We start from the raw sequence: 288,358 nt of genomic DNA on the forward strand, positions 1-288,358 counted from the left end.
GCCGCAGTGTGTTCAACGCTTTTCCCATTCCTGTCTTCTTTCCTCAAGGTTCCCCCTGCTTTTCCTTGTTGCCCTCTCCCTGTTGCAAGCCCCCCTGCCTGGAGTGCCTACCCCCCATCGCAATGCTATCACGATGCTTGCCTTGCTCTGCTTGAGCAAGTGAATGTGTTTTCTCCCTTTCAGTAGATGTATAATGTGCTAAAACCCCAACACTGAACAGACAGGTTTTGGTCACGGTTCACTTCGGGCCCAGGAGCCAGGGCTGAGACTGTCTCACATGTGACCAAAGAGACAAATAAGGGAAAAGAAAAGAACCACAAAGGCAACAGACTGGCACTTGAGTTGGCTGAAGGCCACCACTGTTCACCCCAAGTCAGAATTTTCAACCCAGGATTCAAAACCCAAGCGAAGCAGCCTCCTGGGGGTTAGCTGGGCTTGGAGGGGGAGGTTGAGGGAGAGCCTTGGGGGGCTCTTGATCGACTAAAACTCTTTCTGGATGGATCCTGCTGACTCAGAACAAAGGTCTCACCAGCCAGGACAAACAATGTCTGTTATTCCTCCTGGCTTTCGCTGACCTGGGACTTGTTCATAAGGAAGTCACCGGGTGCCACTACATTTACAGAAGGTGACAAGCCATGTGAGAACCTGTGAGTGCAGAAACACCCACTCATGGACATGAAGTCCAGGAAGGGAAATGTACCATTTAATTCTACCATTTATTCTCTATAAACAGCTGGACTTTTCAGGTAGTATGCACAGTGTTACATTAAAAAAAAAAAAAAACAAGCATGCCATTGCTAAGTGCTGGGGCTCCTGAAACCAAGCTGCCAGCGTGGGAATTGTCTGCTGCATGACTTCACATTTCCTGGCAGTTCTAGCCACTTACCTGGCATCACAGAACATCAGTGAATTTCAACTCCAGATCACCAGTGATTTATTTCTAGAGTGAGCATGTCACAAATACTGTATTAAACACAAACAATATATGAGACATATTTATACCGAAACATTGTGCTATTTATCTGAAATTCAAACAAACTAGGAATCCTGCAGTTTTGTCTGCTAAATCTCCCAATGTTAACTGCATATCTTTCCTGTTTTCTTCCTTGTGCTTGTGAACGGCTAGGACCTCTTAACAGCACTTCACAGAGGCGTGGATGCACAAGCTGGCAACTTTACTTCGGAACACTGTTGGACACTGTTTTTGTTCTTTATTTTTTGGAAACAAGGTCTCTCTGTGTAGCCCTGGCTGCCCTGGACTCCCTCTGTAGACCAGGCTGGCCTTGAACTCACACCAATCTGCCTGCCTCTGCCTCCCTGAGTGCTGGGATTGCAGGTGTGCGCCACTGCGCCCAGCCCTCTTGGACACTCTAACACTGCCGTATCACCTTTCCTGCAGCTAATCTGAGCATCAGGCTGTCCAACTTGATTTTTTTCCCTAGCAAATGAGTTAGACATCGTATGTCTCAACCTAGTTGTTTATTTTCTTGCTGAGAAGAAAGCTAAGCATTAAAAAAAAAATCTGTTTGAGGGCTTATGGTAGGTTGAGTAAGGTGTCCCCCACAGACTCCAGCACGTGAACACTTGCGCCGTAGTTACTGTCTTGTTTAGAGAGTTTTAGGAGGCATGGCCTTGATGGAGGAAGTATGTCATTGGATATGGGCTCACGAGTTTAAAGGCATGCACTATCGGCATGATGTTATTGTGTAACTGAAATACTCATTTCTGTACACCATATCTGGTTGCGGTCCTTGATCTGAGAATCTCCTGTCTCAATGCTGTATAAACGCTGCTTCCCAATTGTCCCCTGTATGCCAACAAAGCACCTTCCAGCCAATAGCTGAGCAGAAGAGAGAATGGGGTTGGACTTCCTGCCAGCCAGGGGAGGAGGGGCTAGAGGAGGAAGTGGGGGATTCAGCCACAGGCGGAGATCCAAAAGACATCAGGAGAGGAGCTTCGGTGGTACTTTTTATTGAGGAATGTGGAAGACCTTGGGTCTTTAGAGTAGAAAAACAGGGAGACAGTGCCTAGAACAATCCAGACTGTGGAGACTCAGCTCAAGAGGCTTCTGAGAGGAACAATGTTAACACCTTGGTTAGAGACCATTCCTGTAATAGTGTTTCCTTATATTGTATGCGCGTTGGTGTTTGTCTGTGTAAAGCTGTCAGTTTCAGACAGTTGTGAACTGCCCTGTAGGTGCTGGGAATTGGACCCTGGTCCTCTGGAGGAGCAGTCAGTGCTCTTAACTGCTAAGTCATCTCTCCAGACACCTCTTGTGATATTTTTGATAAAAGATTGTGGCTGCTTTCATTTCATGCCCTATGATGTTGCATGAGGCTAAATTTAGACATCCTGTGCTGGGGACCGTGGAGGTGGCTCAGCACTCAGGAGCACTTGTCGCCGCGGAGATTCTAAACTGGATTCACCTACATGGTGGTTCACAGTCATCTGTAATTCCAGTTCTAGGGAGCTCGACACCCTCCTCTAACCTCCACTGGCATCAGGCGCACACGTAGTGCACATGTATACATGCAGGCAAAATACCCATACCCATAGAGTAAAATTAAAAGCAGCCGGGTGGTGGTAGCGCACGCCTTTAATCCCAGCATTTGGGAGGCAGAGGCAGGTGAATCACTGTTAGTTTGAGGCCAGCTAGGTCTACAAGGTGAGTCCAGGACAGTCAAGGCTACACAGAGAAACCCTGTCTCGAAAAAAAAAAAAAAACCAAAAACCCAAAACAAAACAAAATGAAACAAAATTAAAAGTAATGGGCTAATTTCTTTTTGACAGAAGAGATTTCAAGATGGCATAATGCTGACTCTGCCACATGTATATTCGTAATCACTCTTCTGCAGGCCAACAACGCAAAAGAACAAATAAATAGGGCAGGAAGAAATTTTTAAAAAAGTACAGTTCAGAGAGAAAAGAATGTTGGCGAGCTTAGTGTTGTAGGGAAACCAGCCCTGGATGAGGGAATGCAACTGTAAGACTGTTATCACCAAGACCAAAACCAAGTGGCTGATCTGCTCAAGAATAAAAGGAAGCCGCCCCCAGGGGAAGATTCCACCCCTATACCCCCTCCCCAACAGCCAGGCACTCCTGCTCCTGAGAGACAGCTGTGACCAAAAGCTGATGCTGGTGGGGTTCATAGGGGCCAGGGGCCACCCCAAGCTGGAAGCTGAACTCACAGTGTCAGCTAGGGGCGTCCTTGTGTGGAGACCGAGAGAGCTAGAGGCCATGAGAGGCCACCGCGTGGAGTGAAAGCTGTGTTGTGGGCTGTCCGTGGAGAAGAGCTTCAGCCTAAGGGAGCAAAGTGTGTTGTAACCAGCAGAGCTGGGATGGCAGAGCCATCTAAGCCTTTGGCATCAGACACAGGGCTAAAGGATCCAGTACTGGCTTGCTGGGTGTCAGTCTTGCTTTGGTCCAGTATCTCCTCACTACGATCCTTTTCTTCCCTTTTGCAATGATATTGTATATTCTGAGCATTCTTATGTTGGAAGTATGTAATTTGCCTTTTGACTTCATAGGAGGTGACAATGAAGAGGCTGAGTTGAGTTTCAGAAGTGAGTTTGGATTTGAAACCAGTGTGGTGGCTGTAAAAGACTAGCGGCTTTGAAATTGGACTATGTTTTCTGCACTTGTGACACGGCCACACGCTTATGGGGCCAGGGAACGAGATGTCCCTTCTAGTGTTGGGCATTTGAACACTAGGTTCCCAGTGGGTAGAGCTGTCTTAGGAATTGTGTGCGTGCATGCGTGGGTGCGTGCGTGTATGTTGTTGTTGTTGCTGGGGGAAGTACATCCCTGGAGGTGGGAAAGACTCACACACCATTTCCAGCTCACTCTCTCTGTTCTGTGCTTGTGGCTCAAGATGTGAGCCCTCAGCCTCCTGGTCCTGTTGCCATGCCTACGCACGGCCATCATGAATTCTCACCTCTGGAACCATGTGCACAAATAAACCCTTCTTTCTATAAGTTACCTTGGTCATGGAGCTTTATCACAACTTAAAAAAAAACTTACTGTATTTTTTATTTTGTCATGTTTGTGATGAATATGGCAAAATATAACAAGATAAAAACCAACATGCTGAGGCTGAATGACACAACCCAAAAGAAAAGAAGGCACAAGAATCAAAGAACCTCTTGTTCACACTCTCAGGATCCCATAAAATCCCAAGCGGAGAGCTACCATGTCTACACTGAGGACCTGGTGCAGGCCCCTGCAGGCCCCGGGCTTGCTGGTTCAGTCTCTGTGAGTTCATAGGAGCCTTATTCTCCTGGTGTCCTTCATGCCTTCTGGCTCTTATACTTTCTCTACCACAGCATAGTCCTATTTTCATTAACAATTAACAATTAACAAATACATCCCATCATACTACTTTATTTTGGTTTCCACTCTTGGTGTATTTTTCCTTTATTATATAACTGGGTTTTGTTAATTTTATGCACTTAATATAGTCAAGGTCATTATTTTTGTCTTATTGGCTTTTATAAAATAACAACACACACTGCTTTTCACTTTTTTTTTAAAATTCTTTTTCATTGTGTGCTTGGATTCACTGTCAGTATCACTGTGAATATGACAGAAAGGAACATGCAAGCTGTGGACATTGTCTCTCAAAATCTTGGCTATTGTTTACCTCTTTTCTATTTAATTCTTTAAATTTAACCCTTTAATTTTTATATGTTGATTTTGATACAGCATACCCTATGAATCCCTAGCTGGCTTAAAAGTTGATATGAATATCAACATGTTAAAAAAAATGATAGTGCTCCATCTGCCTCTGCTGCTGGAGTGCTGAAACCAAAGGTGCCCACCACCGAGGCCAAACGTTTAAACATTTTTAATTTCTAGTTCCGTGATCTGAGCTCCTTATCTTTGACTTTTGTGCTCGGTCAGTATTCTCTGATTCTGTGTTAATCTTTTGGTTTGTCTTTATTTTTGTATGATTTTTTTTCTTTTTTGGTTTTCTAAGACAAGGCTTCTCTGTGTAGCCTTGGCTGTCCTGGACTTGCTTTGTAGACACCAGGTTGGCCCCTAACTCACAGAGATCCACCTGCCTCTGCCTCTTGAGTGCTGGGATTAAAGGCGTGCACCACTGAGCCTGGCTTGATTTTTTTTTTTTTTGTTATGTTTGGGTTTGTCTTGCTGTTTCAGGCTTGAGGCACTTTCTCATATTTTCTCTTTCTTCATAGAGGTATTTTCCTTATGTTTTAGTTATTTTTCCATTGATGTGATGCATGACCAAGGTAATGTGTAGAAGACGCTCACTTGGGTCTCCCAGCATGGCCGCAGGCAGGAAGGCGTGGCACTGAAGTAGCAGCTAAGAGCTCGTGTCTTGGGGTACATGCATGAAGTAGCAGCTAAGAGCTCGTGTCTTGGGGTACATGCATGAAGCTCAGAGAGCTCACTGGGTGTGGCGTGAGGATTTTGAAAGCTCAGCGACACACCTTCTCCATCAAAACCACACTGCGTTCCCAAACAGTTCCACCACCTGGGAGCAAAGATTTAAAAATTTGACATACGGGGGGAGGGGGATGAGGGGCGGGGATTCTCCTTCAAACCACCATACATTACATATCTTAAATAAAGAGAGCTTATACATCAGTAAGAAAAGTGAATATCCTGTTAATCAAAAACTGCAAGCAGATATTTCAATAAGAAGTCAAAGTCTAGCAAGATGGCTTCAGTAGGTAAGGGTTCTGGTCACCAGGACTGGCATGCCGAGTTTCCTCCCTGGAGCTCGCATGGGTAGAAGGAAAGAGCCAAATCTTGCAAGTTGACTTCTGACCTCCATACATGTCATTTGACATATATACATGTCCTCTGACCTCATACATGTTCTATGACCTCCATACATGTCCTCTGACCTCCATACAAGCTCCTTAATAAATAAAGTTTTTAAAGAAATCAGAGTAAAGAAAAACACTTATTATTTTAAATTCTATCATCAGTTTAAAACACTGACTTATGGTTTCTATTGCTCCGAAGAGACACCATGACCAAGGCAACTCTTACAAAGGGAAACATTTAATTGTGGCTGGCTTTACAGTTCAGAAGTTTAGTCCGTTGTCATCATGGTGGGAAGCATGGCAGCACGCAAGCAGATGTGGTGATGGAGAGGTAACTGATAGGTCTACCTCTGCATCCACAGGCAGCAGGAAGAGAGAAAGCCACTAGGTCTGGCTTGGGCCCTTGAAACCTTAGAGCCCACCCACAGTGACACACTTCCTCCAACAAGGCCACACCTCCTAATAGTCCCTACGAGCCTGTGGCGACCGATTTTACGCAAATCACCACACACACTTAAGTTGGTTCTGTGCAGAAGCAGGTGGGGGCTTGCACACACTCTTCTGCTTCCTGAGCTGGTGGCGTCACCACACCAGGGCCAGGGAAGCTGAGTAAGCTGAGGGGTGGAGGTAAGGGGGGAAGCCCTGAGCATCGCCCGGTCTTGAGAACTGAAGATCCTCTCACGCACTGCATGCCTGGGCGTAGCTAGGAAACAATCCCTTCTGAGACTCAACTGCATGTAGTCTGAGGCCTGGAAAAACCAAGCCTGTGGTTTCATGTGTTCGGATGACTAGACACTTCGGTTCGTCTTAAAGTAGCTGGCTCTTCTGTCTCGTAAGTGTGCTTCAGATAAAGTGACCCCACTCCACAGTGAAGGGTTGGAGATGGGAGTCATGCGCTTGTCCTGTCAGTTTCTGTCTCCTGATTTGTGCCTAAACAGACTGCACGTCGTACCGGGCACTCATATGCCAGGAACCAGAGCTCATTTTATTTTATTCTGCGTTCCTCAGTTGGTTTCCGAGTCCCTGCATGTATGTGGGTGGATGTGATTTGAATGTGGTCATGAATGCTCTTGATTGAGTACTTTTATTTAGCAAAACTTAATGATTGGATTAAGAAGAAAACCTTTTCTGAGATGTGCGTGACTAAGGTTTAATCATTACTGTTTTTCAGATCTCTTTCCCCATTTTTCCACAACTAAAACTTATTATAGAGACTTCCACTTAAACATAAAAGGTACAGACACACAATTAACAGTTTCCATTCCCTCAACAAACCCTGAGGAAATGACAAGTGATGGAAAGCAATTTTGACAAAAGGTGTAAACAGTGAACACTGAAACAAAAAGGTTAGGGGGAAGTGACAGTATCAGGCAAACTCAGGGCAATCTTAGAGGCTGGAACGGGAGCTAGTTTGGGTCAGAAAGGTAGAGGGAGGACTCTAAAACATTTCTAAGCGGAGAATCAACAAGTAAGACATCCCTTGGAGCCTCCTGGATGGGAGAAGGCAGCAGGCAGCCATGGTCAGAAAGAGGAGTGGGTCAAAGTCTGTGTGCAGCATGGCCCACCCCGATTTTCTTTTCTTTTCTTTCTTTCTTTCTATCTATCTTTCTTTCTTTCTTTCTTTCTCTCTTTCTAGAATTATTTATTTATTACATATACAGTGCTTTGCTTGCATGTACCCCTGCACACCAGAAGAGATCACCAGATCTCATTATAGATGGTTGTGAGCCACCATGTGGTTGCTAGGAATTGAACTCAGGACCCTTGGAAGAGCAGCCAGTGCTCTTAACCTCTGAGCCATGTCTCCAGGCCCCCACCCCGATTTTCATCTCTCCACATCAGTGACCAGGTGGCCCAGCCCTACTGATGTCCGTCGTGGGCAGTACTTTGCTCCGAATCAAGAATCCAGACTCTGGGATGCCAGGGGCCAGTGGATGGAGAGAGGGCTAAACGTTCCAGGATGGAAACATGAATATAGTTAAGTTACAACCAAGTGCAGTTTGCACATCTGTTATCGGTGCCCATGGAGCTACCTGTCGCCCCTGCGCGTGTCTTGCATGTGGCCTGTGACACACGTTGGTGCTTGGACGCATGGGTGAAAGCACGCAGCATACTTCTCCCCACCCCCCTTTTACGTCATCTCTCTTACTCTCGCGAGACTTGGGTTAAGCCCAAGCTGTGAAGAGAAGTGGTGGACAAACATGGCGGGTGGAAGCCGAGGCAAGCAAGGCCGACCTTTCCGGCCTTTGTAGTTCCTCTGTGTGCCTCAGGAGGATCTCTAGGCTCCCGGAAGCTTTCGTAGGCGTTGAGGTGGCAAGAGAAAGGTGAAGTAAGTGGCTTGGGGCGGAAAGCCCCGAGCAGAGGCAGCCGGAAGTAGACCCGAGAAGAGGTCAGGAGGAGATGGGAGAGAAGAGGACTTCCTGCAGTGCTTTAGGGAGTTCCTGAGCACGCAGACCTGTGGGCCCCCTGGGGATGCCCTGCACCAGAACTGGGTGCTGATGCTGCACGACTTTGGGAGGGTGGTGGACAGAAAGTTGCAGTGCCCATACTGCAGCTATTCTGCCCAGGGGACAGCGCGGCTGGCGGAGCCCACGCGAATCCACACGGGCGAGAAGCCGCACAGGTGCCACTTCTGCCCTTTTGCCTCCCTTACGAGCGATACCTTGAAGCCCATATGCGGTCCCACACCGGAGAAAAGCCGTACAAATGTGAGCTGTGTGCCTATCACTGCAATTCCGGAAGCAACCTGTCCCTCCATCGAAGGCACAAGCATACTTTGTTGCCGCCGACCCACCCCGGGGCCTCCTTAAGGAGCATGACCATGTTGGCAAGTGAAAGATGCTCATCTCCTTAGGCCCACCTTCCATGGTCATTCAGAAGCCAGACTGCCTGAGTGATTTTACACACAAGATCCCAAATGTTGAGCATGACTTCTATGACAGTGTGGGTAGGACTTCGGTTTGTGGACTGCAGAGGGACCCGCAAGAACCGTTGTACGTGGGTAATCCTTTGAATCAGCTGTCTGCTCAAGTAGGACACTTGTCCAACTTGCCGTCTGAAAACCACAGCCCCACCTCTGCTGCTGAAGACTCCAACTTAGAAGAAAAGCCTTTCAGGATTCCACAGCCCTTTGCCCGAGGCAGGTTCCCTTGGAGCTCCCCCGAAGGCCTTAAGCCTCCTCCTCCACCATTAGTTTGTCAGAGGGACTGCAGTCCACTGGCAGGGCCCAGCGGCCAGCCAGCTGACTACACCAGCACCCCAATCCTTGGGAGCAGCCAGCCCAGCACTCCAGCCCTAACCTTGCCATTGCAGGACCTTCTGCTCCTTTACTGCTGCCAGCACTGTGACACATACTTCGTAGACAATGTCCTTGACACTGTTCATACGGGATGCCATGGGTATGACAATCCTTTTCAGTGTAACATATGTAGATACAGTTGTGAAAACAAGTATATTACGCCTGCCATTTTCCAAGAGGCCAACATAGCTAGAGCTGAGACCAACAAATCTTATCTTCACCCCGTTTAGCCCTTTGGGGTGTTTGTAGTTTGGTTTTGGGTTTGACTACCCCCTGGTAAGGCTTTTTCATTATAGTTGGTAGAAACGCCCTCCATGCCCCTTCCCCTCCCTCTTTTTATAGAATTTGATCTGGTCAGGGCCAGACACTAGATACTTACCTTTTTTTTCCCTTTCAGTAAGTCATGTGAGGATTGAAGTCCACCCACAACTTTACCAGGTGTTCAGTTAAATTTCCCCAGTTTATGGCCCTTTAGGCTGTAAGGATTGTCCACCATTGTTCTTGGTAATTCTAATATTCACTGGGTTTACATATTATTTCTGTTGTATCTCAAAATAGTAATTTCCCCCTATAAATTGGTTACACCCCATTTCTATGCTGGTGTCAACTGTGAAGTCGCCTGTAGTTGAAGTATTGTCTAATTCCTGTACTTAAATTGGACTAGTAGTTTCATTTCAAGTGGAGATAGTAAGGCTGTCTCAGTGTAGTGAGTGTTTGTTTTTCTACAAAGGGAACATGAAACAGTTTTTGAGGCTGTAAGAATGGGTGAAAGTTCCGAGAAGACTGGAATGGGGCCAAGACTCCCTTAACCTTCGTCGTGTGTTCACTGTGTAAAATGCCTGTGGAGTCGGTGTCTAACTCAGATGTGTTAGCAGCCCACCGAGCTGTGGATGTTTGAAGTTTATTTCCTAAATCCAGAGGAATAGGCGGTGGATACCTTCTGCTATTTCAGCTGCCCCATTAAATTCTCCATTGCGACATGACCATGTTAGTTGCGATTGGAACTGTAATAGGACTCTGGTCTTGCTATGAAAAACTAGAGCTCCAGGGAAAGTCGTCCATTTTGAATTGCAGCCATGCCCTAGCCCTTCTACACAGTGAGTCCACCAGTGCCTGGGCTCGGAATTAGGTTCGTGGGGCTGTGTGGCATGCGTCCTCACTGCTGTCACATAGGGCTGTGTGGCATGCTTCATCACTGCTGCCACGTTTGTGTGACTTTGAGACAGCAGCCACAGAAGCTTCATGCAGGCTTATAGGAAAATGCGATTTTCTGCTTTCTGTGAGAACTAAGCACCTTCCTGGCTGTCTTCTGAACTGTTCTAAGGCTGAGCTGACTCCCTTCCTCAGCGCTCCTCTTCTGGCCTCTAGGAGCGCTCCTGGCAAACTGAAGTTCAGGCAGAGCGCCATGCCTGCACAAGCTCTCCTTCATTACACCGGTGGGTGACAAGGGCCATGTTGCTCCTGTCCCGCACTCCCCACCCTGACAGTGGAGGCTGCCTAGCGTGCCACATCCTGTACGCTCTCCTGTCTTGTAGTAGCAGTGGGGCTTATTCTGGGGAGGTGCCCATAGAGGCTATGAGGTGGAAGGCCTGCCTCATACTCCGCACACCACCTTTATATAGGGAGCCATCAACTGGAAGTACCTCACAGTAGGTGCCTGCTGCCTTATTTCTTTCACCTCCTGTCAGACCTAGACTAGGGGTGGGTTCTTTGTGCTCTCTCGTCTGCCTCTTGTGGGCGTCTGTGAGTGCTATCTGTGCCTGTTCTATTCATGCCCTTTCTGACAGAGGCTTGACCCATTCAAGCACCTTTGACTCCAGGGCGCACATCAAGCTCTCCAGTGGGCACTGTGGAGGTAATAGTACTGGTTTCTTTAGAATTTTTCTTGAATTTATAGCAGATACTATGGGACTGAATGGTGTCTCCCCCAAATTCATATGTTGAAATGCCCTGAGCTTGTGGACCTGACTGTATTAGGACATAAAGTCTTTAAAGGAGTAAGTAGAAAAAGGCTCAGGGGTGAATGACATCCCTGTGAGAGGAGAGTCAGACACAGGTCTACACGGAGGGATGGCCAGGGAGGCAGAGGAGAGGCTGTGTAGATGACCGAGCCACGGACACAGGTCTCCACGGAGGGATGGCCAAGGAGGCAGAGGAGAGGCTGTGTAGGTGACCGAGCCACGTACAGGAAAGAGAAATCATTGTCAAAGTAGAAATCTATATGGGCTTGATATTTTGAATATATGTGAAATTTAAATAGTACTGCAGCAAGAAAATAATATAATTTAAAAGATAGGATGTCTTCCGAAATCAACACATAGGGCTAGGAGTGTAGCTCAGTGGTAGAGGGTGGAGTTTCCATTTGTGAGTCTCTGGGTTCAATCAATGAAGAAGGAAGAGAGAGGGGAGACACAGGAAGGGGTACAGTGTGAATGGTTAATATGTATACAATTTGTAACATCTTTAATCATTATGAAAATTAGAATGAAACCCACATATTAAAGGTAATTGTTGGTAACGATGTAATAACGAAGGACCTGCAGTACAGTTGTTGGCTGGGTACAAATTGGCATAGTAGTTCTGAAGAGTGGTGTGGTCTTTCGAGAGGTTAAAAATGAAGCTGAAAAGCTGGGTGCAGTGGCGCACATCTGTAATCCCAGCACTTGGGGGGGCAGAGGTGGGAGGATCTCTGTGACTCTGAGGCCAGCCTGGTCCACAGAGCAAGTCCAGGACAGCCAAGGTTAACAAAGAGAAACCCTGTCTTGAAAAACAAAACAAAAAAAGATTCAGCCATTGCATTCCTGAGTGTGTACCCTAAAGAAATGAAATTTGTGTGTTGAGGAGCTATCTGTATTCTAATAATAGCCAAGATACAGAAACTAACCTTTGTCTATGGATGGAGCAGTGGGTGAAGGAAATGGATGCAGTGTAATTCCTATACTCCTGGGAGACACAGTTCTGAATGTGACAGTCAAGGCACAGAAGGACACATGCTGCAGGATGTGTTGTGTTAGCCTGCTTTACTTTGCTACTGTGGTTGACACAGTGACTGAAGGCAGCTGAGGGGAGGACAGGGCTTCTCTCACCTCACGCTTCTGGGCCACAGTCCATTGCTGAAGGAGGTCAAGCCATGAACATCAGCAGGGCAGGAACTTGAACTTGAGGTAGAACCAATGAAGGAATGCTGTTGGCTGGCCCCATCACTGCCTTACCCCAGCTAGCATTTTGATACAGCCCAGGCCCTCCTGCCTCAGGATGGCACTGTCCACAGTGGGCCAGGCTCTCCACTCGTCCACCAAGACAGTCTCTCACAGACATGGCCACAGCCAGTCTGATCAGGCTGAGTCTCCAATTGAGAGCCCTTCTTCCCTGGTGACTTTAGGTTGTGTGAAGTTGAAAATGAAAGTGGTACTTTATAGATGAAGTGTAATGGTGGTTTCTGAGGCTAGGTGTTGGAGGAAAAGAGTTAAATTTTCAATTAAGTAGGATCAGAAGGTTACCCTAGATACCTAATGTCTGATGACTTGACTGACACTGCATTGAATGCATGAAGTTGTTTTTAAGTAGATACAATGTTCTTGCCAATCACACACACACATATATAACTGTAAGCTGATGGATGTGTAATCATCTTATTGCCATAACAATCTCACAGTCTATACATCTATTAAAGCAACACAATGTACACTGTAAGTGTATGTAATTTTATTCATAAGCTCTAATTCAAAAAGCTGGAAAAATATGTCTTTATCTGGTTCTTTTTATGGAATCTGTTTTCTGTTACTGGTGTTCTTGGGGATGCTGTGGTGTATCTAGGCATACATTTCTTACTTATCCTTGTCATAAGGGAGAGGTCAGTGTCCACGGGTCAGATGCTGCACTGGTCTCTGCATCTTAGGGATGATGAGGAGCCTGTGAGAAAGAAACACGCAGCTGTGTATTATGGCCACTGTCTCGTAGGCTGTGATGACAGGTGGGAGCACGGAGTCCTCTTGGATCTGGCAGACTAACTGGTCTCCTCTGGAGGAGCGGTATCGGGAGCGCAGGCTTGGTGTCTATACTCCCAACCTGGTCACACACAGAAGAAGTTGTGTCAACACTAGAAACCAGGAACCCATGCTTAAGTCTCAGCTCCATCCCTGCTACCACAGCTACTCTGGCCATGCCCAGTTGTACTGGAACTGGAGCAGCCAGGCACAGGGAGTAGCTGATGTTGACTGGCTGAGCCAGTTGCTGTCATACTGATGGTCCTGTAGTGGGTATCTACATGTAATATGGAATCTGGACACTTGGCGCCCACCCCTACATGCAGTCCACAGATTTTCAAACATCTGTGAGTGATCTTTCAATCTTTCTCTTCCTAGATCCCTGGGCTTCCCCGACCTGTTCACCAGCGGCCATGACTCTATGCACATACTTGCCGTGTTTTACCCTCCCATCCAAGAGCCAAAATGGATGAAAAGGTAAGCTGTTGAAAGCTCTGTCTGCTGAGATAATTGCTCTTTAGTGTCTTTTGGGGTCATGCTGCAGTAGATCTTCAGCCAGTAGCAGTTCATTTTATCTTTCACTCTATAGTGAGCAACCACAGTTATGAAGTAAGCTTGGGTCGTCTCCTCTGTCAGATTGTTGTAAGGCTCGCCACTGCATGAAAGGGCTTCAAGGATGGACAGCATAGGTCTGGGCCACCTGACTTGGTAGCTTGCTGTGACCTTCAGCCCTGTTAATAATGACTGTAAGTTAACCACTCCTGTCCTCCTTTGGGTTTTGGTTGGGACAAGGCAGTTCTGGATATATCGTAGTTGAGGTACTGTAGCCCAGTGTATGCACACATGTGTGCACATAGGTCTCCCGCAGTGGCTCTCCACCATATACACTGACCCCAGTTGCTTGCTGACCAGGCTAATCCAGCTAGCCCTCTTGATCCCGGGATCCCCTGTTTCTGCTCCCTTCTTGCACGTGGGCCGCAGCACCGTCCTCACATCTCCATTGTGCTGGGCTTATAAATCCAGGCCTCAGGTCTGCACTGCAAGCACTTTCCCTGGGAGTTGTCTCCAAGCCCCACGCGTTCTTCTTAGTAGGGGTATAGAAAATGGTAATTTGCCCTTTACTTTGGAAAACGAATGACCTATCTTCTTTGGGTCACTGATTCTCAAGTCTTTGCTTAAAAAGGAAAAGATCAGACTACAAAAAGTATTTCCTAAGGTGCAGAGTTCAATTAGTTTTCCAAGATATAGATTCCTTTGAATAATTTTTGTGTGAGTAGGACACACAGGTGTATGAACATATAGAAATCCTTTATTTTGTGCGATGAATATGATAAGTAATGAACATCACAGAACACACAGTTCTCCTTGCTCTGGCGTGTCTCTGGGTCTTCTTGTTTCTTGCAAATGCTCTGACGTGCACATAACTTCGTCTGTCCTCCAGTGCCCTAGCCTCTCCTTGTCCCTGCCTGACTAACATGACTTCATTGATACGCTGGACCGATGCAATTTATTGTCCATTTTTATTGTACCGTGACCCCTGGAATTATGAGTTCTCATCCTCACAGGCAGGAAACAGTTTGTTGTGATGCATTTTTGGCTTGCAGTGCACTCTGATAAAGATGCATCATCTTCAACTGGTCTTACTCTGTGGCTGAGTGTGGCATAGGCCAGTGTGATCCATTGTATCTGCCTAATTTATGTCAAGTCCAAAGTGGTATGTTCACTGAGAAATGGTGGGGACCATTAGCCCCGCATCCTTCAGGTGTTTAAAGATGGCACCGGTCTCCACCCCTCCCGAGCTGTGTAGCATTCCCCACACACGTACTCTAGACAGCTTTCCACAAATGTGTCTGGAGGATCATCTCCTGAGTGCTGGATTGGCAGTTAGACCAACCAGCACACCATCTGTTCCAGCTGCACATTCTGCACAGTGAGGCCTGGCTGAGACTGTGGGCTCAGGTGACATCTGTTACCTAACTGAGGGCCAGGGAGCCCCTGGTTACCTACTACATATGCGCCACTCCAGTAAGGGGATTCTATGGATGCACACCCAGCCTGAGCTCTCTGGACACACACCCAGCATTTCTAAGTGTTTGCAGATTCTGCATCTTCAGTGTGTTGTTGCTGAGATAAATGACCACAAGGAGTTCCAGCATCATTACTGTACTGCTTTGCTGAGGACCTGACCTCTCTTTCAATTAGTGAGTTTCTGTGTCAGAACACCATCCCAGGCAATGAGATTTATCTTACCTCCGTCTTCTATCATCTAACACAACACTCCTGGCATTTCACCTTTGTGTGGCTGTAATTCTCTTCAAAGTTCTAAGAGTCACTCTACCTCCATGGTCAAGGCACCCCTCAAGCCCCTGCAGGATGGCAGGTCATTGCTCACATCAAACATGCTCCAGTTTTGTATTTTGTCCTCCGTGACCTGTTGCCCGGCTCCCGTGGTGCAGGCACTCCTGGTCTGGCTGGTACATATTGTCCTGGTCCCTGTCTTATCTCTATCTACCAAGCAGCCCTGGCATGTGTTACTTGTATGTGGGTGTCATTCTCTGGCAGGAGTGGGAGGTAGTGTTGGTCAATCCATGGGTGACTCGTGTTGTCCCTCAGTGCGGACACTCAACAAACACAGGCTTCAAAGTCGTGAGAGCATTAATTCTGATGTTCTGTTCCCCTTTAAGTTGCAGAGCTGTACTCATTCCACCGAAGTTCCTGGCACTGTTGTGGGAAGAGCTCTGTTCCCGACCCTTACCTGTAGCATCTCCATTGTCCTGATGCTGCAGATGAGGAGGCTCTTGGGTGCCATGGGAAGAGACTGTCCGCCTCCCACGCTTAGCTCTCGGGCCTCACATGGCCCTTCCTCTAACACATCAGTAACCAGCGGAGAGCCACCAGATACCACTGTGCTCATAGTTGGTGCCTTCTCTGAGTTTCAGAAAGCCTCGGGTGTCACACCCACCAGGGCTTCTCTCCCCATCACATCTTCTCCTGCACTCTGGGCAGTCGTGCTCGGCCTGCCGTGGAAAGGCACTCGATTTCAGCCCTACTGATCCATACCACAGTCTGTTTCCTCCCTCCGTCCTGGTGTCATCTCTACGAGGACAAGAGTTGGAGGTATGGACTCTGTGGGTTTTCTGTGGAGTGACCGAGCACCTCAGCTGACAGCGGACCACACTGAAGTCAGAGTCTGGGAGATGGGAGAGAGTCTGGCGTGCTGGGAGATGCTCTCTGGCTCCTTGCCTTGGGAAATGGAGGTGGGCCGCCTTCTCCGTTATTTTCCTCTCTCTCCCTTCCTGTCTCCTGGTGGGGCATATCCTCTTGGTTGGAACAATTGTGCCCCGAAGTCAAAGTGACAAAACCTAGCTGCCTTGGCGGGCTCACTCTTGCTGGTGTCTGAGTCTGTCACCAGTGACTTTTGCACTGTTTGTAAGAAGCAGGGTCAGGCACACCACTTCTTGGTGAAGAGCTCTGCTGCTGGTGGAGGCGAGCAGGGATGTCCAGTACTGCTGCCCTCTCCCCAGGTCTGCCACTGAGATTTATGGATACACACACGTGCACGTGCACACGCGCGCGCACGCGCACACACACACACACACACACACACACACACACACACACACACACCTTCCCCTCAGTGCGTTCTTCACCCCTAAGAGGCCAGCGAGGAGCAGATGGTTCCTCTTGCTCATCTCAGGAAGCTTTGCATCCCATACGTCAGGCTCCACCAGGCTGTGATTTCTTTACCAAATAACTGTGTCGTCAGCTTGAACCCTTTAAAGAGCCCTGTGTCCAGCTGTCTTCATTCCTGTGTGCTGTGTCTCCTCAGTCAGCTACCCTTCCTGCTCCCTTAGCTTGCCTACTCGGCACGGGTGTTAGCCTCAGCTCCCCCTAGTGGTGAACGAGGCAAAACATGCACTGGCACAAGGGTCACAAAAGCTGCAGCTCAGATACAGCTGAACAGATACAACTTCAGGGAGAGATGGAGAAGACTCGTCAGTCAGAGGTGTTAAACTGTTGTTTTAACCACTACAGAGCATCCATCCAGAAACTGAGAGACATTTTCCTGTTATTATGCACAGAAATATAATTGATGAAAAACAACTGAACAATTCTCATTGTTTTTGAATTGTGACATAAATGAAGTTGGATACTATAAAATACACTGGTCACAGCAACTGCCCATCGAGAGAAATTAGCCTCTGTAACCGGGAGGTCTCTGAGGCTTAGTCACGTCTTACAAAGAGTGGGGTGAACTGTTAGGGCGCAAAAGAGGCTCTTCCTACAACTAGCGTTTCATGTGGCCCGGGGCTGATGTCACATGTTCACTCTATAATTATAAATTCTTTATCTATAAGCTTAAGTCCAAGCCATTAGGGAGAGGGTGCAAACAGTGGGGCCAGGACAGTGGGGCAGAGTCACAGCTATTTGAAGTTATATTTTCTGAGTTCATAGGGAGACTTCTGTTCCAGGAGTGGCTGTAGTGCAGGTTGGGGGCCAAAACACACCTTCCTTCTATATTTCCTGCAGCAGATGGGGACATCTCAGCATATCCCAGCAGCATCCCCGGCAGGAGCTTGCTTCACAGGAATTCCAAGACAGAGCACATGAGAGGCTTACCTAGCTGTTCTGTGCCCATCCGACCAGCACGTGTGGGCTCTGGCACATGAGTGTGCACCCAGGTGCTCTCCTCATCCAGAGTGCACCCCAAGGTGAAACCACGAGCTTCTGGGACAGAGGGCTAGATGGCTTCATACTTTGGATCCACTGTGATCATACATGAAACCCTGATGGGCTGTCACTGCTACATGGTCCCTAAGTGCACACTCCTGTCCTGAATCGTAGTTTGGTTGCATAGTTTCATCTTGTCTTTCAGAACTTGAAGCCCAATTGTGTGCCAATGAACTGGCATCCGATGGCCTCGGTTTCCATGGTAAAGATGAGACTGTCATCTACTGCCTTAACGGTGCCCACTTCACCAGCTTCTGCACAACTCAGGCCAGAGATAGGCAGGTTTCTGTGAGAATCTCCTCTCACGTGGCTTAAGTATCTTAAAACTATCAACTTTATACAGGGGCAGCAGCAAATAGATGCAGGCTTCATGGCCTTGACTCTTTCTGTCAGTATACCATGCATTGTTCTCATGGTGGCCAGAGATAATAAAAAAGAAAAAGAAGAATTTGCACCAGGACTGAAAACTACTGTCAGTTTTATGAATACTCTGAGGGGCTGGAGCGTGGACTGAGAATGTTAACCGGCAGCTTGAACTGTTACCGAGGGACAGAAAACTACTCCATCCTAGAGCAGCCTATTGATGCCAGGCTGCCCTCTGCAGCAGCCCCGACACCCAGGCTGCCTCTGCTACATGAGTTTCTTAGAGTGGCTTTGGAAAAGAACTAGTTGTCTCAGAGCAAAACCCAAATGTTGGGTTGGTTTCCAAGGGCAGGATATTCTAAGTGATGCCAGCGCCTAAACCACTTAAAAATCAACTTAAGTGCACACAGTAAAACTGCGAACGGTTCACCTCTTGTTCCCAGTCCGGCTCCAGTTTCACCCATCTGGAGTGGAAGAGGAGACTGCGGCATCCCTGGAAGACTGTAAGTGCAGGGGATGGGTCAGCTGCGCCCTGTTACCCAGAGCCCTCTGCTGATGGAGCCCGATGGCAGCAGACTCTCTGCACTTCACATTGGGAACTGCTGTGGGAAAGCTTGTGCTGGGTCCTCTGCCTGGAATAAATGTTCTGGAAAAGACATCTGCGGAAGGAAGGAAGAAGTAGGTTTGGAGCGCAGCTGTCGCTGAGCTTAAGGATGGTTTGAAGAAATGTGAGAGTTGACAAATATAAAATCATAGCACAGGCACGGCTGTGTTGGACAGTTGCACCTTTAAGGGTGTGGTAAAGATCTGGTCATCCTGAGAAGCTGCTATAGCAGACACCACCACACACAGACCGTGCCAGAGCGCATGTGCTCAGCCCTCGGGTTGTAGATCTTTACACGGCAGCTTCCCCGGCTTACAGCAAGGGGCAGCTAAGATTTGCCTTGGGAAGAGCAAACTAAGGGCTGGAGGGCTGTTCTTGTGAGCCACAGAGAGCAGCACTGTGCCTCTGGGCTGCCCAGTCTGCAATTGGCCCTTCACCTCAGTGTTCGTGTTCAGAATTTCACACAGACAACTTTTCTAGCCAGAAGTACTTCCCAACTCAGGTAAAACCTGCTTGCGTGTGAATACTTGATCATTTAAAAGAGGTCCCTGTGCTGACCTACACCAGGAGATGGTAAATCAGTGCTCCATTATGTTTGGTTATATTAATGTTCCATGATATTTCATTTTTCCTCATATTTTTGGTTGCTTATGAAGCAACACTTCTTAGATTTCATTGCAAGTGGGAAGTTGGCATGGAAACTCTCTATCCAATGATTCCTGTATACATTTGAGGACAATTCTTTTTATTTTATTTTTTATTTTTGAAAAATGTTACAGGAGGTGATAAAAATAGGAAATTTCAGGTTTCAAATGTTTTATTGCATTCTAGTGGCATAATAACAGTTTCATTAAAAATAAGTCCACAGTACAATGTGGACATTGTGAGGCACTTAGAGTGCTTGCCCCAGCTTTCTCTGCAGGGCCCTGCTCAGGGCCCTGTGCTGCTTTGTAGTCCATATTTCATGTCTGTTGGCGTTGTAAGGGATTCGGTTACCACTCTCTAGCATGGGATCAGACGGGCAAAGGAGCTGCCAGTTGGACGTCCGTGGAGGAAGGAGGCCCGGGAAACTCCCTAGCTGAGATGCCAGGGAGTTGTACCAAGGTGCTGGAGTCAGCTTCCCCAGTGGGAAGGGTAGACACTCGCTCTGGGGACAGCTCGTCTCGGTAGTGTCCTGTTTGGAAGGGAAAGTGGTGAGGGTAAAGGTGACCCTTTCTCCTCTGAGTGTGAAAAATGGCTTTCCCAGGTGATGAGCGTGAGAGCATGGGAAGAGGCCTCTGGGCCAGAAGGGTTTGGTCAGCCGCTCTCCTTTCCAGCCCCCTCACCGATGCTCCTATGCAGGGCTGAGCTCTGTGTCAGCTCGGTTTCCAGCCCGTGACTCACTAGAGCACTGTTCCTACCGCACAACAATTGGCCTCACAGAAGGAAGGCAGTCGGCCGAGTGGGAGGATGGATGGAGCCGAGGAGACAGAACTAGTCCTGTTCTCTCAGGCCCTTGGTCTCCTCTGCTGTGAAGTGGAGGCTATGGTCCTGATCATACGGGTTCTGAGGAGTTGGGAGTGTGTGATCAAGATGTCAGAGCCTCTCCTGACAAAGAACAAAAGCTGATTTTGCCAGTCCTTGTATCAGTCTTGCCCAACCCATCTGTTACCTGGGTGCTATGATGTCTACTTCCCAGGAAGGAAAGAGAACTTGAGAGAATGTAAGAAACGCACATAAGTAAGAGTGCTGACCCCTGCTGTCTACCCACGTCCAGTCCAGTCTCCTTCTCAGAGGTGGATGGTCTCAGCCTCCTTTGACCCGCCAGTGCCTTATGCGAGTATCCTTTGTCTTAATTAGGGTTTTTATTGCTGTGAAGAGGCTCCATGAGCACAGCAACTCTTAAAAGCATAAACTGGGGCCTGCCTATGGGTTTAGTCTGCTGCCACCATGGTGGGAAACATGGCGGTGTGCAGGCAGACATGGTGCTGCAGAAGGAGCTGAGAGTTGCACATCTGTGTCTGCAGCTAACAGGACGAATGAGTGACACTGGACCTGGCTTGAACACCTCAATGCCCACCCCCAGTGACACACTTCCCCCAACAAGGCCACACCTCCTAATATGCTATTCTCTGGTAACCAAGTGCTCAAACCTATGAGCCTATGGGGGTGTTCCTACTCAGGCACCACATTCCACTCCCCAGCCCTCACACACTTACAGAAACAGCAGAATGCAGAAATGCATCCAACTTCAAAAGTCCCCGTAGTCTACACAGTCTCAACACTGTTCCAAAGTCCAAAGTCTCTCCTGGGTCTCACGGCAGTCTCTTAACTGTCTCCACCTGTATAATGAGGATGAACAAGCAGATCTCACTCTAACATCCAGTGGCACAGGATATGCATCGCCAGAAGGGGACATGGTGAGGAAATACTGGACCAAAGCAAGACCAAAGCCCAGCAGGGCAAACTCTAAACATGTCCCTGCTTGAGGTCAAAGCCTCTTCATATTTCTGGCTCCCTTCAGCTCTGCTGCCGGCAGCTTCTCTCTCTCTCTCTCTCTCTCTCTCTCTCTCTCTCTCTCTCTCTCTCTCTCTCTCGGGCTGTTCCGCTCTGTTGGCAGCTGTCCTGGGCACGTATCTCAGGACTCCGGCATCTCCAGCATCGAGAGGTCTGCAAGGCAATGCAGGCTTCTTCTTCACAGCTTCAGACAAAGGCTTCTCTGGGCCTCCACAGAGGGTGGCTTTCCGATGTCCCATAACCCCTTTGTGGTGTCCTTGACTTTGAAGTAATAATCACATGGGTGAAGCTGCTTGCTCGGGCTAGAATATGGCCCCCTCAAATAAATACATTTCCACCAGCTTTCTGTTTTTGTTTTTTTAAGACATGGTTTCTCTGTGTAGCCCTGGCCGTCCTGGACTCGCTTTGTAGACCAGACTGGCCTTGAATTTACAGAGACCCACCAGCCTCTGTGTCCCTAGAACTGGGATGAAAGACATGCACCACCAAGCTTTTCTTTAATTCCTTTTCACATGTGGGAGCTTAGCTGGGTGGGGTCTTGCCCAGGGATTACCACTCTGTTTATTCTGTTCCAGATCAGGCTGTTCTTTACACTTCCCCCCAGTGCTCCGTTCCTCCTCACACTGTACATTTTGGACTTTTCCTTGCCCAGTTTGATCTTTTTCATTCTAGAGCTCTGTAAGTGTCCACTAATAATCCAGTACCAGCTAACACTAGAGTAACTCCGGAACTCTTCCATTAGCCCCAGGCAGATTTTTTTTTTTTTGGACAAGGGCAGAAAGCAGCCACATTCTTGCCCAAAATATCACAAGAACAGTCTCTAGGCCACATACTGACATTCCTCTCTTCTGAGACCTCTTGAGTCAGGCCCCCATAGTTCAAGTCACCCTCAGCACCACTGTCTATCATGTTCCTACTAGGACGGCCCCATAAGCCCCACTTAAAGCATTCCACGCTTCCTAATCCAAAGTCCCAAAGTCCACATTCCTCCAAACAAAAGCCTGGCCAGGCCCATCACAGTCATACCCCAGACTCTGCCACCAACTTCTGTCTTAGTTGGGATTTCATTGCTACGAAGAGACACCATGACCAAGGAAACTCTTTATCAAAGAAAACATTTACTTGGGGTTGGCTTACAGTTTCACAGGTTTAGTCCTTTATCGTCGTGGTGGGAAGTGTGGCCAAGGGTTTTACATCCACATCCACAGGCAACAGGAAGAGAGAGACATTGGACCTGGGTCGAGATTTGAAACCCCAAAGTTCATCCCCAGTGACACACTTCCTCCACTCTGTGCTGATCAAGCATTCAAGCCTATGAGCTTTGGTGGCCATTCCTACTCAGGCACCATGCCTTAAGGCCTTCTTCCTTCCCAGGGATGGTCGAGCAGAATGTGGCAGGGATGCTGGGAGAGTCTGATAACCCTGTAAGGGACCGAAGTCCTCTTAGTTCATCTTACTTTACTTTATTCTTTGTAGTAATGAGAGTGACCCCAGCACACACGTCTTAGGCAAGTGCCCCAAGTGCTGAGCTCTGTCCCTAGGCCTCTTCCTCCTTTTGATTTTTGGGACAGTCTTTTTAAGTTGCCTTTGCTTGCCTTGAACTCTTCTGCACACCTGAAAGGACCTGAACCTATGATTTCCCTGCCTCTTAAGTAGCCGAGGGGACATCCTGCACAGGTCAGGTGCTGTCCCTGAAAACTGGGCAGAGAACAACCATGTTAGTTACAGCCCCAGTTGGGAGTCTCCAGAAAAACGCAGCCAACAGGAGGCCAGCCTGTGTTTTTATACCCGTGAAGGAAGATTGAATGGGGCACTGGCTCATGCTATAGGGAAGGAGATGTCCCCTGCCCACCATGTGCAACCCGAGCAACAGTGAGAGCTGTGTGACCTGTGCCACTTCTGGAAGCTTGACGACAAGAGAGCCATCAGAAGGTGTGAATCCAGGTCCAAGTCCGGAGGAAGATGAGATGCCTCACCCCAAAGTTAGAGGGGAACAAGATGGGCTGTTTGCCATTCCCCTGCCTCTGCTGTCTCCAGATTCCCCAACAATCAAATGGTGCCCACACACATGGACTAGTGCCACTTGCATCACTGAGCCCTCATGTGCAAGCATGAGCGTACTCCGGAAAGACCTCAGCCACACCCAGGAAGTGCAGTCCCGTAACCTGTCATGATAACACTGTGCAGAATCGATGGCCACAGCTATTTTTTGTGATTTTGTAATCTGAGTGTGAGCCCCATTCACGCAGAGCAGAAGTCAGGAGTGTAAGGGCTTGTGAGAGGAGAGGAACTGGTGCTCCCAGGCCAGCTTGATCTGCCCTCCCCTGGAGATGTGAAGCAGGACCCGCCAGTGCTGCCTCTCTGCTCCTTTCTTGATGTGCCCACGCTCAGTGTTGCTCACTGTGCGTCAAGAGCCGTGCTAACCTCCGAAATGCAGAGGCCACTGAAAGCCGGCCACAGCTGTCCTACATAGCTTGTCCCTTGAGTCTTCTCCTGCACTGCCCCATTTCTGCTGTGCATAGATCTCACTGCTCACACCCAGCCATCTTGAACACTCTGCAAGATAGCACGTGTATTCCCGACACTCAGAGGGGCAGTTCACAAGACAAACAGAATGGCCATTCCTTTGTTAAAACTACTGTACTATCAGTATCTCTGGAGTCTTTTAACTTTTCTCCAAATGGAGTTTTTTTTTCTCTCAAATCATTTGAGAAACATTAAAATTTAAAACTACAGTAGAAGCCCAGTCCACGCTCAAAAATTTAATAATATACAAGGCAAGCAGTTATGAAAGGAAAGGTGTGCCTGTGGCCCCAGCTTCATATAAAAAGACTGCGAAGCAATAAGCTCTGAACACTAGTGACGATGGAGGCTGTCCAGCTCCTAATAAAATCTCCCTCCCCTCACGTTGTTTCTTTCCTAGGGCACACAAAAACAAGCACAGTACTATGTTTTGCCCATAGATGCCAAAACTTGTGTTGTTCCTTTCAGCACATCACTCTCCTTTGTTGTGTTTGGGAACAAATGTCCAGATTGGGGGGCGGGGAGGTGTTGGGGTTAGGGGGTAGAGAAAGCAACTGGATGTGAAAAAATGGCTTCACAGGTCTTGCAGTAATTTCATGAAACTATCAGATGATCCCTCGAGTGCATGAACATGGCCTGTGTTTTATCTTTTCCTGTCAGGACCTCTTTTCCTGCACAGTTCTACTCTCAATTAGCATGTGGGCAGTAAAGGGCCTGCCCCTCCCATGAGAATGCCAAAGGGATTTCAGAGATGGGAGCTCACTTGGGGGAAACTCCAAGGAATAGTGCCAGAGCCCAGCCATAGTAAGTCGGTGTTATGGAGTCTAGAGAGATGGCTCAGTGGTTAAGAGCACTGTCTGCTCTTCCAAAGGACCTGAGTTCAATTCCCAGCCACCAAGTGGCAGCTCACAACTGTCTGTAATTCCAGTCTCAATGGCTCTGACACCCTCATGCTGAAATAAAATAAGTCGGTGTTATACGTAGAGCGTCAGAAACCTCCAGAAGCCGGAGCCCAGCAAGCTTAAGGTAGATTGTGTACCCTTCTCCCATCTTTGCCAGGACTCCTCACTGGCCCAGCTTCAGAGTAATCAGAGAGCGAAGGACTCTCCACAAGTGCAGCTTACTTTAGCAGAAACTGGGTGAAGGTTAGGGGTGAGCAAGGAAGGGCAGATGGCCTGCCTGGAACCACAGGATGAGCTGCAAAGGGCAAGGCAAGGTGCAGCTGTTGAGTGATTTGAATTGTGAGGTGTATTGGGATTATACTTTTATGGAAGCTCATGGTCATGAGTTTCCCTCCTTGAATCGTGATTTAAAATGCTCTAGAGCTGGAAACTATTGTCTATTCATTAGTGTGCATGCATGTGTGTGCGAGTGTGCGCATGCATGTCTGTGTGTGTGCATGCATGCATGCATGAGAGAGAGAGAGAGAGAGAGAGAGAGAGAGAGAGAGAGAGAGAGAGAGAGAGAGAGTGTTGAGGCAAAGGGTGTGGAAAGGAGAGGGGGAGACATGGAAAGCCATCAAGCGCTCCAGTCTGAGCCTCTACATAATATACTGGGAATTTGGCTGTGGCCCGGGTGAGGAACTGGGCTGGTGGGTCCTCCACATGGTGCCATTTACCATAGGCATTGCTGTGGGGATGGTTGTCTTGTTTGGCCCAGGCCTTTGGAGAGACACTCTAGAGAGCAGACTGAAGGAAATGGCTGTGGTTCCTCACAGTGAGGTAGTGAAGTCTGGAGTCTGAGGCTTGCAACTAACAAGATTTTGATTGCTGGAGATAGGTGTGGTCTTCACTGATTGTGTCCTGGGGGGAGGTCTCATCTTGTAGCATAGTTGTCTGCATGAAATATGAGATAAATTTCTACCCAGAAACCTTAGGAAAGTGTCTGATACATAAGCATTTATGTAACACAAATTCATGCAGCATCATTCAAGGAATATTTTCATCTGTCTGTCTGTCTGTCTGTCTGTCTGTCTGTCTATCTATCTATCTATCTATCTATCTATCTATCTATCTATCTACTGTTTTTTTGAGACAGGGTCTCTGCCTACATAGCCCTGGTTGTCCTGAAACTCTGTATGTAGATGGGCCTGGCCTGGAAAACTGAATAATGGGATTAATGGCGTGTGTGGACCAGCACACCCAGTTAAGGGATAACTGAGTTATGCTGAGTCATGCTCCAAGGGCTGGATGGCGGCTCAGTGGGTGAAGTGTTTGTGTGCTGATGTGAGGATCTGAATGTGGATCCTCAGAACCCACTGAAGTCAGACACGTTAACACACACCTGCAGTACCAGAGCCTTGTGGTGAGATGGGGGCAGACAGAGGCTCCACAGAACCCTGGCCAGCTAGACTGGGGAATGTGGTGATGACAGTTTTCTTCTCAAACAAGGTGAAAGTGAAGACTTAGGCCTCAGCTTCTCACACACACACACACACACATACACACACACACACACACACACACACACACACACACACACACGCCTGTGCAGAACTTCTTAGGCCAGAGACTCACTAAGATCTTTGTAGGTTACAGCTTTTATTCACACTGAAAACTTCCGGTATGTACGGCGTGTACCTTGGCAGTTGTAAGCTGTCTATGCATGTGGAAGCTTCTCCCTGGGCTCCTGGGACTGCGGACAGAAGGGCGTGTCCATGAAGGGCCTCACACTCTGAGCTGCTCCTGCTGGAACAGGACTGAACACAACTGATACCCTGTTAAAGGAACCGTTTTGACTCTAGAACTCAACCCGTAGGCCCCAACGCCTGTCAAGATGGGGGCAAAGACCTAACCCATCCGAGATTTAGTCTGTAGTTCCAGGATACAGGAAACTTCCTAAATGTACACTAACCTTTGTTGGGGGTTGGTCTGATGCTAACTATTGGCTCCCAAGATCCAGTTGCTGCACATGGTCACCTGTCTTAGCTGTGTAAACCTTTAAAAAAGGCCTCCACCTGGGCAGGCAGAAGGAAGGGATGGAGTGAAAGTTCTCTGGGCTTCCGGGACAGAGAGGATCTTGGGTAGGAGACAAGGACCGGAGGAGGAAGAAGGAGCAGGTTGTCATGGCACAGGAAACAGCCACATGGGACAGGATGAACTCTGAAGTTCAACATGGAAAGAAGTGGCCCAGATGAATAACATTATGGATGGTAAATAGCCCAGATAGACATGATTAAAACAGATGGTGTAGGATGGAGGCTGGGAGATATTGGGAGCTAGTTTAGGGGGTTAATATCTGCCCAGCCACAGGGAAAATAAGTCCTGTTCTAAAATACAACAGGTGTCTGTGTCTTTTATTGACTGATAGAGGGTTAAATAATATTGTGGAAATAATTATAGGCTAATTTTGTAATGAGCATTATTAGATATTACTTACCTACTTCAACAAAACTTGCTTTTTGGCTTCTGTGGTTTGCGACTCACTAACTGCTCTTGTTAACTGAAGTTTATCAACCAGAATGTGGTTTTGTGCATAAAAGACAACGAAAGCAGAGTCTCAGGACCTCGTGACTTGGGCAAGTTAGCCGTGCAGACACCAGCCAGCAATACAGACTTTACTTGGCTTTAAGGGAGTGTGGTGGAATTACCACGCAACAGTCCTTCCAGGAGCATACGTGGCCCGACACTCCTGCACTGGGGACAGAAACAGGCCTGGCCTGTTTAACCTATATGGAAGCTATGCCTGGCTCCTGGTGGCTGGGCTTGGGGGGTAAGTGAGGGTAGTCTTCAGCAGGATGCAGTGAAAGTTGAGAGTTGGCCCAAATATAGAAGCTTTACGGAGGCTTAAAAGTCATTTTTATATTTTTGAGGGGGCAGAGGTCACTCTGACAAGGGCTAGTCTTCTGACTTCATTTAAACATACAGAAAGTCTCCATGGTGCCCTGACAGACAACTATGGTTCTCCCCAACACTTGCTTTTTAAAAAAATGTTTATTTACCTTATGTCTATGAGTGTTTTGCTCACACAGTGTGCATGCCTGGTGCCCTTGGACACCAGAGGAGAGCGCTGGACCCCATGGTTGTGAGCTGCTGTGAGGGTGCTGGAAACCAAGCCTCAGTTCTCTGCAACAGCTGTAAGTGCTCTTAACTACTGAGCATGGGTCTAGCCTACCACGCCTGGGTTTGGCATGGCATTCATCCAGGGTCAAACGTTACAAACATTGTACTTAGTAGGTCTGGACCTCAAGGTTCAGATCTCATATCCTTGGGTTGTATTAACTGATTGCAGGAGAGAAAACTGGGAAAGACAAACGAAGGAAAGAAAACCAGCAAGATTTTCTCATCCTCTTGTCCCAGAACTCAGGAGGGGAGGCGCCAGCTTTTCCTTCCTGGGTTTGTCACGCCAGGTTCTCTCACTTGGCCACTTGCTGAGAGTCCTGTTCTTACCAGGTCTCAGTAAGACAAGAGGAGTACAGGGAAGGACAGATGTTAGTGAAACCGAGTGGGTGCCCACGGGGCTGTTTGCAGGATCAGGCCCAGGGCCCAGCGAGTAAGCAGCAGGAGGAATCTCCATCAGCAGAGTCTGGCCAGGAGTTTGGCTAGAGAAAGAGAGAGGACAAGAGCAGAGAGCTCCAGGAAGGCTGAGTGAGCAGAACCCTCATGGCCAAAACCTACACTGTTCCAACATCAAAACAGGTATCTCGGGAGCATGGGAAGTGATTCCGACGACAAGAGCACAGCACCATAAGCCTTGTCTTAATACATCTATGGAATCCTAACCCTGTACAGCAGAAGACTGTTTACTTAGCCAGTGCCACCCTGGCACTGGTGCTCATCAAGCTTTGCATCGCAAGCCTATGATGCATCCTGTGTGTTTTTACTTCATATTATAGTGGTTTTCTGATAAGCAACACCATTTGTATATTTTTAATAAAATAGTAAAGAAAAATGAAATTTAAAATGTCAGTTTAAAAAAACCCTGAAAAATGTTGCTTGTTGCAGTTTCAAGTCCGCTGTCTAATTTAACAGAAGTCTATGGAGAATAAAGTTATTAATAAGACAATAACAGACAAAGTACAGATTTTCCTTTGTGGTGCTCAGATGACCTACTTTATTCCCAGGGAGAAGAGCCTGTATGCATCAAATAAGCCATGTTGCATTTCTGTTTCATTGGTAAATACTATTTTAAGAAGGTAATTAGTAGATAAATGCAGAATTGGAGTATTTTTTTTAAATGTGGCATTTCCCCAGAATATTTATGAACTCTGCGTACTTAAAATAGGTGCTACAATGAAATGATAAATTATCATGTTATTCTAATGTAATAACATACAGTACTATAATTGCCAAACAAATGAGTCACTAAGATGGCTGTATATCAGGGCTACTTCCTAATGCACAGTCACTGAGATGGCTGTATAACCAGGCTACTTCCTAATGCACAGTCACTGAGATGGCTGTATAACCGGGCTGCTTCCTAATGCACAGTCACTGAGATGGCTGTGTAACCGGGCTACTTCCTAATGCACAGTCACTGAGATGGCTGTATAACCAGGCTACTTCCTAATGCACAGTCACTGAGATGGCTGTATAAGTGGGCTGCTTCCTAATGCACAGTCACTGAGATGGCTGTATAAGTGGGCTACTTCCTAATGCACAGTCATTGAGATGGCTGTATAAGTGGGCTACTTCCTAATGCACAGTCACTGAGATGGCTGTATAACCGGGCTACTTCCTAATGCACAGTCATTGAGATGGCTGTATAAGTGGGCTGCTTCCTAATGCACAGTCACTAAGATGGCTGTATAACCGGGCTGCTTCCTAATGCACAGTCACTGAGATGGCTGTGTAACAGGGCTACTTCCTAATGCACAGTCACTGAGATGGCTGTATAACCGGGCTGCTTCCTAATTCACAGTCACTGAGATGGCTGTATAACCAGGCTACTTCCTAATGCACAGTCACTGAGATGGCTGTATAACCGGGCTGCTTCCTAATGCACAGTCACTGAGATGGCTGTATAACCGGGTTGCTTCCTAATGCACAGTCACTGAGATGGCTATATAACCGGGCTACTTCCTAATGCACAGTCACTGAGATGGCTGTATAAGTGGGCTGCTTCCTAATGCACAGTCACTGAGATGGCTGTATAACCGGGCTACTTCCTAATGCACAGTCACTGAGATGGCTGTATAACCGGGCTACTTCCTAATGCACAGTCACTGAGATGGCTGTATAACCGGGCTATTTCCTAATGCACAGTCACTGAGATGGCTGTATAACTGGGCTGCTTCCTAATGCAGAGTCTGCTCCAGCCCATGTATTTGTATGAGAGCCAGTCATCAGAAGAGATTCCGAGCTTGCATTTTTTTTTTCTCACTTCCCAGGGCTTCATCCTTAACACCTACGAGTTCTTGTGAACACACATGATTTACCCAGCTGTACAAGCCACACACCGAGGAGTACCTGTCTTTGCATTGCTAGGTCTCCTTAGACCTGAATGTGGGCTGGGTCTTGTTTCTCCACTGTGCTCCTCCCTAGCATGTGCACACACCCACCCCTTCTCCCTGTGAGCTATGACTACACGCTGTACTCCTCCCTAGCATGTGCACACACCCGCCCCTTCTCCCTGTGAGCTATGACTACACGCTGTACTCCTCCCTAGCATGTGCACACACCCGCCCCTTCTCCCTGTGAGCTCTGACTACACGCTGTACTCCTCCCTAGCATGTGCACACACCCGCCCCTTCTCCCTGTGAGCTCTGACTACAGGCAAAGGACTGTCTCTGAATCTGTGTTCAAGTTGTTGTTTTCTGGCACTGATATTAATCGTTTTTACATGATGTCAGTTAGTATTTGTTGAAGCAATTGGCCCAAGCTCACTGGCTTCCTCTGATAGTCATGCACCTTGGCACCTGCCCTGTCACTTGTGTTTGCACTGACCCCAATCTTAACCTTGTACTCTTTTAAAACAGAACATAGTAACTGTTGTTCTGTCCAGCTCATGGGGGACAAACAAAGCATCCAGAGGGTCTCACATGTTTGTATCTCTTTGAGAAAAGACACCAGCTCAAGTCAATCTGAGATTTTGCTGCATATCTAGGCCCTGTAGTTGGGCAACTTGAGGCCTTACAGCCCTGATCCTAACCTTGTATCCCTGTTGTACCAAGGTTGGCTCCTGAGAAAAGTCTCAAGTCCCAGTGATGGTGAAGTGGAGGGTAGCATTATTCAGGAATGCTGTGGGAAGCTGAGGGAAGGGTACCTGGAGAGAGAGAGAGAGAGAGAGAGAGAGAGAGAGAGAGAGAGAGAGAGAGAGAGAGAGAGAAGAAGAAGAAGAAGAAGAAGAAGAAGAAGAAGAAGAAGAAGAAGAAGAAGAAGAAGAAGGGAGGGAGGAGAGAGAGACATGGAGGGAGGAAGGAGGGAAGGAGGGAGAGAGTAGGGGAGGGAGACAGACAGACAGAAAGCTATACAGAGAGACAGAGAGATATACAGAGACACAGAGAGACAGAGACATAGACAGAATAACAGAGAGACAGACAGAAAGACAGACAGAGAGAGAACTGATGTGCAGTGGCAGAGTGGCACTCTGGTTGCCTCAGACTCTATTGTTTTCTTTGCTGCCATATGCGGTAGGAACTCTACATGTGCTCGTCAGAAAAGGAAAGGGGTGGCATCAGAGGCTGAGATGTCTGTGACAGTCACACAGATGAGGAACGCCAGAGCCGGGAATGGATTTATGTGCTAACACCTCTACCAAATCTACCAAGCTGATCCTAACCTGCTGGCCCCGAGCTGTTCGTCATCTACATGGAGAGCGGAGAACAGCAGTGGAGATGCGCCCCAGGTGTTAGGACGTCTGATGAACATCCGTTCACCCTCTCGTTCATTCATTTGTTCATTCACTCACTCACTTTAGGTGCCTGCGTGTTAGTATCCTAACCTCCATGACCTCACAATGGGGTCTTTACAGAGGTGACCAGTGCAAAATGAAGTAATCAGCATACGCTCTCCTCCAGTACTACTAGCATCCTCACAGAAATAAGGACGGATTAAAACTACTCCTTGAGAAGATGGCTACATACAAGCTAAGAGTGTGGCTGTGCCCAACCCTTTCCCTCACAGCCCCGAGGAAGCATTAACCAAGGAAGCCGAAGCCCTCAAGTGTGTGCTACTGTTTGCGCAGCCCTAGAAAAGAGACACAGCATGGCAGGTGTGCACTCTAGAATGACAGGGCCCTCTTTGCCACCGTGAGCATATCCTTCAGTGTCTCTGGGTGTGAGTTTCCCCATCTGTAAGGTTGTGTGTGCCCTCTACACCGGTTATACTGAGATGGTTCACAGTAGGTGGCACATGAAGACAGTGCTAGGCACAGAACCCCCACCTGCACACCAGCAGATCCTGCACACAGTAGGTGGCACCTGAAGACAGTGCTAGGCACAGAACCCCCACCTGCACACCAGCAGATCCTGCACACAGTATGTGGCACATGAAGACAGTGCTAGGCACAGAACCCCCACCTGCACACCAGCAGATCCTGCACACAAGCTCAAGGACTCACTGCTAGGGTTTGAGTGTGGGCCCATCACAGTCAGAAGCTTCAGTGTGGCGCTTTGGGACATGCTGTGGGATCTCTGGGACGTGGAGTCAGTGTTACTGGGGTGCTTACCATGAGGACTCCTTGGCATTTAGGGGAGATGACCATTACCTGCGCCTGAGGTGGGCCCCATTCTCCCTTCTCTTCCCTAGAGTCTGTGCCTTCTCTCACCCTTTGTAAGGATGCTTCTCGTTGACTTGGGACTTAGCCAGGTATTCCAATTCCAGAATCTTCTTATCTCAAGGGGTGTGATTACTTCTGCTAAGACCGTTCTTCTACCTAATGGCTTGGTTCATAGGTTCAAGAGAGCAGGCAACTCGCTGGGAGGGTCAGCACTCAGCCAGTTCCACCAGCTGTGTCCTACGAAGTACTCAACTTGGTCTCCATGCAGTCTCCAGTGAGCTGCGTTCTGATGGTCACCCCAGGGTGCTGGCAGAGCTTGGGTGACATTATTAATATATGGCCTTCAAGCCCCAGCCTGCCCTTCACCCTTGCATCATTTCAAACCTTCTACAGAGAAAGGTTTCACTTCAGGCTGTAAGCACTGCAACACAAGGTTTACATATGAGCATGGAGAAAAGTGCTAAGCTCCTGACTTCTTTCACAAAATACCAGCTGCAGGAGAAACAGGCTCTGCTTTGAAATGACGGCTTTATATGCTTGCATTATGCCTGTCTTCACAACGAGGATGCTCACTTCTAATATTTAACTTACAGCTGGTAAGGGAGAATAGCTTTGAACTATTATCAAGGATTGTGCCAAATACTTAAAAATTCAAAGGCAGAGAAAATTGTCGTTTTCCTTAGCAGATTTTTTCTTCTTGCATTATTGTCTAGTTTCATCACACTTGAACAAAAATTTTTGAAAAGACTAAGTTGTGTGTGTGTGTGTGTGTGTGTCTGGGGTCACGTATGTTTGTGTTTCTGTTTGTGGGGTGTCTGTGTGTTGTGTTTTTGTGTGTATGTTATCTGTTGTGTCTGTATGTGTCCTTGTGTATTTGTGTGTGGGTGGTTGTGTGCTGTATGTGTGTGCTTATATGTTGTATGTGTGTAGGTGGTTGTGTGTTGTATATTGTGGGGTTATGTATGATGTGCATATGTTTATGTGTAGGTTGTGTGTTGTTTGTGTGTGTGTTTACTTGTTTTCTGGAAAGCTGTCCTTTCCCACTGTTTATATAAAAAACCCAAAGCAGAACCATTGTGTGATCTTCAGTTTGACCCTCTTCACTGTCCATCTTGCGTGCAGATATGAACTAAGCAGAATGTCAAGTCTTAACACTCCTTACCTCAGGGAATTCTGAAAAGCAAAAAGACAAAAGAAAATCTCTAGAGCATTGAACATACTTCTACCATATGTCAGCCCTGTGGCTTGGACAAGTAGGTTCAGCTCCTCACGGCTCTGTCTGTAGTCATGGTCATAGTCATCTCATGGGCTCCTCGTGAGAGCTCTGTATGACGCGGGGTCATCTCATGGGCTCCTTGTGAGAGCTCTGTATGACGCAGGGTCATCTCATGGGCTCCTCGTGAGAGTCTGTCTGTAGTCATAGTCATCTGATGGCCTCCTTGTGAGAGCTCTGCAGTCATGACGCGTGGTTAGCTTCCATGATGCTGGGATGCCCAGAGCCACCCTTCTCCTCCTCTGTCCTCTCCCTTTCTCTAAAGGCTCCTCTGTTTTGTCCTTAAATTGAGATTTTCTTTTTGTTCTTGGCAAACAAACTCTCCAAAGCTGTTTCAAATTCTAGGACAATCCTTGTTGTTTGGCTTTTGGCTTTTGTGATATTTTTTAACAGTCAGCCCCTTTTCTTTGGATTCTGCCTTCTCAGTTTTCTGCACTGCCATCTTTTTGGTTTACTAACTCTAAAATATGTTTTTGAGGATAAGTCTGTATGTAAACAACAGGCAGTTGGAGTCACTAGGAATCTATCTCACAGGAGGTGGGAGAAGCCGCAGGGAGGATTCCAAGGACCAGTGGTGGCTTTTTAACTTTGAGCCCCACCCTTCTCTATCAGATTATGTGGGCTCAGGATCAGCCTGATCTTACTCTGTAGCACTGAGTTTAGCTCACCTTCACTCCACTGGGGGGTGGGGGAGTGGGAAGCTGGGGGCGGAGCTCTGAGGACCGTGCTCCTCCTGGGTCACAGTCGGGTGGGCGCTCCAGGCTGGCGGGAGGCACTAAGGTGAGAAAGCTGGCGGGCCTCCAGCAGGCTGAGGTGAATTCCAGGCTTGCTCACTGACCCGAAGATGGGGAAGGCTGCTCACATGCACCTGCTATCTGTGCGCTCGTCCTTGAGGTAAGGATGACATAGCAGAAGTACTCCCCAGAAATATTCGGGTGCCACACTGCTCCCAGGGACACTGTGACAGAGCACCGCATGCCAGGTGGCTTACAAGATGCATTTATTCTCTCTCAGTTCTGAGGCAAGATAACCCAGATCACAATGCTAGCAGGCCAAGTCCCAGCTTCTGGATCGAGTGTCTTTGGAAGGCCTTAGCTTCCAACCGTGTTACTCCAGTCTGGCAGGCTCCATCTCTCTGGCAGTGTGGTGTCGTCTTCAAATGGAGGGCTTCTCTGTGCGACTGTGTCTTAGCCTGGTGTCTTCCATGTGTCTGCGGCATCACGTGGCGTCTTGCCTGTGTGTGCTGGCATTTTCATATCATTTTTTCCCTTTGTTTCTGCATCTTCACACGGTGCTTTCCAAACTGTCTGTCTACCCGTGGAGAACCCCACACTGTGTCTCTCTTCACACGATGTCTTCCCTCTGAGTGTTCCTGCCTCTCCTCGTCTCTTGATGACAGTGGTCCCGTGGGGTGAGGCCCACCCTGTTCCAGTGCACCTTCATCTCAGCTTACCGCTTAATTAGATCTGCTCTCTTTCTCAGGTACTAGGGCAAAGTCTTCAACATGTCTTCTGGGGGGACACAATTCAACTAGTAACACACACACACACACACACACACACACACACACACACACACAGAGGCAACTGAGTATTCTTGCTTGCAGGGTGACAGCCTGGAAGGCCCATGGGAGTGAGACTAGAGGTTGTTGCAGCCTTGGACATGAGCTGCAGCTCTGAGAAGGGCAAGGACTCCGCTCTCAGCTCTGTGGTGTTTGTGTTCATCTTCCTGGTCTGTAAGGGAGGGGCCGGGTCTCTTCCACTTACATAAGGCATTGTGAGGGCCAGTCCACATCACCTTGTGTCACATCCAGGGTCCGAGCTACCTGGGCCACTTGTCTCTCGTGAGGCTGACATCTTGAGCCCTTGGTCTCTGCAGATCGTTTAGCTATTGATGTTCTTGGTCTCATGTGACACCCCAAGATGCTTTCTGACACGTCCCCTGTGATTCCCTGTCTCTCCCCCCCCCCCCGTGAAGCACTCCACAGTACACTGAAAGATGCACAATTCACTCAGCCTTCTGCCTGAGTCTCCTGTCATGTATTTTGCAGAACCCTTGTTGTAGGAAGTGGTGTCTCTTTTCTTTTCACTCTCTCTTAGTTGCTTAGTAAAGTCCCAATGGATTTAAGTCAGACCCAGTGAAACGACACGTGTATAAGTGGACCCGCCATGGCAAGGCAGAAGAACCGCTGTCGTTGACATCACACGACAGTGTAATCTGAGGACTACTGAAGGAACCACCTGTTGAGTATTATGGCCTTCGTGCCACCGGGTCTCTTGTGCGTCTTCATTTTTAGTCTCTTGGCTGGAAGAGGATCTTAGAAAAATAGGTAAAGAAGGTTTGGGAAGGAACAACTCAGAAAGTATCCTAAACGAAGGTGCTGTCACCATGCAGGCATCTTGTCAAATGGGAGTGTCCTGTCAATGCCACATCACATGTGTGCTCCAATGCTCTATGCACCCGACTCTTTGGGGGATCCCCACGTGCTGCTCCATCACTGTGATAACTTCTGCTCCTTGAAGGTGAAGTTTCTAGTCAAGAGCTCAGATCCACACGGATCACTGAACTTCTACAGGGAAGGCCCAGCGGCACAGGGTGATCTCAGATGATGTCTGCAGTTCTTCCAGCCTTCCTCCCCCACCGTCTTCTCTCGAAAGCTCTGAGATAGCTAGAGATCGAGATGCTCAGAGCAGGTTTCACGTCTCCCAAGCAGAATGAGACAGTGCCTTTCTTTTACTCTTCTTTGAGTAACTGGAGGATTCACCAACAACTGGAGCACAGAACAGAATTTGTTTCTCTATATAAATAAAATTCTCTTCCTATAAGCCCCCTCTGCTCTAGAGATGCTGCCGGGGCACTCTGCCATTGCTTTCTTTCTTAATCCTGATAATTTATTACTCATGCCTGTTTGCTACAACAAACTGAATCCACAATACTATCCAATTTCCTCCATCTCTTTTTGCTAACTTCCTTCATAAAAAAGCTGGCTACTTTAGCTTCTTAGTATGTGCAGCAAATCAAGGTGGTTTGCAAATTAAAATTTTGTATGAAAGCATTTGTAGTAATTTTCCTTTTAAACTGCTGCATTTTTAGGTAGTTCAAAACACTCTATTTCTTCAACAAATATGCAAACTAAAATTGGATTTACTTTTATTCTAATGCTTTGCTTGCTTCTAAATCAGTGGTTTAAAAATGCTGTTCTTATAGACATAGGCATAAACTCTCTCTTCTGTTTTATTCCCACATGGTCACAACCTTTGCTGTACTGTGGCAGGGTTAATTAAGTCCTCAGCTCTCAGCCTAAGCCATGTTGCTCGGACCACGTGTTACAGAGGCCACCTTTAAGCTGCTCTTTTCCTTCATGGCAATTTACTCTGTACGAAAAAAGTGAGCCACTACATTTAATATCTCCAAAGTAACTCTCAGGTTTTACTTATTTTTTCCATGTGGTGTCAGCATGCAGAACAGTGGGTTTCCTTACAACATTTTCAAACTTCATTGTCTCTCACTGGTGTTTGCTCCCCTCCCAGACTTCCCTCCCCATCTCTTACTTCCCTTTCCTCCCCCCAAACAGTCCCTATCTACCCTTGCACCTGCACCAGGCTTCCAAACTGATTTCTATCGAAAGCCGATATATAAAATTTTATATCTTAATCTCTCTCAGACGTGAGCATTGTGGTTGTCAACAAGGTAAAGGGGACATGGGTCTTGAGCGCACTTAAACTAAACATGGTATGCCCATGGGCCCTGGTCCTCGAGCAGCGGTGTGGGATGGTGGCGGTGCTTCTTGCCTCTGTTCTCCTACTGGGAGAGTAGATGCTCTTCGGAGGTGGGTCTCATTTCTAATTCTGAGGTCCACAGCCACCAGCTGGCTGAGATGGAGCTGTGTACTTGTTATCAGTGTTTTCTTCGGAGGCTTTACCTGCCCACAGCACCCCAGCAGGAAGCTAAGGTTGTCCCCTTAACCCCAGGCTACAAGGACCCCCTCACCGGCTCTCTGAGCCTCAGTGGAGGTTCCCTTGTGTGATACATTGAAGGTTTTAGATCGCCTGCTGGTAGAGGCCACCCTGGATCATCTGCTCCAGCCTTAGAATTAGAGCCTTCCTTAGCTGCGCTGGAGGGGTGAGACAGGAAGAGGCGGGAAGAACTCAGGTGTGAGACAGGAAGAGGTGGGGAGAATTCGGGTGTGAGACAGGAAGAGGCGGGAGAACTCAGGGGTGAGAGGGGACCTGCTTGTTAGCGCTGTCTTTGGAGATAGGAATGTCCACAAGCAGAAAAACACAAACAGCTTTCAGAAACGGCAGAGGGGAGAAGGAGGCCGACTTCATTTAGGGCCTCCATTGAGAAGCACAGCGTCGCAGGCACTGGAGAGAGACTGGGCTGGATGTGAGCCCCAGGACTACCGGGCATAAGAGTAGGCTGTCACTGCTGAGCTGTTCAGTAGCCAGGAAGTAGCTCCACACCTGTGCATGTGCAGGCAACCCCAGGCCATTAGAAAAAGCCGTGAAAGTCAGAGGGGGAAGGACGACTCTGCTCAAAATAGATTATACACATGCATGAAATTGCCAGAGAACTAGCACACATTTATTAATAAAACGAGAGCAAATGAACCCAATGTGGGCAGAGTCTCAGCGAGGGATGGTGCCCTGCATGGCCATTTCCGGCCACCAGCTCCCAGTCACTCCCCTGTGTTGTCTGAGACGGTGTTTCTGTGAGGACTGCTAGTGCGGGGCACACACTTTCTGTGTAGGCCCTGTCATTTTTGAGGCCCAGTGCCAAACAAAACTGTGGGGCCTCTGTTCAAAACAGAGAGGAAAGTTTGAGGTAGAAACATGGTTTTTTCTTTCTGTCATCCTTTTCAACTTGCGCACACACACACACACACACACACACACACACACACACACACACAATTTCTTCTTTGATATATTTTTAGCAGAGTCTCTCTATGCAGTCTTGGCTTGCTTTGTAGACCAGATTGGCCTCTAATTCTGAGATCCTCCTGTCTCTGTCTCTCAAGTGCTGGGATTAAAGGTGTGTGAGGAGGGAGGGAGGGAGGGAGGGAGGAGAGAGAGAGAGAGAGAGAGAGAGAGAGAGAGAGAGAGAGAGAGAGAGACAGAGAGAGAGAGACAGAGAGAGAAAGAAGGAGGAGGAGGAGGAAGGAGAAGAGGGGAGAGAACGGGGGGGAGGAGGGGAGAGAGGAGAGAGGTTTCTTTTTGTTTTATGTGTGTGGATATTTTGACAGCATATATGTTTGTGCACTATCTGTGTGCGTTACCCATGGATGTCAGAGAAGGGTGCTGGGTCTTCTGGAACTGGTTAGTGCTATTTGGGTGCTGGCAGTGGAACCTGGATCCTCTGGAAGAATGCAGTGGTTTCGATAGGAATCTCTTACATTCAACTATGTGCTCTTTAGGGAGTGGTGCTACTTGAGAGAAGTTAGGAGGCGTGGCCTTGTTGAGGTGGGCGTGTCATTGGGAGTATGTGGTGGGGTTTCAAAGGCTCAAGCCAGGCCCAGTGTCTCTCGCGTGCTGCTGCCTGTGGATCTGGATGCAGAGCTCTCAAGCTCCTTCTCCAGCACCATGTGTGCCGTGTCTGCCCGTGAGCTGCCGGGCTTCCCGCCGTCATGATAATGGACTGAGCCTCTGGACCTGTGAGCCAGCCCAGTTAAATGCTTCCTTTTATAAGAGTCGTAGAGTCTCCTCACAGCGACAGAACATTAAGGCAAAGAGCAACCAGTGCTTTCGACTACTGAGCCATCTCTCCAGCTCTGTTGTGATATTTTAAATTTGCAGTTTAATTACCTTTAAAGTAATGACAGATTTCAGTGAAACCATAAGATCACTTTACATGTACATAGAGTCGTCAAAATTACTCAATATGTGTTTCCTAGCTTGTCTGTGTGTGTGCATGCCGTGTGTGCATGTGTATAGTGTATGTATGTGATTTGTTTTTACCGTAACTGTGCAAAACATGCTGTCTTCACTTCACTGCCAGCTATGTGCACTTGCTCTGACACTCTTTGCTCTCAGTGGTGAGTGAAGCAGTCAAGGATGTGGTCCCCCACTGCCTCTCTACTTCTGTGTCAGCATTTCTCAGTCTGCACAGTGGCTGCTTTATACATGGAAGTCATGTGTGTGAATTAAGCATCGTACAGAATTCGCTCACTGATAACTTTGTTCCACCTGGAAGCAAGTTCTACTTGCTAGTGTGGCCTGAGTGATTCACACGGATGTGACAGCTAGTGCCTCTTGGCTTTGAGTCTCCCTGAGCAGCCCGGCTCGTGGTCCCATCCCTGTCCCTCAAAGGCTGTGCTTCTAACACCCGGCTCGTGGTCCCATCCGGTCCCTCAGAGGCTGTGCTTCTAACACCCGGCTCATGGTCCCATCCCTGTCCCTCAAAGGCTGTGCTTCTAACACCCGGCTCGTGGTCCCATCCGGTCCCTCAAAGGCTGTGCTTCTAACACCCGGCTCGTGGTCCCATCCCGTCCCTCAGAGGCTGTGCTTCTAACCCTGCCACTGAACGAGGAACCCAGCACGGAAACGGCGTCCTCTCAGCACACAGCACTCTACTTGGGCTTCACGTACAAGACCCAGGTGTGAAGAGAAAAGCGTGTATATTTGTAGCTGGATGTTTGGCTACTTTATTGGGTTCTTTCATCTACCTCCTCATACCACTGCTCTTCCTTCCCGCACCCCAGCGCTAGGCAGGTGAGGAGGAAGGCTGGCTGGGAAGGGCGGCATCAATATCCTTAGACTGCTTCCTCCTCACTAAGGGCATCAAGTTCTCTGGGGAAAATTTTATCTTCATTGTCAGGATGTCCCCAACCAGCAATCCAGCAAACAGCAACAGCAGCAGGAGCAGCATGGGGCGGCCACGGCCACCCTCTCAGGGCTCTGGCGTTACATACCCTCTGAAGAGGCTCCAGATTCCAAATTCAAACTGCCTTCAGCTGGCCATAGAAACGTCTTTCTTCACCTGATGGCAGTTTACACAGAGAAGCCAAGACCAGTCAAGGTACAGAGAATACGACACTGTGGAGTTCCGTATCAGACCCTTGCTCCCGAGGCCCAGCAAGGAGGTAGAAAGGTTTTGTGGAAGCAGAGGGTGGTGACAGACTGCAGGGACAGCAGGGGAGCTGCACATCAAGTTTGCAGTGGCTGTGGCAGCATCACAAGACCTGTGCAAGCGCAATGGAGACAAAGTCCTGGCAAGGGGGTGGGGAGGGCAGGAAGCCCCGGCCCTAGATCAGGAGCTCTCGGTGGTTGCTAGGAGATGAGGAATCAGGCCTCTTCAAGTGTGTGACTTCTCAGGTCCACCGTTGTCCAGTGGGCCAGTGGGTGACCACACACCTCAGAGTATGGACGTTATAGACTGGGCTGAATGAGGACAAAGGTCAGGGAGGTAGAGCAGGGAGGATGGGTCTTGGAGAGTTTTTGGAGAAGGGAATATGATCAAAATACATTGTATAAAATTCTCAAAGAATTAATAAAAACCTGCAATAAGCATTTCAATTGAATGATACACAGGGTTTTAAAACAAAACTTTGGCAAAAAGACATAAAAATCTAATATGCAAGTGAACAGAAAGCATTATCTTCAAAGAGGAAACGTAAGAACACATAAACAGGCCCGATATTGAGGTATGTCAAATTAAAAAAAAAAAAACCAAGTTCTGCCAGTTGTACAACTTAGTCATATTTCTTGGCCATCTATTTTTGCCAAGTACAAGTGTACAGAGCCAGCCGTGCACACCTGTGTTCAGTTAAGAGGGGCTGTATTTTTCACAATATTTACCCAATAGGATTCTTTACCATATGCAATTTTAATTGTTAACAGTTTGACTTTTTGCTGACTTTTTTTTTTTAACCTATAGTTTTCATTACAGACCAGATACTTTCACTTCTTCAGAGACTGAAAAGCATAAGGACGGGCGTAGTGGTGGGTGGAAGCTTGCAGCACGCGTGAAGACCACGCCCGCTAGCATTGGAGAGATGTAATTACATGCACCTGGTGAGCATGGTGGCACCGAGGATAACCGGAAGCTCTCCCCTCCCCTGCTCACATTCCTTTCTGAAGCAGCAACATTTGCTGCTTCTATGTTTCCCCAAAATGTTTCAGCTGAAATTATTTACTTGTTTATTTAACTTGGGATTTTGGAGACTTGTACACACTTGTCCGAGACAATGACAGAAGCAGATGAAGAGATTATGTAGACAGAGGAAAATGTACACAGAACCCTGGAGCATCACTAAGTGGATCCTTACGCTACACAATGGGCTGAAATGGCCTCAGCTAGAAATGAAATTTTCCTTCAAAACTAGGAAATGTCGTATTTTGTCAAACCTTGGATGCCATTGAGACTTTACAGTATGTGTGGGAAAACTATTGCACCACAAGGTCATTTGCCCTGAACTATGCTACCGTGCTGTCTTCAGGCAATATATAGAAAGGCGGGTGTGCATTTATGCATTAAAAATCTAGGGTAAGTGCTGTGGGGCTGGTTCAGTGGGTAGCAGCCCTCGCATGCAAGCCCCAGGGCCTGAGTTCAGGTCTCAGAACTCACATAAAAGAGCTTGGCCTGACTGTGAGAATCAGGCATTGGTGCCATGGCAGATGGAGACAGGGCCCTAGCTTGGCTTTTCTGCTGAGTCAACTATCCTAGATCCAGGTCCAGGGAGAGATTTTGTCTTAAGGGAACCGTGTCAAACAGTAGCGCCAGACACTGATGTTCTTCTGGCCTCTGTGTGCACTATGTGCCTTGCACAGCTTAGTCCTGGGAACAGGTGGTGACAGGGTGAAGAAAGGAGAGACACAGAAACATGGAGAGTCTCACTGTGCACAGTCTGATGGGGAGGCACCAGCTACACGACAGCCTGGGACTTCATCCTGTTTGCTATGTTCACGTGGGGGAGGGCCTAGGAGTGGTAGGAGGTCTTGGTAGGGACAGTCTCCGGCTGTAAACGTCAGAGGGGGGAGGATTTTTGTACCACTGCCTACATGTTCATGAACACTAATGCTCATGCACATTGTCAACATCTGAACTTGGGCCAGAGGAAGGCTTTACCGTCCTCCCGAGCCTCACCTTGAGGGGCGAAGGCTTTGCCATTGCCATGAACTTGAAGCACTTGTTCTTGACAAGGCTGTTCCCATGTCAGCACTGCAAATGCATTCACTTAAGGCTTCCTGTGTCCCCACAGTGGACACATAGGCATGTGTGCTCACACATACGCTCATTCATATCACCCATGTACACCATACACATACATATATCACAAACAAAAAATTAGCTTAGGGTAGTGCTGATTTTTTTGGAGCATTCCATTTATACGTACACACAAGGTATTTTGATTATATTCATTTCCACCCTTCCCTGAAACTCATTTCAGATCCAACGCCTCGTCCTTCTCCCCTCCTAACTTCCTCTTCTCTCTTTCTTTCTTTCTTTCTTTCTTTCTTTCTTTCTTTCCTTCCTTCCTTCCTTCCTTCCTTCTTTTTTTCTAATGACCATTTCTGACACCCATGTATTCATGGGCATGAGGCCATTTACTTGACCATGGTTGACCTACCAGTGGCCGCACCCTTAAGGGACATTGCCTATCCTGTCCCCAGAAGCCAACATCTGTTCTAGCTTCTCAGCTAGGGTGGGGCTGTGTGGGCTGGGAGGATTTTCTGTGGGTCCTGTCTTGTGCATCCATCTTGTCCCCTTCAGAAGATGCTGTTTTGTCCCACTCCTCTACAACCCCTGGCTCTTACAGTCTTTCTGTCCCTCTTCTGGGGTGGTCCCTGAGCCTTGAGGATGGGCTACGACGTCCTGTCTTACTCTCTACAGTTTGTCCACGTGAGTTTCTGTGTTAAGCACTGTCTACTGTACAAGGGAACTTCTCTGATGAGGTCTGTAAGCTGCATGATCCATGGACAATCCATTTCTTTTTTGTTTGTTTTTTGAGACAGGGTTTCTCTGTGTAGCCTTGGCTGTCTTGGAGTTGATTACTAGAGCAGGCTGGCCTTGAATTCACATAATCCACCTGCTTCTGCTTACCTAGTGCTAGGATCAAGTCAGTGAGCATGGAGGGGAAAATGCTCATGACCCCTCCCCCCAGCTGCCCCTCCCCCCAGCTGAGCAGCTATGGTTAACTGATGATGTGTAGGATGGAGAGTATAAATTGGAGTTGATGGATTAAGTTTAAAAAGCTTTGGGGGTAGAGGTAGAAGTAGGAGGAGCCGAGGGAAGGAGTTGGCATGACTGACCAAACCACTGAAATTCTCAACTGAGAAAAATATTACAATGGGAATTGCAAGTTCAGGGCTAGCCTGGACTGCCTGGCTATACCATATCTACAACTACAACAGCAACAACAAGATAACCAGAACAAGGAAATATTATATAATAATTAAAAATGTCTGCAAAAAGTGTTTGGTGACCTATCTTATTGTAGCCTTTTGAAACACAGCAAAAGTTGTTATGAAATTATATGTGAAGAATGGTCTTAGCATGGAAGAAAGGCAGGAGGAAAGACTTACAGTTTTTGAGATGTAAGATATGGTTTCCAAATTTCCTGGATACAAAATGGGATAATAATGTTAAATATAGGTTTGGACTGAGTGCCAAGCCCCAACAGATCTAACCAAAATGGAGCCACTTATACAAAAGCCACACGTTACCAAACAAAACAAAAACAAACAAACAAACAAACAAAACAACAAACAAACAAAAAACCCCAAATCAAGGCATCTCTATGACCATCTTAGAAACCAGAGTTCATGGTCCATCCCCAGTCAGGTCAGAAGGTTCCTCTAAGAAGAAAATGACTTTAAAGATGAGAAAGATGGCTCTGTGGTCACGAGCACTTCTGTTCTCGCAGGGAACTGGCTTTCCCAGCTCCCACGGTGGGTAGCTCACAACCCTTGTAACTCTAGCTCCAGAGGGTCTGACACCATCTTCTGCTCTCCTGGGGCACCTTCCTACATGTGAATACATACACACAGACATGCACAGGTATTAAGAAAAACCTATAAAAAGAAAGTGACTTAAAAATGGTACCCCTACTTTTTACTCTATTTCTGAGTTCCACAGCTGTTTTGTGTGTTTCAATGGGCACTGCCTGTGCTACCCAAGCTGCAGAGCCAAGTTCTCTTAAGCTCTCCTGGTTCTCAGGGTGGCTTTATTCCAGATTGCTAAACCCTGTAAAGGGTGAAGCTTAGGCTGAGTGGACAATATGACCCTGGCTCCCCTAAGATGCTTCATTCTGCCTCCAGCACCACAGAAGAAGCAAAGACAACAGTGAAAGAACCCAAACCTATGCTAAGTTTACTGTGTCAAAGTTTTCTTTTGTCAGCACTTAACATTAAGATTTTGTTAAACTCATGTTTAACTTGAAGATTTCTTTCACAGCATTTCTCTAGAGAGCCCGTGGGCCCTCAGTAACCATGGCAGCAACTCTGCAGACCCACCCCCATCCCCCAGGGCCGAAGAAGGCACCCCTGAACCCGGTGTTGGTCCCTAGCTAGTCATGAGGAGAGAAATGGAGTTGCCAAGCATAAAATAGTTAAATGACAGCATAAAAATTCAGGTCAGCTGCTAATATATCAAGCTGTTTTTCTGAAATACTGAATCTTTAATTCAGATCTTAAGCGCTAACAGAAGTGGGCATGAATTGCCTGCCTCACCCACATCTCTTCAGAATTCAATCACTATCAGCCATCCCTGGGGATGAAGAATGAAATAAAAAAGCACATTTCCTTGAGTTTAAGAGATTCAATAGACACGGAAGAGAACATCACTTACTTGTGTATGCATAGACTATGAATAAGCAGGAGGTCTGAGGATCGAAGGCTTCAGGCTGTGATGAGGAGAAAAGCCTCCTGCTTAGCCAGGGGTGAAAAAGCTGCACCCTGCCAGAGGACTTTCAAAGGGGGGCTTTAAAAGTACAGGGCAAGCACAAATCAAAACTTGGTCGCATATACCGAAACATATATCCTCAACATAGCTTTGCCCTTCCCAACCGACCCTTTCTCTGTCATCTGTCATGAAAGCTACCATTTTGGATCCCTTCATGCTCCTAGGAAAGGTGAGTGAAGCCCCTGGCTCTCTGTGGTTCCCTCTGTGTGTGTGAGCCCACAGGTGAGCAGGAGGCAGAAGGACAGTTGAGAGCTAAGGAATATGTGCCAAACAGATTTGTTTAGTCCCCCCTCCCCCCTCTGTCTGTGTGTCTGTGTGTGTGTGTGTCTGTCTGTCTGTCTGTCTGTCTGTCTGTCTCTCTCTCTCTCTCTCTCTCTCTCTCTCTCTCTCTCCCATCTCTATCTCTCTTTCTCTTTCTCTCCCTCTCTCTATCTCTATCTCTCTATAAGTTAAGTTCTGGGTTCTGGGAAGGATTTGTGTTTATATTATGGTCTATTTTCAGACATTTGTAAATGGGATAGTTGTACTGGAAAGTGATCTATAGGACTCTGTCAAGTACAAGGTAAAAGAGAGGCAGGATTGAAAGAGAGTTAATAATAATAAAGCCAAACCCAGCCAAGCAAGCAGAAAACCCAAGCAACGAACAAACATAAAGGCAGGACAGGACAGGCACCTCAGAGTCAGGAGCACTGGCTGCTCCTCTGGAGGACTCAGGCTCAGCTCTCAGCCCCCACATTGTGGCTCACAGCTATCTGTGATGCAGGTTTCAGAGGATCTAATGTCTCTTTTGGACTTCAAGGGCACCAGGAATGTGAGTGGTACACTGACATTCACACAGGCAAAACTCATACAAGTAAAAGAATGAACAAACAAACAACAACCAAAACAAAGCCAAAACAAAAATGCTTTCTGTTGTTTTAGAACAGCAGATTCAACATCTTTAGTTTCTATTACTCTGAATACAGTTTGTTTTTAAAGTGACAATTTGTTAGTGCTTTAGAATGACCTTAATTAAAATGGCATTCAAATAAATCACTTTGAAAATGATTTCCAAGTACATGGGCACATTCATGTATGTATATGTAGTGTGTGTGTGTGTGTGTGTGTGTGTGTGTGTGTGTGTGTGTGTGTGTGTACCCTTGCACATGCACATGACATGGCTCGAGTACAGACGTCATAGAATAACTTGTGAGAGTCGTCTTTTACCTTGTACCATGTGGATCCTGGCCATTGAACTTCCACCAGGCTCGGTGGTGGGGCTTTTAGCTACAGAGCCATCTTTCTGACCTTCCCTCATTGTTGTTTGTAATAATGTATAATGACTCTGCATGCACCTCTTCCTTTCACATGCTATTTGCTTGGCTTTTGTTTTTCTTGTTTTCATACCCTTGCATAGCTTTTACCTCCAGCTATATTTTATAAATGGGAGGAACTGACAATCAGGAAGGTCAAACAGCTCACCCCAAGTCATTTGCTTAGATGGTGCAACTCTCATAAAATTAGCTTGCTTTCACTGTGCCCAGTAAGCTAGATCAAAATCAGGGAGCTGGGAGTGGGAGCCCCAGGGTGAAGAGCAGCGGTGGCTGGCTGGCTCTCCACGGCCATGTTTGCTCCGACTCCATCCACTAGAAGTAGGACAGTGCAAACACTATGGCTCAGGACGAGGTGCCCAATCGGTGGCCACTGAAGCTCGTGGGACAGTCAGAGCAGTTCCCACTGGCCACCTGTTGAGGGGCAGGCCGGAGCCCCACACATCCCTTCTCTGTCCCTTCTAATACCTCCTGTCCTTGCCGCTTGGCTGACAGGCTGACATCGGCATGCTCATTGCATTGTGGGACATTGCCGCCCGCCACTCCCTCCATCTCTCCCTCCTCCCCTCCTCCCTCCTCCCCTCCTCCCTCTACACTTGTTTTTGGTTGTCTTACCACTCAAGATCAGACTTCATTACTTCATTCCTGACCACTCTAATTCCACCTAACTATTTCTCATTTCTAGGCATTTTTTCTACTTGAATTCAGCCTGAACCCATAACACCATCTAATTAATTCTCTCGAGACACTTTGATCATGTAAGCACTCCGACCTCAGAATGTTAGTAACCCATCTGCCGGTTCGGCAAAGCAAAGACTTTAGCACTGCATGCAAGGTGGTAACAGCTCTGCAGAGAAATGTTTCAACATTTTTCATTCCCAAATTGTTGTTCACACTCTTTAAGGCAACAAGAGAAACATCTCCCTTCTTCTCTGCTGAGCTAATCACCCAAAATCTCATACGTCCAGTGAACCTTTGCCACCAAGATGTCTTGTCCACTTCCGCACTTGGTGGTCCAGCTGAGCCAGGGGCAGAGCATCAGGAGGAACTAAAGACAGAGAATCAGGTGATGTACAGCACTGGTGGGAAAGGTAGGACCAGCATGGCTGCCATGGGAGTGACCGTCAGGACTAGGGCTTCTGTGGCTTTAGTGGAGGAGGAGGCAGGTGACATTTCAGAACGAGAGAGAGAGAGAGAGAGAGAGAGAGAGAGAGAGAGAGAGAGAGAGAGAGAGAGAGAGGTCAGAAGAAGAGACAGGAACAACAGAGTTTGCCTCTGTGAACTGTTTTGGCTAACACTGAAACAGCCGCAGGTGGTTCTTCAAGACAGTTTTTGGAAGATTAATATCTTTGGGGGTGTAATGTGATTCCTCATCCCCCACCCCTGCTGCAGTCCTAGGGAAAGAACTAATTTGGAGTCAGAAACAGTCCAGAATTCTTCTCACACATGGGAGGCTTGAAGCAGGGAGCATGCCACCAGCACATAATAGGTTCATAACATTTCTGCTTGGGCCATTTCCCACCCAGTTTGAGAGACCTGCCCACTTGGTCCACGGCACTGTTCACAGAACTTTTTGTGGGGCCTCTTTTTTTTATTTTATGAAATCCCAGAGTTCCCCCTTATCACCAGAAACATTTTACAATATGCACACGTCGCATGCTGTGCCAGCCTCACTCTGTCTCCAGCACCGTAGGTCCTGGGGTCCTGCCTTCTAATTTTGAAGTTTCTGAACCGTATATAATATCAAGAACATGCTGTTTGTAACTAAACAACTCTCGGGAAGAAACTCGTGGTAACGGCATTTGGCTGCAGTTAAAAGCTCAGCTTCTAATGTTTCTGAAGATCTGAAAGAAACTCTGGCTTTGTTTTCTGCAAGGGCCCTTCACAGTTAACTGCATAATGCCCAATTAGGCATCTTAGACGAATTAAGGGTTGAAAAAAAAACCCACCCTCTATTGGAATCTTTGATTCTACAGACCACACTTTCCCCAAACCAGTTTTTACACAAGCAAACTCCCTGTGGGATAGAGCGGATTGTCATAGCGTTTGAGTTTGCCTTGCAAAACCACAGGCCCATTACAGAAACTGCTGCAGTTTTAGATGTTTAAAGTCTAGCACTGTAGCTCATTCTCTTCTTTACTTGATCAGGATAGAAAAAAACCCCCACAAATTTTTTCTTCATGTCTTAAATGAACTGAGGTTTTAATATTTATTTTTTAAAGTTTGTATCATGCTTGGCATGGTGTTTTTTCTTTTTCAAAGGTGGAGAATCAGACATCACGAAAACATTTTGATCTAGAAGATGGGAGAAAAGTACAACTGTCATTTGCTGCTGTGCATAGGGACTACAAGGCAAGCGTTGTTTAGTCTCACCATCCTGTGGTCGGGGCACTGACAGGCTACCCTGCCAGCCACTGAGATAGATTGGCCAGGGCTGCAGGTGCCACGCTCATGCAGGGAAGGTGTAAGTCATTTGTCATGCATCTGGTGTTGCAGAAACACTGGGCTGTAGGAATTTATAAACACAGTTCCCCGTAATTTGTAGAAGACATTATACAGATAGCGCGTCTCTCAGCCTGAGGCACACATCAGGCTCATTTCTGTCTTGGGAGTGGGGACCGCAGTCCCAGTCTAGTGAGAACAGTTATGGAAGTTACTGGCTGAATCACAGATTTAGTTACTTAGTTCCCTTGCTCTGTGCCAGCGTCCTCCAGCTCACAGTGCAGAGCTCTCGACGGCGCGGCGCTGTTTGGTGTGCCCTCTGCGTTTTCCATGAGAAGCCAGCGCCACGTCCCTCTTTGCCTTCTTTGCCTGTTGTCGTATTGGAAAATACCCCCAGACATTTTTAAGAGTTACCTATGGCAGGGTGGTGTAGCGGTGGAGTGAGGAGAGAAACCATTTTGTACTGGTTGAATTTTTGTTAGTTTGACATAAACTAGAGTCATGCTGGAAGAGGGACCCTCAGCTGAGAAGTGGCCTCTGTCCTGTTGGCCCCAGGCACGTCTGTGGGGAGTTTCCTTGCTTGCTAACTGATGTAGGGGGCCAGCCCTAGGCAGGTGGGACTGGGCTATAACAAGAATGGTGGCCACGCCTTTAATCCCAGCAGAGGCAGAGGCAGAGGATCTCTGAGTTCGAGGATAGCCAGGACTGCAGAGACAAGAGTGGAGGTGAGCAGGCTGGAGGGAACACAGCAGTGCCCTGTTCCCTGGTTCTTACCTTGACCTTCTGCCATGACTTCTCTCAATGACCGTGATATAGAAGCATAAGCCAAATAAACGCTCCCCTCTGTGAAAGTAACTGTTACTCTCCTGGCTCAGCTGTTGTCTGGGAGGCTTCCTGCCTCCTTCTGCTGGCCTAGGCCCAGACCTGGAAGCTTCTAGCCTCTGTACAGTCTAACCTAGGCCTAGAGTGTTTTCAGCCTCTGAGACTCACTGCTTAATGCACTCACCCTTACTTGTTCTTTCTGAGCTCTGGGCTGGCTGGTTCAGCTCAGCTGTTCTAGTTCAAACTCTTCTCCCAGCTGACTTATTTAATCTGGCTTCTGTCTTGGCCCTGAATTGCTCTGCTCAGCCTCAAACTAACTCAGCAATCTGCTCTAACCTTCTGGCTCCTTCTCATTTTCTGGCTCGTTCCATCTTCACCTGAGTTCTCTCTCTGCAACCCATCTCTCTATTCCTATCCTGGTAAAAACTGCCTCCTCTCTCTGTAAAACTGCCTCTTAAGTAGCTTCCCTTTCCTCTCTCTTCTCATGAGAGTTGGGTGTATCCTATTCTGTCAAATCTTCTCTGATTCATCACCTTTCTTGCCACTCAATTAGACATCACTTTCCAGCATGGGTGCTTCCTTCTACAAGCTAACTTTACCTTCCTTTGAGATTAAGGCATGTACCACCACACCTGGATCTAAGCGTTTCCTTACCTGATGCTTGCTCTATACCAGGCTGGCCTTGAACTCAGATCTGTCTGCCTCTGTCTCCTGTGTTAAAGCTGTGGTTGTACTCCAGCCAGATCACACAGACCTAGGTCTGTACATGTGATCTCCTTCCAGAACAGCCTTGTCCTGGTTTAACATTCCTCTGCGCCCCAGGTTGCTTTTGGTTAGTGTTTTTATTACAGCCACAGAGACACAACCGGAACACTCCCAGCTGAAGGTGACTGTTGTAGATTGGCCTTATATTTGGGGCTCTCCACCTCATGTACATCTTACAATGTTAAAGGAGAGCAGCTTTTCTCAGGGACGAGGATCCGCCCTTGTTCCAGCGAGAGCAGATGCTGTGACTTGCTTAAGAGGAATCACGGAGACGTTGAAGTCACCCTGGCAACCATGATTCCATCTGGGGCCAAGCCAAGGAATGCAGCTTTTATAAGATGTTGGAGGGCTCAGAACAGATGCTGGTCCTACAAGTCTCTGCTTACTGTCATGGCAGCGCCCACCCTGGTCTAGTTGTAAATGCCTCTGTGAGCTCTTTTTTTCACTGCTGAGGTAATAGCCTGACAGAAATGACCTAAGCACAAAGGTTATGGTTTAGGATGATACAGTACACCATGTAGGGAAAGGCATACTGCTGGCATATGCATCCATGACACAGAAGCCATGGGTGCAGCTTGTTATGCCTTAGGAGTACTGGGGAAAAGAGGAATCTTGGGTTGAAATGTGGGCTGCCTATAACCCATAATGTCTGTACCCAAGAATTCTATCTCCTTGAGTAAGGATTTACCCCTCAAAGTTTCCAAAATACCCCCAAACACTACTGCCAGCAGGAGACAAAGTGCCTGTTAAACACAAGCCTACCAACGATATTTCACATCTAAACCATAATAGTAACTATAAAAAATACACAGTCTCCATGCTGGAGAACTCAGTGTGCCTGTGGACTCCTTTCTCCATGGCAGGCATCATTAATCAATCATCCTGCTCCTTGTCGTGGAGCTAAAGGTCAAGTCTCAGAATCTTTTCTGGCACTGGGCTCTGGCCATGGCCTCAGCAGTATGTCAGAATTAGGGCCTCAGTAGAAACCTCTTGTACCCCCCCCCTTTTTTTTTAAAAGCACTGCCACTTTATTAAAGGACAAGCTATTTAAAGGACAATGGTATCTAGGGATAAAATGTTATTTGAAATATAGCCTGGAGGTGGAAAAAGCACCAAAGTCTAGAGTGGCGTATATATCACCATAAACCAAAGAATGTGACTGGCAAAACCTCAGGCTTTTATAAATTATTTACCTTATTGATTTTTTAAGACCTTAGGGCATCCAGGATGGTGGCCGGTGCCAACAGCTTTATTATTTTCATGGGGTACATACCTCACCTTTAGAGGTGAGTACCTGCATGGTTGGCTTCTCCCAATATTGTGGTGATGTACCTGGCAAAAGTGACTGACTTAACGGATGAAGGCTGTGCCTATGGCAACAGCGTCAAGGTCTCTGGGTCAGATGGACAGTTAGCTTACATGAGAGGTTTTGTGCGTGATGAGTGGTAACTGGTGACTGAGGACCTGAGCTTCAGGCAGGAGGAGCAGGCAGTGTGTGCAGCCATGACAATGGAAAGAAAGTGGAGAAAACCCTGGAAACAGTGTGGGCTTTGCTGCCCCTGCCAGCGGTGAGAAGAGAGACGTTAGGTGTAGGAGGGCCTGAGCCCCTGAGTCACGAGAGAAGGCAGAGAACCCACTCGGGGCATCATCTGCTGAGAGAGCATCTCCATCTGGGGTGAATGGCCACTAATATTTTGGAGGTCAAGATCTTCTTTTTCAAGTCCAAGCAGCCAAAAACATGGCACATATTATCAGAAGATGGAATTCTAACAAGATCAGTTTCTTTTAGGGGTCTAGAAACTACATGTTCCATTCTGGGGGGAGGGACCAGCAATCTACTGTGGACCCTAGTTTAGGCTCCTCCCATACCCCGCCCCGGGAGACTCTGATACACGCTGAAGTAGGAGAGCCTCTGTCTAAGTCACGCGTGCACTTGCTGGTTGTCACGCGTGCACTTGCTGGTTGTCACGCATGCACTTGCTGGTTGTCAGTGTGCGGTGACTCGGGCAGGAGATGCCTTCGCACATTCAGTTGCTTGATTCAAAGATGATAATTTCTGGCAGGTAAAAACCTAAGGTGCTTTCTAACTCCGGTGCTCTGGCCTTGTGGGGCAAACCATTCCCAGGACTGGGTTGGAGGCTTTGGACAAATGTAAGCGCACCTGCTTCAGAGGGTCCTGGAGGAGTGGGAAAGCAATGGCGTTCTGGGGATGGCCAAACCGAGGGCACGCTGGGGACAAATGCAGGCTTTCCTGGACACCAGGAAGTTGCCTGCCATCCACACTCCCTAGGATCCTAACATCCCAGGGACATGGTGGCTTCAGCAACCACTTTGTCACACTTCAGTTCTCATACAAGCTTAGGCTGTGTCCAAGCAATGTGTGTATGCTGGGAGTTGGGGGAGCCTGCAGGCCTCGGGACGTAGCAGAAGGAATCTCTTGGCTTGACTGGCTTCTTTTTTTTTTTTAATTTAATTTTATTATTTTATTCATATTACATCTCAATGGCTATCCCATCCCTTGTATCCTCCCATTCCTCCCTCCCTCCCATTTTCCCCTTACTCCCCTCCCCTATGACTGTGACTGAGGGGGGCCTCCTTCCCCTGTATATGCTCATAGGGTATCAGTCTTTTCTTGGTAGCCTGCTATCCTTCCTCTGAGTGCCACCAATGCTAACACACACGCACCTGTTAGCAGACTTTCATGAAGTCTTCTTATTCCCAGATGGCTTTGACTCACTTCATCCAGTGTCCTTGGTTCAGAATGAGATCTGGTTATTTCTAGAAGTCAAATCCCTGTGCAAAAAGGAAGTTGGACAGGCACCGAGGCTACTGGGAAAGAGGAAGCCTGGTGTTTGAAGGCGGCTCGCTGGGAGCTGAGGCATTTTGACCAAGACTTGACTTTCAAAGGACTCCTGAGAAGGGCTGGGGAGCTGTTCGCTTGCGTAGGCCAGGCTCACAGGCATACAGCAGGGCTTGTTACAAAGCAGGGCCTTTGAGTACAGCGGTGTCAGGAGCTCAGGTGGGTGCATGAGTACCGGAGACCTTGCGAGCAGAGGAGGGAAGGGAGGAGGCGCCTGGTTTGCAGCTTTCTTGGCCACCACCTCCTCCGCCTTTGCTAACCACTGTGTGGTTGTGAGGGAGAGGAGGTGGTCACAATACCATTGTGGTCCCTGAGTCAGCCAGAGCCCATTGCCGCCAGGGAGCCAGACTCCGTGAAATGTTAATTATCTGTTAGAAAAAACAGTTTATTTTATACAATTTTGAAAACAAAACAAAACAAAAATCCAATTCCTGAGCAGGCTCTGTTATTTGACTCACTCAATGTACATTTATTTATGACCTATAAAGGTACATGGAAAGCCATACAGTGGCCTTTTTAAAAGGCGATAACATGTTCTTTATACTAAACCATAACACCTACGCACATGGTGATTGAATTACAGTCAGAAAGGTGCCATAACTGACATTTCCTCCCACTAATTTCACATTGCCTGTGCAGTTTTGGGGAATAACATTACTCTTCTGCAGAAAAATGTTCTGTCGCATTCTGGCACCATCACACGGCTCTTATATCCAGGCAGTTGTTTTATCAGCGTGGTTTCCCTTGTTTCTTCAGGGATAGCTTGTTCTCTGATGCTAGTCTGCATTTTATGGAGTGTGGAGTCGTGGTAATTTCCTTGTCCTGGTCCCATAAACTTCCTGGTACTATTGTTTGAAGTCTCCAGACCCTGATGTGTAATCCAACTGTTTCCCCACTGTGTGGGAAGCGGAAAGCTGAGGGTTGTGTCTTGAACAACCCTGGCTACGGCTTTCCCTTCTCTTAAACTCCTTTCCCATGAAGATGCTGGTGAGAGTGTGCTGGGAATTTCTGGGATGCAGTGTGCTCCAGTTGGTGCGAGGAGCTTTTCTGATGCGTCTGGTCACTGAGTATAGAACCTGCTGGGAGCGTGGTGTTTGCTCCACAGAGTTAAGCCTAAATCTCTGGAAAGAGCATCTCAGCAGTAGCTGTTTCTGCTTCTTGGCAGGTTTCTTCAACTCTTTGCACTGGGTTATATGGTTTGCTTGTTCTTTTTTTCTGCTGTTTTTGAGTTCTTGATTCTACACACCCTCCCTCCCCCAGCCCATTTCTTTCTTTTTAAAAATCACCATATTTTACTCACAAGTAAAAATACACATAGCTAGGTTACTATAGCAGTGCAGGTAAAAAGAGACATGGATTGTAGAAGAGGATATTTAGTAACTGTTTTTCTGGTTTCAGCTCAGTCACAGCCACAGTTGTTGTTTTACTTCTCCTCTTCCCTCCTTCCCTCCTTTCCTTCTTTGTGGTGGGTGAGTCCATAAGACGGATCTGACAGTGAGAGCGTAAAGCTCCAGGGCTCCACGGGGAAGACGCAGAGTGTCAGGCTGGGCAAGGCCTTGCTTGAGAGGTTTCCGTTTCATGAGACAAGTTGACTCTCAGTTCATTGTGGAAGAAGTCACCTGGCTCCTGTGTCCCTAGCTTCTCTCCAGCTCCGAGTTCCCATGTGAACCTCCTGACTCTTCTGCTTGACCAAACCCAGAGCTGGCGTGGGCTTTCTCTTCATAGACAAGTGTTCCTGCCCACAGCACAGGCTGGCACATCCCTTCTTCATACTCATAGCCTCCTCCTCCTCTTCTTCCTCTCCCTCCTCCTTCCCCTCCTCCTCCTCCTCTTCCTCCCCTCTTCCTTTTTGTTTTTTAACAAAATGAAGGTGACAGACAGGGCTGCACACAATCCTTATTTTCATGAACAAGGTGGCCTGTCCCTGACCCTCTTGCTATCATCATTTCCTCTAGCAACCCTTTTCATTTTGGAGAAATCACCTGTGGAATCTGTCTTGGTATCCTACTCTCTCTTTTGAACACACTAAGTCTCATCTTCCTTCAAACTCCCCCGTAAATGTGCAGAGCAAAGATTCTGGCTTATTATGAAGCAGGAAGCAATGCGGGGGTGGGAGAAGCAGAGAGGAGCTGGGCGGGACACCTGTTAGTGGCAATCATAAGTCTAAGGAGTCAGGAGCTGATGAAGGTGGGTGCTGGGTGTGTCAGGTGTCAGAACAGGAGAGCGTGGGCGGAAACACCACACTGGCCTATTTTGTAGCCAGTTGCTGCTTCACTGACAATGTTTCATGTTGGGAGAGTCTTGAAGCAAACATTGGCATTGTTACAGATGAAAGGACCACAGGAGGTTTACATGGCGTGGAGGTTAGCAATGAGAGGAGACACTGGAATGGCAGGGATCATAGTTACTTTTCTGTTGCTATCCGAGACATTGCTGTGAGTGACAGCATGTCCAAGGCAACAGGTAAAAGAAAATGTTTAACTTAGGCTCATGGTTCCAGAGGCTTAGAGTTCAAGGCCATGATGGTAGGAAGCATGGCAGAGGCAGGCAATAGCTGAGAACTCACACCTGAGCCACAAGTGCAAGGCACAGAGACAATTAAGTGAGCCTGACATACACACATGCCCACACACATTCACACACACACACACACACACACACACACACACATATGAATGCACACGCACACAAACACATGCATATACATGCACACACACAAATGCATACATACAGACACACATGCACATGCTCATATACACAGGCTCACACATGCACACACACTTACGTGCACATGCTCACACACAGGCACACACACACATGCACACACATATACACATGTACACACACACATATACACACACACACCCAAGGTGGACATGAGAGGATAACTTTGTGGAGTTGCTTCTCTCTGTCCGCCTTTATGTGGGCTCCAGGCTTGCACAGTCAATGCCTCGGCCTGTTATGCCACCTCACCAGCCCCTCACTCCTATTTTTATAAATGAGGAAATGAATACAGAAGTGAGGTGTTGTCCCTCAAAGTCACTCACCTACAAAGGTCATTTTTTTAATCTTCTCTAGGGCCTGTCAGTGAGAGAGAAGCTCCCACACTGGGCTATGGGGAGATCCAGACCCCTAATGCCCGATACTGGTCAGATGAGACCCATGGCAGCTTATGGGTCCCGTGTGCCCACAGCTTGGGAAGAAGGAGACTGCAGTGGCTCAGGGCCATGGTGAACATCCAGGAATGAAGCCAACTAGCAGAGCCTGTGTCAGGAAAAGTTATGGTCCACGTGCTGGCAGGGTACCAGAACTGCTGCCCACCAACGAGCAGGCACTGTCTGGTCCCCAAGAGTGGTGTTTGGCTGAGGGAGTCTGATAATTCAGTGTGGAGAGGGGAGGAAGGCAGGGGTCACACCACTCATGACCTCTGGTTTTGTCCCCTGTCTGTCAAAGTGGCACTAACCCTTTAATCTTAACTTCAGGCATCTACTTCTGAGCTTTTAAGGGGATGGGCCCAGGCGGTCTGTGTGTGTGTGGAAAGAGTAGCCCAGAAAACCCCAGAAATACTTAAGATGGGTCTTGGCTTTCTCCTGTTTTAGATGGGTAATAACAACCTCTTGATAATACAATTTTTCCTGAAAAATGCATGTATAATTTAGAAAGTCTACACTAGCTAAAAATCTCCTCTTTCAAATGCAGAAGATGAACTCAGATCCCTGTGTATCACCTGTGCAAAAATCAGCTAGAGTGGATCAAAGCTCTTAATGTAAGACCTGAAACTCAAAACCTCTAGAGGAAAACATCACGCGAATGTGTCTAGATAGAGGCCTAGGCAGGGGCAGCCAGGCATGACAGCAAGAAGTGACAAGTGAGACCACACGAAAGGAAACTGTTCTGCCTAGCAGAGTGGGGAAGTCATTCACAGACTGGGAGATTGTGCCCCAGGGATTGGTGTCTAGAGTCTCAAAGGAAAAAAAATCTCCAAAGATTAAAGCCACCATGCCCCAAATCATCTGGCTAATAAGTGGGCCAGCGAGCTTAGAGGCTGTGAGGTTGTAGATGGTGTGGTTTCTATGGCATCTGTGTGGAGTTTCCTCCAAACCTAGGAGCTAAATAACCTCATGGTCCAGCTGTGCTGATCCTAGGAAAACACCCAGAGGACTGTGAGTCAGCACACCATAGAGAGGGACTTGACATATTGCTGAGCGGTTCACGGTGACTCAGTCATGGGACCAGGCAGATGCCCATCCACAGAGGGAGGCAGGAGAGACAGGACACAAGCACTCAATGGGGAGAGGAATGCGATGATGTCATCGCAGGAAAGCTGGAGCAAATGGAGATCATCGTGTTAGCTGAAGGAAGCCCGACTCAGAAAGACATGGACAGTGTGCTTTCACTCATGTGCAGAATCTGGATTTAAAAAATATATGACGTGCTGGGAGTGGTGGCGCACACCTTTAATTCCAGCACTTAGGAGGCAGAGGCAGAGGCAAGCAGATCTCTGTGAGTTTGAGGCCAGCCTGGTCTATACAGAGAAACCCTGTCTTAAAAAGCCAAATCTAAATATATATACTATATATCCAATATATTATATATAATAGAAGGACACCATGTATAGGGGAGGAAGAAGTCTAAAGGGAAGGAGGAGAGTGCATATAATTTCATATACATATGGAAGTGTAATGAATGACATCACTTTGTATAACAACTAAAATTTAGTTGAGGATAAATTTTCGCTTAGCCGATGTGGGTGTCTCCTGATCCCTCTGTTCCTGTGCCCCTGACTCGCGTCCTTTGCTGACTGACCCCTCTGTTCCTGTGCTCCTGTTTGTACATCCTTGCCCTGGACACTGCTGTTTACCTCCACTTACAGGCTGGGTGCTTGTGCTGGTGGAGTTTCTGCTAACTGGCAAGCAGCTAAGAATTTCGAAATTCTTCTAGGAATATTATTAGCAGTGGGGAAACTCCATGTCTGACAGGGGACAGGGAGCCGTAACATAGTGACTGTGAACGGGCTGCGAGTGGGTGTCCCTGTGTCTTACACAGTAAAACCTGACAACACAAGAGAGAGCACTCCAGTGAGTAACGACCACAGAGATGCACCGCACGCCCAGCGTCACAGGTAGGTGTCTTGTTCACCTCTGTCAGGCATGGGCTTGCTTGTCGGCTGTGCCAGCTTCAGCACATCTTCCACGGTGGTAGCTAGCCTTGTGAATGGGTGACTAACAGGGACACACACAGCCCTGTGTTTTCTAGCTTGGTTGTTATAAGCTAATGAGTGCCCAAATATCTTAGTGGGTAAGGTGGTCAGAATCCCCAGAGTTTCTCTTATTTCAAATGAGGAAATTGTAGCCCGGCAACTGAAGTGCGTATTGAACATTTTTATAAAATAATCAAATGAACAACCTCACTTAAAAATAATTAACCCCCTATGCATTTTGGTTTATAACAAAGCACTAAGGTTATTTTCTACCCTGCCATTGGGCTTTGAGAAGGTTTGACTTCCTCAAAGCAGGGGTCCTTCTCGGTATCCCGTGGCTGAACTCTCCGAAGCTCACAGCACGCCAGGCACAGTGCTTGCCCAGCAGTGTCTGCTGAACATATGTGAGGTGGAGCAACAGAAACATGGAGGTCTGAGGAGACATAGGTCACACACAGCTTTCCCCTTCTGTATTGTATTTCCTCTCATGGTTTTGACGCAGGGATTGTGAGCCACACTTTGACACCCTAAACATCTCTACAGCCCACTTTCTCTAATATTTTAAGCCCAGTTTATTTGGCTTAGGTGTATAAGTCTCAACTGGGAACCATGAGTAAGATTCAATCATAAACAAGGACAATCAAAGCCTTTGGTTAGTTCCTCCTCTTCGCTCAGCGGGTCATTTGCCTGCTTAAACACCTGTTCTTCCCACAAGGGAAAAGGCTCACTGCCAGACTCATTTTTTGTATTAAAAATTAGTTTCATGCTAGGTTGGGTGTGATGGTACACACCTTTAACCCCTGCACTCAGGAGACAGAGGCAAGCATGTCTCTGAGTTTGGGGCCAGCCTGGTCTACAGAGGAAGTTTCAGGCTGCACAGAGAAATCCTGTCTCAAAAAACCAAACCAAAGCAAAACAAGAAACCAACACACACACACACACACACACACACACACACACACACACACACACACACACCAAAAACCAGTCCCATATTGATGGTGTGTAACTTTTCTCATATGTATAATCTAGGCTTAAATAGATGATGTGTACAACTGCGTGCACCTGTGACAGGGGGTCTATTTGAGGGAGGAAGGAGGAGGAGATGGGAGAGAGAAGTGTGAGTGCTGAGGGCGTGGCTGTGAAAAGGGCACAGCGATTCCTGTGCTTGGAAATGCCATAGTACAACTCATTATTTTACATGCTAATTTTAAAAATTAATTAAAACAACCACTTTAAAATAAAAAGTTGTCATCAGGTCAAACCTCTAATTCTAGCACTCACGAGGTAAAGGCAGTAAAAATAAATATATATAATAATAAATAAGATTATTTATTTTAAAATTATTATTAAAATAGTCTTATTCTGAATCTTATCTTCTAATGGACCTTATAGTTTAGACCCAAAAGACCAAGCTGCCAAAAAAAAAAAAAGTGTAAAGACCAAACTGATCAAAAGCGTAATAATTCGGGTCATTAATTCCCAAAAGGTGAAAATTTCCTGGGGTGTTTTAAAGTCTGGAAAGAGCAGGTCTAATAAATATCACCTCCGAACTGCTGGAGAAAAGTAGCTCATATCAAATCGGCTAAAGGAAGATTTAGTCCTAAGGTCTTCCGAGAATAAAGTTGGAAGGGATAATGTAAAAATACAACTTTTAAACGATCTCATTGCAGTAGCTAATATAAATGGCGAGACAGAGTCCCATAAAACAGAACCTTCTCGCCTTCGAGCCTCAGAATACCTTTATACACTAATACGCTTAAAAGCTTAAACCATTGGACTTAACCAGTATCAGATGCTGTTAACGCACATCAACCGTTGGGGAAGAGAACACGAATCCCTATGGGCCCCGGTTTGAGGTGGGGAGGACCGTGAAAGCCATTTTGTCCAAATCCTATCTTCTGGGGAGGAAATTGAGGTCAAGAGAGGCCAGATGACTGGCAGTGCTGTGCAAGGAGGGCACATAACTTCTGCTGCTCACGCGCCGCACCGCACAGCCACACGGTCCCTGCGCACGGAGAAGTCATCTTCCTGGAATGGAATGGCAGTGCTCACTTCCCAAGTAGTTTAATTTAGTCTGGTGAATTTGCAAGCAGGTTTTTCCCATACGGACTCTCAAGACTGTTGCTATCCCAGACAGCTGGCACGCACCTGAACACTACGGCGTGAGCACAACACAACCGAGTGCTTTGTGAAGGAGCCGGATTTAAATAATTTGTTCAACTCAACCCTAAATAGGATGCCTCTATCAAATTTCTCCCCTCGGGGTCCAGGAAACCCCGTGGAAGAGGATGCTGAAAGCGTGTCACTTGAAAGTATATTATGGCTTCCGGTTTAGTGCTTTTATGGGATTCCAGAGCGGGCAAACAAGTGGGTCAATGCCTCTGTACCTGCCTTTTCCTCTTGTGCCTCTGCTGGGCTTGTTTCCTTTGATTTGCCCTATTCTGATGGGTTAGGTTTTGTTTTATCCTCCTGTATTTTATTTAAGAAATTGAAGTGCAAGCAAACTAATAAATTATACGTTCAAAGGACGACACACGTCCTTACTATATGCCGTTAGTGGTAGTAATTTGAATGTTGAAGTCAGCAGGAAAGCTAGCCTCACCAGGCAAACATTGAGTATCTCACTCTTGGATGTTCTTTTCCTGTTTTAATTTTCAGATGCTTGTTAGTGTTACAGCATCTTCATACATGTGTGCATTTGGTTATAGTCCGCCCCCCTTACTCGCTCTCATATGTCCCTGCAAACTCTTTTCTCCTTTTCAGTGTTACCAGACAAGGGCTCACCTGAAGTCCAGGCCTCAAATGCAGGGTCCTCGTGCCTCTCCTCCTGAGGAAATAGCCTTCTGGGCCTGAGCCACGGCCCTGGCACCTGAAGGACTCATACACTGTGCTTATTCCTCCTTATTTGATGTGGGGGATCATGTTACAGGTGAGGAAACTGTGGGTTGGTGACATCTCCTAGCACATATTTTCTGAGCCATCATTCACACCCTGGTTTGGGTTGTCCTGTGTGCTCAATTCCGTGTCTGTGTGACTGGTCAGGGTGTCCTGAAGTTTGGTGAATCAGGAGCCCAAACTTAACAGTGAACACACTTCCTGGCTGTGATCAACATTCAAGCTGGTGGGTTTTGAGTAAAGCAGATGACTGTGTGAATGGCAGACCTCACCCACTTCCCAACTCAGTTCCTGACCTCAAAAGACATGACTGCACTTTCCTAAGCCGAATACAGACCCCAGAGAACAACCCTAACTCTTCCTAACCTTCTGTCCAGCAGGCTTGCTCTGCAGATTTTGGTCTTCTCACCCTACGGTCATTTAAATTGAGGCTCTGACCACCTTCTTCTCCTCCTCCTCCTCCTCCTCCTCCTCCTCCTCCTCTTCCTCCTCCTTCTCCCCTTCTTCTGCTTGAGAACCTTGGGCACCCCTCCCTCAACCCCGCACCTTACAGCCTTACAGTTGGGCTTTGGAGTAAGCAGTGAGGTGTATGTGTGTGTGTGTGTTCTTGAAGGTCTTGGAGTCAAAGACTGTGGTGTTCCACAGAGGAAGCCGTTCTCAGAGACACGTAGTGCAGAAGGACCTGGAAGGGCAGTTAGTGACACATCGCCTCATTGGATCCAGGACTGTAAACAGCAGCAATGCTGAGGAGTACTTTTCCCCCAGGGGAAGTTCTGCTTGCTCCTGTAACTGAAAGGAAGCAGATACAAAGGTAATCTGTAGAACGCATTTTCAGAAAGAGAGAGAATCTCCTTGGACCAAGACTGGGGTTCTAACCCTTTCTTGAATTGGAAGAAGCTTCGATTCTGAACCGAATGCTTTAATGAGGAACCAACAATAAATACGAATTGAAGCTGACTGGTATTCCAGGTCCCTGAGCCAGGCGAGAAACCATCTGTGGTTAAGCTAGCAGTCACTTTTAAATGCCTAATTAATTGTCCTGCCCCAACATGAGAATAAAGCAGTGGGCTGTCCGTCACTGCCACATGTAGGCAAGTGACCCAACTGACAATATGGGCAGGTGTTTTTGGTAGCAGTAGCAAAAGCTTCTTTCTCCCAGAGGAGGTCCACGCAGGTGGCCCCTGGTCAGTGACACTGTCAAATGCAGATGTGAGCGCTGTCTTACCCTGAGCATACACAGTGTGCTATAGTGAGAGAAGAGCCACTGGGCTCTGGTTCAACAAAGGAAAAGTAAAGAGACAAGGTAAGGAGTGGCCCAATCATGGTTTGTCCATTTGCCTTCTCTACCCTGGGAATACTAATTAAATGCACAGAGAACTCAAAAATTTCTCCTCTCCGTGCTGCAGGACCACGGGTGGCAGCACCTGCGGCAGATGTGTCAGAGCACAGCTGGGTTGCCTGGGTTTAGGCCCCCAGTTTGATGGCTCTGTAGCAAGGGCAACCTGAGGACAGCAAGACAGATGAGTGCCAAGGGGGCACGCATCAGAGGGCTTGCTGGGGCCATCATCTGTGGAATAGTTTTTCTGGGCTTCAAGAATGAGGAACTATTCTGGAAATTAAGTAATTTCTTAAGAAGGTGTGCCAGGAACGCTGGGTTGAAGTCAGGAGAGGTTATAAGGCACCTGCCTCTCTTCCTCTGCCTCCTCACGGTCGGCTCTCCCTTCCATTGCAGTGGGATGCCTCGTGTAAAGCAGGCGTTCTGTCCTGTGACCACACCCCTAAAGGAAAAGGTGGTTCTATGGTTAACTTTTGTGAGTGTCTCTAAAAGAGTGGCATAAAGTGAGGGGCGGGGCTTGGTTTTTTGCTGTTTGCTTTTTTTCTATAATTGAATGAAAGATCCAAAATGCTGAAACCATCCTCACAGATATTAAGGCAAACATAACATTATTTAGAGCACCCATATCTGGATGAAACCTTTCAGTTACTTGTGAAACTCCCATTTTGGGTGGCAACACCATCTGGTCCTCCAGGTGAAGAGAGTTACTCTGAGGCAGGGCAGAGACAGAGGACGTGGAGGCTAGAAGCCAGATGCGAAGAGCGAGGAGGGAAAAGAGCAAGCAGACACCAAGTCAGGGCTACACTAGAGTGTGCCAGTCACCTGTCACCCCCCTTTCTTTGCACTCTTGGAAAATGAACATAGAGACAAGTTGGACATTTGGGGCGGTCAGGCTGTGTCCTGTGGCTGCATAGCTCATTCGTGCATGTTTGTCCATTTCTTCTTCTCCTCCTCCTTCTTTGAGATAGGACTTCAAGGCTCTCTTTGAGCTCCTTATAGCTCAGGCTATGTAGGTGAGGCTGGCCTTGGACTCCTAATCCTCCTGCCTCCGACTTCCAACTGCTGAAGTCACAGGTGTACATCACCCCTTTCTAAAGTCACTTCTTTCTTAGCCCTGTACACAAAGTATCCCTTTGCCTCAAATGGCATTTACTATTTAACTGATTCCTGTTGAGCAAGACGATGGGTGACAGCCCTGTGTTCTAAAGTCACATTGTCTTGAAGCCGACATCAGGGCCTGCTGGTTTGCTCTCTTTTTTTGAAGTGTGTTATAGATGAATCATGTTCTTTTTCATGTCCCTCTCCCTCCCCCTCCTCTTCCCCCCCCTCCCCCAGTCCCTTCTCCCGACTGCTTCTGATGGTACAACACGCTAAACCCCCACCTCAACTACTCTATAAATGCTCTGTTCAACCACTTGGCCATAACTGGATCAGTCCACACCTGCCCAGCTGCCTAAGCCAATGGACCTATCTATTTGGGCATCCAGGTACAATTTTTTCCAAGAAAGTTCAAGCCCCTCAAATATAAGCATCTCCCTAAAACAACTCCTGGGACAAAGGATCTCAAAGTCAGAATGTCAGTGACATTCATTCTGAAACTTTAGTTGCACCTTCCCTGTACTCTAAGGTGTTAATATACCAAAGCCCCTAGCGAGGAAAAGAGAAGTAAGAGTCTAATGGAGAGAGATTTCCTACTGTGGTGTACAGATGGACTTGGCCAGGTCTCACAGACACTCAGGGCATATGTGGCAAAGGGTAGCCCTGAGAAACCCCCAAACACAAACACACCAGACCCGCAAGGATAGCCCTCGAGAAACCCCCAAACACTAGACCCTTGAGGACAGCCTGTGAGAAACCCCCAAACACCAGACCCGTAAGGATAGCCCTTGAGAAACCCCAAATTCACCAGACCCACAAGGATAGCCCTTGAGAACCCCCCAAACACATCAGACCCGTAAGGATAGCCCTTGAGAAACCCCCAGACACAGCAGACCCATAACCACTCTCAGACCATACCGGATGCAGGCTTCCTACGTGCATGGTCACCAACTTGTAACAGAAATGTTCTTTAAAATGGGTTATTTATCTAAACAGTTGTAAGCAGAAAAAAATAAACAGCAACAAACACTGTTAGGAATTAAAGTGGACAGAGGGTTAGAAGGACTTAGCTCAGTGGTCTTGTGATTTAACCCCAGAAGATTGTGTTGTTTTATTGAATGCTTCGCACACTGGGCAGAAGAGCATGGGGGGTTAAGTGGCTTCTGTTTGGTCAGAGAGAGGATCCCTCCCTTACATGGCCTGTGTGCTCACCTGAGCACCATCCGCCTACTTGGCCCCATCTCTTGGCTCCGTATCTTCCTGTCTTCCTGTTTCCCATGAGCCTCATCTTTCCTGGGCACCAAGGTCTGCTCTCTCTGCAGAAAAGAGACAGCAGAGAGAGACAGCAGCCCTAAGGAGTTGTGTTGAGCAAACACTGTTGTGACTCTTAAAGAATGGGTAGGCAGTGACTCTGACAGGAGAATTCCACACGGAAAGTAAAAATTATTTCTTACATAATTATTTTAAAACCTCAATCCATTTTTATCCATACTCTATAAAACCCAGAGCGAATGGCTTTCATCAGCTGCATGGCCGTTTTCTCATAGTGAGAACAGTGCGAAAGTATGGTTGTTTACATGGGCAAGTTTCAGCAGAGAAGATAGACAGCATGAAGAGGACAGGTGAGCTCCGTGGTTCAACACTGGAAGGTGGCTTTAAAATCCCTAAGCATGCTTAACTTCTAAATACAGGATGAAAACGAGCTCAGAAGCATTTCTCTAATAGGTAGGGGAGCCCTCGGTAGGTCCCCTGTGCTCCAGTGGAAGGCCACACGTGCGGGAGTATAAGGGCATCAGAAACCACACTTGATGGGTTTAGAATAAAAAAGAACATGAAATGAGTGGGCAGGGACAGGGGCTCAAGTCCAGGAAGAGTTGGGAGAGGGTGCGTATAATCAGAGACCATGTAGAGAATTCTCAAAGAACTAATGAAAACATTCCAGTATTACAGAAAATTTCACTTTAAGAAGGAAGGTAGAGGACGTTTTTAAAATAGATATTAGAAACATTTTAGGGACGGTGGGTAAGGCGGTGTTAAATATTCATGAGACTTAGGCTTAATTCCAATGCAGTGAGGAGCATCTTAAAACATGAACAAGTCAAGGCAAACTGAGCCTGTCACACTGTGTCCCACGGCATAAGCACGGCACTGCAGCTTGGGGTTCCCAGTCTGTGACTAGTTATTCCACATCTATAATTCAGGCCACTGTGATCTCAGTGTCAGGAAGCCGACAAAACGAGGATTGGAAGAAGCACCATAAAATAAAATTTGTTTCTACTTTTAAAAGTTTATATTCAAATGGAGAGAGCCAAGAAGTTCTGCTACCCAAGATCTCCGTGTCTCTGTCACCAAAACAGTCTCAGGAGGACTGGGTTGGTTTTGGCCTACTGTTTCACCAGGCAGAGTCCATCACGGCAGAGAAGGCATGGCAGGAGCACTTGGCGCAGGTTCCTCCTCACACCACCACGAGCCAGCTAGTAGAGCATGCCAGCTGGAGACGGGAGAGTAAGCCCTCCAAGGCCCATCGCTGGTGACCTGCTTCTGTGATTCAAGTTCTACTTCCTGATTGCCCACAGCCTTAAAATCATGCCACAAGCTGGGGTCCAAGGGTCCAGAACACAAGGCTGTGGAGGGCATTTCATATTAAAACCCTGTTCTCTGCTTGTGCTCAAGGCAATCAAACATGTCCAGTCACAAATGGAGACTCATGTTCCTATACTCGTAACGGACATGATGAGGTTGAGGTACTGAGCTTGTGTGGTTCCCCTCACGCTCACCCTTGTATACTTTTTTTTTTTCGTAACAAGGTTTCTCTGTGTAGCCTTGGCTGTCTTGGACTCGCTTTGTAGACCAGGCTGGCCTCGAACTCACAGCAATCTGCCTGCCTCTGCCTCCCAAGTGCTGGGATTAAAGGCGTGTGCCATCACCACCCGGTCACCCTGTATACTTTTAAGAGACTTATTTGTGTGTGTGTGTGTGTGTGTGTGTGTGTGTGTGTGTGTGTGTGTGTGTGTGTAAGAGAGAACAGTTGCACATGTAGACCAGAGGCATCAGATCCCCAGGAGCTGGAGTTACAGATGGTTGTGAGCTGCCTGACACTGCTGCTGGGAACTGAACTCAGGTCCTCTGCAAGGGCAGCGTCTGCTCCTAACCGCTGAGCCATCCCTCCAACTCCTCCTTGCACACTTTTTATAGCATGTAGAACTCTTGTTCTTCTTTTTCCGAAGCTACAATTGGCAAGTCCCGCCCTAAGACAACCCTCCAACATCCCTCCTTCGACAGAATTTTCTAATTTTCATAATTTTCAACACTTCATTAGTGGATGCGCAGTTGTTTCATAGTTAATGCTACTCTTGCACGTGTAATTTCCCCTTCATTATATTTTTCTGATTATCTGATTCCTGGAACACTAACGATGTGTGCGTATCTGTTGTGTCTGTACCTAGGGTTCCTGCCTCTTTCAGTGCAGGCTCTAATCTTGTTGCCGAGGAGATGGGTTTAAACTGATTTGCAAGCAGTCTCAACTCTGCACCTATGGCCAGGGGCCTTGTCTCCTTGTTTGTCCAGTCGTTGACATTTCGAAGAGTTTGGGTTAATTGTTTGATGAAGTGTCTTCAATTTGGTTTGTTGTTCCTCTTATAAAAGATAAGGAGTTTCCAAGTTCTTTGTGTCATATTGTGCCTTGCCTTATAAACTTATGCACAGTCAAGGACCTGACCTGTACATGGTTTTAAATTTTTGGGCATTTGGGACCTCCAACCAGAGAGGGCTACCCCAATTTCCATCTTCCCCTACCACTCTAGGATTGCAGTTCCACTATTCAACCCAAATATCTCTAAGCAGATGTGAAACAGCTGGAAGTAACTACACAGCAGAGCCTAAGAGAAACTGCTGTGGTAAGCCAACCACACCTGGGTCTGGTGTGTGTGTGTGTGTGTGTGTGTGTGTGTGTGTGTGTGTGTGTACAAACCTTGTGGAGACAGTGATTTCAGATGTGGCATTAAGTAATAATGGCTAATAATAGTGACTATTATTAAATAATTATTATGTGTTCTAAGTAGCGGGGGCTGTGCTTGATTCTTGCACAAATTATCTAATTTCTTCTTTCCAGCCACCACTGGAGATAGGTAGGAAAGCGCAAAACTGAAAGATAAGTAGTTTGTTTATGGATATATGGTTTGCAGGGCATGAAAGCCTGAATCCTGATGCCTTGCTTGCTAATAGACTAAATGGCAGCACACCAGAGTCAGCCAGGTGTGCTGGAAGATGGTGCCAGGAGGCTAAAACTCCTGGGTCAAAGACTCTGGGAGCTGAGCTGGCCATGGTGGTCCATGGTGGTCATCCCAGTACTTGGGAAGCTGTGGCAGGACTATTGCATTGGACACGAGACCATCCTGGGTGCCACAGTGAGAACTTTGCCCCAAAACAAACAGCAAACAGTCCCCAAGGCCCCTGGAGCTCAGCGATCGACAGTGTGCACACCAGCTAGTGTCTTTCCAGCGGGATGTTCTTGCTTATCTCTCTGCAAACACCCAGCCCTCATGTGATTCTTCACCAGACAGCCGTCATGGTTTTGGCCTCCTGTGACTCTGCAGAGCCTTGCTTTTGAACAGTGTCACCTATTGGTTTAGCCAAGTTCTTTCTGGACCTAACAAAATAATTACGACACTTTCTCAACTATTTGAAGATAACTAATGCTCTTCTTGAGTATCGTCAGCTTTGTTCTCTGGTTCCTCACCTCTTCCTCAGACGTTACCGGGCCACTCTTCTTTGGTTAGAGGTGGCCGAGTGCCGGGTGGCTGTTTAGTCCAAATGTGACAGGAAGAACAAATGAAATCCACTTGACGGGTTAAGGCAACTTAGATGTCAGGAAATCAAGTTGGTCCAGCAGCTAGTCATCATTGACTGTGAGAAAACAATGTGCGGAGGGTCTCTGTGCCTGGAAGTCTGGAAGGGCTCACGTTGCTGTCATTTCAGTAATTATGCCGTTTAAGATTTCCCTTAGAAGAACACGCAGCTCGCACTTCCCAGGAGCATAATCTGGTGTGCATCTGAACCTTCGCACATTGGCTCCTGCCTGGCAGCTAAAACGTTTTCCTGTGGACAGGATTTGATTGGCAAATGAGACTTTCATCTTTTGACGCCATGACTGACGGCCTGATGAGGTGGAAGATGGATCTCTCTGAAACACATGGGCCTTCTGTACGGCCCATTTTTGGCTGTTGTCTCATGCTTCACTTGTAATTGATTCCTAAAATAGAACTCGGTGCTCCCTATTTGTTCTCTGGGCTCTGGAAGTCCTGTTGTAGCACAGACCTGAGAGTCAAAGGGGCTCAGCTTAGAAAATGGCTCTCGCAGCTATGTCTGAGCCTCTGGGTGTTCACACTGCCATGTGAAAAAAATATGCTTCATAGGAAAAACATCTCTGAAAAAGGCATGGTGGTGCCATTTGTATTCGCTTAATGGCAACTGAGTAATTTGTGGCCTTAAATACTAAGTACAATTGAGATGGTTCTGCTATCCAGAGTCCTGTCAGAGCTGTACTTCGCACTGCAGCTCTTCTGAAGAACCCTCACATGCTGGCAGCCTTAGCTATTTGTGGCTATTCTGTTTCTCAGAGACAGCGCCTATACGGTTACCACCCACCGCCACCCCCCCTCCCCCCACAACAACAAGGCTCCACAGTGCTCTTAAGACAGGGAGTTTGGCCCATCTCTAGAGATGCAGAGCGAGTGCTTTGGAATGTTTTTCAGATTTTAAGAGACATTATAAAAACAATGGATTTGGATTCTTTTAAAAATGCTTATTTTTTTAAAAGAGTACATCTTTACTTATTTTGTGTGTGTTCATATATGTGGGCTGCACCTGTCATGGCATGTGTGGAGGTCAGAGGACAATCTCAGGGGGTCAGGGGTCAGTTCCTTTCTTCCACCACATGGGTTTCAAAGGACCAAACTCAGGTTGTCAGGCTTGTTGGCAAGCAACTTTACCTACTGAGTCGGTCCTTAAATTTTGTTAGTATTTATTTTACTAGAAAATTTTCTTTAATTTGTCCCTATAAAATGTGGGGGATATCAGAGTTTTATCAGGATGAGTTGGGATACAAAGCTTACCTTGCTAATATGCGTGGGAGAGCTTGAGTATTTGATGTTGCACAACATCTTTGGCAGGCTTATTGAAAGTTAAAAGGACAGGTTGAGTTGATGGCTAAACTCTGCCAAGACAGGGTAAGCAAGTCCTCAATAGTTTCTGTCTCACAAATATGTCTGTCAGATATATTGGGCCAGAAGGCTGAAGAAGATGCTCCAACGTTTTGGGTGAGTTTTGGGTGACTATTCAGGTAGAAAACTGTCTCTGTCATCTTTTCATTTGGAAAGCTACTAACCTGCACTCCCGGCATACTCAGATAATCAAGTTTACTCCTTCTCGATTCTCTGAGGGAGTTGAAGACCAGGTAGCTTAGTTTTACAATGAAGCTTAATTGTTTAGGGGTTAAGATGTCTTTAGGTCTAGATAGGTGATCTAAGTTGATAATGACAATATGTAATGGAGATTGATTTACATTCAGAAATTTAGATGCACCAAGATGGGAAAGATGCCTTCTTCAAGGCTGTCAAATACAAATAGCCAGAATACTAAGAATGTAACATTGATATAATTCCTGATTGTGTCACGGTTCTTCTTGCCATAGGTAATCTATTGTATATATGTGTAATAATGTAAGTGTATATGAACAGAAATAAAATAATTTAAAAAATAACAACAAAAAAGAAAGTTAAAAGGAGCTGGAGAATGGTTCAGTGGTCAAGGGCACTTGTTTTCACAGAGGATCTAGGTTTGATTCTCAACGACCATCTGGCGGCTTAACCATCCTTAACTCCAGTTCCAGGACACACATGATACACTGACATTCATATGAGCAAAACACTCATATACACAAATAAAATAAATAAACCTAAAAAATGAAAACGATAGCAATCTAATAATTTTAAGAGTATTTTTAGCAAGATCAGGCAGTATAAGACTTAAATGATGTTTTTTTGTTCTGTATAGTTGATTGTTGATGGAAGAAATGACTTAAAATTTGAGTAAAAATAGCAAGTACAGTTAAAATATTCTGCTGAAATATGGTAGTTCCTGATCCTGTAATAGTACTTGTCAAGACCTGTTGCTATGATCCCCAAGCATTCTGATTTCACGGTGAATCACATGTTATTGACTCAATTTGGGCAAAACTCAGCCTGTCTTCCAGCCTCACCGGTCCCCTCTCCAACAGGAATAGCATGCTCCTTCGACAGGAGACGCGGGGTTATTCTCCTTGGAGGGGACAGTGTTGCACTCAGGGTTTGAACTCCCAGATGGTTGCTGAGGTTCATGGGGCTTGGCTGACAACATACTGAGCCAGCCAGTCAGGGACACGTGATACCCCGTCTTCCACACTGCCTGCTGAGGGCACAGTGGAAGGTGCTCTACGGAGCCACCGACTTTGCCCCTTTCCAGAAGGAACGGTTGTTAAGGGCTCTGCTTGGCGTGCTGAGGAAGGACACTTGCTGGTGCTGATCACCCCAGAGGAACCTTTTGAAAAGAACTTTCAACAGTAAAGGAACCAAAGACTGGAGCTGGCACCAGCAGGGCTGACTTCAGGGCGGCTGCAGAGTGAACGGCTTTCGCTGTTGCTGAGATCCCAAAGGTAGTTAGTCACCACAGTCACCTGTTCCAGATCAGCAGTCAGCCCTTCGGAGGTTAGAACCCGCAGCTCCCCTTCCCCCTCCCTCCCTCCCTCCCTCCCTCCCTTCCTCCCTCTCCTTTCTCTTTTTCTCCCCCTCAACTTGATTTTTGTCTGTCTCTTCGTCTCCCAGCTCTCGCCCCCTTCTTTTTCTTTCTTTCTCATTCTCACCTTCTCTCCTTCCCCTCTCACGTCTCTGTCCAACCCTATCTCCTCTCTCTTCTCTTTTTTCCTCTCTTTGCTTCTTTTGTTCCTTCCCTTTCTTTCTCTCGCCCTTCTCTCTCTCTTAATCTCTGATTTCTTTTTCTTTTTCTCCCTTTCTTTTTTTTTCTTTCCCTCCTTACTTTTCTCTCTCCCTCTCTTTCCTGTCCTTATTTCTCTCTGTGTTCCCTCTATTTCTCTTTCTCCCTCTTTATTGGCAGAGTAATCCTTTTCTCCTTAGGATGGTTTCCAGGTTGTGAGAAGCCACAGAGACACTAACAAGGCTGAGAAGTCAGGCAGGAACAGTTTACGAGAAAGGAGGCTCCACAGAGCCCAGGCTGGGCTGCTCCACATGGCTTTAGCCTGTGCAGTTAGTCATTGCCACCTCACAGCCACAGGCACTCCAACTCTCACCTGAGTACAACTGAAGGGCTGTACCAGGAACCTAACCAAGTTTCTGTGGTATCTTAAAGACCTCGACCCAAGGTGTCCACATTGGAAAACTAGGCCCAGGTCCCCTTTCTCGATAACTAGTTCACAGCGAGGTCCTGCTACTGCTGCAGGCTGCCTGTGCGATGGGGTGCATTGCTTGATGGTCCCCTGCTGTTGCTGCCTTTCCAGTCGTATGGAGGAATCCAACTTCAGGTCATAAATCCCCCAGATCTTGCAGAAACATTTAAACGAGTACAGTACTACCCAAAGTGTAAGTGACATCCTTTTCAAGGGCCGCCTGATGCCTAAGCGTACAGCCCTACAAACTTGTCCACTGAAACAGGCACATGGTAAATCTAGGTTTTGTAATTAGGACTACATGATTCCTAACTCAAAAATTAGGAGATAAAGTAACTCTGAAAAATAAAAGCAGTAAAAGAAAACATGGAAAACAGGGCTTTATGGAGACATAATGAGTCCCATTCGAGAGAAAGAAAAACAGACAATAAATCAGTTGAACAAATACAGACTACAATCTGGACAGAATTATCTCAAATGAGTTAATAGGTTAATTCAAAATAATATTTTAGGCTTCCAGCCACAGGCTCACAGATTTGCTGAGCCTGTCTTCAGCATCGGCTTTCTGAGTCTGTTCTGTGTTTATTTTAGTGGAAATGAGTGAAGAATTAAGAAGTAACTAAATGACTTCTCCATGATGCACATGGAGCACTGGTGCCATAAAAACAGCTTCCTCAGCGTTTAATCCATCAATTAGACTGCTAGATTAAAATAAAGATACTCCATGGACATATACAAATACACACATGTGGGCATGGGCATCCACTCATCTCTAATGATGCTCCCCGATCACCGTGGGCATAGGATGTGTGAGTCGCCAGCTTCGGGATGGTTTAATGGAGCGATGGCCGAGTCAAGCCATCTCTGGAGGATGCTGCCCCAGCGTTCTGATTCCCAGACTCGGGCCCTGCAGACCTAGAATCTGCTTTTCATTTTATAAATTGACTTTAGCAATATTTGTTACTGTGCGAGGGTACCAAAATATGAAAGACTGTTACTTCTTTTGAAATGTGTAGAAGAATATACAATATAATGTTTCAAATAAGTGTAAGTAGCCTTACACTCAAGCTCAGTTCTATAAAAAAATAAATAAATAAAAAAGAGAACTCTAGAAATGCTTCAAGCCTTATTAATAAGTTACGTAGGTTTGTGTTTTAATGGTGCCCTGTGCACTGGTGCATGTGTGTGTGGTGTTTGCATGTCTGTGTGTGTGTGTGTGTGTGTGTGTGTGTGTGTGTGTATGTGTGGTGTTTGCATGTCTGTGTGTGTGTGTGTGTGTGTGTGTGTGTGTGTATGTGTGGTGTTTGCATGTCTTTGTGTATGTGCGCACGCAAAAGTCAGGGCCTGGCATTGGATACCATCCTATGCTGATTTTCACTTTATTTTTTTGAGACAGGATCTCTCACTGAACCCAGAGTTCACTGACTCTGCTAGAGTTACTGACCAGCAATCCCTAGGGCTACTTTATTCTCTCAGGGCTTGAGGAGGGCACTGTTCTGCTCACCTCTCATCTGTGGGCTCTGGAGGTCTGAAGCCAAGGCCTCATGCTTGTCCAAGTACGTTACCTGTAAGCTGTCTCCCCAAGCCTTGGATTTTTGCCAATGTTAATTGTAGGAGCAGCCCTGGAGAAGACACTTGCAACTTATGCAGGTGAGACAGTTAGGCAGAATATATAAGGAATTCTTAAAAATCAGTGAGGTAAGTCTAAATGCCAACTGTGGGAAGGGGAGCGTGAATGGCAAGGCTTTGAAAGGAGAAGTAGTAATTCAAGGACTAACCAACACCGAGACTGGGGAGATACAAACCAAAACAACAACTTCAGAACTATCCAGTGAGATGATGGGAGGGCAGGAACGTGGATACACCTATTGGAGCTTTGAAATCTCCATCCATTGAATTCTCGTCCACACAGAGAAACCAACTAATAGCACGCAAAGTCGGCGGGTGGGGTGGGGATGTACTTGCATGCCTCTGATCCAGCAGCACTGCTTCTGCTCGGTACTGAAGTGTGAAAAGCAGGCTGCAAACATCAGGTCATTTCTGCGATTTAGAAGCCCAGGTGCACATGTTACATGTGTGCACGCGCATACAGAGATAGCACAGAGCGGGTATGGAAGGCTGTGGACCCTGTCAGAGGAAGTGGTCCCTCTGGGGAGAGGAGGAGAGGAAGAATGCATCACCTAGATTTACCATGTTCAAATGAGCCTCCGAAAAAAAGAGATACGTGTGCCAGACGCTGCAAAGTAGTAACTCATGCCTGTGTTCTGTGGTAGATCTTAGCTGTCATTCTTGGCTGTGTTCTGTGGTAGACCTTAGCTGTGTGGCATTTCTTCGTACTTTCCTACAGGTTTGGCAGATTTTGTAAGCAAGTAGTTGCCAAGGGTGTGAGTGAACCTCTTCTCTGCTGGGCCTGGAACCTGGTCCAGAAGCAGAGCTCCAGTGCTCCAGGTGCAAGGAAGCTGTGCACAGACAGCAGGTGGCCCCTCCAATGGAAATAACCAGGAACTAGAGTGAGGCCAACATGGTGCTGGGAGAGCTGTGACCGAGGCTAGGAAGATGGGTGCTGACAAGTCTGGCTTTGGAACAGGGTAGGGCTTGAGGACACTCCTCTTCTCCCAGCCTGGTTCCATCCCCCATCACCGCTTCATAGGTCAGAACACTATGTCATATACCACACAGCCACTGGGTAATCACCCAAGGAGAAGAGCAAAGGGTGCGCTGAGCTGTGGTGGCGAGGGGCTGGGCTGGGGCAGGCTGGACCTCTTAAGTTGATAGCTGAGGCAACACTGGGTACTGCCTGCAGTGAGGAGCCGTGCGTTTGCACTTCCATCTCCAAGAAGACAATGGATTTTCAAAATGTCAGTTCTTTGTTCTGACTTGATAAGGCTAAAGGCTAGAAATTGGCATCTTGTGGTAAAAACGGAGGTGGAAACAAGAATAGAAAATTGACACTTGAATGCATTAGTGAAGTACATGGAATTAAGGAAATTTTACCTGAATCTGATGCTTATATGCCCATGAAACAACAAAGGGAACCAAGCTTGATAAATTATTAAAGACACATGCGTGCGTCTTAACCCAAGCCAAAGCTGTGCATGTGTTTCCCTCCCGGCCTTTTGACAAACGCTTTCCTTTCCAGTATGTGCAGGTCAGTGGGCTCACGGCAGAACCAGGTAAGCTGCCCCACGACACCACCTCTTTCTAAGACTAGGCGCAATGCTCTCTTCAGCTGCATGTCCAAAGGTAAACAAGTGCAGAAACTTCTTTGAAGACCCTGCTTGAGTCTGTTCTTTGTTAAGCCTTCCTTGCAGCAATCAAACACGGTTTCCTGTTGCATGTTTACTGAGCCTCTCCGTCCAGAACGCATACAACACGACACTGCAATTTTCCCATTTGTTAATTTTTCCCATTGAGCTCATTCCTGCCTTTTAAACATCCCCTTTCTTGTAGTCCACCTCGCTTAGCGGTAAACACAGAGGATTACAAACATTCCTGCGAGATATAAAACATTCCAGGAAATTTAATTTCTCCAGTCACGGGCTTTAGCGGCAATGATACTGTGCATTCGTATAATATCTCCAGGACGAGAAATATGAACTCTTTTTGCTCATTATCTGTAGACAAGCATTATTATCATAATTTTGCATCCCATGTAACTGAGTCACAGGAAATGAACCAGAGGCAAATCATAGCTGGAGTGTGTCTTGCACATACCTGGAGTGTGTCTTGCACAGGAGCGCAGCAGAAAGGAAAGATGGGTGCATGGATAATTGTCCTCACTACAATAGCAGCTGCTTTCCCACCAAGAGGGGAGAAATCTGTTGTTTGTGTCTGGCGTAGGGAATTGGGGGAGGGGACGGTGAAGGCAACTGCTGATTCTGGAGGTCAAGAAAGTCCCCTACACACCCATGTCCCCACGCCCTTAGGCCAGCCTATCCCTGAAGCCCCAGGCCTGGGCTAGGGAGGTGGGCTGGATGATAAAGTCAGGCCTGCTCCTCTGGTGATTGCTGTCATTTGCCAATGAACCAGCTGTAGCCCTGGCAGGATGAAGTTCATGGCCCGTGGACTAAGACCCTGGACCCATCAACTTGCCCCGCTCAAACCTCCCTCCCCCCCCCCCCCCGCACCTCCTCACGTGTGCCCAGAGAGTCTCTCTGAGGAAACTGGTATTTAAAGTAGCTAGTGTTCTCTGGTGGTGAGTGTCCGGGGCAGAGTACAGTCTCTCCAGGTAGGAAAGTCCTTACCATGAGTGAGGACCTGAGTTTGGCACCAAGGACCCATAGAGGAATAAAAAGGGCAGGGGTGCTGACATGTGCTGGTAATCTTAGTACTGGGGAGGCAGGAAAAAAAAGTGGATCCCTGTGGCTTGATAGCTGGCCAGCGAGTCTATGTGGTGAGCTCCAGGGTAGTGATGGACCCCATGTCAAAAAGTAAAGAAATAAAGTCAACAAGAGTGGATGATACCTGAGGAATGAATGACAGCATATGTCATGCTTGACTATCACACACATGCACCCATCCACCCACATATGCCTGAACACACAGGAATACACATATACACACACAAGTGTGTGCACACACATGCCTACCCATATGTACCTGTACGTACATACACACCTGTGCACATACATGTACACATACACATGCACCCACCCACAAGTGCTTGAACACACGTAAACATCAAACACACACACACACACACACACACACACACACTCACACTCACACTCACACACACATACAGCCTGGAGAGATTGGTTAGTTAGGAGCATTGGCTGTTCTTCCAGAGAACCTGGTCCAGTTCCCAGCACCTACATGGCAGCTCACAACCATCTGTAACTTCCTCTGTCCTCTGGGCGTTGCACCAGTGTGGTGAATAGACTTACATGCAGGCAAAACACCCATGCACTTTAAAAAGAAAGGACCTAAATGAAAGCCGGTTTTGGAGGGTCTTCCTCGTGTCCTTTCTCTTTCTCTCTGAGTCTTTTCAACAGATCCTTCTACAGTTGCTAGGCATCAAGCAACACCCAGGTCCTAACTGGAGAGAGTGAGACTAGGTAGATGTTCTACTGCAGAGTCCAGGGACCCCTCTGGATATGTGCAGTGTACCATGCACTGCAGACAGGGAGGCACAGTGCTACCGTGCTGTCACCGTTGCTCCTAATTGTATATACTGTGTATGTGAGTGTAGAATTCAGTAAATGCCAAAAGCATGACAACCAAGTCCTTAAAGTGCAAACGCTTCCTGCCACGGGCAGAAGGAATGCTGCGCGCTGGTCAGCTGCACAGTTAGGGAGCTGCGCGGGAAGAATCGGGCCATACAGAACCCCAAAACCTAGGTGCTTGGGCAAAGCTTGCAGCCTTGCTGACGCACATCCACTGCAGAATGAGACGCTCAAACACATCCTCTGTAAGGACAGTGAGAGTGGGGACCCTAACTTTGTAGGACTGTGCCCCAACCCCTGCATCTTGCCCACATCTTACTCGGCAGCCATGGCATTGTTAATATGGCTTTGACCTAAGAGGCAGCAAGGAAGAACCGGAAAGCATAGATCTGCCAATAGGCTGCCTTTTTTGGCGCACTCGGAGCACAGTGCAAGAAAGTCTCATGAGAACTTCTCGAAAGGAAACACACTATGTCTGTCACTAACAGAGGGGAAAATGTCACTGGCCCAGTCAAACATTCGGGGAACAATAAGAGCTTCCTGGTGCCAGGAGTCAGAACAAATGTGTGAAATGGAATGAAGGGACATTACCCTGCGAAGCTTTCACAGGAAAGCCCTCAGTCAGCGGAGGACACCGTGCCAGGGTTTGCATGAGGAGGCGTGTCTCCATCAGATTCCACGGCACTCTACAAGAGCCTGTATATAGCACTTGGATTCTGGAGTGGCCACTCCCCTGCTGGTTCTCTGTGTGTTCACAGCGGTCTCTGTCTGTAAGTTCAGGGGTTTATATCTCTAGCTCTCACCTAAAGGGTGGTGGCCGCTGGGCGCACGCTGTGTGGCACAGCTCCAGTCGGGCAGGGAGGGTCCAGGAATTAGGGACCCTTGCCGCTTCATTTATGCTCTGTACAGACCATACAGAGTGAGAGTATGTTACTCATCTCACATTTCATTTGTTAAGACCCCCTCCCCCCGCCCAAAGCTGAGTACATAGACCCACACCCAGGGCGGCTGTGCTTCCAGTGAATGCAGTAGGGAGAAAATTGCAGCTGTGATTGAAATGCAGTCGGATGGTCGCCTTCAAGGGATGCAGGGTTCCACCTGCTCTTTCCAGCCACCCAGTGGGAGAAGGTGGTCGTGGGTCGTGTGTGCTCTCTCTCTCTCGCTCTCTCTCTCTCTCTCTCTCTCTCTCTCTCTCTCTCTCTCTCTCTCTCTCTCTCTCTCTCTCTTTCTTCTGACTGAAGAGCAGACACCAGGGGCTGAAGGAGTGTGCAACAATCCATGTCCGCGGACTCAGGGTCTCAGATATCTTCTTCATTACGGGTCTGTGAAGAGGAAAGCAGTGAAAGTCAATTGAAAGAGACAAAAGCAGCTTTCTTCATTTCTTTAGCACTAACACATACACACACACACACACAGACACACACACACACACACACACACACACACACACACACAGAGAGAGAGACAGACAGACAGAGACAGAGAGACAGAGAAAGAGTGAGAGAGAGGAGAGAGGAGGGGAAGACTTTTCTATTTTAACACTTTACTGTATAATGGTGTATGAATAATTTCATCATTTTTCTGCCATTTATTCAGATGTGAAAGAACTCAGTGAATAATAATAGCTGCTGTCAAAGGTATTTATATTTAAAAGGTCTTTATGTGAAAAAATTTTTTTTTGTCAGGACTGATTTTTCTCTGAGAGGATCCCTCTATCTCCTAGCAACCAATATGGCTGTCTTTCTGAGTAGACGCTGCACCTACGGTGGGCGCCTGACCTCTGTGTAGAAACATCGGCGAAGTTAGCACCTGGGACTCATGTGGATTCAAAGCAAGTTGTTAATGTGGTCCGAGAGCCACGCTTGACGTGGAAGTCTCAGGGGGGTCTCCTTCAGGAAGACTGAACACGTGACCCTCACACGCCCTCCTCTAAGATGCCTGAGTCTCACATGTCCTGTGGATGCACAAAGTGCCCTCTCAGGAACCTGTTCACAGAGAGGCCTCCCTGCTCCAGAAGGGCTCGCTAAGCTGAGGGGATGCAGAGACTTCCTTTGCACATCACTGTTCTAAGGGACAGACTTTCTTTCAGGAAGGGAAACATCAGTAGGAGTTTGCACGTTAGCCCCTCCCCTGCCCCTTGAAGAAAGAGTAATGGAAAGGTTTGCAATTCATCCCATTCCCTCCTGCATTTTGATTACTCATATAAATGTTGTACTCACTTCTATTTGGTCTTACAATTGGGACTTTCTGTGTGTGTGTGTGTTTAAACATTAGCTAGGGCCCTTCATATCTCTCTCTCTCTCTCTCTCTCTCTCTCTCTCTCTCTCTCTCTCTCTCTCTCTGAAACAAATACAGCAATAACAAGGTTATGAATGAATTGTCTGAGACACAGATTTATAGAATGAGGGGAAAGATATGGGGACAAAATGGCTGCGTCTCAAAGCAGGATGCGTATTATCATTAAAAACTTAAAAAACGTCATGGGCATGCGCCCTGCTGGAAGAAATGCATGGTATTAAGAGAAGCACATTTAAATAAATTTTAATAACCTCTTTAAAAACAAACCTCATGAAACTGTGCTTCTGAAAATGAAATATCCAGATGCATAGGAGAAAGCACAAGACTCTAAAGCCAATGAGCAGCACACACTGGGGCGTGACGTTGCTGGCTAGCACCAAGATGCACGGCTCTCCTTGGTCTCCCGCTTCCAAGGCTACTGAAGCTGACATCAGGCAAGCTTGCCCAGTCGGCGAAGCAGGCCACCATGCTGCTCACTCGGGCCTTGCTCACCCAGGGCCTCGCTCACCCGGGCCTCGTCAGATGTCCACGAGCCTTTGCCGTCTACACAGGAAACACTTGGCCATGTGGGGTGCTTCTTCATTTCCCGGGTCATTTTAGGTGCCATACACTAGCTCCCATGTACAGCTGCTGACTCCAGGGTCCCAGTACACCACGCCCCTTGTGACGCGTCTGCAAGCATTTCTATTAGGGTTCTTTGTAGCCTCCAAGGAGAGTTCACAATGAACTTGTACAGGTATGTATATTTTATTTTTTAAATCAACACCACCATTTTTAACCACAAGGAAGTCAAGCGATGTGATGACTAACAGATGGCTCTTGAGTTCAGGAGCAGGTCAGCTGGCTCTAGAAACCATCCACTCTTCCCCTCACAAGGAAGCTGGGAAGCGCTCCTGGGGACGCCACCGTGCCACTGGCTGCACAGCCAGAGGCATCTGAGAGGCTTTCCGTTCATCCTTTGGGGCTGCCAGGAAGTGGAGAAGAACATGTCTCCTCTGCCTGTGTAGACATGTCAGTGACCCAGTCCTACAGCCTCATGGGAGGGTCTCACCCACCAGGTGGTACTGAAGATTGTACTGCAGCTGGTAGGTGCCCACTGTGGCTGAGGGCATCAGTGTCATGCACAGGCATAGAATCTCGGTTGGCACAATAGACTGGAAGGCTCACAGTCTCAGTGGGTATCTCAAGGAACCTCGAGTTCACAAAATACCATGCGTGTGTTTGTGCGCACGCGCGCATGTACATGGGTAGGTACACACGTGTGTGCTTATCCATATGTGTTTGCGTGGGTGTGGAGGCCAGAGGACAACTGCAGGTGTCATTCTTTGGAACTGTCTGCTTTATCTTTGAGTCAGGGTCTCTGTCTTCTTGGGCTTACTGATCCAGTGAGACCAGCCAGGCCAGTGAGCCATAGGAGCCTCCTGTCTCTGCCTCCCCAGCCCTGGGATTCAGAGAGAGAGAGAGAGAGAGAGAGAGGGAGAGGGAGAGGGAGAGGGAGAGGGAGAGGGAGAGGGAGAGGGAGAGGGAGAGGGAGAGGGAGAGGGAGAGGGAGAGAGAGAGAGAGAGAGAAACTTAAGCCTCTGTGTGTGCAGCAAGCACTTCACCGACTGAGCCCTCTTTCCAGCTCCATTTCAACAGCCTCCCAGGTGATCCCTTACCATTCAGGACTACTGCTGTTGAGTCTGTCCCCATGTGACATCTACTGTCAGAACCTGCACTCTAAGAGCACACCCCCTTTCCTTCCCAGGACCCCTGATCTGGGCAGCATCCTCTGTAGAATTACTTTTTATTGGTACTTGAAACTGTTCATCTCTTCTCAACCAACTTTTAAAAGTGCATTGATTTTTGCTCCCATGGTATTTTTATCTTTAATGGGAAATTTCTAACTATGTGTTGGAAATGAGCAAATCTCCATGTTTCTGAAAGGTAAGTTTACCTCTTCAAAACACACGTGGAAAGAGAGAAGAGAAAGCTTCCGAGAAACGAACAACAACAACAAAATTGTATCAAATAAATTAGAGAGGAAAATGTTTTGCAATGCATGTTAGACACGGGTATTGATCTGCTCTGGAAGTGTCTGCAGTCCCTCCAGAGGACACAGAGGGAGGATTTTAGAGGCCATCGGAACCGCAGGGCGGCTTTTGGCGCCTTCCTGTAAACAGGAGACTGTGGATCAATTCAGTTAAGAAGGCGGTGATGTCAGAGAGAAAAGTCAGGTCAGCCTGCTGCCTAGTAAGGCAAGAGTGGCTCCGAGCGGCTGGCTTGGGTGTTCTGGCGAAGGCTTTAAAATGATGTCCTTGTGGGTCACAGTCCTGTGCAGGTGGGTTTGTTCCTTCACCGATGGCGCCGTGTGCAGGTTTAAAAACACCAATGCCATTTCAGTACTTAGAAGACATGTCACTCCAAGCAGTGCTCACGTGCACACTCAGTCAAGCTCCTGTTTCTCCCCGCAGATGTGTCTCAGATCTTTGTTTCCGAGTCTAAGGAAAACATATCTTTCCATGTTTGCCAGTGGCTTAAAAGCTTTTCCTTGACACCTTTCCCCAGGTGACGGCAGATGGGGCAGATGGGAAAGCTAGCTCTGAGGGGCTCCTTCCGGGAAGGAGCAGACCGGCTCATCAAGATGCCCAGAGCAAGCAGTCATTTTGATAAAGCTAGGTTCTAAAGATCGTCATTGATGCAACACCAAGTGGCCTGAGAAGCAATTTCAGCATTCCTCTCTCCTTAGTCAAAACTTGTCTCTGTGGCCTGGACCTCTGGTCCAGCTAACCCAGGGTCTGTGTTGTTCTCTCCTGACAGCCCCGTGTGGAGACAAGGAAGCGACATGACAAATGGGCCCCGCTCAGGTTCCAGGCTTTTCTCTCTGGTACCCGTTCACTCTCTCTCGTCAGGCTACCAGTCCCACCCCCAAATTTCCCTGCCAATTTATAGTACTTAAACAAATACATTTCTCATGTATACCTGGCTGGCACCGGGGATGAAAATAGTCGAGCCAACACCAAGAACTTTTCCCCTGCAGCTTTTTCTCCAGAGAGAAGCAGCACTAACCTAGCTGGGTTAGGAAGCTGTACAATTCCGTTACCTGAGTGTGAGGCGTTTTATTTAACCGTCTCCAGGTGCACTGCATTGCAAGTCTGTCTCCAGTTTGCAGTCACCCAGTCCCCTGCAGCTTCACCTTGTGAGCCATGCTATTTTTTCCAATTCTTAATGTGTGGCAATTTCCCGGGCTTTTTTCCTCTGTGTAGCCTTGGCTGTCCTGGAACTCACCCTGTACACCAGGCTGGCCTCGGAACTCACAGAGATCCACCTGTCTCTGCCTCCCGAATGCTGGGATTAAAGGTATGCGCCACCACTGCCTGGCTTTCCCAGGCCTTTTATGAAGGGTGTTTTTTTTTTATCTTGATTAATAAGAAAAAAACCAATCTGAGACATGCTCTTTGTAGAAATGATGTAGAATGCTCGAATTGAAATGAACTCATTGTAGCATTCCGTTTGTCTCCATCTAGGCTGCTTAGAGATAGTCGCTTTTTTTTTTTTCACTTGCTGCTTCTCAGATGCAGATTCTGTAGTTTCAGTCCTAGAAATGAAGTGATGCACTAGGCCATGAAGAAAACTTTTCTTGGGGAAAAATTGTTTAAAACTTATATAAAACTCAATGCTGCCAGGGCTGTAATGGCATATGAAGGTCCCCTGACATCTGTGTGTGTAACTGGGGGATTCTTTGCAGCCAATAGTTTAGACAGGAAGCTGACAGGTAAACCAAACAACCTGCAGTGCTGGGCCCCGTGTGCCGCCCACGGCTTCCCTGCCACCCATGTTCCCCCTGTTAAAACCACCCGGTTCCTGGAAGTCTTCAGGTGATGCTGTGGACACAAACAGAATCTTCTCCACTGCACACTCCCAGCCCGCCCACTTGTCATCTGCCTATGCCAACAGCTTGCTGATTTGGAGGAAACGGAGGTTAGTGCATCCCGGAGAAGGAGGAACTGAGGCTCTGAACATAGCACACTCATCGCCACGAGGTGGGCTGTTCAGGTGGTGTCTCAAGAGTTGCCCCTGTATCCTGTTCTCTTCTCAGTGTTGTTAACTGCTATGGGCAGTGGGGGGTGAAGATATATCCTTGCCCTGGTTGAAGCTCTGGGTGGAGAGAGCCCTACCTTCCACAGGATGAAACCAGGATCTTCTTTCACCTCATGAAGCACAATGAGGCAGCGAGACAAAAACTGAGCTCTTCCTCAATGGTGGACTTAGCAGGGCAGGGTCTACCTGCTTAGCAGGGCAGTGGACCTCAGACGGGGCAGCCATGGTGAATGGGGGAAGATGAGCAGGCTCGTGAGAACCTCACCAAGATGGACACGCAGCTTGACCAAGAGGTAGTGAGGGTGCAACAATGATGTTTTTTTAAAAAAATGTCTCAGAAGAGAACTCTGGGTGAGAAAGACAGCTGGAAGTCTGTGTACAGTCGTCTTACACCAACAGAGTCAGATTATAAAAATGGTACAACGTCGCTTAGCAAGTGAGTCTCTAAATTCAATACAAATCTAGTCAAACTTTCAATTGTGTCTTACTTGATTTAGAAATTGTTGCTGTAATTCCAGAAACCATATGGAGGGACAAATTACTAGAATTGCCAACACATGAGGAAGGAGGAGGAGGAGGAGGATGAGGAGGAGGAAGAAGAGGAGGAGATAGTGAGATTGGCCAATGTTTTGGCAAAACACAGGGACACCTCAGTTTTTACTGTGGCCTTTTCCTGGTCATAGTAGTTAGGATTATATGATAAGGCCACAAGGTTAGGCAAATCTGCCACTGAATAGAAGGAAACAAGAAGTCCATGTAGGTCTTCTAGAAGGGAACAGGATGGACCAAGTGTAATACTGGAGCTGGGAGGAACAGAGACAGACCGGGTGTGCTGCTGATGGTGGCAGGGCTCCAGTGTGAACTGGAGGTGTCTGTGGAGAAGCATGCAGGGCTGAGATTCTGACGTGGTGCAGCACGTCCACACGTGACTCACCCAGTCACAAAGACATGCAGTTTTGTTCTCCCAGAGCTCAGGGGACTGCAATGGAATGGAAGGACCTGCTGTCTTTTTGGAAGATGTCCTGCCTTAGTAAGAGACTAGGAAAGGAAGAAAGGAAGGGGTCAACAGTGACGAGCATCCTCATCCTCAACTCGCATCTTCATCGTGAGGGTGGAAGTGGCTGTTGCATGGATAGAGGTGGCTAGAGTGGATGATGCGAGCTCTTCTGAAACAACCCCGGATGGAGAAGGAACTAATGGCAGGAACAGCCATGGTGTTCTCACTGTTCAGTTCAGTGGCTACTGAAAGCTTCTGCGTAGCTTTCTCAGGCCAATGTGGCATCATTAGGAAGACAGTCCTCTACTAATGTCAGTATGTTTGAGTGCTTGTAGATTCTTATTCACGAGCCGGTTGTGTTTGTTTGACTTGCCGCAGATACACAGCCGTATCTGTGTACCTTCTTATCTCGACACGGAGGAGAGCAATCCTGGTGCCAAGAGGCTGCTGGCTTCCTGTTTACCACCACAGCACCAGCCTGCTGCTTTCCCACTCAGCGTAGAGAGGTAGAAAGTCTGGGGAAAACCATAGGAACTGGGAATTTAAAAACAAGAAGCCAACAACAACAACAAAAAACCTGCTCCCTAAATAATAGACTCTGAGAAAGTTGGGGGGGGCATGTTCAGCAACTGCTGCAGAGCCACAGAGATGAAGAGGCTGGTCTCTAGGACTCCCCGAGCCTCGTTTCAAAGGTGACAGACTTACGTGTCGAGACATTTCTTCGCCTCAGATTACAAGGAGCTGCCTCTATTACAGTGATGGCAAGTGTGTGGCCAGACAAGGGCCGATTGGGCTTGAGACTCCTCATTAATCTGTAACCGGGCTGATGGTTGTCACTAAATAAAAACCAATCTGCCTGCACTCAGAAAGGAATTGGCTTAATACATTGGGAGACCACAGGGCATTTGTCTGGCCCACTTCCCCCAAGATATTTTTTTTCCAAACCTTCTTAGATCTGTGCACAGAGACTGTCCAGGAGAAGACTACACCTTGTGGGGGCAACCCTGTGAAACACAGCTCATCAAAGCCTGTTTCTTTATTTCATTACCTGCTCTGCCCCTCCCTCTGCCCCTCTATCCCAGAGGACCAAGGAAGGGAATTTATTATAAGGGTTTCGAGTTGTTCCTGTGCCGGCAACAGTTTTTTCTCAAGCACCACATGTATCCAAGGTTTGTCTCGACATGGTCCATTTATTTTAATTTGGAACTGTCAGTGGCAGAGCATGGGGGAGAAGTAATTAAATTTTGACTAGCGTGGAAAAACATTTGAAGTCTTAAGGCCACAGCGCATCCTCACCAACATTATTCCACTTCTTCCGCTTGTCAGATCAAAGTCTCTATCCTGAGAGCTTCCCTCAGTTACTGTATACAACTGCTTTTGCAAATTATGGTCCTAAGTGATGCATGTCATTTTACGTGCAGTCAGGTGGCCTGTCTTGTTAGTTGCTCTATTCTCTGAGTCAGTCAGCCTTCACCTTGGAGAGAGTGTTTTCCAAACTGTGTTTGTATCGGTAGAGGAGTGTTGCACAAGGCTTTCAATAGCATGTTGCACTGTAGAGAGACAACACAAGGAGCTTTGTCCTGGGTGAAGGTTGGGCTTGACAAACTGGTCTCCTCACCGTCTTCTGCCCAGTGCTGGGTTGTCTTGCTGCCTTCTGCTGCCTTCTCTCTGCCCCTGATAATTTATCTCAGAAATGTAAAGCACTGATTTGGGGTCTTTCCCCATCATTTTTCTCCATCTCCAACTTTTTGTCAGATAAATAAGGCTAATTTTATAGGAAATTAGTAAAAGCTTTTTGTCCAAAATTAAAATTAACATTAATTGAGATACTGGATAGAATATCAGAAAAAACATCAGCTTTTGTGTTTTCCTCTTGAATATGATATAAAAAGCTGAGCACACACCGTGCCGGCTGCAACCCTTCATCAAATCTGCAAAATCAATTAGGTACAAGTAAACCCAAACCCCTCCCGGCTGTTGCTGAGCCTCCGCCTGGCACCTTCCTGGCACCTTACCCTTGGCACAGGATGTCGAGAGCAACCGGCAGCTGGGCAGCCCTGAGGTGTCTGTTAGTGAGCACTTTGCTCAGGTCTCAGACCCTGGGGGCCTGGCTTTGGGGTGTTGTAGGGCTTCCTGGAGGAAGCAGTTGCCTCTGAGACTGCAATCAGGCTGAGTAGGAAGGGAAGATACCACACAGGCCTGCAGGGAACCTCACTGGAGAGCTTACCCACTGTTAGCTGAGCATAAGCCTCGTCCATGCGTAGCTCACAGAGCAGCATACTGAAAACTCAAAGAAACACAAGAGCATGACATTCACACAAGTGTACGACTCACTTGGAGAGTCCTGCAAACCTCCGCAGAAACTTGACATAAGCATGACATAAACTTCATACATGCCCACAGTTCCCTCCTCACCGAGAGCAGTGCTCACGGCAGAATTGTTATTCAGAGCATCGTGCCACCAGAACTTTTAATAAAACACTTTTATTATAAAAGTAATACAAACCATATTACAGTGAGCATAGGACGAAGGGGAAGCAGTGTCTTGGGTTTCAGCTGCCTGAGCTTATTCATTGTCTGTATTTCTGCCTCTTTCCTGAAGTGCAGACACATCCAAAACATTTTTATTTATTATTTCTATTTATCATAAATGCATTATATTATTTCTGGTTTGCACAATTCTTCTTAAGTGAATACACTGTAATTTACTTTCTTTGGTTCCTTTTTTTTTTTTTTAATACATTTTTATTAATTTATACATATTACATCTCAGTTGTTAGCCCATCCCATGTATCCTCCCATCCCTCCCTTCCTCCCACTTCCCGCCCCCACTCCCCTCCCCTATGTCTGTGTCTGAGGGGGATCTCCTCCCCCTGAATATGCTCATACGGTATCAAGTCTCTCCTTTTTTTTTTTTTTACATAATTATAAACAATGCTAAAGTAAACAGTTTGGGGCCTACAGATATTTCTGGTTAATTTCTTAGCCTAGATTTCCATAAGAATTAATTAATAGGTCAAAATTCTGGCTATGCCTTCTGCAAAATTATTTTCCTTATAAAACGTTGCATCAGTTTAAGAGCAATATATAAATACAAATCTGCCACACTTTGGCTGACATCTTGTTATTATAAGTTTAGGAGCCAGTTTATTCATTTCTTGTGGAAATGCCTCTTTAATCTTGGTGTGGCTGACCGTTTGCGGATCTGCCTGCCTCATGTGTAGACTTGCTGGTTGCAGCTCCGCCTTCCGGAAGTGCCCATTCCCGCTCTTTTCTTTTCCAGATGTGTCTCATTCTCTTGCTGCCGTGACTTGCTTTTACGCCTCAAGTCACACACTTGATTGCTTTTCTTCGTTGTCTTATTTTCTTCACTCGGCCTCTGTTTACCACCCCGAAAGCTTTGTCTGCTCCTTACTACGCTCTCTGTACTTTGTGGGGTTCCTTTCCTCAGTCACACCTCGAGCGTGTGAGGTCTCTGCTCTGCACACCCAGGTGATGCTATTCAGTTCACAGCAGCTCATAGAGGACCACTTGCATCCACCTAGCTCCCTTACATCCCAGCTACCTGCATGTCTGATGGCGGAGGTAGCACAGAGTCAATTCCAAACCCCCTTCCGTCTCGCCACTTTTCCCCATCTTGCTCATGACATCTGCACCCCCTGGGATGCTCTCTGGAGAACGTTCAGGGTCCTCCTTCACTGCTTCCTTTTTTTTCTGCTTGCTCTGTGAGCACTGAAGACCTCCATCTTTGCTGCTACCCCCATAGTTGAGGCCCATCACCATTTCTGGGAACTTTTGCATTTAAAAATTTAAAAGATGTATTTATTTTGTGCATATGAGTGCTTTGTCTGCATGTACGTCTCTGTGCACCATTTGTGTGCCTTGTAAATGTTATTATTTCCTCAGATGGGAGGGTGAGATGAGAGCCACACCCAAGCTTTATGAGTACACGGCTTGGCCTGAGCCCAAAGCGTTTCTAGCTAACTGTTCCTAGGCCTAGGGCTGGAGGCTTCTAGCCTCCGCACAACCTAATCTCCTGCAAGCCTGGACCTCGAAGGCATCAGCTTCCAGCCTCTGTCTGCTAACCTAGGCCTAGGATATTTTTAACCTCTGAGACTTGCTGCTGAATATGCACATCTTTTCTAGTTCTTTCTGAACTCTGGTTGGCAGGTCCAACTCAGCTGTTCTGACTCAAACTCCTCTCCCAGGAGATGAGAAACGGAGTGGTAAGGAGGCAGTGTGGGGTTGAGGCAGGGGCTTTAATTTCAGATGAAGCAGCAACAATGTATTCTCTTATTCTGTCTGTGAGCCGAAACCTGGCACAGAGGTGGGAGGTTGGACACAGAACAAATAGGCCAGTAGGTGAACAAGCCCAGTCCACTTGCATGTGTATGCGGTGCAGTGACTAGCCTAGCCTCAAACAAACTATTGACAAACACGTTTTCTTTTCTTCTAATTTGTTTTTACTTTATGTTCATTGGTGATTTGCCTGCATGTATGCCTGTGTGAGGGCATCAGATCTGGAACTGGAGTTACTGGCAGAAGTGAGCTGCCATGTGGGTGCTGGGAATTGAACCGTGGCCCTCTGAAAGAGCAGCCTGTGCTCTTCACCCCTGGGCCATCTCTCCAGCCTCGACAAACACTTGTTCTTGACACCGAGGCAATGTCTACGGAAACCACTGGTTCCCTGTTACTGTTGTTCTTGTCCTAGCTTGGTGTGAGCTCCTGTAGGTGGGACGTGATGCGAGATTTCTTTCATTGTCCTCTCTTATGAATGTGGAGGTAGGTACATGGTAGGCAAATACAAAAAAATGGGGCTTTGTCTTCCTAAGGAGTCTTCACCTTGATCTAACTGTAGGGCTCACACCAGCTCAGATGCCTGGGGCTCTGTTACTTGAGAAACCACGTACAGACCACATGTACAGCATCTTTCACTAATGAGCCAGGCTCCCCAAACACCGTTTACCAGATATTTCCACTGTCATGAGTCTCGGCGTTCCGCAGCTGGGCACTATTATGAGCTTCACCCTATCAAAACAAGTCTCCAGCCGGTGCCCACACTTTGCAGCTGAAACAGACTTGCTCTCAGTTTGGATAATTTGCTGAAGTGGACAATTAGTACTTTGTAAGGCTGAATGGTGGTTTTGCCATTCTTAAACCTATAGCAACGATGTCTGCCCTGACCTTATGCCCACTCTTCAGGACCGTTTCAAGTTGTCCTTTGGTCCTTTTACAGTTAAAGTACAGAGAATGGGGTTGAGCCACAGCCCATCTGGTGCAGCTAAAGCTTCTGTGTTTTCACAGTCAGCTCTATAGTAACTCTAGTCTCCAACAAAGTAGTCATCTGGTCTACCTGTGACCCTTAGTTCTCCACATGACACCTTTACTGTGGAAAGAAACGTAATACGGTGGTTCCCGCTCACTGTGTTTGCTCTGGGATCCTGTGCAGGAGGGGAGGTTTTGTTCCCACCATGGAGGTCATTATCTAGAGCCAGGTCTGCCGATTGTGTCGGGTGACCTTCGGCTAATCTTGATTGGCTGCTCTGACAGGCTGAGCAGGATTGCGTGAGAAAGCGAAGCTTCAGCAGGAAAGATTCTTTAAATGGTGAATTTTAGCACAAAGCATGAGAGGATGTTTGTCCACACAGTGCTTTGTTTCATAAAACAAATGTAGACTGCATTTCTTTAACTCCACTTCCTTACCTCTTGAGCTCAGGAACGCTTTATGTTTCTCTCTGCCCGCACACATCTGGACTCTCTGGGAGATAGAGACCTCAGGTAGGGGTGGAGTGGTACTTAGAGAACTGAAGAAACCAAAAGGTTTCCTGATGGACAGCCTGTGAAGGTCTTTAAGAAGGACAGCGTGCCTCTAAGGGCTGGGTTATCAGGAGACCTCAGGACTGGCGGTGCACATCTCCCAGGCAGGTGGAAATCCTTCTGTTAGCTGTTTTGGAAGTAGTGCCTCCTCATAGATCATCACTGGTTCAGATGCACAACTTGCAGCGGTCCGTTAGAAATCCACTTGGCAGAGTGAGCCAGTAACATGGATTTATATCCCCAACACCTACCCGAATGTAGTTACCCAGTGCTAAGAGGACACCAGTAAACAGATGCACATAGCTCCATCCTCCTGTAAGCCAAAGGCACAGCAAGTGGCTAGCTCAGGGCCAAGGAAGGGCCTCAGCATGGCAGATCCTGCCTCCGTCTGTGGGTTACAGGGTCCTTCAGTGGGTCACTATGATGCCCGGCAGTAGCAATGGCTTTTGTCTCCTTTGACTAATGGCTACCGTTTAGGCTGGATCCTCACTCCATGTTCACTGTGACTTAAGTTAGGAATGAGCAATGGTTATTCTAAAATGTAATTATTTATTTAGTTGAAGTAAGCTAACACAAGATATTTTGTCATTCTAAACAACTTAAATATTTTCTTAACTATATAATAATATAGAGAAAGGTGAAAGATTGTTTGAAGTATAATTCTGCAGTATTTATTTGCCTCTAGACCTTTGGCTGTTGTCTGCATATGCTGCAGTGCTTTCAGGACCCCAGTCAGCAGGCTGAGGTACCGGTAACCACTCACGTACAGGTCTTCACAGTGGGGCTATCCATATGAGTGAGAGGATGCAGTTGTAGTCATTTGAAAGTTTTCTATAGTTAGAGTGTGGATGCTCGTCTCTTCTTTTTAACATTTTATTTTTATTATTTTCGCGTGTGCGCGCGCATGTGTGTGCATGTGTGTGTGTGTGTGTGTGTGTGTGTGTGTGTGTGTGTGTGTTGTATGGATGACATGTGCTTCTGAGCACAGTGCCTCTCCAGTGTTGGATGTCCTGGAGCTGGAATTATCAGCAGTTGTGGGCCACTTGATGTGGGTGCTGGGAACGGAAACCGAGTCTTCTGCAAGCATAGCAAATATTCTCAACAACTGAGCCATCTCTCTAGCCCTTATCTTTTTCTTAATTAAAACACACACACACACACACACACACACACACACACACACACAATTTCTTAAGTGAAACAATGAAAGATAGATGATTGATAGATAGATACAGATAGGTAGAGATAGATAGATAGATAGATAGATAGATAGGTGATAGATTATAGATGATAGATAGAATTTCCGTTAGCCTACCTCACTTGCTCTCAAGCTCGACTGCACTGTGTGCTTTGAATGAGCAAATGACTAGGAAACCCTTCTGTGTGACCCAGCTCTGATTGGCCTGGGCTGGGCTAGTTCTCTGATGATTCTGATGTGTCGTCAGAGTTGAAGGCCATGAAGCAAGACTCTAGAAATCAACCTGCTGCCTTATCATTTTTTTTATTTCTTTCTTAAAATATTTATCAATTGTGCTGAGCTTTATGTTAACTTGACATAAGCTGGTGTCATCTGAGAGGAGGGAAAGTCAGTTGAGAAAATGCCTCCATAAGATCAGGCTGCAGGCAAGCCTGCAGGGCATTTTCTTAGTCAGTGGTTGATGGGGGAGGGCCCAGCCCATGGTGGGTGGTTCCATCCCTGTGCTGGTGGCCCCAGGGTCTATAAGAAAGCAGGCTGAGCACATAAGGTACAGCGAGGCACTAAGCAGCAGCCCTCCATGGCCTGAGATATGGAAGCCAAATAAACTCCTCCCTAGTTGCCTTTGGGTCATGGAGTTAGAAACCCTAACTAGGACTGCAGTGCCATCTTTTCACAAGCATCAAACACAGGCTCTTGGCAGCTTGTGTCATGAAGCCTCAAGCCAAGTGCTTGGGTTTAAACCCTACCTGCCCTCTGTAAACTGTGGTGTCTTGAGTGGGCCATGTTCTTTTTGAGTGATTGATTTCCTCTCCGTCGGCCATCCCTCCTTATGGTACTGGCCTGGTGTCATCAGTAGAAGCATCGATTTGCTTGGTACTTGTGAAGCACAGAACTAGCATCCACCATGCTGTAAGGATGAGCGAACAGATTTTTAAAAATCATTTTCTTTGGTTTTATTCCTTCACTAATATCAGATAAAATGAATGCAGAGTCCTTCTCAAGGCTTTGCTCCTTTCTCCTTCTCGTGGCCTCTCGGGCCCGTGTTGCTCTGGTTGGGGCTGAAGCTGAAACGCAGGGAAGAGCGAGTCAGCTCCACCAGGTCTCTCAGTGTGGTGATGGAGTAGGTTTTCTAGCTCCGTATTCCACTGAAATTGCTTTTTCTAATTTCGGGCCTCGGTCAGCTTTGTCTTCTGATGCTACCCTCTGCCTTTTAGCAGCCACACAAGGCGGTCCTGAGGTGTGCCTTGCCTTGTTCCTGAAGCCAGCGAGACTTGGGCTTTATCAGCCTATGCTCATCTCATCACTTCCCTGGATCCCAAACATAGGTTAAAAAACAAAAACAAAAACAAAAAATAAAAAAACAAGACTCTGTAAATTGCTTCCCAAATTTGTGTTATCTGCAAGTTCACTCTACATCTGAAAAATTCCAAGGGTTTTCCCATTATCGCAGGCCTGAAAATGTATATAAAATGTCCCATGGTCATTACCGGAAACTCATCTGCAGAGACAACCTAATGGTTCAGAGAGGAGGTTTGCTTATGGGGTTTAGAAATGAGCCACAGAAAGCACACGCGAGCTGACTGAGTCTCTCACCAGCAGCCACAGAAAGCACATGCGAGCTGACTGAGTCTCTCACCAGCAGCCACAGAAAGCACACGCGAGCTGGCTGAGTCTCTCACTAGCAGCCACAGAAAGCACACGCGAGCTGACCGAGTCTCTCACCAGCAGCCACCTGCCGTTCACGCAGCCTCTCTTCCCACTCTCCACACGATGCTCATCACCTGCGCTGGTTGGGTTCAACAAGTATAGCTTGTGGCGACTTAAGTGAAAGGAGCCGAACAGCAGCAAAAACAGCCGTGAAAAGTTTATGAGTTCGCCTATCCGTTTTCACCACCATCATCCACTTTCCATTGACTCTTTTGAGCCACCCAAACAGAGACCTTGCTTTCACGGACGATAGCATCGGCCAACAGAGGACAGGCAGCAGGGCGTGCTTGTGGCCAAGAGGGTGCTGGGACACCAAGAGTCGCAGCTGGTGTATCTGTGTTTGTTCCCTTCCCTAAGGTGCTTTACTCCCGAGGAGAGTAAACGCCTCTCTTCAAAGGGGACTTAGTCCGGGTTACCAGGGCTGCGGGTGCTGCCTGTGAGGGCCTCTGTGCAGCTGGTGACCTCACTGTGCATCTCGGGATTCTGCAGGTCTTTTTAAAGCTGATGTGGACATCAGTTACCGAGGCCAGAGCTGTTCTATTCCAAAGTGCTGAGACTTGCAAAGGCACTGAGGGGTCTTAGACTAGACGGCGCATCCACCGTGGAGCTGAATGCTTGTTCTAGAAGAATCTTTACTGGCTGATGAAAAGCCTTTTAAAACACCAAGCAGCAGTAGCTACATCAGGCGGGTTGTTGAGCCACACAGCATCGGTTTTGTTAGTCTGCTGTCCATTTAAAGGGGAAAATAGACTCCTTGTTACTCAGCATAGTGCAGACTCAGGCTCCTTCTGTGCTGGGCGGCCAGCCAGGCACCCTGTGGTGCAGCAAGAGCGCCTAGGTTAGATTTCTGCTCAGGCAGCTTCTTTGCTTCTCCAAGCTACTCCCAAAGAGCAGTCCAGGCCATAGGAAACCCCTTCTGTCTGAAGTCTCCTTCTCAGGGAGAGACGCTGGGGGAGGGGTGGGAATGGAGCAGTTATTTTCATAAACTGCTGTGCTGCAGGAAGCCGCCTGTTACAGGGAGTCACGTTTCTCTTGTTTACTGGCAGGGGACATTTCTGTTGCGTAGTTCTTTTGTTCTCTCCAAGTGTAATCTTTGTGGCACATGGAGTTCAGACAATGTCGATGACCCTGTCTTCCATGCACTGAGTTCTCTGTCAAGACATTGTTGTCCTTCCCTGGGCTCAAGTCCCATTTAGTGCAAAAGAGAGAAAAAAAAAAAAAGAGAGAGAGAAAGAAAAGAAACAATGGAGATAAATTTAGACACTGATGGGAAAAGTCAAACTGCTCACTGTCCACCCTTTGAAGCCACGCCCAGCAGGCGTTTCCTCTAACCACTGTCTCAGGGATCCCCGGTCACACAGACGGACTCACCCTTTCCGTGGTAAGTTATGTCCCAGGCGTCCCTCCTCTTAAACAACAAAACAAAAACCGCCAGCAAAAAAACCAACACCAACAAACACACACATGCCCATGTGTACACCAATGTACATACACCACACACACACACACACACACACACACACACACACACACACACACAGCAAAACAGCTGCATCTAGTCTAAAGTTAATCTCTCTGGACTCATCCTTATCAACCACAGTTCCTTGCAGCAGCACAGCCACGCCTTTCTGACCGTGTCCGTCTGGGTCCCTTGTGGTCTGTACAGTGGCCTCTTTGTCAGGCTTGTCCCTCATTCGTTCTCCTCCAGAACCTACAGCTTCCACCAGCCCCACCTCATCTGCTTGTGCTCCCGGCTCCTCCTAATTCTAGACCATGTAAATTGACACAGTGGTGTGGAGAGACATTTACCAGCCTCTACGGTGGGTGACGGATTCTGAAAGTTTCTAAACCGTGTTCTATTTGTGTCAGGGTCTGTGTGTATGCTGCAGTGGCCCAGATAATAAGTCAATAAGAGTGCAATCTCTTCGTGGGCTGTCTTGTTAATGAACTGTGAAACTAGAGCGATGCCGTCCTAAACACATAGCACTATGTCACCGGGAAGTAATGCAAGGCTCGAAGTCTTCTGCCGTGTCCCTGGCAGGCCTTGTGGTGGGTGGTCATTGCTGTCTCCCACGGTTCAGGGTCTTTAGTGACTAGAGTTATAGCTCATAAACACACGCCATTAGCATAAGCACCTTTAGTCGTGGCATTTCTATACATGCTTATCAGACATGGTTATTTGGGCAAGTGTATGTACTAGCGCGATTTATTTTATCCAGCTAAGGACAGTTTTCTAAGCCCCCTAGTTTTTTCTTTAGCTTCTGTCTTTGATGGGAGAGTCTCTGCAATACTTTTCTCCTTAAATCTCTCCAAAAACATAGTAGAAAAAAAATGTAGCAGGGCGGAGAGGAGAAAAGTAGGAAACAATCAAAATGCAAAAACTGTGAGACAGGGCTGAGAAACAAAACAAAACAAAACACAAAAACAAACCAACCCAAAACCCTGTGGTTGCTTGCTTTTTAGGGCCAAAGAAAATTATATCTGCTAATGGCCAACAAGCCCACAGCAACCATGGTTTAACAGGGAGAAACAAGGACATGAAAGCATCTAGTCGTTTGCACTAACGTTCTATAATCTCACAAAATACAAACAGCTTTGTAGTCCTTAAAAAATACAATAGCACCAAAATCCTAGACATATCTGGTAATTAAACAGGATACTTTCACTTGACAGGTATTCAAAGCTACACACACACACACACACACACACACACACACACACACACACACACACTCACTCATCAGAATTTTGACCCTGAATTTCTCGGCAGCTCTCACCTCCCATACCCTGTGCACCCTGTATTTTGTCCTAATCTGGTGTCCCCTTGGCAGGACGGCTCAGAACTATCCTGCTAGTAATGCCAGGCATCTAGAACATTTCTCTTCATGCTGGTTGTTACTTGTCATGTCCAGCCCCAGCTCTGTGTGTCTTCTTCCTTTTGACCTTGTCATTTTTATGTCCTAGGGTTGTTATCAGTCCCTTCTGTGACTGCCGTTCTGTTTGCTGCCAAGCGTTTGCAAATCAGGAGTGAAGGTGGTGCATTGGAGGACACAACACAGAGGAGCCCCAAAGTAGATGAGGGGTACTTGTAACCCTAACTCCATCATTAACGTATTAGGGAGGTAGTGATGGGTATGTGCTGAGCAGAGTGTTGTGCACTCCTCTGTGTTAGGGAGGTAGTGATGGGTGTGTGCTGAGCATGGTGTTGTACGCCCCTCCTCTGTGTTAGGGAGGTAGTGATGGGTGTGTGCTGAGCATGGTGTTGTATGCCCCTCCTCTGTGCTAGGGAGGTAGTGACGGGTGTGTGCTCAGCACAGTGTTGTACGCCCCTCCTCTGTGTTAGGGAGGTAGTGACGGGTGTGTGCTCAGCACGGTGTTTTACGCTCCTCCTCTGTGCTGTGCCTTTTTACTCACTACAGTGAACGCTGGTTGAGAGCCCTTCTGGGAGGACACACATACAATGCCTAGTGAAAGCTTGTTTGCTGGGTTTTTGTTTTTTATTCCCAAACTTCTCGCCTTAGTCACAGGGTGCCATCGTCATAGGATGGGACGGATCAGTGTGAGAGAGTGGACAGGAAACTATGGGACAGGGTTTCTCTCTCATGGTGGGCATGGGTGGCGTCTTAGCCTCTGTGTCTCTTGCTGCTGAGAAACACCCAGCCTTGGCCTGTGGATACCAGTAACCACACAACTGTGATCATGTGATTGTGCTGTCTTTAGTCTTCGCCCGATCTTCCCCCAGCCTGAGAAGCAGCTAGTTCAGGACCTGTGGCAGCAACCGTAAGGTCTTCTCCTCTCAAGGGCGCTCTACCTCAGAGCACCAGATCGCAGGCAGTGTCCTCATCCTGCACTTGACTTCCTGAGGCCGTCATACGCACCACTTCCCGTAGTCACGCGGCTCACGAGTCACCTCTGTGGAGATGCTGGTCTGTCTTTTCAAACAATGTACCCCTGCTAACCATCCCGCCACTCTTCCCCCTCCTCCCCCTCCTCCTCCTCCTCACTACGTTTACTTCCTGTCATTTGTTCCCTCCTGGACTAACCGTTTCACTGGTCAGCTGGTTTGTGGTTGACCTCACTCACTAGAACTTTAAATCCCACAGAGCTGAGAGTTGAGTTTGCTCACTGACGATTTTATATAGAACCCAGAACTTGATGTCAATAATGATGTCAGGATCCACCTGTTCCAGGCAAGTTCAGAGTCCAGAACAGTCTGCTGAGGAGATCTGTGTGTGAGGGCTTTTGTCATGGTCATGGGTAGACTGCCCACAAACACTGCAGCCTTCACTTGTGATTATTTAACACCACGAACTCTTCCCACCGTGGAAGAGTTATAGAAAACGATAGTTCTCGTGTGCAAGTTGAATAGGGCCTCAGTGCCTAATTTTCCTTTTCCATGGAAAGAACTTTGTGAGACCATTGTCCCCTTTCCCTCTGCTGAGTCGCTATCAAAATGCTAAGGAAGTGAAGCTGGGAATTCAACCAAAGGTTCCATGCCTGAGTCCAAGTCCAGTTTTTAAATTCGGAATAGGTAAAATGCACTCCTCTGTTTTCTTTCTGCCTTACTGGGAGATACTTTCTTAAGAAGAGAGAAGAAACTGGGGGAGCAAGCTAGATAAAAAATGTGCCAGAAATATCCGTGCTGACCAGCACCAAATGTCCTATCTGCAGAAAGACTCTGGATTCCCAAACAAGTCACTGTTTGTGTGGACTCAGGGGGCCCCACATCGGCAAGCTTGACAAGAGTGGTGGTAAGCAGAGTAGGATGCCGTAGGCTGAAGGTGACGCTGTGCTCAGGGCGGTGTCTATCACCCAGGCAGTCTGGGTTCCGGTTCCTCTTCACCGTCACTGGCTGACACCTCGGCGAGCCTGCCTTATCTATCATTCAGCCTCGGTTCCCTCATCGGTGCAGTGTTAGACGCCCGCTGTGTCCCTTTGTGCAGTTGGGTTTATTAAGTGAGGACATTTGCAGGAAGTCACGGCATGACCTCTGCGTCTCAGAAAGTCCTCAGACCTGTTGCCCCTGTGTCAACATTATCAGTTTTATCCCTCTTCTGATTTAAACACTGGCATGAAAGAATTGAAGAAAACAATGGAAAAATAACTTATTTTCTTATTTATATAATACTTATCACATATATTTGCATAAATGATACTTGTTTATAATAAAAATTTGAGAAATTGAGAAAAATCATAAAGGAAAAATGACCATATAATCTTCAGCTTGTGTGTGCATGTGCAGAGAAAAAAGGAGACTCTGCTGACCTTCTTTAAAAACACTCACTGGCCTATATTTCAATAAGAGTTAGTAGTGATTTTTGTGAACCCAGCACACATCCTCCCTCATACAAAGAATGCAAAATAAAATGCTCTGTCCTACTGTCGCCAGACAACATTCTTAGCACATTGTTAAATTTCTTTTCAGAGATTTTCTCACATAAGATTTGGAGTTTGTTCTAAAATCTTAATTTTATATTCTAAATTTTCTAGTTATAAAAGAAATAAAAAACTTGAGGTAGGCAACATATAGAAAACCAGCCTTAAATGACTCGTATGGAATCCAACCTTTATCTTCCTCCCCCCACCTCTCACCCTCCCTCCCTCCCTCCCTCCCTCCCTCCCTCCCTCCGTCCCTCCCTCCCTCCCTTCCTTCCCCTCTATCTCCCTCAGTGTGTGTGTATGTGTGCTAGGAAGGGATCCTGGGACTTTGCCCATGCCAGGCAGGGACTCTATCTCTGAGATATATACCAGTCCTTGAAGTCAGCATTTTGTGAAACAGTGAGACTTGGTGCTCAGTACCAGCGGTGTGGTTTTCAGCATGTAACTGGAGAAATGGGATAATCAATGTGTGTGGATCAGAGCTGCGAATGCACCTGTCACGAGGCTGGATCAGGACAGACCCTTGGCCTGTGGTGGTCTGGCACAGCCCAGTCAGCTTGCAGTGTTAGCTGGGAGAGCCGTACCCTCCTCCCTCTTGCCTCGCTGTTCTAGGCCTTACAGGGAATCTTGGAGAGGCATTTCCAAATACGTGGTTAGACTCTGGGTTCAAGAGCACCTTAAAGTGCATCTCCCAGTTCCCCCAGTGTATGGATATTACCACGGGGTCCACAGCTCAAGGCAGGAAGGACTAGGGAGGCAGATCAGTTCCAACATACCAGAGAATGAAGACACGATAGCGACGCCACAGTTACAGCCACTGGCGTGAAGCCCAGCTGAGCTCCTGCTGGCCATTTGGAGCCACCCAGCCCGAAGCCTAGCCCTCATGGAATCTTCCACACTACATTCTTTCATCTGAAAACTAAGACTCTTTTGCTAACAAAAAAAAGTTCAGAAACAACAGCTGTAAACAATATTACTGTTTTAAGGAATTTCAGAAACTTGAAAGCATTTCTTGTGGTCCCTGTTTAATAATGCTCGGAGATGTTGCCTCTCTCTGCATCCTCAGATGATGCTCCAATACGCTGTCTGCGTGGGATATTTTATAGATCCCACTGGGGCCCCCTTTCTATCTTAATATCGCGCGCGTGCGTGCACACGCATGCATGTGTGTGGTATGTTCAAGTGTACTTTTTTCCTTAAAGAATGACTTTAACTGCACCTGATTTTTGCCAGTGTTAAAGACAGTTTGCTCTTGGTTTCCTCCCTTATGCACAGGGATGGATGCTAACAGACAGAACAGGTATATGAGGCACAAGTTGTGGAAAGTATATGTCTAAGGGAACCATTCTCGATGTAATGTTCAGGGGGAACGTATGATGGTACCCTCTGCCCCACGACATGCATGAAAAGCACTCAGCAGATTGGCCACTGGAGTAGACTTGACTAATTGCATTGTTGTTGGGCAGAGCTGTGAATATTTGGTATGCCCTTCCAAAGCTACTTAGTGTTTTCTAAATTTCCTGTAAGGAACACTCACAGATGTTGGGAAATGATGTAATTTTACAAAGATCTGATTTCTCAGGTGATTCAATCATGCCCACATTTCTTAAAATTATATCCCTGGGCCATGATTTTCATAACATGAAGGTTCTTTGTATTGATATATTTTGGGGATATATATGTCTTCATTAAATTAGAAATGACTTGAGGTCAGGCATGGAGTCTTCCGCTGCTGGATTGTCCCTGTCTTGAGTGTTGAGAAATATTCAGATATTGTCAGTGAGCCACTCAGCTGGCCGCAAGGATGAAATGAACAGGAGCTAATAGGTGATACTTCTCTTTCCCCATAAAATTTACAGTTCACTGTTACATATAAAATTTATAAAGTACACCCTGAATAAGCTTTTATTGGATTGTTAGCAATAGTACTAATGTAAGAAAAGTTTCATGTGAGAAAAGAAGCAATTTCTCCTCTATTGTGGCCAGATATAAGCAGTTCTGGTGTTTAGTGTACTTCGCACAGCTAATTTTCCCTCTGTGCTACTTTTGGATGCCCCTTGGATGTGGGCATGTATGATGAAATTGATTCAGTGCCAACTGCCTCAGCCATCTCCAGCAGTCCTTACCCCGGAGAGTAAAGCTCATCATCTGCGGTGGGTTTCTGTTAAAATGAAAATATGATGTAAATGATGGAATTTAGGCCCGCAGATCCGTGCACAGAACAACCATCTGGGAGAGGAAAGAAAGAAAGAAAGAAAGAAAGAAAGAAAGAAAGAAAGAAAGAAAGAAAGAAACTCCAAATACCTTGTTTGGCGGGTCAGAAGAAATGTGGGGCTTGGGAATAGAAAGTAGGCAGCTGGGCACACGTGGCTGGAGAATCTAGGAAGCTGGGCATCAGCCTGGGGCTGAAGGGGGATGAGTTAGAGATTTCCTAAGTGAATTTCTGTGTGCGGGGCATTCTGATTCTTTTTTCAGGTGTGAAGGTACATGCTTACATGCCTTTCTTATTACCTAGGTGTCCATGCTGTTACAGGTGTTTTGATAGGACTGGTCCACAGTGCACCAGTATGTAGCCAGCGATCTTCAGGGTAAGACGTGCACAATGTTAACCAAAATACCGAGAGTCCTGAGTCCCAGGACCTATCCCCGTGTCTGCCAGGAGAACAGCAGCACACGCCCTCTGCCTCACACACAAGGAGTCTCCCTGGGAGAATGGGAGGTGAGCCAGTTTGCTAATATGAGATGAGCAGAAGTCTTATCTGCACCTCCCCCCCCCCCCCCCCCAGCAATCAGGTAAAGTGATGCGAACAAATCGGAACCTCGGATGAACTCCCAAGGAAAGATGTTCACAGGCTGAGCGAGCGAAGCTCAGGTCTGTGGGAGCTCCCTGCCAGAGTAGGACGTGCACAGGGGAACCGAAGGGTGGGTCCTAAGGACAAAGCACAAGGTGAGGCGATTGACGCTGAGGAGGCGGGGTGAGTATCCACCCACCCCGGGGAAACGCCTGGGGTAAGTGACAACAAGATTGTTTTGAAATACGCCAGCACACATCTAGCCACAGGACATGCTCTCAGAGGCACGACTCTGTTGCAAGTGGGGCGACCTAACAAGGGTTATCAGGGTGGACAAAGGAGGTGACCTCAGGCTTCCCCCATTGAGATATGGGCACCCAGTGGGGCTATCAACTCTCTGTCGTCTTTACCTTGCGTCCATTGTCAAAAATCAGTGTCTCAGCTCTTGCTGAAGAGCTTGGACGCTCTGCCTGGCCAGCGAGCAGGCCCTTTGCCAAGTAGCTGGTCCCACTCTGTTCAGTAATAGTTTGTCTTTTGATGCCAAAGGAAATGACACTGTAATCAAGAGCTGAGAACGGGCTGACGTCATCTGGGCTGTCCACTCCAGGGTTAGCCTGTCTGTATGTTCCCAGGCTTATTAGATACAAGTTACATTTACAAAAGGAAAAGGCTTTATTGCTTTTGAAATCTGTTTTAAATAATGCCCCAGTGAGCCGCTGATGGAACAGACGCCCCTGGAATCTCGATGCTTGGAGGTGACAGGAGAAGCCGATCCAACTACCGCAGAGACACTGGTCAGTGTGTTGTGTTTTGCCAGTGGTGTGGAGAGATGGAAGCTCGGCTGGTAAAGGCACCTGTTGCCAAGCCTGTCCACCCGTGTTCCATCCTTGGGAACCGCTTGGCGGCAGGAGAGCCAACTCCTACGTTCCCAGTACCACAAAGTAGCTCAAACCATCCGTACTCCATTCCTAGGGCATCCAGTGCCTTCGTCTGGTCTCTATGGGTGCTTCACATACAAAACACACAGACATACATGCAGGCAAAACACCCCAAAATTTAAAAAATAATTAAAAATTCAATTCAAATTAAAACTAAGTGCAAGGACTAAATGCCTACTCAACAAAGCTAGTATTTAAATGTGTCGTCTCACTTAAGCCTTGTGCTAGGATCTGAAGTTAGGTTTGCCTCATTCTGTAAATCTGGAGTCGTGGCTCCTCTGTTCATGGTGTTTACCGCAGGTCTGTCTCAGAGACGAGGAGTTGTGGCAACACGACGCAGCTCTGTTCGTTGCAGCCCACTGCTGTGCTCTTTCCCATGTCCTGGGCAGCTCACCTTGGTGTCTCTGGGGCTGGGACTTCAGCTGCCCAATCTCTGCCCACTCGCTTGCCTTTGTTGAGTTCCTCGAAACAAGGCTTTGAGCTCCACCACACAGCGTGACGTATCTTGACTGTTGAATGACTGAATCAGATGATTCCTTCTGGCTTTTGTGGGACAAAGAATATAAGTATAAAGACTAAAGGAACAGCCCAGGATGGTGGCGCCTGTAATCCCAGCACTTGAGGCGCAGGAGTTCAAGGCCGTTTCTGGCTACCTGAGACCTTGGGGTTTTTGTTTGTTTGCTTGCTTGTTTTTCTCAAAATAGGGTCTCTCTGTATAGCCTTGGCTGTCCTGGACTCGCTTTGTAGACCAGTCTGGCCTTGAACTCATAGCGATCCGCCTGCCTCTGCCTCCTGAGTGCTAGGATTAAAGGTGTGTGTCACTGCACCCGGCGAGACCCTGTTTTAAACAATAAAAAAACGAGAGTAAAGATGATGTCTTTTCACGTCCGATATATGTGGGATGAAGCATTTTCCAGAGTTTAGAAGAGTGTTTCTCACCCCATGGGGAGGGGTGCCGACTAACCCTTTCACAGAGGCTGCCTATCAGGTATGTACATTACGATTCATAGCAGTGGCAAAATTAGTTATGAGGTAGCAATGAAGTGATTTTATGGTTGGGGCGGGCTCACCACAGCATGAGGAACTTTATTAAAGGGTGGCAGCGTTAATAAGGTTGAGAACCGCTGGCTTAGAGAATAATCCTAGGATATCCGATTTGTTTAAGTTTTTTTGTTTCCTGAAGAAAAGAGCTGATTTTTGTTAAAATGGAAAATGATAGGGGAAACTGTTTTTCTTCGCTTTTGAAGCGTGGTATGCACCTGTCTCTGCCTCGTGAGGCTTATTGTGGCACACACCACTGTTTACTCTTCTTTCACGAGTGGTTTTTTTTTTAATGAGAAAAAAATTAGGCAATACAATGAACTGAATAGACGTCACAGGGCAGGACTCACTGACACACTCAAATTTATTTATTTCTTCTTAGTTCCATTTAGCAGAAAGTCAAGCACCCCATTTAGGCATGCAGTTCCCCAAATTAAACAACAACAACAACAACCAAAAAAAAAAAAAAAAAAAGAACAACAAAAGAGCAGAATGCTTTGAGGACTAATGGACTGGGCATCTCACTGTTTACATATGGAGTCCGCTTTCCTCTTTGGCACTGACTCACGAGTGCTAGAAGCAGGCGACTATGAAACAAAACCCTTTGCGTCAGCGTGGGACAGCGGAACTGTCTCTGCTCGTCATGCGACAGCTTTGGGGCCTTTGGGTTAGTGGGGCCAAGGCAGAGAGAGAACTGTTCTCCCTCCTGAGGCTCAGAGGGGAGAGCTACAGTCGTCAGAGCTGGCAAAGCTGGGCCTTTTCTTTGAACACAGGCATCAGGCTTTAGTTCACTGCGACCCATCGCGGAGGGTGCCAGAGAGAGGGCACGCTTGGGTTCCTGGCCCAGGAGTTGTGTATAAGTCCTCTTCTTGCCCTCCGGAAATGGAAGAGACTTGCTCTTTGGCAGAAGGAGGTGAGGGGGACGAGAGGCAGGGTGGAGAATCTAGACTGGAGATCTTCAAAGCTAGTCTAAAACGTTATCGCTAAACAGATTCACAGCCAGCCGCCCAGGGCACCACCTGAGGAAGAGGGGTCAGAGGTCGGCAGGGGCGGTGGGGGGGGGGGGAGGGCGGCGGGCCAGGGTACTTTGCCAAAGTGAGCCAGCTCTGCTTCCTTCTCAGGGCTGCCTCTGACCCCTCATGCTGGAGGAGGTGAGGACCACTGCCAGTGGCCTTGGATCACACACTGGCATCCTCCAGGTGCGCCCTGGTGCCAGGCAGTGATGGCCATTTGAGAATATGAATAATCTCCCCCAGTGAGAGGGCCTTTCTCTCCATGTCGTCTCTTAACGTTTTTAGGCAACGGTCCTACACTGTGATAAAGAGAACAAAGCATGTCCTTCCCAATTCAGGAGCATCCCCAGCCCTCTTGGCAAGATAGCTGTCCTCCAAATCTTTTCAAGGATCACATCCTGTGGAGGGACACCTCAAAGTTTAATAATAGATGAACAAACCCGAATAAAATACCAAAAATGCTGTTTATAGAAAAAGCACTCTAGGAGCTTTTATGCCTATCCAAAGCAGGGCCAGGAAACTCTATCACCACAAACAGGCATTTTCTAGAACCTCTCTCCTTGGATTTTTGAAAAATTAGGCATTAATCTTTGTAACCCTGCGACATGCTCCCAAACTTTACCTGGAAGCTGCTTGTCATTGCCCAGGTGTTGCTACAGCCACAGTGGAGCATCAAAACCTCAACCCAGTGCATGAGAGTGACTGCCGGGGGTGGGGGGTGGGGGACGGGGTGGGGGAAGTGGGGGCTGGGGGCTGGGGTGGGGAGAGCGGGGAGTCATGGGGGGGTCATGCAGCATCAAGTCCCAGCCAGTGCTGCCTGGGCTCAGCCTCCGCAGCCACAGAGAACTTCCTCTGGGGGTGATCTAATGTAGGGAACAATGCAGAGCAAATAAATGGATTTCCTCCAGTTGGTGACTGAGCCGGCCCCATTGTGTACGTCTTCTTGGGGCATTGAAAACTGGGAAGTGTCTTGACAAAGGGCCTCCCTGGCCTCCAGGACCGAAGGCTCTTTCTCACTATTCTTTGTCCCTCAGATAAGTCCATACATTGTTCTCCGTATCCCACAACCAAGACTGTGACTAAGCTCAGGGTGGCCACCACCGAAGTGGGTACCGACGCTCAGACTGGCCAGCGAGGGCACCCCTTGGAAATATCTGTTCTTTTTCATAGGATGTACGGGTTCGTGGGACCTCTGTGGTTGATCAAAAAGGTGAAAACTGGGGGAATGGGAAGAGATGTGGGATTTCTATCTATAGTTACCGGGTTGTACAGAGTAAGACCAGAGTCGTGGGGCCATTGGCAAACATGTATAGAGAACACAGAGAAACAGACTCATTGAGGCAGTGAGTGAGAGACCGAGATTCTAGAAGGAATTCCTCACCAGGGAATGCTCCGTCTGTCCCTCCCAAACAAAGAGGAAGGAGGAGTCTTGAGAGCTCACTCACGGGCCTTCTGGGGACTGAGTGGGAGCAGAGAGGAGCCATCCACTTTCTTCTACAGAGGTGCTTGTGCTCCATCCTGCCAAATAGACACCAGAGGCCACCCTGTGGGCTGCCCTGGAACTAAACTGAACCGCAGGGGCATCCATGGGCTCTATAAATATTTTCTATGACGAGCAGAGCATTGCGAAAGCGGCAGATGCGTTTCAGGCACACTCCCACACGTCAGAGTTACATCACTGCCGGATTTAAACACGTACAGGGTCGAAATGACTTCATCCAAGAAAGGCCATTGTCTTGGTTCCTATCGTATCCCATGCTCTTTTCCTGGCCAGTCTCTGCATGCTGCCTTGGCTGTGCACTTCTTTTCTCTTATATACCTGGAGTACACTTGGCCAAGAAGTAATTGTGTGTTCCCGTAAAGGGCAACTTTGCTTCACGGCTCTCAGGCCTTTGTCTCCCTGCTGAGGCTTTGACTTCTTCTGGACATGCTTAGAGTGGGCACAGTGACAAGGCTTTTGCTTAGTTCTCTTACTTGTCTTGCGTAATTCCTAAGTATTTCTCCTCAGAAACAGATTCCATTGCTCTTAAATTACTCAACTCATAGACTCCCCAGCCCGTGGCATCCCGTGGCATAACTACTGGCTAGAAAGTTACTGAGTAAGAATTTCCAGACTGACCTGCAGTGCATTCTGAAGGTGTTCGTCTCTCCATAGCCCAAGAAGAGCCCACACTCGCCTCGCTAATCCCACAGGGGTGTTTCTGACATCTCACCTTATTGCTCTGTAACCTCACTTGTCCAGGTGACTCTGATTCAGCCGAATCAGACCGACTCCAGCATCCGCAGAAAGTGCACTCTCTGCTCTTATTTCTGTTGATATGTTATTATTTTTATGGTGACGTCCATCCATCCTGTACCATTCCTCTTTAGCCTACCCACTTGCCCTGCTGCTTTCTCTTTTCCCAATTTATTGTTTCGTGTGAACAATTCAGGAGTGTTTAGTGTGTTCACTGTCCTTCAGGCATCTCTACAGCCAAATTCCAGAATGTTTTCACAAGCCACTAAAGTCATCCTGTACTCACCAGCAGACACTTTCCATTCATCACGTGGGCAGAGGAAACTACACTGTAAGATTCCTCCATCTTACTGGCCTGAAGGCAAATCTGTGGGGACACTTTCTAGATTAAATGATTGATGTTGGGAGGGCACAGCCAGTTGTGACTGGTGTTGTCCCTGGGCAGGTGGTCCTGGCTTGTCTAAGAAAGCAGGCTGAACAAGCCTTGGGGGGCCAGCAACACTCCACTAGATTCCTTCCTTGACTTCCTACCCTGACTTTGTTCAATAACAAAGAATAAACTATCAGCTGAAATGAACCCTTTGCTCCCCCAAGCTGCTTTTGGTTATGGTTTTTACACAGCGAGAGAAACCTAACTGATACAAAAATTGGCACCAGAAATGATGATGTATCTCAGCGACAGACCTGACCACATTGTCTTTGCGGGGATTGCCATGACGTTTGGAACTTTGGGCTGGGAAAGCTATCCAGTGCCCAAAGCCAAAAGGGGACTTGAAAGATTGCATCGCTGAGAGCGATGCAGACAGCGAGGTTTGGATTGTGATGGGCCAAAGGGAAGCAAAGGTTGTCATCATGGCTGTTTGTATGATCGTTTGACCTGAGAATCTGTACTTTCTGGCCAACTTGAACTGAGGGAGTCAGTTGTGGTTGACAAGACACAGCATCCCTGAGGTGAAGTCTTCCAAGAAGTATTTCCTCAGATTGGGGTGAGGATGCCTCTCTAAAGTTGTCAGACTTGGTGATGTGTTTGTGACACTAGCTTTGGTGGCATGAAGGCTGCAGGATTGAAGAGGTTATGCAGAGCCACTGGGGCTTTGTACTGCGAGCAGCCAGGAGAGGCCATCGGTGACGGCGCACCTGCTGTAGGAACCCCAGGAGTGAAGGGGTCATAGAAAGAAGCTAAGACTTGACATGTATAGCAGGGTCTCGGTCCCCGAGGAGAGAGCACCAGGCCACGGTGCAGGTGTAGCTCTAGAGGAGACCCCAGCGCTGCCAATGCTGTGGATGACCACTCCCCTTCCTTGGTCCCCTCCCCTCCCCTCCTCTCCCTCCTTCCCGCCCTTTCCTTTCCTCCCTTCCCCTCTCTGTCCCTCCTTCCATTTTTGCAGGAACTGCTGATTGGACTCAGAGCCTCATACATGCCAGACAAACACTTTACCTGTGAGCTGACAAACACTTTACCCCCAGCCCTTAGAAAAAGCTACTCACTTTGAGACAGTTTCCCGGGTCGATGTGTATTTGCAGCACCTCTGCCTCAGCTTCCTTAGCCGGGATGAGGTGGCACCTGTACGCCAGGTGTGTCTTCTCTTTACAGTCTTGTAGAACATGGCTGTGTTTAGTTTTAAAGAAGCTCATTTTACCTTTCTCTTCTTTTGTGGCCTGATAAGCCATATCACCAAGATGTAGAAGCTCCCCTTTGTGATTTCCACGGTTTATAGCCTATTAGGTACTTGATCAATTTTGAGTTAATTTTCACATCGTTTGGAGACCCAGCCCCACTATGTGAGATGTGGGTACCAGCTATCCCAGAATCATATATTGACTGTTCTTTCCATATTGGGTCTTCTTGGCCCTCTTGCTGATGACTGACTACAAGCGTATGGCTGCCCTTATAGACTGAACTGGTTTCCTGTGCATCTATCCTTATGGCACAGCTTGCTGTTTTTATTACCATCCCACTGCAGTAAATTGTGAATTTGAGAAATGTGACATCCTTTAGCTTTGTTCTTTACTTGAAACATTATTTGGGCCATTGTGGTTGCCTTGCATTCCCTTACATATGAGTTTTGGGATCAGTTTGTCAACTTCTGCCAAAAAATAAAAATTAAATAAAAAATTAAAAAGCCAGCTGGAGTTCTGATGGGCAGTTCCTTAAGTAGATCAGCACAGGACCTGCCATCTTAACATTGTTGTCCTCATTTAAAAACATGAGATGTTTTCCCATTTATTTATGTATTCTTTGGTTTTCTTCAATGGTGTTCTGTGGTTTTTCAGTATCTGTCTTGCATGTATTTGGTTCAATTTTCTCCTCAATATTTTATTCATTTTGACATTGTTTTTAAAGTGGAATCAAGTTCTTGATCCTGCTTTGTATGGCTCATTGTTGATGTATAAAATAAAATTAATACTTGCATATTGGTCTCCATAGCTCTAATAATCTCCCTTTATCACTTTCTCTTTTTTTCTCTCTGTAAGTTGTTGGACAATTTCTCCTTTTTCTACTCAATATGTCATCATCATCTGACAACAGAAGCAGTTTTGCTTTTCTCTCTCTAATCTAGTACCTTATACATAAATTATTGTATTTTTAAATTGTGTGTGTATATGTGTGTGTGTGCACATGAGTGCATGTACCTGTGGAGGCCAGAAGAGGGCATCAGATTCCCCTGAAGCTGGAATGACAGATGTTGTGAACTGTCCAGTGTGGGCTGAGGGTGAACCAGTCCTTTGAAATAACAGCATGTGCTCCTAACCGTTGCGTCACCTCTTGACCCCTTTGTGCCTTTTCTCCCTAGAAATAAACTTGGTGGCTAGAACCTCCCATGCAGTGCCACTTAAAGTGGTAAGAGTTTCTCACCCGAGGACTGAAGTTCCTGTTCACCACCAGAGGTGACGTGATTTGGTCTTTCCTGTAGATTCTCTGAACAGGTTGTGCAAGTTTCCTTCTGTTCTTGCTTGCTAAGTCACTTTAAATCCTTTTCATGTCTTTTCTTGTTGTTAAAAATCAGATATTTAGAGTAATATAATATGGCCAGTCCAGAGGTCAGCTCCTCCATCCCAGGGACTGTCGTCGTTGGTACTTGTGTGTGTGACTCTCCTGAATGTCATCTATATATAAACTCTATCTGTAGCTGCTGGATTTTTGGTTGATTCCTGTTCAGTGAGTCGATGATTAGGCCGACATTGCCTGACACGTCTTTGAGCAATGATTACAACAGAACCCATGGTGCTCTCTGCCTGCTTCTTGGAATGTACCTTTAATCATCCAGGAAGAAGGCTATTACACCAATAAAGTTTACTTCCCAGTTTTTAGAAGCTCCAGATCCCCTCCGCCACCATGGGAAGATCTGGAGTCTTCTCGAGCCTTTCCTGAACACATTCATAGTTTTGAAAGGTACTTCTTCTTGAACCCATCAGCTTGCTGGCATTCGGCACTCTTTGGAGATTGTCTCTAGATTTTCTTCATGTGTCTTTCTCTTGGTGGAGAAGGACTATGGGCTGAGCCCAGGGCTTTGGGTCACACTTCAGCAAGTGCTCTACCGTCAAGCCATGCCTCCAGCCCTTCCTTGTTTCTCACCATTTCATTTGCTGAATTGAATCACTGCCTCAGGCAGCCATGGTGTTAAGCAACATCTAGGAATGGTCTTTAGACAGTGCCCTTGGCAGTCAACTTATTCATCTTTTGATAATAAGATCTTATAATATATATGTAACTTTGAAAGAATAAATAAAAATCTTTAAAAGAAACTAACAGGAAAATGGTAAAACATATCTTATTTAACTTAATACAGCTAGACTTCTATAAGTCAGTGTTTTATCTTTGTGAATTCAAGCAAGTATAATTCAAAACTATCAGTGGGGGGAAAACTGTATCAGTACTGACTATGTACAGATTTTTTTCAAGCAACTATTCCATATATAACACACTAGAACCAATGGTTATAGGTCATTCATAGTGTCCAGGTTATCTAAAACACTCTAGAGTTGTCCTAACAAGGTTATGTTCAAGTACTGTATGGTTTAATAGAAGAGACTTGATTGCTCAAAATTCTTGAGTGTCACGGTAGTGGTGATGGTGGTGGTGGTGGTGATGATGATGATGATGGTGATCATGGTGGTGATGATTATGGTGGTGGTGATGATGCTGATGCTGATCATGGTGGTGATGATTATGGTGGTGATGGTGATGATGATGGTGGTGATGATGATGGTGGTGGTGATGATGATGGTGGTGGTGATGGTGATGATGATGGCGGTGATGGTGGTATTGGTAGTGGTGGTGGTGGGGGGCTGCTTATGGGAACAGTTCCTTGAACATACCAAGGAATGACTGTGAACTAGCCAATATAACCCATTTAAAAGATTCCTAATAGGCATTTCTGTTCTAGACTCCCAAATGAATGACAAAACAGCACGTATCAGTTGGTTCCATGCTTTTTTCTTGAAAACAACCGATCCATTTTTAGATTTCACAAAATTAAAAGATTCTTTGTTTGAGTTGTTCTAGATTCTAGTTTTCCGATAACTAAATGAGGTTTCAGTTAAAATTTTTTAGCCTTTTTAAAAATTTTGTGTGTTGTTGTTCTGCCTTCATGTGTGTCCGTGCAGCCATGTGAGCAGTGCCTACAGAGGCCAGAAGAGGGCATCAGATCCACTGGGACTGAATTAGACTGTTGTGGGTCCTGTGTGAGTGCTGGGAATCAAACCTGCACCCTCTAGAAGAACAGTGAGCGCTCTTAACTGCCCGGCCATTTTCCCAGACCTGATGGTTCCGTTTTAAAATTTAAGCGAATGAAGACTCAGTTAAACTTTAAGTTGAAGTCCCAGTAGCTGCCATATTTCAAGTACTGCACAGCCATGCCACAGACAGCTGAGGCCCCGGGGCCGACCTTGATAGGGTCCTGCTTGAGCTGGCAAGGCGCTTGGCTGAAAGAGCATTCAATAAGTGTTTGCTGGGGCAGTAAAATGGAGCAGCTGAGACCCAGTCAGGTTAAATGACACGCTCAGCAACTCAACGATGCTAAAGTGTAGTTTTGTAAACTAGAACCAGGCTCCCTGCCAACCAGTGAAACCCTAAAATAGGATTCAGTGTTTGTGCTTCAGAAAATGAACCAAGACAGCAAGAGGTCTTTCTGACATGTTAGCAAATCTACATGTAGAGAGGGAAAGAGGACGCTGACAGGAAGAATTCCTGAGGCGCAGCACCTGAGTCTGCAGGGCTGAGGGAAGAGGGTGAAGAGGCGCAGCAGTGACCAAGCTGAGGGCCCGGTGATTCTCCTGCAGAGCCTCACTGCAGTCCTGTGGAGAATGCGGTTCAAGAGTCTCCTTTTAAAAAACGTGACTCTACAAATGTGGAAAGACGTGTGACCTGTGCCAGCCCCAGATGTGGTCCTGGAGTGTGGGTGGGTCTTGGCTTGGGTGCTTGCTTGCTGTCTTTAGCCCCTTTTGTGGGCGCGGGGGAATGGAAGAATAGCACCGGAGAAAGCACAGTAGTACTAGCCGGAGGCAAACCCTTTTGATTTAAAAATCTATGCTGCTTGACTGTAAGATTTCCTCACATACAGGTGAAATAACAACAGTGGCAAGACGACATCCTAAGTAAATAGGACGTATTAAAATAAGGTTCCTTGTCCGGAGCCTGCCTGACATCTGTCAGAGGCCATCGCAGTCCCTGTTTATCTGCCTGCTTGTTTAGCTTTTGGCGTTTCAGTTATAAAGAAAATGTTGCTGTTCCATACGGACACATCTCTTACAAAAGAATGGAAACAAAAGCTGCTTTGGCTCACTGGGTAAGCGTCTGCAGTCTCAGGTTCGACCTCCCAAACCCACTTAAAGCCAGATATGGAGGTGTGGAGAGGAATTTAAATTCAGAACATGGCTGCCCTGACAAGAGATCACATCCAAAGATCTTCTAGGTCTGTGTGATACACACCTTTAATCCAGGAGACAGAGGCAAACAGATCTGAGTTCAAGACCAGCCTGGTATAGAGAAAGCATCAGGTAAAAAAAGCTTAGGTCCAGGCATGGTGGCACATACTTTTAATCCTAAATGAAGGTAAAGTTAGTTTGTAGAAGGAAGCACCCATGTGTGAAAGTCACGTCTAATTGAGTGGCAGGAAAGGTGACGAATCAAAGAAAGATTTGACAGAATAGTACACGACGCCCAATTCTCAGAAGAGAGAGAGGAAAGGGAAGCTACTTAAGGAGCAACACAGAGAATGAGGAGGAAGAGAGGGGAGGGGGAGATGGAGGGGGAGGGGAAGATGGAGGGGGAGGGGAAGATGGAGGGGGAGGGGGAGATGGAGGGGGAGGGGAGGAGGGGGAGGAGAGAGGGAGGGAGAGGCGCAGGCAGGTTTGCAGGGACAGTTAATGAAGAGACAAGTTGCAGAGAGAGAACTCATCTGAAGGCTGAAGGATCCAGGAGATTAGAGCAGATTGCTGGAGTTAGTTTGAGGCCAAGCAGAGCAATTTAGGGCTGAGAGAAAAGCCAGATTAAATAAGTCAACTGAGAGAGGAGTTTGAGCCACAACAGCTGAGTTGAACCAGCCAGCCCAGAGCTCAGAAAGAACAAGTAAGGGTGAGCGCATTATGTAAGCAGTAAGTCTCAGAGGCTGAAAATGTTCTAGGCCTAGATTAGATTGTATAGAGGCTAGAAGCTTCCAGGACTAGGCCCAGGCTAGTAGACAGAGGCAGTAAGCCTCCCGGACAACACTGAAACAGGAGAATAAAGGTTACTTTTACAGTGGAGCACACCTGTAGTCCTGGGACTCTCACCGGGATGTGGGAAGCAAGCCAGCATCTTTCCGCACAGACCTCAGAGTAAAGAAGGCCAGGAGAACAAGAGAATAGATGTCATTTCAAACAAGGTAGAAAATGACAGCCAACACCAGCAGGTGCCCCTGCATCACACGTGTTTTCCTGTACAAACTTGCACCCAGGCCATGCGTGCATCCACACAAAAATAAACAAAGGTTACTGCACAGGGGTCGCGTGGTGACTTCCTCCAACTCACACCCCTCTGGGAACTCCTGATCTTCATCTCCGAGGGGCCTTAACATCATGCAGAATCCTCACAGTGTCAAGAAGCCTGGACACAGCAGAGGAAGGGCCCACCATCTGCTGTTCAGTCATGTTTCATAAAAACTGTTCTTATTTTATAACAATGTCAAACTCAAGTTGAAACTTGTGCAACTATTACATGGTTTGGTGCAAGGAGCCTGAGTAGTCAGAGATTTGCTTCTGTGAAGCAGACGGTGGTAAGGGGTTGACTGACCACTGGCAAAAGACCTTGAAGGCTGTTGTGCTAAGCATTGTTGTAACGGCCACCAATGGTGTTGACCAGCAGGGCAGGTGTTTTTAATGGGCGTTTCAGACATTTGGGAGGCTGCAGGGCTAAGCTGTGCTGGAGCCTGAGGCCCTGTAAACTTTGCAAGCTCCTTGATCCTCCCCGCGTTACATGAGTGCTCACGTCTTCAGCTTTTTAAATGAATACTTTGATTTCAAGCATGAGCTAATAATAACGGCATGGCACACACTTAAAATAAATGGTTGCCCTTTCAGCATAACTGAGGCTACCAGCATCACCCCAGTTCCTCACTTAGTTCAAGGATACCTAGACAAAACCATCTACTATACGGACGGTGGGTTCTATAAATCGGATGGATTTGCTAACAGTTTTAGAATAATAGAAATTTTGTAAGCTAAACTTGACATGGAAATCAGTCTTGATAAAGTTTCCTGACGTACCGATACTTTACAAACACGACTTTAGCCCGTCACAGGCCTGATTTTGAAGTAGAAACCAGCTGATTGCAGTTATGGTAAATGTTTAGAGATAAGTCTGTGTTTTTATGCTGTACACTTTCACCCCTTTTGTTGACATTGTGTGGAGTGTGTTCCTGACCCATACTCCTCAGGTGGTGGTAAGGCCCCAGTCTGAGGCCAACTGCTGGCCTCACATTCTGTCTGTGCAGACAGAAACCCAGACATGGGAGCTAGTTTCAGGGGGAGAGAACAGACTTTGAAAAATACACAGAAAAAGAGAGGTGTCACCGTTGCTTTTTTTTGAGTATTTACTTACAAGGGGCAGAGAATAAATAATACTAAGCCAATTCGGAGACTAATCATTTTAATTTAAAGCTCACAAATTTCCTTGACTGTGGATAAGCATAATATTTCTCTAGCTTAGAGAATGTGGACACTTTCAGCTCCTTATTGAAGCAAATCAAATATGATTTGAGGGCTTTGTGAAAGTGGGCAAAATGACACCTTGATGTGCAAAGCAAACAAGTAGCACAGGCATCCTCTGCCAGCCTCACCAAGGACTGTGGTGTTGCACATAAAGGAATTTTCCTAATAGTTACAGTCCTTTAAAATGGAAATAAACATAGGAAGAAAGCCGTTCTTCACTCTAGTCTCATTAGATACACATTCTCAGGGGTATGTATCGCTCTCAGGTACTCACCGAGCCACACCCAAAGCCTTTTGACTTGCCTGGGTGATGGGGGGACATGGCAGAGCACTGGTTGCTGTGGCATTTTGGGCATGGTGTGTCTGGAAGTTCAGTCCACAGGATAACTTTGGACCTGTCAGAGGCCGATGCCACTCAGTGGAAAATTAGACTTTAAAACCTAGGTTCCACCGGGTTCAGCCACCCTGAGCACTGTACTAAGGTCATCTGTTACTCTACACAGCTTAAACATGTAAAGAAAGACATTTGTCAGTGTTTCATTCATGCGGGGGACACATGAGTCAGGCTCTCAGACTTTGGAAGGACCACGGTATCCAAGGGGACCCCAGATTTCTGTGAGATGGGATGCCTCACCTGGGACAGTCGCCTCGCGCCCTAAACTCGCTCCTGCACCCTTTACTCTTTACTCTTCATCCGGGCCACGTCACCATCTGCGCAGGAAGTGGTGTACGGCATCAGCTCCCAGGCTCTGAGCAGCGTTTAAAAAACTTCTGCCTAATGAGTCATTTCCTTAGAACACTGCACAATACCGATTGTATGATGACAACATGGGCTCATTGTAGAAAAGTTGGAAAATCATAAAAGCATGGGATGAGTAGCATGTGCCTTGATCAGAGAGGACACTGCCAACATCAGCGTCTTTTTAAAAATGTTTCAACACATTCACATGTAAACATATAACTATAGATACAATACATTAAAATTTTTTTCTATTCATTTTGCAGCAGTGTGTTTAGGTGTCATGAACACGAATCCCGATCCCCACGTCTGATGTGAGTCAGGCTCAGAGGTGTATGGACACAGCATCCTCATCCCTGTTTCATGCCTATGTATGTATGTATGCACAGGTGCATGCGTGTGCATGTCATGTCCGAGGAAGACACAGATGTCCGACTATATAACTCTACATTATTGCTTTGGGATGGTCTCACACGGAACCAGAGCTGAGCTGGTGGCCAGCAAGCGCCTGTGTGCCTCCTATCTTTGCCTCTTACAACTTAGAGGCAACAGGCGCGTGTCTGGTGGGCCACACCTGGCTTTCTCCGTGAGTGTATGAATTTGAGCTCATGTCTTCATGCTGGCACAGCAAGCTCTCATCTGACTAGTCATCTGAGCCCCAAGCATTTTGATTTTTCTATTACATCAGCTTCCTTACTCTGACAAACAACAATGCACATTACATGCCTGGCAGTTCCTGATAATTTAAATTTAATAGTATGACTTGACTTTTTATTTACAGGCGCTTAGAAGTTCGTTTTAATAATTGCAGAAACATAAATCTTGCATCAAAGTTGCAACAGAATGAGTGAGAATGGTGATTGATTTAGACTACCTTTTTTGAGATCAAAATAATTCATTATTTTTATAATTGAAATACGTTTCTTTACTCAGAAAATGTATATTATATTCAGAAAAAGACAAAACTGACTAACAAACTTCTAACATATCTATCAAATTCTTACTGGTTTGGGTTTTACAGACCTACTTGAAAACCTTATATGAATGGCACATAGACATACACATATACATGTATATATATATTTATATACATACATATTTGTATATGTATGTGAAAATGAAAGAAATATTTTTTAATTGGGTAAACTATTAAAGTCTTAATATTGACCTTGGTAGCTTTAAAATATTTAAATATAAACAGCAAAGGAAAGAAGAAAAATGAAACAACTTACTACAAAGAGAATAAATTGCTGATCGTAAAGACCCACTTTCGATAGAATGAATTACAGTATGCAGAGATGTCATTAAAGTGAGTCCTGGCAAGTGCTGCCTATGCTTGATAAGCTGGAAGGCCGAGTAAGTGACTGTGCGCCTCTGGAGGCTAGCTCACTTTCTCAAGGCGGCATGCCTGGGGATCACAGAACGTCCGCACACGCCTAGTCTCCCTAGCTGCATGCCGTGCCCTGGAAAGCTCCTTCTCTCCCACACCCACTGATGGTCCTTGCTGAGGAGTACAGATGAGGGAAACCTTTGGCTCTTTGTCCTTCCTCTCAATGTGTCCTGACAGAGAAGCGCACCACGGGGCCAGCGCTCAGGGGCAGGGCTGCTCAGTACTAACACTCAATTAGGGGTGGGGGCCTGGCCTTGCTAGTCTCAGAAAGACAAGGCACAACCAAACAACAACCACAGCAACACAAGCCCCACCTCCTAAGAGTTGCATCCTGTCTCACTGAGTGGATTCCTCCAAGGCTGGGTCTCTTCTCAATCCCCTCTTCTCTGTGGTCATCGAGCAAGTCCTCAGCAGCTGTCACTCTTCTACTGAAGAAATCTTAAGTGGGGAACAGACGAAGGAGACACCAGTGCCATGCAGAACACCTACACATGGCCACTAATTAAGACGGCAGACGATTTTTCTCAAACACCTGGACTCATTGGCACTTTCAGCAGATTTGGAGTGTGGCAGCCCCTCAGGATCTGTAATCGTGCACTTCGTCATGTGCCTCTCCATCCACATCTCTTTGGAAGGGGGAGGATGCAGTGCCAGGTGAGGTGGTGTCTGTTGAGATGCTGTGCTGGTGGCTGCCCAGGGGCCCTGGCCTCCTCTCCGTGCCTCATGTACCTGATTGTGCAGCCTGCTTCCTTACCTGTGCTGAGGAGATGAATAGCCTGGGGGAGCTGGGGTACCCTTGAATGTGTGTCCCCTGTCCCTGTGCTGTGCAGTAGGTAACGGGTGCTGGGAGAAGCAGGCAGGAGAGTGGGGGCCTCGGAGGAAGGATGGTGAGACATGGGGCAATAGGAGGGTTCTAAGAATGTGGCGTGGACCTGTCTCCCGTTTCAGCGTGGAGTGCCTGCTCGGAAGCCTAGGTAACCAGAGCATCTCCCTCGAACCTACTTGGAGTGCTCTGCAGGCAGACATCTGTTCTTTCACCAGCCATCCTCTCCCCCTATAGGTTAATATTCTAGTTGACTGTCCTACATACATATTTTTTGAAATCTATGAGCTGATCAAGTAATCATTCATTAGCTACGTTTTGTTTTCTGTCTTCCCTGGGGTGCCTTCTGTCTGAGTTCCGTGTGATAACAGCTCCTGCTTGTAGAGATGGGTCATTGATTCTTTATCTTCTGGGCCGTTGTGCAGATGGAGTAAACAAAGGGTCCCCACAGGCACAGCCACTAAAAGCAGAGCGCAATTATGACCTGGCACATAGGTCTCCAGTGCCTCCGTGCTGCTCCTTGCATGTGAGCAAGGCCCCCGGGAAGGGGCAGTGGGCGTGTTCTCCACCCCCGTGAGTGGCTTTGATGACAGCCTGGTTAGTCTACGTGCGTCAGAAACACAGCAGGAAGGAGAGTCTGTAGCACACGCATTTCTGTATGGGTGAGCAGAGCTCTGATGTCAAGGTGGTGCACAGCTCCACAGCTTCCATGAGGTTTCTGCCTTGATACTTACATTACTCAAATGCCAAACAAAGCTCATGAGAAGGGACAGGAGTTTAGAATACATGGTTAGCACCGAAGCCTGGGACCGAATCAAGCCAGCCAGCACTGGCAGGGAACCCATGTGCTGAAGGATGGGAAGTGTTGCCTGGAACTGAGCCACATTCGCTGTCTCCTGTACAGAGCCTCACTCAAGAATCAGGGCTGATTACCAAGCTCATACAAATAACGTTTTTATCAGGCTCATGTTTATAATGTGCCAAGCAAGACCAAAGATAGCAAATCCTCCTGGCGTAATTGTATTATTCCACCAGAGAACTTCATGTTCTACAGCGTTACAGTCTATCCTTCTGGTATTCTTTAGGGGATTCGGATTTTTCATCATGTCTTTTTCTGTTCAAATTCAAAACATTCACTCCTGGGGCTGGAGAGACGGCTGCTCAGTGGTTAAGGCCACTGGCTGCTCTTTCAGAGGACCTGGGTTTGATTCCCAGCACCCACGCAAGGCAGCTCACAACCATCCCTAACTCCAGTTTCAGGGAATCTGACCTTCTCTTCTGGTCTCTGTGGGTACTGCCCACATGACACAATACATAGACATGCACGAAGCAAACCCCCATACACATAAAATGTAATACAAAAATTTCAAACACTTCAAAACATTTACTCCCATGGAAAACTAATAATTAAAGAGTACATTTAGAATCCAAAAATCTAGAGAACATTTAAAAGTTTTTTTAAGAGTTGACTTTGGTGGTTTTTCAAGCTGATAAACACGAGCAGGCTCCTGTTAGCAGTTTCAAGTGTCCCTAGTGTCTGTGTGTCTGTCCTACCTTGTGCTATGCAGAATTCCCACCACACCTTGCAACTTGGATAAACGGAATTGCAGGAAGAAAAGTGCCTGTTTGACTAGAAGGTGAAGACAGTACCAGATGCTAGACAGCCACCACCAGGCCAGGTGACAAAGGCCAAATGATGTGCACACAAGCTGCCCTATTTACCCTTGACCTCTGGACCAGCCCATGGCAGGCAAGCACTGAACCACTGGCCCACATCCTCAGCTCCGGTGTAGGTGAAATGAACACGCAACCTGTAACGCACCGCAGAGCTTCTGTAGCACAGCTCAAATGTCACCGTGCGCTCGGCTCTCCAGTGCCACCTGCCTCCTCCTTGCAGATAAGCAAGGCTGGCCCTGTGAGGGGGAGGTGGACACTTGGGGGGGTGGGGCATAGCCATTTGTCTGGTTCGGTCATTGGCTTTGATGATAGCCTAGTTAGACTCCACGCAACAGAGGCACGGCCGGGATGCTGTTCAACATATATGTCTCAGCTACTTAATCACCTGATGAAACCCAGAACTCTAGTCATACCCTCCACACCAACAACGAGATTCAAGTGGACCTGAAACCCACCCAGATGTGTGGAAGCAGATGCTGAAGGGATGGCGAAGATGCCAGTAGGGGTAAAGTAAGGCGTAAGGACACGGGGCAGTACGACAAAGATAACTCCAGAAATTGACATTTATAAAATGTAATATAGACACTTCCTGTTGTGAGAACACTAAAAGATTTTCTTATGAGCATTCATTTATCGTGGTAGAACTTAGTTCACGCTCCAGAAGCCCTTGCTGACCCGAGGCAGCCTACATGATTCTAGTGAAAACCTCAGTCCTCCAAGAAGCTGTCAGGGCCTCTTAAAGATGGTGGTTCTGGCCTCTGTTGAGAATGTTGTTTTTCTGGGTTCCTAACTGCAGTTCAGAGACTGTGGTCACATAGGAACAACATCCAACAATACCCTCTCAACAGGTGGTCAGTCCAACAGTAGGGCCAACATGGTGTTGTACTCTGCGTGGACTACCAGTTGGAGCTAAGTAGCTGTTTGAGAGACTAATTAGGAAAATAACCTTTTAATTGCTGTGTTAGCTTTTTATTGGGAATGTATTCACGATCTCTTTACAGTACATTTTAAAGCAGTGGGTCTGTGTCTGTGTCTGTGGCTGTGCGGGAAATGTCACTCACAGTTTCAGATTAATTCCCAGATTAGGGATCTCAACAAACAATATGGCTCAGAGGCAGGCATATCTTCTCATGCCTAGGACAGTCAAGACATGGCAGCCCCTGTGGGCTGGGGGCCTCGGAATGGCAAAGCGCCAGCCGTTTCAGCTGGTACTTGGTACCTGGCTGTCTCTGAGGTAGAATGCCCAGGCCAGAGAGGGTTTGCAAACCTCAGCAGCGACCGCAGCGGGAAGGAGGGAGCCTCGCTGCCAGGCTGGGTCTCTGATCATTCTACCCTTATTTTTCCCTTTCATAAGTGCATCTGGCCAAGAAATAGAGTGTCTGGGGGTAGTAGTGGATTAAAACAATAGCATTAAAGCCCAGTGTCTACTTTTGAATTTTAACTTTTAAAACTTATATTGCGACAAGGTTTCACACCACTGTAACCCAGCTTGGCCTTTAACTCACAGCAATCCTGCAGCCTCAACCTCTCCTGCTGGGAATTTAGATGTGAACCAACACTCCGGGCTTTCCCAATGCCTGATTTAGATACAGTTATGCCTGTGTGTCTATTTGCACGTTTATATGTGTGCAGCACGCACACACATGCACACACACACACACACACACACACACACACACACACACACACACTACCAGTGAGTGTAGGCAAGAGGGCAATGCTGGGTGTCATTTCTCAGGCACTGTCTGCCTTGTTTTCTCTGAGACAGGGTTTCTCATTGGTCAGGTGTTTGAAAAAGTAAGCTAGGCTGGCTGCAAGTGGTTGCCAAATCCACCCACCTCTGCCTCCCTAGTGCTGGCCTGGCAGGTCCATGCCCCCATGCCTGGCTCCTTTACGTGGGCACAGACACCTGAACTCAGGTCCTGACTCTTGTGCAGCAAGTGCTTTACCGACTCAGCAGCTTTCCAGCCTCCAGACACAGCATTTCATATAGAAAAGCGTGAGTTTTCTCCGAGACACTCAGTGAGCAGGTTTCCTGTTGTGGCTACATTTAAGCAACTAGCATAATCAATCAGTTCTCACTCTGGGTCAGCTTCTTTTTATTTTATTTTATTTTATTTTTTACATATATATTTATATTATTACACATACATACAATAGGTTATCTACAGCATGAAGAACCACAGCACAAGCAGGAATTATATGAATGTGTGTTTGGCTCTTAGTGTTTTGGCTTTTTTTTTATTTGGCAGCCTTGAAGAAGACATCTTTCCTATCTTGGTGCATCTAAATTTCTGAATGTAAATCATTCTCCATCACATATTGTCATTATCAACTTAGAACACCTATCGAGACCTAAAAACATCTTAACCCCTAAACAATTAAGCTACATTGTAAAACTAAGCTACCTGGTCTTCAACTCTCTCAGAGACTCAAGAAGGAGTAAACTTGATTATCTGAGTATGCCGGGAGTGCAGGTTAGTAGCTTTCCAAATGAGAAGATGATAGAGACAGTTTTCTACCTGAATAGTCACCCAAATCTCTCTATAACATTGGAGCATCTTCTTCAGCCTTCTGGCCCAATATATCTGACAGACATATCTGTGGGGCAGGAACTATAGAGGACTTGCTTACCCTATCTTGGCAGAGTTTGGCCTGCATCCAAGCTTGCCCGTTCTTAGCCAGAATTCTGTCTGTGGTAGAAATGAGGACCTTTTGCCCAGTGACTTGTTTGCCACATTTGGAGCCATCTCCATTAGGAGGTTCTTTGATGTTCATCATCCTCTTTGAGGTAGGCTGGGTGTTGCCAGGAGTTAACCTGTCTCATTGTCAATGAATCTTTGAAGTAATAAAAACATTTTTAAATGCCATATTCTGCATGTCTCTGGGATTTTTGAAGGCCTTGCTTTCTATAGAGTCATATCTATCTGCTGCACCTAAGATGTATATTCTTGTGATAAAAGTAGACTAGCAATTGACATGACTACGATTTAATCTATTAACAATTAATTGGTATAACTTATTTCTCCTAAATGGGAAAGTGCTATAGCACTTTCAAAGCATTAGAAGTAAACCTTGTATTATAATTCAGTTATATGGGTACAATAACTCATATTAGAGTAGAAATATATGTATATATAAATATATATGATGTGTGTGAAAAATAATCTCACATTTGAATTCTAATACACTGTATCTAGAACTTATTTTGCAACTATATACAAAATTCTATACCAGTGAATTAAAAATATCTTGTGAGTGACAATTGAGGCATTAAGTTGAGGAGTAGATTCACTAATCTACTTTTTGTTCTATCTCCCCTATATATTTCTATATCCCCCCTTCTTTCTTTTCAACCCCTATCTCCAAACAGGATGTCAATGTCCAGTATGCTACGAGGAATGCATCCTGTCAGGTCTGATCCAGTGTCACTGTCTGTTGTTATTTTTTTTTGGTTTTTTGGTTTTTTTGTGTGTGTTCTGAAAGCATATAATTTCTCACAAGCATTACACAGTCCTAAAATTATAAGTGTATAAGGTGTACATGATGCACAGAACAATTAAGGCTGGGTTTCTGTTCCTTGTATGAGCAGGAAAAGAAGACCTCTGTAAATCTTCATTCATGCCATATGAAGAATGGAATCTAATAGCAATTCATAAGTCCTGACTAGTTACAAATTGAGGATTCTGGGCCCCATCACTTCTGTACTTTCCCTGCCATTTGTGATCTCTTCGTGGCCTGGGCGTTAACAGGGTGCTGCCTGCCTGCCTTGCACAGAGCGTCTTCCATGAGCAAGGCCTTTTCAGGGAGCACAAGGGCTGCGCCTCACCAGCCTTGCTCTCTGCCCAGTACTCTCAAAAGTGCCAACACTTCACTCTCATGCAAGGACTCGACTGCAGCATTCTAAAAGGATGCTTCTTATCTTGTTTGACTTTGAAAGCCCTTCAAAGGACAGCTCTGACCCAGGCAGAGCACAGTCCTGAGTCCTGGCTCAGAGGCCAGGCATCCAAGCAGGCAGAGAACTGTCTTCCACACCCAAGGCTTTGATCACAGCTTGGGTCTAAACGTAGGCCACTACAAGCTTGGCCCCATCACTCTGAGGCACGAAATCTCTGAGGCAGAATTCCTCCTCGGCAGCCTTGTGACTTTTGCCTCATGCCTTCACATAGGTCTAGATCGCTCTCTGAGATTTGTGTTGGTTTTAAAAAATTATTTCAAATCTTTGATGTTTCCATAAAGCTGTGCCTATGGTATCCATGCACAAAGTTTTTAAGGATTTAATTTTTTGAAATTAAAGTAAGATTACATCATTTCCCCTTCCCTTTCCTCCCTTCGACTTGCTCCTTTCCTCTCATTACTCTCAAATTCATGGCTTTTTAAAATGTGTGGGCACTTTGATGATGATGATGATGATGATGATGATGATGATGATTATTTTGGTTTTTCAAGACAGGTTTCTCAGTGTAGCCTTGGCTGCCCTAGACTCACTTTGTAGATCAGGCTGGCCTTGAACTCACGGCTAGCCACTTGCCTCTGCCTCCCAAGTGCTGGGATTAAAGGCGTGCACCACCACGCCCCTGCCAAATTCATGGCTTTTTTTCTTTGTTATTGTCCTACAACCTGCTGAGTCGGTTTACTGTTACTTGTAAGTACAGGCTCTCAGACTATGTGTCCTGCTTCCAGGATTCCTTAGCTGCTGCCTGTAGCGCTTCGACTAGGGGTGGAACCTTGTGGTGTTTCCCCCTTCCACCTTAGCAAGTCTCTGTTGTTACTCAGGCCTCGTTTAGGCGGCCATATTGTGTCTGGGACTAGGTACCTCAAAGTCAGTTTTTCTCTGCATTCTGATCAGCTGCATGGCACAGTTTTGCAAATCAAATAATTCCATGATTTTGTATCCAGAAAAGGAAATAGCATCACTGCTCACTGGATGATGCTTTAGCTAAAGGCGAAAAGGAACAAGTCTAGAAAGAATTACATTTAAATGACAAAACACCAACATACTTCCTTTTCTGCGTTCTATGGAGGGACAGTGAAGACAATCTGGCACTAGCCATCTGCCATGCATAGCACCCCAGGTTACAAGTTACCACTCTCTTAATCCTAGAGATGGGCATTGGATCCCCCTGAGCTGGAGCTACGGGCAGCTATGAGCTGCCCCACGTGAGTGTTGGAACTGAGCTGGGTCTTCTATGTGGTCCTAACCATTGAGCAGCCTCTTCAGCGTCCTGTCAGATGTTTAAAAAGATAGGTGTTATCATTCATTCCTTAGTATTGGTAAGTATTTTTAAAGATGTTTCACTTTATGTGTATGAATGCTTGCCTGCATGTCTGTCTGTGCCCCACATCCACGCAGTTCTCATGGAGACAGAGTAGGGCATCACCTCCCCTGGAGATGGAGCTACAGATGGTTGTGAGCTACCCTGTGGTGCTGTGAATTAAACCCAGGTTTTCTGAAAGAGCAGCCACTCTTAGCCACTGAGCCATCTCCTTAACTCCCAGCAACACTGAGCATAGTTTATCCTAGTCCTACTAGCAGCTGAAATGCGTATCTGACTAACATATGGCACTTGGGAGCTGAGAGTGGGCACAGCTGGGCAGAGAGCAAATAGTTGCCCCGTACTTCCCACACTGTCTCCCTGCTTCCTGGCTTTGGCGTTGACGCCTTGGATGGTGCTCCATGTTTGCTGTGCAGGTGGCCCTCTGCGAGATGTGACAGCGATTTTTTTTTTTAGTTGGGGAGGGGGCAGCGCAAGGATGGAGATCCTTTCAGTGGGCGCCTGATTGCTCCTGGAATGCAGTAGTTCTAAGGAGCTCGGCTTTCTTCAGCCAGAGCTGGAGGTTCTAGTAGGGCAAGCAAACAAGGTGTGTGTGTGTGTGTGTGTGTGTGTGTGTGTGTGTGTTTGTATGAGAGAGAGAGAGAGAGAGGGAGAGAGAGAGAGAGAGAGAGAGAGAGAGAGAGAGAGGGAGAAAAGAAGAAGGAGGAGGAAGAGGAGGAGGAGGAGGAGGAGCACCCTCCCTCCAGGCTCTCCTGGGCATGGAGATTAGTGAAGCAACACCATTTCATTCTCAATATGATTTTAAATCATGTTGTGTGGCTTTGAAATTTTGGTAACGTATCTGTGAATAAGGCTAAACAGAAGCGAGGAATACTAAATTGATCTGCATATAACATCTCAGTAGTCTCACCCCAGGGAGTTCTTTGCTCAAGTAGAATTTGGAGGCCTGGCTTCTGCTGTGTTTGAAGCCATAAAATGGTGCAAGACAAGCAAGCTGGGCAAAATTTGGAGTCCTGGGCCGGACGTGCCACTGTTGGACTTGCAGCTTAAAGCTCATCACAAGGAGAATGTAGATTGAAGAGGAACTAATACAGAAAAGCATTAGCAAGCCTGGCATGCTCTCAGGTGTTTCGAATTGATTGGTTAATCCTCACACCATCTGGAGATGGAGCTGCCAGAGCACGCTGGGACTAGAACTCCTTGGCTAGAGAAATTAGTCCTCCAGGTCGGGTGCAAACGTCTCCCATTGTACCTGCAGGTAAACAAGCCTAAAGCCATGACAGGGCAGAGGGGCTGATGAAGTGTTCAATGTTTTAAGTGTAATTGAGGTAAATGCTTTAGTCTTTGCATTTTGAGCTAGACTGGCTTTGAGCCTTTGTTCCCGCCTGTTCACAGGGGAGCCTCCTCACCCCATGCTCAGCCAGCTTCCCGCATCCTCTCAGGGTGAGCTCAAGTCTGCTCTTCTCCAGGAAGCCTTTTCAGTTTATCTAAGAGCTGCAATTTGCTGCTAAGAACTTCGTTTCAATTCTTTTAAACTCTGGGACCATTTCAAAGATAAAAGAGCCAGGACACGGAGTGGTCACATTCCTAGTGCCGAGCCAGAATGGAGCTCATGGATGGTGTGAGCTAATGCATCCGATTTCCAGGAAAACGCTTCCTCCCAGCCCTGAGTCACGTGACTGAGTCTACCATTTGCCTTTGTGTGCTTGTTTTGTAAATACCTCTACATTGCTCTGACAGCTTACCAATATTGCCCTCCTGTGAAAGCAGAAAACTGCACGTCTGTGTCTCCGGAGTAGCTCCCAGAATCGACACCATTGACACAGGCAGGGATGGTAAGGCTGTTCTTATGCTAGGGTCTGTGCTGAGCGACCTGGGATGTTAACTTATGTTAGCACACATCTGCATCCGAGGCTTAGGAAGGAGTCTCAAGAAGCTGCACGGTCTTGTGCACAGAAGTACATGGACAGACAGTTCTTTTTTAAGCAGGTGAAGAACTGGATGCAGAGGTCATCTCGCTGTGAGGAGACTCCGTCCACACACAGAGCAGTTGTTTCTCTGTGCTGTCAGGCTAGTGAAGCATGGGGCGCAGGGCCGCATCTCCATGGAGAGACACTTCCGGCTAAATGGGCTTTAATGGTCGTTCTTATCTATATTGCCTTGAGGGAGAATTTGAAGCAGAGGGCTGGCGTAGCCACACTGCTGTGGGATGCCTGTTGAGCTTGTAAACATGCGGACAGACCTGTTTTTATCTTGGAACAGAACTTACAGTGTTTTACTTCCGAGGGAGTTGCCTTTCTCTGCAGCGAGGGGGGGAGGGGCAGGATGTGGGTGACGTTTTGGCGGTAATGGTCTTCTCCTGTACAATGTCACAATCTCCTTCCTAAGGAGACGCCACTGAAACACTTTATTTTGAAAACTGCAGATGACCCGTAAGAATGTGGTTTATAAATACAACCAAGGTCAACATGAGATTGACTCTCTCACAGCTAACTAAAACCCAGTCACAGTCATTCAGTGAATTGGGGTACACTGGAGGAGAAAAGCAAGAAGAATGAATCATAATAGATGCTTGCTGATTGAGGCAGAGGTACAAGACATTTGCAGTAGAATTATCTCATTTGATTTCACTAATATTTAGGATACAACTGAAAAATGTGTGAAAGAAAGAAATGTGCCTCAAAGTGTGCACAAACCCATCATTTCCCACATATCCCACATCATACATGAGCAAAGGATCATGGGAGATTGCTCACATTCCTATCAGTAGAAGTCAGAGTTCAGGTGTATCTCAGAAGCCTGTTAGCACAGCTTGGTTTTCCCTGTGTGTATTGTTCTTGCCTGCTGTATGTGAATCCCTGAAGGTTCTGCCGCTGTGTAGGACCCTCTTACGGCCACATGGCTGTGGTTGGGTTCTGGAACAAGGTAGCTCAGACAGCACTGCTCCAGGGGCAGCCGCTCCTCACCCAGCCCGGGTCCAGCATGTCAGTCACTGTCCTCATTTGTCAAAACAAGTGAGTCCAGCACACCCTCCCTCAGGAACCGCAGTTCTGGCACTGTCACCTCAGACATGACTGCCTAATCCTGACACCCCACAGTCCTTAGGAGAACAGATGAGTGTTTGTAAAGTGCTAGGGGAAGAAAATAATTAGACATGAGGAGGGGGCAATGCAGCTAGCCTTTAAAAATGAATGGATTCTTGTCTGTTAGAGGAGGAGAGGGAAAAATGAATGGCAGTCCAGGCAAGAGACAGAGACATAGGGCGAGTTGACAGAAGAATACATAATTTGATACTGTTTGAAGAGAGACAGGAAAGGGGAAATGACATTTGTCATTTAACCTAAGCTCGACTGGTCATGGACAGGCATTGCAATGGTGGTGCTGTGTGTGACCACTGTGCATCCCGTTTCTTTCTTGTAGACCTGAGCAGGAAGCAGCGCTCCAGAACTAGCACCTAGGCTATATAAACAGCTGTGCAGGCTTCACAATAACCTTGTTTTCCTATAATTAGGTAAACAGGAATCAAACCCTGACACATTATCAAGAGCAAAGACAGCTGGGAGCAGCCACCCTCCACAAACAAACACACAGAAAATTTTGACATTTCATTGCTTTTTAGAAGAATAAGAAGTGCCACTTTTCTTAAATAGACACTCTGCGTGTTGGAGGATATTGTGAGTCCCGTCTTTTCTTTATAGCCCAGTAGAAACCGTCTCTGCAGCCCAGGCCTGCGCATTGATTTCTACAGAGCACACAGAGAGAGCCCCATGGTTCCTTTTGACGCTGAACTTTTAGAGCTTAAGCTGACGTGGAAGTAACAAAAGGACCCCCCCCCCCCGAAAAAAAATAGTCAAGTGCAGACGGCTCAGCATAAGAGGAAGCAGCTTCAACTTTTCACCCTTAGAGAGCCGTAAACCACATGATGGCTTTTAAGGACAAGAAACAAATGTGAAAGCAGCAGAAGAAAACCTCGTAACACTTTTTTAAAAAGACACACTAGCACACTTGGGAGCAATTGGCATCTTAATTCTGTGTTCACATGTTCTCTTTGAAAACATACTTAACGAAAATGCCTGTGGAGTCGAAGCCGAGAACCATTCAAGCCGTTTCTACCACTCTTTTGTTAAGCTAACCCAGCCGTCCTTTCTGATCAGACTCAGCTCTCTGATTGCAGGGCTTTGCAAAAGCCCAGGCTCTGCCCAGCAGTAGCTTTTTTAAAAATTTAAATTAGGCTGGTTTATTTCCACAACTGTTCCTTCCAACTTGCAAAAGCCCCAACAGTTCTCAAGTTCTTTACTCCTGACTTGCCTGATCTCCAGCCACCACCCAAAACTTTAAAAAGAAATTTTTTTTAAATTTATTTTTCTTTCATATGTTACATAGCAACTGCAGGTTCCATTTCCTTGTCTCCTCCCAATCCCTTCCTCCACGTTACCCCCATCCACTTGTCCTCTGTTTTCTACTCAGGCCTCCCATGGATGTCAACCAAACACGGCATATCAAGTTGCAATAAGATTGGCCTCTTTCCTCCCCTCACATTACGGCTGGACAAGGGGATCCCATAGGAGAAAGAGGATCCCAAAACCAGGCAAAAGAGTCCGAGATGGCCCCTGCTCCCGTTGTTGTTAGGAATGCCACACGAGGGCCAAGCTACACAACGGCAGCATATATCCACGCAGAGGGCCTAGGTCAGTCCCATGAAGGCTCCGTGGTGGTCAGTTTAAGCTCTGTGAGCCCCTATGAGCCCAGGCTACTTGATCCTGTGCGTTTTCTTGTGGTGTCTTTGACCCCTCTGGCTCCTAAAATCCTTCCGCTCCCTCTTCTGCAGGATTCCCCAGCTCTGCCGACTGCAGAGCTATAGTAACAGAAACTGCAAGGTATTGCCGTAAAAACAGCCAGGTGGATTGATGGAATCAAATGAAAGGCCCAGATGTAAAGCCATACACTTATAGACACTTGATTTTTGACAAAGAAGCCAAAATTATACAAAAAAGAAAACATTTTCAACAAATGGCCCTGGTCCAACTGGATTTCTGTACATAGAAGAATGCAAATAGATTCACCTCTATCATCCTGCACAAAACTCAAGGCCAAGTAGATCAAAGACCTACATAAAACCAGACACACTGAACCTGTTACATGGCAAGGTGGGGACAGCCCAGCATGCACTGGCACAGGAGACAGCTTCCTGAACAGAGCACCAACAGGCTCTAAGATCAACAATTAAATGGGACCTCATGAAACTGAAAAGCTTCTACAAGGCAAAGGGCACTGTCAAAAGGACAAAATGGCCACCTAAAGAGTGGGAAAAGAGCTCTATCAATCCCACATTGACAGATGGCTAATATCCAAAATATAAAGAGCATACATAACTTTTGAATAGGATAAAATGGCTCCACCAAAAATTACATGGGCCACATTATTATACCTGCTTAAAAAAAAAAAAAAAAAACACTGCCTGTGAGAAGCGCTGTAAAAGCAGAGGGCTGGTAGGAGCAGAGGCAGGAAACACTGAGGTGTGCTGCCCCACAAGCCACGGTTAGCACACACCACACAAAAGCGCAGCCTTCTCTACCGGAGTCAGTGGCCTCCCTCCCTCGTATCCATTTGCCTCCTTTCAGGTGGAGCAGTCACAGTGGAAAGTGTGTGGCCCTTTGTCACCTGCTGCTGGTCACATCGCCTAGTTATGTCTCACCTCTCTGTTTTCTTGTTTTAAAATGTTTTAATATTCTCTCTCGCTCTCTCTCTCTCTCTCTCTCTCTCTCTCTCTGTGTGTGTGTGTGTATGCTAGTGTGGATACTCTTGGGGGCCAGAAGAGGGCATCAGGCTGTCTGTAGCTAGAGTTACAGGTGCCTGTGGGATGTCTAACTTGGGTGCTGGGAATCAAACACAGGTCCTCTGAAAGAAGAGCAAATGCTCTTAACCACTGAGTATTACACGTTTCTTTCTTTCTTTCTTTCTTTCTTTCTTTCTTTCTTTCTTTCTTTCTTTCTTCTCCTCCTCCTTCTTCTCTTCCTCCTCCTCCTCTTCTTCCTCTTCCTCTACCTCCTCCTCCTCTTCTTTTTTGAAAATGATTGAATTCACCCTCAAATCCATCCCTTAGATATAGTCACCAGCCGCTCCCAGACAGCCGTGGCAAATTCTGCCGTCCCCAGATGCAGTGGGGCTGCCTTCTCCAGTCTTGGACTCCACAGATGGTTCCTGACTCATTAAAGAACAAAGGACTCTGCTATCAATGTCCGCTCTCCCTGTTACTCTCTGTTTGCACTCTTTGGTCTCGAGTGCACACATGTACAAAGACACACACAGAGACAGACACACACAGTCGGATATATGCACATAGACATAGACACACAGACAGACTCACACAGGCACGCACTCGACCATGCAAAACACACAGATACATACACACAGACACACAGAGTCACACATACAGACACACACAGATGCACACAGAGACACATGCACAGAGACTTACACACAGACACACAGAGATACACACATAGACGCATGCACTTATACATATACACAGACTCACACATAGACACACAGATACGCACATAGACACATGCACAGAGACTCACACACAGTCATATACATAGACACACATAGAGACGCACACACAGATATACACACAGATACAGACTCACATGTAGACACATACAGACAGGCACACATGTTGAACTATATATGACAACCAGGCACTTTCAGGGTGTACATCATTTGTTTTAATTTCATGAGTGTATTGATACTGAGCATCAAGTTTTTTGGAGGTCATTCCAAGTGAATTTTAACACAAGCATCAATAGCCATGTGCAATGAGCTGGCAGCTGTTTTATGGGTAACCTTCCTTTTTTTGCGTCTTGATCATCATATGCTGTTTGGAGTTTCACAGAAGTATGACACTCGCACTACCTGGTAATGGCACTTTGCTCAGGCTGTGCCTGGCAGGAGAATGGTGAATTATAAAGGATGATTGCCAGTGCAGAACTATTGGAACATCTCTTGGAAATACCACTTCAGAAAGTGGGATGCTTTGGAAATATTGGTGCCAAAGTATATACTTAAATAAAAGAGGCTAGAAAAGTTTAAAGTGAGAGATTGATCCACACATACAGGGAAGGATGGTTCCTGAACAGGTTACCTGGACCTGAATTTAGGGTTGGGACTCCTACAGCAGGGCAGGTGGGCCCTCCCACAGCAAGGGAGGCGGGGCTCTCCCACAGCAAGGGAGGCGGGGCCTTCCCGTGTCCTCTGTGGGCTGTGATGTTGTCCATGCTGCTTCCTATGCTGGGCTGCTCACGGCCACACTGTCTTCTTTGATCACCACACCTGTTTGTGTTTATTTTCTGTTAACTGGGTGGGATTTATATTTTGCCTGTGTAGGACGGATTTCACGTTCTTGGGAAGGCGAGATTATATAACACTGTGGAGAAACTTGAAGCTGGGTGGGGACTTGTGTTCAGTTCTCCTCTTGTCACCATCCCTGGTGTCATCCTTTCTGTGCGCTGGTTCCCCAAGGAACTGCTGTGCTTCCTGACAAGCACTGCCTGTGCCTCTGTTTCCCTGCACTAGTGGTGCTCACTCATGTTCAGGACACTGGAGGCATGCTCATGAGGGCTGCAGCACTGACAAACAAACAGTGTGACTCTGAAACACGATAGTCCTGTCTCCCTGAGAAATTCTAAGGAGTAGGAAGCCCATAATACTCACCCTCAAGGCTGTTTCTTGATGTTTCTTTCAAAATGGGCACTGAGTGTAGATCTGTAGAGGTCACGGTCCTTGCTGGGGACCTCAAGCCGTCATCGACTCAGATATGGGGGAGCTGGTTTAGTTGGTCATCCATGTTGTGTTTTGGTTTGGGGATGAAAGAACAGTCTTCACTTCTCAAAACCGTGTTGGCATTTCCCTCACACCCACTGAAACTGCATAATGTAGCAGCGTTTGTAAGCAAAAGGAGACCCTTGAAGAGGGAAAGGCAGGTGAGGAAAGGAGGTGAGTTCCGCTGTTATGAAGGGCCTTGCGTGCCGTGATCCCCTGGAGAACTCACTGGTGAGGTAACTGTCCTGAAGGTGGCTGTGGAGAGGCTGGAAAGGCCTCCACCCAGAGCTGCTGGAGTGTGGCTGCAGACCAGACTCAGCGTGCATCAGCTTCTTTACTTGATGGTGTTTGAAATCCTCCTATGAACTTTGAGCCAAGGTTGTATTCAAGTTAAATACAACTATAATTTGGTGTCAATTCTTTTTTTTTTTAATGTCTTGAGACTGGTTTAGCCTTCACTGTGTGTGTACTTAGTGCGTAAGTGGAAGGAGAGGCTTTTTTTTTCAACACAATAAACTTTGATTGAAATAAAAACAATCTGCTTGAATAGACTATCTCCATGCATTTCTGAAAAAAAAAAAAGCCGAATTCTACCCGTGTCAGGAGCATCTGTTTATGGAGCAGCCCTCCTGTTCTCTCTCTCAGTGCTTACCTCAGTGACTATAGTGCAATTTTAACAAGCTGCCTGGAGAATGGGAGGGATTAGGGAGGTGGCAGCTGTTCAAATTTCTCTGGTCCTTTCCAGAGAACCTTGGACTTTTATAGGAATAGCTTTAATGTCAAGGAAGACTGGAAAAATTCACACACATTTTTTCCCACTTAATGATTTTGGAATTGAGTTTTAAAATGCAATACCTACAAAGCACAGAAGGTTTTTGTTGTGTAAGGAAAAAGATTTTTTTTCTTTAATCGGCATATCTAATAAAGTCAACAAAAGGTCAGTGTATAAGGATGTCAGAGTTCTCTTTAAGGCTGAGGTATAAAAAATAAAATAGAGTAGTGAGGGGGAAAAACTCAGAAGGGCTGTTTACTAGGTCAATAACAATTCCTCAGCAGGGGTAGATAGTGTCTAGACAGACAGTCCATGTCTTGTGTCCCCTGCGTGTGCAGAAGACACCTCTCCAACGCTGGGTCTGACCCTAGGACCTGAGCAGTGTGGCTCCCAGCACTTTCTTCCGCCCTGAGAAGCATAGCAGTGAGTGGCACCTTCTGTAGTGGCTTTGGTCAGGGTAACTATGTAAGATGGCGCCTTGCGGAAGTCATCTTCTCACCACTCTGTCCATCTCCTTGCAAGGGTTCCACACCCTGCCAGGCCTCCTTGGCCGCCGTTCTTTCGTCCCTCTCTGCCCAGGACAGCCTGGGCAAGCTATAAAGCAGCTGTTGGCTTTGATCTCGTTTGTGTGCATTTTACTTGCAGGTGGAATGTTGACTGAAAGGGTACGGGCTTTTTTTCTTTTTCTTTTTTTCTAAATTCTGTCCCTCCTACTATGGGATAAGAGTGGAAGAGTAAAAGGTGGCTTGTGTGGAGTTTACTCTCTCTCCTGAAAGGGATCTAAGATCTTTATTCCTGTGGGTTCAAAAACTGTTTACTGCCCTGGGGTTTTCTAGGAAGTTAAAGCCTCTTTGAAATCATCTCAAAAAAAAAAAAAAGTTCACAGCTTTTAATTGAGGCTTAAGTCAGGTTACAGCCAAAAGGAGGAGGAATCTAAGCAATGGTGACGATGAAAACCATTTGTTAATTATACATTTTTCACTTATTAATTCATGAAGATATCCAAAGCAGATTAATCCTTTAATTATATGTAAAGTGTAACAATTACAGTGTATAGAAGACACAAAGTAACGAGTAGACACAGTCAACAACAGGAGAGGCACAAAATGTTGCATTGCGCTAGGTGAGAACTCATCTTGTTGTTAAATGAAGTGAAAGCAGTGGAAGTCCTCTCAGTTACGGTTGCTATTTTAAACTTTCTACTTCATGTGTATGGGTGTTCTGCCAGCATGTTTGTCTGCATGCATGTGCCTGCCTCATGTCTGTGGAGGCCAGAAGAGGACACTGGGTCCCCAAGAACTACAGTCATGGGTGAACCTGAGTCCCGAGCTACCATGTAGGTGCGGGGACTCCAACCTAAAGTCCTCTGCAGGAGCGCTGGCTCCTCTTCACCACTGAGCCATCTCTCCAGCTTCCTTCTTGGTTATTTTGGGGGTAGGGTCTCACCTGAAACACATTGTGTGGCCACAAGTAATGTTGAAATTTGGGTCCTCCTGGTTCCACCTCCCCGGTGCTGGGATTACAAGTTTGTGCCACCAAGCTTGGGATGTTAAAACTCTGTGTCTATTTATTTACTATTATTTTGAGGTTCAGGTCTTACCATGTCTGACCCTGGCCTTACACTCACTGGTGATGGATTTCCTGCTGTAGCCACTTTATACTGCTGACAGGCACACACCACCACACCTGTGAAACATTTTTAGTTGATGTGATTCAGGAAAACATGCCTCAGACATGGATCCTTAGAGAAGTGATTCTCTTAGACCATCTTGACCATCGTCTTGCAGGAGAATTTCCTGTGAGGGTCAAATCCTGTTAGTATCTGTCTTCAGGGCAGCATGTTCTTCTACTGTGTGGTATTTACTAAGGTTGTAATTTGTGTATAATTGTTCGTATTTTGAACTAAACAATTATTAATTTGAAGATTTATTTTTATTACTTTAAATTATGCATATGTATGTGTGTATATATATATATGAGAGGAGTATGCATAAGTGAATGCAGATGCCCTTGGAGGCTAAAGGTGTTATAGCCTCCCTGAGCTCAAGTTACAGGCCATTGTGATCCCCACAAACGTGGATACTGTGAACTAAACTCCGGTCCCCTGAAAGAGCAATATGGATTCTTAACCCACAATTGTTAAGATTGAGGCTAGAGGCCAAAGCTGCTTTGACTCAGCTCTAGATCTGAGACAGAGGGCTGGCCTAAGGATGTGAAATGAGTGAATAACGCTAAGGAACGCTTTGCACACACTCTCTTCTGATTCCTAGACAGTACGCTAAACTTCGCTGTGCGCGATCAATCTTCCGTAGAGAGTGAAGACCGGATGAACTGGCCACTTGGGCTTTTGATGACACAGCGTTTTAGGAATATGATTCAGAAAATCTAGAAGTTAATGTAACTCAACTGACCCTAAATTGTCCCTCCAAGTATTTCTTTTTGAGTTCTGGCAAGTGCTGGCGGTCCACAAGGAATTCGCTGTTAAAGTTTCTGGAAACAAAATAGTTTAACCGTTACTCATGGAAGAATTCATCCCGTTCTTCTGAAGGCGCTCAGGGTCTGGGCTTCTCTGGCCTGATGGAGTGACAAGGTCTCCCGAAAAACACGGAGTTGCAATGAAATGAGATGGACACGTGGGCCCAGTGAAACATGATGTCTAGGCCCCGTCCAGCCACTTGATATCAGCATGACATTGAGCACATCCCCCTGCCGCAGCCCAGCTTTATTTGTTGTTAAGTGGAGCGATCAGGCCACTGATGAGAAGTGCCCAGCCCGTGCGCACGGGGAGATTTGTTAATTTCTTAATGCGTCTTTCCTGGAGCCATCTAGATGATGGGCTGAGTCACACCATTCATCTTCACACAGGCAGGCCGATTGCCCGGGTGGGGTTTTAGGACCAAGATGACTTTTGCAGTCAATAACATTAGTGATAGTTTTCAAGAAGGTGCCATACTGCTATTTGGAGTTCTCTAAGTCTCTAATGCCTGAGTTAGCAATAAAGGAATAAGTCATTAACATTATATATGAAATCCTTGAATTTTGCTTTAGTTTTGTTTGGGATAAAACCTAAGTGCCAGTGCTGGGCTCTGGGGGTACATACCTTTAATCCCAGCATGTGGGAGGCAGAGGCAGGTGGATCTCTGGGTTTGCAGCCAGCCCAGTGTACAGAGTGAGTTCCAGGATAGCCAGAGCTACACAGAGAAACCCTGTCTCAAAAAAACAAAGGAAACCAATGCAAACCAAAAAAACCTAGGGGCCAATAAGTATTAGGCATCACTTCACATTTTATATTAACTTCCCCTACCAGTGAGCTTATTGATTGCAGTGAAGAAGAGTGGTGCGTTCACCATTGCATTGTAATTACTTTTTAAAAGCTAAAATGTGTCCTTCTTGGTTTTGTACAGTGCATGTTAAGACTCCTTGCTAGATTGCTGGAGCTCAGGCCACACACCATAAGGTGTTTATGACCCACAAATTGTTCAGTGGGCAGGAAATGGTACTTATTACCAGGGTTCAGTTCGTGCAAAACTTGCATCGCTGGAGGCTAGCAAGTGCTCGGTGAACTTGGGGAGCATATGAACAATTACCTTCTCTTCAGTGTCATTTAGAGCTGGCCCATAGTAGAGCCCAGTTGTCTCTAACTTGCATGCTTGCTCTAGTTACTAAAATTGAGATATTCAAGTTTTCCTTTATAAAAAAAATCGGTTTTATTGGAGGATAAACAATTCTCTTTTTGTTCTGGAAACTGGTTTAGATTTTAATAACCTACAGTCTTCCATCTGCTCCAACTATAAATTGTCCATACAATTTATCATCTTGACAGGATGGTGCCAGGTCAGAATCACTGGGCAGGAACAACTTCCTGAGTCCACTCTCTTCTGAAAAAGTCACTGGGTCCTTTGTCACTCTGAGCAGGTGACTGTGCTGGGCTGGAGGGCTGTCATGTGACATGAAGGAAAGGGATGCATGCTCACCCCAGCAGCCCCCAGCAGCGGATGAACGTTTTAGGAAGAGATATGACAAAGCATAAAACAATGCACCCATCGCAGTTCCTGAATCTTAAAGCATTTACCCGAATTGTTTGACAGAGAAACAAATGAATAGCCAGAGCTTAGCTCAGAAGATTTTTGTATCAAAGCAATTTGACAACAAAATGGGTGTCTATCCATCAGTTTCCACATGTTTGAAAAGAAGCAAACCGGTGAAAATAAAAAGGGTTCTAAACATTGTTCATAAACAGTGAAGACTGGCCCATATAACCACACAGGTTCTCTCTTCAGGTCTGTGCTCTGTCCCTTTAAGGAGAGCATGCAGGAGCCAGCTGCAGATCTGAGGTATTCCAAGCCTCTCTCTGGGAGCCTGCTGTGCATTACAGCTGGCTTGCTGCCTTGCTTGTTAATTCTGATAAAATACGGGTTTGCATTAAGCTACTATGGCTTCTTTGTCTTTTTAACCTATTCAGTTGGAATCTTCTAGAAGGCTGTGATTAACGCTGTAGAAATGAAGAAAATTTGCGTGGCAAGAGACAAATCACAGAGGGACCGCATGTGCTCTCATTGTACTGCTGTGTTGTGGGAGGCTCAGGCTGCGAACCCAGACCTGAACCACGCAGGCAGTGGGGCCAGGAACCTTCACAGTCTGCCCATGACGCTGACGTTAGCATACAGTCTGGACGTGGGCCCGGAGGCATGCATCCGGGGCACAAAGGAAGATGGTCCTTGTTGAGAATCAGATCTGAAAGAGATGGGTCCCTTTGTGGGTGATTCAAGCTTTGCTGGGATGCGTGGTGCAGTTCCTGTCAGTCATGAGAGGAGGAATCTTTAGTACAGGTGTTAGCACCCCAGAAAGCCCATATATTTTTAATTTTTATATCCAGTTCTGAAAGAGTGACGATGAGGGGAGCAAGCTGTACCCTCAATCTTTGTCCCTGGTGATCCCATCTGTTCACAAGTGGCGTTAGCAAGTGAGGCCAAGATATTCAACCATCGTGAAGAGAGACTACGCGTGCTTGCCTCCTAGAATGAACCTCCCCAGCTTGTAAAGGCTCTTCTGGCCACCAATGTCTCTCTTACTCCCTTTCACACAGGACCTGCGGCCCCGGATGAAGGTCAATGGCAGTGAGTGGTCAGTAGTGCAGGCGAGGCAGTGGCCTGGTTTGCATCTGAACTCTGTTTCTGGAAGTTCATCTCAGCCTCCCTATGCATCTCTCTCCTCACCCTGGACCAGCTGAGTGGTCTGTGCAAGAGGACAGGCACAGAGCTGAGCGCACAGTGCAGTGTTGGTGGTGGGGTCTGCTGCAGATCTTGGGTGCCCAGTGAGGGAGGCAAGGCTCCCTGGAGGGACCCCCATGGGGTAATGCTAGCCTTGGGCTGAGAAAGAAGACACTGAACACCCTCTATTCTCTGTACTCTCCCCACCTTTTCTTAAACTTCAGACTCTCATGTTGCTGTTTTTTCTGGTCTCCTAGCTCTTGTCACTTACTCATCCATTCTCCATTCTCGGTAGTTCTCATTTTAAACTTGTAATTTAGACCAAATACATTTTAAAGGATTTTTTGGTTGTTCCAGCACATGGCCTTCCTAGCCAGACTTGTTTTAGAGAAGAAGACCATGACCAAAGGCATCTCAGAGATGAAAGGGTTTATTTCAGCTTATACTTCCACATCACTGTTCACCACCAAAGGCAGTCAGGACAGGAGCTCAGGCAGGGCAGGAACCTGGGGCAGGAGCTGATGCAGAGGCCGTGGAGGGGCGTGGCTTATGGCTTGCCCAGTCTGGTTTCTTACAGAATCTGACCTTGAGGCTCAGAGATCTAAGTGATGGGAATCAGAGTTTGAGCCACCACACCCGGCCTTTTGTGTGTTAATGGGTGTTTTCTTGCGTGAATATGTCTCAGGGACCTGAGCTAGAGGTAGAGTAACTGTGAGCTGCCATGTAAGTGCTGGGAGTTGAACTGTGGTCCTTTGGAAGAACAGTCAATGCTTTTAGTTGCTGAGCCAGCTTTCCAGCCCATATATTTCTAAAGCTGCTTGGTCTGTATTCATGTGCATGTTTCAGGACTGACCATTTGGTGTTGGCTTTACTTCCGCCATCTTGGTAGAGGATGGCCACTGATGTCCTCACAGGGGACTGATGATGAAGACAACCAGGAAGCTTTTGGGATGTGTTGTTCACACCAAATGGTTTGTAAAGATGGGGAAGCAAAGATGTGAAGGCAGCACTTCACTTAGGTTTCACACTGGGCATATTGTGCTTGTCACAGAAGTAAGGGAAGGATTTTGAACTAACAGAATAGCATGGCGATATGAAAAGCCTCTCCTGTAGTCAGTTTGAGGCAGAAGCCTGAAGCACACATTCGCACCGCAGCTCGTGGATGAGGACGTGAAGACAGGTAGGTATGATGTCCCTTTTGTGCTCCTTTGTCATATGAAATGGGCTGAAGACACTTCCAGGCCCTCCTAACTCAACAACTATTTAATATCATTTTGCTTTCTTTCTAAGACAGCTTGCTACCTTTCCCAAAGAAGGGTAAAAGCGGGGTTTGCCATGACCTTCTAAAGCTCTACAAGTTTATCTGGAAAACTGTTGGTTTGTGTTTCTTTACACATAAGTATTTCCCATCCTTCCACACTCAGCTGGCATTAAAACAAAAGGCTTAGTGAATACCTTTTTAGTAACCTGTAGCTCCTCAGCCAAGGAGCAAAGACAACAACGTAAGGCAAGGCAGCCACGTAAACAGGAAAGAGTGCATCCAAAGCAGTGCGTGTGCCGGATCTGTTCGTGGGACCGGGATGCTGGGACGTTGGAAATCCAGTCTACAAGGAGTTGGTGCAGACCCTCGACTTTTCTCCGTTACAGCCCATCATTTTCAGAAGAGCACTTGGTTCTCCTGGGCGAGGGAGAAACTCCAGAGCACAGAGCTGAGGAGAGAGGGGAGTCCAGCGCTGGTGTGGTTTCAAAGCCATGTGCAGCTGGTCTGTGAGCGGTGGAGGAGTCAAGGGTTTTTCTAGAGCCTGAGGAAGTTGGGAGGAAAACAGGGAGGCTGAGGTGTCTGAGCACAAGAATGTGAAGGGACAACAGCAGGTGGGTTAAGACACTGGCGCCTCATTCCGTTCCACTGGAGGCTTGTCTGCAGGTGCACGGTGGAAGGACTGTCAAAGAATGACGGTGCAACTTTAGCCCAGCAGGGAGATCCAACACTCCAGTGCGTTCACCCTGCAAACAAACTTCATTTCATTCCTGGGGGTTCGGGGCAGGGAGACATGGAATGGCATTTCAGGGTATACAAGATGGCTGTTTTGGCCACGAGAACATTGTGTTTATTCACCCCGGGAGCCACTGCAGGTCACGCCGTTTGCTTGGTGCCACTTGGTCTGCCGCGCTGCCTTCCTGGACAGGAAGCCCTTAAGATTAAAGATTATATTTTTATGGTTGCATGCCTGCCTACTCCAAGCTATTAGCCGAAGAGAAATGTAGCTAGAAGTCCATTTGCAGGAAGGATATTAACAATCATTTGTGTGTGTGTGACACGATGAAAAATAAGGGGAAGCCAAGTAGAGGAATAGAAGGCAGAAGGCAGCCAAAGCATTGTTTGGGATATTAGAATATTTCTGTCGACTTTTCTCATTTGGGATCGGTGTTGCATGTGTGATTAAAATAAAATTGAAAAAGAATTTAGCATATTGGGATGTTAGCAGATAGAGGATTTCATCTTTCCACAGCCGTCTTTCACAAAGCACCGTTCTTGCAAAATTACATCTGGACAAATGGAAATAAGTTGGTATCTGAAACTGAGCCTACATGTGCCTGCGGGAGGTGGAGGCCAGTTGCTCCTCCCCACCTGCCCCCGCTGGGCTGCCTTCGCGTCTGTGGAACACATTCTGAAACCCAGTTTCTTCGTACAAGCCTGATGGGTGAGTTGTAGTTTGGCGTTTCATAATCATGACACTTGCTTTTATATTTTCGTAAATAAATTTGTCAAAGTAAAGTAACAAGTACAATGTATGAATAAATACCATTTTAAAAACCCTCAGCCTTTCAGAGAGAATTATTGCTAATACAGTAGGAAATTCACTTTTTTCCCCCAACACAGGCTGCTTTTATGTTGTATTTAAGACTCATAACTGAAAATAATCTTTAAGAGCTGGCTGGGGTTCTGGGCATGCGTATGTGTACATGTACAGTGAGGTATTCAAGTCTTCTGAGATGAAATCGTATTGGCAGTGTCCACAAAGGTGTTTTAAGACAGTTGATTCATTCTAATTTACTGTTTACCTTCAGTGAACCACAAAAATATTAAAATAACCCTTAACATGAGAAGCAACTTAATTAAATAATTCCCGCGTTTCATATTAAAAGAGCTGATTTTGAATGTGTACCAATCATTATCCAGATTAATTTAGTGTCATTAGAAAATCAGATGATAAAAGGTTTGGCATTAGTAAAAGGAATTTTTTTCTGAAACGAGTAGTATATCACTTCATGTTCCAAGCAGGAAAAACACTATAAATTGAAAAATATAACATTTGGTTTAAAAGAATATATATATATATATATATATATATATATATATATATATTCATTAGAAATATTTTAATAAAAAATAAAAATGCCAAAAAGAGAGCAGTTGTTGGTGATGTCTTCATTGAAGAATAACTGTAACTGTGTTCCATGTGCATGCATCTTTAAGTGCCTCTATAGTGATCTGTCAATATTGTCTGTTTCCAAATGGGACTTTTAATGGTATCTGTACATATTACAACAGCAGTGTTTTACTGGGTGAGGGAGCATCCCGTAGCTGCCTCTTAGTGTTTCGAGATGAGTGCTCTAGACCGTGTGCCAGTGCCTGGGAGGCGGGTTGCCCTGAGGACAACAGGGCGCACTTGCATCCCCCTTTCTTCTTGTTATTTCAGAACTGCCCGGCTCTGTCATTATAGACGCTGCGTTTGCAGCCATCTCGCTGTTCCTATCTGCTAGAGAGCACCGGGCTGCTAAATTTACCTGGGGCTTTACACCATGAAAAAGAGTTCTGAAGAGCAGTCTGTGAAATTGCTGTCCAGGCCTCATAGGTTTCGCTGGTGGATATCACCTTATCCATCACAGGTACCGAGCACTCAATGGCGCTTAAACACTGAAATATGGCCCATTTCCTTGCGTCCTCTTAGTGCAACTTCCTTGCAGGCCACAAAAGCCAATTTTGTGCTTATCTGACAGAGCCGAGAATGCTGGCTTTCCTGTTATTTTCCTCCTTTCTGTCTCGACAGAGATTATTTTTTCATAAACAAAAGTGGACGTTCTATGCTAGGGTTGGAGCAGGCTGGGTGGGCCAGGCCTGTGGCCCGTGACTGTGGATGATAGGTCAATGGGCTGGCTGCCTGCTATGAGCTCCGCAGGTGACGCTGCCTGTGCAGCTGTGTGAAGGATTGTCCTCACACTGTCAAGGACAGGAGGGCCCTCCCAGCTGCATGTAACTAGTCAAATGTGAAATAGTTTCTCTGGCAAGCAAAAGGCTCTCTGTGTTCGCTCGCAGCCCCATCCTCCCGCAGTTCTCCTACCTTCCCAACAAGTCAGAAGCACAAATGTCTCCCACGCCGGCTGTCCAGGCTTCGCACCGCTTTTTATTTGAGAAGGAAGATGAAAAATCACCACCTTCCACTCCTCTCCTCTCTTTTTTTCTTTTTCAAAGCCAAACTAACTAATAACCGTTTAACAGAACATGGTTTTTAAAAAGTTGAAGTGCCTGGCTCATCAAGGAGCTGTGACCAGTCTCCTTTATGAGAAATCGCTAAGGTATGAAGCGGATTCTCACAGGATGTGTGTGTGTGTGTGTGTGTGTGTGTGTGTGTGTGTGTGTGTGTGTGTGTGTGTGTGTAGGCCTGAGAGTATTGCCATGCTATCCTGAAATAGAAGAGAGACATAAAAAGCATGTGAAATTTTATGAACCCACTTATGTAAATGAAACAATATAAACTAGAGTGATGGGGGAGGGGGCAGGAGAGAGGGGGGGGGGAGAGGGCGAGCCAAGCTAATCAAAATCTTAACAGTCCAGTCCCTCTCCACAGCAGACTGGCTCCCATTGACACTTAATAGTTAAGCTAGTCCATTTGTTCTCAGGGCAAAAGTTCCCACAGCTTAAAAACAGCACAATAGGCTGCGCTGAGGAGCTTGCAGAGGAGTGCAGGGGCCATGCAGAAGCCCAGGGCTCTATTGAAGAAGCAGCTGCAGGCAGCCTCACTTCTGACCCTGTGGACACTCTCAGGGTGGTCAGGGTTCAAGCCTTTCACTCCTGCCCAGAGCGGCTTGTTATTCACAGGGTGGAGCTGGGCTCCTGTTGCTGCCCCACCACCAGGAAAGCAGATGCCGAGTTTACCACCAGAAGCAGGAGCCACATGGACTCTGAGTGGGGCAGGCTTTCAGGATGATGGCCAGGCTCACTGGAGACTTCTATTGCCGGTAATCCTTTTAGATCTCCAACACAGATTGATAGCCTTTACTTGAAGCTATTGTCAACACAGATGGTGCTGGGCTTGGGAAGCAGAGGCAGACAAATCCTGTTTGTATTTATATAGTTTATACTTTTATTCTAAGAGGTTTAACTGTGATGTTATCTGCTCATTATAACCAATTACAGCACCCACACAGGCTCAAGGATACGCTCACGATAAAAATGATCAAGTAAACGGCCATATCACCATACATGTTTGTAAGTGAGCATATGTCTAAATCAATTTTATGTATGAATTTATGGTCCATGAAAGAAGCTTCAAACATTTGAGCGTCACAACAGCACCTGCCTCTTGATACAGCGGTTATGTTGCTAAGGGAGGGGTTGGAATTATTATTAATATATTTTTAATTACTTTATTTATTTTTTGGTTTTTTGAAACGGGGTTTCTCTGCGTAGCCTTGGCTGTCCTGGACTCACTTTGTAGACCAGGCTGGCCTCGAACCCACAGCAATCCACCTCCTTCTACCTCCCAAATGCTGGGATTAAAGGCATGCACCACCACCGCCCAGCTGGAATTATTTTGTTTTAAGAAATGAAAGCCTTGCCTGTATGATTTATTTTGTTGTCTCTCTGTCTGTCTGTCTGTCTGTCTGAGACAGGGTGCCACTCTGTCATCTGTCGTCCGGGCTGGTTTCTGACCCAGGCATGATCTTGCTGCCTTTGCTCCAGAATACTGGGACTGCAGCGGTGACAACATGCCTGGGTTATCCAGACACGGTGGAAGAGCAATGGTCACAAGACTGGTCTGTGGGAGACAAGTGTCCCTCAGGCACCAGGGCCTCATGTGCACCTTAGGATTTTCATTGGGAGCGGGGGACACAGGTCTGTCCATCCGCTGCAGGCATTGCCACCTCAGGGAGCGGGGGACACAGGTCTGTCCATCCGCTGCAGGCATTGCCACCTCAGGCACCTGTGCCCCAGCACTGGCCTCTCACCGTGGATATCCACATTTCACGACTGTTCCATCTCTCTGTGCTATTGTCCCAACCTCTCCTCTTGAAGCTGACTTTTCCATCCTGGCTCTCTCCAGGGTCACCGTTAATTCTTGCTGTCTCCTAGCCTACTCCTTCTTGAATTAGAGGATGCTGTTCCAAGCTTTGTGAACCCTGCCCCCCATACACGTGCACACATTGTTTGTTTGTCTGTTCTCTGAGATACCTGAGGGCAGTGATTGGAATTCTGTTCACCAGCATATGCCAAGCCTCTCTTTGGACTTGATGCTAGGATGTTCTGTAGAATGCGGAATACTGAGTAAAAGATTAGTAGTGTTTTGCTGAGGCACATTGCAGGAGATGATGCAGTGTGATGCATGCTCAGGCCCAGCTTGCAGCTCTCTCTTTCAGGTGCTGGTGCCATGGCAAGCCAGGGCGCTAGGGGCTCAGCACGTAAGTTTCCATTTTGATTTTTTTTTTTTTAGGACACCAAAACTTCACAGCAGAAAAATGATCAGTAGGGATGTCCCCACACTTCTGGACTGTAGGAGTCTGCAGTCAAAGTGTGGGTAAGACTGTGCTGTCTCCGTGCCTCACGAGCTGTCCTTTCTACTCCTCTTCCAGCCTCTAGTAGTCCCAGCTATGGCTGTGTGGCTGTGCGGCATCTCCGCTTCTGTCTCAGCATGGCTCCTCCTCTCCTCATGCCTCTCCTCTGTGCAGCTGTAGGAGCCCACCCACATGACGCATGCTCCTTTCTCCTTGAGATTCTTGAGTTGGTTGCATTTGCAAGGTCCCATCATGGGTAGTCCTTCAGAGGCTGTGCAGGCGAGGCGGGAAGGCTAGAGCAAGCTGAGGTGAGCTTCTCAGGGGCTGGGGGAGCTGCTAGGCTTCAAGTTCTGTTATCTGACTCCACTGGCACAGAGCTCATAGCTTCCCCCTGTGGCTTCAAGATGGCCTGATGTTTCCTGTCAGGATAGGATTTACATCACTGTTCTCCAGTGAGCACAGGGGAGCTGCTTGCACCCCCTGATCTTGTGTTGTAGCAGACCCTGGGTGCTAAAATGATAGTGTGGCCCCTGATCCATATTCTTGGCTATACAGTTGCCAAGAGAGCAAGGGCCAAGTGCTGTCAACCCCAAGACTGGGATGACCTTGGGGTGTCAGGCGGGAGTGCTGTCTACTAACCTGCACCCCTCAGTTAAGGGTTATCCCTGACACTGAGTTTCAGAGCACTATGTTGAACACATACAAAGTATCTCTTTACTTTGACCTTAGACTGGGTTAATTAAGTACCAGTGGGCTGGTAGGATGGTTCCCCAGATAAAGAGGTTTGTTGCCAATCCTGAGGAAATGCATTTGTTTCTGTGGGACCCATGGAAGGAGAAAACTGACTCCTTCAAGTTGACCTCTGACCTTTCCACACCCCACATGTACCCCCCCCCCACACACATAATAAATAGATATATTAGAGGGGTCAACACTCCTCTCTACTGTGTGCAGTTCTGGGGTAGTCAAAACTTCTGATCTTCTGCAGATACAGGTTCAGAATAAAGAGAACCATGAAACATTTATTCTAAAATGTTGTATAGTGTATGCAGTTTTCTCAGACACCACCTCGTTCTCTGAGCTCTTTTCACTGAAGAACTGCACTGCTTCTGTACGGGATGCCAGCCTAAGTGTCCCCCACGACGAACTTTTGTCATTCCAGATGCCCATGTGGTCAACTTGCAGACAAAGGCTCATCTGTAAGATCATCTCATCCCTGCATCCGGGAAGGAGAGCCTCGGTTAGAGTGGTCTGTGGGCATTGCCTGTGAGGAACTGTACAGATTGATGTGGGGGAGCTGAGCCCACCGTGGGTGGCACCATCCCTACGCAGGAGTGCATGGGCTAAGAAATCCATTTAAACACAAGCCAGCCAGTAAGCCAGTGAGAAGCTCTCTTCTATTTCTGCTTTGGGTTCCTGCTCCAACTTTCCTCAATGGTTGGCAGTTACCAGGAAGTGTAATATAGAACCTTTCTTCCTCTTTTTTTTTTTTACCATGGAATTTATTACAGTAGCAGAAAACAAAGTAGAACAAGAAGGAAGAGTTGTTTGTATCTCCTGACAGGGTTGCATTTACCATCAGCCAGATTCTCTGAATTTAAGCAATCTTGGTCAGAGAAAATTTTAAGAGCCCTACCCATTAACCTGGGAATCGGTGTGCACTCCTGATGCTGTGACAAGGGACACATGGAGAGGGCCAGAGTGTGTGAGCCATGAAAGCTCAGACCGCATGGTTACCACATGGCCACTGACATATATAGCTCAATGTTCATGATCGGCTGCGGAATGTTCAAAGTATGTGCTTTGCTCTCAAATAATGGTTCTCAAAGTAAACATCTTTCTGAACAAGAGTATGCCTTTTTTGAGGCACAAGGAGCTCTGTTCGTCTTCCAATCATATCAAAGCAGATCAGAAGAAACAGGAAGCTCACTCTACTTGTGGGTATCCATTCACGCACGATACCCATTTTGACTGAAGCCTTCAGGCTTCTGTTACCTATTTACTTATCCACTGAGAATCACTTACCCTACTTGCTGGGAGCTAAGTACACATGTGGTTCTAAGGTTCTGATTTACATGGCAGAGACTCAGCCTTCCCAGAGAGAGTGCTGAGGTAGAGCAGTGAGCTTGACATGCTGCCATTCCTCATCAGTGGAGTGGTCACTACATTTTACATGTTCACACGAGCACACACATGTGCACATGTGCACATGCACATACACATGCACACACAAATGTACAGTACACATGCACATGTACACACACACACACACACACACACACACACACACACACAAGCACACAGGCACGCACTCAGTAAACCCTGAGGGCAACTAGGAGACCATGGTTACAAGTAATTACAAAGCCTTGTGCACAGAAAATATGATATAGGATCTCAGAGAAGGGCAGTATCACCAGAGTAACAGAATTGAGAGGGAATCTGTCTGTCTGTCTGTCTGTCTGTCTGTTTATCATCTATCTAAAGGGGATTTATTAGAATGACTCAATGACTTAACATGCTGTGGTCCAGCTAGTCCGACAATGGCTGCCTGTGAATGGAAAGTCCAAGAATCCGGTAGCTGCTCAGTCCGTGAGGCTGGATGTCTCAGCCAGTCTTCCGTCGTCTACCTCAGAACCCCTAAGGAGCAGGCTCCCTGCCAGGGAAGGACTTGCTGGAGGGGTGAGAGCATCAGGCCGAGAGCAAACGCCTCCCTCTTCCATGTCCCATGCACGCTCCTGGCAGAAGGCACGGACCAGATTAGAGGTTGGCCTTCCCAGGCCAGAAGGCATGTGCTCCACTTCAAAGATCCAGATTAGAAGTGGACCTCCCAACCTCACGTTAAGCAAAGCCCCTCCCAGGTGGGCCCCATCTGGGGTTTTACTTCACTCCAGATGTAGGCAAGTTGACAACTAGGAACAGCCATCACAATGAGTCTGGCAGGACAGTTTGTGTGAGCCAAAGTTCCAGGCAGGAGGCATGTGGGTGACACAGTGTGTAGGAAGAGGGCCCTGTGCTGCACACAGTGTGGCCAGTGTACAGGAGGAGGGATCTAGTGCAAGGCTCTGTGCTGCACACAGTGTGGCCAGTGTGTAGGAAGAGGGGACTAGTGCAGGGCTCTGTGCTGCACACAGTGTGGCCAGTGTGTAGGAAGAGGGGTCTAGTGCAAGGCTCTGTGCTGCACACAGTGTGGCTAGAGTGTAGGAAGAGGGGGTCTAGTGCAAGGTTCTGTGCTACACACAGGGTGGCCAGTGTGTAGGAAGAGGGGTCTAGTGCAAGGCTCTGTGCTGCACACAGTGTGGCCAGTGTATAGGAAGAGGGGTCTAGTGCAAGGCTCTGTGCTGCACAGAGTGTGGCCAGTGTGTAGGAAGAGGGGTCTAGTGCAGGGCTCTGTGCTGCACACAGTGTGGCCAGTGTGTAGGAAGAGGGGTCTAGTGCAGGGCTCTGTGCTGCACACAGTGTGGCCAGTGTGTAGGAAGAGGGGTCTAGTGCAGGGCTCTGTGCTGCACACAGTGTGGCCAGTGTGTAGGAAGAGGGGTCTAGTGCAGGGCTCTGTGCTGCACACAGTGTGGCCAGTGTGTAGGAAGAGGGGTCTAGTGCAGGGCTCTGTGCTGCACACAGTGTGGCCAGTGTATAGGAAGAGGGGTCTAGTGCAAGGCTCTGTGCTGCACACAGTGTGGCCAGTGTGTAGGAAGAGGGGTCTAGTGCAAGGCTCTGTGCTGCACACAGGGTGGCCAGTGTGTAGGAAGAGGGGTCTAGTGCAAGGCTCTGTGCTGCACAGAGTGTGGCCAGTGTACAGGAAGAGGGGTCTAGTGCAAGGCTCTGTGCTGCACACAGTGTGGCCAGTGTACAGGAAGAGGGGTCTAGTGCAAGGCTCTGTGCTGCACACAGGGTGGCCAGTGTGTAGGAAGAGGGGTCTAGTGCAGGGCTCTGTGCTGCACACAGTGTGGCCAGTGTGTAGGAAGAGGGGTCTAGTGCAGGGCTCTGTGCTGCACACAGTGTGGCCAGTGTGTAGGAAGAGGGGTCTAGTGCAAGGCTCTGTGCTGCACACAGGGTGGCCAGTGTGTAGGAAGAGGGGTCTAGTGCAGGGCTCTGTGCTGCACACAGTGTGGCCAGTGTGTAGGAAGAGGGGTCTAGTGCAGGGCTCTGTGCTGCACACAGTGTGGCCAGTGTGTAGGAAGAGGGGTCTAGTGCAGGGCTCTGTGCTGCACACAGTGTGGCCAGTGTGTAGGAAGAGGGATCTAGTGCAGGGCTCTGTGCTGCACACAGTGTGGCCAAATTGTATGATTCTTCGATTTTTTAGTCAGAGGAGGAATTTTAACCTGATTTCAGGGACAAAGAAATAATTAAGCTGAGAACTAAGTCAGAACTTGATGAAATAGCCCTTCTATAGTTTCCTGGGTCAGGTACACAATGAAGGGTTTAGGTGAAGAAGGCTTGGGATCCTGTAGCTTTACAGCTGCCACGAAAAACTATGCTGCTCTCACCCAGTTCCCCCGCTGCACTCTCTAACTCAGGCTTTTACAAAGAAAAGTCAATTTATGTGAAATACGTGTTATTTCTCCTTTGCTTTTTTCCTTTCCAATAAAAGCACACATTTGCCATTAGAAGGATTAGAATCCTGGGTAGAAGAATTTATCCTTGAACTACTCACCTCAGTGTTTCAGGTTTCATCCCTGGTGGGTTGGGGATAACCTCGGACAGCTTGATCTCTCAGCCCTGTTTGCGGTCTGCTGGTGCCAAAGGCGGAGTTCTCTTAAAAAGGGGATGGAGGGAGGGAAGTGCAAAGAGGGGAAGGAACATTTGTGAGAACTCACAAGGCACTTTACAGTTTATTTCCTAGAATAACCTGCAATAGATATCGCTCTTGTCTGGATTTACAGAGTAGAAAACCCAAGATTAAAACCTTCTCCCCCTCTATATGCTCATAGGGTATGAAGTCTCTTCTTGGTAGCCTGCTATCCTTCCCCTGAGTGCCACTGGGCTTCCCCATCAATGGGATGTGGTCAGATATGGGGCACCAGACTTCATGTGAAAGTCAGTCCCCACTCTCCACTCAGCTGTGGAGAATGTCCTGTCCATTGGCTAGATCTGAGTGGGGGTTCGAAGTTTACTGCATGTATATTCTTTGGTTGGTGCAGGAGTCCCATGAAACTCCTGCATTCTGCATACCTGAAAAACCGGTACTTGTGGACAGAGATGCTAAGGCCCACTGCCAGCTCTGGGCTGGCTCCTTCAAACACACCTCTTGTTGCCTCTGGGTGATTTGTAGCTGAACCTGGCGAAAAAGGTAGGCCCTTTCCAGAAAATGCTTTATTTACACATTGTCCTCATTTCACTGTGTTTTTTTCCTTAGGAGCCTCACTGTGTTTTACAACTTCTGTTGTTAATAGTTATTTAAGAGAAACATTTCAAGTTTTAAGTGGATGCAATTCTTATCTTAAATAATATCTATTGTATCACAATTACCTACATTATTTTATTTCAACAAACTTGATGGTGAGGCATCTTGGGATTCCCATATTTAGATAAAACAGAGTCAGTAGCCAGCCAGTGTCACCCCCCCTTACTCAGCTTCTTTAAACTTAAAAAAAAAAAAGGTTTTTTTTGAGACAGGGTCATTCTATGTTACCCTGGCTGCCCCAGAACTCACTCTGTTGAACAGGCTAGCCTTGAACTCAAAGGGATCCTCCTGCCTCTGTCTCCTGAATGCTGGAATGAAAGGCATACACCACTGTGCCTGGCTAGTATTCATTTTAAAAAGATTTTATCTATTTTTATTTCATGTGTATGATGGGTGTTTTGTCCGCATGCATGTCTGTGCATTGCATGTATGCACTGTCCATAAAGGCCAGAAGATGGTCTCGGAGCCGGTGGAACTGGAGTTACAGAAGGCTCTGCGCTGCAGTGTGGGTGCTGGGAGCCTAACCTGGGCCCTCCGGAAGAGCAGCCAGCCCCTCAGGGGCTGAGTCACCGCGCAGGCCCGCAGGCACTCTTATCGTCTAGGGAGACACAACATAATACGTCAGTGCTTCATGACCATGCAAAACTTTCTTAGTTTATGACGCAAACAGTATCCCCGTGCTGTGAGTTTGCTCTGCTGTGCGTGACAGGGCAGACCCACAGACAGATGCTGCCTCTCTGACAGCTTCCGGTGACAGTGCTGCTGTTGGGATTTCATGTCCCTCCTCCTGGTGATCTTTGAGTGTAGACATGTAGCCAGGCTATCCCTCTTATGATAGACTTGGTCCCTGTTCTAAGATATGGCGTCCCACTTCAGCAAGTCATTTGGAGCTTCAGATAGTTTGTGGCAATGTTTTCTTTAAAAACACGTTTAATAACTTTATACAATCTTAGCTATTCATATGTTTGCTATCCTGCGGCCCGGCTCTCACATACACATTTTTTTGTTTGTTTGTTTGTTTGGTTTTTGAGGTCAGGGTCTCATACAACCCAGGCTTCCTCTTCCACATCAACCTCTTCCTCCTTTTCATTCATTTCCTTCTTCCCTTTCTCCCTGCTTTTCTTCCTCTTCTTCATTCTGCATTTTAGGAGGCTAGCCGGGAATCTTTCTAATGGAGCTGTGCGCGAAGTCTGGCTATGTTCACCTGCATGCGTCTTTCCTCAGCACAGTCAGCGGCTAAGGGCCTCTGCCTTCTACTCTGTCAGCTTCAGCTGCCTCCCCGAATGCCATGGGCATGCACAGCCTGCTCAGAGGCCACTCCTCTCCTCCAAGTCAGCTGAGAGGCACTGACTCTCCCTACCAACCTGTGTCCCCTTCTGCCTGTGACAGGAGGATGTGGCGGCCACCTCAAGCAGAATTCTGGCTAAGGCATTCTCCAATTCTTCCAGCAGGGCTATGAGACCGTATCTGTGTGCGGTAGTGCTTTCTCTACAGTGTTTCCTCAGAAGCTGGTGTTTTCCATAAAAAACACTACTTTCTCCTAAAAATTAAAACAAACAAGCCCCACCTCTCCCAGTTGCCATGTGGTAGCTGTGGTACATGTTGGTATACATCTTGTCCTGTGTGTCACTTGGTCAGTTGGGAAGAAGGAGTGGTCCTCTTCATTATTCTTGTGACCTAGACATGCCAGTCGGAAGGGAAAATGGGCCCCATAGCAGGCAGCATTTGAGGCCCATGCTGAGAGAGAGGAACTCAGGAATTCGGCCAGATATGTGGTTGGTCTTTGGGGGCTGCAGGGACCAGGCATGGGGTGCCACTCCTGCTTCCTTCTCCAGGATAATCTGCTGGAATTCTCACCAGCCAGGCTCTTCCCAGCTGCTGTTCTGGCTCCCCAGTTCACAGTCTTCTGTGTAGATGGCAGAAGGGAACTTCCTCCTGTGGAAAAGGGGAGGGATGTCATGAGGTACTTCCCAGATGGAGGCTGTCCCTGAGAATGGCCCACAAAGATGGCTGTGGTTTCCCCAGGCCCAGGAGAACGTCCTGAGCCCTTTGCAAGCCCCAGGTGCCGCAGGCAGAACTCCGCCCTGCAGCGGAAGAGACTGGATCTGTTCCTGGCTTGGCTTAAGTGTAGGGCTTGGCTAGCCCTCCGTGTAACGGAGCCTCAACTCTATTTTCCATAGAAAGAAGGAGTCAGGGCTCCGAGAGGTTTTTAAATTGCTTCCAACTTTAATATTCCACCAGCGTGTTAAGCAGAGACTTTGGAATCTGTAACTCACTTATGAGAGGGGTGAGGCTGAGGGAAGGTAGCGAGGTGAGTGTTAGAGTGAGGCATGGAGGAAGGGAAGAGCTTCTAAAAGGCAGGGAAGGCAGTGAATGAGCCAGGCTGCACAGTCTGCAGTTCAGGCCACAAAACCGGGCCCCCGTTCTGCTCCGGCAGTCCTTCAAAGGCGGGTCCACATCAGCCCCCACGGAGTGGCCAGGGATGAGCTCTCATACAACACTGGTTTTCTCAAAAGCAGCCACAAAGCAGCAAAGGCACTCTTCCCCCACACCTTAACCAGAGAGAAACCTGGCTCTCCACCCAAGAGAGCGCTGTCCTCAGCTGTTTGCTTCTGAATAAGATGAGCAGTTTGCTGGCTTCAGGAATTTGATTGACAGGTGTATATTGCTAAGGAAACACTGAATTTCAAAGACTGACTTAAGAAATGCTGCTCTTTGTTCCCACCCAACCCCTCTGCATTCTCTGGACTTCTGTGGCTCCAGGCCTTACAAGAAAAATGCATTTCTCAACTAGTCTGGTCCATACCACCAGTTTTGCTAAAGTCCCAGGTACAGTCAGCCTCACTCTGTGGCAGAAGCTGGGGAGCTCCTATCGCTTGTCAGTGAGCAGCCACCAAGGATCACATTTGGCTTTGTTTGAAGGAACTAAGTGCCCCTCATCACTTTTGTTTGTAGAAGCATCTACTGGAGGGCACATAAAAGTGGGAGCTGCTGGGGAGACCCTGAGGAGAAGAGTCTGTCTGCCTGCTGCCTTCCTTTCTCACTTGAAAAGCCTCTTGGCTGATTGATGTGTGGTTTGGATGCAGGACTCTGGAGTCCGCGCCTGTCACGCACGGCTGGCTCTCAGCAGAACTCTCACTAGGTGAACAGCAACGAGGTGGATACTAATTGGTTCATTCCAGCACATCTTCCCAGGAAGTGTGACAGACTTTTACATTCCAGTGGCCATGAGGCAAAACATGGCATGTATATAAGAGAGGAGCCCGTTGAAAATAAAAACAACTTTCACTGATTGTTTTCCAAGTTCTGTTGGAGAAAACAACAACAACAATAACAACAACAACAAAACAAAACCAAAAAACCGAGCAGCTCTTCAAAGAAAGGAGTATCTCCTGCCGGCGAGAGATTTGCAAGGGAGGTGGGCAAGAGATGTGAGGCCTGGCACACTGCTGGCCTCTTATTTGAAGAACTGAAGAGGTTGGGGAAGGTTGGATGTCTTGGCTTATGTAGAGCACTGATTGCAGATGTTTACGGGAAAGGCCCGACCTGAAAGGAAGCTACCTGTGTGGAAACTTGAGCTTCCTGCAAACACTGTAAGTCTTCCGCACCTGATCCCTGAGCAGCAGCGCCCGCCACTAGATTGACGGCAGTTCACCGCAAAGGGAAAAGGTCATACAGTTCTGTGTCATTTTTTACCATCGCTGTGAAGGCGAATCCCCTCAAAGGGCAAGAGACAGATGGCCTGAGAGTCATTCCGAGGTTGGTGCTGGTGACAGTAAGAGACTTCATCCTGACCTAAGAAGGGGCGGGAGGCACCGAGATGGACTCCCCTTGGGTGAGGCAAACGGTATCTTGTGTTGTCTAAGCTGATTCTGACAGCTAATGATTGTTCTCCCAAACACACTGGCAAAGGTGAAGTCCCAGAAAGGAATAGAGTCGGCATTCTTTTTGAAAACACTTATGGGTGCATTTACATACTTGTGTGAGCATGTGCATGGCCGCGTGAGGACTGCCACATGTGAGATGAACCCAGTGTGCAGCTGCCCTCGTTCCCTGAGCGTCCCACTGGCCCAACTCCGCCCACACCACTGGTTCCCGGACTTCAGGTCTCCTCCTCCTGTACCCACATGAGGTGGGGTTTCCTTACCAACCCTCTCTGTGCTCCCACACTTTCCAACCCTTCTTCTAGACACTTCCTTCCATCTTTCCTTTGCTCTAAGCTCGGTCTGCACAAGGGAGCTGTGGCGGTGGCACCTCAAGGTTCCTACTAGGTAGGAAGTGTGGACAATCAGCATCTGCATGAGATTGGGTAGCTCCTGCCTCCAGGTTCCAGCCCTGGTTCCCATTGTCGATGGACAGCAATGTGGAAGTGTAAGCCAAATACACCCCTTCCTCCCCGGCCTGTTGTTGACCATGCTGTTCCACCACAGCAATGGAAGCCCTAACAATCACAGCAGGGAAGGGCACACTGTCCTAACTGTAACATGCAAGGCTGTTGTGATGGTTGAACTTGGGTTTTGGAAATGCCTTTTTCCCCCTTCTCCCTCTATTCTAGTCACCATAGATTTCTGGGTGCCTATCATACTTGAGGGTCTGTCCCCATCACTGAGGATAAAAGCATGAAGCCATACAGAGCTGTCCTGTTTCCCCAGACATTGCCCACTTAGGCTTTGTCCATGTAGAGGTAGTTATTGCCTACCCATTCCTGTGACCTTCGCCAGCCCCGCCTGCCAGGACATTTGAACAGCTCCTGTCCTACTGCTATAAACTGTGGCTGGAGAAGTCTCTCCTAGACTCCATCCCTTTCTTTTCTGACCGGGTCAGGAGCACCTGCTGTCATTGCCGGTGTGAATGAAGATGCACAGATTGCTCTGAGTAAATTCATCCAGTCAGGTGTCAAGTACGGCCACATCTCTCCTCATGACCTGGAGCCGAAGGGGGATGTGAGGGCACTTGGAGACAGAGAGGAGGAGTCCACGTGACCGAAGATGCAAGGACAAGAATCATGAAGCCACTAACCAAGGGACAGATATGGACGAATGTTGGTAGCTCACCTCGGCAAGCACAGAGGACTTTCCTGGAACCTCACACCAGGCTGGTTCTGTCCGCACCAAGAGACTTCAGCTCCATAGATTCTGCAAACTGTGGCTTCTACAGTTGTAACTTTGTGGAATGTCTTTACAGCAGTGTTGGAAAGCGCTCACTCTTGTTACTTGTGGACTGTTAATTAGCCCACACTCAGCACACCCTTCTTCCCCTTTGAGGTTCCTGCCCCCAGGTTCCACCTCCTGAACTCTTCTTTCCATTGCCAACGACCAGGATTCCAAATGATGGCCCTCAAATCACTACACACTTTGGCTTCTGACTCACACTTTTCCATCTTGGATCCTGCCATCCGCCCCATGACCTTAACATCCAGGAAGACTTCTAGCTCCTTAGTTAGAATTCAAGTTGCTTGGCTCCCTGTACCCTTGGGATTCTTTTCACTTGGCATCCTAGTGTCCTTCCACATGCTCACCCTCGGCCTCAGTGGCACTCCAAAGCATTGTACGCTAGGAGTCTTAGACTCCATCTGCCATGCCCTAACCCTCCCTCATCCTTTCCTTTCCTCGGATGCTTTGGCTGACTTCCCATCCACACCCTGGCCACAGGCAGGCCAGTGTACCACAGGAAGATGCACCTCAGCCACGAGTCTTCAAGTTCCCAGCTCTCTCATCTGTTTGGTTCTCAGTGGAAACTGGAATGGAAACTCCTGGCCTGACACCAGCTAAGTCATATGCCAACACCTCCTTCCCTCAACAGCACACTTGTCCCCTCTAACTCCAGTCGGTTGCCTGTGGTCCTTCCATTGCTCCCTGTTAGAACATTCCTCCAGCCTTCTTGATGCCACACGTGTCTTCTCCAGATAGTTCATAGCTGAATTTCAGTTCTTTACTAAGGATCCTGAGAATACGGAACAATGCTGGAAAATTCTGGTGCCTCCTTGCTGCACTGTAAAGATGTCTTTCCTTTGTTAGATAATTTGTTAGCTGGTCATTACCATTGTTTCAAAAACACCACAGACTACTTCAGTTTGTAGCCATTAAAATGTTCTTCTTGGGGTTGGAGGGAGGGCTCATTGATTATGAACATTCGCTGCTCTAACATAAAACCTGGGGTTGAGTCTTAGCACCCACAGGACATCTAACTCATCCATCTGTCAGTCCAGTTCCGGGGGACCTTATGCCTTCTTCTGGCCTCAGTAGGAACCACATTCATGTGGTGCACATACAGACATGCAGGCAAGCACTTATACACATAAAAATTCTTACAAAAATATTATTTTTTGTATGTTTAACATGTCTTTATTTTTGAACTCTAGCATAGGGTTTAACATTAAGTGTGGAGTCCTGACAGTCAAGTCCCCCAAAGCAGTTAACTATCATGACAAGTCCTCTGGTGTGCTTCTTACCAGTTAATAGGCAGGTGTGCTGGATAGTTTTAAATTATATTTTATGTAGTTATTTGTGTGCATGCATGTGTGTATGCATGCATATGTGAAAGTCAGAGAGTTGAGATAACTTGGAGGAATCAGTTCTCTCTTTCTGCTATATGGGGTTTGGAAAATCATTGAACTCAGGTGTAAGGCTTGGTGGCAAAAGCCTTTACCCATTGAGCCATCTTGTCTACCCAGTCATGGTTTTCAACTCCTCCTTTGTGTTTGCACTCCTGCATTTCCTTGTCAGCTCGCCCACCTTCTCTGTAGCTTGCACATCCTGTGATGTTTTGCATGCCCTAAGTTGTTTAGTTGGAGTTTTCTTCTCTGTTGCTGTCCTGTGTTCTGGTATACAGATGACCTTCATTCTCTGCCTGGCCAAGAGAAGCCCATCTTACTCCCACTTCTGTGCCTTAACAGGCTGCAGCTCAGAGACTGGCAACCAATGCTTTGAATAAGGCCCCTGAATGGTCAGGAGACACACTGTTACCAGCCGTGGTGTGCAGCTAACTGTAGACCTGGCCAGCCGCAGGCCGCCTCTGTATCTCAACCAGCAAGAGAAGATGGGGAGGAACATGGAATCCTAATAATACAACTCAAACTCAAGGGCTGGCCAACTTATCTATGTTCTATTAGAGTAAATTTCAAAAACATGATGAATGGTAACTCAGCACCTTCTGAGTTGCTTTTGCTAACTTCTATTGATATTTTTCAGATGAGCCTAACTTTCTTTAAAAGTACGATATCTGCAAGGCATAAGCTTACCCATTAGATAGGGACAAAGGTGTCTCTTACAGATTGCCACTACATATGTTATTTTAGGCTACAAGCAACAATTATTCCATGTACTTTAGGAATTATTTCTTTTAACTAAGACTTTGCTGTTCACAATGACACTACAGTCTACCTTTTCATACCTTTAAAACATTATTTAGTCAATATTTATCATAGTTTGTGATCGACTTTTCTAGAAAGAGAATAAAGAAAGTTCTCTGGTCAACAACCAAAACTCCTTTTCTAAGAGTTTGTATAATTTGTTTGTTTGTTTGAGACAGGGTTTCTCTATGTAGTCCTGGGTGTCCTGGACTTACTTTGTAGACTAGGCTGGCCTCAAACTCATAGAGGTCCACCTGCTTCTGTCTCCCCAAGTACTGGGATTACAGGCGTGCACCACCATGCCAGGTTTTATGTATAATTTTAAACAATATTTTTATTTATTGTTTAAGGATCTCAGCCATGTGTACATTGTTATCTCTCATATCTGTATTCTAGCTTCAAGTCTTTTGTGTGTTTAACATGGAGCTCGTGTGGAAGCCAGGAAACCAAAAAGGCTCCAGTGGGGAGAGGGCACTTAACAGAAAGAGGATGGTGGAAAACAAGTAGACGAGCACAGAGTAGAGAGACACTGGGGCTGGGAAAGTTTAAACAGCTATGGGGAGACGAGGGGGAATGGCAAAAAGATTAACCAAAATCAAAGTGCTTGCAAAAGCCTCGTGGCAAACTATGCTCTTGCAACTGAATTAGAAAATATAATCAGAAGGTTCTGTACTGGGCACTTCTCTACTGCTGCGATAAAACACACCGACCAAGGAAACTTCCAGAAGCAAAAGTTTATTTGGGCTTACATTTCCAGAGGCTTGGAGTCCATGATGGCAGAGGGTAGGCAACAGGAAAAGGAAGTCAAGGGGTCACATCTTGAACTACAAGCATGAAGCAAAGAGGAGAAAAACAGAAATTGCGCGAGTCTTTAAACTGTCAGTGCCCATCTCCAGTGATACGTACTCCAACAAGGTCGGCGTACCTCCTCAACCTCCCATACAGTGCCACCAACTGAGTGTTTGAACGCTGGAGGCTATGGGGGGGCATTTCTCACTCAACTTGTCACAGAATAGTAGAGCACATAAGATGAAAATAGAGAAAACACTGGGAGGAGGTGGGGAGGTTTAAAATGAAAGCAGGGTTAGGGTAGAAGAATAGGAAAGACTGGGTTAGGAATGGGTTAACCAAAACTGTAGATGTGTGGGGAAAAAAAATCCTTGTGTAATTTTCAATAATCTGTTTTCAGTACCCAGAGTTTCTCAAAGATTAGGTAGGTCAGAGTTAATTTTTAACTAACTGAACCAGAGAGGCACATATAAGTATGCTCCCTTAGCCCTTAGAGAGCCTGGACCCTGCTCTGTCATGAGCTCATTTTACGAAGGTTTCAATTTCCTCCTAAGCATGTTGATTCTTTACCATGGTGAAACTGGAGTCAACACAGAATTTAGACACTCCTCCCTTTCAGCTCGTATCCAAATGCATGCAGAGTCAAGAACCTACACGTGTCTTACTCCTGCACCCCCCCCCCCCGGCCTGCCCAAACTTCAACAACATTTTTACAATAAATCCTTCAACTTTCTTCCTATGATGTCTTCTCGTTTATTGACATTTTGGTTAACAGTTTTGTGTATTAGTGTCTCTCTAAGCATAGAACAGATGCTAACTCTATAAGCAGTTGCAAAGGTTCCCAGGGGGCACAGTGTTTCCTGCTTTGCCTGAGTGGAGGCAACCGAACTGCAATTTGGACTCAGGCTGAGTAAAAACGAAATGTTTTCAAAACCTAGCTGGTTGTGTGGATTTAACTCATCTGCCGCTCACCACTTTCCTTTGTATTGTATTAGCCTGAAATTTTATGGACCGTACAGATTACAGCACCTCTAATGTATGACATTAAGCACCCCTTTAATGCGCTTGCAATGCATATATGGCCTGATTTAATTTCAAGCTTTTTTTTTCAACACGGTGTTCTGTGTGAGGTTTTCTAGCCTGTGCACTAACTTGAAATGAGGCAGCGGACTGGAAGGCCGTGTTACAAGGTTGGGGTAGTTATCTTTATTTCCTTCACACACACTTAATACCATGCGCAGGCTCAAGGGCAGCCGGCGGTACATCCTAATGTGATGGCTGGGGGACTCGGCAGATTCCAGCCATGTGTGTGGCATGTGTTAAATCGGAAAATACCGGGAACTGAAATTTACCATGGACGCTAGTCGTCAGGGAGCCGGCAGCCAGTGGGCGTCCCAGAGCATGTGGCAGTCAAGTCCGAAGGCCTCACAGCTCACAGCCGTCACTACACACACTTGTTGCTTTGTTTTTTGTTTTTGTTTTTCTATTAAGGTTTGTCTCAAATGAACAAAAGAGGAAATATCTCCTAAATCAATGGAATGGCTTTTTTTTTGTGTGTGTGTGAATTAAGACAAATCTGACTTTATTTAACCTGAGGTTTAGATGTAGATTACAAGTGTTCTCCGCAGTTTGCTGCCCACTCACCATCTTGACCACACGCGTGCTTACGGGTGACGAAGGGAGTCTGCTTTAAATGGTCAGTTAAGTAAGCAGTAACTTGTAGCTCTCCCAGGGGCCTCCCCTCTTCTACCTGCACAGAACCGTGCCTCCCCAGAGATGTTCTGTTCTGTGCTCAGCCTCAGGCTCCACACACTTGCCTGCTTCCACCTGGTACCCACGAAGCCTAAATTTTGGCTTTGGCGTTTATTCTTCACGATGGGCAAGGTGCAGCGGCTGTACTTTATAAGGAAAATGCATGGTTCTACGAAGATGACACAGCTTGCACATTTCTGAGTCCCCTGCCTTGTCCCCGTCACGCGAGACTATAAAAGTGTGCAGAACTATGCTTTAAAATTCTCACTCCCCGGTGCCTGTTTCTTTTTGGCTTGCAAAATGCCGTTCACTTAGCACGGCCCTTCTGTGATCAGCCTGCTTCCCGGACCCACTGTTTGCTTTATTAGGGAAGGCCTCTCCCGTTTTGGACTTAGATCTGACATGGGGTTATGAAAGATGAAATAAAAGACTAGGCTCTGGAAAAAGAGATTTCCTGCTATCAAATATGTATTAATTGTGGGAACCAAGGCAAATCACTTAATGTCTCTCTCTCCTTCGGGTCTGTCATCTTTAGTCATGGTTGTAATAATAGTTATTGTGACAAAGAAATGAGGTAATACGTATAAAATGTGTAGAGCAGGACCCTGCATGTGATAAGTGCTCTGTGCATTTTTCCTATTATTATGGTGGAGTCAAGTCATCTCAGGGCTGGGAAAATGCTAGGTGCAGCCTTGCCATGTTGGAAGTGGCGTTAAGTCTCTTTGAAGAGCTGTGTAACTTCTTGAGTGCACCAAGTTTAGAGACTCTGTAGCTCCATCCAGTCAGCCTGTGGAAAGCTCTACTTTATTTTAAGTAAATATTCATCTCCCTGCACTACTAGTTATTATCTCCAGAAAGGTTCCTTGGAGACCTTTGGAGTCAGCCTAATCCTCTGCTGTGTTAGTCCCTTTAATATCTGGGGATATTCAGGATGCCTGCTTCTTCTTCACACAAATTCTTTTCATGAAAGTTATAGCCACATATCCTCAATCTGTCCTCCCTAGACAGGGTTCAAGTTCCCTCACCACCTGGCCGTGGAGGGTCAGGGGAGCTACTGTCACTCCAGGAAGATCTCATTAGCCTGACAACAAGTGACTCAGGATCTAATATTTATGCTGGTTGAAGTCAGAAAAAACGCATCCATTTGTCTTAGCTCTTTGGAGAGTCCACATCTGAGGCTAATAACTTCCTGTTACCCGATGTCAAGTAGGAAAGAGGCATTCCACTGCTGATAATTTCCCTTGTGGGCACGGAAGATTCGCTGCATCAGCATCAACTTTGAATATATGATTTGGCTATTGTATTACTTCTAGAACCTCAGGGTAGATGTGACAAGAGCTTATATAGATTCCTCAGGCAGGATACCAGGGAGGAAGTAGTTACATGAGCAGCTGCACTCGCTATTGTGGTAGTTCAAATAATAAAAGCCCCATAGGTTCATATATGTAGATGCTTAATCGTCAGGGAGTGGCACTGTTTGAGAAGGATTAGGAAGTGTGGCCTTGTTGAAAGAAGTGTGTCACTCAGGGTGAGCTTTGAAGTTTGAAAACCCCATGTTAGCTCCCCCAACTCCACCCCACCTCACCCCCCTGCCCCCAGGCTGCAGAACAGGATGTAGCTCTCAGCTACTGCTCCAAAGCCTTGATCTCTGCCATGACTATAATGGACTAAGCCTCTAAAACTGTAAGCCAGCCCCAACTAAATGCTTTGTTTTATAAGAGTGGTGCCTCTTCACAGCGATGGAACAGTGACTAAGACAGTTAAAGCCACTGAAGGAAAAGGTCATAGTGCAGAGCATAAGGCAGTGAGCCCCGAGGGGCAGAGCAGGTCCCTAACAAAACACCCAACAAAAGCAACTTAAGGAAGGGAGCCTTTTGGGTCACCGTGGGAAGGTGTGGAGGCGGAAGTGGCTCTTATTTATGGTCCCTCACATTTCAGTAAACCAGGAAGCAAAGGGCAGGGAATGCAGGTGCTCAGCTGCCTCCCTGATTGTTTTTCATTCTCCCTGGATCCCAGCCCACTGGCTGTTGCTGCCCACAGTCAGAGTGGTTCTTCCTTTCTCAGTTAAACCTCAAGGAAATGCTCATAGAAGTGTCTCATGGGCTGTTTCAAATCAGTCAAGGCCCATCAGATGAGCCGCCCCAGCTGTGAAACAGTAGGACACACAGAGGGACACAGCGTGGGGCGTACATCTACAGCCAAGGGGCAGGACACAGGCAGGGCGTACATCTACAGCTGAGGGACATCTCGTGCAAAAGGTCATTGTTTTTAATCCGCGTGGTGAGATAAATGTTGGATGACTGGACCTCACTTGAGGAAATGGGTAGACAGGTCCCAGAGATGTGAGAGTCAGGAAGCAAAGGCAAGCCCAGGGCTTGCATAGCAACATGGCACAGCAAAAGATGGAAATTACAGCAGACACTGGAGGGATGGGTTGCCTGTTACAGACTGATACTGTGTCGAGAATGAATTTTGGTGACATGATACATCTGGGGAGTCAGCGTTGTGCCAGGAAAGACAATCTAACACTAAATCCTCAAAAACAAAAACTGAATGTTTAATCCGAGAAAGTGGAAGAATAGGCAGATAGGAGGAGACTCCAAGAGGCTGAAACCATGACTTTTCATAAGTAAGGTAAAGGTGCCATTTTGTGATCTTATTCCAACTGAAATGCAGCCTCCTGCACCAACATTTCTGTCTTCATGATGCTAGAAGCCACCTGTCACCCTCCCCTCCCTGACTATCATATTTGATTCCCCCATGTTTTTCTAAGGCCCTGCCACTTTCTACACTGAAATGTGTTGTTGTTTTTTTTTAAACAGAGACATCATTTCTATAGACTCTGAGCTTCCAAAGCCAGAATCTATTTCTTATGCTTCTTTGAATCACTCACAGCACTGAACAGAGAGATTTGCACATAATAAGCACTTGGTTTTTATTGAAGAGAAGAGTGATCTAATTTGTGTAACAGGAAGATGAATGGTACAGCTATGTATAGGAAGGGTTGCCAAGGAGAGAGGCTATACACTGGGTACAGACATGCTGCAGTGGGGTCTTCTGGGATACAAAGATTAATGGCAGTAGAACCAGAGGAAGAGATGTGTTTGAGGGGCTTTCAAAGAGAAACTGACAGGGGATCTCATCCAGTTGTGTGGCTTAAGCACTTTAATATGCTTGATGACTCTCTTATTTGAATAACTAGGCTTCCCCTGTCTTTTGAGCTCAAAGCTCATATGTTTAGCTGTCAGCTTGTGTCTAGCCCGTCCTCAGCTCTTCGCCTCTCTAGGCTTCCCTGAATTCCTTTAATGACATCCCCAGTCATGGATTCCTCAGGAGTTCTGTTTGATTTATGACTCTCTCTCTCTCTCTCTCATCTCTGCTCACCTGGCCCCAGATCCAGCCTATAATCAAGTCTGGTTCTCCACTCCAGCTCTGTTCCCCACTTGATGTTTCTCATCATGTGTCACTGCAGCCATTCAAGGTTTAGCATCATTCATCTTCAGGAATACAGAAGCCCAGACCCACCCCCACCCCAGCTGTGATGTGAGTTCCAGGTACCTGAGAGAGTTGCCGTTCTCCTGTCTTTTCATGGCCCAATGCTCCGGACAGCCACCAGTGTGATCTTTGCAAATCTGAGTTTTCACTTGGGCAGTACACAGCTCGGAACCTTGCAGAATAAAGTCTTCTGAGCCTTCATCCTCTCTGATGACATCTGAATCTCTGTGCAAACTTTCACTCTCAAGCCCTCCTCAGCCAAGTCTTTGACAGCATGAACCTGCAGTGCCAAAAGGCAGGAATTTTACCCAGTGTCTCTCTGAGAGTCTAAAATGACTCCCGACTCACTAGAACCTTCCCCGCTAAGCTGGGGAAAGGTTGCTGGACACATACATGGATGAAAGTGTTCTTTGGAGCATTTGCACATGACCCTTGATTCTCAGCCTCTGCTCTTGACCTTTCCCCTGCAGGACTACATGTTCCCAAGCCCTTCTAGAACCCACCTCCTTTGACTATACAGGACTTAGCTCTGAGTTTAATCTGTCACTTCCTAAGGGAGCCTTCCCTTTGAAGGCAGCTTCGTTTTCCAAGGCATCCATGTTTTATTATCCTTTTATTCTCTCTCTCTCTCTCTCTCTCTCTCTCTCTCTCTCTCTCTCTCTCTCTCTCTCTCTGTGTGTGTGTGTGCGTGTTTTGTGTGTGTGTGTGTGTGTGTTAGGGTTATTATTGCTTAGATAAGTCACTATGATAAAAAAACAAATAGGGGAAGAAGGGCTTTATTTGTTTTATGTTTCTATATCACTATCATCATTGAAGGGAGTCAGGACAGGAACTCAAACAGGACAGGAACCCGGAGGCAGGAGCTGATGCAGAGGCCATGGAGGGGTGCTGCTTACTGGCTTGTTCTTCATGGCTTGCTCAGCCTCCTCTCTTACAGAATCCAGGACCACAAGCCCATGGGTGTGTCACTCAAGATGAGCTGGCCTCTCTCATGTCAATCACTAATTAAGAAAATGATCTATCGCTGGAGCTTTTGGAGGCATTTTCTCAGCTGAGGCTTCCTCCTCTCTGATGATTGTAGCTTGTGTCAAATCAACATGAAAGTGACCCAGCACAACTGACCCTGGTTATTCTAACACCCAAACACGTAACTGTCAAGCTACAACCTTTCTTATCTTGCTCATCCCCCAGAACATAATTAATAAGATGTTACAATCAGAAAACCTTTTACAAATGTTAAAAATCCCACAGCCTTACAAATTCAAACACTTTAAAAGTTCAGTCTCACGAACTCTGGTGCCCCATATTTGACCACGTCCCCTGGATGGGGAGGCCTGGTGGCACTCAGAGGAAGGATAGCAGGCTACCAAGAAGAGACTTGATACTCTATGAGCATATACAGGGGGAGGAGGCCTCCCTCAGTCACAGTCATAGGGGAGGGGAGTAAGGGGGAAGTGGGAGGGAGGAATGGGAGGATACAAGGGATGGGCTAACAATTGAGATGTAATATAAATAAATTAATAAAATATATTTTTAAAAGTTCAGTCTCTCTAAAAAACTCAGGAGTCTCTTTTAAAGTCCAAAGTTTCTTTTAAAATCTAAAGTCTCTCAACTGTGGGGTCCTACAAAATAGTAATAATAATAATAAATAAGTTAAATACCTTCTTATTTTTAAGAAAGAAGAACCAGGGCACAATCACCATCAAATCAAAGCAGAGCTGAACTCCAGCTGTGTACATAACCCCATGTCTAATGTCTGGGATCCACTTACAACCTTGTGGGCTCCTCCAAAGAGACGGAGTCACTTTCTGCCTCTCCTCCCCCTCCCCCTCCCCCTGCCCCTCTCCCTCCCCCTCCCCCCCCCCCTCTCTCTCTCACACACACACACCTTATATCCTAGGATCAGGCTGGCTCCACATCACAGCTCCCAATGTCCTTGTAGTTCTTCCATGGTACCGGAGTCTTCACAGTGCTGGCGACTCTCCTGTAACTGGGCTGCATCTTCACCAACAGCATCCTCTGGGCTCTCTTCAGGGACTCTAGCCCTGCCACACAGTGCCAAGCCTCAGCTTCTCTCCTTTAAAACCAGTCCCCTCTGCGTAACTCTGATCCTACCATGTTTGGCCTGCCAGCACAAGGTGCCCCTTGGCAGCCACTGGAGCGTAACTTCTGTACGTTAAATCTGAAGAAACACCCACTAACACTAGATAGGAAAGGGCAAAGGAGGCATCGTTATCTACTCCCTGCCAACTAGGGGCGTCAAGTTCCTTGGCGCAAGTTTGGTCATGATACCTAATTTCTTTTTCTTTCTTTGTGCACCACTACTTGACAAACAGCATCCAACTACCAACCAGCCACACGCCTATGGGGCTCTAGCACTTGACATACCCTCTGAAAAGTTCCCAGGATCCTGAGCATCACACACTTGCAGAGAGTATGTGCAGCTGGCAGAACTACCCCCCTGCCAGAGCACAGAGGCAAATCACAGTCAGCTGCTATGAAGTAGCCTCTTAGCCCCACAACTGGGAGTAAAACGCAAACATATCCCCATAACATCCGTGTGTGTGTGTGTGTGTGTGTGTGTGTGTGTGTGTGTGTGTGTGTGTGTGTTTAAGAAACCAAAACTTTACAATTCCCACTACAAGCAAAGGTTTCACTTTAGTGGTTCCTGTCTCCTGTTCATCGCAGCTGATTCTTCAGCCCCAGTTAGCCAGAGCCACGGATTATTAACTCAAAATATGCAGTGGCCCAATAGTGTCTACGAGTGACTCTCAAACTTTACAAGCCAGGCCTCCAGCCTCTACATTTCTCTCAGTGTTCTTATCTCCTGAGCTCCCACAGAGCAGCTCACCAAACTTTGAATGCTCAGTGGCTTTTTATTTTTTAGCCCCAAAGGTCCAAAGCCCCTCTCTAGTCTTCCCTAAAGCAACGAGGTCGGCCACAGTAACACCCCATGATCTTGTACCAGTTTCTGTCCTACTTAGGGTTAGTGTTGCTGTGATAAAAGACCATGACCCACACAACTTGGGGAGGAAAAAGTTTCTTTGGCTTACACTTCGTATCACTGTTTATCATTGAAGGAAATCAGGACAGGAACTCAAACAGGGCAGGAAGCTGGAGGCAGGAGCTGATGCAGAGACCATAGAGGGGTGCTGCTGATTGCTTACTGGCTTGCTCCCCATGGCTTGCTCAGCCTGCTTTCTTACAGAACTGAGGACGACCAGCCCAGGCCAGGCCAGACCAGGCATGGCACCACCAACAATGACCTGGGTCCTCTCAGATCATTACTAATTGAGAAAATGACATGCAGGCTTGCCTACAGCCTGGACTTATGGAGGATTTTTTTTTCCTCAGTTGAAGTTCCTTCCTTTCTGATGACTCTTGATTGCACCTGGTTGACATGAAGCTAGCCAGCATAATATGGTCGTATATATACTTGGTTTTTGTTCTGTTAAGTATATTTAAACATTATAACCCAAATGATATGTATATTGATGAAGTGTTCTATTAAAGTTTCTCTATTAAAATAATTTAATTTATTTTGGGGAGCAGCACACACATACCGCAGCATGCACGGGGAGGCAGAGGAGTTTGTAGGAGTTGGCCTACTCTTTCTACAGTGCTGGTCTAAGGGATTGAACTCAGCCTTGGTGCCAAGTACTAAAGCACCCACAGAGCCATCTCACTGTTCCCGTGTTTCTCTTGGGCGATCATGAGTCTTATTTTGCTTCTGCTGTATATCACAACAACCCAACATGGCCACCCATAGCCATAGTCCATCAGTCCCAAAAGCCCAGTCAGTCTTTCCTTCTGAGAAGTGCCTGAGAAGGTCTCTCGCTGATACCTTTTGCCAAGGGGTCGGTGATGCTAGGTCCTTAAAGTTCACGTGAGGAGTGGCTGCAGCTGTGAGGGGAACAGCCCTTCTCAAAACCTTTGCTTCTGCCTTTTCCATGTCACGTGACTTCTCTGTCCTGATCCGTCTTTCTTGGGCATCCCAGGCATGCTGCTGCGCGCTGCCTGATTATGAGCGCCGTTGCCCAGATTGTATGGAGTCGGCGACGCCAAGCAGAGGGCTATGGGCAGTTCCTGGTTCTCAGTTCTCATTGTGTCAGTCAGGGCAGGATAGCCAGGACGGTGGTAACGAACGCTGCGCAAAGACCAGTGGCACAGAGGCGCGTTCTGTAGCGGTCCCCGAAAGCTGCCTAAAGACCAGTGGCACAGAGGCGTGTTCTGTAGCGGTCCCCGAAAGCTGCCCAAAGACCAGTGGCACAGAGGCGTGTTCTGTAGCGGTCCCTTGGGGCGTTGCTCCACATCACCCCGAGACCGATATCATGCAGCAGCTCTCATCATTTGCTTACACTTTAGTGACTGGAGCGAAGAGCGTAGCTGTGCCCACCTGTTTGGATGAGGCTAACACAGTCGGCTGCTCCCGCAGGGATGCGACCGAGGAAACCTGGTGGAGAGTACTGACAGTGACCACCCTGCTGCCGACTTATCTGATGCTCCCTTGGCCTGACACTCAAGTGTGTGTCAGCATCACCTGCTGAGCAGACTCAGGCTCCCACGAGAACTCTTGAGTATCACGGTGCAGATGCTGCCGCAGGTGGAGAGACCAGCGGAGATCGTGGAGGCTTCCCAGTATGGCGCCTCGCAGATGGACTTGTGCATGTATTCCCCGCGTTTCCTTGAGAAGTGTGGCTTTCTCCTTGGAGGCTCTCCTATGTCGGTGTAGCCCTGCCCCTGAGCAGCTGCATGGAGGACTGGCTTTCCCAGTCCAGGTAGTGGCACCTCAGTCGTCTCCAGTCTTCATTTTCAGTAATTTTTCAACCAGAGGCTCTATTTTCCCTTGTTGGTTGTTAAAAAGTGCTGGCTCAATAGCAAGTCACATGACTCTTAACTCTTTGCATGACTATCCCATGAATCTAGTGGGAAGGTTTATGTAATAAATTAATGACTGATAAGGATGCTACATTCCAAGTCAGCGTAACTTGTTAGGCCTATAATGTATCCTATAAATAATTTGCTCCAATAACATACATGTGAGACTATTTGAAAACATTTTCATGAATGCTAAACATTAGCATAGTCATTTATTTGTACTATTGGAAAAATACATTCCTAAGATCACATTTTTGTTCATTTCTGGTCCACACATTTTTCAAATGCTATATTATGCAAGTCAGCATTGATAAACTTCAGCCGTATTTACAACTCACACCAAGTACAGTGAAGTTTGATTGTAATGTGCACAGTCCTAGAGAGGGTAGTGTGTCTTGTCAGACTGAGCCCCGACTCAGGTGACTTATCACAACCTGAAATGTCAGGCTGTTTCTGCAGCAGCTGGCTCAGCCTGCTGGCATTTCGAGAGACTGTTGATGTTATCACTGAAAGTCCACACATGTGTTTGGCTCCACATAGGCAAAGGAAGCGCCTAAGCACTGAGAAGCAGGTGAAATGGACTCATGTGGATGTTAGCATATTAAATATCTTGTCTGATGGCATCGTAGGGTTTCGAGAATATCAATTTATTTCTCATCATGGAAAGGTTTTCATGTTTATAATAAGTTCTCCTTCTCATTGTAAAACCAAAACATACTGTCTCCAGAAAGTTAAACACACACACACACACACACACACACACACACACACACACACATACACTGTGCACGTACACCAAGAAAGAGAAACCGCTCAGCAACCCTGGACTACCAGATCCCCTGATGGATCCGTCGTGATCCACCATGTGGCTGTCAGGACTCGAACCCAGGTCTCTGTAAGAACAACAACTGCTCTTGACCTCTGAGCCAACTCTTCAGCAGCAACAGTGAATGTTTTGTCAAGATTTAAATTTAACAAAACAAAACAAAGCACACTTGAAGATTTATCATCAATTTGGGAGTGCTTTATTATTGTCAATTTTTTAAGATGCAATTTTACTTAATGTAAAATTAAGCTGTTTTGCCAAGATGTATGTAAGGAACGCCACACGTGTATGCCTGGAACTGGGGTTATGGACAGTTAGGAGCTGCCCTACAGATACCGGGAACCAATATCGCGTCCTCTGCAAGAGCAACAAGTCTCTTAACCACTGATTATCTCTTTAGTCCCACCTTTATTAGTGTGTGTGTGTGTGTGTGTGTGTGTGTGTGTTTACATATGTCTACATCCCTGTTCAAGTGTGTATGTGTGTGTGTGCATGTGTATGAAAGATGTGACTGCACTGTGCGGCATGCATGTGGAGGTCACACGCCAGTGTTGGATGCCCTCATTTTTTCAGATCCACGGGGATCTGTCTCTTCCTCCCCAGCACCGGGATTGTAAGAATGAACCGCGAGCCCAGCTTTGTGTGTATATGAGTGTGTGCCCTGTGTGTGAACATGTTGTATGTGGGCGTGTGCACACATGTGTGAGCAAAGGGAAGGAGATAAGGGCGCCGAGTCTCTCCTGACTTTCCTTGTTCCCGTGAGATAGGCTCGCCCACCACCCACCGCCCCCTGCTGCTGAGCGCACTGTTGCTGAGGTTGGTAGCCCCAAACCACAGAGAATCTTCTTCCTCTTCAGCCCCCACAGTTGGCTTACAAAATCACCTTGCCATGCCCAGCTTTTGATGTGGGTGCTGGGACCTGAACTAAGCTCCCTATATGTGTGCTGAAAGCCTTTTACTGGCAGGCATCCCCCTGTCCCCCTCCCCCGCCCCTGGAAGCAGTTTCTAGGGAGTTTATGATCTGGCATGGCACTGGTCATATTAATATCTAAATACTGTTTGGTATTATTCTCTCCCCTAGTAATCAAGTTGGCTTTATGGTAGTGGCTCCCACCTAGGAGGTAGGTGTTAAAATAGCTGTGATAACTGAACTCAGTAACCGAGTCAAGTCCCTAACACTTGCAGCAAGTCTCAAGTTCAGCTAGAGTACTGTTTGACTGCTCAGACTTTTCGTGTTTCTAATCTTTGCAGTCCTCAGGGACAGGAGGTCCCAGCAGAGCCCAGCGTTGCCTTTGCCTCGCCTGCCTCTGGTAAGGGACTCCTGTTGCCCCTGAGATCCCCATCCATGTGACTTAAATCCCTGCAGCTCCATGGGAGCCGCACCCAGCCCTGTGGTCCCCTGGGTCCCCTCTCTGTGGTAGGATGCCTCTGCTGCTGAGGAGACCTTGCAGGGCAGACAAGCTCTCCAGCTGAGCTTCCACTTACGCCGCTGAGGCATCCATGTCACTTACAGTTCATATTAATTCCCACCCACTGGGTGTGGGGCGCTCAGTCCCAGGGACGTGTTTGCCGAGAAAGCCATTGTGGGATTTAGCAAGACCTGTATCACTCACTGGCTGCTGGTTAAGTCTTCACTGCAGTGTTTGACACCGGTTGGAAAAAGCCACTTGACAATAAGTTCTCCCCTCTCTGTTTACTCACCCTGTGTGGGCTAATTGCCTCCTGACAACACCTGGCTGCTCTTGGTTCTGTCACCTTTAGAATGATAATTACAGCTTTCCTGGCTTCACCGCTGAGCCTTCCTTTTTTTTTTTTTTTTTTTTTTTTCCTGACAAAAAAACCGGGTACCTTTACTCTGTGAGTTTGAATGGCTGCAGTAGGTTGAAATGAGCGATAGGGCTTGGTTGCCTATTCCCACACCTCCTGGGAAACCCATGTTGACGACACCAGTGGGTTTTCCCCTGAACTAGGTGTGTGACTGGCATGCCTAGGCTCTCAGATGCTTGCTAAGGTTCTTCATTTGTAGTCCATTATTGTTTTAAAAATCATTTTCATATTAGGGAATAATGACTTATGATGTTAGTTTAGAAATCAAGTGCTCCTCCCTCCTGTTTTTATTCTTCTGCATTGAAGCCGTTAACTAATTAATAATTTAAAGAGTCTGTGTGCCTAGCACAGTACTAGGTATTTATAAATTCAGTTGTTTACACCCTGCCCACAAATTCAGTTATTTACACCCTGTCCACAGCCCCTTGGGACACAGATGCTACTTCTAACTCTTCTCCACAGAAGAGGGAAATCTTTAATGAGAATAAATAGCTTGCTCAAGGTTACACAACCAGGTTGACTAGGATATAGGGGTATGTTTGGGGGGAAAAAAAAACAAATCTCCATGGGAACTCCAAGGCCTTCAGGCTTGGACAAGGTGATTAGGACAGTGATGGTAACAGAGTTCCCAGCTCTCCCACTGAGAAGTGATGTCCCCTAGGCTGGATGCCCTAGTGGCAGGGGGTGGAGTTAACAGCAGTATATAAATGATGCTGGGGGGGGGGGCAGACACGTCTGTCCAAATGGAACTTAAAGGAAGATGTGGCCTTAGCGGTGCTAGAGCCTTCAACATGCCTAGCAATAGGAAGTTGGCCAGAGGCCTTGCAAGTGCAGGCAGGGTTAGAAGGCTCCAATGGCTGAGGGGTAGGAGCAGAGGTGGGTCACCAGCTTCCCCATGGTAGCCACAAGCTCCAGCAAGGGCTAGCTAGGCCAACACTAGATTGACAATGAAGCCTCTTTCCTCACGGGAAACTGTTTTAAGTAAAAGAGAGCACGTGAGTTGTTGAGAAGTAGAGGCTGCAGGATTTCTGATGGCCTGATCCAAGGTGGATCTCCTGCATTCATTTAAAACTCCTGCCCTGCCACGGAACTGTTGCTGTGCAGGAGACTTCACTTCCTCCTAATAATTACTTTAGTGATAGGTGAGGTGGATTTTTGAAACTATACTCTCTTTATTAAATGGATTATTGGTCAGGCATATCTGCCAGGGATCCGTTCAGAGAGTCCTAATGGCTACTCGGGTTTTAGGAGTCATCCTTGAAAGCCATGTACTAGCACAGAGTTGAAATGTGCTCTTTAAATAAATCTCAGCGGGCAGGGGTGGAGTCACATTCAGGATGGGAGTACGGACTGGTGTAGAGGATGATGAAGTTGTGAATCCTCAAAAAGTTACAGAAGTAGAGCTGGAGAGATGGCTCAGAGGTTAAGAGCACTGTCTGCTCTTCCAAAGGTCCTGAGTTCAATTCCCAGCAACCAAGTGGGGCCTCACAACCATCTATAATGAAATAAATCTTTAAAAAATATTACAGAAGTCCCACTCCAGTTCCCCACCCCCGATGCCCCACCCCATGCACTACCCGAAGTGCCGCACCGCAGCATCCTATCCGGGGGCCTCAGCGCCCCACCCCCAGTGTCCCCCCCAGTGTCCCCCCCAGTGTCCCCCCCCAGTACCTGTTACCTCATTTGGAAATACTGGAGTATAATTGTATAATCTAATATGACTGGTGTCCTTATAGGAAGAGAGGAGGCTACCAGGGACAGAGACACACACACAGACAAGGCCATAAAGACTGGAGTGGCATTGCTACCAAGCAAGCAAGCAGCTGTCAGCTGTCCCTCAAGCCAGGACCAGACTCCCCCTAGAGTCCCCAGAGGAGAGGGCAAATTACTACTTGTCTCAGCTGCCTTGTTTTGGGGAATGTTTCAGCTACCCTGGGAAGCCAACAGGCAGATCACTCTGTGCTTTGTAGATTGAGCTTAGGCTCAGTGTAGGTGGGGCACTGGGGAGGGGTACTGGGTGGGGCACTGGGGAGGGGTACTGGGGAGGGGTACTGGGGAGGGGCACTGGGGAAGGGCACTGGGGTGAGGCACTGGGGGTGGGGTACTGGGATAGGGCACTGGGGAGGGGCGCTGGAGTGGGGCACTGGGGAGGGGTACTGGGATAGGGTACTGGGGTGGGGTTACTGGGTGGGGTACTGGGCTGGGGTGCTGGGGTGGGGTTACTGGGTGGGGCACTGGGGTGAGGCCCTGTGGCAGGGCACTGGGGCTGGGGTGCTGGGGGTGGGGGTTCTATGGGCATTTGTAAAAGCTCACCAACCTATGGGGCTAGAGATGGCTCAGTGTTTAAGAATGCTTCCTATGCCGGCCTGAGAAGCTGAGTTTGGATCTTGGCACCCACATAAAAAGCTGTTCATGGCCTGTAACCCCAGCACTGTTGCAAGGAGTGGAGACAGGAGAATTTCTGGGGCTTGTGGTATATCAGTTTAGCTCCGGGTTCAGTGAGAGAACTTGTGTCAAAGAGTTACGGTGGAGAGTGACAGAGCAAGACCATTTGGCCTGCAAGAACACAGGCACATGTGCGTGCGCACGCACACACGCACGCACACACACACACACACACACACACACACCAAGTTGTGCACCTACACATTATAAATTACATTTCAACAATAAGAACATACCGATCGTGGCTGGGTGTGGCACAGGCCTTAGTCCCACACTCTGCAGGCAGAGGCAGATGGATCTCTGGGAACTGAAAGATGGCGCAGTCTTCTAGTGAGTTCTAAGACAGCCAGGGCCAGATAATGAGACCCTGTCTGAAGTGATGATGACAGTGATACACAGATATACAGTGTGGGCTTGGGGAACAGGAGAATCTTTTTTTCTTCACTGGGAAGAAAGTGTTTCACACTTCATCCACTGGGGATTCTTCCTGTGTGTCCTGGACAGCCCTTTAGAAAAGACCGGTAGATAAAATGCTCTAAGAGAATGTTGAGAAAAAAGAAAAAGAAGCCAGACATAGCAAATGTGCGTGGGAGAGTGAGTGCCGGTGACAAACCGAGTGACAAGAGTTTAAAGGATATTTGATTTGTCTCTCCCAGTGTTCATCTGCTCCCCTGATCATGGGCGCTTAAGCTTGCGGTAATTAGAGGTCGCTTTTCTAGCCCCTCACCAGCCCCTTGTTAATGAGCCTTCCCCCCACTTCTATCAGCCCGGAGCTTTGTTTCCTAATGGGCTCCCCCTTGATTGTCATGGAAGCGTCCATAGATAAGAGAAAAGGAAAGTGGAAGGAAAAGGAAGAGGCCTTCCCAGCGGGAGTCGCCTCTGCCCTGGAAGCCTGCCTCAGCGTTGCCTGCAGCTGTCACGGTGTTAACTTCTGCCCATTAAGTGTGCTTGCTTGCCGGGTGGCTGCAGTCAGCGGAGCAGGAGGCAGACTCCCCACCCCACCCCCACCCCTTCCAATTCCAGCGAAAGAATGCAACACCAGAAATGAAACACCAGAAGTTCACAGGGGAACCACAGCTGAGGAGGGAGTTCAGGGGCCCCAAGTCTTTTAGTTCTTAACATCACTGTCTCCCCATCTCACCTTTTATCTGCCCATTAACTTCAGTTTGTTCATCCATTCATCCACCCATCCATCCATCCTTAGGCAAGAAGATAAAAGGAGCCACAGGATGTGTGAGAGAACCTTCTATGTGTCTTGTGGATGCTTGCTCGGTTGAATCCTGACTTTGCCTAATGTAGCTGTCATCCTGAGGATGCAGATTCTCTGTCTCTAGAGAATGTGTGTGTGTGTGTGTGTGTGTGTGTGTGTGTGTGTGTGTGTGTGTGTGTGTGTGTTTTAAGCATTTTGCTTTGAAATACTTTGGACATCTTCAAACTAATTTCCATTTCTGAAAAAAAAGCAATAACTACACCCCAAATGTGGCAAGATTGCTTTATTTGTAATAATCAGAAGTGCTTCAAATGAATTCTCCACACTTCTGCAAATCTCACACACCTGCAACCCCACACAAAAGCACTCAAGAGTCTGAGGCAGGAGGATTGTGAATTTAAGACGAGCCTAGGATATTGAGAGAGAGGCTCAGTCTGGAAAAATCATTAACATATTGCATACCTGCTGACATACCTTTTTATACTTTTAAATATTCTGTGGAGGAATGTCTTGAGTGGATGTAACAACTGTCAATAAAACACTTTTAGCCAATCATATGGGCAGGACAGGAAGTGGAAGGCAGGACTTCTTGGAGAGGGGGCCAGAGCCAAGGATTGACAGTTGAGAGGGGAAAAGGATGAGAAGGAGAGAGAAGGCTCCGAGGATCACCGTGGCAAGTGCTTGGGATATATGTATGTTTATGAGGTTTAGAGTAGTTTGTTAGTTTACGAGCAGATTTGTATCAGCTTACATTCTGCCTGGCGTAGTGCTGGCAGCTTTAAAGTACGTTTCAGTCTCCCTGTGTCAGCTATTAGGTCCAACCGATACAATTTACTGTAACAATATTCTGCTTATGGCCCAAGAATAAGGTATTTAAAAACTATTCCAAACTGGATAATAAAACAATGTTTTGTTCATATGAATGTAGACTGCACGGGTGGTTTGGGGGTAGAATTCTCACTTGCCATATGAACGTAGACCATTTTTCTAACTTCAGACCTTTGCTGAAAAAACTCTGTTATGATCCAAGAGAAACCTGATTTTTGAGAGAAAATAGACCTCGATAATTAGTTGGGTTTTCCTGGGTTTGACTGGATGGATGGGAATGAAGAAAAGTGTTCACAAAAGGCTAAAGGTTCTTCAGAAAGGGCCCTCAGCACAGTGCAGACTTTCCATCCATCCATCCATCCATCCATCCATCCATATAGCATTCAGTGACTGTTCGGGAATTCAAGTCTCTCCAGCAGAAACTTGTGTAGTCTTAGAAAAGACATTAGGGTAAGATTAAGGCCATTTGGATACTTTTTGCCATAGAATGGTGAGCACACTGTGATGTTAACGTGCTATGACGGTGTTGGGTATCAGTGCATCTTTTCAATGGAAGATGAACACATTGGCTGGATAATGAGACACAGGGATTGGATTCTCTGTGTGCACACCATCACTCCCTCGTCACCCAGGTGGGCTGTGCCACCACCGTGAGTAATGAGACTGGAAACGCTCAGACTAACACTTAAGACCTGGGTGCTCTTTTCTTCTCCAGTTTAGTTTTATGATGACTGTATTTATAGCCAGTATTGTGATAAAAGCAACCAATTCTAGTATTGAAATTAAATGAGAAACCACTTTGGTCAAAATAAATAAATAAACAGCAGCAACAGCAGCAACAAACAAACAAACAAACAAAAAACTTGAACTTCGCAGTTGAGGACAATGCTTAGTTTTTATGAATTCACTTATTTGCAACAGCAGGGAAGTGACAGGTTGGGACAAGTTTCACCTGTAACGGCCGAGCATTGAAAGGACAGTCTGAATCAAATTTCCACCTGACCCCTGCTCAGTTCCGTTCACACAGTTTCTAGAAAGTTCCAAGCACATTACTAGGCATGGTACCTGTATAGCCAGGAAGCTGGACTGATGCTCCAATGGGACTGAGAACCTTCTCAAAGCCTTTATGTCCCCATGTAGACCCGCTAGGCCCTTTCCTGTGACTTCTTCAGAGCAAGGCTTCACACAGCCAGGGGATAGGAGTCTGCACACAGCTGTGACAGGAGCCACAGAAAGTACACTGTGTCCCAGGAGCCTGGTATGGATGAATTAATTCTGATCTGAGTCTGGGCTGGAGGGACACAAGACAGGAGAGTCAGTTTGGAGTGAAGAAAGTCTTTTAAAATCTTTTATGTAACAAACAAGTGATGGGTGGTAGGAGATCCCTCCTCACTTTGGGAATCACCACAGAAGCTCTTGACTGCAGCCCACTCTGCTCCCACCTCCATGTGTTGGTGGCCACCTTTTTCTGAAAGCAGAGCACCTCTGTTTTCATGAGGAGACTTCTTGAAAGCCATCCATACTAGGGCTTGGCTTACTTCTTGCTGCGAAGCGCCCCTGAGTTGGTCTGTGCCAGCAGCATCCCTGCTCAGGAGTAAGTGCGGGTGTCACCTCTCTGAGCCGTGCTGCAGGTGGTCAGGGCAGCAGGGAGCAGGGCAGGCCTATGTATGGTTTTCTCTGGGCTTCCTGTACCTACCTGAGTATCTTCTGGGCTGGCTCTTGAATCTGAGGTAAAGGTTGAGGGACATGTCCAGTGGCACAGAGGAGCAGCCAGAGTACGCCGTGGCTAGAAGGTGAGTGTGCACTTCTCATGACCACATCGGAAGCAGCATCGGTCTATAAACCTGTTTGCAGTAGAGCGTGGTACAGCCACAGTGAGCCATGGCCACATTGACACCAACCTCTGTAAACGCAACGGCATGCCAAGTCCAGAGTGCTATCCTAGACTTTTCCCGCCTTTAAATCATTCAAAGACTCCTTTTCCTATTCAGCGAATTCCCAGCCCATTTTGATGGTCAGGGAAGACATGTCTGCACAGTGGATAATACCAGTAAGCTGGATCTCCCTCTGAGGAAAAATCTTTAATAAGATCTCGTCATTCTTCCAAGCCTTGTTTTTCATGTGTCTCTCTCTAGGACCCCAGCAGACCACTGTAGCTGTGGGGAATTTCACAAGAGGAAAATAAAGTTATAGAAAGTCAGAAAATTAAGGCTGACTCTCCTGCGATCTTAAAGAGGTTAAGAGCACTGGCTGCTCTTCCAGAGGTTCTGAGTTCAATTCCCAGCAACCACATCATGGTGGCTCACAACCATCTATGTGATCTGATGCCCTCTTCTGGCCTACATGCGTGTGCAGGCAGAGCACTGTATATATAATAAAAAATAAATCTTTAGAAAATTAAATTAAATTAAATTAAATTTTAAAAATGAGACAAGGTCTCCGGAGCCCAGGCTCGCCTCAAACTTCCAGTAGTATCAAAGGCTCATCCACATCCTCCACCTCCCAAGTGCTGGGATCAAAGGCACACCCTACCACACCTTGTCAGAGCCCTGACTTTGATCTGCAGGGGAGAAAGCCCGTGTAGGAGACCTGACCCTGGTCGGTCCTGGGACGCTTCAGCGCATGCAGAGAGCTGGGTGCAGGACAGAGCTGGCTCCCAGCGTCAGGAGGGGAAAAGGCCTTTGATCTTCAGAGTCCTTGAACTGACAGGGACCCCAAGAGGACCTCACAGCCCCTGAGGCAGGAGATGACATTAGTATCTGGGATCACATCTCTGGATGTGGTGGCCTGGAGCTATTGCTAGAAATGCTGATGTGCAGAAAATAATGTCCTGTTTCCTGGACTCCTCATGGGTTCTGACTGAAAGATGTTCCTCAAACAGTAATAACACTACATTTCCTGCTCTATATTACAAAATAAGCCCAATTGATCTATCTTCAATTAACCAAATTTATTAATATAAACCTGCTTTTGAACTGACCTTAATTGAAGTCTCACTATAATGGAAACTAGAAAAGTACATATAACCACCAATAAATGACTATTTCTTCCTTCATTATTTAGCATGCTTTATATTTAATAAAATATTAATTTATATTTTATAACAGCATTAAGGGAAAGAAACCAATGTATTTCTTAGTGCTGATGGTTATAGTTTTAAACTGTGAACATTTCTTATTAGAAATTCTTCTGTAATTTATTTCATATTTTGAGATTTTTCCTGATTAAAACTCTGGCAGATAGCAAGGTCTCTGTGGATATCTTTTAGGAATCCTTGATTTAATTAGGAAGGAGCCTTTTAGGCACTCACAGACTCGGTGCGTTGAACTATGCAGTGACATAGGCCTTGGACAGTGACTTGGCAATATTTACAAACTTTAGAATATTATTCATACTTTTTGACACAGAAACCTCATTTCCAGGCATTTGCTAGTAAGTGACTATGGTCATGTGCTACGATTAATGGAAGGAAAGCTCAGCCAGGTGGAGTTTGGGAAAGCGATAACAGGTTTCAAAGAACTCCAGTGCTTCCAAATAATGTACTTGCCAAATAACATTGGTCATTGTGCCATGAAATCCACGCAGACACCCACAGTTCTGCGTGTTTCACCTTCTGCCCTTGGGGTATACGTCACGGTAAATTCGGGCATCCAGGCAGAGGGCGTGACCTGCCACATGTGGTGTATTGTACTTGGATGTGCTTGTGGGATTTTATTGTTGTTGCTGTTAATGCACATTAATTACCATTCCTTCTTAATGGTGTACTGATGATCACTCACCCTTAACATACGAAGAATTGTCCATAAAATTATTTAAGATCTGTCATAGTTTCTGCTGTGGACTTGGCCCAAAAGTAGAATCACCTGGGAAGTGGTAGTTTCAGCTGAAGAATTGCCCAGAGAAGACCGGCCTGTAGGCGTGTCCGGCCTGTATGTGTGTCTGTGGGGCTTTCTCTTACGCGCCCGCTGTCGATGTAGGTGGGTCCAGCCGGCTGTGGAAGTCCCAACCCCAGACTGAGGCGCCTGGGCTGTGTGAGTGGCCGAGACAGCCAGAGGAGCAAGCTGGTGAGCAGGGCTACACCATGGCCTTTGCTCCAGTCTCTGCCTCCAGGTTCCGGTCCTGACTTCCCTCAATGACGGAGCATGACGTGAAGACGTAAGTTGCCTTTGGCATGCTGTTTATCACAGCACCAGGTAGTGAGTCGAGGAGGAGAAAAGGTGTGGACTAGAGCCATTGCACTTGTCTTGTTGGAGACAGTTTGACACACTCGACAATGGAGGAGGCTGGCCAAGTGTGTTGTATGATTTCCTTGTCTTGGCGTTTGATATTGGTGCTGTGTTTAGGCTAAGATTTCCATAATTAATAACTGGAAGGCAATTCTTTTCCTCGTCGTTCTCTTCAGAAACAAGAGTCTGAAGTGTGAAACATAAGCAAAGTTTCCACCTGAGACCCAGGGCGATGTTGTCTGTTTGCTAATTCACTGACCAATGTGGAAAGCGGTGCTGACTCTGTGTGCCTCTGGCTCTCCACTGACCTAGCCCTTAGAGACAGACAGACATCTGGCAGAAGCTACAGTAATGGTGCAGTGTAACCTCTCCCCCCCATTCCCTGGGTTACAGACCATGCACTTCTTGGTTCCCACCAACAACGGATCCCAGGTGTGAATGTGGCCGGCCGGGAGCACAGCACAGCAGCTTGTATCTTCTCCTGCTGCCTCTTCAGTTAGCGGCTTTATGATTTGATGAAGATTCCAAGTATGACAGTGACATAAGCAATGGAAGCCCCATGTGTCACTGTATTCTCTCTCTCCTCTCTCTCTCTCTCTGTGGTGTATGTGTGTATGTTGTATGTGTGTGTGTGTGGTGTATATGTGTGTACAGGTGTTTGTAGGGTGGTTTTGTGTCTCCCTTGGCCCCTCTCCACTTTGCTGTCTTCGGTGAATGCAGGAGCTCACTGTTTCCAGCTGGTCTACCTTGCCCATTGGGGATCCTGAGTCTCTTACCTTCACGTCCTGGGCTGGGATTACAAGTGGCCACCGTCAGTGCAAAAACTGATAGAGCTCTCATCTAGAAGAGATTAAAAGGTAGTTTATTCTGGAGTAGATATAAGTGACCGTGGCTGGGGGACACGGATTTAGGTTTCACCAGCTTCCATGTTCCACGAGGTAGCAATTTCCTGAGCTTTTTACTAAGCGAACAAGGAAAAGTCACAGACTAAGAAACTAAGACACTTTTCAAATGCACTGGTGGGTACATCAGGTAGGCGGGTTACAGTGAGATAAGGAGAACTTGCTATAGGCCTTTGATGCTGTCTCACAACACTCACAGCCCTCTCATTGGTGGAACACAAGGGTTTTGTGACTATATCCCAAAAGGTTTTACTGTTGTCTGTTTTGTTTTGTTTTTTAATCTGTTAAGATGTTAGGTCTGACACAGGTAGGGACGGAGCACAGAGTACCTACTAGGCTAAAGGTCATCAGCGTCAGCTAGGCTCTTGGCCTCTCCCTCCCTGCTCCAGTCACTGAGGTTCTGACCCTATCATTCAGCCTCGGGAGACACAGCTTCTTTCCAGAAGTTCCAGTTCACACTGCTAAGCCAGCCAGACTTTCGTGTGGGTTCTGGGAACTCCCGATCTCATGCATCCCTGTCGCTGACTTCCATGATCTCTTCTGTGATCTTATCGTTCAGTTCATCTTACGGCCACATCCGTGTGTGATTTTTCCCCCCTCCAGCTAAGTCCCAGTTCTCCAACATGCCGCATGATCCCTAGGCAGCGCCAGTGACTGGGGACAAGTGTGGAATACACGAGCCTGGGGGAGCACACGCCCTGGTTACCCTGCAGCATTTCTTGTCCTGGCCAAATCTCTTATTTTCTTTGCTCTTTCTTGGTTATTTTTTGCCATTGTCCTGGCTTGTCCCTTTATCACAATTCTTTTAAAGAATTCCAAGAAAATTCCAAACACATTAGATATTACTTCTAAAAGCAGGTTGCCCAGTCATGGCTAACAATCAGGCAAAATGTGTGTAAGAGCACATTTTTGATGCTGCAATGCAAACTACTTATCCAACTTAATCAGTGTAAAGATGACACTCCAGAAAGTGAAAATGGTTTAGATAATAGTCACAAATATGATTGCACCCGAGAGACCCAAAAGTTGCTTATAAATACATTTGATTTCTAATGCATCTACAAATATATAAAAATATATCATTTATAGAGAAACAAGTCACATTTGCTTTAAAGTTCATTTTTCTAAATGACGAAAATAACAATGATAGCTACTTTATCACAACTTTATGTTACCTCTTTAGGTTGAGAGGTGCTTTTTAAAAACAGGTGGCTTAAACAGAAAGTTTACAGTCCACAGAATATGCTTCCATATTAACAGTTCAAATCTAGAAAGCCAACTGATGATCCCACAGAAACTCAACATTTCTCTTGGAAACGGAGCACATAAAAGTCCTTGGGTAGGGTGAGAACCTCTTGGCTGACCTTGGGGCGGCCTCATCCTCCCCTCTGCCTCTGCCCAATTGCCAAAGGCTGAGTTTTTATTTCATTTCCTTCTTTCATTTGACATGTAAGTATAAACTTTGATGCAGTTTGTGATATTCTTGTCACAGTCTCGCCTCTGATTCGTAGGGAGAATCATCTGTTGGTAAGCCCAGCACCGCACTCAGAGATACCCTACTGAACTCAAAGGCTGTTAACCCTCAAACATATTAATTTGGCCTTAGCATTTCTGTCTCAACATTAGGTCATGATTGGTGTCTTATCTCAGGCAAAACTTGAATGAATTCAGTTCATTCTTATTTTGAAAATTAGTACGTTTATCTTTGTGAGGCAGAGACAGTGCAGGTGACAAAGGAGATGCAAAGTCAGATTTGGCACCTTCGGAAGCAGCTTCACGGCCTCACTTCACATGTTAGACGGAATAATGGGGATGCACAAGAGAGAGAGAAAAAAAAACCAAGTGACAGTTTCAGAGCATCTGCAAGTGATAATTACACAGCTCTTCAGTTTTCCACTCTGGGGCATAAGTAAGCTCTATTCCTCTGCACCTCACACTAACCCAGCATATGCTGAATTTACCATCTTGCTCCAGGGGACTTTGGGGCCTCAGGTCACATTCTGTGCCTCCTTAAGTCACTGTATTGTTAGGTTCCTTTTCCTTTTTCATTTGAGATTAAAATGAGTATCTTTAACAAATACCCAAGTGTGACGAACAAAGAGAAAAAGAAAAGAAAGAAAGAAAAGAAAGAAAGGAAGAGTTCCTGTGGCCACTCTTTAGAGTCCCAAATCTTCTTTGCCAGTGGAGCCATTCATTAGTGCTACTGGATCAGAAAGTAACAAGTTTTGGCTGAAGTCTTTAGCCTAAGCCCCCCCAGCCCTTGTAGATAAACCCTGCAGGGCGTGGTTCACCCCTCGAATCCTCCTGTTGTTGCTCTTCATTACACTTATCCCCGTGTCCTCTGTTGTCTTAGCTTTCATGAGCAGGAACACAGCAAAGAGCTTAAGCCACAATAAGCTTCTCCAGTTGGGAGCATCTATTTGGGATTCTTTGACACTTGTCCCTTTTCAATGTAAACATTCATTTTGAATCCAATAACCTTGTCAATAGACAATCATTGACATTAAGTCCTGAGTAGACCTCATAAGCAAAAGCCAGCCACATTACATTCAGGGTGCAAAACTAAGGTTAGAAACAACTTAATGGTCTGTTGACCCCAATAGGAAAGACGTGTGCACCCAAGAACCACAACCCTTCTCATTATTATGAATTCAAAGCATGGGAAATAAGTCCTCAGAGGTTCCCAAACAGATGCCCAGAACGTTCTCTCCTTCGCTGTAGACCGAATCTTTTAAACAGGCTGGGATCCTGCATGTGTTTAGCATAAATGCGTTGCCAGAGTAATGGATTGAAGGAGACAAAGTAATAGATAGAAATAATTTCATCCTGACTTCTGCTTACTGTTTCACTTGACACGTTTGATTCTGATTCTGACATTGTCTCCAAGGAAAATTGACATTGATTAGAAAGGCCACTGGCAAAAGCCATTGAGCTAAATTCAGGGGAGGGATGAGAAAGATACTGTTTTTCTTAGAAGTGGCATGAGAAAGGATCAGCACTGTGCGCACCCTATGATGTCGTCACTTGGTTTCCTAGGTGCACTGCCAAGAGCAATCAATGCTGGAGAAGACCCAAGGCCCTTTCCCTGCTCTCATCGCACAAACCTGGCTTTCCCATGTACAATGTCAAGTTGCATTCCCTGACATGCTAGGGATGCCTCAAAAAAAAAAATCAGTCATCTTGTCGTGATTATGTGAAAACGCTGAAATGTTGAGGACTGGAGTTACTTGAGGCCTCTCTGTTCAAAAACTTCTTCTCCATTAAGAGTGTGGACAACCCAAAGCTTTCTCCTCATCACTAGAAGTGACCCCCAAATGCCAGGTGCTAAGGGCCAGGGCCAGGTAGGAAGAGATTTCTCATGCCTAGACTCTGGTTTAATAAATGACCCAGAAGAAAAGTCACATGCTGGTGTTCTTTTCCACAGCACAAAAAGATGACTATGTCTGTAGAGTTTGCTCTGTTTTGGCTTTGTCACTTTTATCAGGGAACATTGAGTGTTTTGAGTGTGAGGAGGGGCTGCTGCATCATTTGAGGTACCTACTCTCCCCTACTAAGAGCTACTGAAGAGTATCGGTGTGAGACAGGTGCAGAATACAGGTGACATCCGGGGCTAAGGGAGCCAGTTCTGGCTGAGGGGGCCATGCCTTTTTACTATTTAATTGGCTTGGGGGTCACAGGAGAATGCCAGTTCTTCACATCTGAGTGACCCCTGCTTTGTAAGCTAGTTATAGCCAGAAGCACGTGATGAGGGAGAGAGGAAACTTGGCATTGCCGTTACCGCCGCAGGGATAGAACACAGGCTCTGCAGTGTCACCAAGCTTAAAGCCACATACCTCTTCAGGAGAACTCAACCCCAAGCCAGTTTTGAGGCACCACCTCCCTCTTGCAGGCTGCAGAGTTGAAGAGATAAGAGGTTCTAGACCTTGCAATAGAAAATAAGTCATAGACTGCATTGTAATTGGGGGCTTGTTTTGGGATGAAACTATAACATCAACTCTGGAAATTAAGCCGTGCATGCTTAAGGTCACAAGTAGGCACCGAACTTACATCCAAGTAAAATATGCCAGGAGATGTAATTACAAACAAACCTAATTTGATGACTTGAATGTCTATCTCCAAGCTTGTGTAGGACCCCAGTTAAGAATGACGAGCTAGTGTGAAAAGCTAGTAACAAGCCTTCAATTTAATGTGAGTGTATTTGCCCAATAATAATTTAAATTTAAAAAGACTCGAGATCTACCATTCTCAGAGTTTAATTCTAGATCATTTGCACAGAGGTAATTTAGACTATGTCGCCACACCTGGGAAAACATCGCACGAACTCTTCAGGCAACTTGTTCCTGAGGTCTGCACTTGCTTCCACTGAAAGCCTTTCTGTTTTAACATACTCAGTGGGCCAACATCTTCCACCTTCAGTCCTTTCCATCCTAGATATGTAGATTTGAACAAGTAACTTAACCCTCCCCCCAGGTCTCAAATTACTTAGTAGTAAAATATGTGGAACATAGTGTCGACCTCTTAAAATTATTGTGATAATATTATGATTATCTATAGAAACACACTTTTAACAAGGTGTGTATAAAAATAAGTCTCTAGCAAATACTAGCCAGTATTGAATGTAGAATTTAGAAATATTTATTCATTTTCCTGTCTTCAAACTCAAGGCTAAACTCTTGCTCTGAATTCATTGATCTGTGAAGTATTCATTATCAACCTACATTATACTTGTAAATTATGGCTGGCCCCTGAAGGGAGGGTCCTGGAGAGTACATTAACTGTCTTGATTTCATAGGGATCTGCAGTCTCCTCTCCTCATTGTATCTTTATATTATCCTGCGGTGAGGCAGAAGCTTCTCTGAAATAGGACATTCTACCTGATATTCACACTGCATCTTTAAATATCTTTGGTGAGAAACTGCCCCAGGTTAAGCACTCTCTCTGACACACACACACACACACACACACACTAGTAGGTACCTGCTCAGCCCAGATGAAACTTTGTTTTATTTACTGACTGAATTAGGTAATTAGGCCGTATATTTGAATGGGCCACACAAAATGGTTTACTGTCCCAGCTGTGCAAGGGGCACTGTTAAATACAGGAGAAACATATATTTTCAGTGTTTAGTTAACTAAAGCCCGAGTAATGCATAACCGCCCACACCAGGAAACTTCTGAACACAAAGACAAATCTTGGGAGATGTACAGCATCTTACAGATTGATTGTCCCTGCCTTCTATATTTCTGTTGCTGTTGCGTACAGATCATTAGGTAGAAATGGCTCTTATTTCAGATCCATGTAAATCTTTCAATGGGACGCCGAAGCAGCCTGTTTAAAAATGTTATACTACGATGGTTAATGGGATTACCTTCTAAGCTACGAAGTGAGGGATAAATTATTTGGGGAAATCTAATCAATGATGCTATAAAAATTAATTGCGAAAGCCTGGGCTCATTTAACTTCTGTTCCATAAAAATGGTCAACGAAGAAAAACACTGTCAATGGCAGTGTGGGGTAAATCTGTCAAGTGTCGAGCGGCAGGCACCTCAGTGTCCGGCTGCTCAGGGGGCCTAGCCCTGGTCTATCCTCACGAAAGGGGATGGTCTCACATAATGTGAACCCGACAGTATTTCCGCAGGACTTTTGCTATGGTTTGAACCTACAGTGAGCAGGGCAGTCTTGTGCTGTCAGTACCAGCTTATGGTGATGTTGCGGAAGGCCGTAAGACCTTCAGAGAGATGAAGCCCGGATGGCTGATGTGGGCCATGAGGGTCAAGCTTTGAAGGTGCCACTTGACTGTGGATCCCAGCCCACCCATCATGAGGAGACTCATTTGGACAGCCATAGATGGGGCCTCTCAGCCGGGCCTTCCCTGCCGTGGTTGATTGCTATGCTTGATTGTCAACCTGGCTACATCGGGAACCAGCTAAAACACAAGTGCTGGGTGAACATGTGAGGGACTTTTCTTGGTTGAATCATTTGAGATGGGATGACCCACTGGTAATCTGGATTTTTTTATTTTTTTATTTTTTATGGAGACAGGGTTTCTCAGTGTAGCCTTGGCTGTCCTGGAACGCACTCTGGAGACCAGGCTGGCCTTGAACTCGAAGATCCGCCTGCCTCTGCCTCCCTGAGTTCTGGGATTACATGTATGTGCCACCTCACCTGGCCATAATCTGCTAGGAAGAGTCACCTTAATTCTGGGCCACGCCTTCTGGTGGCAGCCTGTATAAAGGCCACAGAAGGAGGAAGTGCCTACACTTTGCCTGCTTGCCCTCATTCTAATTGACGAGTTTATTCTCTCACTGGCATCACAGCCTACTTCTTCAGGACTCTGGCACATTCCTGAAGACCAGAAGAAACGTCCAGACTTGGGTACTGAATGACTGTTGGATTCTTGAGCTTCCTATTGGGAGGCAGCCCTTGTTGGGCTGTCAGACAGCAGCCCGTGAGCCAGTCTGACAATGGCGGTTGTGTGCATGTGCATTCGTTCTATTCGTTCTGTTTCTCTGGAGACCTCTGGATAATAGTGTAATAGGAGAACCTTCCAGAAATAGCAGTGCAGAAGGGTTTCTGGGTGCATTTGAATATAATAACCTAGATTCTCTCATCAGCTCTAACTTGCTTTTGTTACAATCTGCATCATCCATTTTCTACCCTTCGTCCAGCTGTTGTCATCGCTGTATGTTTTTAGTGCCTGTAAAGTAAATCTACAATATCTATATAATTACTCCTAAAATGTGAGTGTGCACAACTTAAGTCGGAATTTAATGTTTATTCTTTCTTGTTGGAAATTTTATGTAAAATGAAACGCACAAGTTCAGGGGCTCCATTTGAATTGCAGCAGGAGGTTCCATGTGTCGTCTGACGCCCTCCGTGCTAAGAATGCTGCATCTCTGAGAAGTAAGCAGCAGGGTCACTCTGGCTAATATCTGGATGGTTTTCTTTCTTTTTTCTTTCTTTCTTTTTCTCAAAGCATTTTTCATATGCTAGCATACTGAATTTTTGGGGACAATCTATAAGATAAAAACTCATACCCTTATTTTAAAAAGGAAAAGGTAACCACAAAAATTGCTACCAAGACATTAGTGATAAAGTCACAATTTAACCCAGGAAACTTTTAGCCCATGACAGTTTTGGTATTAAGAAACCTTTTTGGAAATATTTTTCAGGAAGCAGATGATTACAGTCTTGCAAACTGGTTTAATAAAGTGTTTAGACTTTCCTTTGTTTAGGGAACCTACCAGGCCACTCAGCTCTCATTTGAGAGTCGAGGTGAAAGGGTGGATGCCACCTTCCCTTTGTGCTGCCGGGTGGCACCCACCTGCCCAGCTGTTTGGAGAGGGGTAGGAAGTTTAGAGGAACTGGAGCCAAGCTATTTCCATCCAATTAGCCAACAAATATTTACCGAGGACCTAGTCTGAGAAGGGAAGCGGTCCGGAAACAAAAGGCATCTCCCATGGAGCTCACACAGGAATAAAAGAAAAGCCATAAACAGGCAAACACGACTGCATAGACTCTGACTATAATAAAGTATCTGGAAAACAATGAAGTGGTTAAAAGGAGAGGGCATTGCAAGGGGGCAGGCATGACCTGATTGAAGGATGCAGGGAAGCCTTCTGGGCGAGCAGGGAGGGATGCAGGTACCAGCCGAGGTTGCTGTGAAGGGTGAAGGTGGTCCCTCCAGAGGAGAGAGAACCTCAGAGGCTAGAAGGATGAGCTACAGCCTTCTGATGAGAAAAAGAGAGCGGGGACACAGCTGCTCTAAAGCACAGCTGCACCCCTCCAGTGGACAGCCCTGACAACTGTGTCTATCCAGGGACCACTCTGAGATAAGTTAAGATGTGAGCTTTTAACGATCAGGAGATTTTTGGCTCTGGAGCTCACAGATACTAAAGCGAAAGCAGTAATAAGATTTTCCCTCTTGTTAAAAATGTCGATTTTGTGAATGTCCTGCCATTAGCAGCAATGTTATTCTCCAAATGCATATTTGGTTCTTTGTGTTTTGAGTCTGTTTAATGTGTATGAGTCTAAAACTCACATATTGATATTATCTTGTGAATCTCCTGGCTAAATATTTTTTTTTCTTCAATCGAAATTAAGCCTAAACCTAATCTCTAACTTTAGTCCTCATTTTAACTCTAATGAGTCCTATACTGACTCTAATCCTCACCTCAACCCCAAATGCTAATCCTAACCCTAATCTAAGGCTAATTCCTACTAATCCTTAACACTGGCCATACGCCTAGCTTTAACCCTAACCAGCCCTAACCCCGTCCCGTCCCCATCCTACACTAGTGACCTCTGACCCTTGGTGGTTCCTCATTGTCGCTTCACCTTCCTCATTTCTGGCTGCAAACACTTCTCAAATAAGGGAGGGCACCTGAGCCGGGAACCAGACTTTTCTGATGCCCAGTCATTGTCGTCAAACTGTTTTCAGGGCTTGCGTGGAGCCCCTCGCCGCCATGCTTTGCCCTGAGCAGAGCTCCCTGAGGGACTCACTGACAAGCGCTGAGATCTGAGTTCAGGGCATCAGCTTCACAGTTCACTCTGAGGAGCCACAGCCACCATCCTGTGGTCTGACCTGAGGAATGCTTTTCCAGGGGTGATGCCACACTGCTTGGGGCTGTCACCCCACAATAGCATCAGCACCATCCTTATCTACCCAAAACCTCAGCCCAGGTCAGAGAAGATATTTGCTAATGTCACCTCAGCTGCCTCTTTTTTTTCCTCCCTTCCCCGACACATTTTACCTTTTCTCATTTCAATTGCCACATTGCATGATTGACTTTCATGTAATTTTAAATCACATTAAAATGAATAATAACAGTATAAAATATGAATAATTTACGATTATGTTTTTGCTTATTTCTAGGTTTTTATTTTTAAGATTTCCACTCTGCATTTTGACCCCTCTCTCTCCCCTGTGTATTAAGACAGTGATCTTTGGGGAGAATATGCTGTATAATATACTGTGTGAAAACATATGGTGAATATGTACAAGGAATATTTAAAAATAGAAACAAGAAATGAAAATATTAATTAAAAAATAAATTGACAACTTTTCCATTACACGTGCTATTTTAAGTAACAAGGGCTGACTGGACACATTCTTTTGAAAGAAAGCTTCTCTCTCTGTCTCTGTCTGCTTCTGCCTCTGCCTCTCTCTCTCTCTCTCTCTGTGCGCACGTGCGTGCGTGTGTGTGTGTGTGTGTGTGTGTGCGTGTGTGTGTGTGTGTGTGTGTGTGTTTGTTTGTACACGCACACACGCGCGCTCTCTGATTTCTTTCCTGGCCCTGTAGCCTGCTTCTGTTACTCTCTCTCCGTCACCACTCCCCTCCAGGCAGGCCTACATGACCTTCCCACATGTTTGGCCATTAATCATTCAACAACAGAGCTCAAGAGCGCTGCTTGAAAAATGAGTTAGATCCTGGAGTTTTTCTTCATCACCTTTTAATTGAATTTAGTCACACTGTTTAGACATCTCTTTTTTTGGTAATCCTGTTTATTTTTAACTTATGCTTTTCTGAAGAAGAACAGTTTTTAAAAAGGCAGCATTCAAGAAGGAAAGTTGTTCCTTACGTTTCCTGAGCTAAAGCGCTGCCTTAGACTCCAGGAACTATGGCCGCTGTCTGTTCAGGTGGCCTCGGGCGTCCGCACACTTGCTTGGTGTGAGCGCCTCCCCATAGAGGAAGCGCGGACAACTTGCTCCTATTTGAGTGCAGGTCATGGAGAAAAATGATCCAAGGAGAAAATAAGAACGACATAGGGTGGTTGACATATTTTTAATTTATTAACGTGTATACTTTTTAAATATCAGAAGTGAAGCAAGCATGGACGGTGCATGGGCGAGTCTATCTTAAAGATTTACCATCATATTGGATCTAAAGACATGGTTGTTGTCCTCTCTGCACACCAGGCGTGTGATTCTTTGTTGATTTAACCTGTTATTATAACTAAGTGGAGAGATTTAAGGGGTTCTGACGCTGATAGGCAATTCTAAATATTTTTCTCATTATTTTTTTAACTGATCTACTTTAATACCATTACATGTTTTGTCCTCACTGTGAGCCTATCCGGTTTTAATTGATTCCAAGTCCACAGAGGCATATAGAATGCTCTAATGGAGAGGAAAGGAAGACGCCAGTGGTCAGGCCAGGAATGACAGGCCTGCACGCATGATATTCTCCTCCTCAAAAACCTGCCGCAGTCTCCTCTTGCACTCGTGCAAGTACAGACCAGCTAGCAGTCCCTAACCCTGCCCCCCCATGCGTCGCATCCACTCTCCCGATGGCTGTGACTCCACACCCAGCGTGATCTGTGTCTGCTGTGAGGCGTGGGCCACTCTGGTCTCCAGGCAGAGCCCCCTGCCCACAGTACCCATGACGCTTTGCTCGGTTCCCACTTTCCCTAAGTCACCTTTGCCTCTCATTAAAAGGAGATTGAGGTTCCCCACCGCAGGTGTTTGTAACACTGCATGTTTGCCTGGTTGTCAAACAATGAGCCGCACATTCTCCTGCCTTCTCCATGATGGTTCAGATCCCTTGAGGACCTCATTAAGGGCGTGCTGATTGGGATGTTGGAGAGATGGCTCAGAGGTTAAGAACACTGACTGTTCTTCTAGAGGTCCTGAGTTCAATTCCCAGTAACTACATGGTGGCTCACAATCATCTATAATGTGATCTAATGCCCTCTTCTGGTGTGCAGATGTACATGCAGGCAGAGCACTGTATACATAATAAATAAATAAATCTTTAAAAAAAAAGGGGCATTGCTGAAATGGCACAGGTTGTAATTGTTTATCAAATAAGTATGCATATGCTTTGGTTTAAAGTGCTTTCTGATGTCTGTATCAACTGAGCTCTTCATAAAGGATCCATCAGTTTCACCTTCTTTGTTTCTGAGCCTGTCTCAAAGGAAATACTGCATCTTAACCTAAGAATCTGTGCGGAACCGCTTTGAAAATGGGGAAGCACAGTGCTTCAACGAGCTAGCACTACAAAAGAGTTGGAAGAACAGCTCTGACTTCAATACCCATATCCAACTGTCCCTTTCCTCCAGCCGTGGAAATAATTCTGTTTCTTGGGCTTTGCACAAGCCATTTCCTCTTCTTCTTCGGGTGAGCATTCCTCCTTAGTGAGTGAGAGTCAAGGCCCCCAGCCAGGTGAGCGAGCACTCCTGAGCTCTCCTGGGGAAGGCACTTACCCAGCAAGCGACTGCAAGTAGTCCTGGAAGCCCAAAGCACATAGCATGAGCTGGAAGACAGAGCTGAGTTCCCATGCAGATGAGGGAGTGGGGCACTGCCACTCACCGCCTGAGCAAAACGGGAAGGGAGACAAATGAACTGAAAGAGAAAATTGAAACAAAAGACAAAATTGAATCCTAAAAGAGATGGGAATTTTTAGTTTTAAAAATCACAGAACTACCAGCGGACATAGCGCAGTGTTATTCTTCTTGTTGCTATGACAAAATGCTTGACACAAATAATTTAAAAGGAACTTTTGTTTGCCTGATTCAGTTGTTGCCTGGGAGGCTTACTGCCTCTGTCTGCTAATGTAGGCCTAGCTCTGGAAGCTTCCAGCCTCCATACAGTCTAACCTAGGCTTACAATGTTTTCAGCCTCTGATACTTACAGGTTAGTAAGCTCACCCTTTCTTGTTCTTTCTGAGGTCTGGGCTGACTGGTTCACCTCAGCTGTTCTGGCTCGAACTCCTCTCCCAGCTGACATTCAATCTGGCTTCTCTCTAGGCCTCTGAATTGCTCTGCTTGGCCTCAGACTAACTCCAGCAGTCTGCTCTCATCTCCTGCCTGCTTCTCACCCTCTGGCTCGTTCTGTCTTCACCTGTGTCTAGATCGTTTTCTCATTCAACCTCTCTCTGCAAAACTCTCCCAGTAAAACTGCCTCTTCTCTTCGCATTGCTCCTTTCCCCTCTCTCTCTTTCTTTTCCTGAGAGTCTGTCAAACCTTTCTCTGATTTGATACATTTTCTGCCATTCAATTAGACATCACTTTCAAACACGGGTGTTTCCTTCTACAAACTAACTTTACCTTCATTGTTTGGGATTAAAGGCATGCACCACCGTGCCTAGATCTAAGCTTTTCTTTACCTGAAACTTGCTCTACACCAGGCTGGCCTTGAACTCAGATCTGCTTGCCCCTGTCTCCTGGACTAAAGGCATGTTTGTATTCCAGCTGGATCACACAGACCTAGAAGATCTTTGGATGTGATCTCTTGCCGGAGAAGCCACGTTCTGAATTACAAATGCCTCTACAAAGAAAAGTTTATTTTGGTTTAATTTGAATAGTGATGTTCCTTATGGCAGAGGGTGCTGAGTGTCGAGCAGTTCACCTCATGGTTGCTGGCGAACGGAGGGGAGAATGTCTGTTGCCCTTCGTCCTGCCCACTCCTATTTCATCTGGCTTCTAGTGCTTGAGAACATATGGTGCTTCCCCTCCTTAGCAATTCTTCTCTGGAAACATCCACATGGACACCTCCACAGGTGCAGGTCACAGATATTCTAGGTCCTTCTTAAACCAGTTACATAGACGGTCAAGATCAACTGTGATAGATCTTTCAGGCAAAGCTGAAGTGTGGAATGTGGAATAAAGGTGCAGGCAAAGCTGTGGTTCTGGAGTCTTCTGTTAAAACCTCAGGAGTCGCTAATGTGTATGAGAGGATGCTTGAGAAGGATGCTTCTGAGAAACCTGACAGTGCTTATTTTTACTAGAATTCCAATGAAGGGAAGGGCTAATCTCCAGGGGTACAGCTTGGTTTTTTCCCCCCTAATGGGGTTAATATCAACAGAAATCAAGTGAGATACAGAAAAATTTCAAAAAGAACGTTGTTGATGAAGGCATGGGTCATGAGCAGAAATGAAGAGGAATAAGACAGGGGAAAGAATCCTTTGGAACCCAGCACTTATATTGTCTCAGTATGAACAGCTTGGGACTATGCAGCTGAAAACGCAAAGTACGTTTCACAGAGGAGAAGGAATGGCTCACGGAATACCAGTTGCACAAAGGATAGAGCCAAGAGGATTGTGTTAGGTCTTGACTCCTAATCAATGAACATAAATGTGCTCTGTTGGATTTCACGACCATTATAGGAAGTTATTCTGGGTGTCTCCCAGGTCCCCACATGTGAGGATGTTTACACTGACTTCCTACGGTTGTCTGTTGTATGTAAGTATATAAGGAAATTGCTTAGTGTATGGATCTTCGTACAAGACAGTCTGCATGCAAGGAATCATATTTATGAAATTTCTTTTTTATTTTAATGTTTTTAATCAAACATTTTTTAAATTTTTACATATACATTTATATTATTACATATATATATATATATATATATATATACATACATACATACATACATACATACATACAAGAAACTACCTATAGGGAGAAGAAACATGATACAATCAGGAATTATATAAATGTTACATTCTTAGTGTTTTGGCTATTTGTATTTGACAGCCTTGAAGAAAATACCTTTCCTATCTTGGTGCATCTAAAATTCTGAATGTAAATCAGTCTCCATCACATCCTGTCATTATCAACTTAGAACACCTATCTAGACCTAAGAACTTGATTTAGATCTTAAGGGCCTCTGAACCCAAGTTTTGGTTGGTGACTAATCAGTGGTTTCAGCGGAGAATATTTTACAGTGGACAGCGTGTATTTTGAATGTGGAAGGAAGGTTAATAATTTCTGCTTAGAGTACATGCTTTGGTGGTTTCAAACTATGTCCAAAAAGTCATCACCTGTCTATTCAGCCCAGCTTCAAAACCCTGAGAGCCAGGGGTGCAGGGCCCCAAGCCAAGGGAAGTGGATGTTCCACGTAAATAGGAATCTTGCGTTCACCCCTCCTGCCCCACCTGGGCCTCACTCAGTTGAGCCCTCCTATGTCCCTGCAGGCTTCTGAAGTCAGTCTACTCGCTCTAGGGACGATACCTCCACAGACCTGAAACACACAGAGATGATGCTGTTAGATGCCTGGGCATTCCTCAAAAAGTTAGCTACCATAGTCATAACGGGCATGATTCACCCTTGGTCTTTCTTTTTTTTTTCCCGAGCTACAAGCAAAGAAAAGAACGGCGACCACAGGCAGATGTTGCAAGCCGCCCAGGTGAGCATGTTGGAGCGGACGCACAAGGCCAGCTTTCCTGTGACCGCCATTTTGGCCCAACCTCTGATTACAACATTGCTAGAAACACCAACGGGAAGGACTGACAGAGGCCAAGTGCGCAGCCCAGCCAACCTATTGTTGTGCAATAAATCATCTCAAAGGTACCAAATTAAAGAGGCAGCTTCAGCGTGGTTGGGTTCAGGGTGGGCTGTGTCGGCGTCACCCATCTTGAGATTTCTCATGAGGTTGTAGTTAAGGTGCTGGCTGGGGATATGGTCATCTGAGCACTTGCCTGGAAGAAGGTTGGCTCCCAGATGGCCAGCTCAGTTAGCTGTCAAGGGCGGCGTTTGTCTCTCAGTGACTCTTGGCAGCAGACCTCAGCTTCTGGCCTGGGAAGCTTAAGTGTCAACATAACATGGATACCAACATGGTTTAAGAGACCAAACAATAGACACGCCAGGGTTTGATGTGACAGGCCTGTGTCTCAGCTGCACTTCTCACGACTCCTTCTCTTCTGAGAAGACATAGGCCCCCAAGTCAAGGATGACGAGCAGCTGGAGTGGCTTTAGCTGTGGTGCCAGGAGCTGTGATGCAGGCGAGCATACCTCATCCATGGTCAGGAGGCAGGCCAGGGAGAGGGGGAGAGCACTGCTGGCACTCTACTTACTAGTTCTCTCTGTTTATTTCCGCTTAGTACCCCAGCTCTGGGAATGGGGTTTGCCTGCATTAGGCTGAGTCTTTACTCCTCAGATCTCCCTGGAAATGTCCTCACAGACCACAGAGGTGTGTCTCATGGATCATTCCAAATCCGGTGACGTTGACAGTTAAGACCAGGCACCACATCTCGGTATCCATTTCTCTTCTCTACCATATCATATTTATTACACAGATTGGACCCGTTCAGTCTATGTGTGCACTATACGGGGATATGAACATCAGGGGGTGGGTAGCTCCATGGGCTGTCTTGCTACCTGACTACCATTGTGAAATCATAAGTAATTGTGATTGATTTATGCAACTTCAGTTTTAGAATAATTTATTATTTACTGTTGAATGACTAATGTACAAGCAAGCCAATTTGCAACATATTGGCTACCCGAAGTGATCGGACATGAAGAATGCTAGTGCTGCTCCACCCCCACCCCACCCCAGTTCACAAAGGCAAAGGAGATGAGCTCTTATAACCCAAAGGATATATACGCTTGTACCTGCTGCAGGAAAGCACTATGGGACTTTGTCAGAGTGATGTCCTGAGGATGCTGTGTTGTAGAATTGGCTCCACATCCAAGTGACTGGTACTAGGGTATAAATCTTTGTAATTCCTTAGCTGATTTAATGCATCTATTTTCTTCTTCTTAATGAGAAAAGTCTTATCCTTCTGCCTAAATTTCAATCTAAAGCATCAGACCTTAGAGTTTCTTATGGCATGTGAAAGGCATTTGCCTCCAGAATAAGCTCTTTATGCTGTGCTTTTTAGAACATAAAGCGTTATGCGTTTGTTTCCTACCCAGAGTTTCTTTAGAGCTGGAGACCTTAAGTCTGATTCCTCAGACAAGCGTCAAGTGATAGGTGATCAGGGAAGCACAGTGTTCTATTTTCAACAAGCTGGCAAGCTCACCTGAGGTGACAGAAGTCCTGGGTGATGACCGCCTCTGAGGACTCTGTCACAGCTAACTGATTGGTGTGTGCAACTGAGCAATAGTTTAGTATCAATACTTATTTTCCCTTTTGAATTGGAAACGAGGCAATTAAATGTTATTAAATCCCATGTTTTGAGTTTCTTCTATCCCTTTGGGCTTGTCACAGGACTGGTTTTCCCTGTTATTTTGGGATGGACCATGTTGAAAGCCTGGCGTTCCCATACTTTATTTTGAAATGGGCTGCATTCCAGAAATAGGTTTTAACTTTATTATTATTTTTTCTACTCTCTGGGGGACACCTTGACAAAAATGGCAAACCAGAAGACTTCCTGAAGGTTAATCTTTTTTCTGGGTCACATGATTCTTTTCAGTTTTCATCTGCAGAGGGTTTTCTGATAACAATAGGTTTGGCTGTTGGTGATCTAAAGAAAATCCCAGTTGCTTGGGAGTGAACAATAGGCAGGATTTGAGTGCAGTCAGGGTATTTGCTTAACACAATAGAGGTTGGTACAGACCAGACGTGCAAGTGTCAAACAAACTGTGTGGGAAAAATCCAAATTACCACAACTACAGTCAACAGAGTGGGGGTGCAGGAATTGCTGACTGGGCAGCAACAAGCGGCTCCATGAACTTCATTTCATACTCAAAGAGTTAGCTGGATCAAAAAAAACAAAAACAAAAACAAACCCTCGATCCCTATAAAGCAATAATTAAGTATTTATAAAGCAAGAGGGATCTGAAAACCTGAGGGAGAAAGAGTCAGGGAGATGAACCGTTAAAAACACAAAGCCATTTGCAATTAATACCACCGGTCTCAGAAGCAGTTCTGTTCCAGAAGCAACTGAAGTCCTCCATCTCGCGCTCACATGCAAAGTGTGTGTGAAGTGCAAAACAAACAGAGGTCAGATTGCGGAGCTCCTCCAGTATTTTCAAGCTTTAGGTCTGTTGTGTAAACAGTTTCCAAGCAGGTGCGACTTCTCTGGAGCCTGGTACAGCTGAGCTCCGCGGCGAGCACCAGGTTCCAGATGCGACTGGGATGTTGAACAACACGTTGCTTTCTGTCCACAGGCGTCTGGCCCAGCAGCCCCTAGAAGGCTATTGCTCAAGAGTGAGACTGGACAAGGAGGCAGGACACAGACTCTTAGGCTACCTGGGCAGTGGGGGAAGGTCAACGGCAGACCACAAGCCTTTATTTTACTCCTGGCAAATACGTTCTCATTTTTTTTTTTCCTTTTTTGGTGAACCTAGGACCTTGGGTGCTAGACAAGAGTTCTACAACTGAGATGCATCTATGGTCATCTCTTATTTTATTTTGGAGCCTGTTCCTGTTAAGTGGCCTAGGATGGATATACTGGCTGTCATGTGATCCTCCTCCTTCAGGCTCCCAAGCGACTGGGATTTCAGACCTGTACCCAGCTCAGTGTTGGTTCTTCATATAGTTGCTTTACAAAGCTGTTGTCCAGTATAAATTAAAGTGACACAGATGCAGACACAGACACAGACACACAGATACACACACACACACACACACACACACACACACACACACACACAGAGAGAGAGAGAGAGAGAGAGGGAGAGAAAGAGAGAAAGAGAGAGAGAGAGACAGATAGATATTAGAATACATAAAGAACAGTATTCAGCCTACTGAAGCTTATCAAAACAATGTATAATGTTTGGCATATTATTATTGCCATTATTATTCAAGGGGCATCATTGCTATATTTCTGAAAATGATCCTGAGCCTCCTTAGATTTTGGCCCTCTGTAATAGTTGTTGGCCACTGCTCTAAGAAGGATGAACAAGGGTCTGGCAAGACAGGAGCAGGCAGATGAAGTATTGCACTTCATGATCTTATTCAGTAGTTAATGCAGAGGACACCTGTGATCTCTGGTCCCTAAGATGTGTGCAGAGTCTCACCCCCACCAACACCTTCCTAAACACTCTGTGGAGAGATGGTGCTAGCTAGAGGCACCTAGCTCTGATCTCACCCGGTGAGATCAGCCCTGATCCCATGCACACTGGAGACAGAGGTGGGGAGCTCAGACTCATACACTGCCCCTAGCACCGGACACCAGTGGCATTTCGATTTGTAAACTGTAAGCTGGACTTACTGAGATTGGAGCCCTTCCTTAGGCTCAACCAATTTGCTAAAATGGCTCCTGGAGTCCTGGGCAGCATTGTGATAGGAAGGAAATGGGTGAAGAGGCACACAGAGTAAGGCATGTAGGTGGCCCACCCTTCAGGAACCCCCATGCGTTTGGCTCTCTGAAGCTCTTTGAACTCAACCCCTGTGTGTCTTTATGGAAACCCCACTGTGTAGGCTCCATTGACTAGATCATTAGCCATTGATGACCAAGTCATTTTTCCTCCCCATAGTTGGTGGGTCTGCTGAAGCATCAATGCACTAACCATGCCTTACTCGTTCCTAGGACAAGGCTACGTCCTGGAGCAACCTAGTGATGGCCAGGCCCCAGTCAGCTCATTAGCTTACAGACTGTGACATTCATTTGGGATAGTTCAAGGATTTTAGAAACTGGGATGAAGACCAAATACATATTTCACAACAACACAAAGGAATTAGAGGTGGCTTTCATAAATACGAGGTGTGACAGCCTCCTTAACAGCCTGTGCATACATCTACTGTGGGTGCCTGTGGGATGTTTAGTAATGACTAAGGCAAAAGCTCCTCACCTCCTCTGCTTGGCAACCAGTGTGTGTCCTGTGAGTTTGGCTTGGGTCTTGAGTAACTATCATCAGTTCAGGTCCTACTCATGGAAAAGTAGCTAAGCTTTATTCAGTCATTTCATGAGATTTTTTGAGTTGTTTCTCTACCCTTGATTTGACAATGGATGCCAACTGATCACCATAGGAATCAGAGAAAACCGGTACCTGCTCACCAGTCAGTGCAGCTCTGATAGGGATCCTGGCCCTGGGACCAGTGACAGACTGGACCACAGATTCCTCCATGGTGACACTCACCTGGATCTTGTAGTGTGTTGAGCAGCACCTAGAGTCCATCTACAAATTCTGTTCTCACCTGAATTTTGACATAAAAAAAAAGCTTCCATTTAGGTGTTCCCTTGAGTTGCAAAACTAAAAACCATTGTTCTAAAAACATCTCCAAAAATCACGGGTGGTTGGCTGATGACTAATAGTGTGTATGTGTGGCAGTGAGCAGAGCTCATATCTTGTGTGCAAATTCTACATCAACAAAAGGTCAGTAACAAATTAAACTATTTATAAAGCAATTTCTAATTTGTGTATGCTTCAAATAGCGGTAAGAGTGTTACCTTCTTATTAACACATTATTTTATGTTTTAATCAGTGAGCAAGCCACTCACTGACCTTGCTAACTCTTCTCGTAGGTCTGTGTAACTTTATTCCAGGTGAGATCCTGAAACGGAACAAAGCAAGACACAAAGCCATACGACATAACCCAAACACATTAACATATGGAAGTTGACCTTTTTCCTTCACATTTTATGCATCTGAGAGGGCTCATTGCCTGTGCTGGCTGGGGCCTGTTAAAAAGAAATGAAAAAGCTTGATATGATGGCACACACCTTTAGTCCAGACCTCAGGAGACAGAAGCAGGCAAATCTTTGAGCTTGAGGTCAGCATGCCCTACAGCGCAAGTTCCAGGCCAGCCAGGGCTACATAGAGTAACCCTATCTCAAAACAATACAAAACAAACAAACAAAAAACAGCAAACAATCCCCCCTCCAAACGAGAAAAAGAAAACAAAAACAAAAGTAACAACAATGATGAAAGAAAAGGAAGGAAGGAAAGAAGGAAGGAAGGAAGGAAGGAAGGAAGGGGGTTTTTCTTTTCTATGTGTGTAAAGCAGTAAGAACCGGTCTAATTAAGGCACATGTTTCTGCATGTGTACATATGTGCTGGGTGACTGGACCGCCTCACAAAGTTCATGTCAACTTTGAACCTCAGAATATAAGCTTGAAAGAACTAGGACCATATGGCTATCACCGAGTTGGAATCAGAAGATGCCATCCCTAATTAAGTGAGGACCTCAAGTCAGTCTCTGGGGTCCTTCTGAGATGTGTGGGCCCAGAGACATGGGCAGTGTGGAGACCAGGAAGATCTGGTGATGGCTCTGGGAGCCAGTGCTAAGAGGGGCCTCTGCCCACCAGAACCAGGAGGAGTGTGTGGTTGGCTCCCAGAGTGCTGTCAGAAGGAGCAAGCCTCTGATGCTTAACGTCTGGCCTCCAGAATGGAAATGGAACAAGTTTCTGCTATTTAAACCATCCAGTCTGTGGTGATTTGTTACAGCACCCTGGGGGAAGCACCCTGTTTGTAGCTATTGGCATGGCTTCTATTCCCAAGAATTCCTGTGAAATTAAGTGAAGCCTTATGTCTTTGATCGGTCTAGTGTAATTTGGTTTTTGGCTAATCCATCTGTGACCAGAGTTAATGAAGCATTGTGCACAGGAAAGGGATAGGGCCAACCTGATCGTAAGGCATAGGAGCAGCTGAGAGGGCGCCTCCATCAGAGAGCAAAAGGGTGCCTCCATCAGTGAGGCACTTCCCACACAAGAATCAAGACCTGAGTTCAGAGCTCTGGCATCCACGTAAAAAGCAACCATGTTGGCACGTACCTATCCTCTCAATGTTAGGGAAGGGAGGACCCTGGGGGGCTTGTTGCCATCCCAGGCTAGCCAATCAATGAGCCCCAGGTTCAGTGAGAGATCCTGTCTGGAAAAGCAAAGTGGAAAACAATAGAGGGAGAGGCTCAGGATGTACATCCGCATACGTGTACATGCACTCGCACGGGTAAACACATAAACATTCAGTAGCACATGTGCACAGACTAATGAAAGTGCGGGAATGTCATCTACGTATACTGGATCTGGTTATGCTGGAGACTGTGGGAAGAGCCGGGCATAGTCATGTTGTCATCAATGTACCAGCATCCCTTGCTTTCCTGCTTCCTGACTGCAGATGCCGTGTGGCCAGTGGCCTCGTGCTTCTGCCATGACATCTCCACCGTGACGGACCACCTGGAACTGTGAGCCAAGGGTGTTTTATCACAGCCACAGGCAACTAAGTAGCACAAGCACTAGCAATAAACAAGTCAAAATAGCAAATTTTCAAATTATAGTTTATAGTCTTATTCCGATGCCCAGAAATTGAAATATAATTCTGAAAAGATAAATTAGGCTCTTTTGCTATGCTGCCCATTAGTCATATAAAAGGAGCTTAGCTACATCTCAAAGTCAACTTATAGTTTTCTTTAAAGATATGTCATCTATCTATCTATCTATCTATCTATCTATCTATCACTACCTATATCAACTATCTATTCATCTGTCATCTATTATTTATCTATATCATCTATCATCTATTAATCTATCTCTATTATTTATCTATCTATCTACCTATCTATCTATCACTACCTATATCAACTATCTATTCATCTGTCATCTATTATTTATCTATACCATCTATCATCTATTAATCTATCTCTATTCTTTATCTATCTATCCATCATCTATCATCTTTATACCTCTCTATATGAAAAAATCTTCCCATTTCATCTCATTTCACCATTTGAGCACACATGCCATGCCAGGTGTGGAGGCCAGGGGACAACACGTAGGAGTCAGTTCACTTCTCCTACCACGTGGGCTCACAACATTGATCTCTTGTCACCAGGTCTGGAGTCAGACACCTTTACTCACAGAATATCTTTTCAGCCCACTGTTCCTAAGGCTTAGATTTTAATAAGTCTGCAGAAAACCTGGCCAACATTTAAAACTTGGCAGCTATAATGCAAATATCAAAATGCATTGTGTCAATAAGATGTACTCCAAGCCTTGTGCTACGCTGAGAAAATGTGAACAAGCAATGCTAGTGTTGCAGTAATGACATTTCAACAGGAATCTGCAAGCACTCCTAAAAGAGTCTTAACTGATGAACTGCCTGCTTCTAGTGCCAAGTGCACTGCTGATGAGCAGCCCTCTGGAGTCAAAGGGAAAGTCCTTTGCCAAAACAGAATTGTTATTAGACACATCACGAGGGAAAAGCCCAATTTCCATTCATTTCCTCTTTCTCTGTATTAAAAAAAATAATGTTTTCTTAGCTAGCTTGTGTGTGTGTGTGTGTGTGTGTGTGTGTGTGTGTGTGCACAAAAAAAAAACCTACTCAGTTTTTTCTCTTCTTTTTGTTCTGTTAGTTAGTTGACAGGACCTCCAGGTAAAAGAAATGTTTTTAATAAAATATATTCCCTCACACAGCGTGGAGTAGAAGGTAGCTGAGCAAGAATAAAGATGTTATTGCAGGCTCCTTGGAGATGTCTACAGTGTTCGCTTTAATCTATTTGATCGTCTCTGAATGGCTGGTTGCAGCTCCTTTCTCTCCAAGGCACAAAAGAGAAGCTTAATATATTTATATATGTACATACATAGACTGCACAGCCAATGTAGGCATGTTCATTTGCTTTCTTTTTGACCTCTCTGTGTGCCTGCCTTTCTTCTGCTGTGAGCTGAAAAATGGAAGCAATTTGCTGCAGTCATTCCTAAAATTCTCTCACCCGATATCTTGAGTTTTATAATTGCTGCGATATTTCACTCATGCCAGCTGCAGTGAGTGAAAACTGTGAGTGGGCTGCAGTAGGGGTGCGGGGGTGGTGGTGTGCTACAGGCAGCGACCTAAAAAATATGTGTGGCCCGGCTCTCTCTGGACACAGCATAAACGTCAACCCCTCCAGTGCCAAGCGGAGATGTGTAGGCTCAGTCACATGATCCCCTGTTTCCCCTGCGACAAAAGACATTACTGCGCATTGTTCAGATTGCTCTCGAGACAAAGTGAGAGTACAGGCTAATGACTCTTCAACCCTTTGCCACTCTGCACAGAAATCCACCACGATGGAAGGCTACTTTGATTATTATGAAAACAAGCTATTCGTTTTTAGGATAACAAGTTTAATCATCCTGTTTAAAATGTTGTGATGAAAGTCATATATTTCTTGGCACAGTATCTGAATTAGTGGTTTGATCCAACTCTATAGTGCTTTTGCTTAGCTCGAATTACAGTGCGCTTTTTTTGCTTCTCAGATGCATAGCCGCTCAACAGTCGCCCCCCCCCACCATGTCCTGTTGAGCTGCTCCCCAAGGCACATTTATTTTCTTCTACTTTCCAGCAGGTTGACTCTCGTCACTGTTTATTTACTGTGTTGACAACTCCCCCAACTACACTTCACTCCATAGACAGTCGCTCTCTCTCTCTCTCTCTCTCTCTCTCTCTCTCTCTCTCTCTCTCTCTCTCACACACACACACACACACACACACACACACACACACACACACACACACGGGACTCTGCTTGATCAAAAAGATTGTGCTTCCCTCGATCAATAATGTAGTGCTCTTCACATCAGATCAGCATCAGCCTCCAGCTCAAGTCAGCCAGGGAGTCCTCATCAACTGCACCAGACCTCTTGTTGCATTCCATGTTTCTACAACTTAAGAAAGATCTAGAAGTTTTCACATACCTAAAAAAAAAAAAAAAAAAGACTTACCTTTATTTTGTGTGTGTGTTAGTGCTTAATCTGTCTGTCTGTCTGTCTGTCTGTCTGTGTACCATATGTGTGCCTAAGGAGACCAGGAGAGGACATTGGATTTCCTGAAACGAGTTCCAGATGGTCGTAGGCATCACATAGGTGCTGGTAACCAACCATGGGTTCTTTGCAAGATCAGCAAGTGCTCTAAAAGGCTGAGCCGTCTCTCTTGGCCCTCATGAGGTCTTGTTGTTTTTTCTCAGCTTGCTGAATTGTGTCCTGGTTGCTTCTAATAGCAGAAGCCCCAACTAAACTAGGGTATTTATTTCAAATGTATCGTAGGCCCAAGTCAAGAGATTAAAGTCTGGTCATCAATATCACACCTAAGAAAGCAAATCAAATCTTATACACACAAATGCCTGTAGGAAGCTCTACTCAGCATGACCTGTAAACTGATCATACGTGCAATGGGGTGCATCATGCTAGGAGCATAGTAGGATCTTTAGTAAGTATCTGTTCTTTGTCATTTTTATGTTCTGGTTGAGCTAAAGAGGCTTTCCTTTGGGAACAGCAGCTTGTGTTTCTCTTGGAATTTCCACAGCAGAGACAGCGTGTGCTTTGTGTCCCTGAAGGCGTGTGGTGCACATCATGTGTGGTTAGACTTACATAGTTTCTTCAGTCCTTTCATCTGCTTTCCTGTTCTGTTATACAGTTGAAGCTGAGATTTCACAAGAACCTCTGCGCGCACCTCATGTGTCTCGGTGTCTGGCTGCTGAGGCGGAGGCCAGACAAGCATGAGGCAGAAAGGCTGCACAGCTAAGCTGACCGCACGGTATGATGCACTTGAGCACGTAGGTCAGATGGGAGAGTTCCTGCAGGGAGGGCAGAGCCTCAGGCGCCCTGTGAGATGCTTTAAAGGCTGGATTGTCTGCACTGGCTCCGTGTGCTCTGAGGCCATTGTGACTTTTCTGGTTTGCAGTTTCCTTTTTTTTTTTAAAACAGGAAAATGGCTACTGTATCGATTGGTATAGAATCAGGTGTTGCGGGTCTTGTCTATAATGCTAGCACTTGGGAAACTGAGGCCAGAGGATTGCTATAAAATTGAAAACCTGGTTACATAGTGAATTTCAGGATATCCTGGACTGCAGAATGAGAAACAACTAAATAAACAAATCAACAAAATATTAGGTACCACACTCTGACTGCATAGAGTATGACAGAGCGTGCTAGAGACAGGGCTCATACCATATTAAAACCAATTTGAGACAGGACAACTTTCCAGCTCCCGTCAGAAATTCTCTGAAAGGTCTTGTCCCCGAGGACTGTGTTCTAGAAGGGTGGTGAACCATACATTTCTATGGAAAATTGCTCCTGATCAAGCAACTTTTGATAGGTATTTTTAATTTTAAAAATTACAAAGTAATTTTTAGGAAAGTTATATACCCATCAAAAATGTAAGCAGGAAAAAAAAAAGAAAAAAAGAAAAGGAAAGTGCAAGAGAAAGGTAATAAATAAAACACCAAAAGCCACATGTTTGGAAGAAGAAAACAACTGTGTGAAATTTTATGACTTGCTACATACAGTGCTGATGGGCTTAAAACTTCCTGTCAGTAAACAAAGGGGGATTAAGCTATGCAGTTTACTGTGAGCATTTGCAAACCTACCTGAGGACCTTCTCCTGTGTCTTGTTCAGCTGTCTTCCAGGCTCACACTGGATCCAGACCTTTTTGTTGTTGTTGTTGTTTTCTTTCACTAAAATTGCAAGACTATAATAGATATTTTAGGAGGTTTTTCCAAGTTTTTGTTAAGGAAGAGAAAATCAAGCTAACTTTTAAGTTCAGCTAACCTTGCCTTGCTTTGGCTTCTGGGAGAAGCCAAAGAAGAAGTCACCTCCCCCACCCATGATCCCTGAGGTCTGTGTGTCTTGGATAGTCTTCAGGGTTTGGGTCCCTTGATGGGACTCTGTTCTGCTTTCCAGGGCAGAATAGATTTTTATTTTCTTTTCCTTATTATTTTTCTGTGATCTGTCATTGCCGCGCAACTTAAGGAAAGTGTTACCCCGAACTCAGTGCCATCTGGTAAACAGAGGCCAGGAACGTTAAACAATACACATTAGTAGCTGCTTCTGGCCTGGGAAATGGCTCTGTGTGGGACTCTGTAGACTTTATTTGCTCCAGTGGAATTAAATAAATTCTTCTCTTTCCTTTTATAGTTTTGGAACGGCTTAATGGGACCTTACAAATCTGGACTCTTCTTTAAAAATAAAACAAACTTAATAAGCAAACACAGAATTCTGGCTAGGGTGGTATTACAGGCTTTCAGTTGGGAAATATAAGCCTCCATTTAGTCCTCAAAATAATGGTTAGCTCTACAGTGAGTGTCTGGCTCGGCCTCCACTCATGCAGCAGCTAGCTGCCTGCCCAGCACTACTGCCACGTGCTTTCAGTATGACCTGGCTTAGCCACCCTGCAGCCCCCAGCCAGAGGGTTTACAGCCTAAGCCAAGCATTTTCTGCTTTTACTTTAATTGCAAATCGGATTATGTCATACCCTGCTTCACCTTTTAATGGCTTCCTACAGCTCTTAGGCTACAGGGCCTATACCCACGCCTCGCCCAAAAGAGGCTTTCTGAGGTGATTCTTGCATCTTCCTCTAGCTTTCCAAGCTCCCCAACTCTCCGGTGGATAGCCCGAGGCTGCTCCCATCCTGGGAAGCTTTTTGCTACAGTCTTATGCTCTCAGGTGTGTTTGAACTCTTCCTTTCTGAGGCCTTTCCTGGGAAACCTCTTTGGGAAAGTCTTGCCTTGGTGTCCCCAGGCAAGGTGGGGTTGCTCACTCTTTACAGTCTCCCACCCTTGCATTCAGCATGTATGGAAAAACTAAGAAAGTTAGCTCTCTGATTGCTCACATCTGAGGCCATGAGAACAGAACATATTCTATCTTTAGTCTAAAAAAACCTGCATTGTAGGCAGTGCAGATTCATCAGACGGTTCTGAATCTCTAAGAATAGCCTAGGTGTTAAAAGGTTGGAGCAGGGTGGTTTGTGTGTGTACCCCCACCCTGCCCCGTGTGTGTGTGTGTGTGTGTGTGTGTGTGTGTGTGTGTGTGTGTGTACCCCGTCCCACCCCATGTGCTTGTGTATGTGTGTGTGCCCCGCCCCGTGTGCTTCTTTGCTTGTGTGTGTGTGTGTGTGTGTGTGTGTGTGTGTGTGTATACACCCCCGCCCCGTCCCATGTGCTCGTGTGGGTGTGTGTTGCACTGAATGAGAAGCAGTTAAATCTTCCAACCTGGACTTCTGTGTAGTTGAATTGTTGTCAATAAATCCCCCTTTCACATTTTCAAACTGTACTTTTCTTTCCCAAATACTTACAAAGGCCTTCTGTACAAACTGGAACAGCAGAAGCTGGCATTTTCTCCTCAATATCCCTTTGTGTTTTCTCCATGGAAACATCTTCATTTCAGGATGAGTTACATGTTTATACAGTTAATTTCAAAAATCTGTAGCTTCTTTAAAATGTTTTCCAAGCATGTGGCTGCTGTGCCTGGAGGGTGCCCTGCATGGTCTCCTCCCTCCCCTGTGCGTTGTGTCATGGCCACATCGCCAAGATGCTCTCTATAAAGATGAGGAGGTCACAGAACAAGCGAGGGTCAAACAAAAATCAAATGTCTAAATCATTACTGATGACTTAGGCTTCCGCAAGGAGTTGACTCAGGGCACAGATCAGCTCCTAAGTGTTTGTCATGTTCTCCTTGGCTTTCTTTCTTTCTTTCTTTCTTTCTTTCTTTCTTTCTTTCTTTCTTTCTTCCTTCCTTCCTTCCCTCCTTCTTCTTCTTCTTCTTCTTCTTCTTCTTCTTCTTCTTCTTCTTTTTCTTCTTTCTCTCCCCCCCCCCCTATGTCTGCCTGTCTGTCTGTCTGTTTTGACACCAGTGTCAGCTTGGCTTTTTCTGTGATCGTTGGTCCTGTGCTAGACTCTGCTCAAGGGTCACAGTTAAGTCAGGAGTGCTGGAGCATGCCTGTAATCCTAGAACTGGAGAGGCAGAGGCAGCAGCATCCTCCATGACTTCAAGACCAGCCTGGTCTATGCCACAAGTTTGAGACTAGCAAGCAAGATCCTCTTTTTACAAAAACAAACAAACAAAGCCATAGTTAGTTGTTTTTATTATTATTATTATTTTTTAAAGCCTGGTGATACTATGTTGGCAAGATGAACTTAGCCATAGTGAACTTAGCCACAGGCATACTCTTCAAGCTAGGGCTCCATGGCACCCCAGGGAAAATCTGGTGTTGTATTTACTACTGAGGGAAGCAGGTTTGCTTGCTGGGAGGTGATGTGAGACTCTGGGAGATTCTTCCACCATAGGATCTCAGAGCGTGACATTCATGCATGTAGAGTGTCTTGATTCAAGTCTACACTATTCTAGAAACACTTCCATCTCAACCTTAATTTTAAATGTCAGGCCACGTGGAGACCTGGACCATTTCTTTAATGTGTTTATAAGATTGTGACTCTTAACAAAACAGAACAAGGAACCTGGGAGACTTTTGAGAAGGGTCCTCGTGTGGAGATGCTGTGAGCCCTTATGCTGTCTGAGCAACTTCACCGGCCCTCCCACGTTCTCCGTTTCTTCCTCTCCAAATAAAGAGAATAACTTTATCTTTTCAGCAGTTTGCAAAGGTTACTGTAAATTATTATGGATATGCATGGACACGTGTGTAAATTAAATTCATGTTCAACACACAGTCATCAGTCATGGTTAATGGAGATTATTCTAACTTCCTGGAATTTAGATCTACATAAAAGGTGCAAGGGTTAGAAGAGTCCCTGCATAGCTGCATTCACTTCCTTCCGGTGCTGAACCCTCCTATAATTGTCGCCCATTCAGCCAAACCCAGGGATTTCAAGAGCATCTTGCTATTGGCAAATCTGTGGACCGGGCCACACTCCAGGGGCTCCTCCTGAAGGCTCATTTGTTCCACAATGTCTCCTCGCGCCTGCTCATCAGAGCTCCTTGTCCAGATGCACTTTATGAGGGTTCCAGAATCTTCCTTTGTCTTCCACGGGCTTGGCAATTTTCAAGTAAAGTTCCCTAGTTTGATTTCGTTTTCCACTACAAGATGGAGGTTGAGCATTTTAAGGCAGGTGGTCATGATGCCTCATGTTTGCAGGGGAGAGACCGATGTGTTTTAGGATATACTCAGCACTGACCATGTTAACCCTGGTTCAAAACCCGCCGTGCCTGCTTCTCTGCCTCGAACGTACTATTATCCCCTTTGAAATTGAACAGTAGTCTACATGGAGTGTCTTGCTTGAGAAAATGATATATTCTGTAGATGATTTTTTGCCAAGTAAACTTTGTTATCATCCTCCTTACTGTTGTCCGCTGTGGTTCCGTTCCCCAGTGGCTTGGTGTCTCCATCGTCTTCTCACCCTGTAACTACATAAGTGAGGAACACCTCAGAGACACGGTGCTGGGCAGACACAGGTGCACGACCTTCCGGACGCCACAGTGACTAAGACACCAGCTGCTTGTGTTTAAATGCTACGCCGTTGTACACAGAAAACCCTGGGGTTATCTCTTTCAACAAAGGGAGTGGCTTTAACGCAGTGTCCAAAATGAACAAACGGTTTTGATAAAACTCGAGTGATCCTATAATTGGGTCAGTTTGAACTCGCGCCGGTTGTGGGGTCTGAGAGTGGAGGGAACAGGGGTCTGTGTGATGCTGTGACGTGGTTAGTATGGAGGGCAAGCGGGGGAGGGGCGGGATTCCTCCTGTGTCACAGCTTTCTAGGCTGGGATCTGGAGCCAAACCGGAAACGAAGTATTTCATTCAGAGTATTTAACGCGAGTCATCCTGTTCCACGTGGAAGGACTTTGGTTTTATTCTATGTACTGCAGACACAAATGAACACACATCCCACTTAGACTTTGGCAACTAGAGGAGCAACCGGGAACTGATGAGCTGACACAGGAGTTTCCTAGATCCTTCCCGCTCTTCTGTAAGAGATTCTTGCCCTAAACCTACAGTGCTGAGAGGGTCACAGAGTGTGAAGCTGCCGCCCAGAAGCATGGGAACTTCTCTGCCTCTGAGACTCCCAGCTCCATCCTAATCAGGGCAGGAATTCCATTTTGTCTCCCAATCTCATTACAAGATACCCAATTAAAAGAAAAAAAAAATCGTGCTTCAGCTACGAAAAGGTTCCAGCTTGTGAAGGAGATAGACCAGACCCAAAGGCCCCTTTGTTCACTTTTCTTTTCTCTGGGAAAGCTACCTTTAAGGGCTGCAAGAATACAGCATGCAATTATTCTAAAAGGATGTGCTTTGAGATTTTTAATTCATTTTAATCGCCCTTGTATTATGAAAGCTATACTTCTTTTTAAGTCTTCCAGACAACCAGCTTAATTTTCATATTGATTCATTCAGGGACAAAACAAAACTTCGTATAAACTGAATGGAAAATGACTCTTTTGTGGTGAAGGAACTGTACTTGCATTTAATTACAATGCATGGAAGTGTTCCTCCCTAATTAAACATTTAAATGAAGAGGGGGGTATAAATAGAAAATTTAAAAAGAGACTGAGGAGGACATCGTTCAGCAATCCCAAGACGAAGGTCCTCATCTGTTTTCACCACACCCAAACTGGTGTGACAGCGTGGGCTTCCGAAAGCATGTCTACCCATTTTAAAAGAAAAAAATTTTTTCTCTGTATTGTCAATTAGCAAATTAGCAATGTTCTTCACTCACACTGACTTACTAGGGTGGGCAAAGTGCTTTATTATCTAATTAAGTCTCTCAACATGATGCAATTTTATTAATACATAAAGTGTGAGGCTGTGCGGCTGAGTTTGTGGCTTTATTGCCTATGATGGAAATGGATGAGAACATCAATTTGAGTTGGGGGGACTAGTGCCATGCCTCTGTGGAGGGCCTTTGCCGCCGCCACCTTATTGCACGCGTGCTTCTTTTTGTTAGGCAATTTTGGATTGGGTTTGGTAGCTCAAGCCGGTGGTCCCACCAAAGCTGAGGCAAGAGGGTTGCTAAGAGGATGACTCCATCCTGGGGTGCGTGAGTTCCGGATTAGCAAGAGTGAGATTGTTTCAAAAAAGGAATCCAAAGATAAAGGAAAACTTTAGCAAAGCCAGTGGTTACAGCCGGAATCACAGGAGCATGAACTTCTCCACGTCAAGAATCAGGGAGGGACGAGTGCTCCTACTAGGCTGCCTCTCTCCTTCCTGCTCAGGCTGGGACCACAGCACATTTGGAGGTGCTGCCCCAGCACGGGGTTTGGAGGTGCTGCCCCAGTGCGGGGTTTGGAGGTGCTGCCCCAGCACGGGGTTTGGAGGTGCTGCCCCAGCACGGGGTTTGGAGGTGCTGCCCCAGTGCGGGGTTTGGAGGTGCTGCCCCAGCACGGGGTTTGGAGGTGCTGCCCCAGCGCGGGGTTTGGAGGTGCTGCCCCAGCGCGGGGTTTGGAGGTGCTGCCCCAGCGCGGGGTTTGGAGGTGCTGCCCCAGCGCGGGGTTTGGAGGTGCTGCCCCAGCGCGGGGTTTGGAGGTGCTGCCCCAGTGCGGGGTTTGGAGGTGCTGCCCCAGCGCGGGGTTTGGAGGTGCTGCCCCAGCGCGGGGTTTGGAGGTGCTGCCCCAGCGCGGGGTTTGGAGGTGCTGCCCCAGCACGGGGTTTGGAGGTGCTGCCCCAGCGCGGGGTTTGGAGGTGCTGCCCCAGTGCGGGGTTTGGAGGTGCTGCCCCTGCACGGGGTTTGGAGGTGCTGCCCCAGCACGGGGTTTGGAGGTGCTGCCCCAGCGCGGGGTTTGGAGGTGCTGCCCCAGTGCGGGGTTTGGAGGTGCTGCCCCAGCGCGGGGTTTGGAGGTGCTGCCCCAGCACGGGGTTTGGAGGTGCTGCCCCAGCGCGGGGTTTGGAGGTGCTGCCCCAGTGCGGGGTTTGGAGGTGCTGCCCCAGTGCGGGGTTTGGAGGTGCTGCCCCAGTGCGGGGTGGTCTTTCCTTCTTCCATTAAGCCTCTGTGTGAACACCCTCACAAACACACCCAGAAGTGTGTCTCCTAGGTGGTTCCTGTCAAGTGAAGAGGGACAGTCCCACAGTGCTGGGGACCTCCTCATCACCCTCCTCCCATTCTCCTGGTCCTAAGTTTATCACCAACCTGTGATGGGTTTGGGTTAGTCCTGACTGTCAACTTGATTAGCTCTATGATGTTCTGAGCCCCAGCTCTGGACGGGCCTGTGAGGCCATGAGCTGAGGTGGGAAGGCTGGCTTCCAGCGTGGACATGCTTTTTGGCAGCAGCTAGGATGCAAAGACATCTCAGGACGACACTGTGTCACTTTACACCTTGCTGGTGAGCATTTGATTTGTCCCATTGCTCCTTCCATTCTTCATGGGCACCAGAACCTCAGACCTTCCATGTGCCCTAACAGCTGTCCAGGCCTCCAGTGTCAGGCTGTGTCCAGCCTCGGGCACTGAGTTCTGGGCCTCAGCCTCTCCAGCACCATTGTTGGACGACCCAGCCCCCACTGCATACACAGCCTGACACACCCCCTTTCATCATGCGATTCTTTCTTCAAGTCCTTGCTTCCAGAGGGCCCTGACTAACTACAATCTAGAGGGACAGAGAGTGGTCATGCACTACTGGTTAAAGGCTGATGTTTGCTATATCCCAAGAGAAGGGGGAGGGGCATGTGAGTCCCCGCCCCTGCCCCTTCAGGGTCAGAGGTTGTGGGATCCTGAAGCAGCAGGCAGAGCTTACCATGGATTGGAAAAGGTGACAAAGTGACACTTTAAAGAACTGTGTGTGTGTGTGTGTGTGTGTGTGTGTGTGTGTGTGTGTGTGTATGTCTGTGTGTGTGTATGTGTGTATATGTGTGTGTATGTCTGTGTCTGTATGTGTATGTATGTATGCGTGTATATGTGTGTCTGTATGTGTATTATGTCTCTGTGTGTATGTGTGTATATGTGTGTGTGTGTATGTATGTGTGTATGTATGTGTGTGTGTCTATGTGTATGTGTGTGTGTGTGTATATGTGTGTGCACACAGAGGCCACAGGAGGGTTCTGGACCCCCTATAGCTGGAGTCACAGGTCAGCTACCTGACATGCATACTAGGAAGTGAACTCAGGTCTTCTCTTAACTGATGAGCTGTCTCTCCAACCCCTAAGTGCCCTGGATGGAAAGCAATGAGCTCCCTTCACAGCAGCACTGAGCGGGCATGGGAGCATGCGTGGTTCACCAAACAGAGACGCTTCACTTTAATACCTCATTCTGATGATGCCTAAGGAGTTCACCAAACCCCCCAGCCAGTGCTTACTATAGAACGAGCCCAGAACTAGTCTGGCAAGATCGCAGTGCACATAAATGGCACATGCACACGAAGACCCAGTGTATGATCCATTGGTGCCTGCCACTGAATACATCCTCAGCTGTTTCACACTGTAAGTGCTTGGCTGCGTCAATCCAGCCAGGTAGGTCTTCTGTGCTCTGTGTTCAAGGGCAGGACAGTCGCACCTGGTACCATGCCTGCTCAGCTGGGGAATACGGCCTCTTCCCTCTGCAGCCCCTCATTCCCCAGTTGAGTGATTCAGTCTTGCTGAGAAAAAGAGCAATGCTGGAAGGGTGATGGCGTCGTCCTTGGAGACGGCCCAGCTTTCATTTCTTCTGCATTCTCCTGTATAGAACAATAAGGAAAGGCCAGAAATGTATAGACAGAATTCTGCTTGTGGTGAAAGGGAAGAGCATGGATTGAGGGGGTCCCTGTCCTCCAGCCTGTGGCACCTGGGCAGGCGTTTCGCCACTGTGAGACCCGTATGTTCAAGTGGAAGGGAGGCATCAAACCGGAACTAGCGCTGCAGAGATGGCTCCGCTGTGAAGAGCAAGTGCTGCTCCTGCACAGAGCCAGAGTTCAGTCCCCAGCATCCACATCAGGGGACTTAAAACTACCTATAATTCCAGTTCCAGGGGAACTTGACTCCTCTGCCCTCCTAGGCTACCTGTGCTCATGTGCACATGCTCTAAAGAGGTGCATGTGCAAATATTAATACAAAATAAAATTAAATCTTACAAACCTCTAACAAAACTCCAAGTAGAAGAGAAAAAAAAAAGAATATGATCTTTATAAAAGGAGGTCAAGAATGCTTCCTTAAGAAAGACAAATCTTAAAATTTATAAGGGAGCATGAAAGTGCTTTCTGTTGGATATTTTCATAGCTATGCTGAGCTTCTTGACATGAGCAACTGAAGGGAGGGGACTGATTCCGATTAGAGACGTCAGAGGCTTTAGCCTTTAGTCTTGGGCTCCACTGAATCTGTACCTGTGGTGAGGTAGAGCCCTGTGCAGCCTGTGATGGGGGCTACTCATCATTTGGTGGATAGGAAAGGAGAGGAGAGAAGAAAGATGGGAGGGAGGGAGGGAGAGAAGGAGGGAGGGAGGGAGGGAGGGAAGGGGGGAGGGAGGGAGGGAGAGAAAGGGAGAAAGGGAGAGTGAGAAATAGAGGGAAAGAGGGTGGAGAGAGAGGGAGAGAGAGTTGCATGAACACAGTTATTTCGGTTGGTTAATGACTGGAATTAAGCCTTATTCCAAGGTGTAATTACTTTGTGTCGATCACCATCACCTATGCCTCCTATGCCAAATTGTAGATGGCAGAGGACAAGTTTCACTTTCCTAAACTGAGGGATGGTGAGGTGTGTCTGCAAGTGACATTTAGTGAGGCGTGTCTGTAAGTCACGTTTTGCAAGGAGTGCCTGTAAGCTTTGTAAGGTGTGATTTTCTGTGTTTGGTGCCTTGCAGAAAAGCAGTATTTATGTTTTTAATGTGCTGTTTTCATCTGTAAGTTTAAAAAGTAACACACATACCCAGACACACAGACATACAGATACACACACAGAGACACACAGACATACAGACACAGACACACATACAGACACACACATGAACACTCATTTCTCTGAATACTGAAAGGGAGTTAATTTTGCTTTGTTTAGTTTTGTTTTGTTTTTGAGAGCTCTATTGACAGTCTGGCAATTAGTACACAACGGTTTTTGACCAACTGGCTGTCTTACTGATCATTCCATGTGGTTCTCCTTAGAGTACACGTTACATACCCAGCCTTTCTTAGGACAGAGCTGAGATTCAGAAGTTTGCACAAGTGGGCCATGGATGAACTGCTGCACCCCTCCTCCCTTTGGTTTGAGAGTCATCATCTGGGTTCATTGTCAGTTTCATGTCATGTATGTGCAACACATGCGGGTACTCCAAACCAACTAACTTTTTTACCTGAAATGTAATTTATCTTAATGATATTACGCAGAATATAATCTTTTGTGATATCCTCTAAAATGTCAGTGGTAATTTGAATTTTTCACAGCCAAGGTGAACCAGAATAAGTGTAAACTCAGTGTGTGTGTGAATATGCGTCTGTGTGTATGTATATATATGTGTCTGTGTCTGTTTGTGTGTGTGTCTGTTTGTATGTGTGTGTGTGTGTGTGCGCGCGCGCATTTTCACATTGTTGAGTGTAAGATATTTTAGTGTGGAAGTCAGTCCCCATTTCCCTGGGCTTACCTGGAGCAACAGATCAAAACAGAAAGCAGGGAGCAGTTTGAAGCACCAGCAAGTGCATTTAAAGTGATTCCTCATGGATGAGGAAGGACAAGTGAAGCAACTTGGCCCTTGTGATAGCCATCTGAGTCTCTACTTATTAGGAGGTGTGTTTCTGGTGTGGTGGGGGATGAGCCAGGCATCATTATAAATGTTGATGTTTCCTTGCTGGGTTTTTGTTTTTTAGAATGAACGTGAACTTTTCATCCCCAGATGATAGTTTATCTTGGGTTGGCACCATCATTTTCTCCACCGATCTGGTGTTGGGAGCCTTGGACAAGGAGACAATTATGCAGGGGCCTTTTCTCTGAGGGAAGAACTTCTCCTTTCCTCCTGCTCCCTCCTGCTTTTCCTTACTTTCTTTTACTCGTTTTTATATGTAGAAATTGGCACACGTTATGGTGGCACACGCCTGTAATCCCAGCACTCAGGGAGGCAGAGGCAGGCAGATTCACTGTGAGTTCGAGGCTAGCCTGGTCTACAAAGAGACTGCCATGGCTACACAGAGAAACCCTGTCTTGATAAAGCCAAACAAAAATAAAAACAAAATGAAAGAAATAAAAAGAAATTGCATTCACTCATTTTTATTTTATGTGTATGGGTGTTTTGCCTGCATACGTTTATGTGACACTTGTGTGTGACGTAGCTGAGGAGGTCAGATGAGGGCATCAGATCCCCGGAACTGGAATTACAGATGGTTGGGTATCATCATGAGGGTGCTGGGAATCGAACCTGGGTCCTTTGCCAGAGCAAGAAGTATTCTAGTGCCTCTGGGCCTCTCTGTGTGTCTCTGCCTCTCTTTCTCTGTCTCTGTCTCTCTCTCTCTCTGTGTGTGTGTCTCCGTCCGTCCCTCCCTCTCTCTCTCTCTCTCTCTCTCTCTCTCTCTCTCTCTCTCTCCCAGTGAGTGCGTGTGTATACATACTGTACCATTAAACCACACCTTCAACCAAAAGAACTTTTTTCATGTGTATGTATGTGTGGTAGGTATTCAAGTATGCCTGCTCACACATGTAGGCACACATGTATGTGCATGTGCGTAGAGGCCTAAGGTTGATGCTCTCCAGCTAATTCACTGGTGCAAGACCTCTCATTTCCACTCAGGGATCCCTGACACAAGGGGTCTATCTGGGAGTACCCAGGAAAGCCCTCCTCATCTTCCAGCTGCTACAATCGCTGAGGAGCCACCTCAGCCAATCAGCCTCTGACTAGGTTCTGGCCAGAGGAATTTTGTTCCTCACACTGCACTTGGTCCACTGTACCCTCTTCCTGGCCCTGCTTTTTATTGTGAAGTCCACTGACTTGGATTAACTTCATATAATGATTTTTAAAATACAAGATTCAACTTTCCTTTATCAGGTAGTAATACCATGTGATTATATTGAAGGCTCAGCCGCGCTACAGTCACAAATAGTATAGTTACTCTGTTTCCAAGGCAGATGCCCCTGGCTCCGTTACTGACTTGATTGCTTTCACCTTCCATTTCCTTCCCTTACTTCAGTCTCAGCAGAAACACTGTGACTGGGAGGAGAAAGGAAAGTGCATGTGCGTGTGCACACACCCACCCACACGTGTGCATGCACACACACATATGTGTCTGCACACATACATGTACACCCATACACATAGGAAGGGCATTCTGGCATCTGCAGAATATTTCCAGGTAGTGAAAACACCGAGCATTCAGATAAATAACCACCAAGGCAGCACAGGTGGAGAGGAAGATTTTTTCTGACACAAACCTCCCAGCTGCCTGAAGGGCTTAGAAAACAGGCAGATACCACTTCAAGTACCTTCTTACTTTTAAAAGACAATTATCTCCAGCATTTCTGCAGAGAGAGAGCCGGTGGTGTGGAGCTTCTTGGCAACCGTCCTCACATATTAAGTAGCTGGGTCCTCGGTGTGAGGTGCATTTGCACGCTGCTATCGGAGATTTGTGTAGTAAGTGTCTGCCTGCAGCACCCTCCTGTGTCTCATCGTGTGCATGGGGATGGGGTTGCCAGGAGGACCTTTCCTGAATTATTCCTGCAAAGGCACTGATTACCAGCGGCTCATAATCAGAGAGCCTGCTCTGTAGCACCGTGCATTTTGTAAATCACTAGCTCCCAGACTTCAATTTGCTCACATCATGAAAGAGGAAACTCCTGTGGATTTGAAAGGGAGGATGTCAGTTCCAGGATGGCGGTGTTGAGTGACAGGGAACATTAGCCCCAGAACGCTGAAAAGGAGAAGGCATTCCCTTTCCACGCCGTGTACACAGGCTTGAGGTGTTTAGCAAACACAGGATTTGTGAAGGGTGAGACTCCGCAGCTTGCTAGGGTTTCAGGTTGGGCTGGGCCTCTAAGACTGCTCAGGTTTCAAGGGTGGGGGTGGGGGTGGGGGGCAGCTTTAGCCCAGTTGCTTCAGGAGATTAGTTCATTTTAGAAAGGACTCCAGGACTAGTCAGCCATAGCTGGGGAGCGTGAGCATGTGTGCGTGGGTATGTGGGTGTGTGGGTGGGCAGGTCCATGCGTGGGTGTGTGGTTGTGTGTGTGGGTGCATGTGTGGGTGCCTGTGTGCATGCGTGCATTCATGGCAGTGCTGAGCCCTGAGTATAAGCAGTTGTACTTAGCGAAGGCAAGACTCTCCTGCCAGGCTTCTCGTCCATTGCGCCTACTGCTTGCCTCGCTTCAGCACTGACTGAGTTTCCTAAGTGCCGTAACTGAACTGACTTGATTGCTTTCACCTTTCATTTCCTTTTCTTTCTCCTTACACACACACACATACACATACACACACACACATACACACACACACACACACACACACACCCCACACACGTGTACACCCATACAGGCACATACACACACCTACCCCCACACATGCATGCACACACATGTACACACCCAGATACACACACTATACCCATACACACATGTGTGCACATGTCTACCACACATGCACGCTTGCGCAGGCACACACACGTTTTCATCTGTGACCCTCCTAGTCTGAGTAAAGCAGGCCTCACTTCACGCCATACAGTGCTCTATTTGATGGAGTCTAGATCGGGGCCTGAGGCTCAGCGGTAGAGTACCTAAGTAACAAGAACTGCGCCTCTTTCCAAGAGAAGACAAGAGGAGAGGAGAGAAAAGAACAAAGAAGTTCCTAAAATGCATTAAAACATGGCCTCAGGTATTTTTAATTGGGAGGAGTCACTCAGCTCTGATTTGCAGTAGAATCCACCATCTTTGTACTGCTCCTGCAGTTTTACCTGTTGGCTTCACTTTTGCCCAGGCCTCGGTAACGTCAGAGGCATGCAGCCACGTGGAACAGCACACTAGGCACACGGTGACAAAGCTCTTTGGTCCAGCCTCACATTTAACGCCTACTCTCAGAAGCTATTGCAAGTAGGACATATTTAATACAAACCTAGCCAGTATTTGAGTCATGACTGTAGAGACCGTTCCTTGCATCTACACAGTAGACTTGTGTTTTTCACGTCGACTATCCCACTAAGTTCTTCAATAACCTTCATAGAGTAGGTTGTTATTGTCTATATTTCACAAATGAAAAACTTCAAGTTTCTACAGAGTCGCCCAGTCTGGGTCTGTGAGGGGTGGACCTGTTCCATGTGTTTGAGTTTTGTCTATCGTGAGTGTGAGCTCACTGCCCACAGCCCAGGCAGCTGTGTAGGTAAAGCTTCAGAAGCCAGTGCTTTGGTCTCATCACTGCGACAGAAGAAGTAAAGGCAGGATGTGCTTAGTTTTGATTGGTGGTCTGGTGTGGGAAAGCCCTTGTTGGCAGGAACAGGTGGTGGTGGAACCAGCTCGAGTCGCTGCTTCTCGGTTTGGTACATCATGGTGGACCAGGACACAGAGGGCTCCAGCAGGAAGCTGGGTCCAGCTATAACCACCACAATCCACCTCCCAACAGACTGCTTCCTCCAGCCAGGCCCCACCTCCTTCCAAAACATCACCACCATCTGGCAACCCGCTCTCCCCAGGCATGAGCCTGTGAGGGACGTTTCACCCTCAAGCCACACACAAGAATTGTGCGTCGGGGAAACTGCCCATCACTCCACACAACACTGCAACCTGGCGTTTCCTGAGAAAACAGGGCAGAAGGCCACATGCCTGTAATCACAACACAAATATTCCTGAGGAGCTGTGAAGTGTAGGGCAAGCTGCTGTATTTCAGGTCTGTTCCCACCTCTAAGGAATTCTACCATAAATATATGATGATTTTAAATGCCGCATTCTATGTATTTATTGGGTATGAATTGATTTTGTGTCCATTTGTAAATTGATTTTTAACATTATTGATTGCCTATGTATGTGTGTGTGTATATATATATATACACTCTTTAAATTTATTTTTTTAACTTAACACTTGACTGACTCCATCTTTTATTAATGAGTTAAATAAAATCTTTAATGGTTTGTTTTATGTGCACATAAAAGTGATGATTTTACATTGAAAACTCAGATGGCCCCATCCTAACAAGGATATCTGAGTCCTAGTAATATCTGCACTTTGCAGTAGTCAGGTGGGGATGGGAGGGAACATTCTCCAAGTTGCCTGTGCTGCTTCTATCACTGTATCTTTTCTCACGTGGTATATGGAATTACAGAGCATACTTAGGGCAGAGTTGAAGATCAGTACTGGGAAATAAATATAAGTTCTTTGCCAAACGAGTGCGCAATCCACTGCACCCCACCCTCCCCCCTCCCTCTCCCCCATCCTCCTGGATGAGAGGTCGCTGTGGTCTAACTACAGCATCAGTACTCATGTGCTGGGCTTACATTTTGCTGTTATAAGAATGGGGAACCGTGTGTCTTAGGTTTGCCCATCGTATCTGCTGAAGCCTGAGAGGCTTGTTAGACAGGGCACAGGGAACATGCTCAATGAGAAGAGATAAATGCTTCAATGGGGCCTTAGGTGTTTTCTGCACGTCTGTCATCAAGAAGGTTGTTTAGATAAATATAAAGATGGCTTGGTTTAGCTGAGAAAATGACTTCCAGATTAGAAACAGAAGCATTTCCTCAAATCAAGAAAAAAACAAAAAACCAGAGTTGAATCATGTCATGAGTATCTGCAAACCCTAGAAAAAGGTCAAGAAATGGCTAAGGGGTTCAAAGAACCGACATAATGAATGCACCCCAAGGCTCATGTATCCGACAAGGTATAATGAACCGTAGCTCCTCCTAGGCTCTGCATGGAATAGTTTTGTGGACCAGGAGCTGTAACCACTGGTGGTTCTGAAGTAGTGCTTATGTCAGAGAAGAGTCACGCATATTGCTGGCAGTCCTCAGACTAGGGGCAGTTCGCTGAGAGTTAGCACACACTCACATCAAGACAGAGGTACCTCAATCCCACTGAGACTTCTCTCCTTGCTGTGGTCACTGTAACACCGGCTGTAGCAGACACAACTAAGGCAGAGGTTTTTTTAAGCATGCCAAGTAGAAGAAGAAAAAAACGATAATGACAATAAATATTAAAGTGACTTTTTAATAACAATTTGGAATTAGGAAAGTATTCAGCAAAAGACGTTGAGTTGAAAAAAGACTGATTTATTGAGATTTGGGAGACACTTAACACAAGTGATGTGAAACCGAGAGGCTCTTGTGGGTTGAAAAACCACAAAGAAAGGTAAAGGGGTCATTTGTTTTAACTTAATTGTTTTTCTTTTATTCTTTAAGCTCATTTTTAACAACACATTATTTATGTTTGGAAACAAAAAGAGGGAAACAGAGAAAAAAGGGAAAAGAGATGAAAAGAAGTCAGGGAAAGAGAGAAGGGGCCTCCTTGAAGAAAAGGAAGCTTCATCCAGACACAAAAGCACAGGAGTCGGGAGAGAGAGCTCTCTGTCCTCCAGACCTTTGAAGCCAGAAGCCGCTGGAAGGCGCCTTTGCTGAGAGCAGTGTCCACCCCACTCGCTTAGCCTTTCTGCACTCAGAATCCTGCCTAGCAGGGAATGTTCTGTTTTGTTTTTTCCCCTCCTGGCAGCAGTAACAGCAGATCCTTCCTTCACTCTGTGAAAAGACTCAGCCTTCCCTGGGTGTAACCTTTGTTCTAGATGATTGGCCTGTCCAAGCAGAGCAGACTCAGGCAGAAATCCACCCTGCAGAGTCATCAAAAGGGATGCAGGGATCAGGAGGAGCCACGGGCAGGGGAGGCTGGGTTCTTTCTCAATGAAGAAGCTTCCATAACACTGTAACTCCATCTCCAGTGGACTGACAAAGGTCTGCCCACCAAGTCTCCACACACTAGAGAGCTGTCGCCGGGCACACACAAAGCAAAGCAGTTGTTGCATGTAGGAGGCAGCAGCCAAGGAGGACTGCTTTCTCGATTTTCTATCTCAGCAGGAAGCTGCAGCTAAAGACTCCAAGCAAAAATATCCCGTGTGTGTGTGTGTGTGTGTGTGTGTGTGTGTGTGTGTGTGTGTGTGTACGCGCGCATGTGCAAGTGATACATTTCGACTCCAAGCACCACAGAGAAGGGGAAGGACTCCGAGTTTTTTGAGTGTAGACCCCCAGACTCCACAAGCAGGCTCCACGAGACCCGCTGAAGGAGAAGATATGGCACATATGCATTAATAACACAGGGCCCCAAACACAGGATCAGATAGACCTTTCTGTGAGAACTCGTTTATTTGAGATGCGTCCACTGACTCAGAATATGCAAAGAGCACGCATCGAGGTGAATCCGGACCTTGGCGGAAGGGTGGGGCGAGGGCTTGTCACCGCTGTGCTGTGACTCTCTCATTGCTATAGCCAGACAGCTGACATGAAGAACGTAGGGAGCAAGGTTTGATTTAGGCTAACAGTCTGGGGATACAGTCCATCTCAGCCATAACATCCCCGTGGTGGGGACAGCTCCTGTGGGGACAGCGGGGACACAAGGCTGCTTGTCCACATCTATGCAGACCAGGAAGGAGAGGGCAGGGGAAGCACTGGTGGCCTGTGCCCCTCAGAGCTTACCACCTTCACCCAACAACTCACTTCCTCCATGTGAATTCCACCTCTTCTTCTGCCCCTCCCCCAAATAGCACCCTCAGCGGTGGGAACAGGTGTTCAACTACACAAACCTACAGAGGATATTTTACACCAATCCGTAGCAACTGAAAATGTGAAAAGAGCATGCCCAGGAGCACGACTTTGGAAATGACTCTTCAGCCGTGAGTGGGATACAGCTGAGGAGGCAACAGAGACATCGTGAAGAGATGGAAGCAAAGAGTAGAGACTCCACAGGGTTAGCTAGGATGGTATCGCTGCCAAGGCCATCCGATGCTTTGGACAGAGTGCTGTGTGGATGTGGCAACTGCACAGCATGGTGGTCTTTAATTGGGGGGAGAGTTGAACCACAGTGACCTGCAGGAAAGGGCCCGTAAAGAGGTGCCTGGTCCCCCCTCCATAGGAAACAAAACACATGGACAGGCATGCTTTCAGATGGCACAGAGAAAAGCTATCCAGGGCCCGGACATGCAGATGCCAGTGAGTTAGGGCAGCGTTTTACATGAGACGGAAAAACACTGGAAGTCTCAGAGAACCACTTGGCATCCATGCCTTCCTTGCTCAGGTGCCTTGTGACTGTACCCAGAACCCCCATACTCATCTAGTATTGTGGGGTTTTTGAAGGAGGAGTTACAGACAGTCAAACTAGAGACGGAGGCAGTGAGGACGGAGGTAACAGAGGCCCTGAGGGTGTGTCAGGAGATGGACAGTCAAGCTGGCACTTTGTTGCTTGGAGTTGTAAATACATAGCTGCAGCCAAAAGTTAGAAAGAGAATGCAGGTTGAGGAAGAGGTACATCGATTTCACAATCTAAAGTTTGTTAATATGATTACAAGAGTCATGGAAAATATGTTTTGTGTATTTGTTTTACTTCCTTCCTTCCTTCCTTTCTCCTTCCTTCTTTTCTTCTTTCCTTCCTTCCTTCCTTCCTTCCTTCCTTCCTTCCTTCCAGTGGGACTCATTGGACCCAGCAGTGGTTAAGGAAAACATGGAGGCTTATTCATATTTAAAGCTTTGGCCTTAGCTGGGTAGACTCTCAGTGAGCCCACCCTGACTAATCTAGCCCACGCATGCCACCTGGCTAGTTGTTTCCCTCTCTTCAACCCCAGTACGTCACACTAATGAATCTCTCACGTCTGAGTTCTTCTCCCAGTCACAGAGACCCTCTCTCTCTCTGTCTGCATTTCCCTTATGCCTAGCCATTGGCCATCAGATTTTTTTTCGAGCCAATCAAATACAATTCTAGATTGCCTTAGGCAGGTGAAGGAAAACATATGTTTACAAAATATGAGGCCAGTGATGGCCACAGCTTTTTGTCAGTACAGAATTAATAACTGAATATACAGAGACACATCTTCACATAGTGTACCACAACACTTTTTTATTCCTTCCTTCCTTCTTTCCCTCCCTCCTTCCTTCCTTCTCTTCCTCCATTTCCTTCTCCTCTTTCTCCTCCTCCTCCTTCTGTCAAGGACTCATATAGCCCAGGCTGGCCTCAAACCTGCTATGCAGTTGAGGATGACCTTCTGCTCTCGATTCTCCTGCCTTCATGTCTTGAGTGATCCAATCCCAGGCCACTATGCCCCTCCCCCATTTCATAAATGAAGTGTTGGCTCTAGGGAGCTAATTTAGGGCCTTGTACATACTAGGCAAGGCTGTATCAGCTGAGTCACATCCTCAGCCCTCTTTTTTTTGCATTATAATTTTTATTTATTCATATTACATCTCAATTGTTATCCCATCCCGTGTATCCTCCCATTCCTCCCTCCCTCCTGCTTTCACCCTACTCCTTCCCCTATGACTGTGACTGAGGTGGACCTCCTCCCCCTGAATATGATCCTAGGATATCAAGTCTCTTGGTAGTCTGCTATCCTTCCTCTGAGTGCCATTGGGCCTCCCCATGGGGCACCAGAGTTCATGTGAAAGTCAACTCCCACTCTTCACTGAACTATCCTCTTATGCAAATGCAAAATCCTTTTGATTTAAGAATCACTGACCCACCAGGAATGGTGGCGCACGCCTTTAATCCCAGCACTTGGGAGGCAGAGGCAGGCAGATCACTGTGAGTTCATGGTCAGCCTGGTCTACAAAGCGAGTCCAGGACAGTCAAGGCTGCACAGAGAAACCCTGTCTTGAAAAACCAACAACCAACCAAACAAACAAAAGAACCGTTGCCCTTGATTTCTAGATCTGGCCATACAGGGCTGTTTGTCATTGTTCTGACCCCGGAGGCTGCAGATGTCTCGGAGTCAAAGCATGTGGCAGACATGAGTTCAGATTGTGACGTGTTTTTTCTAACCATCCCCCACTCTCTGTTTATGGTATTTGTCTCTCTGATACTATTTATGGTGTTTGGAATCTGATAATAGATCACAAAACAATGCATATTTAATTGTGTTATAAATGTTATCCGAATAAACTAAAAACATTAACAGTTTTATACTTCTGGGTTTTTCCTTCTCTCTGGACTGTTATTATCAGTGGCCTCAGGCAAACCACTTCTGATTCAGTTTTCAGTCAAACACAGCCTTACGTAGTGCAATAAATGACATCTCACAAAGCACTCCCCTATAGGCAGACTAGAAATAATAATACTTTACAAAATTGAGGTCATAGGTATTAATTATTTCAAGTTCTAAGCAGGGACGTGGCAGTGTTCTGTTTCTGGGACAGGATGCTCGCCTGTCACAACGCTTTGTTCTCCTTGGTAATTACACATCATTTAAAAAGTATATTTTAAACACGACTTCATGCTTAAATCTTCTAAATACCACGTTCAAAGGACAACGATTTCATTATAGAAACATGGCTTTCATTATTATCGTGTTCTTTCCTGTAAATACTGGCTTGTGAGAACCTTGAATTCATTCATGAATGTTACTATTCAACATTCATTCTCTTCTGCCCTACTTATTATTCCTGATTTTGTCAGTTAACATAATAAGACTGATTCTGAAAGGCATCTCCTCTTGTAGGTGCTGTTTATTTCTTTTTGGTACTATGTTGATAATTTCAATAGCTGCCTCATTTCCTGTATCTATTAGGATAACCCAGTTCTTTCAGTGAACGTAAGCTGCCAGCCATGGATAATTTAGAGTATTTATTAGCTAATGCTAATAATCAAATGATGCTTCTAAAATATTTAAAAACCCTTGACTATTAGTATCTTTTGTATAGAACCAAAAATTTAAATACAGTGATGTTTTACTACATTTTAAAAAATGCAACAAACCCCTAGGGAGGTGGGAGGCCCTTGTGGCATTGATCCACACCACCATGGGACAGGACCCAGTGTGTGTTTAGCCTCTGGGCACCACAGCCCACCCTTCCTGGGATTGTCTCTCTGATACCTGTCCTGCTTTGATAGCTCATTGGGACTAAGACAAACACTCCCTGACTTCTGACCAGGGATCCCTTAATTGGATGTTTATTTAATTACTCCACAGAACGTATCACCTTCCTGTTAGTTTGGGAGAATCTTAAGCCCTCTTAGGAACTGGCCAAATCCTTAAGGGTGTCTTCCTGTTTTATCTTATTGCTCAGTAAAACCACATATGGGGAGACACCAACACTGTCACCGGAACCACCCTAGCAGGGGCTCTACCCTGACATCAATACAATTAGAAACAATTGCTCTACCCTGCCCCATCCTCCATCTCCACTTCCTGTAACTGAGAGAATTAACTTACTCTGAAGAAATGACAAGGTTAGGACACCTTCAAGTGTCACACAGGATGGCATGTAAAGTAGTATTAAACAAGTGTGGGTGACTGTCATGGTTGTCGCGTGATTCAGAGGCCAGACTGGTTGGGAGGCTCTTTCTAGCCAGCTGAAAACAAAAACAAAATCCCATTTTTTTTGTCTTACAAGGTTCTATCAAGGACTGAGTACCAAAAGAATAATTAAAATCACATTAAAAAAAAAAAACTCTAGTAGCAAAAAAATTTTAAAAGCCCAAACTCCCGTTGCAATGCACTAACACAGCTTAGACATGTTGTCTCTGAGATTTATGGAGACTGAGTTGGGAGACCGTCCTCAAGGTCTTCCCTTCCAGAAGACAGATGAGTGGTCCTTCCTTTTTAATAATTACATTTAAAAAGGAGATTCGGTAACCTCTTGTGATTTCGGCTCCACTTGACAGTATGAAGACGTAAGAAATCCAGCGTGGCTGCTAGACCCTGCCTGACGTGGTATGTTGGAGAGGGGCGTCTTTATTTCCAGCTTGTGTTTTGAGTTGGTCTCAAGCCACAATTGCCATAACTGAAAAATAAGAATGTGCCTGGCATGTGAATGGTAGACCTTCAAGGTGTGAGGAGGCAGTTTTTCCGTAGTGCTTGGCCAGTGTCTTCACCTCTGACATCACCGTTTCGGCGTTGAGGAGGTGGACAAGTGGAAGGAAAAGGGTAAATTACGACGGACACATTTCCTGAGTTACCAGATCAAAGAATATATACCAAAGTAGGTCTTTCTTGATGTTTTAATTGTATCGTCAAATAACTGAACCAAGAGAAGAAGGGGAGATCAAGGGAGGGAAACTGAGTCCCAGGAACTAGGAAAGAATGGGATGGCTGCCTCAGGCAACCGAGCATCCCCCCACCACCGAGGAGCCCACAGGAGGCAGCTAGGTTGCTGGCTGTTCTCCACCCACCCAGCTCCTGGGGAACACTTCCCAGATATTCACCCTAGCTTCCCTGAGTAGGTCCATGTAGGAACAAATCAGTCCCCTAGGCTTCTACTCAAGAAAGCCCGAATCCTGTACCAAGGTCTGCCTTGAGTCGTTTGTTTTACATGTCTGACTTGTCAGTCTCAAATGACCATGGGAGCTGAGAGGAACAGGACAAGCAGGAAGCAGTTCTTGTGCCTCCTGGCTCTGAGCTGCGCGTGGCAACAGGGCAGCTCCTCTGGGGAGGGGCGAGGTGAGCTGTGATGCTCCAATGATACTCTTTCTCTGTCCTCCCTGCTGACTCAGAACAAGCTGGGGACCCTTCCAGCCCCACAACTGCAGCCTGTGTTTTAATTTCAGTAGAATGAAATTTTCTGTTTGGGAATTTCCTTTCTTGTTCAAGGTTTGTCCTTTTACAAGGTTTTGCTTTCTTATCAGCTTGGCCACTGTGGCTGCTATTGTAGCTCACATGTTGACAAAGTGGGCAGGGGTGGGCTCTCCAAAACAAAAGCACAGAAACAATTTGAAAGTTTTTTTAAATTTTGTTTTGTTTTGGTTTTGGCATGTAGCCTTAAAGAGTGCAGTTGTGGGTAACAAAGAAAGAAGCAAATCCCAGGGGCACAGGGCTGGGGGGGGTAGCTGGACAGGAGGTGCTCACTTTCATCTCCTCGGAAAATAAATAACTCGAAGATGATTCCGGAGTGCTTGGAGTTACTGACAGACTCCGGGCTGTCTTGGAGGAAGGAGCTGGCCACTCAGGGTTGTTTTGCGGCCGCAGGACAGCAGCAAGCACTGGCTTCCAGCCACGTGACTGTGGGAGGGTCCAGCCACGTGACGGGTGGGAGGGTCCAGCCATGTGAAGGGTGGGAGGGCATCTCATAGTTGTGTTCTGGATCTGGGCATACTGGTCAGGGCCTGTGAGCTCGGCCACTTCTGCGCCCTCCTTTCCTTGTAGCAACATGGTCTTCAACCACCTGTCGGGGACCGTGGTGGACTCTTGGTACACGTAGGAGGTGCTGTCTCCTCCTCCTAAGGTTGATGATGCTGAGAGATGAACAAGGGAGCCTCAGGGGGTCCATGCTGAAAGGCATGGCTCACAGAGTGCTCTCTGTTGTGCGTACAGGGAAGAAAAGCTCTCGGAACAGACCGGGGGAGCGCACCGCTTCACCCTGGCTGTCCAACTGGCCAAGGGGGATGACACGAAACACCTGGCTGGGCAGGACATTTCCTTTAGAATACCTCATTCAAGATAAGGATGAGTCCATGCTGGGCTTGGGCTTCGTGCCCAAGATTGCTCATGTCCACGCAAATCTTTGAACCCACGAGAAAAACCGAAACTCTAAAACAGTTCCGCCTCCAAGTATTTTGGCTGAGGATACTCAAGATGGAGTTGTTAGTCACGAGGACTTGCTGAGCAGGAAGCAGAAAGAGTCAGGTTTGCAGCAGTCCTCGTGTGCTCAGCCAGCGCTAGGTACGTCCTGGGATTGTTTCACCAGATCTGTGCTCCAAATCTCAGTAGACCAATTTCCCAAGGAAGCTGGGGCTCCCACAGAGTCTGTGGAGCCGCCTCAGGATCCCAGCCCTTGTGACAGGGCAGAGTTTTCTTCCAGGTTTGTGCTTGAGTGACCAAGTGACTGTCATTCATTCACGACAGAAAAGAATGACAGCCGCACTGCGAGACCATGACCCTGGCCGAGTGCCTACGGTGAGTTTTGCAGTACTCTAGGCTCTTTGCAGAAATTTACTGACCGAAACAAAACAAAACAAAATCCAGCCCCAACAGCATTCTACAGTCTCCCTCTCTTTGTAGCTAAAAAAATGAAGGTGCAGATAGGTCATTTGACCAAGGTTATACAGTTTCTGATGGTAGAGGACCGAGTTCTTAGACCCAGACACAGAGGGCAGAGCCCAAGCCTTTCGAGACCTTGTTAGAAACGTAGAAATGCAATTTAACGTATGGAACCTCATCTTAAGATCCGTGTGTTCAAGAAAGGTTAATTGACTAAAATTCCACATGGCTGTATGACCTCAGCTGGTACCTTTGGAAGTCACTGCTTTATAGGTACAATTTGGGATCATGAGTATATGTGACACCACACTGGGGCAGGCTTGCTTCATGTGCCACATGCTCTGGTTCATGGCTAAGCCTCTGTGGCTGGTTGAATATCTCACCACTGCAGAGGGTGCTGCGACCCCTTCTCAGAGACAAACGGTCCCTGCCCTCCCTGGCAGCAGCCTCATGTGTGTGAATATTTGTCCTCACAGACAGACGCATCGGGAGACGCTGCATCACACTTGCAATGAGTTTTTGTTTTGTCTCCTTCCAGCTTTACTTGTCACTGGATATCTATAATATTTTGTCCTCCGAAACTGCAGGGTTTATAATAGGAATGAAGTGAAGTCTGGACAGCTGCGTATGGTTAAAAGTATCAGTTGTCAGGAGGCTGCCATGGTGGGAAATAGTCTTTGTTTTCTTTTCTTAAGCGTTATTTGTACTTATTCTTTGACATACTTGTATGTAATGTATTTTCATTGTCCCCAACTCCAACCCCACTACCAGGCCTCCCCTACATATTCTCCTCCCCCCCCCCCACTCCCTGGACCCTTCACATATCCCTTTCCCACCCTAAGGCTTTCCCCAATATCTCACCCACCTTCTCAGACCCCTACCTATGCCCCCACCTTCCCATAGCTCCCCCATATCTCCCACCTTCTAACTCCCCCCACATGTCCCCCCATCCTCGGTTATATTTAATAGTATTTCAGTTTTCTCTTCGCTGGGTGGCGTGATGGCCCCTATGGCAGTAATGTGGTCATTCCGAACAAAACCCACACACTGGTTGCCATGCACGTGCCACAGAAGAAATGAAACAAGTGTGAATCCACCCCCCCACCCCACCCAAGAAGCCTGATTTTTCTTTAGAAGACAGGAAAGACTCCACTCAACATCTACTGAAAATAACGAGAACATTGTTGGGAAAATGCTTCTGAAGTACAAAGTTGGAGCTCTTATTGCGGGCCCTCCGTGATTGGCCGAAGCACTTACTGCGGGCCCTCCGTGATTGGCCGAAGCACCAAGGAGATGTCATTGGATTTGCGGGAGATTGAATCTGCTCCAACTGAGGTCCGGTCTGATTTTACCCCCTTGTGTTTGGAACACACACAGAAAACACAAAGCTCAGAGGCTGAAATGGGTTCCTAGGGCGTTTTAAACCAGCCTCCCCGGGTCTTTGTTTCTCTCTTACAGGGCACATCAAACCCATGACGTAAGTGCAAGGGAACGTGGGTGCTCACTAAGGCCACACAAGGTTTCTTTGTGTTTAGGTGGCTTTCTGTAGGTGACAGCCATCTGGGGAACAGAAGATTTAGGAAAACGCGTCATTGGGGAACATTCACTACCCTCCGTGCATCTATGCGACTCTGCTAAATCACAGCCCAGTGTTGATGACGTGTCTCTGCTTGTAGCTATTGGGAGTTAATACTATACTGGACAGATGGCAACTATCATGGGGATTGTTATATAGTAGGACCAATGCCTTGGATCTACATCAAAAGGGACCAAGTCCTTTCTACTTTTGCTTCTAAAAATAACCACTCTGAGAAGAGTTTACAATATGTAGTGTGCCTGATCTCCTTTAAGTTGGAGGACCTACCAGTCCCCTCTGCAGTAGGGAACTGTGGGGGTTCTTTTTGAAACCCTAAGAGTTGACCCCCATTGACACCAGTGTATTGCTTTCATCTGCTGGAGCTCCAACTAGAGCTACACCATCTTCTGAAAGAGTGTTTCCTTGTGTATGAAGGCCAGCAGAGTCTGTCTTCTAAACCTCATCAGCTCAGCCATGTGACAGGAGTCCACCAAAGGTGGGCAAACGCCACCTCAATGCGTTACATCCAGAGTTGATAGCCTGGGCTACCAACGGGGTAGTGCACAAAAGAATGTCCCTGGATATGAATGCTTTGGGCTGAAGTGCTTAAGAGGAGAATATGTATTTAGGACCCGGTTTCGGAAATTTCCCTCTGTTGCTTCAGCCCGAGGCCAGATAGGATGCTACTGCCGCAGCAGGTGGTGAAGGCTGTGCACCTCACAGTATAAGGCAGACACAGGAAGAGGCCAGGACTGGCATGTTGACCCAATAACATGCCTCCAGTGGGCTGCTTTCTCCTGCTGGGTCCCCAACTATAGCTTGAAGCATCTCCCAAAGACTGCCCTCAGCTGGGGACACAACCCTCGGGGAACACTTGTCATTTAGCTCCTGCTAGATACGAGGATTGCTGTTCTGTGGAAAAGCTCAGGAGGAAAGAGCCGGACATATCTGCTGCTAAATATCGATGCTGTGAAGGAAGCCTTGGCTCCATTGAGGAAACCGGAATAACTTCCTGTTTTCCACTTAGTTAATTCGAAATTATTGTTTGCTATAATTAAGAGAGCCCTTTTTTGTACAGATTGACCTCTTTCTGCCTATTTGTGTGTGTTGTATATGCATCCATGTATATGTGCATGTGTGTAAAGGGGTACACAAACGTGTGTGCCAGTGCGTAAAGGGGCCAGAGATCGATGTCAGGTGGCTTCCTCAGTCGTTCTGTATGTTGTTTTCTGAGACAATGTCTCTCATTGAACCTGGAGCTTTCTGACTGGGTAGGTTGGTAAGCCCTTCTTCTTCTTCTTCTTCTTCTTCTTCTTCTTCTTCTTCTTCTTCTTCTTCTTCTTCTTCTTCTTCATCTTCTTCTCCTCCTCCTCCTCTTCCTCCTCCTCCTCCTCCTCCTCCTCCCCCTTCTCCTCCTCCTTCCCCAGGGATGAGGGGTCTAAAAAGAGGTGTTATTACACCTGGCTTTTGGGGCTTGAATTCTGAAGAGAGACCTCGGGTCCTTGGGCATGAATAGCAAGCACTTGTACCAGCTCAGAATCAAGGTTCAGGACCAGGTGTCTTTTAAACTGTGGGCAAATATGAGTTATTTCATGCATCTGTATACTCATATATAAACATGTCTATGTTTACTATAAACAGTATGTTATATGGTTTTATAGTCTGCTACTCCTACATTTATATATAACATGTATGTTATATTATGTTATCAAGCCACGCAACCCATACCTGCCTGAACGCATGTATTGGGACATTCCTTGGTGTTTTTCTTTTCCTGCTTTGAGATGTGCCAGATGTGCCAAAAAAAAAGGAGCTTGATTGTTATGTTGACTCTGAGATCCAAACCCTGTAGGCTTTGTCATTATCTCAGGACTCTTACGAGTATTTTAAGATTGTATAAATAATCCCAAGGTTTCCAAGAACAAGAGCTGGGAGTAGCACACATCCAGCTGTTTCAGGTCTCATCCATCCACCTCTTTAGTTGTACTTCCGAAACCACGAGTCCTCGCTAATCAGTAGACCCCTCACTACAAAAAAAAAAAGCCTGTTTATTTGGTAGGCTTATAAAAAGTATAAGTGTTGTACTGTACTTTTAAAAAAATATATTTTAAATGAAAGACATAATGTGACTGTTGTTAACAAATACTGATTTTGGCTGAATTTAGGTTTCAGCCGAAGCCTTGGCTGGAACCATGAAGACCATTAACAAACAGAAACACGTGATGGCTTATGTGTATTTGCTTTAAATCCAAAGCAGCTTGTCTGTTGACAAAATACACTGGGTCCCTTAAGATGACTTCCTGGAGCCTGGGCTTGGTGTTGGGTTTCTTAGCCAGTACATACAATGCCCTGGAATTTAAAAAGTCCTGGATTACCCAGCCAGCCAAGCAGAAGAGGATGGTTAAAACAAAGAAGAAAGAGCAAGGGCTCGGATGAAGAGCCTCTAGGCTCTCTCTCTGGAGGCCCCTCTCCTCCTCATTACAGCAGAGGGCAGAGGTCACATTCTTACCGTTTAGAGAAATACAAATAACTGTTGGTTACTTCAGACATTTCCTTCTCTCGGATTCCAAAACTCACTTTTGTTCAAAACCATTTTGAGTCGGGGGCAGTGGTCCATGTGTGGTCAGGCCCGCTTGTCCCTGCCTGGGAGTCCCCAACAGCCCCTCCCTTCACCCCCACCCATGGCTTTCCTCGCCCGTCAAGAAGTTTTCTTTACTTTCTTCATAGATAAAAACTCATCACTTTCAGGCATTAAAAACAAAACAAAACAAAACAAAACCTGATAATGTTTGCAAGAGATGATGAAAAGACAGCAACAGTGCCAGAGTATCTAGTGGTGTGACAATTGCCAATAGAAAAATTGAAGAGATAAGATGTTTAAAAAATGTTGTCTTTGGGAGCAGGCCCAGTGAGGGTGTGCAAGGGTGGGAGTGGGTGCTGAGGGTGTGTGGGTGGGTGCTGAGGGTGTGGAGTGGGTGCTGAGGGTGTGGAGTGGGTGCTGAGGGTGTGGAGTGAGTGCTGAGGGTGTGGAGTGGGTGCTGAGGGTGTGGAGTGGGTGCTGAGGGTGTGGAGTGGGTGCTGAGGGTGGGAGTGGGTGCTGAGGGTGTGGAGTGGGTGCTGAGGGTGTGGAGTGGGTGCTGAGGGTGTGGAGTGGGTGCTGAGGGTGTGGAGTGGGTGCTGAGGGTGTGTGTGTGGGTGCTGAGGGTGTGGAGTGGGTGCTGAGGGTGTGTGTGTGGGTGCTGAGGGTGTGTGTGTGGGTGCTGAGGGTGTGTGTGTGGGTGCTGAGGGTGTGGAGTGGGTGCTGAGGGTGTGTGTGTGGGTGCTGAGGGTGTGTGTGTGGGTGCTGAGGGTGTGGAGTGGGTGCTGAGGGTGTGGAGTGGGTGCTGAGGGTGTGGAGTGGGTGCTGAGGGTGTGGGTGGGTGCTGAGGGTGTGGGTGGGTGCTGAGGGTGTGGAGTGGGTGCTGAGGGTGTGGAGTGGGTGCTGAGGGTGTGGAGTGGGTGCTGAGGGTGTGGGTGGGTGCTGAGAGTGTGGGGTGGGTGCTGAGGGTGTGGAGTGGGTGCTGAGGGTGTGGAGTGGGTGCTAAGGGTGCATAGTGGGTGCTGAGGGTGTGTGTGTGGGTGCTGAGGGTGTGTGTGTGGGTGCTGACGGTGTGGAGTGGGTGCTGAGGGTGTGGAGTGGGTGCTGAGGGTGTGGAGTGGGTGCTGAGGGTGTGGAGTGGGTGCTGAGGGTGTGTGTGTGGGTGCTGAGGGTGTGTGTGTGGGTGCTGAGGGTGTGGAGTGGGTGCTGAGGGTGTGGAGTGGGTGCTGAGGGTGTGGGTGGGTGCTGAGGGTGTGGGTGGGTGCTGAGGGTGTGGAGTGGGTGCTGAGGGTGTGGAGTGGGTGCTGAGGGTGTGGAGTGGGTGCTGAGGGTGTGGGTGGGTGCTGAGGGTGTGGAGTGGGTGCTGAGAGTGTGGGGTGGGTGCTGAGGGTGTGGAGTGGGTGCTGAGGGTGTGGAGTGGGTGCTGAGGGTGTGGAGTGGGTGCTGAGGGTGTGGGTGGGTGCTGAGGGTGTGGGTGGGTGCTGAGGGTGTGGAGTGGGTGCTGAGGGTGTGGAGTGGGTGCTGAGGGTGTGGGTGGGTGCTGAGGGTGTGGAGTGGGTGCTGAGAGTGTGGGGTGGGTGCTGAGGGTGTGGAGTGGGTGCTGAGGGTGTGGAGTGGGTGCTGAGGGTGTGGAGTGGGTGCTGAGGGTGTGTGTGTGGGTGCTGAGGGTGTGTGTGGGTGCTGACGGTGTGGAGTGGGTGCTGAGGGTGTGGAGTGGGTGCTGAGGGTGTGGAGTGGGTGCTGAGGGTGTGTGTGTGGGTGCTGAGGGTGTGTGGGTGGGTGCTGAGGGTGTGTGGGTGGGTGCTGAGGGTGTGTGGGTGGGTGCTAAGGGTGTGGAGTGGGTGCTGAGGGCTGTAGGGGAGATGGCCAGTGAGACTACACAGCAGTGGGGCACAGAGAGCACAGGATTCACCTGCTTTTCATAGCCCTGGTCTCTGTAGCCGCCGCCTCCTCCTCCTCCTCCTCCTTCTCCTCCTCCTCCTCCTTCTCCTCTTCTTCTTCTTCTTCTTCTTCTTCTTCTTCTTCTTCTTCTTCTTCTTCTTCTTCTTCTTCTTCTTCTTCTTCTTCTTCTTCTTCTTCTTCTTCTAAACTGGAGATACACTGTTTCTTCCACTCAAAACAAACTCACTTGATGTTAAATATTCTTGTTGTTTGAAATTATTACTCATGTGCCTCTTCTATTCTTTAAGTAAATATTATCTCATCCACATTTAATGATATTAAGGCAGTTTCCCCCTCATTAATAAGTGTTTAGCATCCAGGCCCAACGTCTATGAGGATGGGAGCCTGTCTGAAACGCTTTGTGTTAATATACTTTTCAGAAAAGCCGTATTTAAAGGAAAGAGAAAAGGAAGTGAGGTAGGAAAAGTGAATACATGAACATTTTCATTAAGTTCTTCCTTCCTCCCCTTTTCTCTTCCTTCCTTTCTATCTTTTCTTTTTTCCTTTCTTCTCTTTTCTTTGTTAGTACAGAAAATTTCAGAGTATTGTATGTTTAATTGCAATATGTGGGGTTTTTTTTCACTTTTATCATCCCCTGAAAGCACAGTAATGGGCACCAGCTGTGCTTGCCCTGGATGCAGCGAGGCTTACCCTCCCTGGAGCACAGCACCTGCCTGCAAGCCAGTCATGAGATGAAGGGAGAGCATTATTTAAAGGGCTTAGTATGTAAAAGGCACAAGACATATTAAAAACCATTGACACGCCAATCATTCCGCACATGTGTGATGCAGAGAGCACATTACTGCGATTGTTACGTGTTTGCATGCGTCCCAGCGTCACAGAGGATAACACTTCCCCTGTGGCATGTAGGTGATCCTCCCTTATAGGCACAAGGTTATTGTTTAATTCAAATGCTGATTTCTGTATCCCCATCCCCACCCCCATATCTGGTTGCGGTCCTTGTTCTGAGAATCTCCTGTCTCAATGCTGTATGAGCACTGCTCCCCAATTGTCCCCTGTATGCCAACAAAGCAGCTTCCAGCCAATCGTTGAGCAGGGGAGAGAATAGGGCTGGACTTCCTGCCAGCCAGGGAAGGAGGGGCTAGAGGAGGAAGTGGGGGATTCAGCCACAGCCAAGCCACAAAGTGAAAGTATCTCTGGGATGTCCACTGGGAGGAAGCCAGAGGGTACCTTAGCTTAGAGGGTTAAGAATAGAGTAATAACTGCTCAGTTATTGTGCTGTGACACTCTTTAAAATAATGTAATGGAGTCCCAATTATTGGGTGATAGCTGGGTTAAGAAAGAAACTGAGAAACAAACACGGCTTTATAAAGCTAGCTTTAACTCTCCCCGTCGGCTGTTCCTACGATTACCAGAAGCTCACTAAAGCAAACTGCTTCAGTAAAGGCTATTAATTTCCACTGAAGCAGCACCAAAGTAAAATTTTCTCCTGCTTTATAGTTTTATAGGGAGAATTTTATTTCTCAGGAAAACAGGAGAAGGTCCGTTTTCAAGGTTGGCAGCTGTCCTGTAACGTTCAGCAAATGATTTAGAAATTGGATGTCTAAGAACAAGTCTTCCCAAACTTAGTGTTCAAGGTAGATAGTTGTTTGTTTGTTTGTTTGTTTACTTTTTCTTTCTAGTTCAGCGGCAACAACTGCAGGTCTCTTGCACACAGGTGGGCAGCCTGGGAGACAGGACAGTGTGACAGGTTCCTAACTGTCTCTTCTCCTTCTGCTTCAAGTAAAGCCACATGACACCCTCAAAGGCAATCTCTACCAGGTGTGAGAACTAGGCTGAAGCAGGGACACACACACACAGACACACAGACAGACAGACAGACACACACACACACATGCATGCACATGCATAAGCATACACATACACATACATGCATGGACGCGCACAAGCACACACACATACATGCACACACACATACACACACGCACAGACATCCACATACAAACTCATGCACACATACACAGACACACATGCACACAGGCTCACACACAGCTCTTTGGATGTGTATGCCCCTCTAACAATTAAACAAACAAACAAACAAAACATGCTGCTGACTCGGCACTAAATCAAGCTTAGTTTTGGCATCTTCTGACTTTACTAGAGGCTCCTAAAGTCACAAAAGTATTAAAGCACTTCTTCATTGGAAGAAAAAGAGCAACTGGGTACATCGGGGTTGTGACGGCAGGGATACTGGGGTACTACAGGCACTCTTAAAGTTCTGCTTGCATTCCTCGGATGCTGTGCAGGCGTGTGACTGCTGATGGTTCTAGCCTGACATTAGCACGTCTAAAAAGGCAATTGCTTCTGTGTGTCCTAAATAACTGCTGTGTCCTCCAATCAATAGCAGCAGTAATGATTCCGATGTCCAACCTCACACTTTTATTATTGGTTCCCCCACAGTTGCTGTAACTTAGGATGTGCTAAAAGAGGATTTCTCCTCTCCCAACTGCACCTCCTCTCCATCCCTCGTATGGATTGCCCCTGACTTCAGTCATCAAACAGCAGCTGCCGGGCCCTATGCTCCGTTATGCAAGCCGCTTTGCTGGGCGCAAGCCGCTTTGCCGGGCGCAGACACGGGAACCTGGGGTTGGATTCTAAATAACCTCAATAGGCTGGTGGAACCAATTTTAGACTATATTCCCTCAAACTGAAAGCTAAAATAACCATTTTTCCCCTTAAATAACCCCGTGTCAAGGCAACCAGGAAGCAAACGATGCGACTCCTGTCTCTTGGTTGGTGGTCAGCCTAGAGAGACGTCTCTTCACCAGCTGCTGCTGGTCTCTCTGTGCGCAGGCAGGCAGCCCTCACTTACTTCACCTCTGCTTTCAATTTCCAGCCCCTCATTCGATCCCACTAAAGCAATCCCCAAGCCAAGAAAGTTCTCATTACCCACTTCAAATTGTAGTGAATTTTTAAGTGAGTAAAACAGACCTAACTCCATTCCAAAGTAGGTCAGTTACATCATGGTCGGGAGCCTGTGAGATGACAAAGCAGGTCTTCTTGTCCCACAGTGTTCGCAGGACATAGGCCCTTCACCTGACATCACTGCCACGGTGCTCTCGGTGCCTGGGGCATCCATCAGTAGGCAAGGGGCCCTCTCGGAGTTGTTCACTGAACCCGCCGTGGTGCTGCCCACCCAGCTAAGGAAAAGCCAACACCTTGCCCACTTGGAATGCGGTAGAGAAGGAACGGCTGGGCACTGCCTCCGAGCAGGCAGAGGGTGAACGCCACCCATCCAGGAGCTGGGAGGTGGCAAGCCTCCAGCACCTGCTCTACAAGCTCAGTGGACTTCCTTAATCAGACCAAATGCCAATCAAAAGACAATAAAGAATATTAAGACGGGCTGGAGAGATGGCTCAGAGGTTAAGAGCGCTGGCTGCTCTTCCAAAGGTCCTGAGTTCAAGTCCCAGCAACCGCATGGTGGCTCCCAACAATCTATAAAGAGATACACTGCCCTCTTCTGGTGTGCAGGCATACATGCAGGCAGAACACTGTATACATAATAAGTAAATCTTAAAAATAATTTTTCTTACGACAGTAAGCATGGAGCTTGGGAATAAGAGAAAGTTCATCCCACCACCCTGTCTGTGTGTGGGATGACTATAACCGTTTTCACTACCTCAAATCTAACTCTGATCCCTTGATTCCAGTATCTCCCCTGATGGCCTCTCTCAGACTCCCGACTGATCCCCATTACGTGTCAGGGGGGCATTCCTGTTTAGTTGTGTGCTTCGCTTTGCCGCCCACCAAGGACTGTCCATGCCCGGCCTGGGCCAGCATCTTAGACTCTGGAGCACTGAGCCCAGATGGCTGACGTTCCTCTTGATTATGGACTCTGTGGATTCGTTCCAGGCTTTCTCTTCTTACTACTCTTGCATTCTAAGTTGGGGGACTAGACACATGTTTTAGAAATTACTTTGGTGAAGCCTTTCTTGCACCGAGGCTACTGAGGTAATCCCACGTTCAATAGATATTGGCCAGATTCTGCAATCATCTATAGTTCAAGCGCTGAAACACCTGCAGAGAGTTAGGTGGGAGCGCACAGTGGGAAGTAGCCACCACTGCTGGCCGAATCAAAATCCCTAACAGACCAGGGTGGGAAGCATAGTGAGTGACCGGCTTGCTATGCAGGCATAAGGGCTATGTAGCCCACAGAAGCCACGTACATACGTGAAATGCCAGGCATGGTAGCACGCACATGACCCCACTAATGTGGAGGCAGAGACGAGACGAGAGGACTCTTGGAGCTTGTTGGATACCTGGCCTAGCCTATTTTGTAAGTTCCAAGCCAATCAGAGACCTTTTCTCAAAAAACAAGGCAAACTGTGCCTGAGGCCCGAGGACCAATGCTGGATGCTGATATCTGCTTGCCATACACATATATGAATCTATATGTACTCATATGAACATATATAATTCATAATTACATTTTCTACCCCCATCCCTTGATTTTTTTTGGAGACAGAGTCTTACACTATAGCCCAGGTTGAAATTGGCCTGGAAATCCTGGGGATGCTTTTGCCTTAGCGAAGCAGAATGTCCCACCTTTACAGTGTACTTTATACCCACTGTATTTATTTTTCCTAAGGTGTCTTTTAAATTTACTATTAATGCACTGTGACTTCCATCCTTTTTTGTTTTTTTGTTTTTTGAGATGGTTTTCTCTGTGTCGTCCTGGCTGTCTCTGCCTCCCAGGTGCTGGGGTTAGAAGTGTGCTCCACCACTGCTGGCTTGAGTTAATATTCTTAACCTGACCGTTCACCTGACTTTTCCCACCGGCCAGCGAACGCACAGGCTACCTGTGATCTTACAATGAAGAGAGCAGAGTCTCTTCCTGGTGATCCATCCCCTTGACATCCCCCAGCACAAGCTGAAACTCCATCGTGGAGAAAAAAAGAATATAGCTACTTGCCAGTGTCTTAAAGTCAAAGCTACTTGCCAGTGTCTTAAAGTCAATCCAAGGTCTGTCTGAAACAGGAGGGGTGTGTGGGCATCATCGGTGTTCACCGGAAACAGAGATTGTAGGCATGGATGTTTGCGTGGGCCTCCTGGGTAGAGCCCCACTCTACTTGGCTGTTAAGGAGCCCTCTCTTTCCTCCAGTCTTACTCTTAGTTTCTTCCTTTTTGCTCAAATTTCAGCTGGATTGGAGGGGAATTGGGCCTTCTGATGGATATCATTTGGGAAGGATAACTGCTATTATTTTCTGTTCAAGTACATGTAGGAGGTCAATTTACGTTTAAAGACAGTGCAAAGACACCCCTGGGTTTTGCAAAGGAGATGATTTAAATATCTTAAACACCTATTTGCAGTTTGCTACTTAAGTGTTCTCATCTTTCCTAACAGCCCCGGTAGATAAAGAAGATAAATATGTGTCTATGGATATGTACGTGCGCATATGTAAAAAAGCCACACCTGGCCTTTAATGGTTTCTCACAGTGATACAGAAGTTGTGCTGCTGGGTCGACTGAGGTGCTTACTAAACACTCTCAACTTACAAATGGGAACCTTTGGCCAGAACCAGGGACTGTGTAGTTTGAAATACACCACCCTTCCCCACGCACAGACATATGCCACCAGAAGGCTTGGGGTACAGGGGTTTTGTGTGGGTGCGGGTCACATTTTTTTTTTTTTTGGTGGCAGCGATTGTAGCCTGCCATCCCAGTGCCATCACAGCTGTGGGTGCTGCAGAGACGGCCTTGCCTAGCTCTCTCCCCTAACTCTTTGCTCATGAACAGTAGGACTGTAAGGTAAACAAAGATGTGGAAGGTTCTGTCCTATTTTTATTTAAAAGACTGGAGTGTCAAACCACCCTTCCTTGCTCTGCCTGCAGAGGCCTGAATGACTGAGGACAACGTAGCACACTTAACAGTGAAGATTATAGGAGGCAGCCACTTGCCAGCATTTGTCCAGAGAACGTAATTATAGACTCTTCACTGGGGAAGTCGGTTTAGTTCTTTCATTTTGTCATGGCACATGTCAGTCAAAAGTTAACAGCTCTAACAGTTTGCATGTATTATTCCTGTTACTGTGGGGAAAAAAATCCAATATTCTCTCAACCTGTATATTAAGGAAATGTAACAAATGACTACAGTCCCATGTTTTACTTTTAAAAAAAGTTTTGGTATGGAACAAAATCAGTTGATATAAGGTATTGATGGAATGAACCTGGGTGAGCAGGGCCTAGCTGCCCAGCCTTCCTGTGGTTGAAGGGAAATAGACAAAGAACCGTATTTACTATCAAAAACTTCCTCTCAGTCTGTTTCCAAGTTCTTCCTGCTGTGTTAACTTCAAATGCTACAACATCCCGTCTTTTTCTTGTGGATTCATGTGTAGCAGTGCAGTTTAATGAGATATTAATAGATGAGATATTAATTGGCGCTGCTTCCTTGCATCCCCTCAGCTCTGTTGAGGAAAGTGGCATTGGTATCCCTGTGGCAGCGTCCGAAGCTGATACCCGTAGACACACCAAGCCCAGCCCCATCCTCAGAAACCTCACAGACAGGATGGACTTGGTCTGTTCTAGGTTAGGATTGAAAAGGGGATGTCAGCTTTGCCTGGAGAAAAGGGGGTGAAAGGGACTCATGGCCCTGCAAAGCCTGGGCTGACTTGACTGCTGTGTATTCTCTGTTAAGGGACACAGGAGACCTGGAGAGAGCTGAGGGCCACTAACCGTGGAGCTGTGGCCATGGTGCCTGAATCGGCACTTGCTCACAAGGCAGCAGCCAGGGACCTCTGCTTCCTTGGACGATGAGCTTGTCAGTGGGGACTAAGACAGGTGACTAGGGCGCCTCCTCAGAAGGGTTGGCTGGTACAAGCTTTAGACCTTTACACAAAATGAGGTCAGGGGTCACAGAGAGTGACAGAGCACCATCAACACGGATAATGAGAAAAGGGGGTAGAACGAAGGCATCGAAATATAATTCAGACCTGCTAAGCAAGTAACTGCTTTTCTGGAGATCATAATATAAATTGTTGTGTGTGTTTTTTTTTAACCTGCATCCCACAGTGATTGCTTCCACATTAGATACACCACGTCACCATCAGTCCTACATCAGCAGTCACAGAATGGTTGACACTAATCAATTGTGACGAATGTGGCTTTAATTGCTGAAGAGAAAAGTTACATTTATGGAACAACGTTTAATATTATGAAAATCCTCAGTAAGTGAAGCATTCTTGCTTGAATCGTAATTACACTGAGCGTGATCCCAAGGCTCTGCAGCCGACAGGGGAGACGGGAATCGATGATGGCTTGGTGGGAAGTGGGACCTTCCTGCAGTGAGGGTGACAGATAAGAGTTCTATAGCCTGGCTTAGTGTGACACAGACCTCCAAGTAAGATTCGGGCCAGTGCGATACTGAGCAAGATCATGGTTAAAGAGAAAGAGGAGGAGGAAGAGGATGTGGAGGAGGAGGAGGAGGATGTGGAGGAGGAGGATGTGGAGGAGGAAGAGCAGGCTGGGCAGATTGCTCAGTGGTTAGAAACACTTCCACAGGACTGAGCTCAGTTTGCAGAACCCACAATTATAATTCTGTCTCCAAGGGAACCAACTTTTAACTCCCTTGTCTGGCCTCTGTGGGCACATATGCAAATTTGGCATTTACTTATGTAGCAAACACACTAAAAACAATAAAAGCAGCATCAACAAAAATCCGAAGGGAACCCAAGAAAACAAAAAGCCACCCCAGGATCTGCGGCCTGCTTATAGAAATAAGGGAGCGCTGGCTCCCATCCAGAAGGGCCCGGCCCTCAAAGAGTTTTCCGTGGCTCTCACTCTGCTTCTGTGCCTTTGAAAGGAGCCGAGGACCATCAGCGAACAAATGCCACACTGCAAGGTGTTTCTGGATGCGCCCCACAGCCATCTTGACGTATTTGACCCGCCTCACGCACACGCTGTTTCCGTTTGGGGCTGGACTGTAGAGAACAGTCACTCACCCCACCTATCCTCAGACAGCCTCCCACTCACCTCCTGGCTGCTTCCTGATCACACGGAGCAGGCCCGGCACACGGCGGGGTCTCTGTGTCCTGATCACACGGAGCAGGCCCGGCACACGGCGGGGTCTATGTGATCTGATCACACGGAGCAGGCCCGGCACACGGCGGGGTCTCTGTGTTCTGATCACACGGAGCAGGCCCGGCACACGGCGGGGTCTATGTGATCTGATCACACGGAGCAGGCCCGGCACACGGCGGGGTCTCTGTGTTCTGATCACACGGAGCAGGCCCGGCACACGGCGGGGTCTCTGTGATCTGCCTTGTCTGCACATTTCGTTTCTGTGTCAGAGCTTTCAGCAATACTTTTAGTAGTTCTTAGTACGTCATACAGAGAATCTTCCCACTTTGATCTAGTTGTTGTTTCATTTAAAATTTGAAATAGGCATATAGTATTTTTACTCAAAAATTTCTGTTGTACTTTAGATTATATCTGTGACAAGGATTATGTCATTTGGTTTCTGTTTGGCCTTTCCTCTGTTGAAAATGGTATCCTAATGCTAATAATACTTTTACCGTTATTTTTCTATCAATATGCTCCTCTGGCTTGGCTTACTTTCTGGGATATCATCCCTCTAATTACCACAAACACTGGCAGTACCAGCAAGCTAGGTTCCTTTTCTCTCTTAAAGGGAGGGTGGGCTTAGCACTTCTCTCCTGACTATTCATTTGAGGATATAACTTTTATCGAGTTATAAGATTTCCATCCTTTCCTACCCCCTTGGGATTTGGTTTCTGTTACTATTTTATTTGAAATTTCTCTTGCTTCAGCAACCATTAGTATTATATACTCGCAAAGCTTTTCTTCTACTATTTTTTAGCAACCTCATGTGTGTTCAGTATTGTGTCAGTAAGATGGGTGATTTTATTTAATTTCCAGCAACAGATCTAGATGGTAGGAACACGCTGTACCTGAAATGCTTGCCAGAATCCATGTGTGATCTGAGACACTGGAGTGTGGCTGTCCTCCTATGGACCAGGTCTGTAAAGCACTGTGCAAAGACACTGGCATTCTTCATTTTACCAGGAATATCTAGATTTAAAAATTCACTGGTGTGGATATAATTCGGCTAGTTCTAAATTTGCCTCCAGTTAGGATCCACTGGAGAACTGCCTTGATGGCCCTAATTGATATGGAAGACCCACCTGAAATGTGGGTGGCATCTTTTTGCGGTGTCCCAGCTAAAAAGGATGTGGTTCTGTCCCCATAGAGAACCCTGACTCAAATAGTAAATCTTCCTGATATAGCTTTAGCCAAATTGTCAACTGTTGCTTGTGCTCCATTCGTTTCTCTTTATACATCCCACGTTTTTCTTGTTTATATGTTTTTCATTCTTCTCTTTTGTGGCCAGAAATTAGTCTTTCTGAGTCTTTCAGTGAGTTGGACTTTAGTTTAGTTCTGCCCTGTCTTTTATTTGCCTTTAGGGATTATGTCATTGCTTTTCCCTTCCTGTTCCTTTAAGTTCCTTCTCTTGCCTTCCCTCAATTTCTTAAATTGAAAGCCTAGTTCATTTATTTTCTAATTTGTTTTTGTTTATCAGCAAGTTTGCTAGATGGTAGGTGCTGTTATATAGGATATACAAATTTAGATATTTATTATACATAATCAGTAAGTTTAAATATTCAATATTTCCCATAAGCTTTGCCTTTAATTTACTCACCTGCAGTAAATTAAATCATCTATTTAAGATCCAGCTTCCTGGATTTTCACATTTTTTTTCTTCTATAGATTTTCAGTTTCACTAAACCTAGACTGTGGGTCATTGGTGTTTAAGTCTATTATTCAAAAGGAAATAATAAAATAATGAATTTATAATTCAGTGATCCTGTCTGCATTCATAAGGTGCAGTTCTTCCTCAACGAAGAAACGTCTCTTGTTAGCTTTTTTTTCTTGGAAATTTTCATCTTCATTTCATGGTCAGTTTTCAGACTCATGGTGGCCAATGTGTTAGGTTTCATACAGTAGAACTCTGCCTCCCATTTATTGACTATGTATCATTTCCTGTGCAGCCAGCTGCATGATTAGATGTCATTAATAGCTGTATAATATTCCATGCTGTTAGTGTTTTACAAATTTACTAATAGTGACTATTTTAAATTTTAAGACATTGTTGGTTGGGTTCTTTAAGAAGGCTATGACTTTCATCTGCTTTTGACATATCACACAAATGTTTTGGTTTCTTGCTTCTAAAATGGAGCTGACAACAGGCAAATAACAGCCAGCATATGTAAAGATGCTCACTGGAGGTTGAAATAGCTATTAGATCAGTGCTGCCTACGTTTTCTTTTGTGTCAATTTGGCACAAGCTAGGGCCATCTGAACAGAGTGAACCTCGGCTGAGAAACTGTCTCCATCAGATTGGCCTGTGAGCACTTTTTCTGTGTGTGTGGGGGGGGGGGCAGGGGGATTAATGATCGATGAGGGACTGCCCAGCCCACTGTGAGTGGTACCATCCCTGGGCTGGTGGTCCTGGATTCCACAAGAAAGCAGAGTAAGCCACGGTGAGCAAGGCAGGAAGCAGCACTCCTCCACGGCCTCTGCATCAGCTCCTGCCTCTAGGTTCCTGCCCTGTTTGAGTTCCTGTCCTGACTTCCTTTGGTGATGAACAACAGTGCCGTGAAAGTGTAAGTGAATAAACCATTCCACCCGCAGGTTGTTTTTGGTCATGGTGTTCCATCACAGCCATAGTCACCCTAACTCACACAGAACTTGGTACCTGAGTGTTGCTACCACGTTGTTTTGTGAGTACTGTGGAAAGACTTTGGAATTTGAGGACAGTCTAGAAAATCCCTTTAGCATTCAAAGCTTGGTGAACTGTTCTGTGGGAGCACAGAAGATAAGGATTTTAAGAGAAACGCAGAAGATGGAGGCATGTTCCGTAAAATTCCAGAGGGAAGTTTGAGAGTGACCCAAAGACTCTCAGGGCCACTGCATATTTTGAGTTAATAATCTGTAGTTCTGGCCAGCTGGGGCCAGATGCTAATCAGCTGTGATTAACAAGAGACCAGAGCCACTGAGTTAAAACCTTTACGTTACTGGGACAATAGATGTTGGTCAGTTGGAGCTAAGAAATTGTTGGTGATTAAGAATAGACTAGTATCGTTGAGGTGAAATCATATGGGACAGACAGACAGATAGACAGACAGACAGGTGGATGGATGAGAAATGCATGATTGTGGGATCTGTCTTAGAAACTCTGAAATCCATGGGTCAGGCATGGGGAGACGGGGTGCCACATCCTGGTTACAGGCCCAGAACCTTGAGCACACAGCCTTCAGCCTCCACAAGGCTAAGCCAGATTTCAGCAGCTTACGTGATAAAGTCCGATGCCACCGAGAAGCTCCCTTGTCACCTCCCCCCATGTCCACTGGGTTCTAATCACATCGCCTCAGTCCCATCACAGAAGGACCTGGGCTGCGCTTAATGACACAGGCGAGCACTGAGTTTAATCAAGCCGGCGTGTGAGGAGTTCACCACATGTGGAAAACAAAAGACACTGAATTTATTGGAAGTTTCACTTTTAGCACTGCTGCCTGAGAGATGCCTGACAGTCCTGTCTGCTGTCTTGTCATCCGGAGGAGTTGGCGGAGATGGACAGCCCGGCGTCCTTGCTCATCATTATTCCTTGGCTGGTTGGGTTTGCATGGGGTGCGAAGTGGGGAAACACACAGATTGTCTATGCTCTCGTTCCCTTTGTTATTGACTTTTATGGCTCTGTAAGCTCTTAGCCACTGTTTGCATTAATATTAATATTTAATCCAGTTGTGCCTAATATTATCCTCCGAATGCTTTTATATAATAATAGCTTTGCATTTGCACAATACTGCTCCTCCCCAGAGCTGCGAGTGCTTTGTCGACAGTGAGTCAGGGTTCTCTCCCAGCTAGGCTGTTCTCTCTGCACCCCAGAGAAATATTAACACCTTAAAGCAGGATTCCATCTGTGCTTGTAGCAGAAACAAAGTAACTGGTGTCCTTACAGCAGAAAATACAGCTCAGGACCGTCCCAGGAGGATTAGGTCACATCTTAAGCACTTCTTGGAGTCTTCCACAGAGTCAGTTGTTCATTTCAGTTATGAAACTGAACACTGGGCACTGGAAACTCAGGGTTGCTGTTCACTAAACAAACTGTGGCTGGAACTTTCTAGCACACAGATGTATGGTGTTTTCAAAGTGGCTTTTGGAAAGCCGTGACTGAGGTTTGGTTAGGGTAGCTGTCTTCCTATTACACACACAGGAGAATATTTCATGGCCTGCAAGAAGAATGTTCTCTGTTGTGAAGATGGCCATAACCTAAATACTTTCTCCTCGGCTGGAAACACCAGAACCGATGTGTACCGTCTTAGACACAGAGAATACCACCAGATGCCCAGGGCGAATAGCCCCACTGCATAGTCAGCCAGCCTGATAGTACAGCTGCACACACAATTCCAGCACACCATGAAACCTCTTGTTGGTTCTGTCCCAGACATCCCTGTGGCTTAAGCCATCTATTCATTTCTGAGTTTCCGTTTCCTCCTTTATATGGCTGGAGAATCGATCTGCCTTTTCTCAAAGATTTTGTGTCTAAAGCCTTAAAAAAAAGAAGAGATTAAACACGTTGAGAAAAACTACCTAAGGTGAGGGTATGGGCATGGCTTTTCCGATCCCATAATTTTTATGTTATGGAGCAAAGACATAGAACATAGCTCCACATGAACGTGCAAAATCAGTACTTATTCCAGAAAATGGTTGGTTCTAAATATTTAATAGTAACTTACAGATTTAACATGACAAATCTATGGGCTGAGGTGGTGGCTTGGTGGGTAAGGTACTTTCCTTGCAAGCCTGAGGAACTCAGTTTGATTGCACAAAACTCATGGTTTTCCTGTTTGTTTGTTTGTTGTGTTGTGTTGTGTTGTTAAATCATGTGTGGGCTGGGGATGGCTAAGTAGATAAAGCACTTGGCAGGCAAATGTGATCCCCAGCCTCAAGATCCTCATAACCCATGTAAGGCCAGCTGTGCTAACACACATCTGTAATCTTAGACCTACGACAAGATGGAAGCTTGAGGCCAGACAAACCTTATTTATGTGGCTGGAAAAAAAAAAGAAAAAGAAAAGAAAAGAAGAAAAAGAAAGAGAGAGACAGAGAGAGAGAGAGACACACACAGAGAGAGAGAGAGACAGAGACAGACAGACAGAGACACACAGAGAGAGAGAGAGAGAGAGAGAGAGAGAGAGAGAGAGAGAGAGAGAGAGAGATCCTGGCTCACACATAGTGGAAAGCAAGGCCAGCACTGGAGGCTGTACTCTGACCCCACATTTGAGTACATACATGCAGGTGCTCTCTTCTCCCCTCACCCCACTAGTCCCTCCCCCCCCCATTGGATATGACAGCACATACTTGTAATTTCAGTGCTGGGGAGGCAGTGACAGGTGGAACCCTGGGCCTCATGGGCTGGACAGCTTGGATTACTGATTACTTGGGTGAGCTCAAGGCCAATGAGAGGCTCTGTCTCACAGGAAGGCAGCCAGCACTTGCGAATGACAGCTGTGCACACAGGAGCACCCACACCTGCACGTGAGGTTTCAAGTCTAGGCCATAAGTGGATTACAATCCTAGGGCTAGTCTTTTGTTTCTTCGGTGTGCCCATTCCTATTAAATTTGGCAATTTCTTTAGATACCAAACATACAGATTACTGTTCCTGAACTTTAATACAAAGCCTTCACACTACACCTTTGATGGAGGCCACAATACCTCAAACTTCTCTGAGGTACTTCCACTTTGTGCTGATTGGACCATTTACTACCCTGTGTTCTGTGATCAACATGCTGACCTTGCACATTTAGAGACCTGGGCTAGGGTCTGAGACGAGGCTGAATGTCTGGGATGACTTATTTCTCAAAGCTGTGAGGTGTGGCCTGAGGTCACCATGGTAAGCCCTTGGTTACGCTGCACTGTGTGCATCCACACCCTGTGGACTGCATGGGGATATGAACCTGCAACCTGCAACAATTCCCCACCTCTGGGCTCTGACTAGGGCTGCGGACTCAACCTGCTAGACCAGTTGCCCTGAGTTCACGAACGATGGCTTTTGCTGTTGAGTTTCAGTGTAAGGCTTCTTCATTCCTCGCTGTTTTAAAGCGATTAGGATTAGATTTTATCCCTCCATCACGGCTGCTCACAGCTTGGCCATGCGTGAACCACCACTATTTCACTCCGACAACTGTGTGGGCTCGACGCTCAAGTGTTCAAGCCCCCTTTGCATCTTGCTCACTCCCCATTATGAAAAGGACAGATGTGTTGATTTTCATCTTTCCCATTCATCACCTATTTACAAAACCATGAGACTAGCTTGTGGCTACATGCTACACAGCAAGTTTTTGCTAAAGTTTGCTAAATGAGGTAAGCACCGGCTCTGGCAATATAAGACTTGTCTAATACATTTTCCGTAACCTAGATAGAAACACCTGTTCCCAGGTACCCCTATCCCCACCCCCACCCCGGTGAATAGGAAGTTGAATTAAAAATCATTGCTCCATAGGCAAGACTGCAGAACTGTAAATCTGATCAATGCACTTGCCCACTGGGGCATCACCTGAGACTGTCGCAGTTCAGTTCCACCGCCCTGTCCTGTGGTTGACTTGTCCCTTGTAAGGTGACTAGGAGTACGCTGCAGTCGTTGCTTCTGGACAGTCCTGGTTAAGCTGGTCATATTGACCTTCCCCAGATCCAGCTCACTCTTCCAAAAGCCAGACAGAGCTCCTAAGCCTCTCTCCAGGAAGGTGGAATTCCTGACCTCATCCCCCTGGGGATGAGCTTTCCCCAGGTGGCCTGGACACACTAGGCTCCAGAAGTCCCGGAAGCGTCCGTTCTGCCTGCTCCCCTCCCCACCCCAAAAATGTGCACAAAGCAAGAAGACACCAGTTCTTAGCAATGCAGGGCACGCACAGGAACACAGCAGTAACGAATTAGGTAGGAGCTGGTAGCCAGCAAATTCTCCTATAGCAGTCTCAGTTAGTAATTACTATTTTCAAAGTGTTTTTCATCTAAATAGTGCTACATGTTTTTATAAAGTGATTTCATTTATGCTAATTATATTTACCCTCCCTAAATACCTGGTCAAGTGAGAAATTACGACCCCTATTTTGTGGATGAAAATATGGAGACTCGATGGATTCCGTGCTTACCTTTGCACTCATTGTGTGTCCATGTGTGTGCTTATGCACATCCTGGAGTTGCGGTCTGTGTGTCCCCCTTGTGTGTGTGTGCCCTTGTGTGTGTGCCTGTATATTCTGCATGATGCTTACATGGCAGATCGAGCAGGGTAGTGTTGAGATAGTGTCCATGTTTGGGTCAAAGTCTCTGGAGGTGTTGCAACTTTTTAATTTTTTAAACAGCTTTTTAGATAATTCTAATATGCAAACAGGAATGAATTACAGGATCAAAAACACTGCTTTTCTGATTTCTAGTGTGCGTTTATGGGATGTCTTGGTGGTCATGTAATTATGATGGACAAGGAGGAGGCTTGTTTTACTTATTCTCCAAGGCAGAGGGAAGATGCTCTGGGTCCACTGGCTATTTATTTCTGGCAGCTTGGTCAAGCATGCAGCAGGGGACGCCCTCAGGACACTGATCGAGGGCCTTCTAGGAGTTGTACAACTGGAGGTCGATTTGGAGAGTTGCATACACAAAGAACATGGCAGGGGGTCGGTTACTTCAGGGAACTTAGAATCCTGGCCCACAAACTCCTGCTCACCCAGTTCTGTTGGTTCAGACGGCACAAGAGTTAGAGGGGAAAGGATCTACAAAGGGGGCCACACTTCGCACGGGGTGGGTAACGTTCTGCAGGCGTCTCTGCCTGATGCACACTTGCTGCTTCTTTATCTTGATGCATTTACATGGAAGAGACATACAGGATAGGGTGTGCGTGGAAGAGAAGACTCTGTGGTGGCTCTTGCCCCATCTGCTAACAGCGTGGATGCTATGGACCAGGCTGAGCCTGCAGCCATGCTGGGGGGGGGGGCAGCCTTCTCACTCACCACTGCAGGCTTTTTACTGGGGTGATACTGACTTGGGTAAGTGGAAAAATACACTTAGAAATGCACTGAATGCGTTCTTTTTTAAAAATAAAGGTACCTGTGTCATCACACAGAGGATGGGAAGTTATTTACGCAAGAGATAAGCTGGGTGGGTAGAGGGCAAAAGCACGTATGATCTGAGGTCTTTAGAGGCGTGGTTCTAGGGAAACCGAGAGTCACTTTCATTGACTGGGTTAAGGCGCGAGGATAAGATAGTTAATAAGAAAAGCCATTGTTTGTCAATGAAAGATCTGATCAGGCAGCGGGGTGAAACCTGAGGGGCATGTCCCAGAAAGAAAAAGAAAAGGGAAAAAGGTCCTTGGGGCTGGGCACTGAGGGGGGGAGGGAGTGGAGAGAGGCTTGGAGAGCCAGATAAAAGGCAGAGTGGTAATTGCTTCCTGCCCTGGGGTCCCTTGCAGAGAGTAGAAGCCAAGTGCTCAGAGGGAAGAGGAAAGCCTGCCAGAAGGGGAAGACACACACAGACGCCAACCTCCTAGGTAACGCAAGCCACCTCACCATAGCAGAGTGGACCAAGGGCGGGTGGCAGGGAGAAACTCCTGGGTCCGCCCAAGTTGAAGAGCTGCTTCCTGCCTCCCGCCTGAGGTTTATGATGTGCAGGGGCCCTAAAACCTGAGCTCACAATAGGTGGAAAAACACTCTGTAAGGATGGTTGTTGAGACAGGTGTCCTCTGTAGCAGAGGTACTGAATGCCCGCCAAAAATAAAAAATAAATAAAAATAAAAAAGGAAAGATCTTTTATGTAAGTTATGTAAGTATTTAGCAAGCGTTTTAGCTTCCTGCGCTCTTTCACCTGTTTCCTACTCATTATTCATGAGCACAGACATGAGCTACTTTGTTTTTGAGCCAGTGTTAAAATCTTGATGGTTCTGGCCTCTGTGAGCAGCCTCAGAACTTGCCTCCCGCCAGGGAGAGCCTGCCCTGTGACAAGAGGAGACTCCTTTTCCGCACATTGCGCATGTGCTGTTCAGGGGGCGTTTCCTGATTCCTCCTGAGCAACAGTTCAACCCTCCTTGTGCCTAGTATCTGCTGAGAACCGACATCTAAGTGACACAGAACAAAAGCGCCAACATCAGGGAGCGTGGGCCAGCTCACTGCCACATTTCTTCAGAGTGCCATGCAGTGTGGGCTGGCCATTCCATCTCCAGGTCTGGCTGACTTCCTTGCTGCCCTATGACACCAGTGGCCATTAGCAGTAGTTGCTCCCCATCTTGTGACCCACTCTGTGCTGTTCTGAGGGCCCAGCTCTCCAGTGTCTTCTGGGATCCTTTGAGGATGGGTTCCGGAAGTGCTCTGTCTGGATCATGCATCTGTGTTGTCATCTGCTGTGGCAACCCGTTGGGAGCGCTTGGGGACAGTCACAGGTCTTTGGAAAGACAGATGTAGCTTCTGCTGCCTCTCCTGGTTGTTCCTCTGTTTGGGTGAAAAACCAGCCAGTTTTACCAAGCAGAGTTTGAAACATCTTCTTCACAGAGGAGTCCAAGGGATGCTATTTTGTAAAGCTTCTGTGTCTTCCTGTTCTCTGTTCAGATCTCCTAAGGTTTAAACCACCTTTGGCTGTGAGTTTCCTTGCCAGGTGGCTGAAAAACAAATCATTTTCATGATTATTGTTATGTCATTGTCTTATACTTAAATTCTGATACCATTTGGTAAGACTTCTCATAAAACAAAAATACTATGTTTTTGAACCATGCCATACAACACCACAGCCACACAGTGTCGTGGCCACACACCCCATAGTACCATGACTACACAGCACCATGGTCACATAGCACGATGGTCACTCAACACACAGCATGAGCACACATGATCTGTCACACCTCACATCTCCAGGTCAAAGGTACCCTGTTCTTACCTATGGCTTCTGTCTCTTGTTATTTAATATTTCAACTCTCTTTTTGTTCTCAGGCCAATATGTGGCCCTCACTTCTCAGTTCTGATATTTTCAAGCCATTTCTTAGGAGGCTGGAATCACTGATTTCCTCAGTTCCCTGCCTGGTTTTAACAAGTGAGGTCTCTTAGATCCTCTCGCTGTGTGGTTCTTTTATTTGCCTTAGGTTACACTACAGTCTTGTTAGTCCATACTCCGCAGATTTGCCATTGATGTTCATCCAGAGTGTTGAAGTTTGGAGTGTCCCTTTGTTCAGGTAAAACATATGCCAGGCCCACTGCGAACTCCTGTCAGGGTGTGCTGAGAACCAGCTTTTGTTTGTTTGTTTTGAGACAGAGTCTCTCTGTGTAGCCTGTCCTGTCCTTGGAATCACTCTGTAGACCAGGCTGGCTTCGAACTCACAAAGATCCGCCTGCCTCTGCCTCTGAGTGCTGGGATTAAAGGTGTGTACCACCACCACCTGGTTTTGCTTATAGTTTAAAAGGGTTAGTCCATATTTATCACGTCAGAAACTCTGGCAGCATGCAGGTCTCCAGTTCGTCTCTGAGCTGTGCAAGAGGGCAGCGGAGCTATAAGGAAGGCCATCAGATGTGCTCTGACAGCCAGACCAGCACTGCCACTTTTGCTCGTCCTAAAGTTCTTATCTAAGTATCTGCCTCTTTCACCAGGGCCCACTCGGGATGGCACGCTCTGCTCTAGGTGGGCTCCACACGGACTCTTCTGCAGTGTTGGAAAGCACCTCCTCCTCCTTATCTGGGTTCGTTTCCTGAATCCTGCGATGTGGGACCTTACCCTCTCCCAGCTGCTTTTGTTGCTGTGTGCTGGCGGGATTTCCAGAGACAGGTGTAGGGACGCTAAAGCTTCCAGGGCTCTCAACAGCTCCAAGAGGGGCCACGTTCACCCCAAAATGGGGATTTTGAGTGAAGGGCATTTTGTATGACTAGAGTTTGGTGCCCTCAGTCCCACAGGGTGGAGGTAAAGAACCAGTTCCCACAGGTTTTCCTCCTTTGTCCTCCACATGCATAGTGTGGCATGTATACCTGCACAAGCAAGTCAATATAATCTTACAAAAAAGAATTTGTCCTTGCTGCTGTGACCATGAGCTCTGGTGTGTTTTTACCTGTCTTGTGATGATGGTTTTCCATTGGCCAAGCCCATACCTCCCCCCCTCCCCTCCTCGACTACCTTGGTTTTTAAAACTCTTACAGTTGAGCACTGGACCTCCTGTGTCTGTGCTCCCTATGTTGCACTTTCTGTTATTCTGCTCCGCAATCAGGAGACTTCCAGACTTCCTGTCTTCTACTGTTTTAGGGTAACTGTTGCTGCAGTGAAACACCAAGAGCAGAAAACAAGTCGGGAGGAAAGGGTTTATTTGGCTTACAATTCCACATCACTGTTTGTCACCAAAGGAAGTCAGGACAGGAACTCAAGCAGGGCAGGAACCCGGAGGCAGGAGCTGATGCAGAGGCCATGGAGGGTGCTGCTTACTGCCTTGTTCCTTATGGCTTCCTCAGCCATTTTTCCTTACCAGCCCAGGGACGGCAGCATAAGGCACTGAGCCCTCCCACATCAATCACCAATTAAGAAAATGCTCTGCAGGCTTGCCTGCAGCCCTATCTTATGGAGCCATTTTCTAAGTTGAGGCTCCCTCCTCTGAGATGACTCTAGTTTGTGTCAAGTTGACTTAGAACTTCCCAGCAGGCCCCCTTCATGAGTTACACGTGGTTCCTCTGCGGTCCTCTGGTTATGTTTTTGTTACATTGTAACATTGTAAATAGGAAAATTGCTCAGCCATCTCTGATCCTTAAAACCACTTGTGCTCTAAATGGCTTATCACTTGGAGTCTGTGTTCCTTCCTTCTGGGCCTTGCCTTCTTTTCATTTGATGCGTTTCCTCCTTGGCAATCCACTCATGGGGGAGACTGAATGTTGGGGTAGTTAGCTGGGACTTCCCCACCTCGGATGTAAAGGCTCTGTCCCTTCCTTCTAATTGTCAGACTTCCCCTGTGTGACAGACTCACATGGGAACCCCTTCTGATGTGTTTGCATTCGGGCTCTTTAGTGAACCGGGCAGGCATCTGCTCACTCCAGCTCCTCTCCTCACCTAAAGGACAGGACCGTGAGCTTCAGGGCTTTGCACTGGATTCCCAGTGCCCCTGTTGTTTTTCCTGTCGTCCTTCTACAGGAATCAAATCCCTAGTTAACTCTGCACCAAAGATCCTCAGTTAAGAGGAAGGGTACTTAGGGGCATGACTGGTGTTCTCTCATCCTCTACAAGCCTGCACCTCCCGGTTACCTCGCAGCCTTTTTGTGGGGATGCATGCTTTTCCTGACGTGCCACCACAGCACTGCTGTGCACTGTTCCCAGGGCTCTGCTCTTTACACCCATAGGCTTTCTGTCTTCCAGTAACTCAGGCGTGTGATGACTTCCTGTCCTTTCTTTATTGCTATGGATTTATTTTATTTTTATTTTTTTATGCTCGTGATGGACTTAAAGAGAAAAGAGAAGCAATCTAGCTCACTTTTTTTTTTTTTGCCAATTTGAATTTGAAGCTCTTATAAGGAGTTAAAAAATTCATGAATGAAGACTTTTTAAAGGAATTATTAATTATTAAACACAGCTCTTAGAACTTGTATTTTTTCATTTCATTTACTTCGTGTAATGTCCCTAAGTATCTCCATTTTACAAGGGAGATTGAGGCCCCTGACATCGCTCATTTGCCTAAAGTTGTGTAGCTGGTAAGTGCTAGATCCAGTGTTTAAGCCAGGTCTTTGAAATCTGTGTTTATGCTTTCTGATACAGATGGAAAAAGTTACCAGGGATCATAGACTTGGGGGAAGGTTATATTCATAACAGAGGAAGATGGGGGTGATGGACAGAGTCATCTCAATGAGATACAGTGGCCAGGGTGGGTTTGTTGTTGCTCTTAACTACAAACAAACAAACAAACAAACAAAAACCAAGCTCAATCACGCCCTCGGGAATTACATAAACAGGATAGTACCTTACTTGATAGTCAGGAATACCAGCAGTATGTGTGAGAAACAAAAGCATTTGAGGACAGACCTAAGGTCCAAAGGAGCTCTGGAAAGCCTAACTAGAAAAACCAGATCGAAAGAGGGAGGGAAGGTGGGAACCAGGAAGGTACAAGCGAGGGGATAACAATTGGGATGTAATCTAAATAAATTATTTTTAAAAAAGAAAAGAAAAAACAAAAACAAACAAACAAACAAAACCAGATGAAATCCAGAGAGTTCGATAGGGCAGGATCACTGAATTTTGTAAATATGAGGCAACCAATTAACTCTGAATCTTGGAGAGGAAATATATTTTTTTTCCACATAAATAAGCCTCACTGTTACATACACGCCTCTGTGTGTGTGTGTGTGTGTGTGTGTGTGTTCACATTTAGTGGGCCATCTATCTTTTAACCTGTCAGCACTCCACAGGAGTAAGTGTAACATTTTTCACTTCTTCCTTGAATGTGTGTATCTGTAGTTGGGGGCATCTGGTAGGGCCGGTGTGAGATGTGCCAGTTGATTGACATCAGTACAGGTCTTAAAGCACAGCAGAACCAAAGAAGTCGGTGGAAGGCCCCAGGAGAGCAAACAGCGCCTCTAAAGAAAGGCTTCTCAAGATACACAGTGTGTGCCCGTAATACATGGTCTGTTTATTTAAAAAGCAGCTTTCTGGGTCATTAGAAATGTGAGCTTCTAAGAAAGAGGTTTTAGATGTGTCTATTTTTAACCAGGTCCCAAAACCTATTCAAATGTACATAAATGTCTTAGAATTGCTGACACAGGTGAGCCAGTGTCACCTGCCCATGTTAAGCAGGCCACAGTAAACAGACTGCTTTCAGTTCCTGGAGCTGTGAGCTGGGAAGGCCTTAGTGGGTGAGGCTATCCATCCTTAGCGAGGCCGGGGTGTTGCCTGCGACACCACATACACAGAGAGCTGAGGTTGTTTAGCCTGGAGAAGTTTCAAGACGGCATGGCTGCATTCTTCACATACTCCTGCAGAGGAATGTTGGTGTATTTTTCTATCCTGTGCCCAGATGTTAAAAGTTTGACCAATGAAAATGAGAATGAACAAATTTGGGCTTAGGACGAGGGTGCACGGGCCAGCCGTTCTACCATCTGATGGGAATTAGCCTCTTTTGGAGGCATCCCGAGCAGCACTGGGTGTTTTTAGGAAATGGAAGATAAGGGTTTGAGCGAGAGTCAGTGGCTGCAGGGCGTGAAGGTCAGGTCTTTGACTCACTGCCAGACACTCCCTAAGGCCCTGGCCCACAAATCCCTCCCAGTATTGAGAACCCGCCTGTTTCCCCTGTCATCAATGGAAATAGTTGCAGCTTTGGAACACGCGGAGCAGAGCAAGCCCGCAAGGACACCTGTGGATTCTGATCAGCAGAGAAAACGTGGACAGCGACGCCATGACTTTCAAAGTCACTCCAGATGCAGCTGAGAGCTGCACCTGGGAACTTTACTCAGGCAAGAGATGGGACAAAGCCAACAGGTGATTATCATTCAGGGTCCTTTTCTTCCAGGGGCAAACAGGAAGACCCCATTTAGAGTGAGATCTTGCTGAAACAGCCAATTCTGCAGGAGTAGGGGTGGGGAAAAAAATCACATTTGTGGGACAAAGTGAGTTTGTGTGGCTCTGAGAGACCACGTGATCCTTATGTAGCTTTAATTCTCTTCCCTTTAGAATTATACAAGCATAAGCATAATTACAGTATTTCTTTAAAGAATACGAGTTCTTATTCTTTTTCTGACCTAGAATATTTGAAAGTGCTGGCTTTGTGCTGTCCTTCATTTCAACATGCAACCCAAAAGACACATTTAAAGCCAAAGTGCTACTTTTTTTTTTTAAGAAGGAGAAGACTTTTACATTCTTACAGTTCATGTCGACTTCAGTGGGAGCTACTCAGAAACTCGACTTTTTTTCCCCTCTCCTTTTCATAATACAATGAATTTTAAAAAGCAAGCCCACTCATTACTGAAATTACCCTAGTCCTACTCAGGGAGTCAGGTTGATTGACTGCAGTTACGTAAGGCAGGCCTTCCTTTGTTCCTCGGCACCCTCCTTAGGCGCATCCTGTTGCTCCTGGCCTTTACCCTTTGCTTCGCTTTCCTAGGAAGAGACCAAACCAAGGGGGAAAAAATCCCAAGCAACAAGAAGTGAGACGCGTGAACAAGGAGAAAACCAAATGGTAGTGCTGGAGGCAGGCCTCGGAGAACGGACAGAACGCCGGGGCCCAGGGACTGTGTCAGCTGTCAGGCCAACTCGATGGTGCGGGCTTTCGGCAGGGGAAGGTCATGGTAGCACTGAGTGTGAAGGCAAGAGTGATGATGGTTCCTGCGGGAGGGAGGCCCTCACGGGTGCCACTCTGCCCTCTGCGAGAAGGGACAGGAAAATCAAGGTCTGAGCCCCCAAGAAAGAATTCTCGTCCTAATCTAATGCCTGGAGAATCTGAGGGCCAGGGATGGGGGACCCGGAGCCTTGTTTGGGATCGTGTTTCCTTTTTCCTCTGGTGAGCACTCAGAAGGCCCCAGTGATGTCTGGTCTACAGTGAAAACCTGGACACAAGACAGTAGGGAAGGACGCATGTTGCGGGAGGGAACAGGCTTGGCCTCCCCCCAGGGATGTGGACCCAGAGGCTAAGATGACTGCAGGCCTGGCTACCCGCCTGTTAACACAGAGCAAGGGTAGCAAGGGTGCCCCTGTGCTTTTTCAGAATATGCCCCGACCTTTCTGCTGCTCAGTAGGATGATGCTAAATTAAACCAAAAGCTGGGAGGGGAAGTCAGTTCCTATTTCTGGCTGCTTTAGACAATATGGAGTCCTGGGTGGGAAGGTTCACCAACAGAGTAGATTTTCCAGGAAGCGCCGAGGTCTTCCTGCGTTTTTGACGCCAGCCAGAATGTTGGCAATAGCTTCATGTTAGGCTTTTTTTTTTCTTCCCCTTACTAGAGTAAGATTTACCTTGTAAGTAAGCAGAAATTTCCCTGGGATATACTGCCCTCTGCTGGCGATGATAGATACTTCCCTTCTCTCTCGTTTCAGAGGATAGAATGAAAATGCGTTGATTTAATGGGCAATGCAGAGTCGCATGTGAAATCCCATAAATAAAAACTCATTGAGTTTAATAAATAAACGACTAATGAATTATTTAATTAATTTCGTTTTTTTCTTTTACCCTCTCCTCCTTCTTGGCAGATCCTCAACACACAAACAAAAGTAACCCCACATTCTCAGCCCCCTCTAAAATCTAGGAGTCTATTACATATAATAAATGCATTGAAGGATTCTATTAATCTATTTATAGAATTCGCAGAGCCCCCTAAAACATAGTGGGGGCTTTATTGCTATCTTGCATTTAGGCTTTAATGGTCTCTCAGGTGGGTAGGTTTCATAAGGTCATGTGGCCAGCACATCCCATGTTAGTTAATATTTACTAAAGACTAAACCATTCAGCCTCTCTATAAACATTCCATTCCGTCCGTGCTCCTCCTGTGCAGAGAGATTGCTATAGTGGGGGGTAGGAGGGACCAGTGATGCCGCGCAGTGTCTTCAAAGCCCAGCAAAACTTCCCCAGGGTCTTCTAGTCAGAGAGCAGTCCAACAGGAAGCGAGCATGGAGTCCTTCACCTGCAGCCAGCGACATGATTTGTGCATTCCGATCAAATAAACCGTCAGAAACTGCTTAATTGTTAAAGGAACAGAGCTGCCATCAGCTGCAAAACCCGGATGAGAATCGATTCTCCCCAAAAACCCCCTCAGCCCCCGCTGCTGGCCCCCGCTGCTCCACCGGCTGCACAACGATTGTGTCTTTATTAGCAATCAGAAGCAATCTGGTGCGGCGAGAACACTTCACCGCCAGCCCAGTTCATCAGTGAATTCTAATTAAGGCAATTTTATGGCTTAAAAGGCAACCTAAACTTGAAAACATTTTTAGAGAGGTACGCTGCTAAAGCCAGCAGACTCTAGTTGATATGTTTGTTTAACCGAGGTCGGCTCTAGAATCAGTTACGTTCTCTTGTTTATAATTATTTGGGGGTTTGGAGGAGCCTCGAGTGGCTCTCTCCTCTCTCCTTTAAATTGAAGAGCAGCGTGCAGGCGGGTTCACTTTGTTCTGCTTGGGTAAGCTTCTACAGTGAATTGGGGTGTCCCACCACTTCCTGCAGGAACAGTTGGATGCTGAGAGCAGGTTTATTTAAAGCGAGACATTTCTTTAAATAAGTCTTTGGTCACGCTATGGAGGGGGTTGCAGATGCGGCCTGAGTGAGACCTACCCATGCATGGGGAAGCTTGTAAAGGGGTCTCTGCTTGTCTGACCATGTAAGTCCCGAGGAAGGCTTTATTTTAAATGCAAGACTTTATGTTCATTTTATTATACACAGTCTTAATTTGCGCCTCAAAAGAGGGGCTCCAGGGCAGACATAAAATTAACTTCTCTTTCAGCGTGCTAACCTTTTGGTTTTAATTTATTCACTTGTCAATCTCATGAATGCCTGGTGAACTCAGGCTATTGATTTCCGTGGCCAATGCTATTTTTCCTGTTTATTATAATATATTGTCCCATTGTTACTGGCGTTTGCACTCAGCTAGATTTCCCACACAGTGGACAGGAAACCGTTCCATGGCATCAGACTTCCTTAGATTGATTTTCCAGAGGCTGGGAGGGACCTGCCCACTCCTTGCTCTTTGTGCTGGGACTGCCCAAGGGCCCCAGCAGGCCTCCTCGGACACTTCCTCCCAGGCCCCAGAGTGGGGGTGGCCTGTCGCCCCTCCCGCGACAGTCCCCGCAGCCCTGGGAAACGCTCCTTATCAGTGCCAAGGTTATGTCATTTCTTTTTACATACGATGTTTATTGTTTTTAGAGCCGGCACTGTGGGAATATTTTTTTTTTCCGTGAGCGACAATGGGGGCGCCACAGAGGCACTCTGGTGAAACCAGCAGCGCAGGCCTTTGCGGTGCAGCAAGAACAAAGGCAGCTGGGCCGGGCGGCTCTGCACAGGCTCCTGGGTTAAGTGGTTCAAAGCTTTAGCACTAGTTTTCAACCAGGATCCTGCCTGTGGGTTGCTTGAAACACCAAGAGCGCTTTTAAAGTGGTCCGGGAATGAATCTGCTCCTTCCTCCTCCCCTCCTCCTCCTCCAACCCCCCTCCATCTCTTCTGTGTCTCTGTCTCTGTTTCTCTGACTCTCTGTCTCTCTCCCTCTCCCTTTCTCTCTCCTCAGCTCTCTGCTTTCCCTCTTCTCCCTCCTCTCTTCCCTCCTCTCCCTCTTTCAACACCGCCCCCCACCCCGTTACTTTTTTTTTTTCTAAATACCCCCAAGCTTTGAAAGCAAGCATCAGCGAGCAACCCATGATTTGGGATTTAAGAGACACCTGCCCTACATATACTCGGCTCCCAGTTTGAAATAATTTGAAACTCAACAAATTGCTCGAGACAACACATATGGGGTTTTCATATTTTAGAAAAGTAGGTCGCTACAATTACCGAGTTGCTTAAGTATGCACCATCAGACTAAAAATTATTATAATTTTTCTGATCATAAATTTGCTTCGTTAGGAATAGTTGGTAAAAATTCACCCATACCATGTAGTAGGTAATGTTATTAAAAATTGGGTGCTATCCACTGGAAGGAGTTATTAATTTACAGCCCAAAATCATGCTCCCCTCTCCCCCCCCCCCCCCCCCCCCCCCGCCAAGGAACTCATTAACAATTAGAGGGTCTCCTTCAGGAGGCGGGCGGATGAAAGGCTTCCGACCACAGCCACAGTCCACGGAGGCGCTTGGTGTGTGCCAAGCACTTGGGAGTCTCCTGCTTCCTCTGTTTTGTAGTACAGGGGTGGGAGGAAGAAAGAAGACTCCGTTAAGGGAGCCCAGGTTGGGTTCTGGGGGTGCAGCCAGCGGGCAGGGGCGTGACTTCCACTCTAGACTGCAGTTGTCCTCCCCGAGTCAGGGAGCTCAGCTGAAAACCAGATCTGGCCTGTTAACCTCCACCCAGGGTGCCACGCCCCGTGTTTGGCTGAGTTCCAGGGAAATCACCTTGGAGGTTGAGAGGGACTAGAACTTTCAGAGACAGGCTTTCAGGTGCGCAGGTGCTGGAGCTGCTTGGGTGCTTCTCTCACCCATTTGGAAGCGGAGGCGTTTTGAGTCCACTTTTGTCTCAGGAGAAGGCACCTGATGCAGAGGGGGCAGCTCTGCACCCTTCCTCTGTGGCCCTCTTGTGGGACTGCGCGTTCCCTTCTCAGTGAACACAGACGGTGGGTATACTGCCTTCAGTGTTGGGGAATGTTCTGCTCCACGGCACATTAGCTCACAGATTTGGTCAGAGTCGTTGGTAGAAGCAGGCAGATGTCAGGAGAAAGGTCATTCAACACTTACTGTCTAACGGGCCTCCCTGGTGTCGTCTTCATTGCTTCCTCTCTTTAAAAAGACGTATTTGTAGCCGGGCGTAGTGGCGCACGCCTTTAATCCCAGCACTCGGGAGGCAGAGGCAGGCAGATCGCTGTGATTTTGAGGCCAGCCTGGTCTACAAAGAGAGTCCAGGATAGCCTAGGCTGCCCAGAGAGACCATGTATGGAAAAACAAAACAAAACAAAACAAAACAAAAAAAGTATTTGTAAAGATTTACCTTTTGTTTTCCCTTACGTGTGTGTGTGTGTGTGTGTGTGTGTGTGTAACACGTGCGTGCACAGATGCCCTCTGAGGCCAGTATTAGCTTCCCTTGAAGTTGGAGTTAGAGGTGGTTGTGACCTGTCTGACCTGGATGCTGGGAACAAAACACTGATTCTCTTGAGCAGCAGCAGAGCCAGCCTGCCTCCATGACAAACTAGGTTCATTCCTCTTCATGATTAAACCTCTGTTTCTTGGGGCTGGAGAAATGGCTCAGAGGTTAAGAGCACTGACTGCCTCTCCAGAGGTCTTGAGTTCAATTCCCAGCAACCACATGGTGGCTCACAACCATCTATAATGTGATCTGATGCCCTCTTCTGACCTGCAGGTGTACATGCAGAGAGAGCACTGTATTCATAATAATAAATAATTATTAAAAAAAAAAACAAACCTCTGTTTCTCAAGGGCTGGGGTATGCCTCATCTAAAACCTTAACTACAAGTGGTTCTGAACTGGCTGTCCCAGGGATGGCAATGATGTTTTTCTTATAAAAAGTTGTTTGTAACCATCTTGCCACCTGCCTTTGTTTCAGAGTTGTATGACCCCTGTCACTGCCTTCTTAGGACCACCTTGTTATGCCATCCGGCAGCCTTTGCTTTGGGAGGGACTACCTCGCTATGCTTATGACTCTGTTCCTGTAACCTACCCGCTGTGCCCACCGAATGCCCCACTTGGAAACTCCCTCCCCCTCAGCTATAAAGGCCTTGTCTTCCTCACATCCCAGGCTGAACTCTGGAACCCAGTCTTAGGGGGAGGCAGCACATGTACATGAATAAAAACGCTTGCTTTAATTAACTTGGTCACAGTGACTGGGGTCAGTGGTCTGTGTCCTCCCATCTTTAGGATCGACACTGCCAATGCTCTTAGCCGCCGAGCCACCTCTCCAGCTGTTTGCTTTTTCTTACTCCGTAGTTTTACTCTTGTATAAGCCTTGAGCAGCAGCCAGGCTGGCACACAGCTACAATCACAGCACCTGGGAAGTGGGGGCAGGGTCATCCTTGGTTATGGAACCAGTTTGAGGGCAGCTTGGGCTACAATGAGGCTCTGTAAAAAAAAAAGGGGGGGGGGGAGAAGAAGAAGAAAGGGAGAAAAGCCTTGAACAATATAAACAAATCACCAAATTATAGGAACTGGATCCAGAGATGATTTTTTTTTTTTTTTTACAGTTTTCATAGCATGGCCTCCAAGAGACGCCCCACTCAAAGGTTGCAACGATACTGTAGAGAGGGCTTTGTGGAGTGACTGCTGTTCTCCAGGCAGAGTGTGCAGGGCTCATGTCCCTGGTGTTCTGCTTCATCTGTTATTCTGATATTAAAGCTGAATCTAGGCAAGGGCAAGGGAAAGGGATTTAAATTTGTGGGCAAGGAAGCACTGGAGCATGATGGGAGTGCGGGAAGTACCTGGGCACGCGCTGACAACTTCGTCACGGTGCTTGTCTTATCCACGTGGTTCCTTCTAGACGTCCCTTCCCCTCTTTCCTAGTCCCCATCTTGCTCCACCTCCCAAGTGTTGTGCTAGGGATAAGGAAGTCACTGGGGATCGTGGCCTTGGCTGGGTCAGTGGGGGTGAGAGAGTTCACAAGCTCAGCAGAAGGGACACTGCACCCTTGCTGACAGACCTGATGCTCTGAGCGCAGGAACAAAGGCACTAGAAGGAAGTCAGGGAGCTTCCAAACTGTGGGTGTCAAACCTCCAAACTTGGTGCGATCCCTTGGGTGGGTGGGGTCAGGCCAGGAGGAAGAATGCAGGGGCCATAGAAAACCAAGCGGACCGACCGAGGGCCACCCGTCTTAGAGGCATGGGAGGAAGACGCAGGAAAAGATGCCAGAGGATGCTACAAAGATGGCTCCAGCCAATCCTGAGGAACCTTGGCACAGATGGCCCATTTGTCAGGGAGCAAGCATCTTTTATCTGGAGATTTGGTCAAGGCCTGCTGTCTGGGGTATGGGTGGTGACACTTGATCCAGGCTGCTTCCCAAGGGTAATTTATAGGAATTGCACAATGGAGGGAGACAATCTTCAAACAAGGGGGTTTACCTGCTGCATGCTCCGTTCTTAATACTATGTTTTTGCTAAGGAGTAGAGGAAACCTACATCTCAGAGCCCCCAAGCACATACAAAAGGTTGTCATACCACATCCTTAGTGTGAATCATCTCAAAGTCAAAACAGGAGGCAGGTCACCTCAGGGGCAGAGCATCTGCCAGGCCAGGCCTACCAGGACTGACAGTGGGCAAATGTCTTTCCTTAAATAGCCCTTTCTCTGCCTCACATATGGAACAGTCCAAGGAAGAGGATGTCACCGACAAAGGGAAGAGAAGTCGCTCAGGCTCTACCAGGAAGTAAACAGAACAAACAAACAGGGGCAACTGACAGCTTTCCCTGAGTCTTCAGTGTCTGTCACTAACATTCCCAGACAGAACAGACTAATTAATACCTAGACACTGGGGAGGAGAGAGACCGGCTCTTGAGAGCGGTCCAAGGAACATTTTAAAACAGAAATGATTGTGGTTTCTGGGAAGGTAAAGGCTGGAAAGTGTTTGTGGGCTCAGATGATAAAAATGTCTCAGCAACACGTTCCAGAGTTGTTTCTGTGGAGCGCTCAAGGCAGAAGGTGGGTGAAGGTGAGGAAGGGGAGGATGGACAGAGTGTGCTACGCTTTTATCACCGTGAAGCAGCAAGTCTGAGGAGAGGGGGAGCTGGGGACCTGCCAGCTGGGAGGGGACACAGAGACTGGGGTTTTGTTTGTTTTAGGGAATAATAGAAGATGCTTAGAAGCTGGAATGACAGGGAGGGGGGGAGGGGGAGGGAGGGGAGGGGAGGGAAGTCTGCATTCTCAGCCCACCGATGCTGTTACAGTTATAACAGGAGCCCATGTGAACTGAAGAACATAAATTAATTTTTCTCAATTCTTAAGTCCTCAAGAGCAAGGACAACTAATTCTGTGGCTGATGGGAATGCCCACTGGTTCACGCACAAACTCTCTGGCCACTATTCTGACATGGCAGAAAGGTGATGGAATGCTCCGTGGTGTCTGCCAGAAAGGATTTAATGGTCTAGTTTTATCAGGGAGTTAATTACCCCCATTTTTGAGTCTGGAACCCCTGTGGCTCACTCACTCACCCAAGGCTCACCTTCTTCACACGCTATCGCATTTGGGAGACAAGATGTCAAACGCCCGGTCTGTAATATTCAGTTCCTGCTTTGCCTCAAGTTTATCTTTCTCGTGCAAAAATAGTCTTTGCATCCCAAGGGCTCCCCCAGTCGAAACGCATGCCCCAAATCAACTCTAAACGTTTAGATCTGTACAAATTTTGAGCTCCATGACAGTGGTGGGGCATGCATGAGAGAGATTTTTAGTCCAGAAGAGGGAGCGAGGGAGACAAAGAAATAGAAGTAATGAGCAAAGGGTCCGAGTCTGTACGGCTGGAGAGCCATCCTCCTGCACTCCATGTTTCGACTCCTAGTCCCACTGTGGTGGCAGTGTCAGCCCTATGACTTAGGGGCAGTGGCTCGGTTCCCTGCTTGCTCCCTGCCCATGGGTGCCTGTCTTTAGTGGCTGCGTTGATCACCTTTGCTGTGGCCATGACAAAATCCATGTCAGAAGAACTTGAGGAAGGAGCCGCTTGTTTTGCTGCAGTTTGAGGTCATGGGGTCCATGGTGATAGGGAAAGAGTGATGGCAAGATCGTGAACCAGCAGGGCGCCTCGTGGCCCTGGTCAGGAAGCAGAAAAAGGAATGCTGGCGTCCAGCCTGCTTTTCCTTTTTACAGCCTAGGCTCTCAGGCTGTGAGATGGTTCTCCCCGTGCCACTTCCTAGATGTGCCCACAGGCGTGATCCCAGTCCAGATGAAAATGTTATCTGATTAGTCATGGCAGGTGGATGTGGCCCTGTACCTCAGGTCTCTGCACTTTGAGGTGGCCATATTATTAAGACTTGCTGGGACTAAGCTAAAGTAGCCCAAGCTCCTAGTACCGTGAGTGGGGAGTAAAGCCTGGGATGTGGCGAGGCACCAGGTAGTGTGCGCAAGGTTGTGGGTGCTGCATTGCTGTTTCCTAGAAACCATGTCCCAGGCCCCCACATCCCAACTCCAGCCTTCTGCACTTGGGGCTGTGATGTGGAAAATATCTCTGAGACTGCGGTAGGAGGAGTGTCCTCTGTGAGTCACCCTCAGAGTCACTTTTCCCTTGTCTGAGAAAGCTGATCTCTGTTGAGATGGCTGATTCACAACAGTCCCTCACCCAGTGGTCACTTGGTTGGACTTTTATGTTCTCATCCTGTGAAAAATGAGTAAGAGGAAACCCCCTCCCTCCATGTTTACGTTTCTGCTTCTATCCTGAAGTCATTTCTTTTCCCTCTTTCATTTTGCTATAATCACCCAAGGACCACCCATTCATCACTGGAGATCAGTCCAGCTCAGTGTCTATAGTCCCTGCCCGCAAATTATGCCTTCCACAGACCATTAGAACACAGGCACAGTGGGTCACTCTCCTGAGGTAGTCTCCAAAAAGCGGCTGAAGCTCTCCCCGCTATAATTTTCCTTTCCAGAATTACAGCAGCTTTTTCCAGCACACAGCTGAAGCCTTCCTCTCCTTGTGCCTCACACACCTCCAAAGATAATTAGAGCATTTTTATATTCTAGCAGCACTTGCTGCTTTTTTGTCTGAGTCTGTTAGGCATGTAACCAAAGACCAAAAAGTGTCTTGGAACAAAAGCAATTCCTGACGCATGCTTCCAGGAGCTAGAAAGGCCAAGGTGAAGGCACGAATAGGCAAAACATCTGGTGAGGGCTCATGTTTGGTAGATGCAGTCTTCACACAGCCACACAGTGGCGGGGACTCTCCACGGTGTCTTGTAAAGAGCATCAACCCCATCCCTAATCTCACAGTAAGGACGCTTTCAGATGCCGAGCACTAGGAAGGAGCATTCACCGTATGGGGGGGTCACAAACACTGGGTCTATAGCAGGTGAAGATGAAGGAAGATGAGCCTATTGCTAGCGCCTCTCCCTGCTGCCCTAGCACCCCTCCCCCTGCCCAGACATTCCTGAGACTGTGTCTCCAGCTTTCTCACCTGAATGCGAGTCTCCTGACTATGCAAAGGAAAATGCCACTGGGTTGAGGAATTCAGACACTCTTCTCTGTAATCGCCCTCTAATTCTCATACTTACTTGATTGAAGAATGCATGCATCTTGCTGTCATAGTTACTTTTCATGTTGTTGTGATTAAAATATCTAAGAAAAGCAATTTAAGAGAGAAAGGGTTTATTCTGGCTCAAGTTCAAGGATACAGTCCATTATGGCGAGGGAGTCAAGGCAGCAGGAACCAGAAACAGCTGATCACATGGCACCTAGCCATGTGATACCATATGGTACCTGGTCATATTGCACCCAGTCCCTTGGCACTTGGTCCCATTGTACCTGGCCACATGGCACCTGGTCATATTGTATCTAGCCACATGGCACCTGGTCATACTGCACCTGGTCATATTGCACCTGGTCATACTGTGCTGTGTTTAAGCATGTTAGGTAGGCCCTGAAGGATGCCAACTAGGGTCAGAGTTCTCCCTCACTACCTGGCAGGGTTACAGAGCGGAACAAGAGAAAAACCTTACCAATCTTGAGAAGGAATAAAATCAATTACCGGAGTAGACAGGACGTGCAGGATAGCAGCTTCCCAAATGAGAAGATGATGGAGACAGTTTCCAAGTCTCTGATGGGGTTGAAGACCAGATAGTTTAGTTTTGCATAAGCTTATTTGTTTAGGAGGTTAAGGTGCTTTTAGGTCTAAATAGATGTTTTAAATTAATGATGAGATATGATAGATATTTATTTACATTCAGAATTTTAGACACAGCAAGATAAGAAAAATGTTTTTTTCAAGGCTGCCAAATACAAACAGCCAAAACACTATGACTGTAACATTTATATAATTCCTGATTGTTTCATGGCTCTTCTTGTTGTAGGTAGTTTGTTGTGTGTATGTGTAATAATAAGTAAAAATAAGTAAAAAATACAAAAATTGAATAAAAAAAGAAAAGCTGAAAAAAATAAAGTCTTATTTTATGAAAAAAAACTTACCAAATCTCAACTGTGATATGAAACATATTATTTGTACCCCATTAATTATGAGGAGAATTAAACACATCAGCCGAGCTGAAATGGTGAGCTTCCATCTCAGAGACAAACCTTGCCTCAAGGCAATAAGGTGGGGAAGGACATTGAAGGACACTGATGGCCTGCTCAGGTGGACGAAGCCCACACTCACAGGTGCAGGAACCCCACACTCACAGCTGCAGGAACCCCACACTCACAGGCGCAGGAACCTCACAGTCACAGCTGCAGGAACCCCACACTCACAGCTGCAGGAACCCCACATTCACAGGCACAGGAACCTCACACTCACAGGCACAGGAACCCCACACTCACAGTTGCAGGAACCCCACACTCAGGTTCAGGGACCTCACAGTCACAGCTGCAGGAACCCCAAACTCACAGGTGCAGGAACCCCACAGTAACAGCTGCAGGAACCCCACACTCACAGCTGCAGGAACCTCACATTCACAGCTGCAGGAACCCCACACTCACAGCTGCAGGAACCCCACACTCACAGGCGCAGGAACCCCACATTCACAGGCACAGGAACCTCACACTCACAGGCACAGGAACCCCACACTCACAGCTGCAGGAACCCCACACTCACAGCTGCAGGAACCCCACAGTCACAGCTGCAGGAACCTCACAGTCACAGCTGCAGGAACCTCACACTCACAGGTGCAGGAACCCCACACTCACAGGTGCAGAAACCTCACACTCACAGGTACAGGAACCCCACACTCACAGCTGCAGGAACCTCACACTCACAGCTGCAGGAACCGCACACTCACAGGTGTAGGAACCCCACACTCACAGGTGCAGGAACCACACACTCACAGCTGCAGGAACCTCACACTCACAGCTGCAGGAACCCCACACTACAGGTGCAGGAACCTCACACTCACAGCTGTAGGAACCTCACACTCACAGGTACAGGAACCCCACACTCACAGGTGCAGGAACCTCACACTCACAGCTGCAGGAACCTCACACTCACAGCTGCAGGAACCCCACACCACAGGTGCAGGAACCTCACACTCACAGCTGTAGGAACCTCACACTCACAGGTGCAGGAACTTCACACTCACAGGTACAGGAACCCCACACTCACAGGTACAGGAACCCCACACTCACAGGTGCAGGAACCCCACACTCACAGGTGCAGGAACCGCATACTCACAGGTGCAGGAACCCCACACTCACAGGTGCAGGAACCTCACACTCACAGCTGCAGGAACCGCACACTCACAGCTGCAGGAACCTCACACTCACAGCTGCAGGAACCTCACACTCACAGCTGCAGGAACCCCACACTCACAGGTGCAGGAACCGCACACTCACAGCTGCAGGAACCCCACACTCACAGCTGCAGGAACCCCATACTCACAGGTGTAGGAACCCCACAGTCACAGCTGCATGACCCACACTCACAGCAGCATGAACTCCACACTCACAGCAGCATGAACCCCACACTCACAGCTGCATGAATACCACATTCAAGGGCACATCATAAACATCAGCCCATCCAGACAACCAAGCGTACATGTAAGTAGACAAGAACCACATAAAACAGACGTGTCTTAATTTCCTGTGGCCTTTATAATAGTTAAGCAAAAGTTTCAATCCTTCGATGAAATAAAACCAAAACAAAACCTATTGTGAGTCCAGAAGATCCACAGCAGAGCTGGTAAGAGAAAAGAATTTGGAAATAGGGGCCAGATTTCTTGTTCTATAAAGTGACTGTTCATTCCCTCCCTAGTAGCAGTCACAGTGTGTGGTGAGTGCACAGCAGGCAACCTGGGGTGGGGAGAGTGGGGGCTGCAGTTAGGAGTTTCCAATGCTGAGCCTGCAGCACAGATGGAGAAAACCGAGAACTTCGTTGTGTTATCATTTCACTGACCGATCAGTGTTATAGCAAGTGCAACTAACACTCAGTGTCACTTGGATATTAGACAGCACTGACTCATCACCCCCTCTAAACCAATCTCCTGAGCGAGCACCACTAACGGTGACACCAGCAGCATCTAACATGGCAGATGTTTGCATCTTTTTTTTAAAATTTAATTTTATCTTATGTGTATGGATACTTTTCTTGCATGTATGACTGGGTGCCAGAGGGTGTCTGCTCCCCTACAACTGGAGCTACAGGTGGCTGAGAGCTGCCAGGTGGGTGCGGGGAATCAAACCCAGGTCCTAGGCAAGAACAGCCAGTGCTCTTACCTGCTTGAGCTGTCCTTCCAGGCCCAGGCTGTTAAGGACATCTTTTCCACTTGAGTTTGTGAAGAAAAAAGTAATCAACCTTGTGATTTAAAAGAGTATACACAAATGTGGTTGCTCTCTTCTGAGAATAATAAGGAGTTTAAAATTGGACTCAATTAAAACTTTCAGCAAGTTGAAACTTTGTACAACGTTAAGTAACACTTGAGACCTTTTGTGCTAAGATGCTCCTTGCAGCAGCAGTGAAGACAGCCAAGTCACTGCTGTGCTCCCTCCCTCCCCCCTCCCTCCACACACAGGCTTTATCAGGACCCACAACCCCCAGTTCTCCTTTCCCAAGGACACAAAGCCAGCCCGTTGTCACCATCCTCTAGATGGGCTGCTCCCTGGATAGCCAGTTCTACGCCAAATTTAGATGCCAGGAAAACTGCGTGGGACGTTACAACAGCAAGCTCTGCGCCTTTCACATTAGTCCTGTGCTGTCAGTAGTGGGGCTGTTCCCAGCTTGGTAAATGCCATGGTTTGAGTGTGATGCATCCCCTCCTTGGTCCCTAGCTGGTGGTGCTCCGTGGGGGATGTTCTACGCCAGTGGAGATGATGGAAGAAGGTCACAAGGGTTTGGGGCTCTACAGCCTGGGCCTGCTTTATGTCTAGTCTCTATTTCTGGCTCTGCTGGGATGTCAGCAACCAACCTCACTTTTGTCACTATGGCCACAGGCCCTGACCCCATGTCTTCTCTGGCATGGTGGACTGACCTCAAACTATGAGCAGAAATGAATCCTCCCTTCCTTGGTTGTTGTCCGGCAGGGGCCTGTTTGCAGCAATGTAAAGCCAACTCGTACAATTGAGACGATTGACCTGATTTTACCGGTTACTGGCAATTTATTATTTTCTCTCTTGCACACAATGCATTTTCTTCTCAAATATTAATTATTTTTCACATAAAGAAATAGCATAAGAACTTGGTTTTGTCACAGACAATACCCTGACCCGAGGTGTCATGGGGCCACTCCAAATTGCTGACATAGCTTAACTGATGAGAAGCTCTCTCTCTCTCTCTCTCTCTCTCTCTCTCTCTCTCTCTCTCTCTCTCTCTCTCTGTGTGTGTGTGTGTGTGTGTGTGTGTGTGTGTGTGTGAAGAAATGTCAGCAAACAGAACAAATCACATGCTTTATGCAAGTGACACAACTATAGCCACAACCAAGGAAACTTCTAGAGAAGAGGGCTAGAAAAGACGAGGGAGAGGCTGGGAGTCATGTCAAGAGGCAGGCATACATGATTCACAAAAAGGAAAGAAAAGGGTTCAATGAAGTGGAAGTTACTATTTGCTGGCAAATAGGTAAATATTGTGTTACATTAAGAAGGGACTGAGTTTACTGTTGAGATTTAGTCTGGAAGCTTCATTTTCTCAGAAAAGACGGAAGCTTCTCCCTATAGGAAAAGAGTGTCTTGTGTGCAAGCCCAGAGAAATCTACTGTGTGCACTAGGGCAAGGCAGGCAGGCAGAACCCGGACAGACCCTGCTTCACGCTGCGCAGACATGAGGGCTGGAAGAAGTTCTGCTGGACATCCCTCATCAGTCTCATCTCAGCATCATGTGCTCCGGATGCTGGCTGTGGGGCTCAACTTTGCACCTGGACAGCTAACCAGCCAAGGCTAAGGCAATTAGGCGCTTTTGTTGGTGTTGTTTTTGCTGTCCTGGAAAAGGAAAGCGAGCTGCCCTGTTGTGCTGAGAGTGTCCTTGCTCCTGACCCAGGTAGCTTGTAGCCCTCTCCCTTAGTTTGGAACTGGACAAACCAAATGAAGATCGGCCCTGTGGGTGTTTTTAAAACCATTCATCCTTGGACTAGAAAACAGGCTAGTTGGTTCTGAGGTGCACACCCTTCTGATTAGTCCATTTGCTTAACTCGGTTTTAGCACCTTAGAGCATTATAGATGCAGCACCCGTTTCTGAAGATTTCTTGTTCTTTATTACGTTCCGAGTCTTTGAATTTGCTTTTAAATCTCTCCACTATGTCCCTGATGAGTCTCCTTAAAGAATAGTCTCCTTTGGAGAGAGAAAAAAAATCATAATTTCCTTTTCTTCCTGGAAGTGATTGAGGGCCTGAAGGGTACTTGAAATATTGTAAGGATATTAACCACGTAAAATGAGAAAATGGGAACTGAGCTATGAATTTAGAAAGAGAATTTCTGGCGTAAGGATATGTGCCTGCTGGAGACTGTGAGAGGAAATCAGGTGTTTGGTGGCCAGTTATCAGCTCTCCTTTCTGTGAAAGGATGTTGCTCCAAATTCTTACTTATGAATACTGATTCTTTGTTGCTGTTGTTCTTTGCTTGTTTGTTAGTTTGAAGTCAAAGGCTAAGCTTGTTCATGATTCAGTTTCTGTTTCCTCAGAAACACGCGCAGCAAGGTTGTGGGAAGGAGGGAAACTGCCCGTTCTGAGTCGTTACTAGCTGGCGATGATATACCACGGCTGCTGACTTTCTCTCCCCATCATTCATCTTACTTTTTCCAGGTAGTCCTCAGTGCAGTGTGGATGCTCTAAATGGAAATTCTTTCCTTCGGTCAGACAGTTCGGGGAGAGATGACCACAGGTGCGACGTAGCAATAAATCCCATCCCATTCGTGAAAAGCGCAGAGCACTGCCCGCGCAGCCCAGGGATGGAGACGTTCTCCTGGGGTTCTTCGGAGCCCAGCAAGAGGCACTTGGCGTCATTATTCATGTCCGCTCGTGTTCCTAGAAGAGTGTGTACAATGGTTAAAGTTTACGTCCATTGTCAACTTGAGATCTAGAACCTCCTGGGAAACAGGTGGGTGGAGGGTTGTTGTGATTAGGTTAGATGAGGTGGGAAGAGCTATCCACACTGGGCGGAGCTATCCACAGTGGGCGGAGCTGTCCACTGTGGGCAGAGCTACCACAGTGGGCAGAGCTATCCACAGTGGGTGGAGCTATCCACTGTGGGTGGCACCTTTCCTTGGGCTCAATCATGGACTATATAAGAAAGGAAAGTGAGCTGGTCACAAGCATTCATTCCCTCTGCTTCCAGACTATAAGTGTGACCAACAGCTTCAAGCTCCCGCAATGGACTGTAACCTGAACTACAAACAAAATCCAGCCTTTCTACCCTAAGTGGCATTTGTCAGGGTGTGTTTTTTACAGCCACGGGAAAAGCAAATACTATGTGTGGTGCTGCTGCTGAAGTTGCTGTGCCATGAATTTTGATATTTCAAGTTGATTTTTGTGACTTTAACAACAATGTCCACATCCTAAGTTATTTATATATTATCTTACTTAAAGGAATCAAGATGGAAACTGCTAAGACAAGAAAAGAGGCTACTTAAGAAACTGACTCATCCCCGCCCCTCGGCGGCTCCGAGGGTTCCTTAATTCTATATAATCTGTTACTTAAAAATTGTCATCATGGATAGTCATTGTACATGGCGCTGTGTTACATAAAAGTGTTGTATGAATATGTTGAATACATCCCTGCAGCCTCTAGTCTCCTTTTCTCACCCTCCCCTTCTGTCAATCTTCTTTCTTCCTCATGGATGGCTGTGCTTCTGCTTTCATGTCTTATACATACATACATACATACATACATACATACATACATACATACATACACACACATGATTTTATGTATCAGTATAGGAACCACATATGAGCCAAAGCACACTGGCATGATTCAGTGTGACTGCCTCCCACTGCACCCACCTTTCCTGTGTGCCCTTGTGCGGCTTTCACACCATTTGGTCTTTCCGGCTGATTGGTTATCACACAGGGCCGAATAACAAAGAGTGAACTAACTTACTTATGAGTAAAACAAACAGATGCCCAGTCCGGGGCCGTGGACTGCTGAGCTCAGCACTTCTAATCAAGCTGATACGCACACTGTGGAAAGTACCTTACTTAAACGCTTATCTGAATAACTTCCTTTTTCCAGGACATTTTTTTTTTCTTCTTCATGTGCTGCTGTCCAGCTCTCATGGTCAGAGAGTGTCAATCTGGGGAGATGAGACTTTCCCACAGAAATAAATACTTCCCCAATTTTTCCTTTGAAGAAAATGTCCAAACAGTTCCATGGCTCTGTGGAAGCAGGGTCACTCGGTCCTTGTGGCTACTCACTCGCTTGTTACTTGTGGTCACTCATGTCCTTGATTTCAGGGCACAGTAGAGACATAACAAAGAGGCTTGTGAGAGCTGGAGTCCTGATGTGAAGAGAGGACTGTCAAGAAGTGCACAGAGGGACTTTCCAGACACGCTGACCCCTGCTCCTGACAGGACGCGCTGCTTGATGCACAAGTAGGAAAGAGGGCATGGGAAATTAGGAATAAAAGAAAAGAATGCCTGACCCCAGTCTGTACCCAGAGAAGCCCTGTAAGTATATATTAAGGTGAACTTTTAAAAATCCATGTAGGCCAAGTCAGGGTGCGAGCAGATCCAGAAAAACAAACCTGATGGTATGCCGTGGGCAAAGCCACCACACAGTCTGTGATCCGTTACTGTGGCAACATTCCTTACTTTTGCATGGACTTAGCCTAGGAAGTATGAACTCTGAAAGGCACAGCTGTCATATATCTGTGGATGTTGCAGGAAGTCCACACGCAGAGAAAGCCTTCCTACAGCATCTGCAGGGGACAGGGTGGTGAGTTTTATTTCAAAACAGTCTTGAAGTGATTTAGGATCCACACTCACTGCCTTCTTGATGCATGCAGGGTCTATGTGCAGAGGTCGCTAGCCCTTTGATGCATGCAGGGTCTGTGTGCAGAGGTCACTTGCCTTTTGTTGCATGCAGGGTCTATGCCCAGAGGTTGCTCACCCTTGGATGCATGCAGGGTCTATGCCCAGAGGTCGCTTGCCCTTTAATGCATGCAGGGTCTATGCCCAGAGGTCGCTCGCCTTTTGATGCATGCAGGGTCTGTGTGCAGAGGTCGCTTGCCCTTTGTTGCATGCAGGGTCTATGTCCAGAGGTCACTTGCCCTTTGATGCATGCAGGGTCTATGCCCAGAGGTTGCTCGCCCTTTGTTGCATGCAGGGTCTATGCCTAGAGGTCGCTTGCCCTTTGTTACATGCAGGGTCTATGCCCAGAGGTTGCTCGCCCTTTGATGCATGCAGGGTCTATGTCCAGAGGTTGCTCACCTTTTGATGCATGCAGGGTCTATGCCCAGAGGTCGCTCGCCCTTTGATGCATGCAGGGTCTATGCCCAGAGGTCGCTCGCCCTTTGATGCATGCAGGGTCTGTGTGCAGAGGTCGCTCACCCTTTGTTGCATGCAGGGTCTATGTCCAGAGGTCACTCGCCCTTTGATGCATGCAGGGTCTATGCCCAGAGGTCGCTTGCCCTTTGTTACATGCAGGGTCTATGCCCAGAGGTTGCTAGCCCTTTGATGCATGCAGGGTCTATGTCCAGAGGTTGCTCACCTTTTGATGCATGCAGGGTCTATGCCCAGAGGTTGCTCACCTTTTGATGCATGCAGGGTCTATGTCCAGAGGTTGCTCACCTTTTGATGCATGCAGGGTCTATGCCCAGAGGTTGCTCACCCTTCTCGTGATTCCCTCTGCCTGACCCACACTGCGTAGTTGGGCGGGACTTCTCCACACAGACCTTGGTCACTCTACTTCACCCTTGACCCTAGACCTTCCTCTTTCTGATGCTTAACTCTGTGTATGTGAACTTGGCTGGTTTGTAGTTCCTGTGTACCTAGCCAGACATTATCCCAGTGTCTTTATGAGAGTGCTTTTAGGCTAGAACAACATTTGAGTTGGTACGTTTTGAGGAAAGCACTTTGCTCTCTAGATTCCCTCTCCAAGGTGAAGGTCGAAAGGGCACAAAGCTGACCTCTCCAGGGCGGATATAACTACCGTGGTTCTCCAACTACCGTGGTTCTCCAGCTTGATGGTCTTTGTGCTTGACCGTGATGTAGGCTCTTGCATCCATCTTTAGCCTGAAGGCCTAGCCCTCTCTGTGTCTCTCTACACATATCTATGTCTACATCTATATCTACCTATTATCTATCTATCATCTATCTATCTATCTATCTATCTATCTATCTATCTATCATCTGTTGTCTATAATCTATTATCTATCTATCTATCTATCTATCTATCTATCTATCATAATCTCTATATATGTATATATATATGCATGCATGTATCATGTGGACAGAGACATGCATGCATATATAAACACATAACACACATGCACACACACATCTATCTATATATGATGGTTGATCTCAGTTTTCAGTTCAATGAAATATAGAATCACCCAGATGCTGAGCTTCTGGGAGGACCTGTGAGGGACTGCCCCACCCCCTCTGACAACCTAGTTACCTTTCCTGCTTCATTATAATTATTTGCTCAATTTTATACTCTCATTTTTAGCATATTTTATTAAAATATTTATTAAGCTATTAGGGCATCAGTTTTAAAATTTATTACTGGAACTTATCCTCCAGATTCTTGCCTATCATTAATACATATTGAATAAATTATACTGGGCAAAGTAACATTTCCATATTCCTTTCTTTGAGAGTCTTATATTCCTGTTGGAATGCTTGAAGGTTAGAATGACAGAATAAGCAAAAATTTCCCCTCAGTTTCTGCACGTGCTACGCATGTAAAGCTCTGTAGAAATGTTCTGAAAATTTCTGGCAGAAGGAATGTTATGAGGTCCTTAAAAAAAATTACACAATCTGAGATGCTGATGGTTCTGTCACTGACCAAACCCAGAGAGATTCTCCCAGGCATAAGCTTGTGTGTGGAAGCTGTCCTGCCTGAGCTACATGATGTGCAGCCTGCAGAAGATGACCCCGTGTGTGCGCGAATGGGGTGGGTGGCTGGTTGTACCTGCTCCTGGATCTGGCTTAGCTTCCCCCTGTCCTGTCAGTCTTCATGAGGTGCTGTCACATGCTCCTGCTGCTACTCTGCTCCCCCTGTCACCATGATGCACTGGGACCCTCTGAAACTAGAAGGAGCCCCAATAAGTCTTCCCTCCAGTAAGCTGCCGCTTCTGGCTGTTTTGTTATAGCAGCACAACTTACGCCAGGTGCTGGCACCAGACAAGGGGTTATTGTTTGCATAAAATTGACTGTTTCTTTCTTCGCCCCTTCAGAATAACAATTATGGGAGGAATTTGGAAAAATTACGAGCTGTGGGATACAGATCCCTGTTGGGGGTTAGTCTGATGTATTTTGATGCTAATTAATAAAAAGCCATCACACATGGGCAGGGCACATGGGATAGGCATGGCTAAGGTTCCAGGGCTTGGAGAGACAGAGAGACCGGAGGAGAAGAGAGGAAGACGGTCGCACCACCATGCCTTAGGTGGAGGAGAAGCACATGGCCAGCATGGGTGGAGATTTGGCCCAGATGATGATAATTAGCAAGTATTTGGGATTATGGGTGGGAGGTAGCTTGATAGAAATTATTAGAAGCAGATGGCATGGGATTGGAGTAGGTATCACATACCTGCCCCACTATGGGAAGTAGTTTAGAGGACTGATGTCTGCCCTGGCCCAGGCTAACTAAGGCTATCTTAAAATATAACAGGTGTCTGTGTCTTGATGGACTGCTAGCAGGTTATACTGCCATAATAATAATTATAGGTCTGAAAATAAACATTATTAGGCACTATTGGTAAATCAACAACAACAGACACCCTAGAATGCTGTAAACACAGCAGCTTGTAATTCTGATAAGAGTCCAAGATCCACAATACTGATTGGCACATGGACTGGGTTGGTCCAGGACTTGAGACTTTACAAGGAACTCTATTGGAGGTTAGGTTTGAGGTCATTCATATCTGGTTTCTGTGATGGCTCTTGTTACATTCTGTTCATGTCTGGAAACTTGAGTGAGGCAGAACTAAAACAAAAACAAAAAAACAAAAGCAAAAACAAAACAAAACAACAACAACAACAACAACAAAAAACCCCACACACTGATTAACTTGTTTGGCAAAGAAAGTTTCAGTATAGTATATTATATGTAATATATTTCAATAGAGTATAGTATGCAGCCTATGGTTATTTCTTTCTGCTTTTAGTTATGTTTATATTTAGAACAGGGAACAGAAAAGGTGAAAATGGTTTGAAAAATATGCAGTTGGGTGAGAAAAGAGCTTACACACATTTAAAGCTGTGGACAGGGTGGGTACAGGCAGGGTGCTACAATTGTTAATGAGATTGCCACCATTTAAGAGAAGCCAAACACTTTGTGCTAGGATATATATAAAAAAAAAAAGATGCCTTGGGGGTGAGGTCTTACTCCTAAGTCACTAGAGTATAAAAATGAGCACAAATTTGAAAGATTTTCATGCTGAGTAAGAGTGTCTGATGTGGATGTAGGCCCAAGAGAGGCTGGTAGAACTTGGCCATGGAGGAAGATAGTTTTCTTGGTTCGGACACCTATGCACTCCGCCGTTGTTTTAACAGTCGTCAAAGAACACCAGGAAACTTCTTGGGCTTGCAGTAGAACTAAGCATTGTCCCGTGCGGTGCTGCTTTTGCAGACATGCAGAGTGCAGGGATTATGACGTCATAAAGGTGTGCACCAAGGTCCCAGATAAAAAACCAGGGAAGCCAGGCAGTGCATAGCAGGCAGTGCATAGCAGGCAGTGCACAGCGGGCAGTGCATAGCGGGCAGTGCATAGCAGGCAGTGCATAGCAGGCAGTGCACAGCGGGCAGTGCATAGCAGGCAGTGCATAGCAGGCAGTGCACAGCAGGCAGTGCATAGCAGGCAGCGCATAGCAGGCAGTGCATAGCAGGCAGTGCACAGCAGGCAGTGCATAGCAGGCAGCGCATACCAGGCAGCCCTGGTGTGCAGGGCATGAAGCTTTGGGCCTGAGACCTGAGTTTCAGTGGGGATCCCAGGATGCTGGAAATACTGGGAACGTGGAAGATCTACCCTGGGAAAGCTGTAGGCCATGAGTACAACTGGACCAAGTTAGAATCCACAGCTCTGCAAACGGCCGTTTTCACTCTATTGGATCTTGCAGCCAAGAGTTTGCCTTGAGTCTCAGAAAAGACTTTGGGCTTTTGAGCAGCCTTAGCACTATTGACAGTCTGAGGACTTCTGAAGTTAGACTGACGGCATTTTATATTATAGGATAGTCATGAGATTAGAGTTGGGGGGCAGTCAATGTGGAATATAAGGACTCAGATCTGACGTGTCCCTCACAGACTCACATTCTGAATGTGCGATCCCCAGCTTGTGGTGCCATCGTGGAGGCCACGGGAACTTCAGAGGTCTAGCCTGGAGGAAGGAGGTCACTGCAGTGGACTTCTGATGGCTACTCTTGCTCGCAGATCTGCTACAGCTCTCTGAGTCCTGTGTGCTGTCGTGTGAAAAGCCACTGCCACATCCTTCAGCCACTCTGATGCCCTTCCCCACCACAAGGGACAGAAACCTCTGAGGCAGTGAGCTTAGGTAACCTCCTCCCTGTGGCCTTTCTGTTAGACACCACCACAGAGGCATGGTAACCATATGCGTGTAGTGGGGAGGATATAGACACACACAAATGCGCGCGCCCGCACACACACACACAGACATGGAAACAGGTATATATACAGACAGACAGATAGACGCAGAGACAGACAGAGACAGAGAAAGAGACATAGAAACAAACAGACATAGAGACAGATGGAGAAAGACAGAGAGAGAGAGAGAGAGAGAGAGAGAGAGAGAGAGAGAGAGAGAGAGGATACAGACAGAGACAGAATCAGAGATAGACAGTTGAGAGAGAGAGAGAGACAGAGAGAGAGACAGAGAGACAGACAGAGACAGAGAGACAGTGGGAACTCAGAGAGGAGCCTTATCTTCCTATTTTTACCTCTGCAGACACCATCTTGTGCTTCATGAGGGAGATGAAAGTCATACCACTTATTATCAGGTGAAATTCAAGATACCCTAGTGACATTTGGTCACATTATAAAATCCTTTAGTGCTTTAAGCAAATCACACAAAACCTAAGATTTCCAAATCGGCACTCACCAGCTTCTTCATTTAAAGTGCTAAATTTCCACACATCTTTATGTGGCCATCTGTAAGACACCAAGTCACAGAGCACCGCCTCACACTTCCTTCTGTGATGATTTAGTTATTGGACCTTTGGAATGGCATGAAGTAGTTTCATAAGTCATTACTTTTACAGCCCTCTGCTAGAACCCAGTGACTCAGGGTATCTCCTGTAACTGAAGCCCCCGGTCCCAGCCCTCTTACCCCTGCGCTGAATTGTCCTACTAAAGTACCTTCCTGTGTCAAAGTCCTGGATCACCCCAAACTGATCGCTGACTGTAACACACTCCCATATTCTGGAGAATATTCTGGGCACAGCCATATTCTCGCATGTTTTTACATAGAAACAAAACCTACACTGTATTTTTGGTGTCGTAGTTAACTGAAGGGTTTTAAGAGCATGGGAGTAATGAATCAATCAGGTGTAGATGTCAGAATACCACTTAAAAAAATAAGCACAGTGGTTTTGGTTTTAAACATTTTAATCTTCATATGAAATAATTCAGACATGTAGAAATCAACTGAAATAATACAACAGACATGCAGGTTCTGGCCACCCACATTAACAGATGTTAACTTTATTATTATTTTTGTTTAATATTGGCCTCAGGGATCTCTTTTCTGCTTTAAAAGAAAGGGTGGAGATACAATAAAAACCGGGCTTCCATCCACAGCCCTCTCCTCCCTCCCTGGAGGGCAACACTTTGTATATCATCACCACACATAAGTTTGAGCTGTTGTGTATATTTATACTCACAGGTGATTTATATTATTACTCTGCTTAAATTTTTACTTCAATCGTCTTTACACAATCCTTACCCATTTCACTCTGCTCTTTATAGTGAACATAAGTTTATACATGTTGACATAGTTAATTTAATCACTCCTTTTATGGATTTCTGAAATTTGAATAAATCAGCTTATTTATACATTCTTTCAGCTGAAGGGTAATGATTTGTTTCAAGTATCTTATTATTTATTTGTTAGAAGTACTTCCTTTTGGGGAGAGAGAAGTCTATTATAGATTTATAGGTAGGAGCTTGAGAGAGAGAGAGAGAGAGAGAGAGAGAGAGAGAGAGAGAGAGAGGGAGAGAGAGACAGAGACAGAGACAGAGAAAGAGACAGAGAGACAGAGAGACACAGAGAGGAGAAGGAAAAGGCTACCATCAAGCTCCTAGTGTGGGTCTTTTTGAAGGGCCAATGTTTTTGGTGAAGCTCTCAATTCATTCCCAGCAGCTGTGTGGGGCGTGATTTTATCAGGCCTAGTGAATAACCGTGATATTTCTGCTGGTTTGTAACGAGGGGCATGTCTATCGAGTGTCATGTGTTCTCGTGGATGTGGGTTTTTATTTGCTCCAACATGCATTTCCATAGAATCATCTCCAGCCACAGTAATCTTAAGGTGAACATTTGTGCTTCAGGAATCTCCTGTATGCACACATTACATTTTGTGATGAAAGTGTTTGAATCATAAGCAAATTGACAGTATTTAACAAAAATCCTGTCTGACTCTAAGTGGAATTATGACTGCATTGTTTCAGGGTTAGCATATCACTCATCGCAGGATGAGGATCTGCCAATTCCACATTCATCCTTCCCCTCTGACTTTTGTTAGGATCATTTATAGGCACAAACTAACCTAGGCACAACCTGGAGTGAAGGCTAGCTGAACAGATGCTTCGGATCCCCTTCTGCGGCAGCTTAAAATCAGAAACTGTAGCTACAGGCATACCAAAATCATCAGTACATGAACTTCAGCCTAAGCACAGAGCCTTTTAACTAGCATTGTGTTCTAGGCGTGTTTGCCATGGGCAGCACAACTCTCTGAGAGCATCTGAAGGTTTTGTGTCTCACACACAGGACAACTTGAATGCAAGCACTCGGCAGGAGCATTATTGCCAGTTCATATTTTAGCAGCGTTGTTTACTGCTCCATGAATATCCATGAATGCCCCACATTTCTTCACCTACCCTCTCCAACTGTGACCATATGACCAGTTCTAGAAAACGGGCTGTGAGTGGTGAGAAATGAGTATGCCGTGACCACAGCATTGGAGAGGCCCTGCCCGACTCCTTGGGGGCCACACACTGCAGGCAGCACCATCCCTGGGCACAGAGCTGTACCCCGCAGTCAGAAAACAGGTCCCTGGAAGGACCCCACCAATGCACTTGAACTCCTGAGGCAGTGGTCTCTGTGTGCTGAGCATTCACACCACAGGGGTTGCCCACTCACACAAGAACATCGCACACACGTCCCAGACCTTGCAAGTGTGGTAAACGCAGGGGCAGGGGTGGGAGGTTCATAACAACCATGATGATTAAAGCACTCCCGTCACTGTCTAAAGAAACCCAGAACGCACTGGGGTTTTTTGTTGGGCCCTTTGGACCTCTCCTCTCAATACAAAGCCAGGGGACGTTGTTGTGCTCGGGCGGCAGCACGTTCACACCTGCGCACCTGAGTTTTAATAAGACACTCAGGTAGGGTTTTTTTTGCGTACAGTGAAGGCTAAAGGCGTTGTCCAACCTTTTCATGCTGGAGCATGCCCTTGCCACCTGCAAACTTCAGGTTTGATAATCATCATATGTTGTTAAATTCCCGTAGGACCTCTCAAAACTCCTCATATCTCCAGTAATCTTACAGTTGGTTGCTCCTGGGGTACATGTGAGCCGTGGGAAGATCCATCGCTGCAAACGTCACCATCTCTTGCTCCAATCATCATTTGTACCTGTGTTTCCTCCGTCATTGCTGCCCGGGCTAACAGGAAGAGGACGGAGACGTGTGTGTGTGTGTGTGTGTGTGTGTGTGTGTGTGTGTGCCTGGGCTAACAGGAAGAGGATGGAGACTGTGTATGTGTGTGTGTGTGTGTGTGTGTGTGTGTGTGTGTGTGTGTTTGTGTGTGTGTGTGTGTGTCTGGGCTAACAGGAAGGGGACGGAGACGTGTGTGTGTGTGTGTGTAACACACACACACATGTATATTTATATGTATATAGTATATCCTATCAACTAGAGAAAAATTTTACTCATCTTAGGTGAGTAGAACTTTTTACACCATGACCATGACCTTGAGAAATCTGCTCAGGATGTCAACCCTGACTGAACTTCTGCCGCCATGATCCGTTGCCACTGCACACGTGCTTCCCTGGTTTATCATCACTTTTTCTCTCTGTTTATATGTTAAAGGGAATTTTGGAGATGCTTTGTAGACGCAAGGGAAACAGGTTTTATACAGTATTTTACAGTATTTGACACTTGAACATCAACTTTATAATTAAGATGACTCTTGACCATATTGAGTTCCCGTGGCTGTTATAAGAAGTCACACACATTGGTGGCCTAAAACAAAATTAATTTATTCTCTCATGGCTAGAGATCCAAGTCTCGATCACTCTTTCTGGGTGAAGACCCGGGTTTCTGCATTTTGGCTCTTACCTGCCCTTGTAGTTCCATTTTCTTTAGTTAATTGCTGCCTCCCTTTCCCCCCATCACTTCATCTTCACACCCTGTAGGCACCAGGGTGTTGGAGGTTGCTCTGATGTAGTTTGATCCTAATTACTGCTTGCTGTCTCTCTGCCCCACCTGAACTTTGCCTGAGAGCCTAAACTGTTTGACCAATAAATGGTCACCACACCTGGGCAGGGCAAGTGGGACAGGTGTGGCTAAGGTTCCAGGGCTTGGAGAGACAGAATCTTGGGGAAAAAGGAGGGACCAGAGGAGAAGAGAGAAGGAGGCTGAGCCATCATGGGTTAGGTGGAGGAGAAGCACATGGCTGGCATGGATGGAGGATTTGGCCCAGATAAAGAACATTAGCAAGTATATGGGATTATGGATGGGAGGTAGCTTGATAGAAATTATGAGAAGCAGATGGTATGGGATTGGGGCAGGATTCCATACCTGCCCTACTATGGGAAGTAGTTTAGAGGATTAATATGTGCTCTGCCCCAGGTTAACTAAGGCTATTTTAAAATATAATAGGTGTCTGCGTCTTGATTGATTGCCATCTGGTTAGAAAATACTGCCGTAATAAAAATTACAGACCTAATAATAAACATTATTAGGCCATACTGGTAATTTAACCACAACATCAGGGCTTCCATGTAGGTAAAAACACAGTGTGAGACGGCATCAGAAGGAGTTTAAACCAAAGCTCGCCAAACAGAGGAGGTGGCCAGAGTCAGCTGGGGATTGAGGCAGCAGAGTAGGGAGTGAGCCTCTTCAACAGATAAGCTCTGTGCTGTGTGCAAGGGAAAGCTGAGACCCTCCAACCTCTCAGAGGAACTGGCACACATGCGCACATGTGCACATGCCTAAGCCTGTGCCTAAAGCCCTGGGGAAGAGTCCCAAGGAGGTGATGGGCATTTCAAATGAGTCTCAGGCCAGGAACAGAGCCTGGCATGACTTTACTTTTGGATTTGTTTGGTTTGTTCATCTCTCCTACCTAGATATTTGGAGAACAATTGTTTGTGAAGCTTATAAAATAAGAACCGATCTTCTTGTTGTTCTTGTATCTAGAGCTACAAAGTTTGACGTGCTTGGCACACAGTAGGAGCTCACTAAAGCATTCTCACCCATGCTAGAAGAAAAGATTTAAGCAAAGACACAGAGAAAGAGTGACAAGAAGTGGGGGCAGTAGGAAGAGAAGTAGAGCGCATCGGAGGAGGAGGAGGAAGGAGGTGAGAGAGGAGGGGGTTGGGGAGGAGGAGGGCGAGGTGAGAGAAAAGAGAAGGAAGAAGAAAGCAGGAAAAAGAGGACAGAGAGGATGGAGAGGGAAAAGAAGAGATAAAAGAAGAGGAAGAAAGCATACTATGAAAACCAACTAGCTATATGATCCAGAGGCTGAGTTAAAATATGTTTTCTTTTCTAAGCAGGAATTTGTGTTTTGGCCAAAGTCAAAGGCAAGTGCTACCTACATCCATTTAGAGACATTGATGTCAGGTGTGTGGTGTGTCTATGGAGTGCGCCACCACTGAAACGCCCCTCACAGACCATGTGGGCCTTTGTTCTCAGAGACTCTGGGGTAGAGTATGGCCCAATAGAGATCTACTACAGAGACAGCATGGTGCTGCCTCAGTGTTCCACAGACACCTAAGTGTTAAACCTGCACCTTGCCTGGAGGACTGACTCCAGGTTCCAGCTATGTTTTCACTCTTGAAGGTCATACTTTCAAAATATATGGTGCCTTAATAAAAATGTCCATGGGTCAGCTCAAGCTCCTCTCTGACCACCGACGGGGAAGAATTGGTAGCTCGGTTGATTCTGTCGGACCTCACAGAAAGCGCTGCGGTCGGCATCCCACTTGTCGTCCTTTCATACATCACGTGCTTTCCTGACAGCCAGAAAAGGAGTCGAACCTCCGGATGTTTCCTGAATTTATACCCAAGGGCACTTAACGCACACCACACAAAACGTCTTCCCTAGGGGGCCCGTGACAGCAGCCTGGCAGGATGGAGGAGGAGTCCACACCGGGACGCCGTCCTGTTGGCTTACCAGGACTGTGTTGGTGAAGAGCTGGATCCAGGTCCAGGTGCCTTCAAACCACTCAGGTTTTGTTTTGTTTTTCTTACACTTCTCCAGGCTAGATAGAAGTCCACGCCACTGGGTGGGAGGGTTCGGCTCCTCCCCAAGGCTTTGGGTGTGACCCTTCCGTGTGGCTTCCCAGCATCTATCACCATTGGTTCTCAGTGCTGCATACTCTTCCACACTCTAATCCCAGTGCTGCTGGATTCCTCCAAGTAGACATCTCTGCTGCCACAGGGCGATCTTATGTCCTTGTCTCTCATGTCACATGCAGGACTCATTTTAGGGTGATTAAATGGATCTGTGGTGACTCCATGTTCAACTAAGGCCATACCTTGGAACACTGGTTTCCTACACCAAGCATATACCTTTTTGGTC

At 46.7% G+C, this 288,358-nt stretch overlaps 1 protein-coding gene and 2 long non-coding RNA genes across 12 annotated transcripts; 1 reads left to right on the forward strand and 2 right to left on the reverse strand.

Moving 5' to 3' along the window:
* Nucleotides 1-7,981: 7,981 nt before the first annotated feature.
* Nucleotides 7,982-147,752, forward strand: LOC311585346 (zinc finger protein Pegasus-like). Of its 10 annotated transcripts, XM_084760431.1 has the most exons (4): nucleotides 7,982-9,190; nucleotides 13,455-13,553; nucleotides 16,016-16,193; nucleotides 17,607-18,997. In XM_084760431.1, exons 1-4 carry the CDS (start codon nucleotides 8,631-8,633, stop codon nucleotides 17,685-17,687), a joined length of 918 nt encoding a protein of 305 aa, XP_084616557.1. In that variant the 5' UTR covers nucleotides 7,982-8,630; the 3' UTR covers nucleotides 17,688-18,997. The 10 variants fall into 10 exon arrangements, with proteins under 10 accessions (XP_084616557.1, XP_084616560.1, XP_084616562.1 ...); XM_084760434.1 differs by lacking the exons at nucleotides 16,016-16,193; nucleotides 17,607-18,997 and adding an exon at nucleotides 147,289-147,752; XM_084760436.1 differs by lacking the exons at nucleotides 16,016-16,193; nucleotides 17,607-18,997 and adding an exon at nucleotides 141,000-141,218.
* Nucleotides 93,684-96,972, reverse strand: LOC311585249. Its single transcript, XR_014775160.1, has 2 exons — nucleotides 96,833-96,972; nucleotides 93,684-95,235 (listed from the first exon to the last, which is right to left on the reverse strand). It is a non-coding gene; the product is annotated as an uncharacterized lncRNA (long non-coding RNA).
* Nucleotides 147,179-181,643, reverse strand: LOC311585349. Its single transcript, XR_014775195.1, has 12 exons — nucleotides 181,550-181,643; nucleotides 180,708-181,468; nucleotides 178,625-178,772; nucleotides 177,994-178,219; nucleotides 177,062-177,136; nucleotides 175,127-175,396; nucleotides 164,978-165,194; nucleotides 153,385-153,462; nucleotides 153,095-153,204; nucleotides 151,296-151,401; nucleotides 150,778-150,878; nucleotides 147,179-147,342 (listed from the first exon to the last, which is right to left on the reverse strand). It is a non-coding gene; the product is annotated as an uncharacterized lncRNA (long non-coding RNA).
* Nucleotides 181,644-288,358: the final 106,715 nt, after the last annotated feature.

Source organism: Acomys minous, assembly GCF_964271855.1.
Source record: "Acomys minous genome assembly, chromosome: 15".
Taxonomy (NCBI): Eukaryota; Metazoa; Chordata; class Mammalia; order Rodentia; family Muridae; genus Acomys; species Acomys minous.

Coding starts and splice junctions, on each gene's coding strand:
- LOC311585346 (XM_084760431.1), top strand. CDS start 8,631: ATGCTCATCTCCTTAGGCCCACCTTCCATGGTCATTCAGAAGCCAGAC. Junction 9,191..13,454: donor GTTCATACGGGATGCCATGG/GTATGACAATCC, acceptor TTCTCTTCCTAG/ATCCCTGGGCTTCCCCGACC. Junction 16,194..17,606: donor TACGAGGACAAGAGTTGGAG/GTATGGACTCTG, acceptor TATTTCCTGCAG/CAGATGGGGACATCTCAGCA.